This window comes from Capricornis sumatraensis, chromosome 8 (assembly GCF_032405125.1).
Source record: "Capricornis sumatraensis isolate serow.1 chromosome 8, serow.2, whole genome shotgun sequence".
Lineage (NCBI taxonomy): Eukaryota > Metazoa > Chordata > Mammalia > Artiodactyla > Bovidae > Capricornis > Capricornis sumatraensis.
In genome coordinates this window covers 95,560,608-95,848,965 of record NC_091076.1, presented here as the reverse complement: position 1 = coordinate 95,848,965, position 288,358 = coordinate 95,560,608, and the positions used below count along the sequence as shown (strand labels likewise).

The 288,358-nt window shown below is 42.7% G+C and overlaps 2 protein-coding genes across 2 annotated transcripts; one reads left to right on the top strand and one right to left on the bottom strand.

Annotated features, from left to right (window-relative positions):
* Positions 1-105,244: 105,244 nt before the first annotated feature.
* On the bottom strand, positions 105,245-123,244 carry LOC138083024 (ADP-ribosylation factor 2). Its single transcript, XM_068976594.1, has 5 exons — positions 123,211-123,244; positions 119,935-120,101; positions 116,389-116,499; positions 109,160-109,284; positions 105,245-106,899 (listed from the first exon to the last, which is right to left on the bottom strand). Exons 2-5 carry the CDS (start codon positions 120,080-120,082, stop codon positions 106,738-106,740), a joined length of 546 nt encoding a protein of 181 aa, XP_068832695.1. The 5' UTR covers positions 120,083-120,101; positions 123,211-123,244; the 3' UTR covers positions 105,245-106,737.
* Positions 123,245-137,591: 14,347 nt separating this feature from the next.
* Positions 137,592-285,998, top strand: NSF (N-ethylmaleimide sensitive factor, vesicle fusing ATPase). The gene is made up of 21 exons (XM_068976434.1): positions 137,592-137,628; positions 156,942-157,027; positions 159,003-159,102; positions 161,931-161,970; positions 170,332-170,498; positions 173,645-173,752; positions 174,077-174,152; positions 176,606-176,761; positions 212,418-212,617; positions 229,829-229,994; positions 231,009-231,083; positions 231,270-231,457; positions 238,451-238,546; positions 244,669-244,825; positions 248,008-248,141; positions 259,273-259,339; positions 261,578-261,657; positions 279,516-279,650; positions 280,689-280,802; positions 283,969-284,024; positions 284,481-285,998. The coding sequence occupies exons 1-21, from the start codon at positions 137,617-137,619 to the stop codon at positions 284,524-284,526; spliced, it is 2,259 nt and encodes a 752-aa protein (XP_068832535.1). The 5' UTR covers positions 137,592-137,616; the 3' UTR covers positions 284,527-285,998.
* Positions 285,999-288,358: the final 2,360 nt, after the last annotated feature.

Below are 288,358 nucleotides of genomic sequence, written 5' to 3'. Positions count from 1 at the left end.
TGTTCTACTAAACCCCACCAGAGAGGGCAATGGCAACCCACTCCAGTACTCTTGCCTGGGAAATCCCATGGATGGAGGAGCCTGGTGGGCTGCAGTCCATGGGGTCGCGAGGAGTCAGACATGACTGAGTGACTTCACTTTCACTTTTCACTTTCATGCATTGGAGAAGGAAATGGCAACCCACTCCAGTGTTCTTGCCTGGAGAATCCCAGGGACAGGGGAGCCTGGTGGGCTGCCGTCTATGGGGTCACACAGAGTCGGACACGGCTGACGTGACTTAGCAGCAGCAGCAGCAGCAAACCCCACCTGCTCCCTACAGGTTTGTATTGTTGGCCTCATATCCAGGGCATGTATTTTGCATTAAAAAAGCAAATTGCAAACAAATATTCTATCCATTCTAACTGAAAATAAGCACAGCCCCTCAAAACACTGAACCCTAAACTTTTGTTTTGCCTTGCAGTATGTGGGATCTTAGTTCCCCAACCAGGGTTTGAACCCATGCATCCCGCACTGGAAGCACAGAGTCAACCGCTGGCCTGCCAGGGAAGTCCCAGAACCCTGAGCTTTTTAAAACCAAGTTGTCCCTCCCTCTAGAAGGAAGACCACCCCCCCCCCATGCCTAGTGCAGGTAGATTCCTCCAGGATGGGCTCCTGGGTGGGGGGCCCAGAGTAGGTGGGAGACCTGCAGCTAGAAACCAGCAGCCTGGATTCTGGCCACATCAACAATGATTCCATTGGTTGTGTGGCTACAGGACTCTCATGTGCCTCCTCTGGGCGTCAGTGTTTCGGGGGCAGGGGGCTGTTGGATCTGAAGACATTCTGTGATTGAGCTGCTGAGAAGAGAAAGGATCTTATTGTACTCCTCTGCTCCCTGGCCAACCCAGCCCAGAAGGGAGCAGAGAGAAGAGTCGGCTTTAGGATGGAGAGCAGCAGGAGGTGGTCCCAGCCACCTTGAACAGGGACTCTGAAGGTGGCCACTGCAGCAGGGCAAAAGCAGCTCATTGCGCAAGTCTGCAGCAGTGACCAGGCTGCTGGGAGCCGAGAGGGTCCTCACCCAGGAAGGTCTTCCTGGAGGGAGAGTTCCCCCGGTTGGGGGTGAGCAAAGCCTTGAGCAGAGAGAGAGCACTCTGGGCTCATTTCCACCCATGCATTTATTTCCTTCCTCATCCAACCCCTTCCTGGAAGCTGACAAGGCTGTGAGGGAAGCCCAAGCTCATATTCCCCCTGCCTCCCTTCTTTCCCCGGCACCAGCCATCCCAGGACTGAGCTCCTGCCGCCTACTTTGGTCTGTAGAATCACAGCTTCTAATAAAACTGCAACACCCCCTCGAAGTGCCTCTGTCATAGCCCAGGACTCACAACCCCATCACAGGTTCTCAAAATCCAGCTTCCGATTCCCCTCCAAGAGCAAATGCACCCACTTGTTCACAGCAGTCAAGCCCAAGCCCCACATCTAGTTCCCCTAGAGGGAGGGACCCTGTGTCACCAGTAGGAATGGGAGGCAGGGCCCCTGGGAGACAACGGGCCTGCAGGGGCCACAGGGGTTTCTTGCTTCCCCGTTCCGTTTCCCGTCGCCTCCATGCAGCCTGGGCAGCTGGCTCACTGAAGGCCTGCCCCGTGACTCAGAGGCTGAACATCTCTCTCTAACCATGTATTTCATCAATTCCAGGCCACCCCCGACCAGGCAAGAGCCTCCCAGCTGGCCTCCACCTCCTCAGCCACCCACTCCTTTCCAATCTCCCTGTAGCTTTGATTTTAGCTCCTCTTCCAAGAAGCCTCCTCTTGTTTTCTTATCCCCAGAAAGCAGTGCCAGGAGGCCTCTTTTTTCCCCTTGCTCTGAGATTCCTCTTCCACCTTTCCTTCTCCTCCTGGTCCTCCTCTGCCTGCTTTACCTCCTCTTCCTCCAGAAAGCCCTCCTCAGTGAAGGGAGAGAGAGGAAAGAAGAGTCACCCATAAATGTCCCACACCATTGCATCTTCTCTGCTGGGCAGCATGCCCTGCCCACACACGCGACCACCAAGACACCTTCCTTTATGGAATCCGCGAAGCTTGTTCTAAAGTTTATACAGAAAAATCACCAGGCGAGAATAGGCAGAAACCTAAAACAGAGTAGTGAGGGGGTTTAGACCTATAGGATATTTAAAATAGTATAAAGCTACAGTGGGTAATACAACACAAACAGGTCAATGGAACAGAAAAAAAAACTTTATAATGAAAACAAATTGCAACAGCAATTTGGTATGTGGTGAAGATCGTGTTTCAAATCACTGGGGACGAAATGGATTATTTATTTATTACATACCATGGAACAGGTGGAAATAAAAGTTGGATCTCTGTCTCACACCTTATAGTAAAATAAATGTCAGGTGCATCAAAGGCTTAAACATTAAAAAAAAAAAAGAAAAATAATATTAAAAGATTAAAAAACTTAATTTGGAGGTTGTTATTGTTTAGTTGCTAAGTCGTGTCTGACTCTTACAACCCCATGGACCGTAGCCCACCAGGCTCTTCTGTCCATGGGATTTCCCAGGGAAGGATACTGGAGTGGGATCCCCTTCTCCAGGGGATCTTCCCGATCCAGGGACCAAACTCATGTCTCCTGCATTGGCAGCTGGGTTCTTTACCACTGAGCCACCTAGGAAGCCCAATTTGGAGGTAGGAAGACCTTTCAAAATGTGATACAAAACCCAGAAGTCATAAAGAAAAGTCCAATGATTTTGACTACATAAAAGTCAAGAATTTCTGCCTTGGGGAAAAATACCCTAAGCAAAGAACAAGCTGGCATTTCTTAGTCCCAGGCAAAGGGGTTGTTTTCTTGATATGTAAAGATTCCTCCAAATCCATAAGAGAAAAAAGCAACAATCCAGGTGCCAAACTAGCAGGTAAAGAACATAAGCAGTTTTCAAGGAAGAACAAATGGCTCTCAGACATGTGAAAAAATGCTCAACTTCACTCATGAAAGAAATGCAAATTAGGCTACAAGAAGATAGCAGTTTTTTTCTTCACCTATCAAATCAGCAAAGATAAAAAACATTTGCTAACACACTTTTGTATATCTCCAGGGAGAGTGTAAATTGGTACGATCGTTGAAGAAGGCAATTTGACCCTATCAGAATTAAAAATTCTTACCACGGTATACAGCAGCTTGGAAATATTTGATTTGGTAATATCATCATATATTTATTTATAAGATATATGATTCTTATATTTTATGTCGTGAATTCAGCAAGATATGGTATAACGTTTTATTTAAATGCACTATACCCCCCCCACAAATTCACATGCCCTCTGACACAGAAATTCTATTCCCAGATATTTATCTTGCAGATTAAGTATAGAAGTGCATACTTGCAGGACTACTGTATTGAAACACCTCTTATAAAACAAAAGGTTGGGAAGTGATCCAAATGGCTAACGGAGGATTAACTAAAGGAACTGTCCAGAATATGGAATACCGGCAACTGTTTAAAAATGGTTTAAAACGTGTGGCTCCTGGGGGACTTCCCTGTGGTCCAGCAGTTAAGAATCCACCCTGCAATGCAAGGAACTCAAGTTGGATCCCTGCTAAGAAATCTAAGATCCCACATGCTGGAGCACTCTGAAATCCACATACGGCAAGATGCAACAAAGATCTCGCGTACTACTAACTAAGACCCAACACAGCCGAGTAAATAATACACAAATATATATAGTACCATTAATTATTTTTTTTTAAATGTGATTACTCTGCTGATCTGGAAAACTGGAAAAATCAAGGGGCAGAAGAATATGTACAGTATGTTACCTTTTATGGAAGAACAGGAGTTATCTTCCCCCTGCCTGCACTGACTGGCCTAGATTGTCTCTGGAAGGTTCTGTAAGAAAGTGGAGTGGTGGTTGCCTCTGGGGTGGACCTGTGGATGTGAAGTAAAAGGAGCACTTATTTTTTTTCTTTTACAGGCGATCCTTTTTGTAAGTTTTGGATTTTTGTTCTGATTCTAACAAATAAAACACATGTTTTTTATCCAGTCTAATAGCTTTCCTATTATTGTTGACCCTTATTTCTTGGTCATCTCGTGTTGTTCTTGTTTCAAAGGTCTCTCTGGGACTTCCCTGCTGGTCCAGTGGTCAAGACTCCATGCTCCCCATGCAGGAGGCACGGGTTCAATTCCTGATCACGGAACTAGGATCCCTCATGCCCCCTCATGCCACACAGCACAGCCAAAATTTTTAAAAAGTAATTTTTAAAAATAAAAGGCCACTCTTATGGTCCATGTCCATCACTCTTAAAAAAAAAAAAAAAGAGCACACATTTCCTGTGAGACCCCCACCACCACCCCCATAGCAGCCACAGGAAACCACACCCCTTGGGAAACTAATGAAGAAGTCTAGCTGCCCCTCCCCACACCCAGCCCTGCTGCTGCTGCTGCTGCTAAGTCACTTCAGTCGTGTCCGACTCTGGGTGACCCCATAAACGGCAGCCCACCAGGCTCTGCCATCCCTGGGATTCTCCAGGCAAGAACACTGGAGTGGGTTGCCATTTCCTTCTCCAATGCATGAAAGTGAAAAGTGAAAGTGAAGTCGCTCAGTCATGTCTGAATCTTCACAATCCCATGGACTGCAGCCCACCAGGCTCCTCCGTCCATGGGATTTTCCAGGCCCTAGCAAACTCCAAATGCTCAGCTGTTTCAAAGCGTGGGTAAAGTCAAAGCCTGGACAGATGAGGTTCCTTGGTAGATGTGTCTGGGATTGTCTGAGGAGAAATTGGAAAGGGAATCTAACCGCTTTGGCATGAATCTTCCCTTCCCATGGGATGAGGATAAGTACCTCATCCCAGTAAAAGTGGGAACAGTTCCCAGCAAGCTTGTGATTGCCCCAAGGCACATGGCAAGATTCCTGTTTGACATTCCTCCTTCCAACCAGCATGTCCTAATCCCTTGCTTCACTATCCAGCTCAGGCTGGGGTGCAGGGTAGCCCCAGAGGGTGGAGAACACACAGACAGAGACAGCACAGTCGCTACTTGGAACCACAGGGAGCTTAGAAACTAGGCTGATGGTTCCCAAGCCTGACTGAGCAACAGAATCACTTGAGGAAACATTTAAAAATACAGATTATAGGACTTCCCTGGTGGTCGAGTGGTTAACACTCTGTGCTTCCGCTGCAGGAGGCCCAGTTTCCATCCCTGGTCAGGGAACTGGATCCCATGTGCCGACACTGAAAAGATCCTGCCTATGAAGATCAGAGATCCCACGTGTTGCAACTAAGACCTGGAGCAGTCAAATAAATAAGCGTTTTTTTAATACAGATTCCCAGGAACTATACTCAGTACTTTAGAATAACCTATAAGGGAATAGAATCTGAAAAAAAAGAAAAAGACACATATGATATATAACTGAATCGCTTTGCTGTACACCTGAAACTAATACAATATTGTGAATCTACTATGTGTTGTCATTCAGTTGCTCAGTTGTGTCTGACTCTCTGCGACCCCATGGACTGCAGCATGCCAGGCTTCCCTGTCCTTCACCATCTCCCAGAGCTTGCACAAACTCATCTCCACTGAGTCAGTGATGCCATCCAATCATCTGTTGTCCCCTTCTTCTCCTGCTTTCAACCTTTCCCAGCATCAGGGTCTTTTCTAATGAGTCAGCTCTTCACATCAGGTATTAGAGCTTCAGCTTAAGCATCAATCCCTCCAGTGAATATTCAGGACTGATTTCCTTTAGGATTGACTGGTTTGATCTCCTTGCAGTCCAAGGGACTCTCAAGAGTCTTCTCCAAAACTACAGTTTAAAAGCATCAGTTCTTTGGTGCTCAGCCTTCTTTATGGTCCAACTCTCACATCCATACATGACTATTGGAAAAATTATACTGTACTTCAAAGAAAAAAATCATACCCTTTCATCAGATAGTAAAGAAGCTGCCTACAGTGCAGGAGACCCAGGTTTGATCCCTGGGTTGGAAGATCCCCTGGAGAAGAGAGTGGCTACCCACTCCAGTATTCCTGCCTGGAGAATCTCGTGGACAGAGGAGCCTGCAGGCTGTGGTCCATGGGGTTGCAAGGAGTCAGACATGACTGAGTGAATAACTCTTAATCTTAAAAAAAAAATTTTTTTTCTTTAATTTTAAAAGAAAAATACAGATCCCCAGCCTCCATTCCACCTACTGAAGCAGATCTTTTGAAGGATGGGGTCAGGAATTTGTATTTTAAAACATTTTTCTAGATGATTCTGATGTGACCCACAATCTAAGACATGCTGACTGGGGCCCTTATCTATGCCAAGCTACTTATGGGACAGTTGGGGAAATTGAGTCCCATACAGCAGTAATTCAACAAGGTTACCCAGAGAGCTGGTAGGGTGTTACCCACAGTCGAGCTTGTGCTGTGTGAAGGTCCCAGACAGAAATGCCTGGGAACGGATCTCACTTAGAACCAGCACCAGGTATCAGCAGAGTGGGAGGTGTCCTGGGTGGGGTGTGACTGGAGAGACCTCCAGCCCCAAAACTCTTCGTGGAGCAGAAAGAGTTCACATTTCATGAGCACCCGCTTGGTGCCCTGCAGAGTTCATGCAATGCTCATCACAGGCAGGCATTCACACCTGTTACACGGAAGAGGAAACAGGGGCTGAGTAATGCCAAGAACTTTTGAAGGCCCAGAGGCAGTAAGGCATGAAGCTGGTTGTCAGCCCAAGGGGTATAGCTCTGAGCTCCATCTTTTCAAGGCCCCACCGCTTCTCTTCAGATGGGGTTCCACCTTGGCCACCCAGGAGACATGTGTTCCTTCATCGACACAGAGTGGCTTTCCAGGGCTATGAGCTTTGAAGCCAAACAGAACTGGGTTCAACACCTCTTCTTTGTTGTGTGAATTTGGGCAAGTGGTTTAACTTCCCTGAGTCTTTACTTCCTCGTTTGTAAAAGAGGGATAAATGCAGCTGTTTCTTAGGTTATTGGGAGAAGTGATTTCATCATCAAAGTATGATATCTGACAATTCTTGAGCTCTTCTGATGGTCCAGTCACTGCATGGAGCACTCTATAAGCATTTACCTCCTTCTGTACTCAGCACAGCCCTAAGAGCCGATGCTATGGCTGCCCCATTTTACTGATGAGAAAACTGAGACTCGTAAAGTTTAAGTAATTTGTCCAAGGTCACACAGCAGAGTTGGGACTCAAGCTCAGAAATGGAGTTTTTAATCTACCACACTTAGAACTACATTTCAGTGCCATGCCTGGCACAAATGAACGCTTAGCCAGTCCTAGCTATTAGTAATGTTAATATCCTGCTGCTGTCCTCAGAACAGAGAGAAAAGTCCAGGACGAGAGCATGCAGGTGAGGGCATGTGGGAGCGGAGAGCATGTCCAAGCCCCCAGGAGGCTGACGTAGGTCACTGTGGCCCAGTTCCTAAGGTGAAAATATGAGATCTGTGCTAAAAATAAAAAATAAAAATCTCATGATCCTTACTTCAACAAAACACTCCTTCTGCCTTGTTTTATTCCTGCCTGGTGGGAGATTCTGTTTCCAGTTGCCTTTTGAAGAGTGATTGAGTAACTTAAGTGAGAGCCTGGCCATGTTATAAACACCAGGTGTAGACACGCTGACCCAGCCTGGCCTCGGGGAGCACAGGCAAGTGTGAAATTGGCAGAGGTCTGAGAAACCCAGGCTGTCACTTGCTGCTGAACACTAATTGCTTTAATTAAGGTGCAGGACTGCAGCTCAAAGAAGCATGTGATCATGGTGAAGGCGTATAAACAGGATCTTAAATCAGTTTACGGTTAGGGCTTCTCTGTATTGACATCAGCTGTTGGGTCTTTAGCTTGCGAGGAATGCATTCCTAGAGGAGAGCTTTTTCCTAAAGGAGGGTTAGGAGCAGAGCTGGGGTGGGAGGGGTCTTTGGAAAGCTGTTTGGAGAAGGTGTGACTTGCACACGGTCATGAAGAAATGTTACTTGGGGGTGGCAAAGAAGAAAGAAAGGAGAGTTCTCTGGCAGTGCAGTGATTAAGACTCTGTGCTCCCAAGGTAGGGGACTCTGGTTCTATTCCTGGTTGGGGAATTAAGATGCCACAAGGCACGGCCAAAAAGAAAAGAAGGGAGGAGAAAACTATTTTAGTACATACTGTGGTCCAGGTTCATCCAATCCAGAACTCTGGATCATTCCCGAAACAATACTCTGAGATAAGCATGTGCTCCCATTCTGCAGGTGAAAAAACTGAAGCCAAGAACCAGCTCTAAATCTCACTCAAGTTCACAGGGCTAAATAAGGACTAAATAAGCAGCAAGACAGAACAGAATGAAGGAGAAATTTAGCCAAGCACTTCCCGTGTCTGCTAAGTGCTTTGCCACTATTTTCATAAACTTCATCCTTATGAAAACACCACAGCACAAGTATGTGTATCACCATTTTCTAGAAGAGAAAACCGAGATCTAGAGAGTTTAAGTGGCTTGCTGGTGAGTAGTCTGTTACAACAAAATTTACCTTCTTTACCCGGTACCTCAGAGTCTCAGACTGCAAGGAAGCCATGAGTCTCTAGTGCATCACACAATGACAGAATAAATACTACACGTTTTCTGTTTGCGTATTGCTTTTCAAATGTTCATAAACTGCTGTTACATTGGATTAAAAGAGTCATTCCTAAAGGGTAACGAATTCATGGTTGCTTTTTAAGCACCATGTCCCTCATTGCCACGCGGTCCCAATCGATGGCTACCAACAGACAACCACTGAACCTGGGGGCGGAGGGCGGGTGCGGGCTGAGACAGGGGTTGATGCTGTGAAAGGGTTTTCATCATGGAAAAAGTTGGGAAGTTTGCTTTACTCTCTTTGCTGTATGTCTGAGAGGAAAGGAGGAGTATGTCTGAGAGGAAAGTGGGTCCTCTTTGAAAGGAATGCACCTGACAACCAGGGGTGGGGATGCTGGGCAAATAGGCAAGGAGATGTTTCTCCAACAAGGGTGGAGACAGAGGGGTGGAGAGGGTGTATTCACTTTTCTGTGATGATGCTGATTCTGTGACAAACCACCCCCAGCTCTCAGTGTCTTATAACAATGAGCTCACAAACTTCCCGGCAGTCCAGTGGTTAAGAATCCGCCTGCCAGTGCAGAGCACATGAGTTCCATCCCTAGTCTGCGAAGATTCCACCTGCCCGAGGGGCAGCTAAGCCCTTGCGCCACAACTACTGAGTCTGTGCTCTGGAGCCCACAAGCCGCAAATACTGAAGCCTACATGCCCTGCAGCCCATGCTCCGCAACAAGAGAAGCCACCGCAATGAGAAGCCTGTGCACCCCAATGAAGAGTAGCGCCCGCTCGTTGCAACTAGAGAAAGCCTGCACGCAGCACCAAAGACCCAGAGCAGCCAGAAATTAATAAAATTTTAAAGCAAACAAACCGAAAAACCCCCAGTGAGCTCCTGAGTCAGCAGCCCAGCCATGGTGGCTGCTCCTGGCTGTGATGGGTTCAGCTCTGCCTCATCTGTTTCTCACCCCAGGGCCCGGGTTGAAGGAGCAGTGGCTGCAGGAGGCGTGCTCCTCTCAGGGTGCAAGGCTGAAGCCGAGGAGGCCGAGTCATCCAAGCAAGCACATTTCAGACCTCTGCCTGGATGTGGACGAGCGACATTCCGTTGGCAAAGCCACGGTCAGTGTGGCAGAGAGTGGTCAGCTGCACATTGGCTTGGGGAGACAACACCTATTGAACATCACACCGTCTTCCATTCCACACCAGGGCTTCCCTGGTGGCTCAGACAGTAAAGAATCTGCCTGCAATGCAGGAGACCCAGGTTTGATCTCTGGGTTGGGAAGATCCTGTGGAGAAGGGAATGGTTACCCGCTCCAGTATTCGTGCCTGGAGAATTCCATGGACAGAGGAGCCTGGAGGGCTACAGTCCATGGGGTCACAAAGAGTTGGACACGACTGAACGACTAGTGGGAAGGCTTGGAGCACCATTTCAGGGGAGCAGGTCCCAAGAAGCCAGAATTTAAAAACCACAGTAGAGGGAATTCCCTGTCTGTCCAGTAGTTAAGAATCCATTCTTCCATTGCAAGGGATGCAGGTTTGATCCCTGGTCAGGGAACTAAGATCCCACAAGCTGCGAGGTGTAGCCAAATAAATGAATAAAAATTAAATTAAAATTTTCAAATGCACAGTAGCTTTAGACCTGGACATGCGTAGCCTTCACCTAACAAGAATCAGGGATGAAGGCGGTTTGGAGTCCTTTGCTGAGCCCCATTCTGAACCTGCTCTGCCCTTTGAATTATAGCTTCAGGTCTGGAGCCCCAGGACAGCTCAGTCAGCCCCAGTCCAACACTGCCTCCTGCCTTGCCACACGCCCATCTCAGGAGACTGCTCCCCGCCACCCCCACCAACTCGTAAAACATTCATTTCCCCCAATTCAAATATTTTCACCCTCTAGAAGACTTGTTAATATTGTATCTTCAGGAGCATTTAAAAAATCGCTCTCTGCTCTGGCTGGAGTGGTAGTTCATAAATTATTGATTTCTGCTGGCAGGAGATGAGGATTCTATGCCTTCTTGAACAGAAAAGATATTGCCCTGGCTGGGGTCTCAGGAGAGGATGTGGGGTCTGGTGCAGGAACAGGGTCTTCAACCCTACACAGGACAAGGGAAGGAAGAAACAGGCTCCATTTCATCCACCCTGAACCCCCATTCCTGCCTTTTCTCACCCTGGTTTGGGCGATGGGTCTGGCAGAATTCCTGGCCATCTGTGTTGCTCTGCACCAATTGCTTGGCATCTCTGGGTTGTAGGCAATGTCCCTATGAATATACTAGTACTGCTTGCAGTTCAGGGATGTTGGGAAGCCAGGTAGGAATGAGATGGTGCTTGAAGGGGTCACCTTTACCCACCAGGTCCTAATAAGAGTAATTTTCTTCCTTCTTCCCGGGGCTTTAAGCTCCATGGGAATGGAGTACCCTGGACTTGCAGCCGATACATTCAGGCTCTGAATTCAGGGCTGCATTGAGCCCAGGGCAAGAAAGATTTTCCACCTGGGTTCGCCAGGGAGGCCCCTCTGTGCTGCCTAGAGGCCCCCACGGGGCAAGCCAGCAGTGCCCTTGAGCTTGGCTTGTTCACACAGAGACAGGAATGACCTCGATAAGGGTGTCTCGGCAGTGTTGGAGCCGGCACGGCCCGCTGGGCTCAGCCTCAGGACAGGAGCTGCCATGCCGTCTGCCTTCTCTGTGCCAGCCGTCGCCCCAGTCTGTCATCCCCAGGGGATCTATTAGCATCTCTTGACTTGCACAAGGCTTGGTAAATCAGGCTTCCTGCGTGGCAGTATTCACTGGAGACCAGAGAAAGGGACCCGGAGACATGGGAAAAGGCAGCTCAGAGCCCCAGGGAGCACAATGAGCTCGATCTACTCGAGCCTGGCGGAGGAATCTGGACGTCTGACACACTTTCCCTGCCACTGACCATGGTCTGGTGTTCATGCAGGGGGAGGTGGCAAGGTGGGACACAGAAGCCAGTGGTCAGTGAAGGGCATGCAGGCTGGACTCCCAGCCCTGGCCCGGCCTTCCCTCTCCTTGAGTGAACCAGTGCTCAGGCACATCAGAAAGCCCAGAATCCGGGCCTCTTAGCCCCTGAGTGGAGAGACCTGGGAAGCCTGGAGCGTCTCAAAACAGTGACTCAGTGCTCGGTAAATCATTCCTAAATATCCAAGTGTAAAAGCTTTGAATTTTGTGATGTAAATTAGGTCAGATGCAAGAGTAACCCTGCAATGCCATTTTTGGTCATCATTCTGATGAGCTTTGGGGGAAGGGGATGAGGGTTTACATGACTACAGACCCAGGAGTCATCCTGGAGGAACCGGAGGGAGAGGCGAGCATGCATGCTCATGGGTGGAAAACAATAGACTGAAAGTCGTTGATTTGGTTCAGTCTCCACCACTGAGTGAAGAAACCCAGACAAGGTGAAAGGTTTGGACAAAATCACACAGCGAGTTAGGACCCAAATTCCTACCCAGTTCCTTTTCTGCTTTGTCATTCTCTTCCTACCCACGCAGCCACTTCAGGTCTCACTCTTCCCACCTGCAAAATGGGGACAATCACCCATCCGTTCCCTGCCCTCAGGGTCATCCAGGAGAGGGCGGTCAGGGGATGGAGTGACTAAAGAAGTATTCTGGCAGGAGGTAGGGCAGAGCTGAGCTTTGAAGGATGGGTGGATTTCAGTCAATGGAGAAGAGCCAGGCGGAGAGACAGCATGGCCAGAGGTGGGCATTAGAGAGTGAGTGAGTGAAGCGAAAATGAAGGTAGTCTCAAAGTTCAGGCAGGGTCACTGTGGGAACTTCTCTGTTTCCTTTTCCCAGAATCCACAACTAAAGACTGTGGAAATCTTTGCAAAATGGTATTGAGGACTTGTCCTCAACCCCAATCTATTGATGTTCCGTACCTGACTGCCTTTCTAGATTCCTGCCCCTTGACATTAAATGGGAAAAGCCATATACCCTCTGCCATGCGCCATGTGATTTTGTCCCCCCTGCAGGCCACAGGCACTTGGATGAGGGGTGGACAAGCGACTGCTTCATCCATAGGCTGACTCAAGGTCACCAGAAATGCTCTCTCTTGAGAACATCATGGAGACACGTAAACTATAGTGAGGACTGAAACCAAAACGCTGTGACAGAGATAGAAGGCAGAAGCAGTTAAATAGCTCTGTGCAAAGTGGGCAGTCCACTAAGGCCTGAAGAAGGCTAGAGTCCCTGCCTTTCAGCTCAGCCTCTGAGGCCCATCTCTGCTACTCTGAGGCTGCCTGATTTTTTTTTTTTAATATTTATTTGTATCTATTTATTTGATTGCACTGGGTGTTAGTTGCACACACAGGATCTTCCATCTTCATTGCGACATGTAATCTTTAGTTGCAGATCATGGGCTCTAGATCCCCGACCAAGGACTGAACCCCGGCCCCCTGCGTTGGGAGTGCAGAGACTTAGAGATTGCCTGTTTTCTTTGACAAACAGCAACATACCCAGGTAGTTGGTGGGTCTTGGTTCCTTGTAACAAGCATGCTTTGAACAGAACACAGCTCAGCTAGGGCAACTGGTCTGTAAAGCTGTGGCCCTGGCAGGCAGAAGCTCCCCCAGTGCCCTGAGTCTTGAATTAACATCAGAAATGACCTCCACAGAGGCCCTGCTTGTCTCCCACCCCAAACGCCTTGCTTCTTTGGACCTTTGCCGTTGTTGTTCCCTGTACATTTAGAGCCCAGATCAACACTCACTTCCTCCAAGAATTTCTGATTACACCAACCTCACCTGACCACACCACCACTCAGCCCCAGATAAAACATTAACCCCAGATGAGAGGGACCACGAGAGGCAGCTCTTTATAATTGACTTTTACTTCCATCAGCTGGCCTAAGTTTCATGGCTACCCGGAGGGATGTGGAGGGCTACCTTGTGTGTGCTAAGTCTCTTCGGTCATGTCTGACTCTTTACAAGCCCATGGACGGTAGCCTGCCAGGCTCCTCTGTCCATGGGATTCTCCAGGCAAGAATATTGGAGTGGGCAGCCATGCCGTCCTCCAGGAGATCTTCCCGACCCAGGGATTGGAGCCATGTCTCCTGAAGCTCCTGCACTGCAGGTGGATTCTCTACTGCTGAGCCACCCAGGAAACCAGGGGTCTACCTTATCTCCTCCTTACTGCTGGGAAGGACAGGGTGGGGGCTCAAATCCAGCTCTCCCAAATGCCACTCTGAGACCTTGTCCGCTTCATCCACTACAGTAGATAATTCACTGCTGGACGTATACCTTCTTGTAACAGCACTCAGAATCGTCTTCATTAACTCAACTGATTTATTTTTTTTTTAATTATTTCTTTATTTTTTGGCTGTGCTGGGTCTTCATCACTGCTCGGGCTTTTCTCTGGTTGCAGAGAGCAGGGCCACTCTCTAGTGGTGGCGCCTGGGCTTCTCATTGCAGCGGCTTCTCCTGTTGCTGAGCACACGCTCCAGGGTTTGAGGGCTTCAGTAGTTGTGGCACTTCTTGGCCTTTCATATAATATTTATTGAACACCTACTATGTGCATGCCTGCCTACCAAAGAGTGTTCACATTCTTGGCCTTGGAAAAAATATGACAATAAATGAAGAAGTTCATCCTAGTTGCAGTGGGTGAGTGGGAGGAACAGCAGTGGGCCTGGGGAGAGCAGGCCTGGGTGGGTACCTGATCCGGTCCACAAGAGCCTGCAGAACCCAACGGTGCGGCACATTAAAGATAATGTATCATTTGCAGGTGAAGAAGGCGATGGCACCCCACTCCAGTACTCTCGCCTGGAAAATCCCATGGAAAGAGGAGCCTGGTGGGCTGCAGTCCATGGGGTCGCTAAGAGTCAGACACGACTGAGCGACTTCACTTTCACTTTTCACTTTCATGCATTGGAGAAGGAACTGGCAACCCACTCCAGTGTTCTTGCCTGGAGAATCCCAGGGACGGGGGAGCCTGGTGGGCTGCCGTCTCTGGGGTCGCACAGAGTCGGACACGACTGAAGCGACTTAGCAGCAGCAGCAGCAGCATTATTTGCAGGATAAAGAGGCTCAGGAGGAAAATAATTTTGAAAAGCGCTATATAATAGGAGCTATATTTAGACAGTTGGGGTTACATGTACCTATATGTAGTTGATTAACAGTATAAAGGCTGTATAAGGCTATGATATCAGAACTGTCACAGGTTAGGAGAGAAAAGAAATTGACTGAAATGTTGTCATATGGGACTTACTATGCTGGGTACTTTCACCTGTGTTGGATTATGTGTTATTTAGGCAATATATCAATTAGGATCGAACTTGGTGGGTTCCTACAAGAAACCCCAAATAATAGTGGCCTAAACAGGATAGAAGGGCTTCCCAGGTAACTCCAGCAGTAAAGAATCCGCCTGCCAATGAAGAGATATAAGAGAGGCAGTTTCAATCCCTGGGTCGGGACGATCCCCTGGAGGATCATGGCAATCCATTCTAGTATTCTTGCCTGGAGAATCCCATGGACAGAGGAGCTTGGCGGGCTACAGTCAATAGGGTCGAACAGAGTTGGATGTGACTGAAGTGACTTAGCATACACACATGCAAAGAGAGAAGACAAGATACAGAGAAAAGCAGCAAAGAATGCAGCTGGGACAAGATCAGGAAGACAACGCCGTATACCCGGGCGGCCCAAAGAGAGGCCTGAGAATGCCAGGTCATCAGGACAACACCCAACACAACATCAGTGGACACCAGCTGTCCCCGCTCCAAGATCCCTAGTTTCCACATTCCCCTGAGCAGGTAAGGAGGTGCAAATCCCCTGCCTTCACCCACATTGTATTCCCTTCACTGAGTCATAGTCTTTTTGTCATCTGCTCCCACTCAGAGTGACTCACTCATGTCAACAAATTCAGCACACTTTCCCCGCCCTTCCTGCCATCCCCAAGACTGGTTCTCAGTGCACTTGGGGTTGATGGGGGCAGAGAGTGGAGAGAACTAGCTTTGGCTCCAGTGCTGATCCTGCTGGGGAGGGAGCAAGAAGGAGGCCTAGCAAGGAAGCTGCTGGGGCCCCCGAAAGGGAAGACTCTCGGCTCTCTGCTGAAGGCAGTGTAACATCTGGAAAGTAGCGTAGAAATTGGACCGGAGGCAAGAAACGAAGGAGGGTTGGATCTGCATGGTTGGCTTTCCTCTGTGCGGGCTTCCCTGGTGGCTCAACTGGTAAAGAATCTGCCTGCAATGCGGGGGACCTGGGTTTGATCCCTGGGTTGGGAAGATCCCCTAGAGAGGGAAACAGCTACCCACTTCAGTATTCTGGCCTGGAGAATTCCATGGGCTGTATAGTCCATGGGGTCAGAAAGAGTCAGACACGACTGCGAGACTTTCACTTTCCCTCTGCGAAGGGCTAGACTCTCCCCCAGCTACTCCTCCCAGCATTTCTTCTGACCCCAGCCACACCAAATGTGACAGAGTTTTCAGGGATGTCTAGGGGATGCAGGATCCACAAGGACAGCAATTGAGAATAACAAAACTGATGGACTGAAGAGAAAAAACATTCCATTTCTCTTCCCCAACCCGATATTTACCAAACACTGAAGCCCCATTCTCCTTCCTCCCAGCAGGAAAGCAATTACACAACCTGACAGCCAGTCCCTGGGGCCTGGGCTGAGCTGGAGCTAATTACCAAGTACTAACAAACACTGAATTAATACTCGACCAAACTAGAAGTAGTTTGGATCAAACCATAATGGCCCGAATAAATTCCCTCTCCATGGTCGCCTCCATACATATTCACACACTCACATCAACTTATATCTGAGTGCTAAAGTCTTGGCAAATTCAGGAATCTCAGGACAAAAACCCAACCCTTCACTGGGGCCCTCTGGAGCCCACTCAGCTCTCCTGCCCCCCAAACACATTCGACTTCCCAAGTTGAGATACATTGTAAAAAAAGATCTTCTGTCTTGACAATGTATGAGTATCCCCATCTCTCTGCAAATCTTGATTCACTGCTGCTTCTGAAAGCACTTATGAAGAAGCCTTCCTGGGGAATCCTTATCACACACAGAATCAGGGTTTATGTCTTATCCCACCTGCACCAGCCTTCTCTTGGTATCACTCAGGCCCTTCTTGAAGGCTTGAGTGTGAAGCCTTTGTTCTGAAGGAGTGAAAAATCTATTCTTTCTTCTCTCTTTTCTCCTTCCAAGGTAGTAAGGCTTTGGGGCTGGTCTCACCTTTTCTCTCGAGAGTTAATATAAATTAAAGGAGGCTCTTGCTGGTGAGGCTGGCTCTGGTTAAGGTTTCAGGAAAGAGATGGTTGTAGGGTTCCTTTATAGTCCACATTGTCTAACCCAGTTCCACTGGTAGGAAACCAAACAAAACTGAAAGCAACAGTCCCATGTGAGAATAAAGAATGCTCATGGATGGAGCATTTCCTGAGTATTTTCTCTCCGGAAGTTAAGACCAGGGAGTGAGGTGGATGAATGGAGTCCACATATGTCCAAGGTGAGTAAGGACCTAACCAAAATTTTTGGCTCAGAGACTATGAGGATAAATCACCAGGAACTATGCTCAACCATCCTGTCAATTCTAGTTTAAATGAGAAACTAGGTCTCATGAGACATGAGACCTCCTCCTCATGTAGCAAGTTAGTCAGGGATCAGTGTATTGGTGTGATAAAATATTCACCTTTCTAATCCTCGTGATTGTTGTTGCTTAATCACTAACTTGTTTCTGACTCTTTGCGACCCCGGGGACTAAAGCACACCAGACTTCCTTTCACTATTTCCCAGAGTTCGTTCAAATTCATGTCCATTAAGTCAGTGATGCCATCCAATCATCTCATCCTCTGTCGCCTGCTTCTCCTCCTGCCCTCAATCTTTCCCAGCTTCAGGGTCATTTTCAATGAGTCAGCTCTTTGCATCTGGAGCTTCCAATTCCAGTGATAGAGCTAAAGCAATTCCTTTCCTCTGTGAGTAGAAGACCTTCACAAAGATACAGATGAAGGCACAGGCAAATTGCCTCCTCTTATCCCTCCTGCAAATGAATGGGGAAGGCAGAGAGATCTCTAGTTAAAGAGAGAGTCCTCTAGTTAAAGAGAGAGTCCCAGTTGCAGCCTTTCCCCATTCAAGGCAAAGATGACACATGCTGAGAGCAGAAAAGGGCGGGGGTGGGTGGGGGGTGGGTGGGCAGGGTCCCAATAGACCCAGGACCTGAGAATGCAGAGGGCAGAAGAGGGACTGGGGGAGGGACAGCACTTTCTCAGCAGTGACCTTCTGGAACCCCTGCTGAGGGGGCAGTTGGGTATGACTATGACAAGTAAAAGTTGAGACCATGGCCATACAGTCTGGGGCTGGGCACTCAGACAAAAATTACTCACCAATCCTTTTTAAAGACACAAGTGAAAAACCAATCATATGCTTACATTTCAAACATGGCATTTGCACGTAAATTTAAACTGCGCTGCTGCAGTTAGGTTAACTGGTTTTTATGCAAGACCTTTAGGCTTTAAATAGTCTAGGGAAAGATATGGTGATTAAAGAAAAAAAGTTTCATTATAAAGTGTTTTTTTTTTCTTAAAGGGCATAGTTCTTAAAATGGGGCTTGTCTCAGGGACCCTTTTATCAAGGCAGCCAAAACCCTTTCCTCCTGCACAGTTTTCTGAGACCCATCATTATATGGACTGTTTAGGATTATTCCTACTTGTCCTCACATGGGTGTTTTATTGTCTCCCACTTGATTAAAAGACACTTTATGGCAAGAACCGGGTTCCCTGTGTCCTTTGCGTTCTTCACAGTGCACAGCTGAACCGCGCTGAACCATGAATAGAAGCTCAGCAGCTAATTATTTCTGGGACTGTTGTTCAGCACCAAGGACAGAACCTCTTCCCCTCTTCCTCCTCCTCCTGGGCCCTTTCCTGTTTCTCCTGTCTCCCTTCTGATTTCCTCTGAGACAAAGCTTCCAACTGCCTCACTGAGGGCTCAGCTCCACTCAAACCTACCTTCCTCCTGGGGGGACTGCATTAGGAGCCAGATGCCACACCCTATCAGATAGGAGAAGCTCAGGTGGGAGAAGGACCCTGGAAAGGAAGTGATTTCACATTCCTTGCTGTGCTTAGAATGAGAAGACTGGACTTCCCTGGTGGCTCAGTGGTAAAGAATCTGCCTGTCAATGCAGGAGATAACAGGTTTGATCCTGATCCAGGATGATCACACATGTTGAGGAGCAAGTAAGCCCGTGTGCCACAACTATTGAGCCTGTGCTCTAGAGCCTGGGAACTGCAACTACTGAAGCCCTTGAACCCTAGAGCCCATGCTCAGCAACAAGAGAAACCACTGCAATGAGAAGCCCATGCACCGCAACTAGAGAGTAGTCCCCACTTGCCACAACTAGAGAAAAACCCGCAGAGCAACGAAGACCCAGCACAGCCAAGAATAAACAAACAAACAAACCAAAAGCAGCTTGGAGAAAAAAAGAAGTCCCTGGAGAATAAAAAAGATTAAAAAAAAAGAGAGAGAGAATGAGAAGCTCACCCGAATTTTGTGCCCTAGCCAGAGCCACAGTCCCCAAGCAGCCCTAAGAGCTGCAGCTACCCTTGCCAGTAATGCTGAGCATGGGCTATAGTCATGGGGTTATAGGCCAGCAGGATACCTGGCCACTTGGGGTGATACTGGAATAGAGCCTGGGCTGGTCTGAGCTGGGGAGACCCTTGACTTGGCAGGAGACAAATGGCATGAAGAATGTGTCTGGACTGCAAATGAGGACAGAGTCAAAGGCTGAAGATATGGAAGGCAAACTCAGTCATGAGAGTCTGCAAAGCCCTGGACAGGGGACAGGACAACAGCAGCCACTGACACCTGCAGGGACAATTCAGAGAAGATTCAAAGTGGAAAGAGGTGGTAGGTTCAAGATAAAGGTTGCCAATAATACTATGGGACTGGGAATTTCCTCTGGCTTTCTGATACTGACTGTGCAGTAGAGGTGGGTCACCACTTTTTAAAGAGGGCGTGCCAATGGGACACAGCACATGGGAGGAACAAGATAGAATTTTCAGTGGGCAATAATCCAGCACCCATTAGAGGTCAGACAGTATGACTCGAGACCTGGAATTAGTAAGTTTGGTGCTCAATCACTAAGTCGTGTTCAACTCTGAGACCCCATGGATTGTAGCCCCGCCAGGCTCCTCTATCCATGGGATTTCCCAGGCAAGATTTTTGGAGCCGGTTGTCATTTTCTCCTCCAGGGGATCTTCCTGATCCAGGGATCAAACCCATGTCTCCTGCATTGCAGGTGGATTCTTTACCACTGAGCCCCCTGGGAAGCCCCATGATAATTTAAAAAACCCATTGGCTTACTGTATCTCCATTGTGGTAGATGCTCCATGGGCTGAGATAAAACAATAACAACCAGCACAACACACACAATGATTCCATTAAATTTATTGCTTCTCCTCCTCCTTTCACATTCTGCCTGCCCTTCAGGCCCACTTGGAACCCTTCCTCATCCAGGAAGACTTCTAGGACTAAAGTTATCCTGGGTGCCAGACACTGGTTTGCTGAATGAATGTATGGATGGCCCTGCTGCTGCTGCTGCTGCTAAGTCGCTTCAGTCGTGTCCGACTCTGTGCAACCCCATAGATGGCAGCCCACCAGGCTCCCCTGTCCCTGGGATTCTCCAGGCAAGAATACTGGAGTGGGTTGCCATTTCCTTCTCCAATGCTCTGGTGCTCATCAAATCTGGTGAACCTCAATTTTGTTTTGAACTGTATTGTCTTACATTAGGTTACCTGGGAAACAGCCTCTGAAATGGAGATTTACAGGCAGGAAATCTGCCAAGGGTGCCTTTGGCATCAACAAGTGGCATATGAGGGCTAGGGAAGAGAGTGAAGGAAGTGGGATTGGGCAGAGAGAGGAGCTGAACTGGGCTGAAGTTTCAACAAAATTCTCTTTCAGTTCTACATGGAACTCAGGAGCTTGGATGAACTGATTTGTCCTGTCCTGAGGCAAAAGGAATGGATATTTTTACTCCCACACTCATAGTTGGATGCCGGCTGCCCTCAGGAAGCAGGAAGGTGGCATGGCCTTGAGTGAGATGGCTGTTTTGGCTGACGGCAAGTCCCAGAGAAGGATTCCGCTAACAGTCATCATCTGCCAACACTTCCAACAGGCGGAAGAATGAAGACCTTTGGTCCTGAAGGAGGGACCAGGTCACACCCACAGCACCCACTACAAAGACCAACAACTTGGACCACATTGGGTGGAAGGCACATGTCAGAATCCCAGGATGGGGGGATAGTTTAAAGAGTTGTCCAAGATGCTCTGTTACAGCCTCCTCCCCACCCCCACCCCCATACGCAGAGGCCATGGATTAGGAACTGTAGACCTACCCCAACCTGCCCTGAGACACGCAGCAGCGTGTGAGAGCTAGTGTGAAAGGAGCCCACATATCTGTGGGCTGCTCTCTGTTGTGGTATGAACCCCGTTTCCCAACTGAATACAAAAAAGCAGCGCCTACACTGCATCTGCTACCCATCCCCCATGAGGAGCCAAGCCTAGCAGACACCTGGTCCAGAGAAGATGAGGAAGATGAGGATGAGGTTGGCAGGCGGAGGTCAGAGAGGAGGTGCATGTGTCAATACATGCATGTGGAATTGGGTTGGTTTTTTAAAAGCATTTATCATGTATAGATATGACCTTTGTGCTGTGTATAGACGACTTAACATGGAGAACAAATCCTCTGATTCTTAATTAACCTTTTCACTTGAACCTCTTGACCAGCAGTAAATGGAGCAGCTGGTGAATTGGAAATGACAGCCTCACCCCCCACCCCCATCCCCCAACCTGGACAGCCACCTAGGCTCTAATTACCTTGGCCAAAGCTGGCAACTTTTTACAGGCTGATGAACAAATAATCTCCCGCTAATAGCTGTGATAACCACAGAGCCCAGACCTAACCTTTCTTTCCTGACTACCTTCTGTGAAGCCAGAGGGCAGACTGTAATACTATTTCTCTCTCTCTCTCCCTGCCCCATTCCCTTCCTTTTCCCTTGCCCCCTCTCCCATTTCCTCCTTTTAATAAAAAGGAGACCATGTGGACTGAGGATCAGGAAAAATGACGTAATGAAGGGAGCCACTCGCCTACAGAAGACTCTCCCCCCAGGAAACACCAGATGCTCTGGCCACATCCTTTCGCAGACCTGGTGAACAGCTGATATTTCTGGAGAGTGCACCTCAGCAGATTTCAAAGCAGTTTGGAAGGCTGGCTCTCGGCCCACAGTCACACAGAGTGGGTGGGAAGGTGTCAGCAAGGTCTTTAGCCCCCAGGACTCCCAGTAGAACTGAGCAAGGAGCTCCCTGCAGGGGAGTAAGGGAAACATGAGGGGACAAAGAAAGGGAGAAGAGAAGGATGGGAGAGGGATGCAGGAGAGGAAGCAAAGGTTAGGTAAGGGGGTTTTTTATAGGGAGTCTGGACATAGGAAAGAGGCCCTTACAGCGCCCCGGGTCTCTGCTCATCCCTCTGGGTTGGCTCATTGTTTCTGCACAACTCTCTTCCCTGCGTCACTCACCTCAAAGTACAATAGTAACTGTAAAATCACTCAGCGAGTGCTTACTTTAGGCTGAGCACTTGACATGCAGTATCATAGATGAACCTCTGGAAGCCCTATGAGGACTTCCCGTGGTCCAGTGGTTAGGGATCCTCCTGCCAATGTAGGGGACACGGATTCAATCTCTGATCCAGGAAGATTTCACATGCTGATGAGCAGCTGAGCCCACACGCCTCAACTGCTGAAGTCCGTGCGCCTAGAGCCTGTGGTCCGAACAAGAGAAGCCACCGCAGTGAGAAGCCCACTTGCCGCAACTAGAGAGGAGCCCCCCCCTCGCCAGAACTAGAGAAAGACTGAGCACCGCAGCGAAAGCCCAGTGCAGCCAGTAACAATTAAACCCTACAAGGCAGGCATCGTTCTTACCATTTCACAAGCAGCTAAAGCACAGAGCAGAGGCATTACTTGGCCAACAAAGTCCGGCTAGTCAAGGCTACGGTTTTTCCAGTGGTCACATATGGATGTGAAAGTTGGACTGTGAAGAAAGCTGAGCGCCGAAAAATTGATGCTTTTGAACTGTGGTGTTGGAGAAGACTCTTGAGAGTCCCTTGGACTGCAAAGAGCTCCAACCAGTCCATTCTAAAGGAGATCAAACCAGTCCATTCTAAAGGAGATCAGTCCTGGGTGTTCATTGGAAGGACTGATGCTGAAGCTGAAACTCCAATACTTTGGCCACCTCATGAGAAGAGCTGACTCATTGGAAAAGACCCTGATGCTGGGAGGGATTGGGGGCAGGAGGAGAAGGGGACGACAGAGGATGAGATGGTTGGATGGCATCACCGACTTGATGGATGTGAGTCTGAGTGAACTCCGGGAGTTGGTGATGGACAGGGAGGGAGGCCTGGCGTGCTACAGTCCATGGGGTCACAGAGTCGGACATGATTGAGCAACTGAACTGAACTGACTGAAAACACAGAGAGGTTTAGAAACTTGCCCAGGGTTCATACAGCTCATTGGAGGTGGAGCTGGGCTTTGGAGCCAGGCAGTCTGACTTTAGAACCTAGTCCTTAACCATTTTGCCCAACTCTGCATTCCCCAGAGCTCTGGGTACCTCTTCTGTGTACACTTGATGTAACAGAAAGAGCACTGAATTTGAGTCCCAGCTCTGTCTGACCCATCTGTACAGCTGTGAGTCAGTTAACCTGCTTGTGTCTTGTGCTTTCTTATCTATGAAATGGGTATGAGAATACGTGTCCCACTTACTACACAGAGCAGGTACAGGGGTCAAGTGAGATCATATTGGTGAAGGCTCTCCGTAAGCCCCCAAGGGCCCTGCATATGTCCACTGGCACCCTCCTCCCTTTGCCAGGACCATGGGTGGTCTTTACATTGCTTATCTGAGACCCTCTCACAGGTAGTAGGTGATTAGAAATTGTGTGCTTCCTGTTGAGCAAATGAAGAAAGAAATGGAGCACCCAGGGGCTTCCCTGGTGGTCCAGTGGTTAAGAATCTGCCTTGCAATACAGGGGACGTGGGTTTGTTCCCTGGTTGGGGAACTAAGATCCCACATGCTGTGGGGCGTGCATCACAACTAGAGAATCTGTGCCACAATGGAAGACCCCAGCATGACACAGTGAAGATCCTAAATGCCGCAACAAAGACCTGATGCACCCAAATAAGCAAAGAAATATTAAAAGAAAGCGAGCACCCAAATCCTCTCTCCCTCCTCTGTCTCCTGACCCCCTGGTGCCCTCTACCGGATATTTGCTCTCTTCCCCTCCACCTTCCTCCTGCTCTTACTGATCCTGTTTTTCTTCTCCCCAAATCCCAGCCCTGCCCAGGGTTCAGATTCTAATTTGAAGACATGTGCCCTCTCTCTCTGACCCATCCCACACTTTGCTTTGAGATCAGATTTTCAAAAGCGCAATTGAGATCGCATCACAATCTGCTCAATAATCCTTCAAAGTGCCCAGAGGAGATGGTCTGAGCTTCTTAGCTTGGCACTAAGCCTCTGCAATCTGGCCCCACCTCTCTTTCCTGGCCTCATTTCTCATGACTTTTTTCCTCCTGGATATTCCAGTCCTTGCTGACTTCTACTGACAGTTTCTTCACTTGTAACACCCTCATAGGTAATGGCTAATGGCGCCTGCCATGGGGCTAATGCTCAATAAATGTAACCTATTGGACAAGATGTTCAGTGAGGACTTGCCCTGCTCTTGCGGAATCTCACCTGAGGCCCCAAGGCTCGGGACTTCAGGTGTGAAGTATCCGCAAGTTCTGGAGGGAAATGCCAGGCCATCTAAGAAGGGCTTATTAAGACTGGCCACACATCTCAGCCCACGTGGAAGAGAAGGCTAGATAGAAACAGAGATGATGGAAGGAAGACAGGTCATTTTAGACTCCTCAGCTAGTGGTAGGGCTTGGGGTAACCCCAGGCCCATCTGTCTCTATCTCCCCAAGCCAGGAGAGGGCACTCCACTGGCCAGACACCACTGTGGAGCTGGAATGAGAGAGATCTTGGGAAAACTTGACCTGTGAACCACATGGCAAGAAAATAGAGACTCGGGATCAATACACCTCTGAAAATGTCTAGGGTCATGAGACCAGCAGGAGCAGGCTGTGTTGGCAGCAGAGAAAAGAGAGACCGTTGAGCAGGAAACAGTCCCCACCTGCATGTTGGGTGGGGCAGAGACGCCAAGTTTCTCCGAGGACCAGGAGGCTGCAGTGAGAGATGGATGGACTGGAGCTGTGTTGAGATGACCCACCCAAGGGCCCCGATGACCATGTCCAGCGGAGGTCAGCCCTGGCAGGAGGAGTTTACGTGGGTGACAAATTGAAGGAAGGGAGCACAGGGAAGGAGCTCCCGAGGGGTCGCAAAGTGGTCAAGGAGCCATACTTCACCAAGGTGGTAGGGTCCCTTCCTGACTGGTTACCATTTATTTTTATTATCTTTTCCAGCACTAATTCTGAAACCCCTCCAGAGGAGGGCTCCAGGCCGATTTCCCACTATCTTCCCCCGCACTGAGTGCATTTCCCTCAGCTTATATTCCTTCCCCTTCCTGGAATGCCCATTCCATCCACGTCAACCACTTAAAACACAATCAATTTCTTCAAGGCCAGGCTCAATCTTTCTCCCTTGATGAAGCCCTCCCTGATCTGGCCACCCCGACACCTGACCTTTCTGTGAATTTGCTACTTACAGCAACCATAGGTAGTTGATTCATTGTCGTCTTCTTTAAAAAATGGAACCTCTTAGTTTTAGCTGGGCTCATGGCCACTCAGGATAAAGACTGAATTTCATAGTCTCCTTTGCTGCTGTTGCTGCTGCTGCTGCTGCTAAGTCGCTTCAGTCGTGTCCAGCTCTGTGCAACCCCATAGACGGCAGCCCACCAGGCTCCTCTGTCCCTGGGATTCTCCAGGCAAGAACACTGGAGTGGGTTGCCGTTTTCTTCTCCAGTGCATGAAAGTGAAAAGTGAAAGTGAAGTCGCTCAGTCGTGTCTGACTCTTAGCAACCCCATAGACTGCAGCCCACCAGGCTCCTCCGTCCATGGGATTTTCCACGCAAGAATAGTGGAGTGGGGTGCCATTGCCTTCTCCATCTATCCTGTTTAGGCCACTATTATTTTTGGTTTCTTGTAGGAATCCGCCAAGCCCAATCCTGATTGATCCACTGCCTAAATATTACACACTCTAACACAGGTGAAAGTACCCAGCATAGTAAGTCCCATATGACAGAATTTCAGTCAATTTCTTTTCTCTCCTAACCTGTGGCATCTCTGATATCATAGCTTTATACAGTCTTTATACTGTCAATCAATCATGCAAAGGTACATATAACCCAACTGTCTAAATATAGCTCCTATTATATAGTGCTTTTCACAATTATTTTCCTCCTGAGCTTCTTTAATCCTGCAAAAACTGTATTATCTTTAATGTATCGCACAGTTGTGGTTATGCAGGCCCTTAGGGGGAACAGGTCAGGTACCCACCCAGGTCTGCTCTCTCTAGGCCCCCTGCTGTTCCTCCTCCCTCACCCCACTGCAACCAGAAAGAGCTTCTTCATTTATTGTCATGTTCTTTTCATGGCCAAGAATGTCAACATTTTCTGGTAGGTGGGTATGCACACAGTAGGTGTTCAATAAATATATGAAAAACTCCAAGAAGTAATGCATCAAAGTGAGTTTCTGAGATGCATCTCCACCAGGGACTGGCAAACTGGCCTGTCGGCAAATCTGGCCCACAGTCTGTTTTTGTGAAGCCCGTGAGCTAAGAATGGTTTTTGTATTTTTAAATGGTTAAGGAAGAAGGAGAAGAAGAAGAAGAAAAGAGGGGCAGAGGAAGGGGAAGGAAGAGGACAGAAACATGTGACAGAGACCAGAAGTATCCTGCAAAGCTTCAAGTCATCTGGTCCATTACAGGAAAAGCTTTCAGCCCCTGGGCTAGTCCATCCTATGGAGCTGTTTCTTTTACCCGCTAGCAGCACCTTCACCAGCTGCCGTCCCCTGAGACACACGATGCCCAGAGAGTTTGGAGATCCTGCCGCAGAGAGACTGCAAGATGGATCTTCCGACCCTTGGATCAGTCGGGGAGGGTACCCCCGGCCCTCACTCCCCACAGCACCACCTCCATCGAGGCAGACGAGGGTGCATTATCCCCACAACCACCACCACCCTAGCTCGTGGAGACCTTTCTGATTCACTGGTCAAACACTCGAGCCTCGTTTATTAAACATTCATTGGCTTTTTTTCCTGTGAAAAGAATAAATAAGTAAGCAAACATCCGTGGCTGAGACTATAAACTAAAGTGTGAAAGCCCAAAGAGGCTGAAATCATCACAGGAAGAACCGTCAGCTCCAGGGCATAACTATTTCCCCAAATATCAGCCTTCTAGAGAGGGGGCCAAGCCAGGTTCCCATCTTCAGTACCCCTGGCAGCATGTCCCCTATCAGATCCCTTAATTATCCAATCTGTAGACATTTCAGTTGTTAAGAAAATGGGTGTTTGGGGTGGGGGTTGCCTTGCCACACAGCATGTGGGATCTTAGTTCTTAGGGATCAAACCTGCAACCCCTGCATTAGAAATGCAGAATCTTAATCTGCCAGGAAAGTCTAAGAGAATGGAGTTTGAAGTCAGACTGATTTTTACCAGCTGTGTGTCTTTAGCTAAAGCACTTAACCCTTCTGAGCCTTGGTTTCCACATCTATAAATTAAGAATGTTAACATTTACCTTGTAGGATATACAAAGTACTCAGCACAGTACCTAGCCCTGAAGTGCTTACTAAGTGGAAGGCATGGATTTGATATGATTACACTCACCCCATGGACTGTAGACCATCAGGCTCCTCTATTCTTGCTGGGATTTTTCCAGCAAGAATACTGGAGTGGGTTACCATTTCCTCCTCCAGGGGATCTTCCCGACCCAGAGATGGAACCTGAGTCTCTTGTGTCTGTTACATTGGCAGGCAGATTCTTTATCACTGAGTTACCATATGACCCAGCAATTATATTCCTAGGGCTATACCCAAAGAAATGAAAACATACGCCCATACAAAAACCTGCACACAGTTGGTAGATGCCAGGGGCTGGGGGTGGGGTGCGGTGTGGAATGGGGAGGTAGTGTTTAACGGGAACAGAGTTTCAGTTTAGGAAGGTTAAAAATTCAAGACATGGATGATGGTGAGAGTTTCACAACAATGTGAATGTACTTAATGCCACTGAACTGTGCAGTTAAATACGGTTCAAATAATCTGCTTTATATTATGTGACTTTGAACACAATAAAAAGAATTTTTTAAACTTGTACACAAATGTTCATTAGCAGCGTGATTCGTAACAGCCAAAAAAACAGAAACACTTCAAATGTCCGTCAACTGATGAATAAACAAAATGTGGCATGCCCAAATAATGGAATATTATTCAGCCATAACAAGGAATGGAGCGCTAACGCTACAGCACGGATGAGCCTTGAAAATATCAGGCTAAGTGAAAGAAGCCAGACAAAAAGATTACATACTGCTTGGATCTATTTATATGAAATGTCCAGAATAGACAAATCCATAGAGACAGAGAGTAGATCAGTGGTTGCCAGGGGCTGGCGGAAGAAGGCGCGTAAAGTAGGGGTGATGAAATGTTCTTTTTTGCGAGGGGTGATGAAATGTTCTAAAATTATGTTGTAGTGACGGCTGCACAAGTCTGGGAATATACTGTAAACCATTGGAGCGTGCATTTCAAAAGGGTGAATCACATGGTATGTGAGTTTGAATTCAATAAAGACCTTATTTTTTTTTACGTGGGGTTTGCAAGACCTCCCCAACCCACCTCACAGGGTCACTGTGAGGCTCAGAGAAAGAGGTTGTGTGGGATTTTGGACACACTGTCATGTTAGCACAGATAGGAAGCCTGGGCCATGGCTCATCTTTACAGATGGAGCCGTTTTCTGCCCTCCCTTCTTTTCTGCTCTGACTTGGGACCCCTCAGGGAGAGAGTGGCTGGGGAGTTACATGCCATCTGGCAATGACAATATGTCTATCCACCCCAGAGCCGGGGAGGCAAGAAGGGTCTCCACTCTGGTCTCCAACTGGGAGGGACCTGACCCCTCCAGGATATTCTTCGGCAACCCTGTGCTGCCTCTCCCGCAGCAGAGGCCCTTGGGGCTCAGATTCCTGCTGGAGGAGGAAGGGGCCCATGTAACTTCAGGTTTGGGGGTAACTGGAAGCAAGCTAGGGGAGAAGAGGAGTGCTGCGGGTGACAGACCATGCTTTTGTTGTTGTTTCGGCTGCACTGTGAGGCTTGTGGGATCTTAGTTTCACAATCAGGGATTGAACCTTGGCAATGAGAGCGCAGAGTCCTGACCACTGGACCACCAGGGAATTCCCAACAGACTATACTCCAAAGAAAAGTCACTTCAGCTCTTCCAAACCTTTCTGCTATGCTGTGCTTAGTTGCTCAGTCGAATCTGACTCTTTGCAACCCCATGGACTGTATTCCACCAGGCTCCTCTGTCCGTGGGAATTTTCCAGGCAAGAATACTGGAGTGGGTTGCCATGCCTCCAGGTATCCTCCTCCAGGGGATCTTCCCAACCCAAGGATCAAAGCCAGGGCTCCCATATTGCAGGTAGATTCTCTACCATCTGAGCCACCAGGGAAAACTTTAGCAAGCACCAAATGCTAAAATAAAATGACAGGGGACTTCCCTGGTGGTCCAGTGGCTAAGACTTTGCTATTCTAATGCAGGGGCTCAGGTTCGATCCCTGGTTGATCCCACATGAGGCAATTAAGACCCAGTACAGCCAAATAAAAAAAATTTTTTTTAAATGATGATGACTAATAGCTATCATGTCAGCATTTACTAACTGCCAGGTACCATGCCACGCATATAAGTTCAGTTCAGACCTCATAAATTGCAGCACACCAGGCCTCCCTGTCCATCACCATCTCCCGGAGTTCACTCAGACGCACGTCTATCAAGTCAGTAATGCCATCCAGCCATCTCATCCTCTGTCATCCCCTTCTCCTCCTGCCCCCAATCCCTCCCAGCATCGGAGTCTTTTCCAATGAGTCACCTCTTAGCATGAGGTGGCCAAAGTACTGGAGTTTCAGCTTTAGCATCATTCCTTCCAAAGAAATCCCAGGGCTGATCTCCTTTAGAATGGACTGGTTGGATCTCTTTGCAGTCCAAGGGACTCTCAAGAGTCTTCTCCAACACTACAGATCAAAAGCATCAATTCTTCAGCGCTCAGCTGTCTTCACAGTCCAACTCTCACATCCATACATGACCACGGGAAAAACCATAGCCTTGACTAGACAGACCTTTGTTGGCAAGGTAACGTCTCTGCTTTTCAATATGCTGTCTAGGTTGGTCATAACTTTTCTTCCAAGGAGTAAGCGTCTTTTAATTTCATGGCTGCAGTCACCATCTGCAGTGATTTTGGAGCCCAAAAAAATAAAGTCTGACACTTTCCCCATCTATTTCCCATGAAGTGATGGGACCAGATGCCATGATCTTCGTTTTCTGAATGTTGAGCTTTAAGCCAACTTTTTCACTCTCCTCTTTCACTTTCATCAAGAGGCTTTTTAGCTCCTCTTCACTTTCTGCCTTAAGGGTGGTGTCATCTGCATATCTGAGGTTATTGATATTTCTCCTGGCAATCTTGATTCCAGCTTGTGCTTCTTCCAGACCAGGGTTTCTCATGATGTACTCTGCATAGAAGTTAAATAAGCAGGGTGACAATATACAGCCTTGACGTACTCCGTTTCGTATTTGGAACCAGTCTGTTGTTCCATGTCCAGTTCTAACTGTTGCTTCCTGACCTGCATATAGGTCTCTCAAGAGGCAGGTCAGGTGGTCTAGTATTCCCATCTCTTTCAGAATTTTCCACAATTTATTGTGATCCTCACAAAGGCTTTGGCATAGTCAATAAAGCAGAAATACATGTTTTTCTGGAACTCTCTTGCTTTTTGATGATCCAGCGGATGTTCGCAATTTGATCTCTGGTTCCTCTGCCTTTTCTAAAACCACCCGAGCTCAGGGGCAGTGGCTAAGAGGAGCAACCCCATGTCCAAGGAACAATGGCTGCATGAACGCAGGAGGGCCAAGAGGAGCTACTCCACGTTCAAGGTGAGGAGGGGCGACCTCGTCCAAGGTAAGGAGCAGCGGCTGAGCTTTGCTGGAGCAGCTGTGAAGAGATACGCCACGTTCAAGGTAAGAGAAACCCAAGTAAGATGGTAGGTGTTGCGAGAGGGCATCAGAGGGCAGACACACTGAAACCATAATCACAGAAAACTAGTCAATCTAATCACATGGACCACAGCCTTGTCTAACTCAATGAAACTAACCCATGCCGTGTGGAGCCACCTAAGATGGGCAGATCATGGTGGAGAGGTCTGACAGAATGTGGTCCACTGGAGAAGGGAATGGCAAACCACTTCAGTATTGTTGCCTTGAGAACCCCATGAACAGTATGAAAAGGCAAAATGATAGGATACCAAAAGAGGAACTCCCCAGGTCAGTAGGCATCCAATATGCTACTGGAGATCAGTGGAGAAATAACTCCAGAAAGAATGAGGGGATGGAGCCAAAGCAAAAACAATACCCAGCTGTGGATGTGACTGGTGATAGAAGCAAGATCTGATGCTGTAAAGAGTAACATTGCATAGGAACCTGGAATGTCAGGTCCATGAATCAAGGCAAATTGGAAGTGGTTAACAAGAGATGGCAAGAGTGAACGTCGACATTCTAGGAATCAGTGAACTAAAATGGACTGGAATGGGTGAATTTAATTCAGATGACCATTATATCTACTACTGCAGGCAGGAATCCCTTAGAAGAAGTGGAGTAGCCATCATGGTCAACAAGAGTCCTAAATGAAGTACTTGGATGCAATCTCAAAAACGACAGAATGATCTCTGTTCATTTCCAAGGCAAACCATTCAATATCACCATAATCCAAGTCTATGTCCCAACCAGTAACACTGAAGAAGCTGAAGTTGAATGGTTCTATGAAGACCTACAAAACCTTTTAGAACTAACACCCAAAAAAAGATGTCCTTTTCATTATAGGGGACTGGAATGCAAAAGTAGGAAGTCAAGAAACACCTGGGGTAACAGGCAAATTTGGCCTTGGAACACAGAATGAAGCAGGGCAAAGGCTAATAGAGTTTTGCCAAGAGAACACACTGGTCATAGCAAACACCCTCTTCCAACAACACAAGACTCTACACATGGACATCACCAGATGGTCAACACCGAAATCAGACTGATTATATTCTTTGCAGCCAAAGATGGAGAAGCTCTATATAGTCAGCAAAAACAAGACAGGGAGCTGACTGCGGCTCAGATCATGAACTCCTTATTGCCAAATCCAGACTTAAATTGAAGAAAGTAGGGAAGACCACTAGACCATTCAGGTATGACCTAAATCAAATCCCTTATGATTGTACAGTGGAAGTGAGTAATAGATTTAAGGGCCTAGATCTGACAGATAGAGTGCCTGATGAACTATGGATGGAGGTTCATGACATTGTACAGGAGACAGGGATCAAGACCATCCCCATGGAAAAGAAATGCAAAAAAGCAAAATGGCTGTCTGAGGAGGCCTTACAAATAGCTGTGAAAAGAAGAGAGGTGAAAAGCAAAGGAGAAAAGGAAAGATATAAGCATCTGAATACAGAGTTCCCAAGAGTAGCAAGAAGAGATAAGAAAGCCTTCCGCAGCGATCAATGCAAAGAAATAGAAGAACAGAACAGAATGGGAAAGACTAGAGATCTCTTGAAGAAAATTAGAGATACCAAGGGAACATTTCATGCAAAGACAGGCTCAATAAAGGACAGAAATGGTCTGGACCTAACAGAAGCAGAAGATATTAAGAAGAGGTGGCAAGAATACACAGAACTGTACAAAAAAGATCTTCATGACCAAGATAATCATGATGGTGTGATCACTCACCTAGAGCCAGGCATCCTGGAATACGAAGTCAAGTGGGCCTTAGAAAGCATCACTTCAAACAAAGCTAGTGGAGGTGATGGAATTCCAGTTGAGCTATTTCAAATCCTGAAAGATGATGCTGTGAAAGTGCTGCACTCAATATGCCAACAAACTTGGAAGACTCAGCAGTGGCCACAGGACTGGAAAAGGTCAGTTTTCATTCCAATGCCAAAAAAAAGGCAATGCCAAAGAATCCCAAGCATATAAACATATATGTAATTATCACAAAGATCACAAAGCCCTTATGAGGCAGGAAAATTGTCAGTTTCATTTTATAAATGAAAAGATTGAGGCACAGAAATTTCAAGTAAACTGCCTAAGCTTGTGGTAAAAATGACAGAACCTGGATTTGAACCTAGCAGTGTGGCTCTACTGCCTGTCTTCTCAATCACTCTGTTACACTGTGTTAAACCCTACAGGTTCCCCACAGTGGAAGACTAAGGTTATTACTAAGCCTGTTCCATGGCTCTCCCCTCCAGGAAGTAGGTTTCAAATGTTACCAAGCATCAGAATCATCTTGGAGGAGGAGGGGTGATGTGAATGTATAGTCTTGGGCCCACCCCTTTGAAATTGATTCACTGACTTTGGACAGCCCAGGAATCTGCATTTGTGACCGGTATCCCTGATGAAAGCTGTTCAGGACACACTCAGAGACACTTGGCCTCCCTGAGTCAAGAACCAACTTTGGGGCCAGCTAGGTATCCCCCAGGACGTGGAGTCTCCCTAATGAGGCCATGCCACACTTAACCCAACTCCACTGTCCTCATTCAAGTCCCACCCACCTTGAAAGGCCCAGGTCAAGTTCTACACTGTGTCCTTAGCCCTCCCCCGGAGTAGGAGGCCACGCTGATTTTCCCATCCTAAAGCCCCTAACCCCTTATACAGGAACCTGCTCTGTTTCACAACCTCATTCTAAGCTACCTGATGTTCCTACCTCGGCATCCTGTGGCTGCAAGGCCTTTTCTGGTGAACCAGATCATTGCACGTGCCTTAAAAGTAGAAGCTGTTCTTTTCCACGGGCGTGTCCCCCACAGCTCACAGTAGGCTAGCATTTAGTAGCGATCTGTGGATTTGGTTGCAGACCTCACGTGCCAACGTGCTCCCATGGCATGATCAGTGTGACCATGTGCATAGCTGACCAGTTCAACGTCTGACTGCCCACAGTCCCAGTCCAAGGCTCTGCATTCTCCCTCCACCGGATCCAGGTGCCTTTTCCATACCAGGCACCACTCTAGCACTGAGGATCCAGAGGATGTACGCTCTCTGAGGGCTGACACACCCAAACAGCTCATTCTGTTACAGCATCTTTGGGTTCAATTTTGCTCCCTGGGGTCATTTAACAGTGATTGGAGACATTTTCACTTGTCACAACGGGGGTGGTGGGGATACTGGCATCTAGCCGGTAGAGGCAAGGGACGATATTAAACATCCTACAGTGCACAGGACAGCCCCGCAACAAAGCAACCCCCAGCCCCAAATAACAGTTCCAAGGTTAAGTCTGTTTGAACAGTATATGCCAAGACCGCAGTGTAGCAACGACTGATAATGATGAGAACCCACAGGAAGGGACAATTAACTCCCAGGAAGCAGACGGTGGTTGGAGACAGATTCCCAGAGGAAATGCTCAGTACATATGAATTGCTTGATGATCGATGGATGAAAAGACTTTACCAGGCAGAGGCAGGGAAGAAGGAGAGGGTGTTCCTGGCAGCAAGGAGTGAGGGTGGCTGGCAGGTTTGGGAAGCTGTTGCTGAGTACGATGTGGCCAGAGTGGCTGGCACTCATCACTCCCAGAGCACATCTGCTTCTGTCTTATTCTATCACTCATTTGATCAGCCAACATGGACCAGAGTGGCCCTAGTAGAATCATACCTTGTTCTAAATTAGGGATTTCTGGGCAAGCGAGGTTTACTTCTAGGGGCATACAGTGTCGAGCTGAGAGTGACCATTTTGGCGCAGACCATTTAGTCACATTGAGTGGTGAGACCCCCTATGTCTGCAGCTGTGGCATCATCTTAGGTGGAAGACTTCCACCTAAGCTTCCCTGGTGGCTCAGTGGTAAAGAATCTTCCTGCCAATGCAAGAGACACGGGTTCAATCCCTGATCTGGGAAGATTCTGCATGCCGTGGAGCAACTAAGCCCAGGAACCACGACTACTGAGCCCATGATTGCTGCTGCTGCTGCTGCTGCTTCTAAGTCGCTTCTACTGAGTTGCAAGTACTGAAGCTGGAGTGCCCAGCACCCGTGCTCTACAATAAGAGAAGCCACCTCAATGAGAAGCCCGCCCACCACAACTACAGTGCAGCCTCCACTTGCCACAATTAGAGAAAACCTTGTGGAGCAATGAAGACCCAACACTGCCCAAAAAATAAAATAAATTAAAACAAACAAAAAATAAAAGGCTACCACCTGAGGCTGCTGTCTTCCTCCCCAGAACAATGAACGAGGGGTTTCCTGCTAAGGCATGTGATGGGCTTCAAAAAAACTTCGTGCTTTTCAAAGTTAGGTAAGAATGAAAATGCATTACAAAGGATTTCTGAAAAAAGAAAAAGAAGCTATTCTGGTCATGTTTGTCTCTTCAGAGATAATAAGCAAAATAATAATAACCAGTCTAGATGACCCTGTTTATTTTAAATAGATGGTTTTCCCGAATAAACTCAATCTTTGCTGTCTCCTCTCATACCTCTCTGTAGATGTCTCTCTCTTCCTCTGCCTGTCCATCTCTCTTTTCATACTGTGTGTGTGTGTGTGTGTGTGTGTGCTTTTTTCTTTTGTCTGAATTTTTGTGTTTCTTTTGAATGTGAATCTGTTGCTCACACTCTCTCTGCCTCTCTCTGTTTCAATATTTTCCTGATTTCTAGTCCCGTTTCTGACCCTGTTTCTCTCCCCATGCCTTGAACCTCTTTCTCCTCCTCTGCCTTCAGCCTCTCTCAGTAACTGGCCACAGTTGATAACTAAAGTGTATTCTTATTATTGATCATATTTACCAGCTAGAGCTACATGCTCCCCAGTCTTGGTTTTTAAAGGCAAATTGATGGAAATGCTTTTTATTTCTCTCCCCCTAAATCTCCCTGGATGAAGCTGCATTTTACTTTCATCTCCCTCTGATTGATTTATTTTTCAGTTCTGTAGGTCACTCCCTTGAAAGGAAAAAAATTAAGCTTTCCACTGTCCTTTTACTGTAGTTCAGAGATGGGCTGGCCCAAGCAGTGTGGGGGCGTGGAGGTGGGTGGTGCTGGGGAGACAGCAGCGAGGTTCTGGGTTGGGGATGCCCCGGTGCCCTGCCATCAAAGGTTTTCTTGGTTGATTTGATTTTATCAGAGCCAAAACCTGCTTTGAGTTTAATAGGCAGCTCAAGAGGAATATCTATGGATTCCTAATTCATCACCACGGATTTCTTCTCCTTCAGTGTTGTCTGCAGTGGCTGGAAAGGGACAGAATATGATTGAAGACAGTCTCGGAGAGCAAATCTTTTACATCTTTAAAGGAGAGAGATTTTCAGCCTGGCAGGAACGTTGAAATAGATCCAGAAACTCTTTGAAGCTCTGTACTTTCCTGCTTGGCTCAGACCTTTGATACACGGAAGGCATTTTTTGCTTGATTATCAGGTTCGGCGCTCCGACCTCTTGCTGGAGGTGACTCTCAATCTTTTTGCCCTGGCCCTCATCCTGCCACTCCTGGACCCTCTCCCAGGGGTCATGATAAATAGAGTCACAGGACATGGAATGTTGGAGATCAAAGGGTCTAGTTTAATTGCTTTGCCCGATAAAGGAGAAAATGAATCTCAGAGGATGGAAATGATTCACCCCAAAACACAAGGCTATTTGGTGGTGGTCAATGTCCCCAGACCCATGCCAGGCCTGTTTGAACATCTATTAATGACAATGCCACCTGACTGGGGTCTGTGGACTAGTTCCATCTTTGCTGACAGCTCTAGGATCTAGGGCACACGGCCAGCCTGGCAGCATGAGTGGGTCCATATGGCAGCCCTCGGGGACCATCCCTAGGCACACAGGACATCACCTCCCCCCCCCAGAGGGATCACAGATGAACACCTGCCAGAGTGAAGGGGCAGCAGGAGGGGAAACCACTGAAGCAAACACACCTGTGTCCACTTTCAGTCTCACTGAATTCAATTTCCTGTATTGACCTATTAGTGTAAGCCATGCCCTTTGCTGGAGCTGGGGACAATAGGAAGTTCAGAGCTTTAGGCTATAATACTTAGGTATGTGTGGGGCAACAAAGGGGGAGAGAGCCAGTCCTTCCTCCCAACTGAGCTGAGTGGAGGAAGAGGGGTGAGTCCAGGAAAGTTTCCTGGAGGAGGTGATGTCAGGAGAAATAACTGGACTAACATTCCATTGGACCCTTCTTCCCTGAGCTCCCAGTCAGGGACTTCTGAGGAATGCCATGGAAATGAAAGTCATTTTGATATATTAGCAATTCAGATCAAAGCACTCAGTGTTTCCATCTCAGCCTCCTGACTCACTCACCAGCGGGCTACTGGGGGAGTCACGTGACCTCTTGAGTCTCCCTTGAGAGGAGACTGGGGCTGGGGGAGTGTCCAGTGACATGTGATCTGGGAACACAATTTGCACAGTTTAAACTGCTCCAACATTGTGGGCCATTACAGCCCTTAGGATTCCATTTAAATCCTCTGGACTTGGAATATAGCTGAGATCAAAGCCATACCCTCTTCCTCGAGGGCACAACAAAGGAGAGAAGCAGTAGGTCCTCAGCCTATGTTCTCAGGCTCACACTGAGGCTCTCTTGGCCTCAGTTTCCCCACCTGAGAAATGGGAGTGTGGGCCTTTTCCTCTAAGTTTTCTTCCTGCACGGATGCTCCTCAGGCTTGTGATGTTAAAACAGCAGCCAAGGGACTTCTGTGGCAGGCCAATGATTAAGAAACCTCCCTGCAATGCAGGGGATGTGGGTTCAATCCCTGGTTGGGGAGCTAAGATTCCCACATGTCTCAAGGCAACTAAGCCCACGAACCACAAGGAAAGATCCTGCAAAATATCCTTCCTGGCGCAACTAAGACCTGTCATGGCCAAATAAATAAATATTTAAAAAAGAGAAAGAAAAAGACATCAGGTCAGGGGCTGAGCCTGTCAAATGGCCAGTGCTCAACCAGGGCAAGTACAGGCAGATTTTACTTCTTTGCACGAACATCTTCTGTATTTTGCCTGGCCTAGCTTGCCCTCAGGCAGGGACTGGTATGACCTCTGACCCTGTCTGCCGCCTCAAGCTAAGCCCCTTGTTCTACCTCTCTGGTGCACCACAGCAGAGTTGGAGCCCTATTCCATACGAGAACCAAGATGCTGGAAATGAGCTTCATCCCCAAAAAGAGAGAGCTAAGAAAAAGAAAGGTCTGCCATCTTCCTCAAAATAAAAACAGAGGCAGATGGCTGGGAGGGTTTCCATAGTTAATTAAATATGCTTTAGTCTCTAAGTTAATTATGAAATGATTCCTGCAGGGGGAAGCTCTGCTTTGCATGGAGTGGGTTCAGGTAAGTAGCCTAGGGAGGCTCCTGGGGGGACCTCTTTGCATTTCTCCCCAGCGTGAATAAAAGATCCTCGTTTTCCCATCCTGGTCTGAGAGGCGACAATAAAGGCCACCAGTTCAGGGAGCCACCCACTTCTCCAGAGCATCTGTAAGGCGAGAGGTAGCAAACAGCAGAGCTGAGACTCTGTAATTTCCCGGCTGTGGATTTCTTCTAGGGACATTGTCAGAAACCCAGATAAAGATTTCCTGGACAAGGCTATTCATCGCAGCATCATTTATAATCATGAAAACTAGGAAACCGCCCCGATGCCTGCAAATAGAGAACTGGCTACATAAATTCTGTACAACTAGACAGTGAAATGCCATGTAGTCATTAAAATGCCATTTTTGAAGACTAGATAATGACATGGGGGAAAATCTCCGGTGGTATAAAATGAAAAATGCGAGATGCAAGATTATATATAACACACTACCTAATCTTATAAATAGTTGTGCACAGAGGGGGAAAAAAAAAGATGGCATGTTAAATGCTAATAATGATTATTGCTGAGAGAGAAGATTCTAGGGCATTTTATTTATTTCCATGAATACCTTTCTATATTTTCTTAATTCTTCTCAATGAGTATGTATTACTCTCATAATAGGGAAAATAATAAAATGTTGTAAATGCCAAAACCCCTTCTAATGGATTTCTGGGTGGACCTGAAAAATTTTTCACACCTCCTTAGGAGTAAATTAGCTTCACGACAATGTGAGTTTCCAGGATCGATAAAGCTGGGCAAAAGTTTGTTTTCTAGAGTTCTCGAGGGCAGGTGTCTTTCTCTCCTTGGTGGAGAGAAGGTGACATGGCGTCTGGCTCTGTCAGCCACGACAACTGTTCAGGGGTCTGGGAGAGAGGAGGTATGCAGGAGCTCCTGGAACCACCTAATCTACACACTGGATGAGCCCTTGGGGCTGATGAGATTGACAAGGACACAGCTGAGATATTCCGAGGTAGGAGAAACCTTTATAGTCTGGAGAAGCATAACAAAGTGAAAGTGTTAGCTGCTCAGTCATGTCTAACTCTGAGACCTCATGAACTGTAGCCCGCCAGATTCCTCTTTCCATGGCATTCTCCAGGCAAGAATACTGGAGTGGGTAGCCATTCTCTTCTCCAGGGGACCTTCCCGACCCAGGGATCAAACCCAGGTGTCCTGCATTGCAGGCAGATTCTTTACTGTCTGAGTCACCAGGGAAGCCCTGAGTCAATAGTGAAATCCCAGTCTGGCCACATGATTAGACTCTGCTTGGTCTCTGGGACCTCCTTGGAATCCTCAGAATCTTATAAGGACAGTGGTAGCCAGGCTGACCTGTAGAAGCTGAGATGGTATGATGGACCTCACATGCCCACTGGCAAGACAGATGCAGGGGCTGGACAGAGAAAGAACATTCACAAATGTTCACAGGATCCAAACACCGCTTGACATAGCAGTTGCCATCCCCTATCAATTTAGCAAGTTCCTGTGACCAAAACAACTCCCATCCCAGAATTAATAAGTAGGGGCCATGACCACGAGAGAGTAAGGAGGGAATTAGGGATTTGTGCCCATGAAGTGCTGTCTGGTGATGGTATTATGTTGGCCCAAACACTTGTTCAGTTGTTTATATGATCGTATGGAAACCTGAATGCATGTTTTGGCCAACCCAGAACTCCCTGTCTGTGGGCCATGGTTGCTTCTATATACAGAGCCACCCCATCAACAGGCGAAAGTCTCCATCAGCGTCAGGCCTCTCTTGATGTTTCACTGTCGGACATGCTGGTCAGAGTAACATGTGTCCTCTCCAACCGCTAGAATCTAACCCGCGAATTAAGGAGAATACCAAGATTACATAAACACTAACTATAAGGAGAATGAAGAACTCCAATTCTATCTAACTAACCACAATCACAAAAGGAATCAAAGAGGGACTTCCCTAGCCATTCAGTGGTTCAGTTCAGTTCAGTTCAGTCGCTCAGTCGTGTCCGACTCTTTGCGACCCCATGAATCGCAGCACGCCAGGCCTCCCTGTCCATCACCAACTCCCAGAGTTCACTCAGACTCACATCCATCAAGTCAGTGATGCCATCCAGCCATCTCATCCTCAGTCGTCCCCTTCTCCTCCTGCCCCCAATCCCTCCCAGCATCAAAGTCTTTTCCAATGAGTCAACTCTTCTCATGAGGTGGCCAAAGTACTGGAGTTTCAGCTTTAGCATCATTCCTTCCAAAGAAATCCCAGGGCTGATCTCCTTCAGAATGGACTGGTTGGATCTCCTTGCAGTCCAAGGGACTCTCAAGAGTCTTCCCCAACACCACAGTTCAAAAGCATCAGTTCTTTGGCACGCAGCCTTCTTCACAGTCCAACTCTCACATCCATACATGACTTCACTTTTCAGGTTAGAGGGTGGGGCTCACTCCCTGGTTGGAGAGCTAAAATCCCACCGGCCTCCCAGCCAAAACACCAAAACATAAACCAGAAGCAATACTGTAACAAATTAAAGAAAGACTTTAAAAATGATCCACATTTAAAAAAAATTTTTTTTAAAAACCCAAAAGGAGTCAAAGAAATGTGGGATTAAAAAAATTGGGGATGTTCGTGAGAGTTATCAGCTCTAATGCAAGACTCTCTCCAAAGGAACAAAAGAAGGGAGGGATTCAGGCAATATTGAGGAGGCAGCCTTGAGAACCTGCTGCTCCCTGTAACTTCTTAAGCAGGGTACACAGCAGAATTCACCACAGTTCCATTTAAGAATCACCTTTGAAGCTTCTGCTACAGGAAGGAACAGCAATTACTAAAAGCACTCTCAAATCTCTCTCTCCCCAAACGCACCATGACATAGTCCTGGCCCCATCACCAAAACTTTTCAAAACCATCCATTTTCCTGTGAAGGCCATCTTAATTTTAAAAGTGAATTTAAGGAAAATATGACTCACGTTATGAATGGCTTCTTTATAGCTAGCTCTCTTGGAATGGGTCTGCTATTAATGTGAAGCATGCCTCTCTCCAACTTCATGGTAACAAACTGAACTGTCCTTCCAACAAGCAGATTATGACCTGAATCCAAAAGTATGTGCCAACCTCAATGGCCTTTGGCTCTCGACCCATTCCACCACCATACACTGGATGTTGGCATTCCTAAATTGATATTTCTTCCTAAGTTGATATTCCAGACTTAGACTTTGCACATATATTGGCAAACATGTTGAGCTGCCATAAGGTGATACAGACCACCAGCCAACAATCTCATTCTTAAAGCATCGCCGTTCCATTTGACCTGCACCATATGACACATTGGTGCAGTTGTTTGATGCACCAATTGGTTGCATTTATTGATGCAGAAAGTGCAAATGAAAGTCGCTCAGTCATGTCCGACTCTTTGAGACCCCATGGACTTTATAGTCCCCATATTCTCTGGGCCAGAATACTAGGGTGGGTAACCTTTCCCTTCTCCAGGGGATCTTCCCAACCCAGGGATCAAACCCAGGTCTCCCGCATTGCAGGTGGATTCTTTACCAACTGAGATATCAGGGAAGCCAAAGGGAAGCAAAACCAGTAAATCAGAAGTGTAAGTATTATTAATAAAAAAACAGAAGTTTTCACAAACTTCATACAGTTGAAACTAAAACGAAAATCATCAGGATGCTGAAAGCAGCAAATCTCTGGCTTCACTGAGGATTCATTGGTCCAGAGCCCATTAACTGAACTCACACATACGGGAAAGGAAACAAAGTCTGGGGAATTCCCTGGTGGTACAGACATTAGAGCTCCACATGTTCACTGCTGCAGCCTAGGTTCAATCCCTGGTTAGGGAAATAAGATCCTGCAAGCTGCTTGCCACAGCCCCAGAAAGGTGTGTGTGGGGGTGGGGAATCCAAAAATAAATTGTCATGAATTGTGTCTAAGAGGCAAGATATATTATTTAGGGAGTCAATCATTATTTTCAGCTTCCTAAAGTAAAGAACCACCTTAAAACATACAACAACAATCATTAACACATACAATGCAATAAGATTTTGTTCTGGGGCTTTAAATGTATTCAGTCACTTAATTTGCCCAAGAAACCTACAAGGTAGTTACTATAAATCATTCTCATTTTCATGTCTCAGAAAACTGAGACCCAGAGAGCTCTTAGCCGTATACCAAGAAGCGGCCAATTTATGCCCATGAGACCAGGGTGGCCGTCTACATTCTTAACCACCAGGCCACACTGTCTCTTGTATAAAATAAGGGCATCATTCAATTTGGATACATTTGATATTCATAGATGCTTTCAGAAATGTGCTACATGTAAAATAATAATAATAATAAGGCAAAGCTCTACCGGGACAGGGCAATCCTTGAGGAAATCTTTGGTGCACTTGGCTTTCCTAAGAGTGCTGTGGTCAACTTTCAGACCTCACATTAAAGCACAATCAAGGAAGAATTTAGATAAGATCAAGACAAAAATCATTTCTGCCATGATCAAGGCCATGAGCCAATGGACAATCCTGTTTACACTTCAAGCTGAGTTCAGGTCCAGGAAATATGCAAACACTCCTACACAAGGCAGAACCCAAGTGTTTAAATCAAATCTCTGAAAAAGTCTTCAGGAAGGGGCTGCTGGGATACAGGATGCCTGCATGGGGCAGATGACTTCCCTGTTGCCGGGAGCATTTCCTGAAGTCTGGGGTGTGGCTGGAATATGAGGCTGGTCCACTTTGAGGATCAGGGAAGCTTGTCTACCCAAGAGGGTGAGAAGGATGAAGGATGTACTCACGCCCTCAGCAGGTCTGATCTCAGATCTCCTGAAACAGGTGTTAGGATCTCAGAGAGAACAGGTGAGCCCTTCTTGAAGATGAATCCTGACAGCCCTTCAACCTGGAAAGCAGACTGGCTAAGAGTAAATATACATGGGGCTTCCCTGGTGGCTCAGCAGTAAAGAATCCGCCTGCCAAGGCAGGAGATGTGGGCTTGATCCCTGGTCTCGGAAGACCCTGGAGGAGGAAATGGCAACCCTCTCCAGTATTCTTGCCCGGAGAATCCCACGGACAGAGGAGCCTGGTGGGCTATAGTTTGTGGGGTTGCAAAGAGTCAGACACGACTTAGCAACTAAACAACAACAAAACATATATGGGTGCCCAGTCTGGATAGCCTGGTACCAGGATGGGTTCTTTCATGGGTCGCAGACCCCTTTGAGAAACTGCAGACACTCTGAGGGGAATACACTTGCATAGGTTTTCCATATACCATCCATCCCAGAACCAGCACCCCCTCACCAGGCAAATCCATATCACTCCCCCGGACTGAAGAGTCCTTGCAGAGTGAAGGGTATTTGGGACGTAAGCCAGGACAGCCAAAGGTGCGGAGCAACTTGGGTCACATGACCTGTCCACTGGCTCAACGCCAGGTCCGGAAGGTTACAAAAGGTCTCCTCACCAGGCCTGCCCATCAGAACCCCTCGCAAGCTGTTCTCATTCACACTCTCAGCATCTTGTGCGAGGCCTGGGGCGGCGACCTCATTCTGCCCGTGGCCATTCAGGAAAGGGGAAGGCTGGAAGGCCTTGTCCATCTGTACATCCTGGGGCCCCCCCTACCTGCTTGTCTCCACACCTTGCCCCCCAAGCTGTGCAGACACCCCTCTCCATCTGCCTCCCCTCTACTCCTAGTGTGGGGCATGGGAGCAGGGGAGCGGGGGTATCCACGGAAGGGGTTTCAGTCCTAGGAGGGACCCCCGACTCAAACCACTTGGAGAGAAGTCAGGAAAGCGGACGGTAAGGCCAGGGAAGAGTCTGGAGGGCCTGGAAGAACAGGAGGAGAAGCCTGGGGGGAGATCTTCAGGAAGAGGGTTGGGTAAGGTGAGGGTGGGGCTGCAGGAAGTCCCCTGGGGGAGCTCCACTACCTATGACCTCAGTAGCTCAGGGGGGCTGTCAGCTGAGGCCATGGGAATGTGAGCTGTGAGAAGAGCACAGAGGTAGGCACTGGGGTCATGGCCAGGATGGAAGCTGTGGATCCGAGGCACGTGGCTGAGGAGGGTCCCATAAAGGCCTGAATGGAGCTATGGAGAATGGGTCCTGGGTTGGTATCTGTCCTGGCCTGCTGAAGGAAGTGTGGAAGAAAGAAGTCACATCCTGGGACTTCCCTGGTGGTTCAGTGCTTAAGAATCTGCCTTGTAGTGCAGTGGACACAGGTTCGATCCCAGGTTGGGGAACTAAGATCCCACAGGCCTTGGAGCAACTTAAGCCCTCGCACCGCAACTACTCAAATCCACGTCCCGCAACTGGAGAGTCCATGCAGCTAGAGAATCTGTGCGCCGCAATGAAAGATGCCAGTGATGCAAGGAAGATCCTGCATGCCGCAACTAAGACCCCAGGCAGCCAAATAAATGAATATTTTTGAAAAAAACGGCAGATGCCGTGGGTGATGGCCAAGGCCCCAGGAGATGGATGGGAACTTCTGCTAAGCGGTCAACTTCCCAAGTCTGCTCCAGACTCGTGTGCTCCTCATCTGACTCCTGGGGAAAGCACTGCCCCTGGGGGCTGGGTTTGGCCCTTGGCCGCTGCATCCCCCCAAGTCCTTGTAAGTGGTGAGCACCTCACAGCTGGGGCTCCAGGTAATGGGATGGCCCCAAGTTTCATCACCCCAAGAGCATGTTTCTTTATATATATGTATATATACCTTTTTTTTTTTTTTTTTTTACTATGCTGGATCCTTGTTGCTGCACAGGCTTTCTCTAGTTGTGGCGAGCGGGGGCTACTCTTTGTTGTGGTGCGTGGGCTTCTCACTTCAGCGGCTTCTCTTGTTGCAGAGCATGGGCGCTAGAGTGTGGGTTTCAGTCGCTGTGGCTCACAGGCTTAGCTGCTCTGAGGCATTTGGGATCTTCCCGGACCAGGGATCAAACCCAAGTTCCCTGCATTGGCAGGCTGACTCCCATCCACTGTACCACCGGGGAGGTCTCACGTGTTTCTTAAACAAGTGTCTGCTGTGGACCTCTGTGTGGGTGAAGATGACCAGAGGAGCTAGGCCAAGGGCAGGGCATGATGACAGCGTAATTGTAAACAGGCCTGGGTTGTGTGTGTCTGTGTGTCCAGCAGGGGCATTCATGGGTTGCATAGTGTGCTGCCCAGCTTTCTGCAAGTTTGCACAGGGGCCCCCAAAACCAAGGAGCCACAACCTCATCCTTAGCTCACTTGGTCTCCAGCCCACAGGGTCACCCTCCTCCAGAGCATCTTCTAGACCAAAGGCTGTGGGAGCCACACTCACACACTTTATACCAAAGCATTGAGAGCCAGGGATCACTAGCTTCAATCTTCCGCTGGATGTGCAAGGGGCCTGCCTGCTCAAATTCTGTGCAAAGCCTTCAGAAAGGCAAGTACTTGGACTTCCCTGGTGGTCCATGGATAAGAATCCACCTGCCAATGCAAGGAACACAGGTTCGACCCCTGCTCCGGGAAGATTCTACATGCCGTGGAGGAAATAAGCCCATGTCCCACAGCTGAGTCCACACGCTGTAGCCCTCAAGCCACAGCTACTGAGCCAAGTGCTGCAACTGCTGAAGCCTCTGCCCCTAGAACCTGTTCTCCACAACAAGAGAAACCACCGCAATGAGAAGCTTGCTTACCTCAACGAAGAGTAGCCCCCACTTGCAGCAACTAGAGAAAGCCGGTGAGCAGCAAAGATGACCCAGTGCAACCAAATAAATAAATAACTAAAAAAAAATAGGGAGGCACTTGCCCAACGTCACCAAGATCATGGAGGTCGTGGGAAAACGTGGCCAAAGGCAGACAACAGACCACTCTTAAGTCCCGGCTTCCTGCTGGAAAGTCCCCGATGGTCCTCAGCAAACATCCCTCTCCCCCCTCAGGACACAGCAGAACTAGTGAGGGTGGGGTGGGGTGAGGGGTAGGGTAGAGATCCCACCCCACCATCCTTCCCACTTCTTCCTGATTTCCTGAGTGGGATTGGGAGGGAAAATGTTGCTACATGAGTAGCAAAGCTCAGGAAACGCATCCAAGTTCCAGGGTGCAATTATTACAATTTGCATAGCTGAGGCAGCTAGTCAGCATTTTGCAACTGGAACGAAGGAGAATCCTTGTACCCTACAGGGGTCCCTGTTTGCCAGTATTTCCCATCATTCTTGATAATGAGAATCACCCGGGTCCCAGCTCTAACTTCCTGATTCAGGATTTTCAGAGCAGACGACTAGTGATCCAGAGAGTTGACAAGTGGGCCAAATGACTCTTATTTAGCTGTACCGGGTCTTAGTTGTGGCACACAAGATCTTCGCTGTGGCATGCAGGATCTTTAGCTGTGGAATGTGAACTCTTAGTTGCGGCATGCGGGATCTAGTTCCCTGACCAGGAATTGAACCCCAGTCCTCTGCATTGCGAGTGCAGAGTCTTAGCCACTGGACCACCAGGGAAGTCCCAAGTGATACCCTTTGGGAAATTATAGCACTGATGTAACGAGGACAATCCAATTAGGAGGCACAGCTAGCTTCAGTGACAGACTCTGTGAAATGGGAATCACCAGGATTATGTCAGTTGCCTAAAGGCAAACCTGGAAGAAATGGTTTTTTTGGGTTCCTTTCAGCTCTGGACCAGAGCAGAGAGGAAGTGAGAGAGGGATTTTGGCAACTGGAACCAGTACACTCCCTCGGGGAAAGAGATTGTAGTGAAGGCAGATGAAACAGGCATGCTCGTCTTTCCCTTGGGTGCTGAAACTCATCTGGGGACTTGGTGTCATGAGGCCCTCTGGAGCTCCTGGGGGCTGCCCACCCACTCAGCAGCTCTGGCAGGGGAAATCTGTCAGCTGGGTTTGGCAGCTCTCCCAGCATCAACCCAAGAATGCTCTGAACTGAAATAAAATCAGCCTCCTCACTCCAGAGGATGGGCTCGCCCCTCCCCTGTGAGTCAGCCACACACGTGCAAAACCAGAATATGCAGGGTAGGCAGATGAAGGGAAGATGGGAGGGAAACCCACCCCACCCTGTGGAGCAAACTGGCTAATCCAAGGGCTTTAGTGGCAGAGAGACCTGAATCCTACCTCTACCACTTCCTGGCTCCGTGACATTGAGCCAGTTTTATGGCCTCAGTTTCTTCATCTATGAAATGGGAAGAATAGTGTCATTGTGGCTATTCTGAAGAGAGGTAACAGAGCATAGCAGCCAGCAGCTCAGCTCTGAAACTAGACTTCCTGGGTTGAATCCCAGCTGTACTGCTTACTACCTATGTAATCCTGTGTGGATCACCTCACCTCTTAAAGACTCAGTCTCACCACCTATAAAATGGGGATAGTGACGATTCCTACCCGAGATGGTTACTGTGAAGAAACATGTAAAGCACTCAGTACAGGCACACAGTAAGTGCCAGGCACGTGCTCTCCATACAGAGGAAGGCTTGGGGGCACATGGAACTGTTCTTTGTCACCCTAGAGCAGGGCTGGGGAAGAGAAGTGGGCTCCCCCAAGCCCCAGCGAGAGGCCACTGTGCTGGTGCTTCCACGTCCAAGTCCTCCTCCTGCGGTCACCTCCCTCCTCTTCCGGTTGGTTTCCATTCCGTTCCTCATCCCCACGAATTCATCCCCTCCTCCCACTGCCCCACTGCTGCCAGAGATGGCTTAGTTTGACAAGTCTGAGCCAAGGTCCTCCCATATCATGAAACCCCACACAGAGTCCCCAGGAGGGGGCTTGGGAGGTAGGACAAATGAAGGGGCTGAAACCCAGACCTCAGGGAGCATAGGGCACCTCCTTTGAGCAAGGCAGGTGTTGTAGCAGGCCAGGTGGCAAGCCAGCGACCATGCAGATGGTAACAGCACTTCTCCCTGCTGGCTGCTCCTTAGCCTCAGCCAGAGAGCTTTAGAAGTGCTAATACCAGAACTTCCCCGGTGGTCCAGTGGTTAAGAGTCCACCTTGCAATGCAAGAGACACTAGTTCAATCCCTGGTCCAGGAACTAAGATCTTACATCCCCCAAAACAACTAAGCCTGCAAATCTGAGCACTGCAACCAAGATCCCATGTGCCTCAACTAAGACCTGATGCAGTGAAATAAATAAATATTTTTTAAAATGCTGATGCCTGACTGTGTATAAATAGATAACTAATGAAAACCTATGGTGTGGCACAGGGAACGCTACTCAATGCTCTTTGATGACCTGAATGGGAAAGAAATCCAAAAAAGAGGGGATATATGTATTTGTATAGCTGATTCACTTTGCTGTACAATAGAAACTAATACAACATTGTAAAGCAACTACAATAAAAATTAAAAAGAAAAAAATGCTAATGCCTGGGCCCCAATCCACAAGGTCTAATGTAACTGCCCTGGGACGTACCTGGGCATTGAAAACTTCGAAAGGTCCCCAGATGATGCTCCCGTGCAGCCAGGGCTGAGAGTCAGGGCTCCAGAACAGAGGTTCTTACAGTTCAAGACATATAAAAATCACCTAGAGGGCTTGTTTAAATATAGACCACTGGGCACTACCCCCAGAGTTTCTAATTCGGTAGGTCTGGGGACTGGCTTAAGAAATTGCATTTCTGGGCTTCCTTGATGGCTTAGTGGTAAAGAATCTGCCTGCCAATGCAGGAAACATAGGTTTGATCCCTGATCCAGGAGGTTCCCACATGCCGCGGAGCAACTAAGCCCAGGAGCCACAAGTACTGAGGCCGAGCTCTACAGCCGTGCTCTGCAACAAGAGAAGCCACTTCAATGAGAAGCCCGTGTACTACAAGGATGACAGCCCCCCACTCACATCTAGAGAAAGAAAACCCATGCAGCAACCCGGCATAGCCAAAAATAAATAAATAAAATTATTAAAGAAGAAGCAGCTTTTTAAAAAATGCTGCACTTCTAACAAGTTTCCAGATGTTGCTGGGTCCCTGGGACTACATTTTGAGAAAACGTCTATGCTAGCGTGTCTGTGCATGCTCAGTCATTTAGTCAAGTTCGACTCTCTGTGGCCCCAGGACTATAGCCAGCAAGACTCCTCTGTCCATGTTATTCCCCAGGCAAGAATACTGGAGTGGGTAGCCATGCTCTCCTCCAGGGGATCTTCCCGACCCAGGGATCGAACCTGAATCTCTTACATTACCTGCATTGGCAGCAGGGTTTCATTACCATTACTGCCACCTGGGAAGCCCCTATTCTAGGGCTGCTGCTGCTAAGTCGCTTCAGTCGTGTCCGACTCTGTGCAACCCCATCGACAGCAGCCCACCAGGCTCCGCCGTCCCTGGGATTCTCCAGGCAAGAACACTGGAGTGGGTTGCCATTTCCTTCTCCAATGCATGAAAGTGAAAAGTGAAAGTGAAGTCGCTCAGTCGTGTCCAACTCTTAGTGACCTCATGGACTGCAGCCCACCAGGCTCCTCCATCCATGGGATTTTCCAGGCAAGAGTACTGGAATGGGGTGCCATTGCCTTCTCCAATTCTAGGGCAGGGGTCAGCAAACTAAGGCCCTTGGGCCAAATGCACCCTGAGGCCTGCTTTTTAATAAAGTTTTATTGAAACACAGCTATATCCATTAATTTACATATTATCTGTAGCTGTTCTCATGATATATATATATGTGTGTGTATATATATATATCAGATATATATCAGAGTTGAGTAGTATAACAGAGTTGAGTATAATATCACATAATATATGTATGTATATATATAAAGCAGAATTAAGTAGTAAGGACAGACTCCATATACCTTGCACAGCCCAAAATGTTCATTATCTACCTTTTTAAAAAAAAAGATTTGCCAACTCCAACTAGAGGGATCTTTGAAGTCACAGGTGGTGGGATCCTTGACCCATGAGTGGCTGCCTAGAGGACAGCTTTCCTACTAACATTAAGCTGTAACATGAGAAAGAAAGAATATCACCATTCTTAAAGCCACTGTATGCTGAGTTCTCTTTTTACAGAAGCTTCAGCTACATTCTAACTCCTGGTTCCAGCATTTCCTGGCTGTTCTAGAGCCTCTCTGAGCCTTAGTTTCTCCATCTGTAAAATAAGACGGGCTTCCCTTGTGGTTCAGTGGTAAAGAACCCAGCTGCCAATGCAGGAGAAGTGGATTTGAGCCCTGGGTCAAGAACATCCCCTGGAGAAGGAAATGACAACCCACACCAATATTCTTGCCTGAGAAATCCCATGGACAGAGGAGCCTGGCAGGCTATAGTCCCACGTGGTCACAAAAGGGCCGGACACAACTTAGCGACTGAACAACAACAAAAATAAGAATAATGTCAACCTTATGGGTTTTTGGAAGAATTTAAAATATGAATCCCTGGTTCATAGAAAGGGTTCAGCAGATCCTAGTTTCCTTCTCTGGTGCCCAATCTGCGTGGGGGAAGCAGCGCACAATCTGACACGTCAGAGAAAAATTGCTAAAACCTCTGCAGGCTTGTTTTGCTCTTAAACCAAAACCCACTCCATTTCCCCACCTCCTGCTGCAGATGAATACAGTTTTCTTTTATTTGGAGGCTGGCACAGTTGTTCACTTGGAGAAGTGTCCCTCTCCACTCCAATGAGCTGGTCTTAGAGCTACTTTAACAATAACAGCCTCTCCAGGTGGGGAACCCCCTGACTGGGCCGGAGGTGGAGGAAACTGGCTTAAGTGGCCACCCACAGCTCGGGAAGGGGCTGCACAGCAACACTTCGCACCAAGGTCAGTAATTACACAATTTCTGCTTGGTTCCACTTAGTGCCAGTCATCGAGTGGGGTTGCCTCTCCCCACGACTGGTGGAGAGTAGGCTGGTTAGTTCAAAAGCATGCTTCAATCATCTGCTGAATGTTGAATACCATGCCTCGGAACTAGGAAGGAACAGGTGGGGACACAGTAAGGAAGAGACCAAGAAACATCACCATCAGCAGCTCTTCTCAGGACCCAGTGGGAAGCCGGGAAGTAGTCATCGTGAAGACTCAAGGATGCCAGGGGCCCCGATTTAAGTCCATTTCACACCTGGCTGACCACCTAGTCACCTGGAGAGTTGTTAAAAATACAGATTGCCAGGTCTACCACAGCCCATTGAGGCATCATCCCTCAATGAGGACCCAGGACTTATTTTTATCACACTCCCAGGGTGATTCTAGTGGTGCCAGCATGGTCTGAGGATAGATTTTTGAGGAAACACTAGACTGAATGCAATAATAAGAAGGACGTTGATGCCCACAGATCTGGCTTCAAATTCTGGGTCCAAGGCACACACACACAAAAAGACCAAGTGTAAAAGAAAAAAATTGATAAATTGAGCTATATAGAATGTCTTAAACTTCTACCATTCAAGGGATGCCATTATGAAAATGAAGAGACCAACCACAGACTGATACCTGTAACAGCATCTGCTCTATGCCATGCCCTCTTCTACAGGCTTATTTAATCATCACAGTGGAGATGGGGTAGGGGTAGATACAATTATTGTCTCCATTTTGAGGAGACTAAGTTCCAAACAAGGTTAAGACATGTGTTTGAGGGTGGCAGCTAGAAAATGGCAGAGCACGGGACTTCCCTAGTGGTCTAATGCTCTGAGCTCTCAATGCAGGGAGCCCGGGTTCGATCCCTGGTCAGGGAACTAGATCCTACATGCCACAAATAAAAATCCTGCATGCCACAATTTTAAAAAGATCCTGTGCACTACAGCTAAGACCCAGTGCAGCGAAATAAAAATAAAAATATATTTTAAAAAGAACGAAAAGAGGCAGATTTCATCACCAGTACTCTACACTGCCTTCCAACTCAAGCATAATTAACAACCAGAGCAGCTCATAAGAAACCTCTGTCAGGATTGGCTGAGAGTATATTCCAGTGCTTTCTTTGACTGAAGTAGAATTTGCTCTTTAGTTTGCAGATCTCGGAACTCCTCTGGGGCCCCCAAGTCGCTTTCACCACGCAGGAAATTTGGGGTTCGGCATGGTCTCCAGCCCTTTGTTGCTATTTGCAGACGTTCTCATCTGTTTACAGCTGCTCAAAGTTCACCTGAGTGACAGATTCTTTAGCAACAATGTTCCTGAGAGGTTGGTGCCCTCTGAGATAGAGTCTGCAAAACACCAGCTCCTGGTGGATGCCGAGGTGGTGGCCTCGTTCCTGGTGCCCACATGGTGCCCTGTGCCTGTTCGCCCTTCAGCTGTAAGTCATCGTGGGAGGCACTGGCTGGCTTCCTTGGGCAGCAAGAGTAGCTCTGATAGAAATAGATTCTCCACTGGACAGAAATGCGAATGTCTCCCTCTTTCTGAGTAGCATCATTAATCATCCTCCAATGTCAACAACCCAGAAATGTTCAACAGCCCAAGAACATCCTTTCTCAGCCAAGAGTTCCACACTTGGAGAGGAGTGCTGTCAATCAGAAGGTTAAGACTACGATTCCGCTGCAACTGGGGGTGCGGGTTTGATCTCTGGCCTGGGAAGTTCTGCCTAGCGCAAGGTTCGGCCAAAAACAAACCAAGAAGGGCAGAGAGGGGTGGGTATATCTGAAGTCCTCTGAAACCTTCATAATAGCATGAGCAGCAGCCAGCTGAGAGTGGTCCAAGGCGCTGAGCAAGGGAAGCAGGCTGCATAAGAGGGTGGTACTGTGGAGGGGCAGTTTGGAGCCACTGCCTCCAGAACCTTCTCTGAGTCTGGCCCTATGAAAAGTAGAAAGGAAGGGGGAAGAAGCCTGCTCAGGGAAGATTCAGAGGCTTGATTGTGCCCCAACCATGGCTGATGCTGAAGCTGAAGCTCCAATACTTTGGCCACCTGATGTAAAGAACTGGCTCATTGAAAAAGATGCTGATGTTGGGAAAGATTGAGGACGGGAGAAGGGGACTGCAGAGGATGAGATGGTTGAATGGTATCACCAACTCAATGGGCAGGAGTTTGAGCAAACTCCAGGAAATAGTGAAGGACAGGGAAGCCTGACGTGCTGCAGTCCACGGGGTTGCAAAGAGTAGGACACGACTGAGTGACTGAACTGAACTGATTGACCTATGAAGGTTGCTGCTGCTGCTGCTAAGTCGCTTCAGTCATGTCCGACTCCGTGCGACCCCATAGACGGCAGCCCACTAGGCTTCCCCGTCCCTGGGATTCTCCAGGCAAGATCACTGGAGTGGGTTGCCATTTCCTTCTCCAGTGCAAGAAAGTGAAAATTGAAAGTGAAGTCGTTCAGTCGTGTCCGACTCTTCGTGATCCCATGGACTGCAGCCTACCAGGCTCCTCCGTCCATGAGATTTTCCAGGTAAGAGTGCTGGAGTGGGATGCCATCGTGAAGGTTGGGCACTGCTTTTGATAGGCTGGGCACTATTTTATGTCCTCAGGATACAAAGGTTTACCGGCTGTGACCTCTCTTTTTGAGTAGGGCCAGGTCTAGGGGGAGAGAGGCAGACAGCAAGAAGGCAAAATAAGAAGTTAATCACTCTCAGGGGCCAGCCCTGCTTTCTTATGATTCTGAGCACAAGTGCCTCCAGGACTCAGCTCAAGCAGCACCTGCTCTCTGGTGTCCTCTCCACCACCAGAACCATAACTGGCTACCACGATGCCCAACGCAAGGACAAAGATCAGCATGGTAGTGCCAAGTATGACTCGGGGGTGGGGAACAGATTATTATTAAGTATGCACCTGGAAGCTTCCTATTTTAAATAACCATTCTTCCTATCAGGTGTCTCACTGTGTAGGAGGCATGTCCTGTCATCGGGTAAATGTAGCAACATTTTTCATTACAAAAAATCTAAAATCTTTTCCCCCCAAATATCACAGTCTATATATTTGATCTGTCTGGAGTTCCAGGTCTGCCAATCACTCCCCACGAGAGATGAAGGTTTCCCTTTCTGAACCCTGAAGCCCTCTGTTCATTGCACCATTAGCCCTAGCATCCTGGGTCACGCTCGGAGCTTCCCCTCCTGCCCAGGGCAGCCAGCTACCTGAGGGCACAGGGTATCCCTGTGATCTGTGGATCTCCAGACAGCACAGGGCTGACACAGGGTCAGAGTGGGGATTTGAGGGAAGGTCAGGGTGGCATTAAGGAGACCTCCACCCTCCCCCCAGCTCAGACCATGTCTTGTGACCAAGACAAGCATGCTAAGTCATTTCAGTTGTGTCCAACTCTTTGCTACTCCTTGGACTGTGGGCAGCCAGGCTCCTCTGTCCATGGGATTCTCCAGGCAAGAATACTGGAGTGGGTTGCCATGCCCCCCTCCAGGGGATCTTCCCAATTTAGGGATTGAACCTGAATCTCCTGAGGCTCCTGAATTGCAGGCAGATTCTTTTCAGCTGAGCCACCGAGGAGGCCCAAGACCAAGACACAGGCAGGTGCCATTCAGAATGGAAAGGGCTGGAGGCTGCGTGTGAATCAGCCAGAGAGGAAGGGAGAGAAAGACAACAGGCCCCTGAAGGGCTCCTCTGATTCAGAGCAAAGTCAAGTGCCTCCGGAAGGCGGAAGGCGGAAGGAGCCGCGAGGCTCAGGCACGCCCTCGAAGCTGGCTCCAGACACAGGCCCTGTCTGCTCAGATGAGCATCTCCTCAATGCATGCCAACAGATGTCTCGTTGAGGAGAGAAATTGCAGAGAAATTACAACCCCTGCTGTGACTTCTCCCACGGAACCAAAAACAGCGCCATCAATCCTACGCTCTCTGTCTCCAGATGGATTTCCCCTCCACCCTGAGGGGGCTGGAGAAGGGATGGACACTGGCCTGGGGAGAGGTCCCTGGGGGAGGACAAGCCCAGGAACTCCGGAGAACGAGGCTGACCCCTAGACTGGATCTGCGGCTTTAGGGGAGAACTCTACTGCCCCTATGACACCCCAACCCCAGGAGGTGGAGCGCAAGAGACCCAGGGCAGGAGGTCCTTCTGCCCCCTTTATTTGATGGGGAAAGTCAACCAGGGGGAGGCTAGGGATCATCAGCATCAGCTGAAAAGCCAACACCTCTCTCCCAGGGGCGCACCTGGAAAAACATCTCCGAGCCCCCATAATATAAGTAGAGAGGCTAAGACATGACTTGAGAAGCCTAAATGAGAAAGCATTTTGTCAACACGATTATGCTTTACAGATGCAAAGGGTGACATCAGGATTCTAAACACAGCTATGATCACTTTGGCTTTGGTGGACCCAAACTGCCTGTAGCTGGTCCCTTTCCAGATCCACTGGCTCTCCCATTGCTGAGACTTGTCTGCGAGGACACAGAGGACCCCTTGCCTCTCCCCAGCCTGTCCCCTCCTCTGCCGCCCTCCTCCCGGGGCTGTGGGCAGGCTGCCCAGCACTGTCAGGCAGGGTGGCTGCTGCGGGCTCAGACACTCTGGGCCCAGCCTTGGCAGTGGGTGAGGGGCCAGATTGCAAGTTCTGGGGGAGGGGCGGCTGCATCCAACACACGTGGAAGGGTGTGACCCTGATGGGCAAAGGACGCTCCCAGCCCAGGCCAGGACCGAGACACCTCTCCACTCAGAGCAGCTGGCCTGAGGAACCAAGCAGCACAGGGTCCCCAGGATCCCCCAAGGGGCTCCTCTGTACAAGTCCCAGCTTGGTCAAGCACGGCTCTCTGTTTCCCACGGCGTCGGATGGAAGCTCTTTAGCCTTCTCGCCGTGGCCCTCACTGCCGTCTCTGACGTTTATCAGTCACTTTCTGACCGTCCAATAGTTAAGACTTTTCCTTCCAAGGCAAGTGGGTGTGGTTCAGTCCGTGGTGGGCAAGCTAAGATCCCACATGCCTCAAGGCCAAAAGAACCCCAAACAAACCATAAAACAGAAGCAATATTGTAACAAATTCAATAAAGACTTAAAAAAAAAAAAGAAGACACATTCTTTTCAGCCTGACTGTCTGTACCTACTGTGTGCCATGCAGGGGACTAGACACCTAGCGGGCTACCAGTGTAAACAGCACACCTGCCCTCATGTAAGCAACAGGATGCTGGGAGAACTCCACCTGCAGCGGAACAGAGCTTGGGAGCTGGGATGGGGAAGAGGTTCTAGGAGGCAGAGACTGGAGGCCGGCAGGGCTGGTGACATCTGAACGGTCCTCAGAGCCAGATCCCATCACAGCTCAATCACTCCCACCTCAATCACTCCTTTCCTCACCCATTCACCGTGGCTGAAATGCCCTCCATCTTCCGATCGGGTGCCTGCCTTTTACTTTGCTAAGAATACCCCACACACGATTCTAAGGAAAGCTCAGAAGATGAGGAAAGAATATTGGAATAGCACCTGTTGATGAGCACTGGTTCTGTGCCAGGAATAAGGCGAAACATTTACATGCCTAATCTCTTCTAATTCTACAACAGTCTCACCAGGAAGGTATTTTTGTCCCAGGAAGGTATTTATTTATAAATAAAGGAAATGTGTCTCAGAGAGGTAAAGTAGCTTGCTCAACGTCACACAGCTGGTCCGTGGAGTTCTGTTTCCCTCTAAAGCCTACATTTACAACTGTTGCCCAGGCTGTGTCCCCAAACAGGTAAGCTCAAAACTCTGCTCCCCTATAGAGACCTAAGGATGTCCCCTACATCAGGAGCCCCCAACTTCTGGGATCTGATGCCTGATGATCTGAGGTGGAGCTGATGTAATAATAGAAATAGAGTGAACAGTAAACGTAATGAGTTTAAATCATCCCCAAACCATCCTCCTAAGCCCCTGCTCCATGGAAAAATTGTCTTCCACAAAACTGGTCCCTGGTGCCAAAAATGCTGGGGACTGCTCACATCTTCAACTTAGTTCATAGATGGGCCATCTAAACCATAGCAGTTACCAGAGAAAGACGCCAGACAGCAGATGCCCTCTTTCCAGCCCTGAGAGGCACCCCAGGTCATGAACAGAGGGCTAACTAGAGTCAGAAAACCAGATCCTGGTGCTATTCCATCATCTGGGATGAGGCCTCCTACTCAGACTGATGGTGTGAATTTGGACAACTTGTTTATTCTCCCTGGGCTCTGGTTTCCAAACCACAAAATTCTGTGAAACAATTTTCATTCAACTAAAAACAATAAAGGGGGGGGGGGGAAATGATGCTATTGGATTGGGGCAGTGGTTCTCAGGCAAGACTGCGTCACACACACACCCCGTGGGGCCCAGACAAAGAAAGGTGCCTTGGCCCCCAGCCGACCTCCCTCCAGCCCCAGTATCCCCACCTGTAAAATCATGACAATGTGAGCAATTCTCTCAGCAAGGCAATTTCTTTCCACATTTTGCACCGCAGGGTTTTTCTCCACTGAATGTGCTTCCCAAGCCCCAGCTCAGTGGGGAGGATGGGATTTGGAGAGGAAGCTGTACTGGAAGGGGTCCCTTCTCTCAGTGCGATCAACGGATGACAGTGATGGGGGAAGGACACCCACCGAGTTTCTTCCCCTCCCTCTGGGGACAGTGAGAAGCATACAGTCAGGCAAAAGGGTGAAGGGCTTCCTTGGGACCACCACCCACTCCCATGTATATTCATAAGAGTTTTTCTATTTTAAGATCTCATTATGAAGTTGACGTTAGTGGTAAAGAACCTGCCTGCCAATGAAGGAGACACAACAGGCTCAGGTTCGATCAGATTCTCTACAGGGGAAAATGGCACCCCATTCCAGCATTGTTGCCTGGAGAATCCCATGGACAGAAGAGCCTGGTGGGCTACAGTCTATGGGGTTGCAAAAAGTCAGATAAGATTGAAGCTACTTAGCATAATAGAATAGGGTGAAAAAGTATCCATTTGATCCCTGTAAAACTACGCCCCTCCCCGCAGCAGTTATAGTCACTGATTAAAAGTGGGAGTTCTGAAGTCAACCTGTCCGATTGCCCAACTCCCCCACTCTCTGATCTAGCTGTGTGACCTCAGGCAACTGACTTTATCTCTCTGAGCCTCACTGTCCTCACCTGTAAAGGGGGATAATTGTACAGCTTGGCAGAATGGCTCAATGAATGGTAGCCTCAGCGATTGTCTCACTGCGGGGGACTCAGAGACGTGCTGCCCGCATCCCCCTTTGAGAAGGGGTTTGCTGCCACGATTCAGGAGGCTAAGAGGGAGGGGGTGTGCAGGGTCAGCACACAGCCTCAGTTACAGAGAGCCACTTTGCCAGGTCAAGCCCTCCCAGGGCAGGCATCGTTGGGTGGCTGAGCAAGAAGGAATAAAGGTTTCATGGGGTGCAGGGCATGCTGTTTGCTCCTAAGCCCCCCATCCCCAGGGTTGGCTGAGCTTTTGTTGGGACTCACGGTTCCTCTTCTACCTCTGTCCAGCCCCATTGCTTCCCCTTCCCTCCACTGTTGAACTGAAGTGACCCCATGGACTATAGTCCGTGGAATTCTCCAGGCCAGAATGCTGGAGTGGGTAGCCTTTCCCTTCTCTAGGGGGTGTTCCTAACCCAGGGATTGAACCCAGGTCTCCCGCTTAGCAGGCGGGTTCTTTACCAGTTGAGTCACAAGGAAAACCCAGGAATACTGGAGTGGGTAGCTTATCCCTTCTCCGGGGGATCTTCCTGACCCAGGAATCAAACCAGGGTCTTTTGCATTCCAGGCAGATTCTTTATCAACTGAGCTATGAGAGAAGCCCTCCCCCTACTATTGATCCCCAGTAAAACCTGTTCCAGCCTCTGCTTCTGGAGACCCCAACCCATGACACATTTCATTGTTTTATGTGACTATAACCAATGGACTTCCCTGGTGGCTCAGACGGTAGAGCATCTGTCTACACTGTGGGAGACCTAGGTTCGATCCCTGGTTCAGGAAGATCTGCTGGAGAAGGAAATGGCAATCCACTCCAGTACTATTGCCTGGAAAATTCCATGGACAGAGGAGCTTGGTAGGCTACAGTCCATGGGGTCGCAAAGTCGGACACAACTGAGCCACTTCACTTTCACTTTCAACCAGTGTAATAGGCTCTGGGTCCAGACATGGCCACGGCTCCCAGTTCCCTGGGTTATCCCAGCAGATCCAAGATGTCTGCAAGCCACAGTGTTGGGGCTGAGGGGACCAAGGCAATGCCAGGGTTTTGTCAGCACTCCAGGTGGTCACTGCCTGCCCCAGAAATGGGCACCATGTGCCAGGTTCACCATCCCTTCAGCAGGGTTCAGTGGGATCCTCCCTGCCCTCTCTTCCTCCTGCCCTTTCCCTTCTCTCTTCTTTCCTCCTTCCTCCTTCCCTCTCTCCCCTCTCTGGCCAGGTGTTATGCCAGATGTCAGGGCTCTGGGATTATTAGGACAGGGAACCTACAGTCTAACATGAAAACAATGCAATTCACCACGGTAAGGGTTCAGCTGGAGGGCGCCACCAATGCTCAAAGGGGCACCCAGAGCATCAGGGGAGGCCTTCTGGAGAAGAAAATGTCTTGTTTTCCTCAAGACCTGAAGGGCAGGTGGCAGCTGGACAGCCAAAATGTGTGGAGTGAGATGTCCTAAAGAAAAGGGGACGCTCACATCAGCCTGAACCATGCAGTTACTGGCATGTGGCAGGCCGCTGCCAGTGTCCTTGAAAACAGCTTTGCTTCCCAAGGATTCAAGTTCAATGACTTAACAGAGAGCAGCCTTTGGACATGGCCCCCTTGTTTCCTGAAGACAGTGTTGAGTCACCACCCCCTTTTTCTATTTGGTTGTGCCACGTAGTATTTGGGATCCTAGTTCCCTGACCAAGGATTGAACCCATGCCCCCTGCATTGGGAGTGCACAGTCTTAACCACTGGACAAACAGGGAAGTCCTAAGGCTCCTTTTGAGCTCACCTTCTCCAGCTCATAGCCCAGTGCCCTTCATCTTTCCCTATAGGCACAGCCCCCATAGGTCCACTGTCATAGTCTAGCCTGTCCTCTTTCCACACACTCTGCCTCTGAAAACACACAACAGAACAGAAGCCCTTAAAGCCCCTTCCAGCTGGGGTGGCAGGTGATGACTCAGGACTTTGCTCCAAAATATGGCACCTTGGCATATCAAATATTGAAAGAGCTTGAGAAAACGTCAGAAGCAGGCAAAGCTCTCCAATCTTCCCCTGTCCTCCCCTGAATCAGGTCCTAAGACTCTCACACAAAAGGAAGGGTCTATACCTCTGTACGCAGAGGAAAGGAACATCCTTATCTCCAATACAGAGGGACACCGAGAAGAATCTGGAAAAATGGGCCTCGCTAAGTTTCCCCCAGTTTACTACTCTCGTTCATGCTCTTTGATTATATTTCAACACGGCTGTCCAGTCTTCAGCAAACCTAGCATGAAAACACCCAGGCTTAAAGTTTCTTTTATTATTATTTATTTCATCTTATGTTTATTTTTGGCTGCTCTGGGTCTTTGTTGCTGCGCAAGGGCTTTCACTAGTTGCGGTGAGTGGGAGCTAGTCTTCAGTGAGGTGGTCAAGCTTCTCATTGCAGTGGCTTCTCTTGTTGCAGAGCACACGCTCTAGAACTCCAGCTCAGTAGTTTTGGTGCAAGGGCTGAGCTGCCCTGTGGCGTGTGGAATCTTCTCTGACCAGGACCAGGAATCCAACTGTGTCTCCTACATATAAGGCAGATTCTTAACCACTGGACCACCAGGGAGGTCCACTTCACTTCCTTATGAAGGCACAGGTATCATGTAAAATTTAGGTTAAATAATCTGTGTGCATTTCTCCTGTTGCTGCCTTTGTCGGTTGCATTTTCAGATCCAGCCAGAAACCCTAAGGGTTTTAAAGACTTTTTCCACCCTCCACAGTGTGTGTGTGTGTGTGTGTTAGTCGGTCAGTCGTGTCCAACTTTTTTGCAACGCCACACACTATAGCCCGCCAGGTCCCTCTGTCCATGGAATTCTCCAGGCAAGGATACTGGAGAGGGTTGTCATTCCCTTCTTAGGATCTTCCCAACTCAGGGACCAAACCTAGGTCTCCTGCATTGCAGGTGGATTCTTTACTGTTTGAGCCACCAGGAAGCCCTCCACAGGCCTGGGGCTAATGTCCCCACACCTCACATGGTGCCTATAAAAAGCCACATCTCACATGCCCTGAGACATCCCACCCCCACCCAGTCCCTCTTCAGGCTTAGGGGGCTTGCTGTCCTAAAGCTGGCCAGGCAGTGACTTGCTATAGACAGAATATTAACTTTCCACACAAAATTGAATATAAAGTCAGAGATTATTTCCAAGGATGGTGAAGAAAACCTTAACAAGTTGGTTTTTCAATGGTTACCCATGGTGGTGCCCTGGTAGCTTTATAGAAAGTGGGAGACTCAGCCCACCTGTGATTCCTGGCTCCTCTTCATAATCCAGGATCATCCCTCCCTTTCCACCCCCAACCCTCACCTTTAAAACAGCTTTCCTGAGGTATAATTCGCATACTTTACAATTCACCCATTTAAGCTGTATGGTTCAATGGCCTTCAGTGTGTTGACAAAGTTATGTGCCCATCACCACAATCAAGCTTAGAATATTTTGGGGAAGTTCTCTGGAGGTCTAGTGATTAGCATTTGGCACTTTCACTGCCGTGGCCAGGGTTCAGTCCCTGGCTGGGGAACTGAGATCCCACAAATAGTGCAGCAACCCACCCCCAAAAAAAGTTTTTAGAACCTTTCATGACCCCCCAAAGAAACCCTGCACATTTTAGCTGTCAACGCCCCAAAGTCCCCGCTTCCAACCCTGCTGCTACTGCTGCTAAGTCGCTTCAGTCGTGTCTGACTCTGTACAACCCCATAGATGGCAGCCCACCAGGCTCCCCCATCCCTGGGATTCTCCAGGCAAGAACACTGGAGTGGGTTGCTATTTCCTTCTCCAGCTTCCAACCCTAGGTAACCACTAACCTATTTTTTGTCTCTATTTGATTTGCCTATTCTGGACTTTTAAGCACAGGCGGCTGCGAGCCGCCGGACTTACTTAAGCGCGGCCAAGAGGAGCTACCCTGCATCCGGCCAAGAGGAGCTACCCTGCATCCGAGGTAAGTGGCGGCCGGGAGAAGCCACCTTGCGCCCGAGGCCAGGGGCAGTGACCCTGAGGAGCCACCCACGCCCGAGGCCGGGGCCGGCGGCCAGGATGAGCATCCCGTGGAGCGGTGGCTGCGCAGGCACAGGAGGGCCTAGAGGAGCTCTCCCACGTTGAAGGTCAGGAATGGCGGCGGTAAGGAGATAACCCTCATCCAAGGTAAGGAGCAGTGCTGTGCCTTGCTGGAGTGGCCGTGAAGAGACACCCCACGCCCAAGGTAAGAGAAACCCAAGTAAGATGGTAGGTGTTGACAGAGGGCATCAGAGGGCAGACACACTGAAACCATACTCACAGAAAACTAGTCATTCTAACCACTCTAGGACCACAGCCTTGTCTAACTCAATGAAACCAAGCCATGCCTGCGGGGCAACCCAAGACAGGTGGGTCATGGTGGAGAGGTCTGACAGTGTGGTCCACTGGAGAAGGGAATGGCAAACCACTTCAGTATTCTTGCCTTGAGAACCTCATGAACAGTATGAAAAGGCAAAATGATAGGATACTGAAACAGGAACTTCCCAGGTTGGTAGGTGCCCAATACGTTACTGGAGATCAGTGGAGAAATAACTCCAGAAAGAATGAAGGAATGGAGCCAAAGCAAAAACAATACCCAGTTGTGGATGTGACTGGTGATAGAAGCAAGATCCGATGCTATAAAGAGCAATATTGCATAGGAACCTGGAATGTCAGGCCCATGAATCAAGACAAATTGGAAGTGGTCAAACAAGAGATGGCAAGGGTGAACGTTGACATTCTAGGAATCAGCGAACTAAAATGGACTGGAATGGGTGAATTTAACTCAGATGATCATTATATCTACTACTGCGGGCAAGAATCCCTCAGAAGAAATGGAGTAGCCATCATGGTCAACAAAAGAGTCCGAAATGCAGTACTTGGATGCAATCTCAAAAATGACAGAATGATCTCTGTTCGTTTCCAAGGCAAATCATTCAATATCACAGTAAATCCAAGTCTCTGCCCCAACCAGTAACGCTGAAGAAACTGAAGTTGAACAGTTTTATGAAGACCTACAAAACCTTTTAGAACTAACACCCCAAAAAGCTGTCCTTTTCATTATAGGGGACTGGAATGCAAAAGTAGGAAGTCAAGAAACACCTGGAGTAGCAGGTAAATTTGGCCTTGGAATGCGGAATGAAGCAGAGCAAAGACTAATAGAGTTTTGCCAAGAAAATGCACTGGTCATAGCAAACACCCTCTTCCAACAACACAAGAGAAGACTCTACACATGGACATCACCAGATGGTCAACACCGAAATCAGATTGATTATATTTGCAGCCAAAGATGGAGAAGCTCTATACAGTCAACAAAAACAACACCGGGAGCGGACTGTGGCTCAGATCATGAACTCCTTATTGCTAAATTCAGACTTAAATTGAAGAAAGTAGGGAAAACCACTAGACCATTCAAGTATGACCTAAATCAAATCCCTTATGATTAGACAGTGGAAGTGAGAAATAGATTTAAGGGACTAGATCTGACAGATAGAGTGCCTGATGAACTATGGATGGAGGTTTGTGACATTGTACAGGAGACAGGGATCAAGACCATCCCCATGGAAAAGAAATGCAAAAAAGCAAAATGGCTGTCTGGGGAGGCCTTACAAATAGCTGTGAAAAGAAGAGAGGCGAAAAGCAAAGGAGAAAAGGAAAGATATACGCATCTGAATGCAGAGTTCCAAAGAATAGCAAGAAGAGATAAGAAAGCCTTCTTCAGCAATCAGTGGAAAGAAATAGAGGAAAACAACAGACTGGGAAAGACTAGAGATCTCTTCAAGAAAATTAGAGATACCAAGGGAACATTTCATGCAAAAATGGGCTTGAAATGGTCTGGACCTAACAGAAGCAGAAGATATTAAGAAGAGGTGGCAAGAATACACGGAAGAACTGTACAAAAAAGATCTTCATGACCCAGATAATCATAATGATGTGATCACTAATCTAGAGTCAGACATCTTGGGAAGTGAAGTCAAGTGGGCCTTAGAAAGCATTACTACGAACAAAGCTAGTGGAGGTGATGGAATTCCAGTTGAGCTGTTTCAAATCCTGAAAGATGATGCTGTGAAAGTGCTGCACTCAATATGCCAGCAAATTTGGAAAACTCAGCAGTGGCCACAGGACTGGAAAAGGTCAGTTTTCATTCCAATCCCAAAGAAAGGCAATGCCAAAGAATGCTCAAACTACCGCACAATTGCACTCATCTCACATGCTAGTAAAGTAATGCTCAAAATTCTCCAAGCCAGGCTTCAGCAATACATGAACTGTGAACTCCCTGATGTTCAAGCTGGTTTTAAAAAAGGCAGAGGAAGCAGAGATCCAATTGCCAACATCCGCTGGATCATGGAAAAAGCAAGAGAGTTCCAGAAAAACATCTATTTCTGCTTTATTGACTATGCCAAAGCCTTTGACTGTGTGGATCACAATCAACTGTGGAAAATTCTGAAAGAGATGGGCATACCAGACCACCTAACCTGCCTCTTGAGAAATCTATATGCAGGTCAGGAAGCAACAGTTAGAACTGGACATGGAACAACAGACTGGTTCCAAATAGGAAAAGGAGTACGTCAAGGCTGTATATTGTCACCCTGCTTATTTAACTTATATGCAGAGTATATCATGAGAAATGCTGGGCTGGAAGAAAAACAAGCTGGAATCAAGATTGCCGGGAGAAATATCAATAACCTCAGATATGCAGATGACACCACCCTTATGGCAGAAAGTGAAGAGGAGCTAAAAAGCCTCTTGATGAAAGTGAAAGAGGAGAGGGAAAAAGTTGGCTTAAAGCTCAACATTCAGAAAACGAAGATCATGGCATCTGGTCCCATCACTTCATGGGAAATAGATGGGGAAACAGTGGAAACAGTGTCAGACTTTATTTTTTGGGGCTCCAATATCACTGCAGATGGTGACTTTTAAAAGACACTTACTCCTTGGAAGAAAAGTGTTGACCAACCTAGATAGTATATTCAAAAGCAGAGACATTAATTAAAAGACACTTACTCCTTGGAAGAAAAGTGTTGACCAACCTAGATAGTATATTCAAAAGCAGAGACATTACATTGCCGACTAAGGTCCGTCTAGTCAAGGCTATGGTTTTTCCTGTGGTCATGTATGGATGTGAGAGTTGGACTGTGAAGAAGGCTGAGCGCCAAAGAATTGATTCTTTTGAACTGTGGTGTTAGAGAAGACTCTTGAGAGTCCCTTGGACTGCGAGGAGATCCAACCAGTCCATTCTGAAGGAGATCAACCCTGGGATTTCTTTGGAAGGAATGATGCTAAAGCCGAAACTCCAGTACTTTGGCCACCTCATGCGAAGAGCTGACTCATTGGAAAAGACTCTGATGCTGGGAGAGATTGGGGGCAGGAGGAGAAGGGGACGACCCAGGATGAGATGGCTGGATGGCATCACGGACTCGATGGACGTGAGTCTGAGTGAACTCGGGGAGTTGGTGATGGACAGGGAGGCCTGGCGTGCTGCGATTCACTGAGTCGCAAACAGTCGGACACGACTGAGCGACTGAACTGAACTATTCCTTTTTTAGCCATTGTCTAAATCACCATCCTCATTATCATGGTCTTCTGTAGAGCCCTCTACAGTTTACAAAGTCCTTTCATGTATATTGTTGTTGTAGACTAATTGCCAGAAAGGAAAACAAAGACAAAAAGGGGCCCATTTTTTTTATCCTTCCCTTTGTTATGTAAAATAGGCTCCGTTGTGGGCGTGGTGTCCTCATTCTCCCGCACCCTTTCCTATTGGCTACAGCGACGCTGCTTGCTTTAGTCAATGGGATGTTATGAAACAGGAAGGAAGTAGACGCTTGAGAATTGCTGCTTGCTTGCACCTCCTCCAATGACTCTACCACCTCTACTCTTGCTATAACTGCGCTGCCCTGTACAGAAAGAGAGGTTCGCGGTCCAGCTGCCCCATCACCTCAGGGGACAGCCAGCCAACCACCAGCCCTGTGAAGGAGCCAGTTTACATCACAAAGGCACAACCTTGGGAGCTAAAGAAATGTTTATTGTGGTATACCACTGAGATTTTGCGGTTATCTCTTGCTGCAGCATTATTGTGGCAATAAGTAACAATTATCTCATTTGTTTCTTACCACAATCCTGAGAGGTTGGTAGAGTAGGGGGAAAAGAAATCTAAAATTAAGACGTGAAAATATAGAAGAGGGAGGAAACTAGTACGAACTGAACAGCTACTCTGAGCCAAGTCCTAGGCTTGGAGTTTTGCCATATATTATTTTCTTATTTGATTCTCACAACAACCCTGAGATCGCTGTGATATTGGAAAGAATGCTGGGACTGTAGGTTACAGGGTGTGTGCTAATGTCTTATTGAATAAAACTTCTTCACCAGATCAGAAAAGAAGTCTGGAGGGATCTTAGGGTTGATGCAACAGCTCAACAAAGTCATCAAAAACCCAGTCTCCTATCTTTCTGCCCCACAATCCATGCGGTGTTAGCCTTTCTTTCCCAGGCTTATTACCTTATGGTTGCAGGATGTCTGCCACAGCTCCAAGCATCATGTCAGCACTCAACCTCATTCATGGCAGGAAGATGGGAACACGACTTCTTGGTATTTAAAGAAAAACATATCCTCCCAGAAGTCCCCCAAGAGCCTCCCCTTTATAGCCCATTGCCTGAAACTGGGTCACATGTGCACCCTGAAACTAATCAGTAACAAAAAGAAATTACATGATCACGCTTAAATTAGACCACCTGTACTTTATCCACTGAGGTTTCAGGAGGGACCCTCCCTCCCAGATCACGTTTCATCTAAACAAAACTGTTAGATGAAGCGTGCTGCACAGGGTGCTACTGGGGGTTGGGTGATGCCGGGTTTTGTCTTCACGTGGTTTCCTTTGTGTGAGTTCTTACGATTTGATCCTCCCTAGGGTTAGCTCTCTGGTAGTCCAGGGTCTTGGAGTCAGTGCTCCCACTCCAAAGGCTCAGGGTTTGATCTCTGGTAAGTGGTTTGTTACGGCATTAAGGGAGAGTAAAACAAATATCCAAAAACAAGAAATCAAAGATGAACCCCAGACAAATGGCAGTTACAAAATCAGGCAAATAATAATTAAAATAATGGAATATACACATATACATATACACCCAGGAGCAAATGGAAGACAGCCCAACAAACATAAAGTACAGTAGATTGATCCGGTGAACAAAGGAAACAAAAATTATATTTACCAATTAAGAACAAAACTAACTTTAGCACAAACTGGAAAACAAAACTAAAGCAAGGTGCCAAGTGGGGAATAAAGCAAGAAAAACAAAACAAATATGTTGAGAGGAAAGGAAAGAAAGAAAAGAATAGATATGCAAACTCAAATAGAGGTAGATGAAGATTTCTATACATGAAAGATTAACTGCAAGGGGAAAAGAACAGCAGGAAAAGCAAACAAAGGAATAAATGTAGAAAAAATATAATTGGTTTAAAACAATTAAAATTAAAGTTATTTTTAAAAAAGAGAAAAAAATGGAAGAAGAAAGAAAAAAGGGGAAAAAAAGGAACAACTCCACAGGACTGCAAAAGCCCAATGTAGAGGCAGAGGTTTGTAACAATAGAAAGTGTGACTGAATCTACACGTATACATATACACCCACAAGCAAAATCAAAACAGTCCAGCAAAAATTTAAGTACAATAGATTGACCTGGCAAATGAAGGAAACCAAAAACTATATATGCCAGAACAAAACTAATTAAAGTACAAACTGGAAAACAAAACTGAAGCAAAGTGCCAACTGGGGAATAAAGCAATGAAAATAAAATTAACAAATATGTTGAGAAGAACCAAGAGAAAGAAAAGAAGGACTAGATGTTAAACAGAGGTGGATAAAGAAGATTTATATACGTTAAAGATTAACTGCAAGGGGAAAAGAACAGTAGGAAAAGCAAAGGAATAAATGGAGAAAAAATAATAATCGGTCTAAGAAATTAAAATTTTAAAAAGAGGAAAACTCCGCAGAACTCCAAAAGCCCAATGTAGAGGCAGAGGTTTATGACAACAATAAAAAATGTGACTGAGGGGAAAAAAGAGCTCAGAAGCTTAATTGGATTTCTTAGTGGCAATAAAATCGACAAGTACAACAGAGCGGGGAGAAAGGGAGAAAAAAGGCGGCAGGGGGTTGAGGGGGGAATCCAAAAGAATCTACAGAACAAGTAAAAAAATAAGAATAATAAATGTTTTTCTTGAGTCTCTGCTGTCAGAGTCCTTTCCCCCACTGGGAGTCACAGTCCACCTCACCTCCCTAGGATGCCCTCCAAGACTGTGCTGATCTCTGGACCTGCTGTGGGGGCAGCTCAGATTCTAATCTGGTCCTACTCCTGCGTGTTCTTGCCTCCAACGTCCACAGCCATCAGAGCTAGTGCGTCTTCTTTTGTGGGAGCTCTGGCTATAGAGCACTTTCTTTTACATGGTAAGGGCCCTTGACCAAATGGCCATGGAGTTTGGGAATGCTGGGGCAGGGCTAGAACCTGGGTCCTAGCTAGGAGTGTTATTTTTACTGCAGCTGCCTGGTTCTCCCTTGCCTGGGCACTCCACACACACATTTCTGTCGTTCAATTCCCTTCCTCCTTTTCCCTTTGAATATTTCCCGTGTCTCCAGAGTGGCCATGGTTCCACGATTTATGGCAAATCACAGAAGGTGCTCCCTTCCGTGATACATTCCAGCCTGAGAAGCCTCCAGTCACGGCTTCAGGGTCTGTAAAATGATTGAGAGTCCCACCTCTCTCTTTCTCACCATAAATCCAGAAGCCTGTGCATCACATGCCCAGGAGTAAGGATATGTGTACCTGAGCCTGGTAACAGATAGCCCCCATCTACCCACTCCAACCCCTGCCTACTCATCTCCAGGAGAAATGGCCTCAGCTCCTCCAATTCAGCCAATTTTACCCTCTTCCTACCACCTTCCTGGCTCTTGGAGAAGTATTCCATGAATGCTTTTCTGTCCTGATGGCAGCTCATTAATCATGCTTACTGGTTGCCCTGGACCAACTTCAGTCGTGGGAGGTCAATTTGATATCAAGAAAATACCCTCATGGATGGCTCCCTCTCGACCTTCACTCTCATCACCCCTGGGCCTGGGAATTGGTCAGCTTCACAAGCGCCTGTCACAGGGACCATGAAATGGGGTCCTACCCTTTGCCAATGGCTTCATCTCAGCAGAAAACACACACCCTGACAGGCTCTTGGTGTCCACTCTAACTTCCTTCCCACCCACCCCAGCCCCACCCACCGGGCCTGGAGAACTCCTCCCCTACCCCACCCTAAACAGATGAGTCGACTGGAACAGCGGCCAACCTGCTGGGCCTTCCTCCCACCTCCATCCCAGAAGAAACCCACATCTTGAGTGCTGAATTTCAGAAGTTCTAGGAAAATTTCAAGGCTGAGACACACAGGTTGGACTTGAAAAAGACACAGAGACCAAAGAATTAGAGAATGTAGAAGATAAAACCAGAATCGGGAGAATCTTTAAGATCATCTAAACCAGTGATTTTCAAGCTACTTTACAGCAGCAGAAATCTGGTCTTCTGGGTGAGATTGAGGCAGGAGATAGACGGGCCCCAGGCTGAGCAGCTGGATTTTGCTCACTGTGAACAGACACTCCAAAATGAAGATAATGTCAGAGCAGGAACCCTGCTCAGATAACAGACCATGTATTTCTTATTCTCAAGGTCAAGGAGACCTTCCCGACTATGTATGCACAGAGAGTCTCCTCAGAGGTCAAAAGGGAGACGCTGTCTCCCCATAGTAAGTGATGTCAATCTACCCATAGACCTCTTTGCTAGAATCCACCTTGGCTAAGAGATGCATGTGCACGCAAGGGAGGACCCTCTGAGAAAAACCAAATACTGATTCGGAACTAGGCAAAGCAAGACAACTGGCCAGAGAAAGCTGGGAAGAAATGCCTCAGATAAGTGATTCAAACTGTTAGGACAAGCACACTGACTGAAACCGCCCACCTTGGCCAGGCACCATAGTAACCATTTGCAAGAATCCTTCTCGCCGGCATCCATCTTGGTTGAGCAAGGCGTGCACCACCAGGAAGGACTCTCAGTCAGAATGATTGGCTAAAGAAAACCTGGAAACTAATCCCATCACCATAAAACCCGAGACTGCAAGCCAGTGGCAGAGCAGTTCTCCTGGGTTCCCTTACCCTACTGCTCTCCGCCCGGGTGCCCTTTCCCAGTAAAATCTCTTGCTCTGTCAGCACCTGTGCCTCCTTGGACAATTCATTTCCGAGTGTTAGACAAGAGCCCAGTTTCGGGCCCCGGAAGGGGTCCCTGAAGGAAAGCTACACAGCTCAAAAGAGCCTGGAGTTAAAGGCCCCCACCATTCTATACAGATAAAAGAACTTTCTCTCCTGCAGAAAGGAATGGACATTAAGATTGATTACGGTCAGCTCCCAGCCGATGCCAGTCTCTGGCCAGTCTCAGGAAATTCTTACCCCAGTTGTTGAAAACTAACTAATCAAAAATAATCTGGAGGAAAAACAGACCATCTCAAAACAATTTATCTCCGCATATATGTGTTCTCTGTACATACCTACTCTCCTCTTGACTTAGTGCAGCAGCCCACTAATCTGACTGCTGCCCCTTCTTGCCTCACTAAAGGTGACCTGTTCCTGTAAAGCACCAGTCTTATTCTTCCTCGGAACCTTGCCCCCTGTAACTCCCTTACCCTACAGTCCCCCTGCAACAAAACTACTACAAGGGCACAACGCTGAGTCGTGTGAGCTTATTCACACATACCCTTTTTCCTCCCAATAAATACTTTGTTTCAGTATTTGCTGTCTCTTGGTGAGAATGCCTTTTCAGGGCCTTATCACGGGTCAGCATGGTCTAGTTGCTGGGTCTCAGTGCTCTCACTGACCTGACTTCAATCTCTGGCCAGGAAAGAAAACCCTGCTTCAAGTCACTGCAGGCTGAGGCCGTCTGAGATCAAGCTGTTTAGATAGGGGACTTTCCTGGTGGTCCAGTGGTTAAGAATCTGCCTTACAAGGCAGGGGGCAAGGGTTTGAGCCCTGGTTAGGGAACTAGGATTCCATATGCCTGGTGTGAAATGAAAATATCTCCTGCCATATTAATAAACAAGAAATGTCCCAGCCATCAGCAATTTCTGGCCTCCTAATGTAAATAAGGGCTCCCAAAACTGAGATCCAGCAGATGCTGCCACCCCTCATGGTGATTGCTGAGGAACTGAGGAAATGCAAGAAGCAAGATGAACAAGGAAACAGGATTGGCCCCAGACAGTTGAGGCGCACAAGAAAGGAATGCATTCAGTGAGCCCAGAGGCTTGCAGCTTCCCATACACAGAATGCGAAATTCCTTAACTTCATACCAGATCTTTGATGTTCAGAGTGCCTGCTCCCTTTGCCCAAACTTGTAAATAGTCTGACTTCCCCTCCTGCCTCCTTGGAGCAGTTTTCTCTGAGTTAGTGAGTGAGATGCTGTCTCCTGGGCTCAGAGTCCTACACATTCCCACCAAATAAAATAACTCTCTACTTTCAAGTTGTGGCTATGTTTTTCAGTTGACACTCGGAGCAACTAAGCCTGCTTGCCACAACTAAACAGCCACAATCCCATGTGTCGCAACTAAGACCCAACACAGCCAAATAAAAATCCTTTTTAAAACACCAGATGTTTAGATAGATAGAATCCAAAGACATCAAAGGCAAGCAAGACCACTGTAACGAAGCAGAGGTGATAGTTTTGGCAGATACCTTGATCCTCAGCAAAATGCTGGACTCTGTGGGACACACTTTGAAAACCATGGCTGTAGCTGAGTCTTTCATTTTACCAATGGGGAAACTGAGGCCCAGATGAAGGAAGTGACTTGTACAAAGGAGGCAGTCAAGCTGGAGCTGAGATGTTGAACTCTGTTAGCCAAATCCAGGAGCCAAGGGTTGGTGAAGATCTCCATGCTAGAGTTGGGAGGAAGGGAAGAGGACAGACAGTTGGCAGTTGGCTACCTTGAATAGAGCTTCAGTGGAAGGTTCTAGAGCCCAAAGGAGAGGCCAGGCTTTCCTTCTTTTTGCCTCACACCAAGCCTTGAAACAGTATTCCCGGGGCAATCTTTTACCACACTCAACTCCCATCAGCCATTTAACACACTGAATAAAATATCAGTCTCTCACCGAGAATAGCTCCAAAGTGGAAAGTCAATCAAAGCTGATCCAAGGCGACATGGGGGCCTCGTTGCCATGATGCTATCAGCCAGGGTACGCTCGCTTCCCAGAAGGAGCAGCTCAGGTGGGCTGAGGGTCTGAGAACTGAGGAAGAGAAGGAATCATTGCCCTCTGTCTCCCTACACCCAGCCTCAGGAGGTTTAGGGGAGGGAGAGTTTAAAGTACAATTGAGGTATGTGGGGTGCTATTGTTATGCAAATGAGGAAGGGAAAGTACCATGCAAGGGACCTCCTAAGGGCAAAGCCTACAGTGTCTCAAAGCCTAGTTCTCAGATTGGTCTCCAGACTGTAGCTTGGGCACCCATTGGGAATTTGTTAGAAAAGCATTTTCCAAGGCTGCTCCCAGACCAACTGAATCAGAAACTGTGGGGGTGGGGTCCAAAGGCCTGTGTTTCAACAGCCCTCCATGGGCGTCTGATGTGCAAAGTGTGAGACTTGCTGCCTTAACACCTTGTTCCTGAGTTACTGCTGTGGCACTTGGGCTGAAGAGCCTCGGAAGTGAGAACGGGCAGATCATTTGTGATCAGGTCCTAAAGAGAACAGAACGAGCTGGTGAGGGTGGGGGGAACCCTGCAGGGGCTGCCAGTAGAGAGGGAAAAGACTGTTTGTTTTCAAAAGAACAGACGTTGGCCAGGATGTGAAGAAATTGGAACCTTTGTACTTTGCTAGTAGGCATGTTAGATGGTGCAGCCTCTGTGGAAGACAGCTTAGCAGTGTCTCCAAAAGGCAGACCTAGAGTTAGCCTCTGATCAGCAACTCCATGGGCGTCCCTGGTGGCTCAGGCAGTAAAGAATCTGCCTGCAATGCCAGAGACCTGGCTTCAGACCCTGGGTTGGAAAGATCCCCTGGAGAAGGGAATGACAACCTACTCCAGTATTCTTGTCTGGAGAATTCCATGGACAGAGGACCCTGGTGGGCTACAGCCCATGAGGTCACAAAGAGCTGGACACGACTGAGCAACTAAGCACTCATCAGTGCTAATATGGAATTGCACAGCAATTCCACTGCTAGGTTCATCCCCAAAGGAACAGAGGCTGGAAGCAGGAGGGTGGGAATTTGATCCCTCACACAGGGCTGCAGTTTCCATCACTTCACACATCACCGTTGCCATGGCACCCGACCTTTGTATCCTACACCCTCAAGACCTGAGGTGGAGCCCTGGAGAGGCCTGGGCCTCCCACATCAGCCGCCTGATCTAAGGGGAAACCGGGTGGCCTGGGACACTGAGGAAAAGGACCACTCGAAAGGAGAGTGACCCAGATATGAATCTAGGGAGCCTGTGGACACCCAGAGTATCACCAGTCTGACCTTACTCAGAAGACCCCCACCCCAGATCATGAGGACAGAAAACACAGGTTGACCCAGGCTCTCTGCCTGGATCCATCCAGCACCTGCTAGGCTCAGAGACCTTTCCCTCTGGTCTAGAAAACATGTCCCTTCCTTTCAGGGGCTTTAGTTTCCTGCTATATAAAATGAGGTGCTGACATGGGGCTTTTCCATAGTCCTTCCTGGCTCTGACCTAGTGTTTGAAACCTAGTATTTCAAACCCAGGTTTGGCTGCTTGCCACTCAAAAGTTGTTAAAGAGGCCATGTGGGTGGAAAGGAAATTTGCTTCCTTTTGGATGTTGGCAACCAAGTGTGTGGGGGGGAGGGTAGACGCCTGTCCAAAGGCCGACTCCCCACCCCTCAACCTGACAATCAGGGGGCAAGAGCTGTTATAGACAAAGGGAGGGGGCTACATGCAGAAACAGCACAGTCAGCGTTGACAGTCATTTTGAAATTGGCCATGCAACGGGATGACCAGTATCATCTTGGTTGTTCTAGGTACAGTTTATCTTCAGTTCCGTGGTCAGTTTATTTCCATTTCCTTGAGGCCAGTTCTCAGAATATTCCTTGAGGCCAGATCTCAGAATGGTGGCAGCCCATATCATGGCTATGGTGTGGTCATCATACAGCTAACTTCTCCACCTGGTGCAAGTTTCAGGATGTATAAAACAGCTCAAAGCCTGGTTCAGAATATTATCTATAACCCCTGAGAAGGAAATAAAAGTCTTTAACTGAGCTTAATGTCTCAGTTCAGTTCAGTTGCTCAGTCATGTCCAACTCTTTGCAACCCCATTGACTGCAGCCTGGACCTGATGGACAAGCTTCCCTGTCCATCACCAACTCCCAGAGCTTGCTCAAACTCATGTCCATCGAGTTGGTGATGCCATCCAACCATCTCATCCTCTGTCATCCCCTTCTCCCACCTTCAATCTTTCCCAGCATCAGGGTCTTTCCTAATGAGTCAGTTCTTCATATCAGGTGGCCAAAGTATTGGAGTTTCAGCTTCAGCATCAGTCCTTCCAATGAATATTCAGGACTGATCTGCTTTAGGATGGACTGGCTGGATCTCCTTGCAGTCCAAGGGACTCGCAAGAGTCTTTTCCAACACCACAGTTCAAAAGCATCGATTCTTCAGCGCTCAGCTTTCTTTATGGTCCAACTCTGACATCCATACATGACTACTGGAAAACCATAGCTTTGACCAAATGGACCTTTGTTGGCAATGTCTTTGCTTTTTAATATGCTGTCTGATCATAGATTTTCTTCCAAGGAGCAAGCATCTTTTAATTTCAAGGCTGCAGTCACCATCTACAGTGATTTTGAGCCAAAAAAAAAAAAAAGTCAGCCACTGTTTCCATTGTTTTCCCATCTATTTGCCAAGAAGTGATGGGACCAAATACCGTGATCTTAGTTTTCTGAATGTTGAGCTTTAAGCCAACTTTTTCACTCTCTTCTTTCACTTTCATCAGGAGGCTCTTTAGTTCCTCTTTGCTTTCTGCCATAAGGGTGGTATCATCTGCATATCTGAGGTTACTGATATTTCTTCCAGCAACCTTAATTCCAGCTGTGCTTCATCCAGCCCAGCATTTTGCATGATGTACTCTGCATACAAGTTAAATAAGCAAGGTGACAATATACAGCCTTGATGTACTCCTTTCCCAATTTGGAACCAGTCTGTCATTCCATGTCCAGTTCTAACTGTTGCTTCCTGGCCTGCATACAGATTTCTCAAGAGGCAGGTCAGGTGGTCTGATATTGCCATCTCTTTCAGAATTTTCCACAGGTTGCTGTGATCCACACAGTTAAGGGCTTTGGTGCAGTCAATAAAGCAGAAGTAGATGTTTTTTTGGAACTCTCTTACTTTTTTGATAATCCAGTGGATATTAGCAATTGGATCTCTGCTTCCTCTGCCTCCTCTAAATCCAGTTTGAACATCTGGAAGTTCATGGTTCACATACTGTTGAAGTCTGGCTTGGAGAATTTTGAACATTACTTTGCTAGCATGTGAGATGAGTGCAATTGTGTGGTAGCTTGAACATTCTTTGGCATTGCCTTTCTTTGGGATTGGAATGAAAACTGACTTTTTCCAGTCCTGTGGCCACTGCTGAGTTTTCCAAATTTGCTGGCATATTGAGTGCAGCACTTTCACAGCATCATCTTTCAGGATTTGAAACAGCTCAACTAGAATTCTATCACCTCCACTAGCTTTGTTCATAGTGATCCTCCCTAGGGCCCAATTGACTTCGCATTCCAGGATGTCTGGCTCTAGGTGAGTGATCACACCATCATGGATATCTGGGTCATGAAATTCTTTTCTGTATAGTTCTATGCAGCCAAAGATGGAGAAGCTCTATACAGTCAACAAAAACAAGACCAGGAGCTGACTGTGGCTCAGATCATGAACTCCTTATTACCAAATTCAGACTTAAATTAAAGAAATTAGGGAAAACCACTAGACCATTCAGGTATGACCTAAATCAAATCCCTTATGATTATACAGTGAAAGTGAGAAATAGATTTAAGGGACTAGACCTGATGGATAGAGTGCCTGATGAACTATGGAATGAGGTTTGTGACATTGTACAGGAGACAGGGATCAAGACCATCCCCATGGAAAAGAAATGCAAAAAAGCAAAATGGCTGTCTGGGGAGGCCTTACAAATAGCTGTGAAAAGAAGAGAGGTGAAAAGCAAAGGAGAAAAGGAAAGATATACCCATCTGAATGCAGAGTTCCAAAGAATAGCAAGAAGAGATAAGAAAGCCTTCCTCAGCGATCAATGCAAAGAAATAGAGGAAAACAACAGAATGGGAAAGACTAGAGATCTCTTCAAGAAAATTAGAGATACCAAGGGAACATTTCATGCAAGGATGGGCTCAATAAAGGACAGAAATGGTCTGGACCTAACAGAAGCAGGAGATATTAAGAAGAGGTGGCAAGAATACACAGAAGAACTGTACAAAAAAGATCTTCACGACCCAGATAATCATGATGACGATCACTAATCTAGAGCCAGACATCTTGGAATGTGAAGTCAAGTGGGCCTTAGAAAGCATTACTACAAACAAAGCTAGTGGAGGTGATGGAATTCCAGTGGAGCTGTTTCAAATCCTGAAAGATGATGCTGTGAAAGTGCTGCACTCAATATGCCAGCAAATTTGGAAGACTCAGCAGTGGCCACAGGACTGGAAAAGGTCAGTTTTCATTCCAATTCCAAAGAAAGGCAATGCCAAAGAATGCTCAAACTACTGTACAATTGCACTCATCTCACATGCTAGTAAAGTAATGCTCAAAATTCTCCAAGCCAGACTTCAGCAATACGTGAACTGTGAACTCCCTGATGTTCGAGCTGGTTTTAGAAAAGGCAGAGGAAGCAGAGATCCAATTGCCAACATCCGCTGGATCATGGAAAAAGCAAGAGAGTTCCAGAAAAACATCTATTTCTGCTTTATTGACTATGCCAAAGCCTTTGACTGCGTGGATCACAATCAACTGTGGAAAATTCTGAAAGAGATGGGAATACCAGACCACCTAACCTGCCTCTTGAGAAATCTATATGCAGGTCAGGAAGCAACAGTTAGAACTGGACATGGAACAACAGACTGGTTCCAATTAGGAAAAGGAGTACGTCAAGGCTGTATATTGTCACCCTGCTTATTTAACTTCTGTGCAGAGTACATCATGAGAAATGCTGGAGTGGAAGAAACACAAGCTGGAATCAAGATTGCCGGGAGAAATATCAATAACCTCAGATATGCAGACGACACCACCCTTAAGGCAGAAAGTGAAGAGGAGCTAAAAAGCCTCTTGATGAAAGTGAAAGAGGAGAGGGAAAAAGTTGGCTTAAAGCTCAACATTCAGAAAGCAAAGATCATGGCATCCGGTCCCATCACTTCATGGGAAATAGATGGGGAAACAGTGGAAACAGTGTCAGACTTTATTTTGGGGGGCTCCAAAATCACTGCAGATGGTGATTGCAGCCATGAAATTAAAAGACACTTACTCCTTGGAAGAAAAGTTATGACCAACCTAGATAGTATATTCAAAAGCAGAGACATTACTTTGCCGACTAAGGTCCTTCTAGTCAAGGCTATGGTTTTTCCTGTGGTCATGTATGGATGTGAGAGTTGGACTGTGAAGAAGGCTGAGTGCTGAAGAATTGATGCTTTTGAACTGTGGTGTTGGAGAAGACTCTTGAGTGTCCCTTGGACTGCAAGGAGATCCAAGCAGTCCATTCTGAAGGAGACCAACCCTGGGATTTCTTTGGAAGGAGTGATGCTAAAACTGAAGCTCCAGTACTTTGGGCACCTCATGCGAAGAGTTGACTCATTGGAAAAGACTCTGATGCTGGGAAGGATTGAGGGCAGGAGGAGAAGGGGACCACAGAGGATGAGATGGCTGGATGGCATCACTGACTCGATGGACATGAGTCTGAGTGAATCCCGGGAGATGGTGATGGACAGGGAGGCCTGGCGTGCTGCAATTCATGGGATTGCAAAGAGTCGGACACGACTGAGCAACTGAACTGAACTGAACTGAACTGAACTGATAGTTCTTCTGTATATTCCTGCCACCTCTTCTTAATATCTTCTGCTTCTGTTAGGTCCAGACCATTTCTGTCCTTTATCGAGCCCATCCTTGCATGAAATGTTCCCTTGGTATCTCTAAGTTTCTTGAAGAGATCTCTAGCCTTTCCCATTCTATTGTTTTCCTCTATTTCTTTGCATTGATCACTGAGGAAGGCTTTCTTATCTCTCCTTGCTATTCTTTGGAACTCTGCATTCAAATGTATATATCTTTCCTTTTCTCCTTTGTCTTTTGCTTCTCTTCTTTCTCAGCTATTTGTAAGGCCTCTTCAGACAACCATTTTGCCTTTTTGCATTTCTTCTTCTTGGGGATGGTCTTGATCACTGCCTCCTGCACAATGTCATGAACCTCCATGCATAGTTCTTCAGGCACTCTGTCTATCAGATCTAATTCCTTGAATCTGTTTGTCACTTCCACTGTATAATCATAAGGGATTTTATTTAGGTCATACCTGAATGGTCTAGTGGTTTTCTCTTTCTTCAGTTTAAGTCTGGATTTGGCAATAAAGTGTTGATGATCTGAGCCACAGTCCGCTCCTGGTCTTGTTTTTGCTGACTGTATTGAGCTTCTCCATCTTTGGCTGCAAAGAATATAATCAATCTGATTTTGCTATTGACTATCTGGTGAAATCCATGTGTAGAGTCTTCTCTTGTGTTGTTGGAAGAGGGTGTTTGCTATGACCAGTGTGTTCTCCTGGCAAAATTCTGTTAGCCTCTGCCCTTCACGCTTCATTCCGTATTCCAAGACCAAATTTGCCTGTTAGCCCAGGTGTCTCTTGACTTCCTACTTTTGCATTCCAGTCTCCTATAATGAAAAAGACATCTTTTTTGGGTGTTAGTTCTAGAAGATCTTGTGGGTCTTCACAGAACCATTCAACTTCAACTTCTTCCGCATTACTGGTTGAAACCTAGGCTTGGATTACTGTGATACTGAATGGTTTGCCTTGGAAATGAACAGAGATCATTCTGTCATTTTTGAGATTGCATCCAAGTACTGCGTTTTGGATTCTTGTTAACTAAGAGGGATACTCCATTTCTTCTAAGGGATTCCTGGCCACAGTAGTAGATATAATGGTCATCTGAGTTAAATTCACCCATTCCAGTCCATTTTAGTTCGCTGATTCCTAAAATGTCAATGTTTACTCTGTCATCTCCTGTTTGACCACTTCCAAGTTACCTTGATTCATGGACCTGACCTTCCAGGTTCCTATGCAATATTGTTCTTTATGGCATTGGACCTTACTTCCATCACCAGTCACATCCACAGCTGGGTGTTGTTTTTACCTTGGCTCCTCTTCATTCTTTCTGGAGTTATTTCTCCACTCATCTCTGGTAGCATATTGGGCACCTACTGACCTGGGGAGTTCATCTTTCAATGTCCTACCTTTTTGCCTTATCATACTGTGCATAGCGTTCTCAAGGCAAGAATACTGAAGTGGTTTGCCATTCCCTTCTGGGACCACATTTTGTTAGAACTGTCCACCATGACCCAAACATCTTGGGTGGCCCTACACAGCATGGCTCGTAGTTTCATTGAGTTAGACAAGACTGTGGTACGTGTGATCACTTCAATTAGTTTTCTGTGATTGTGGTTTTCAACATCTGCCCTCTGATGGATAAAGATTAATAAGAGGCTTATGGAAGCTTCCTGATAGGAGAGACTAACTGAGGAGGAAACTAGGTCTTGTTCTGATGGGCGGGGCCGTGTTGAGTAAATCTTTAATCCAGTTTTCTGTTGATGGGTGGGGCTGTGTTCCCTCCCTGTTGTTTGACCTGAGGGCAACCTGTGGTGGAGGGAGTGAAGATAATGGTGACCTCCTTCAAAAGGCCCCACGCATGCACTTCCACAGTCAGTGCCCCCAACCCTGCAGCAGGTCACTGCTGACGCACGCCTCCACCAGAGACTTGTGGACACTCACGGCCAAGTCTGGGCCAGTCTCTTGTGGGGTCACGGCTCCTTTCTCCTGGGTCCTGGTGTACGCAAGGTTTTGTTTGTGCCCTCCAAGTATCTGTTTCCCCAGTCCTGTGTAAGTTCTGGCAGCTCTATGGTGGGGTTAATGGCGACCTTCTCCAAGAGGGCTTATGCCATACCCAGGTCTGTGGCACCCAGAGCCCCTGCCCTTGCGGCAGGCCACTGCTGACCCATACCTCCACAGGAGACACTCAGACACTCAAAGGCAGGTCTGGTTCAGTCTCTGCGGGGACTCCTAGCGCACACAAGGCTTTGTTTGAGCCCTCAAATTGTCTCTGGCAGGTATGGGGTTTGATTCCAAATGCAATTTCACCCCTCCTACCATCTTGCTGGGGCTTCTCCTTTGCCCTTGGACATGGAGTATCTTTTTTTGGTGGGATCCAACATTCTCCTGTCGACAGTTGTTCAGCAGTGAGTTGTACTTTTGGAGTTCTTACAGGAGATGAATGTACATCCTTCTACTTTGCCATCTTGTAGACTTCTTTCAGTCTCCTGGAGACATGGTAGTTGCCTGTGGCTCACACTGGGGACAGGGACACTGGCAGCTGCCCATCTTGGGAGCTCAAGCTGGTGTGGATGCTTAATGTCTACACTATTATAATTTGGTCTGCTTTGACTATTTTCTTTTGTTTCAGCATGTCCTCACTTCTGTGATTAAACTTGTTAGTTGCTCAGTCGTGTCCAACTCTTTGTGACCTCGTGGACTTCAGATTGTAAGGCTCCTTTTTCCATATAATTCTCCAGGCAAGAATACTGGAGTGGGTTGCCATTCCCTTCTTCAGGGGCTATTCCCAACCCAGGGACTGAACCCAGGTCTTCTGCATTGCAGGCATGTTCTTTACCATCTGAGCCACCAGGAAAGCCTTTGATTAAACTTATTCTTTGGCTAAAGTTTTTCCACAGACAAAAGGCAGGCAGAGGACATGGAGACAAAGTCTCACTCACTTTCACCAGGACTTTCAAGAGAGGATCATGGCTTATGGGGGCCAGGGCTGTGGAGGGCTGAGTGAGAATGGGGTCAGGGCGGGAATGAACTGAACTGAGGGTGACAGGAGGCCTCCCCTCCCCGTAAGGGGATTGTCCCAGTCTCCTCCCTTTGCATGCTCAAAGAACGGCGAGTCTATCCACAGACACTGTGGGAGGCCTGGCACATAGGAAACTCTCAATTATTGTTAAGGACGATCATTAATGATTGTCAGCAGCCCTATGTTATCAATAGTCCTTTTGCTTAACCACCAGGATGTGATGAGATGTTTCAAGAGCTACATCATCAAATCAAGAATTGCTGAGTCACTGAATCTACCTGGGACAGGACCATCCGAAGGGAGCAGTCTGGGGCTTCCCTGGCTATCCAGTAGCCAAGACTTCATGCTTCCAGTGCAGGGGATCTGGGTTCAGTCCTCGGCTGGGGAACTAGACACACATGCCAGAACTAAGATCTGACAGCGCCTAAATAAATAATATTTTTTTTTAAAAAAAAGGAGGGACTTCCCTGGTGATCCAGTGGATAAGACTCTGCACTTCCACTGCAGGGGTGAGGGGTCAATCCCTGTTCAGGGAATTAAGATCTCACATGCCATGCAGTCTTTCTTAATCACTGCAGGAAGCATCACTGAGTCAGTACAATGTACCCTCCCAAGTCATGCCTTTACCCATGTTCCCCTTGCAGTTTCTAGATTTTTCCAAAAGTCAGATCTAAGGTCCAATCCATGGAGGTGCTGTGTGACCATGATTTTATCTGCCTCTCCTAACAACTCCATGAGTAGTTCTCAGAATATTGTATAGAAGAGAAAACTGAGGTTCTCAGAGGTCACACAGCCTGGTCTCACACCCCGGTCTTTTAGGTCCTAGAGGCCCATTCTGCTCACCTTCTAGGGTGGCCTTCCAGTTTCCAGATCAAGCTAAACTTCCCTCCCTCAGTGCAACCTGACCTTCCTTCCCCTTCCTTGATAGCACATGCCACACTGCATTGTCATTTCTCAGGGCACCTAGGCTCTTAGACTTGGGAGTCCCACAAGACAGAGAAGAGCCACGTCTAACCTTCTTCCTGCATCCTGCACCCAGTGCAGGGCCAGGCTTACCTTGGGTGCCAGTCAGGGGCTCCACATGGGCCCATCTATTGGAGGCACTTGCTGCTTGCCGGGGATTATAACTGCCACAGGGACAGACTTCAGAGAGGAAAGTGCATTCTGAGGTTCAAGTTTCCATCTTCCTTTGGGTACCCAGCTCTCTCTAAAGTTGGGAGTGGCCTATATTTTCCACCCTCCCAGTGATTCAGCTGTCCATTTTGTCCTGTCCCCCAGCATGGTCTATAACAACAGTCCCTAACCTTTTTGACACTAGGGACTGGTTTTGTGAAAGACAAGTTTTCAACAGACTGGGGCGGGGTGGGGGATGTTCTGGGGATGATTCAAGTGCATTACATTTATTGAGTGCTTTATTTCTATTATGATTACAGCACCTCCACCTCAGATCATCAGGTATTAGATCCCGGAGGCTGGGGACCTGGTCTAGAGGGGGCTCTAGACCAGGGGGTCCCTGGTCTAAAGTGAGGGCTTCTGTCCCGGGTCCTGAACCCACGGGAGAATCAGGAGAAAACTCAGGTCCCTCTTCAACTTTTTCACACACAAGCAGTGTTGCCTATATCAACAGTTTGGCATCTTCAAAACTCCATGAAGAAAGTCTAAAAGGGCATTTAGACCCCAAATTAGGTGTCCACCCAAGAAGTTTGGGAAGCAACTAGTGTAAAGAGCAGAGGGTAGGGCTCTGGGGTTTCTGGGTAGAAATCAGGGTCATAGTGAATCCTGGAGGGGACCCCAAACCAGCCCTCCCCAGACCTTCCCTGGCCACCCTGATATAGCCCCTTCCTCCCCAGCGTCTTCTTCAACCTACCTTCTCTGAGGCAACCTCTGCTGCCCTCTAATAGTCTTCTCTGCCATGAAGGTATATCTCATATGAGTTGTTTTCCATTTGCCTCATTAGAAAGCCTTCTAAAATGTGTTTTTAGGTCTGTGTTCAGTACAGCATGTCTCCATATAAAAATTTTCAGGCAAATCACTGCAATGTTGATTATTTTTATTCCCTCCATCCAGCCTTACCTGGCCCGGCCCAGTGCAAATCATGCGAGAACATTACAAACCATAAATCAAATTCGGAGCTTCCAAGAACCCTACCTATTCTATTATCTCTATTCTTCCTCACTGATTGGGACCCCTGGCTAGCAACTGTGGGGCTGGACAAGCAGATAGATCATGAGATATCAGTGTGGCTCAGTCGGTTAAGCGTCTGACTACAATGCGGGAGACCCGGGTTCAATCCCTGGGTCGGAAAGATCCCCTGGAGAAGGAAATGGCAATCCACTCCAGTACTATTGCCTGGAAAATCCCATGGACAGAGGAGCCTGGTAGGCTACAGTCCATGGGGTCAAAAAGAGTTGGACACGACTGAGCTACTTCACTTTCACTTTCTCCCCTCTCCTAGACCCATACTGACCTTGACCACAGTCACCAAAATCACTGGGGTTATTTTCTCAATTTTACAGATGAGGAAAAAGAGGGCTGGAGAGACCAAAGTGTCCATCAGGGTTGCCCAGCACATCCATGACCTGGACTTGGACTAGAGAGGGGGCTTCAGAAACCACTGCTGGTGTGTGACTCTCTGCCATTTAAAAAAAAAAAAAAAATCCAAGAGGAAAAAAAAAAAACTCTTGGAGGATGTATACAGGACTTAACATTGCTGTGGAGTTTTCCAGATGCTGCAGTTTGATCAGCTCAAAAAGTTTCCCAGAGGACAGAGCCAGGGACAGCGACGAGAACAGGGCTGACAGCTGGGCTCCAGACCAAGTGTCTGAGCTCAGACTGCTGACTCTTTGCAGCCCCCGGAGAGAAGTGATGTGGCTGATGGAGGGGTCGCAGGAAACAGCCGAGCCTCCCGATGCACAGCAGGCTTCTGTAGGAACCTTCCCTTTTAGAAGCAAGACAGACAGCAGCAGGGATTTTTCCTCTGCGCACAGGAGCTTGATGTCCACAGATGACCGCCCCCCCTCCCTCAGTCATGTCCTCAGGTCATACGTGGCCCTGTTCTCCCCCTGGGCTTTCTCTGCCCATCATCCTCCTCCTCTGCCCTGATGTTGCCTGCACAAACTCAAGAGCTTCTCAAATCAGGACTGACAACCCCTGGGCTGGTGCCCAGCTCAGTCCTGCGAGAGAGGCAGGTACCAATGTGCCCAGCCCAGTGCCTTATTTGTAGTAGGCATTCAGAGGCTTTTTGCTAAATTAAATCATGGTTGGCATTCAACAACTTTTTGGCTGAGAAAAAATTCTTGAGGGTGATCTCAAATCTGGAAGAGCAAGTCTGTTGGAAGAAGATGTGTTGGAATCTATTTGTTCCAATGAGCAATGGACCTTTCCCGGCAGAGGAAAACTTAGCAGAAAGCTAAGACGTTTATACTTGAGGCCCTCTACTCGCAAGGGCCCCTTCCAGGCCCTGCACCTAGTTTTGTGTCCATAAATTTGCATTATATTTCTTATAGAAGCCATCCAAAGTGGTGTGACCTTCAAGCTTCACAACACCTGGATCCACCCCTGGTCCTTGTTCTCCATCTGTACAAACTCTGCCTATTTGAGGACAGAATCCAAGAATTGAGTGGAATCCTGAGAGTTTCTGGTACATCCCTCAAGCAGGTAGATCCATCGACTCCCAGGAACTCTTTTCTAAGGGATCTGCAAGGGGAGATGTCACCTCCCCATTGCCCATTCTAATGTCTGACTCCCATAAAACCAAGCAAGTTCTCTTTATGTCTGACTGCTGCCTCTTCCTTTAAAAAAAAAAAAATTATTTATTTGTATGTGTCTGGGTTCAGTTGCAGAATTTGAGATCTTTTGTTGCCATGTGTGGGCTCCTCGTTGTGGCATAAGGGCTCAGAGCGCATGGGTTTAGTAGTTGTGGCATCTGGCTCTGCAGCTGTGGCACACAGGCTTAGTCACCCTGCAGCATGTGGGATCCCAGTTCACCAACCAGGGAATGAACCCACGTCTCCTGTATTGGAAGACTGATTCTTAACCACTGACCACCAGGAAGTCCCTACCTCCTACTGTAACTGAACATCATTTCCTCTTTTCAGGCGTTGTGGATATAGAAACCGTATCTTCCTTTCCCCTGAGAATACTGGCATCTCCCTCAGAAAACCTAGTAGACAGACGGCAGAACCAATGCAACATCCTTATCACACTGCATTCTCCTCCAGGAAGACTGTCTTTCCCATCCTCCCTTAAATTGGGGATCATGTGACAGAGTTCTGGGCAATGGGTGTGGGTAAGACGTGATATAAGCCCCTTTCAGTCTTGGCCTTTACAAACATCTCCTGTGATCTTGCAGTCCTTCTCCTCTCCTGCAGAACCTTGAAAACTATGTGTTCCAAATGACATAGCCATGAGATGGATGTAGCCTGGGTCTCTGAGCCACTTTTGGAGGGAGCTACCAAGCAGGGACAAGATGGTGAAATGAGAGAGGAATGAACCTTTATGGTGTTAAATACTGAAATTCCACCATTTCGTGTTACCACAGCATAGCCTAACCTATCCTGATTAATATGGCCTTGGTCTCTCCCCTATCCACCTCTCTCTCGAGTTTAGGATGCCTCTCCCATGGTAAATTTTTTGTATTTGTTTGTTTGTTTGTTTTTACATACCATGGTAATTTAGAAGTGCATATTGGGACTTTCCTGGTGGTCCAGTGGTTAAGACTCTATGCTTCCAATGTAGGGGAGGAGGGTTTGATCCCTTGGTTGAGGAACTAAGATCCCACATGCCTTGTGGCTTAAAAAATAATAATAATAATTCTTGTTAACACAATAGGAGAGTGGGGGATGGGGCAGAAATCACTTTAAGGAAAATTAATTCAGATGAATCACTAAACCATCCCTGAGTCTCCTCTCCCAGCTAAACATCACCAACACCTTCCAACTTTTCCCTGGATTCAAAGTCCATCCCTCTGATTAGCTCAGGCTCCTTTCTCAGGATTTCCCTCAGTTTTCCAGTTTCTCTTTAAGAACACGTGACCCAGATTAGAACGATCACTCTGATAAGAAAAGAATCCATAACATACTTGGTATAGCATACAGGAGACCTCCTCTTGTTTTTCCTTATGTTTATAGCTGAAAAAACACCATATAGCATGAAAAAAATCTTTAACCCCACAGGTTAAACCTGGCAAATTGAACAGATGGATTTATCATTGTTTCTTTCTGAAACTCTACTAAAATGTGTGTCAAGGTATTTAAAAAGTTATAAGCCCACAAGAAGGAAAAGAATGAGAGAGAGAAAAAAATAAGACAAAAGATGTCAACAGATTTTTGGAAGATGGAAAGCAGGTGGAGGAATTATCAGAGCTGAGAAATCTGAATACCATGTGCCTACGCAGGGGGATGCTAATGAGAACAGAGCCAATTCAAGCTGTGGAATTCTGGCAAGACACAGGAGTTGCAGCCCTGACTGGGGACTGGATGACAAGGATGAGTTGTAGAACTGGAAACAGGGCATGTTCAGGCCACCTGGAAACTGGGGGGTCAGTAGAAAGATGCCCAGGTCCCCTCACCCATTTGGTACAGCCAAGTGATCACCTTTCCATACCCCAGCAGGGGGTTTATTCAGTGGAGAAACTGAGAGTCTAAAGCCCAAATCAACAGGAACAGTAGAAGAAGAGCACCAGAGGGAAAATAGGAGAATTAAATGAAAGCCTATCTACAAGTGGTTTTACCCCTCCAGCCCCCAGCGGCACACAGTTCCAAGGATATTGGCAATTGATCTGCAGGACCCTACCCATTCATCCACCCCCACCCCAGAGAGGCTGTTGCTGGATTCTTCTTTGCAGAAAGTCAATAACCCCTAGAAAAGACCGGCTAATGACATTTGGGGAGCACCCCCCAAAATGGCCTCTATATAGCTCCTATGGTGAAACTCATCAAGTGACAAATGACATCCATACACAGAATGGCTTCTTAATACTTTACTCTTAAATATTAGTGGACTGCAAAGGACAACCAAGAACTTGAGAAATGTCTCCAACATGAAAGATAGGAATTGAAACCAGCGGATCCACAACCGAAGAGAGGAAAGTGGAGGAAAGAAAACATCAAAGGATTGGTCATGCATATTTTTAGAGAGATGAGAGATTTCACTAGCGAAACTAGAGCAAAAGACAATACGAGAAGCAAAAATCCAAAGCAGATAGTGGTGATGGCTACACATCTCTGTCAATTTACTAAAAATCACTGCATCATACACTTAAAATGGATGAATGTTAGGTTATGTAAATTGTACTCCCAAAATACTGTTATAAAAAAGGGAATAATCAGGGACTTCCCTTGCAGTCCAGTGGCTAAAACTCCATGCTCCCAATGCAGGGGGCTCACGTTTGATCCCTGGTCATAGAACTAGATCCCACATGCTGCAACTGAGACCTATCATAGCCAAATAAATACATAAAAACATTTTTTTAAGGGAATAATCAGAAACAAAAGGAGAAAGCCTTCCGACATTGGAAATATGATAGCAGAAATAAAATAGTCAATGGAAGGGTTTGGAAGATAAAGGCAAGGAAATCTTTCAGAAAGTGGAAAAAAAAAAAGTATGGAAAATAATGGAGAGGGAAAAAAAATAGAGAAAATAGAAGCTCTACCTAGAAGGCACAACAGAAGAAAGACAGAATAGAGAAAATGGAGGGGAATTTATTATCAAAGAAATAATACCACAAAATTTCCCAGGATTGACGGACTTGCATTTCCAGATTTAAAGCCCACTGAGCATCTAACACATGAATGGATGGAGGCCAACACTGCTTTCATGGTGATGTGCATGAAGATAAAAGAAAATACTAAGAGTTTCCAGAGTTGGGAAAAGAAAAGATTTTAAGAAAAAGAGATCAATACAAAGAATAGCATCAGACTTCTCACTGACAACTTTTCACTCGAGAGGTCAGAAAACAACAGAGAAATAAGTCCAAAATTGCCTCCTTCAATGGTAAAAACAACAGACAACAAATTTTAGAAAGTATGTCTTTGATGAGATCAAGCATTGTGCATGTGTGCGTGGGTCCGTGTATCTATGTGTGTGTCTGTATATCTGTGTATGTCTGTGTCTTTGTATCTGTGTCTGTGTCTGAATTCTGTGTGTATGTCTGTGTGTGTCTGTGTGTTTGTATGTGTGTTTGTGTGTATGTGTCTGTGTGTCTATACGTGTGTCTGTGTGTCTATTTGTGTGTCTGAATTCTGTGTGTATGTCTATGTGTTTGTATGTGTGTTTGTGTGTGTATGTCTATGTGTGTGTGTCTGTGTTTGTGTGTCTATATGTGTGTCTGTGTGTCTATTTGTGTGTCTGAATTCTGTGTGTATGTCTATGTGATTGTATGTGTGTTTGTGTGTATGTCTGTGTGTGTGTGTCTATGTGTCTGTGTGTCTATTTGTGTGTCTGTATTCTATGTATGTGTCTGTGTGTTTGTGTATGTCTCTGTGTGTGTAGGTATGTGTGTTTCTACGTTCATCTCTTCCAGTGTTCTCAAACACCTTCTCTCTCTGGGCCCTCTCTTCTTTCATGTCATGATTTCTGCACTCTGCCTTCCTTTCATTCCTCTTCCTGCAGATCTTTTTTCTAATTGCTTCCTTCATTTATTGTCATTTTCTGTTCTCTCTTCTCCATCTTAAGAGCAAACATGTGGAACACCTTGTGTCTCCGATTACAAAACTGAAATGAAACTGATTTCTGTTTTCCCCCCTCTGTGGTCTGTGGGAGGCCTCCCTGGATCTCTGCCTGGGAAACCCTGTCTCATTTCCCTCTTCGGTGGGTGCAGTTCAGGTTTTGCAGGTCACCTCAGAAGGGAATAAGAGGCTTAGCTAGCTCAGAGCTCAAATCCATCGTGTACATTTGGGGATAATTCCAGTCTCTCCTGGTTCCTTAGGAAAAAAAGAGCTTAGAGTGGGTCCTCACTAGGAAAATGCCCCGTCATTCTAGATGCTTCTATGCAGCGGGCCTTCAAAACCCCAGACCTTCGTTAGAGTGGTTCTGTGGCTGTAGGGCAGGTGTGAGGCAGGAACTGGATCCTGTTCAGGGTCGAGACTGTGCCGGTGGGTGATGGGAGCAACAATGCACTCCTCAGCACACGTTTGCGGGGCGCCGACACAGAGAGAGAGGAGGCCTGGCCTTCACTCTGTCTATGGCAGGAGGAACAGACACCTAAACCAATAACCATCACTCACTGTGACCACTGTGGATGTCAGAGCAGCGCGGAGGAGGCCGGAATTCCTTCCATCCCGGGGCCCTGAAGAGGGCATCCCAGAGGAGGGGTCCTGGGATCCGAGTCTTGAAGGACGTCTGAGATGTCAAATGGAGAAGGCCCAAGGTAGGGGGGAGCAGGCTCGGCAGAGGGAATGGCCTGTGCAAGGGCACCGGGGTGTGTCAGGACAGTTCCGAGTGACCCTGGGAGTTCACACAACTGTGTGGACCTGAGCTGGGGGAGGGTGACCCAGCCCTCCCCTCCGAGCTCCCCACCCCCGTGGCACGCGTCACCCTGTCAGAGAAGAGACAGCAGGGTCTGGTCCTGCAGGCTCCATGGTGTCCTGTGAGTGACAGCTCTGTCGTCAGCAGAGCAGAGGCTCACGGTCCCTGGATGAAGGACTCCTGAGCCGACAGCCATGCTGTCAGCCACCAGCCCCAGTGACTCCCAGACAGACTCCCAGCTTTCCTCTGCAGCCCCTCTCCCTCCCCTAGAATTGCCAGCTCTCCCTGCAGGCTGAGGGCTGAGGCAGCTCTGTCTCTGTGGGGGCTGGGTTGGGCTAGTCTTCAAGGCCTGAGCCGCTGTTTCTATCATCACGATGGCGCAAAGGGCAGCAGGGTGGACAAATCACAGCTTTGGAGAGTCCCGTCCAGAGCTCACCGTATATCCCATCTCTGTGTCCCCAACACTTTCCTCTCCCCAGTGCCTGGCATGTGGCAGGCCCTTCATACATATTTATTTAATGAAAACTATGCCAAGAAAAGTAACAGAGAAAGAGAGACAGGGAGATTGATTTTTAAATGGGATGAAATGTTGAGACCCAGAGGACCCCAGGCACACACAGTGGTCCCAGATCACACTATAGGCACATGGTAAACCCCAGGCTCTGTTGCAACACCTTATATATATTAACTTAGTGGACCCTCATAACTCCATTTTGCAGTTGAGGAAACTGAAAGAAACAGGGCTCAGAAACTTGCTCAAAGTTAACTTGCTAATGCACATGGCAGCTGGCTGCGAACCCAGAAGAACCCGCTCCCTAACTGTGCAGGGTGGGAAATCCCACAGCCAGGGGAGGGAATACCTTCAAGACACAGAGGAGACAGAGTCCCTGGGGGACAGGGATTGCTGACCAGGAGGGTGAGACGGAGCCCATCCCCTCGTGATCTGCTCAGCGCAGGCTCTGGCCCTCCAGACTTTGCATGGGCTTTCTACAGACAAGACCTTGCGCCCACGGGCTCCTGCAGTGTGCTGGCTGGAGAGCTGTCCACATGGAGGGTGTCAGTCTCCAGGGGGCATTGGTTTCTGCTGTCTGCTACAAGTCAAAGGAGCTCAGTTCTCAAAGGCTCTGACACCATCTCTTTTTTGTTGCAAAAACAGCTGGACAGACAGTTGGCTCGCCATGCCCCATGCCCAGATCCCAGCCATTGGCCCCCTACTACCAGAGGGTCAGCTGAGTGAGGGTGGGTCTCCACAGTGGCTTTCAAAGGCCACCAAGGACTTGCCTTTCCAGAAGCCACCGTAACTTCCCTCCCAGTCCTTGCTCACTAGCTAGCCTTGTCTTCTCCCTGGTCAGAGGTCCCCAACCCATCACCTCTACTCCGTACTGAATAGTAATCACCCTCATGTGAATATCACCTTGTGCTTGACACCCTGCCAACCCCACTGCTCAGCTCACCCTGTTGAGTCTTTGTTACTGCATCCTAGAGGGCAGGTCTTATTCTCTTCTCTGTGTGGGAGGGAAGGGAGGCTGAGGGCATCCCCCGGTCACACAGCACTGGCTGGTGGGCTGGGATTCCGGTGTGACCTCCCCTGATGGAGCCAAGCCATGCCCTTCAGCCTTTGTCTTCTTAGTGACACAGGAAGCCTGGAGCCCCTCTCTTTTGGCCCTCGCTTAGATGCTTTCTCAGACTGCATAGCTCCATCTCATATGAGAAACAAGGTCAAAACAAGGATGTTTCCAAGAGCAGAGATGGCAGCCTCCATCACAAGGGAAGAGGGCCTGGGGAGTGACCTGAGTGCTAATATGCCCCAAAGGGACTGAAGGAGCTGCAGACACACTGCCTGCAGCAGGGGTTCACAGGGGTCAAAGGGCACGGGCAGGCAGGAGAGGCCTGGGCAGAGGAAGTGGTGAGACCCACTGTTCCGTCTACTGGAAAGGGCAGAAAAGGCAAAAAGGAGGATTCCTGATTTAGTAGGGAATTGGTCCATATCTTTTAGAACTAACACCCAAAAAAGATGTCCTTTTCAGCATAGGGGACTGGAATGCAAAAGTAGGAAGTCAAGAAACACCTAGAGTAACAGGCAAATTAGGCCTTGGAATGCGGAATGAAGCAGAGCAAAGGCTAATAGAGTTTTGCCAAGAAAATGCACTGGTCATAGCAAACACCCTCTTCCAACAACACAAGAGAAGACTTTACACATGGACATCACCAGAAGGTCAACACCAAAATCAGATCGATCATATTCTTTGCAGCCAAAGATGGAGAAGCTCTATACAGTCAACAAAAACAAGACCGGGAGCTGACTGTGGCTCAGATCATGAACTCCTTATTACCAAATTCAGACTCAAATTGAAGAAAGTAGGGAAAACCGCTAGACCATTCAGGTATGACCTAAATCAAATCCCTTATGATTATACAGTGGAAGTGAGAAATAGATTTAAGGGACTAGATCTGACAGATAGAGTACCTGATGAACTATGGACAGAGGCTCGTGACATTGTACAGGAGACAGGGGTCAAGACCATCCCCATGGAAAAGAAATGCAAAAAAGCAAAATGGCTGTCTGGGGAGGCCTTACAAATAGCTGTGAAAAGAAGAGAGGTGAAAAGCAAAGGAGAAAAGGAAAGATATACCCATCTGAATGCAGAGTTCCCAAGAATAGCAAGAAGAGATAAGAAAGCCTTCTTCAGCAATCAGTGCAAAGAAATAGAGGAAAACAACAGACTGGGAAAGACTAGAGATCTCTTCAAGAAAATTAGAGATACCAAGGGAACATTTCATGCAAAGATGGGCTCAATAAAGGACAGAAATGGTCTGGACCTAACAAAAGCAGAAGATATTAAGAAGAGGTGGCAAGAATACACAGAAGAACTGTACAAAAAAGATCTTCATGACCCAGATAATCATGATGATGTGATCACTAATCTAGAGCCAGACATCTTGGAATGTGAAGTCAAGTGGGCCTTAGAAAGCATCACTACGAACAAAGCTAGTGGAGGTGATGGAATTCCAGTGGAGCTGTTTCAAATCCTGAAAGATGATGCTGTGAAAGTGCTGCACTCAATATGCCAGCAAATTTGGAAAACTCAGCAGTGGCCACAGGACTGGAAAAGGTCAGTTTTCATTCCAATTCCAAAGAAAGGCAATGCCAAAGAATGCTCAAACTACCGCACAATTGCACTCATCTCACATGCTAGTAAAGTAATGCTCAAAATTCTCCAAGCCAGGCTTCAGCAATACATGAACCGTAAACTCCCTGATGTTCAAGCTGGTTTTAGAATAGGCAGAGGAAGCAGAGATCCAATTGCCAGCATCCGCTGGATCATGGAAAAAGCAAGAGAGTTCCAGAAAAACATCTATTTCTGCTTTATTGACTATGCCAAAGCCTTTGACTGTGTGGATCACAATCAACTGTGGAAAATTCTGAAAGAGATGGGAATACCAGACCACCTAACCTGCCTCTTGAGAAATCTGTATGCAGGTCAGGAAGCAACAGTTAGAACTGGACATGGAACAACAGACTGGTTCCAAATAGAAAAAGGAGTACGTCAAGGCTGTATATTGTCACCCTGCTTATTTAACTTCTATGCAGAGTACATCATGAGAAACACTGGGCTGGAAGAAACACAAGCTGGAATCAAGATTGCCAGGAAAAATATCAATAACCTGAGATATGCAGATGACACCACCCTTATGGCAGAAAGTGAAGAGGAGCTAAAAAGCCTCTTGATGAAAGTGAAAGAGGAGAGCTAAAAAGTTGGCTTAAAGCTCAACATTCAGAAAACGAAGATCATGGCATCCGGTCCCATCACTTCATGGGAAATAGATGGGGAAACAATAGAAACAGTGTCACACTTTATTTTTTGGGGCTCCAAAATCACTGCAGATGGTGACTGCAGCCATGAAATTAAAAGACACTTACTCCTTGGAAGAAAAGTTATGACCAAGCTAGACAGTATATTCAAAAGCAGAGACATTACTTTGCCGACTAAGGTCCTTCTAGTCAAGGCTATGGTTTTTCCAGTGGTCATGTATGGATGTGAGAGTTGGACTGTGAAGAAGGCTGAGCACCAAAGAATTGATGCTTTGGAACTGTGGTGTTGGAGAAGACTCTTGAGAGTCTCTTGGACTGCAAGGAAATCCAACCAGTCCATTCTGAAGGAGATCAACCCTGGGATGTCTTTGGAAGGAATGATGCTAAAACTGAAGCTCCAGTACTTTGGGCACCTCATGCGAAGAGTTGACTCATTGGAAAAGACTGATGCTGGGAGGGATTGGGGGCAGGAGAAGAAAGGGACAACCGAGGATGAGATGGCTGGATGGCATCACTGACTCGATGGCCCTGAGTCTGAGTGAACTCTGGGAGATGGTAATGGACAGGGAGGGCTGGCGTGCTACGATTCATGGGGTCGCAAAGAGTTGGACACGACTGAGCGACTGAACTGAACTCAACTGGTCCTATGAGAGGGCTTCCCAGGTGGTTCTGTGGTAAAGAATCTGCCTGCCAATGTCGGAGCCACAGGAGATGCGGATTCGATCCCTGGGTGGGGAAGATCCCCTGGAGAAGGAAATGGCAACCCACCGCGCTGTTTCCTGCCAGGATAACCCATGGACAGAGGAGCCTGGCGGGCTACAGTCCATGGGGTCACAAAGAGTCAGACACGGCTGAGCAGCTGAGCAGGCACACAAGGTCCTATGAAAAACGAATCGCGTCGGTGGAAGGCCTTTTCTGGGGCACTCACTCAGTGCGCACAGGAAGTGGAAACAGGCTGGACCCACCGATTGTCAAACTCCCAGTGTGGTCCCACCTGCCCAGTTTATCACAAGCAGCATTCTGCGGGCCAGAGCGCCATCTACAGGGAACACTGCTTCAACGTGGAGACTTCTGGGGCTGGTGCTATGGGCTATCAATCATCAGTTAGCGTCTGGTAATGGTTGTGGGCTCCACACCAGTTCCCCGACTGCTCTATAAAGCTTAGATGAGTCACATAGGCACCGCCCTTTCCAGAAACCTTCTGAGTGATTTGGGAGGACATAGTTGTACCCATTTTATAGATAGAGAAACTGAGCCTCAGAAAACTAAAACCTAACTAATTGGCAGTGGAGCCAGATGAGATTCCAGCTCAGGCCCTTTGACAAAAAACTGTGTACTTTTTCCTCTCCTGTCCCAGAAGAAAGAGAAGAAGTGTGGTGGATGGGATGGAATGAATGAGGGGAAAATCTGCTGGTTGGAGGGGTCAAAGAGCAAGAATTGGTGGCTGTCACAGGCAGAGAGGACCTTGAACCTGTCAAACCATATCCATTCCAACCAGGGAGAGCAGACACCCCCCAGACTGCCCGTCCTCCTGGATCTGTCAGCAGATTAAAACACAGGAAACTGAGCTATTTAAATGGAGTTGTTGGAGTGAGGTGGATTAAAAAAATTTTTTTTTTCAGTTACTGGCAAGATAATTGAGCATCTTATTTTTTCAGTCCCTTTGGGGCTGGTTTTCACAGCAAGTCCTTGTCAGCCAGAACTTGGAGGCTGAGGCCATCTGCCCTAATGAGGCAGAAGACACTTGAGCTGCCTGAAATCACTGATTTTTCTGAAATTGAGAACTTCTCATTTCCTGAGTGCTGTTCTGTTAATTGGCCATCAAGATTCTTGAGCTTGTGTTTAAGTGTCATTGATACCAAACAAAGTAACCCAATCAAGTGTACAAAGATGGCTGCACTTCTATTAGCCACACAGGGAGGGTTCACTCAGAAGTGGTTCCTAGTGAATTTATTTATTCCTGGAACAACTTGTTTTTACCACCCAACCTAAAATCCCCCATGAGTTTGTTCTAAGAATAGAAGATACCTGCTCTAATATCCAAGGCTAATTGCAATATTATCCTAATTGAAGTCTAATTACTAGGAAGATCTGCCTTGCCAGCCAATGTTTCCTCTTCAATACCCAGAACTCAGGTAGATCCTACCATCTTGAATAACTTCATTATTTGATTATCTATAATGCAACTCTCTTCCTTTCTAATTTACATTTTTACATATTTATACTGCTGAATTAGTCACCAAATATTTATCAGCTGCCTTCTGCATACTCATCCCTACAATGTTTGCTTTGCATTGGGAAGCTGTAAAAAGAGAAATATTTGCTTCTTTGGGGTGTATTAGTCTCTTCTGGAGTCTGTTTAGAGGAACAAGTAACAGATACTGAGCAGTCTTTGTGTGCAAATCATTTGCCTGGAAATCCACACATCTGAGACCAGATGAATCATGGAGAATTCCTAAGATCAGTGAAAGGAGAAAGAACTAGACATGATATTGCCCTGGGACTTTTCTCTACATGACCCAGCCAGAAAAGCAGAAGGGGAGCATTTTGATTTCATTCACAAACTCAACATATATTTGTGAGTGTACCCAGCACTAGGTCCTAGGAGGCAATTTTGCAAAAAAAAAAAAAAAAAATCCCTTATCTTCAAGAGTTGACAGCACAGTGAGGAGGATATATATATATATATATATATATATATATAATTTGTTTTTTTTTAATGCAAATCACAGCATGGAACAGAGTCAAGGTTCAGGAATGAAAGTTGGCTCTCAGGAAACCATAAGAAAGAACCATTCTGCTAAAAGCAGAGTGTCCTGTCAGGCCCTACCTGTTTGATGCTGGCCTCAGTCCTCAGCAGGCTGAGAAAGTGGTGGAGGTAGCTCACACCTCTGAACTCATTTCTGACCGTTGTTGAGAAAAAGAAAAGATGGTACCTCGGGGTTCTCCAGAGGAACAGATTCAGTAGGATACAGAATGATGTATGAGAGGAGATTCACTGTGAGAAATGGTTTACTTGATGATGAAGGCTGGGATAGGCCATGTTCTGCTGTCTGCAAGCTGGAGGACCAGGGCCTGGAAGCATACAGGGGGCCAAAGGAGGGACAGCTTGGCTTAAGTCCTGGAGGCCAAGGTCAAGGACCAGGAGCTCCGATTCCGACGTCTGAGGGCAGGAGAGATGGATGTCTCAGCTCAAGAAGAGAAAGAATCCGCCCTTCCTCCATCTTTTCACACTGTTATACCCCTCACTGGGTTGGATGATGCCAGCCAGCCCATGTGGGTGAGGATGAATCTATTTTACTCAGTCTACGGAGTCAAGCACAAATCCTTTCTGGAAATACCCTCAACAGACATACCCAGAAATAACATTTTATCAGTTAGCCCAGAGAAACTGACTCTTAAAATGAACCTTCGTAGATCAGTTCATACTGGTACAGCCCCCACCTGGAAGGACTTCCTTCCCTCCGCTTCCTGACCAGATCCAAGCTTCCCAGACTTTAACCGTTAGACTCCTTCCCCCTGCATTCTAGGTCTTGAAGCTCAGCCTGCCTCTCCATCTTTGGCACCCTTCCTTGGTTAATTTTTAGCTTCTTCCTTCCCTTACAAAGCTAGTCAAAGCTATGGTTTTTCTGAGAGTTGGACTGTAAAGAAAGCTGAGCGCCAAAGAATTGAAGCTTTTGAACTGTGGTATTGGAAAAGATTCTTGAGAGTCCCTTGAACTGCAAAGAGATCCAACCAGTCAACCCTAAACGACATCAGTCCTGAATATTCATTGGAAGGACTGATGCTGAAGCTGAAACTTCAGTACTTTGGCCACCTGATGAGAAGAGCTGACTCATTAGAAAACACCCTGATGCTAGGAAAGACTGAAGGCAGGAGGAGAAGAGGACGACAGAGGATGAGATGGTTGGATGGCATCACTGACTTAATGGACATGAGTTTGCGTAAGCTTCGGGAATGGATGATGGGCAGGGAAGCCTGGCATGATGCAGTCCATGGGATCACAAAGAGTCGGACACGACTGAGTGACTGAACTGAACTTCCCTTACAAAGGCATCAGTTACCCTGAGTCAAGACTTTGCATCATCCATCCAGCCCCAGGGAACCACCCTTGCTGCAGGTCTTGGAAGGCAGGACTCCTTTGTACCTGGGTCATCCCAGCTTCAGAGGCAGGGCCCACCCACCCAGAAGAAAATAAGGAGGTACAGCTTTTTAACAAATGCAAGGGCTACACCAGGAGCTTGTGACTAGACTCAGATTTTAAGAGGATGTGAATGAACAAAACTAAAGGACAAGAATGGGTCATTTCAGAAATGTTTACTAATGAGATGAATATGTGTAAGACATTTAGCACAGTGCCTAGAACACAGTAAGTATTCAATAAACATTAAGTGGTATTCATATTATTATCAGTAGTAAGTAGTATTGTATCTCAGAATGTTGAGAGCTTGTAATAAAATGTAAATGTAGCAAAGGCAGGCTTTCAAAGCTAAATTTTGTCAGGCCAAGAATAATAGTTCAAGGCAGATGACGTGATGGTAATAAAAGACTGAAAAAAGTTAAAGCCTTATTTCTCCTAATTTTCTTCCATTTCCTTTGTTAAAGAGAATCATATTCAACCTGGAAAGGTTAACAAACATGACTATGGAATAATTGGGACCGATGATGGACAATGCAGTACCCAAGGGGAGCCCTACTGCTTTGCATGAGCTCTTGATGCCAACTAAATGTTTCTGAAAATTTTCCAGTCTGATTGTAGAACCTCTACTGGTAAATACTGAGAAATCAGAAAGCTGAGAGGGGTGGGAAAAAACTGGAGATGGGGAAACAGTGCTCAGATTTGACAGAGAATGGATTCTGGAAATCACAGATTGGTATGTCTGCTATTGACCTGTAGTCAGCTAGGTTTTGAAAAAAAAAAGAATGAAAAGTGTTAGTCATTCAGTTGTGTCCAACTCTTTACAGCCCCATGGACTGTAAGCCGCCAGGCTCCTCTGTCCATAGAGGTTTCCAGGCAAGAATACTGGAGTGAGTAGCCTTTCCTTTCTCCAGGGGATCTTCCAACCCAGGGATCGAACCCAGATCTCCCGCATTGCAGGTGGATTCTTCACCACTGGAGCCACCAGTTTTGCATCCTTATCAAAGATAGCAGATGTTACTCATGGCCAATGTGGCTTATTAAGGATAATTGGTCAAATTGACCTCATTTCCATATTGATAGAGTGCTACATGGAGACATTGCTATACAAACTGTCTACTTAATTTTAGCAAAGCACCTGACAGAATTTGTCAGGATTCCTGATGGGTGAGATGAAGGAAAAGGGCTAGATTTAAAGTGTGACTAGCCAAAGTGTAGGTGGCTGAATATCCACCTCTAAAGAATCAAATGGTGCCCTCTCCAGAGCACATTATGGGAGCTCAGGAAATATTTATTTGTACAAATAAGTCAAGCCAGAAGGCGGTTTCTGATGGCAGGAACCTAGTCTCATGCAATAGGTCTAATAATCAGTTGAGATGGTGACTTCCGAGTCATGATATGAAATGTGCAGAAATCCAGACTTGGCAGGAGAATTGATACATTCAATGACAAGATTCAAAACGAAGCCAACAGGTTAGAGTGATGGGCCAAGGCTTAGATGAAATGAAAAGAGACAAGCGTCAGTTGTTGTAATAGGGTCCACCTGGGGTCTCACTGATAAGATGGCTCATTATGCCAACCTCGCAAACAAAGAATAAATCACAGTGATCCTTGAGACTGACCAAATTGCCCAAACGGCATCCTGTTATCTCACTGGCACCTATCTTCTCAAAGCTGCGAGACCAGCAGATTCCAGACCTCTGGCTACGTGACCATCCCTTCAGAGAATTTTCATTGGTGGGGTATAAGGAGGACTCTGTCAGAAAGGGAGGACGCTGGTTCTCCTCAAGTGCCAGTCACCCTCTCTTTTCGCTCTAATAAATTTCCCTTTTCTTGCCCGACTGCCTGGCTCGCTCTCTCTTTTCCTCTGCACTTGCCTTACATTCAGGTTCCTAAAAGTAGCTGCACAGATCATGGAGAGGGACATGGCGTCAGCACAGCTCACGGAAGAGATCTGACAAAGAGATTGGAGATGTCGGAAGCTAATGTGCCTTATTAGCAAGAAGTGGCTGGCAAGGCACGTGACAACCTTCAGCTACACAGGAGGATGGAGGAGGAAGGGTCCCAGTGCTGCATCAGCGATAGTCCACACTTGCTGAGTGCTTCCTGTCTGCCAGTACTGTGCTGTGCTTACCTGTTTTCTTGATGCTTCTTGGGTCATTTGATCAAAAAGGATGTCTACTGTACCGGAAAAGGGAAAAGTCTGTATGTAAGATTGAGCGGAAATATAATGTGTGGAGTCAGTGAACTGAAGGCAACATCGTGAGACACAAACAGCGCTGGTGGGAGAATCTGTAGGTGTTCACATTCCTGGGACCTTAAGGGCGAGGTGAGCAGTGAATCAAGTTAAATTTCAACCAAATGAAGCCGTCGTCCTGACTAAGGCTGAATTATGTAGACCAGCTAGGCTGTCTCAGAGTCTCTTTCTCAAGAGAATGGATTGCAAATGAAAATGGCTGGAATACAAATAGCTAGATTGTGGAGCCTCAAGACATCCAGTGAGACCTGCCCTGGGGGTTGTTTGGGGAGGGGTTTGCGCTGTGAATAAAGGGTGAGATTAAGAGTCTACTCTCTTGGAAAAAATGCCATGGGGAATTCCCTAGCAGTCAGGACTCTGTGCTTCCATGACAGGAGGCACAAGTTCAATCCCTGGTAGGGGAACCAATATCCTGTATGCTACGCAATGTGGCCAAAAGAACGAAAGAAAAAAAAATGCCATTAAAAAAAATAGGTGTATACAGATGAAAGAAACATGAATAAATGTTGTGATAAAATTTGGGGGGTAAAAAAAAAAACTGCTATAAAAGATGATTGATAGATATCCCTGCTGCTAAGTCACTTCAGTCGTGTCCGACTCTTAGAGACCCCATGGACTGCAGCCCACCAGGCTCCTCCGTCCATGGGATTCTCCAGGCAAGAGTACTGGAGTGGAGCACTATTGCCTGACCAGGGTTCAAATCCGCGGCTCCTGCATTGGAAACACCTGTCTTAACCACTGGACCACCGGTAAAGTTCCAGTTGAGGACATTTAAATATGAACTAGCAAGGAGATGATATCAGGAAATGAGTCCAGCTTTTCTCAGATGTGATAATAATCTCTTGTTCATGTTCAGAATGTCTTCACATGTAGGAGATCTGGGCTGAAATTCTTAGGGGTAAAGGGTCATGATGACTGCATTTCATTTCCAAAGGACTCAACAAAAGAAGTATATATAGAAAGATCTAAAGAGCCAATGGAACAAAGTGAACAACGGTGGCATCTAGGTGAAGATTTTCTAAATAGTGCTTTCAATTCTGTTTAAAATTTTTCAAATAAAACTGTTGAAGAAAGGAAGAAGAGGCTTGGGCACGAGTCAGGCCCATAAAGCTGATGTTGGCTGCCACTCCATTCCCATCGCCACACCCCCTCTGCCAGGGACCAAAGCTCCATGGGAGGGAAGCCCTGTAGAAAGAGATGCAGAGACCCTTCCTCTGAGGGTTTGTGTTTATCTGCTAGGCTGACTGGGCTTCCCTGGTGGCTCAACGATAAAGAATCCACCTGAGATGCAGAAGACTCAGGAGACCTGGGTTTGATCCCTGGGTTGGGAAGATCCCCTGGAGAAGGGAAGGGCTACCCACTCCAGTATTCTTGCTTGGAGAATCCTGTGGACAGAGGAGCCTGGTGGGCTACAGTCCGTGCGGCTGCAAAGAGTCAGACCCAACTGAAGCGACTGAGGATGCACACACTAGACGGATTAGCAGTTGTGACAGCTCCCTATTTTGGATTGTTTTCCTGTGCCTAGCCATCACCAAGCCCACCTAAAGAGGTTGGGCAGCAGAGCCCCTCCGAAGGTGAGACTCAGTACAACCCTGACGATAACTCAGACAGAGATATAGAGGCCCAGAAAAGTTTGTACGTTAAGCATGGTTACACAGCTGATCTGTAGCAGCAAGGATTTGAATCCAAAGGGCCTTAATTCTAGGATCCAATCTGTTAACTATAACATTGGGCTGCCATCTGCAGAATATTGGGCCCACTACCGGTCCCCACATTTTAGGAAGGATGCTGAACAGATCAAAACGAATATGTCAGGGAAAGACCAGGAGAACAGGAACATTGGAAATCTGGTCCTGTGAAAAACCTTGGGGATTTCTATATGGGATAACAATGACTTAGGGAGAATGCAATGACTGTCCTTGAGTGGTGAAAGAGATGGCACATGGTAAAGCAAAGAGATTTATTCTGCATGACAGGATAAAGACAAAGCCAGACTTCAACTTTCAAGGGCTTAGAGAGAGTTATCCCAAGCCAGAATGGGCTGCTTTATGAGGTACTGAGCTCCCTGACACCCAAAGCATTCAAACAGACCCTGGACAGCCATCGGTCAGCCTTTCTCCTCTGAGACGCTACTCACCCTCTCTTCTCAGAGTGCCTAGAGCACTGCTGAGACCCACTGAGTCGGCACCCTCGTCGCTATTGGTTTCATGATTATAAACTTCGTAGCTTTACTGAATATTCACACATCACACAATTTACCCATTGTAACTGAACAATTTTCTGGTTCTTAGTAAATTTATGGTTATGCAACCATTGCCACAATCCAGTCTTAGAACACTGTGATTATCTCTTTTACTTCCCAGGAACATTCATTATCAGCATCCAGGGTAAGCCCAGGTCTCCACTGGCCTCAGTGCATCTCAGCGCCCTGGCTCTTCCCCTCCACCCACTCCTCATTCCCAGGGTGCGTCAGCCAACACAGTTCTTCGAGTGCTGCTGTGTCCCTTCTCAGATGTCTCCACTGGGCAATTTTGCTGCCTTCCCCCCACCTCTACTGACATCTGGAGGCCAGAGCCTATGGCAGTAGTGTGGACTGGAACTGGAGCCCCAGACCTGCATTTGAATCATGACCATGCGGCCACCATCAGATCACTTTATATCTTTGGTTCCCTGCTTTGTAAAGCAGATACAATACACATGACTTGCCGGGTGTGACAATTAGAGATGATGTGTGCACAGTGTCTAGAACAGTACCCACTATGCTCAGTAAATAGAGATTAAATCTTCACAGTCAACAACTGTTGCTGCCACCTTTATTATTATTGGCACTCACAATTCCTGGGTACAGTGGGTGCCCGTTTCGTCTTTGTCTTCCAGGCATATTCCTAGCTGTAGTTTTCTGGGTCATTCTCCGTGGCCAGGCAAGAAAACGGATTTCCCCACGCTTGGCCCACTCCATCCAGGGCTGTGTGTCAGTCAGGTGGAGCAGCAGCACCACCTAGTGGCAGCCGGTGCAGTAGCAAGCTGCATGCATGCATGCATGCTCAGTGGTGTCCGACTCTGACCACATGGACTGTAGTCCGCCAGGTTCCTCTGTCCTTGGAATTCTCCAGGCAAGAATACTGGAGTGGGTAGCCATTCCCTTCTCCAAGGGATCTTCCTGACCCAGGGATCGAAGCTGGGTCTCTTGCCTTGCAGGCAGATTCTTTTACTGTCTTGAGCCAGCAGGGAAACCCTCCTATGCTGTGTATTAGAGTAAAATAATGAAAACAAAATAGGAGAAAAGTTCTTAGTGTGACACACCTCAAAGACCAGCTGGTGGTTAAAAAGCAAAGTTTAAAGTGTCCTCCTAACTCTAGATAGAAAGGAGACCAGCAGTTAGTAACGGCCTTGGGTTGAGAGGTATGAAAAAAAATGGGCAGTGACTGCTACAGGCTGCAGGGTCTCTTTTCAGAGCGATGAAAATTTCTAAAGTTGACTGCAGGACTTCTGTGACAGTCCAGTTGTTAAGACTCTGTGTTTCCAGTGTATGGGTTCCATTCCTGGTCAGGGAACTGGGACCCCACGTGCTGCGGGGTATGGCCAAAGAAATAAAATAGGACTTCCCTGGTGGTCCAGCGGTTAACAGTCTGCCTCGCAATGCCGGGGACGAGGGTTCGATCCCTGGTTGGGGAATTAAGATCCCACATGCTGAGGAGTAACTAAGCCCTTGCACCGCAACTACTGGGTCCGTGAGCCTGTGGCCCACAACAAAAGATGCTACATCTTGGCAGCAAAGATCCAAGTGCTGTGACTAAGGCCTGACACAGCCAAATAAATGAACAAAATTGACTGCAGCGATGGTTGCACAATAGGATATGACTGAAGAAAATCTGTGAATTCATGGAAATGTATCTCAATAAAGCTGCTGCCAAAAAGGATGAAGAGTATCAAAAATTGCAAAGGAAAAAAAGGGTCTCCAAAGCACGTCATCAGATTGTCTGTGTACTGACGGCCTCCAGATACCTGTGGACAAAGAACTCAGATCTTCTCAAGTTATTATGCTTCATGTTACTTGAAACCGGCCTCCACAGGAGTAAAAAGCCACCTGTCTTGAGCAACTCACCTGTGAATATTCTCAGCTCTCTTAAGGTATTGTTTCAAATAGATCAAATCACATATAGAATTGACTCATGGATCCCCCAATTACCCCTGTATTCTTGGTATTCACACAGAGCTGTCTCCCAGGTAAGCCTAGGAACTTCCTTACAGGTGGGGAAATTGGGGGCGGGGCGGGGGGTGACTTTGATTCCAGATTCAAAGCTCTCTCCATTCTGAGAGGGTAACCATACATCCCTGGGTATGCCTTGTACCCCTGCGTAATTATTAGAAGCACTCCTTTCTGTTTCAAGGTAATAAATTTCAGGGTCACCTGTGAGGCAGTCTCTTCCCTGGGGCTCTGCCTCACCTGTCTGCAGGTTGATGCCTCAGGACTGATGCTGTGTTCAAGCCAACAGCAACTCATGGCTTCAGGAAGCAACTACCTAGGACCCACACCTGCCCAGAACAGGCGAACCCACAGAAACAGGAAGTAGATAAAACAGTGGCCGGGGGCCGTAGGAAAGGGAGGATTAGGGAACAGATCCGGGTTTTCTTGGAGGGGTGATGAACATAGTCTAGAATTAGTAGTGCTGGCCGTACAACTCTGAATATGCTAAAAATAAGAAAAAAAAATTAAGTGTGGGACATAGCAACATGCTTTTTTAAACAAGCATCCCAACTGGTCATCTTACCACTTCCCAAGTTAGAAAAGGACAGGGGATTCAATGGGAATAGAAGGTGAATAGCGTGGGAGAGATTAAATATAGCCCTATCCCATCCCACTTCACTGCTCCTATAAATAATGCTGATCAGGGAATTTCCTGGAGGTCTGGTGGTTAGGACTCTGTGTTCTCACTGCCATGGGCCTGGGTTCAGTTCCTGGTTGGGGAACTAAAATCCCATAGGCCACATGGCACAGCCAAAAAAAAAAAAAAAAAAAGATGTTGATCAATTTGTGGCCAGCACTGCTGTTCACACTTGAGACATCAAAATACCCTCAGGGAAACACCAGGCAAGGAAAACAAAGGTCCGAGACATTTCATCCTCACAACCCTATGAAGTAGGCATTATTATGCCCATTTAACAGTTAAGCAAACGGAGGCTCAGGGGTAGGGAGGCAAAGAATGACAGGCCTGATGCCAGGCAGCTAGTGAGGACATAGGTGGGATGTGAATATGGCTTTCAGGGACCCAAGCCTTTGCTCAAAGGCACCACACTGAAGTGCCTCCACTGATCCACTAACCATAAATCATCAGCTCCAAATTCAGAGGAAGACCTCAGCAGTTCCAAGCATCATGGAAGGTAAGAATGAGGAGCGCTGCTGAAGGCAGGAGGGCCCAGACAGCACCCCGGCATGTTCTGCCTTTTGTACAAGTGCCCTGGGAGTTTTTAACAGCACGTCTGCTGAGATGGAGAGGGGAAGGAATTCTAAAGATGCTCAAGACATCCGGAAGCACATGGCTGTCCTCTCCTTCCAAAGCAAGTCTTTATTGTCCAACCAATCAACAAGTGTTTGATGAGGCCCAGCATGGGCACACGCACTAAGCGTAAATACAAAAGTGTAAGACACACTTCCTACCAGTTTGAGGCGCACAATCTAAATATTTCTCAGGACTTAATTGCATGGTTTAAAAATCAAATCTGGACTTTGTTGCCAGTACTGCAAGGAACATTCTTTAAAGTCAATGTCTTAAGGAAAAACATTACATTTCCACATTGATCACAGCATGAAATTTCTTCCGAGTCATAGCAACTTCATGGTTATCAGCAAGGTTTACTTTTGATAAAATTCATTTTACACTCTCCTCCTCTGTGATTTAAGAGGTTTTTTTTTTTTTTTTTTTTTTTTTTAAAAAGCAGTTTTAAAAGGTAGTCATGGAAGAGCTTAGGTACAAATTTGGACAACAGCTGTCTGGACGAAACAGCTCTAGACTACTGAGCGAACCCAGCTCGTTTCCAGGTCGTTGTTACCTCTATTTTGAGTATAACATAGAGCACATTTCCACGTTTGCCATGATTCCATGGCATGGAAAATTCCATGATTGCCAACCACAAGAGGGAGTCCCAGTGCCACGGAGAGTGGCCTGGATGAGACATCCTTCATGGCAAAATTTAGCACCAACCAACTTGGCTGCCGGGGGTCTCGTTGCCCAGATTTAACCCCTTGATTCTCTCACAAACTCTCAGAACTCCCGGGTGTGTGTTTCTAGGAAGAGCAGCTAACCCAAACCGCAAGTTGGACTAACATACTGTACATGGTTCTGCTTCCATCTGGGGAGCCAAGCTCCTGCTTCAGGCGGAGAACATTCGGCGCCGAGCAGAGGAGTGGGGGCAGCAGCCTTGGAGAGGTGACGAGAAACACGAAGGCGTCGCCCCTCTTTAACCCAGCCTGGGGCGTGGCGGGGCGGCCCTGGCAAAGAGCCTTGCCACGCGCTGGGTGCCCACCCCAGAGGGTCTCCATTTGGCAAGTAAGAGTCAAAGGAAGGAAGGATTCGAAGATTTTCTAGTGTTACAGGGTCTAGTGTTATGGGGGCTTTTTCTTCTCATAGAATAAGATCACTGATTTCTCTCAGTAAAGTATATCAAATCAGGACCTCTGGGCTAGAAAATAACTTAAGTTCACATCTGAACTTTACATCTGTGGTAAGCAAGGGCCTTTTTAATTTGAGCCTTCCTTTTTTTTTTTTAACAAAAGGATGCCAGAGTCTAACAGGATCCCCAGGTGTGCAGAGACCCCAGGCCTGGGCCAAGATCACACAAGTGGAGGCAGTCCACGGCCCACCCTCCCCCAACTTTCCCATCACAAAGACCAGTCTGGCTCTCGGGCATGGGGGAGCCCTTGGGACTCCCCCATGGACTGCAAAGCTGGTCATCAAAGCTACTGAAATGGAAGGTAGCGTAGAAAGTGGAACACTGGTTGTTTTTAACATGTAAGACTGGTTTCTTTAGAGCGTGTATAAGGCACTATGTGAGAAAGCTGCTCCCACGCCCGGCCACACACCCACACGGCTCCTCACACGCACACACGCACACACAAGAGGCCAGTTGACTTTGCCACGACGCACGGGGAGCGCGGCACCTCTCGTCACTTCTGGTTTTTGAGCTGGTTGGAGAGCCAGTCCAGGCCTTCATAAAGCCCATCTCCACTGGTGGCACAAGTAGCCTGAATGTACCAGTTTCTCTGGCGGAGGGAATGTAAGCCAAGCTTGTCTGTTATCTCTGCTGCGTTCATAGCATTGGGAAGATCCTTGGAAGAGAATATTCAAACGTCAGTTCAGCAATGTTCCATCCACGTAATGAAATACCATGCTCTTCCCCAACATCTGCCCTTAACCCCCAGTCTTATCTCTGGCCGCCTAGAGGCTCAGGCCTCAAACCTTCAAATCGCCCTTCAATTTTTCCTTCTCTCTCTCTCTCCACTCTCACAGCTCCACGCTGGGAAAGCCCATTGGCTCTACCTGCAAAATATATTTAGAGTATGACTGCTTCTCACTTAGAGTATTGAAATTACTTCTGAGTTGGTCTCCCCACTTCTGCTCTTCCTCCCAGAAAAGTCTATCCTTAACCTGGCGGTCAGTGAAGTCACATCAAGTCCTTCTCCTATTAACACCTTGCAACAGCTTTGTCTCTCTCAGTGTAGAAGCCCAAGTTCTCAGGACGTTCTGCAAGGTCTCTGTGCCCCCGTGACCCCTCTTGATTGTCCTGCTTCATTGTTTTTAACATAGCCCTCACTGCAAGTTTACTGTATTACAAAACTGACTGACTTAGTATGTTTATTACCTGCCTCCTATAACTAGAATGCAAGTTTTACCATGGAAGGAATCTCTGTCTATCTTGTTCTCTGACATATTCCTAGTGCCTAGAACTGTGTCTGGCATGTAGTAAGCTGAAACCAAATTGGAATAAATTAGCATGAAAGAACAAGGTAGATCTGAGGACCTTCCTGGCAGTCCAGTAGTTAAGACTGTGAGCTTCCAACACAGGAGCTACAGGTTTTGGAAAAAAAAAAAGAACAAAGTAGATCTAGACAATGATTGGAAGGACATCAAAGATAGGCTAAGAAGCAGGTGGCAAAACAGAATGCAGAATAAGCTCTGGAGAGAAATGTAAGGAATTTAACAACGTTTTTATCCTGAAAAGTGGGGCTGGAATGTTTCACTCGATGTTGTGAATTGTCTGCGGATCTATACCCTGAACGTGTCCTGGTTCTATAATTAAAAAGAACAAACGTTTTCTTTTATCAAAGTCCAGGTGCACTAATGAACCTCAAAGTGACATCCAATCTAATGGTGGGGTAATGGCCAAGTGAATGACGATGCCCCCACCATTTAAAATAGTGCTTAAGAAGAGCCAGATGACAAGAGAACACGCCTCTGATAAATCTGAAATGACGAAACAGGATGCAACACTGGCAGGATGTTAAGATCTCAATTACATAACGAGTGTACTCGTGGAGGAGAAAGTAGGGGAAATGCATCAAAACGCGACTGTTCATCTCAGGCTGGTAACTTCCACAGGATTCCACCTTCCTCTCCACCCTTCCTTCAGCTTCTTGTCCTGAGGCTGGATGGTTCCACATCCTTCTCCTTCCTCAACTTTTACTGTTTTGTGTTATTTACATGGAAGCCGAGTTTCCTCAAGGACTGGCCCCACATCATCCAATTTCATCTCCCCCTTTGCTGACCCCCCACCCCACACCACTCCACCCCAGCTGCACTGGCTGCCTTGCTCTTCCTAGAATAGTCGGGCTCCCTTCCTGAGGGCCTTCAGGGGTCATCTTTTTTTTTTTAATTAAAATATTGTTGATGTACATACAATATTATATAGCTTATAGGTATACAATATAATGATTCACAATTTTACAAGTTATACTCCATTTATACTTATTACAAAATATAGGCTGTATTCCTTGTGTTGTACAACATATGCTTATAGCTCATTTATTTTTTAAATGGAGTATAACTGCTTTACAATGTGGTGTTAGTTTCTGCTGTACAATGATGTGAATCAGCTGTACGTATACATATATGCCCTCCCTCCCACCCCACCTTCCTAAGTCATCACAGAGTGCTGAGCTGAGCTCAGCTCCCTGTGCTCTATGGCAGCTAGGTGTCATCTGATCAGACGTCCTCTTATCAGAGGGGCCCTCTGATCCTTCTCCACACCTGCCCCTTTTCCCATGACTCCCCCCAGACATAGGACATATCTGTTACTGACTGACGTTCTACCTACTAGAATGCAAACTCCATGAACTCAGGGATTTCTGTCTGTCTGGTTCACTGCTGTATCACCAATACCCCAAACAATGCCTGGATCTTCGTGAATGCTCAGTGGATGTTTGCTGAGCGAGTGAACGAATGTAAGACCCAAGCTAAAAAGGAGGTGGAGGGGAAGGTTACGGGAGGGACTGGCGAGAGGGAGGCAGGCAGCTAATTAAATATCTCTATTTTAAAGCGAGCAGCTGGTAGCACTTTTCAGTCCCAGGATTCAGACAGCTAGTGACATACCTGCTTATTTACAAACACCAATAAGACCGCATCTCTGAGCTCGTCTTCGGCTAACATTCTGGTTAGTTCTTCTCGGGCTTCATTGACCCGCTCTCTGTCATTACTGTCGACCACGAAAATCAGACCTGAATGGAAAGCAGCAGCGTGTTAGTAATCTGAACCTGGGGAGGGTAGCTGTTCACACGTCCTGACAGCCTCTGCCTGCTTACGTGTGTGGGTTCACTGAAAGCAATCGATACGGAAGCATATGTAGAATCTCCAGAGTTGGGAAGCCTGCTGGACACCCAACCAGCCTTTTTCAGAGGCACCATGGCCCCTCAACAGATCAACAATAACAAGAGTAGACAGAGAATACAGCCACTATGGAAAACAGCACGGAGATCCCTTAAAACACTAAAAACAGAACTACGGTATGACCCAGCAATCCCACTACTGGGCATATACCCAGGGAAACCGTAATTCAAAAAGACACATGTACCCCAATGTTGACTGCAGCACTATTTACAATAGCCAGGACATGGAAACAGCCTAAACGCTCATTAACCCAGAAATGGGTAAAGAAGATGCGATACATACATACAACGGAATATTACTCAGCCATTAAAAGGAATAAAATGGGCTCATCTGTAGAAACACGGACCTAGAGGCTGTCATAGAGAATGAAGTAAGTCAGAAAGAAAAACCAAAGCTGTACATTAATGCATATATGTGGAATTTAGAAAAATGGTATAGATGATCCTATTTGCAAGGCAGAAATAGACACACAGATATAAAAAACACATATATGGATACCAAGCGGAGAGAAGGGGGAGGAACTGGGAGATCGGGGTTGACACATATACTATGTATAAAATAGATAACTAATGAGAACCTCCTCTAGAGCGCAGGGAACTACTTAATGCACTGTGGTCACCTGAATGGGAAGGAAGTCCAAAAGGGAGGGGATGTAAGTATAGGTACACATTTTGCTGTATAGCAGAAACGAATACAAGGTTGTAAGGCAACTACACTCCAATACACATTTTTTAAAGAATAAGGAGAGAAAAGGTTAGGCTCATGTTTAGTTACCTCATTTCTACATCATGCCTACATGATAAAGACCCAATAAAAATCTGTGAACTGTTGAGACAGTCTTCCCTGGCTGGCAACGCTCTGTGTATGCAGCACCTCTATGGGCCACAGGGTAACACCCTGACTCCATGGGAAGAGGACGACACAAGCCCTGTGTACCTTGTGTGCCTCCCACATACATCTCTTCCTTCGGCTGGTTCACCTGTATCCCTCTGCCATATAATAAACTGGAGCTTAAGCGTAGCAATCTGAGTCCTGTGAGTTGTTTTAACGAAGACCGAATCTGAAGGGGGACTTCCCTGGTAGTTAAGACTCCGGGCTTCCAATGCAGGGGGCCTGGGTTCGATCCTGGTCTGGGAACTAGATCCCACATGCCGAAACTAAGACCTGGTACAGCTAATTAACAAACAAACAAAAAGAACCTGAGGGAACACTGCTGCTGCTGCTGCTGCTGCTGCTAAGTCGCTTCAGTCGTGTCCGACTGTGTGCAACCCCATAGACAGCAGCCCACCAGGCTCCCCCGTCCCTGGGATTCTCCAGGCAAGAACACTGGAGTGGGTTGCCATTTCCTTCTCCAATGCGTGAAAGTGAAAAGTGAAAGTGAAGTCGGTCAGTCGTGTCCAACTCTGTGCGACCTCATAGACGGCAGCCCACCAGGCTCCTCTGTCCCTGGGATTCTCCAGGCAAGAATACTGGAGTGGGTTGCCATTTCCTTCTCACTGGGAACTGCCAAATTTGTTCAGTTCAGTTGCTCAGTCGTGTCCGACTCTTTGCGACCCCATGAATCGCAGCACGCCAAGCCTCCCTGTCCATCACCAACTCCCGGAGTTCACTCAGACTCACGTTCATTGAGTCAGTGATGCCGTCCAGCCATCTCATCCTCGGTCGTCCCCTTCTTCTCCTGCCCCCAATCCCTCCCAGCATCAAAGTCTTTTCCAATGAGTCAACTCTTCACATGAGGTGGCCAGAGTACTGGAGCTTCAGCTTTAGCATCACTGTGAACAGCTGAGATAAAGTGAGGGTGGTCTGGGGAGCCCTGAATTTGCAGCTGGCATCTGCAGTGAAGGTGTCTTCTGGCCTTAACCTGTGAAGCATGGCCCAACCCCAGGCAATTGGTGTCAGGAATCTTTGCAGCATCCCACACTACAGCAGAAGAGAAATCCCGGGAAGCAAGAGACGGGTCAAAGAACGGGACTGGTGCATTGTATCAGAGCAAAGGTGGCTGAAGCCTGCACAGACCTGGTCACTGCCACACTGGCTGGCGGAAGAGCTGGGGCCACCGGGTCTCCCGAGGCGGTGCCCAGGAGGAACTCAGCACACAATCCACATACAGGATGGGGAAGACGCTCTGAGCAGTGGTCCATGTGACATTAATGGTGGTAAGAACTGGGTGGTCAGCTGACAATAAGCCCTCTGGCAGACAAAAATAGGAAGTGGCTGCCAGAAGAACTACTTAATGATAGTGAAGGCTCTATCAGCAGAAGAGAGAGCAGCTCAGCCTCTCAAATATGGGCGAAAAAAGCCTAGGCTACAATACATCAGTCAGAACTTCCTGGGCGTGTTACGTGGTCGGTGCTGACCCCACACTCTAAGACACAGAAGAACTGGAAGGGCAAAGACTGATGAGGAAGGCAAAGGAATTAGATACTATGTCATATGAAAAACAATGTATATAACTGGGAGTACTCTGCCTAGAGAAAAGACTCACTGAGGGGACTGACGGCTGTCTTCAAATATCTAAAAGCTATGACATATAGAGGTTCAACTTGTTGGAAGTAGATGGAAGATCAGTGGGTACAACTCCAGGAGGTTGAGGTGATAAGGAGTCAACTGGGGACTTCCCTAGTGGTCTAGCGGTGAAGAATCTGCCTTGCAATTCAGGGGACTCAGGTTCAATCCCTGGTTGAAGGACTAAGATCCCACGTGCCATGGAGCAATGAAGCCCTCGCGCCATGACTAGAGAGGATGAAAGACCCACGTGGTGTAACGAAGATCCTGTAAGCTACTACAATTAAGACCTGATGCAGCCAAAGAAGTACATAGATTTTTTAAAATTAAAAAATTTTTTTAAAAAGAGTTAACAGAACTGCAGGTGCCGTGGGCCGCCTCAAGAGGCCTGCCCCTCCCTGGAGACGCTTGTGGGCAGCTTCAGCGGCCACTTGCAGGAGCCCACAGAAGGGACTCTGCTGGTGGGAAAAGCGCAATGGGATGAGATGACCTCCGGGTTCCTTCTCACACTGAGACCTCACCACTGTGTCTAGGAGGGAAAACTTGTGCTGGCCCTCGGCCCTTTCCACACACCCCTTCCCCAAACCCTGACACCCCCATGCTTCCCAGGCCCACCCAACAGCTGCCTGACCAGCTGCCCGCAACAGCCCACTCCAGCAGACGGGAGCGCCCACAGCTTCTGACTGTCTGGGGCTTACATGAGAGTCAAAGTCATGTCTGTTACATCACATCAGACCCAAAAAATGCAGAATGTTCAAAACTCCCCCCAAAGACTTGATAGGCTGCCAGTAAGTCTCTGGACTCTGATCACAGCTGAGCAAAGGCGGTTTTCCTGAATTCTTAGGAGACCCTTAGTCTCCCATGCAAAACTGACAGGGTAGAAGCTGACATATGATCCATTGGCCATTCCTAATAAAAAAATCAAGGTTCATCAATATTAGGTCCCATTTTATACTCTTTTTATTTAGATCCTTGTGTGAGAAACAAAAGAACCCAGCAGCAGACTCACTACACTGCTGAACTAAGAAAACCTAAAAAAAGGTAAAATTACCAAGGAACAGTGTGCTGTGGTTTGTTTTCAGAAGTGGGCAGAAATACGTATCCACAGCTGGCTGTATACGCATAAAATATCTTTGGACAGATAAACAAGAAATAAAAATGGGAAGAGGAACCGGGTGGTTTGGGGGCAGGAATGAGGTGGTGACTCTGCACTGTATACTTTCACTTCTTTAAATTTTAAACCATATAAATACATTGCTACTTAGCAAATTAAAATAACGGAACCTAAATCTAGGAGAAAAATCTTTCCACATCACAACTAATGGCCTATCTAATGAACTATTTTATGCCTTCTCTAAGAAAATCCACCTGCCAACGCTGAAGACACAAGAGACACGGGTTCAATCCCTGTGTCGGAAGATCCGCTGGAGCAGGAAATGGCAACCCACTCCAGCATTCTTGCTTGGGGAATTCCATGGACAGAGAAGCCTGGTGGGCTACAGTTCATGGGGTCCCAGCGTTGGACACAACTGAGCACATATATGATAAATCAACTAAGAAATCCCGTAAATAGTTCACATTCCAGTCTACACCTAGTTCACTATCTTAATTGGGAGCTAAGCTATCATTAAGTCTGTTCTGCTCAACATACTGATGAAGAAGAAAATTTAAAATAAAAAAGACAGCCTGTCTGTTGCAAAGGTGCAGGAAAAATAAGGGCAACATCTAAGATTACTAGTGGCTGCAATGTCTGGACCCACCAAACAGAAAATCCATTCTTCAAAGAGGCCCCATTTGCTTATTTCATGAAGAGTCCAAACCACCCACTCGAAGGTCCTAGAATATAGCCAGTTCCCTACCATTGAAGCAATAGCTATTGAAACTCAATAAAATTAGGCTTGCTATAAATAGAAGATTGAAAATACAAAGGCATTTCTACTTGGTGACTGAGTGTGACAACTCTTAAAAGTGTGGGAGAAGGGAACCCTTCAGAGAATGAGGACATGAAACCTCTAGTATTTTGGACTCTGGATAGTTAATTTTATCTGTAATTTTATCTGTCGACTGGACTGGCCCACAGGGTGCCCAGACATTTGGTCAAATGGTATTCTGGGTGTGTCTGTGAGTGTGTTTCTAGATGAGATTAACATTTCAATCAGTACACTGAGTGGGCTTCCCAGGTGGCTCAGTAGTAAGGAATCTGCCTGCCAATGTAGGATACGTGGGTTCAATCCCTAGGTCAGGAAGATCCCCCGGAGAGAAGCAAACCGCTTCAGTATTCTTGCCTGGGAAATCTCATGGATAAAGAAGCCTGGCAGGCTACAGTCCATGGGGGTTGCAAAAGAGTTGAACACAATTTAGTGATTCAACAGCAACAACTAAGTGTCAAAACGTATATTGTCTGCAACAGATTGAATTAAGACATAAAAATCTAAGTGTCATCAGGGAACAATTCCATGCCTGGAGAATTCCATGCACAGGGGAGCTTGGCAGGCTACAGACCACGTAGTCACAAAGAGTGGAACACACTGAGTGACTAACACTAACATCATGGAAGGCCGCTAGGGTCATCAAACTGTTTCTCCGAAAATCAATAAAGGGAAAGAATTATGTCTTTTTCCTGCCTTTCTTATATAAACTATATTTCAAAGAAACCAAATATTTAATAAAAGAATTCTTTAGAAGGATTTCAGCTAATAAATGCAGATGGCAAGACAGAAAACAGTGGAGGGATAAACTGTTGTAGCATAAGAGACTAGAGAGACAGGAAATGAAACGCAATGTGTAAACTTCGATTCCCGATGCAACCAAGTCCAATATGGAACTGGAGGACTGGGTAAAAGTGAAGTCGCTCAGGCGTGTCCCCTTATGACCCCACGGACTACAGCCTGCCAAGCTCCTCCACCCATGGGATTTTCCAGGCAAGAATACTGGAGTGGGTTACCATTGTCTTCTCCGGGGGAATCTTCCCGACCCAGGGGTTGAATGCCGGTCCCCTACATTGCAGGCAGACCAGACTCTTTACTGTCTGAGCCACCAGGGAATCCCCCAAGAACTGGATACCAGACAGTAAAGAAAGGATATTAACTTTGGAAGTGGGATAATGCATGGAGATTAAGTTTTTTTAAAAAAGCTTTAGGGACTTCTATGGTGGGCCAGTGGCTAAGACTCCATGCTCCCTATGCAGGGGGACTGGGTCTGATCCCTGGTCATGGGACTAGATCCCATGGGCCACAATTAAGAGTTCGCATGCTGCAACTGAGGATCCCGTGGGCCTCAGGAAGACCTGGCTCAGCTAAATAAATACTGAAATCAAAAAGTTTTATCAGTTTAAAATAAACACTGAAGGATGATGAATAAGAGGCATCATTTGCTATAATGTACTCTGGGCAAAATGCCGATAACTTTTGAAGCTGGGTAATGGGTACATGGGCACGTGTTATGTATCTTCTTTGTTTTTTGTTTTCAACTTCCCACTAATATAAGTAAAAAAAGAAAAGACAAATACACTATTCTGAGGAAAGACATTCTAAATCTATAGGTTGAGGCAGTAACTACAAAGAGACTTAAGTGTTAAAGGTCATCACTAAAATAATGATATACAATATAAAGGGGCAGTCGACCTGGGCATTTGGACTGAAAAGACCGACAAATATGGGTCATTACTATGAAACATATGCACTGAAAACACCCACCATCAGTAGTAGAATTTTCAAAATGAAAAGACTCCAAGTAAATTCTGAAATGAGTATGTGGATGCCAGATGGTTTGAGAATGAGGGTGTAAAAACTATCTGAACAGCTTATGGATCTCTGGATAGGCAATATCTATAAGGTTATCCAAAATATAATCAATGGAAAAACTCAGAGAGACTGATATGGGACACATTATAACTCCAACGTTTAAAAATCCAGTAAAAAGGAAACAAGGCAGTGATCTAGGATATTCGTGCCTGTTCATGTACTTGTAGGATAACAGGGAAGCTGGAAGGGACTATGGCCACACAGGATGCTGGGTTTGGGTTTCCAACCATTGCTGTCTCTCTCTTTCTCTCCTTACGCATGATTTTTCAGATATTCTTAACCGGCTTAAAGGAGTTTACAGAATTCAAATTCTTTAAAAATTGGTACTTCATCTAAGGCACTTTCAATTAACCAAAAGATGAAACTCATCAGGACAACCATTTTATAACTGTTCTAGATTAAGAGGAGATGCCTGTGTAAAGCACTGAAGCCCAAGTATTTTTCCAAAGAAGGCAGGGACCACTTCTCAAAAAGAAACCTCCCCAGTAAATTTAAGTGGGTCATCGAAAGAGAAGGAATGACTGACAGTCCAAATAGAGCAGAGTGCCACAGGTTTTGCTTCAAGTACCCATCTTTAGATGCATTTAACAGAAATGGTTGCAGGGCGAGAAACTGGATAATCTCTACCTTGTGTGTTCTGGAAATAATGTCGCCACAGAGGTCTGATTTTGTCCTGGCCGCCGACATCCCAGACTGTGAAGCTGATGTTTTTATATTCTACTGTCTCCACGTTGAAACCTACACGGGGAAGATGGGGAGAGTGTTTAATGCAGACTTCTGCTGGCTCAACAATTCAAAATAACTTCAGCTAACATTTGGACAGTATTTTTCGTTTATGAAGCAGCTTGCCAGTCAAAGATCTATAGCTTACACAACAGAACGTGTTAAGTCAGCTTGCTCTCTGTGCATCATGACAGGTGTCTCCCACCTGACACCTCCTTTCCCTCTCTGCCAGCAGCTCTTCCAGCAGACTTCAGAGCAAACAGAAGCCATCGATAGGGCTGCTTTCTGCCTCCCACCGCACACCATAGAAACCCACCTACCTCTTCATCCACACTCCTCTCCCTCCCTCCTGGAACAAGGAAGCAGCTAATGCTGAGTTCATCCACCCATGGGCTGGATCCGGTCCACCCATGCTGTCTGGAACCTTCTACTATTGCTCTTCTCCGCCCCATTCGAAATCTCCAACCTGTTCTCCTCAGCAGGCTTAGAATGTAAAAGTACATCCTTCAAAGAAACCCTTCCTTGACTCCACGTCATCACCTGCAATCACCCCTTTCTCCTTTTTAAAGTCAAGCTTTGTTACCTCTTACCCATTACACCTTAGCTCTGCTTCACACTTTATGGTCTCACCGAGGTCAGCAAGGTTGAGAATCCATCAACAGCTCTCCAGTTCTTACATAATTTGATTTTTTATCTGACACTACTGTTCATTCCCTCCTTAAAACTCTTCCCTGGCTTCCCATTTTCCTTATGTTTCTCTGGCTGTACCTTCTCAATCTCCTTAGTGAGCTCAGCCACGTTTGACTGGTCTTCGAATGATCAGGATCGTTTACATAGAACTGTTGCACATAACCTAATCATCCATCAGTGGAAATTTGTTAAACATAGAGCCACATACTATCTAGTTACTAAAACTGGAGGCTGATCTGTATTGGTTATTATTTAGAACGTGGCTTAGAACGATGATTCTCCCCCGTCCCCAGTTCAGTAGGTTGCCTGGGCGTCCTCTTGCAGAGTCCTCTGGGGGGTAGGCTGGACTTCTCTTCTCCAGGTGATCTTTTTATTTTCAAGGAGCACTGAGCTCCCTCATATGGTGGTGGTAGTGTTCCAAAAAGGCAAACCCCAAGGCACAAGCTCTTATCCAATCTCTGTGTGAATCACATTTGCTGCTGTGCCCTTGGCCAAAGTATGTCATATGGCCATGCCCAGTATCACTGTGGAAGGGGACTGTGCAAGGCTGCGGCTACTGAGGGGCATGATTCATTGGAGGCCATTAGTTCAATGATCTACCGCAATCCATTCACCAAATGTTTACTGGACATCCACCATGTGCCAGGTGTTTTGCCAGGAACTTGAGAACAGTGGTGAGCAAGGCAGATATGATTCCTGCTCTTATTTACACTTTTGGAAGAGAGGTAGTGAGTGAGCAATGACAAACGTGCTGAGAGTTACTCAGACGTTCAGGTTGCTATGGAAACTTACAACAGGGGAAAACCATCCAAGGGATCAGAAAAGGCATCCCTGAGAAATGATGCTTAAACTGAGGCTGAAACAATAAGCTGGCATTCAGCTACACAAGCGGTGGGGTTGGGTGGGGGTGGGGGGCTGTGGGTGGCAAGGAAAAAGGTAGGAAAGCATTCCACAGAGAGGTAAAGACATAGAAGAGAACCAAAGATGCTGTGTAATGCAGAGTAAGTTGGAAAACGGCACGCATATGACTTCACAGAGATATTCACCAGGACTTCCCTGGTGGTGAGAGGGGAACAGGTAGGGAGGCCAGAGGTCCCCATGCGGTAGGGGGAAATAAACTGCAAGCAGCAGACATTTTTTTTCTTTCTCTGTTGATGAAACTGGTTCTGCCTAAGACTAACCTTTTTTTTCTTTTCTCAAACCTTGGGTTGATAATGGCTCAACAAACCAGTATTCATGTCAGTTGTTTTATGATTGGGGATGACATACCTTTTGCCATTCTATCTCAAAAATGCATACTGTGAGACAGGGGCCTGGTGAAACTCCCTCAGCCTTGAGGTGTCTCTCTTATCTGATTAGAAGCTTGCCAACAGACATAAAATGCCTTGCTAGAAACTAGCAAGGGGGCACTCTTTCTTTCCCTTTCTGATGTCTATGTCAGAAGCTTTCCCTATCTCTGTTATACCTTAATAAAACTTGGCGACACAAAAAGCTCCAAGTAGTCAAGCCTTGTCTCTGATCCCGGATTGAAATCCTCTCCTCTGGAGGTCACGAATCCTGGCATAACACACGGCTTGCAGTAGCACCCTTTCAGTGGTCTAGAGGTTAAGAATCCACCTGCCAATGCAAGGGTCATGGGTTTGTTTCTTGGTCTGGGACGATCCCACATGCCTTGGAGCAACTAAGCCCACGTGCCCCAGCTACGAAGCCCATGCTCCAGAGCTGGTGCTCTGCAACAAGAGAAGCCGCTGTAATAAGTGTGAGCACCACAACCAGAGAGTAGCCCCCGCTTGTTGCAACTTGAATGTGCTCAGCAATGAAGACCCAGTGCAGCCAAAAATAAATTAAAAAAAAAAAAAGATATTCACCAAAATCACAGGGTTTTTTTTTTTTTAACATTTGTTTATGTTTTTTCTGTATGTATGACATTACGGAAGGATGAATTATTTTTATGAAAGGAGAAAAACAAGTAATTATCCTATTTTCTTTTTGGACTAACAACATTTTTTAAAGCTATGGGTATGAGCATTTTCTCTGTTTGGTTTCCTCCTCATTTAAATGTTGCAATCTCTGAAGTTGCTCAATTGGTTCCTGTGCCTAATCCAACTTTCAGAACACTACTGACATTCACATGGCCCCCTGGGGAGCCCATTCTCACTCAGGAGTTTGGATTTACAGGCGGCTCAGGAGGCATAGACTAAGTTCTGTCAAAACTGCCTTTGCAAAAGCCGTAAATGGCCAACAAAACATAGGGCTGGTTTGCAGGAATAACTACACTGTCAGACTGTCCTCCAGCAATGGAACAAATCAAATTCATCAGTGGACCACCACCTCAAGTAGTTGGTGTGAGCCAAAGTGAAAGAGAAAAAACAAACAAAACATGCTAAGTCCTTCTCTTTTTTCCACACTATATCTTTAAACGCCAGGAACATACTTGGCGTGGAGAGATGCTTCCACTTGGAAAGGCCCCTGGAAGAAAGATTGATTTTAATCACCATTATCTTTTCCTTTTTTTTTTGGTCAAGTCGATAGGGTTAAATTTGTTCCACCTAAATCTGTTTGTATGACTCTCCTATAAACCTAGCAAGGTGCCAGAGATACCAGGAAGCAATTAGGAAATTGTATATTACCCGGTTTCGGCCTCAAGAAGTTTATGAGGCAGACAAGATTCTCCAAAGTAAAAATTCAGTAACATAAGAAGCTTGTAAAAGCACAACATACTGCAGTGTACACTGGTCCTGTCACAGGCCGTTAACATACCTATTGTAGGGATGGTAGTCACAATCTCTCCCAGCTTCAGTTTGTACAAGATGGTGGTTTTTCCAGCGGCATCCAAACCCACCATAAGAATCCGCATCTCCTTTTTCCCAAAGAGACTTTTAAACAATTTTTCAAAAACGTTCCCCATTGTTACTGAATTCTGTGACCTGAAGGAAAAGAAAGGCAAGTCAAGTAATGGTTCTTTGCAGAGATATAGACACATAAATACAAGACATACACATGAAAATACAAGCCTCCACTGGAGGTGGCTCCTAGCAAAACTTGAACAATTTCAAGTATAGTTTGGATAGGAAGGAGCTGAGTATTTTGTTTTCAGAGGGGAAATTCAACTAAGCCTTTTGATGCCTTGCCAAAAAATTCTCTTTTCCACTGCAGCATCCAAGTGGGGTATGGGAAGCCCAGTCTCAATGGTGGCAGGCTTTCGTCATGGAAGCAATGCCACCACAGATACAACCAATACTTCTGAAATGAGAACTTGTGAAGCAGAAAACCAGTCTATTCTACACTGTGAAGCAAACTCCTTAAGGCAGGTTAGATATCAACACCTCTTAGAAATTTAATAGTTGCCTTTGGCCAGTAGACAGTATCAAGACCCAAAAAAGAACCTAAAAAATTTCAGAGGTGAGGAAATAACAGCACTGGGAAACTGCATGGCCAACAAAGAAATTAACCAGGTAAGTTTGGGGGAGAGACCATAGCACCCAGTGTTGACCATCACCTCACTTTTTAAAAAATTACGTTTTCTTTTTTTTATTATAGTTGCTTTACAATGTTGCATTAGTCCCTGCTGTACAACAACAGTATATATGTACACATATATTCCCTCCTCTAAAGTCTCCCTCCCTCCATCCACCATCCCATCCCTCTCCGTCATCACACAGCACCAAGCTGAGCTCCCTTACAGCAACTTGCCACTAGCTATTTTACACATGGTAGTACACATATGTCATTTCAACCTCCCAACTGGCTCCACCCCCACTTCCCCGTGTGCACGTCGGTTCTCTAAATCTGTGTCTCTATTCCTGCCCTGCAAATACATTCATCTGCACCATTTTTCTAGATTCTACATATATGCATTAATTTGCAATATTTGTTTTTTTGCTCTTTCTGACTTACATCACTCCGTATAACACTCTAGGTCCATTCATATCACTACAAATGACCCAATTTCGTTCACTTTTATGGCTGAGTAATATTCCATTGTATACATGTACCGTAGCTTCCTTATCTATTCATCTGTCAATGGACGTTGAGGTTGCTTCCGTGTCCTAGCTATTGTAAACAGGGCTGTAATGAACATCGGGGGAAGACGTGTCTTTTTCAATTATGGTTTTCTCAGGGTATATGCCCAGCAGTAGGACTGCTAGATCATATGGTAGCTTTGTTTTTAGTTTTTTAAGGAACCTCCATACTGTTCTTCATAGTGGCTGCAGCAATTTATATTCCCACCAACAGGATCACCTGTTAATTATTAGCTTTTGAAACATAATGTACATAGATATAAACATACATGGTAACATACAGTTCAGTGAAATGTCATGAACCAAATCAAAACAAGATGATTACCATCCACCCAGATCTCCTTCTGCACCCTCCCAATTATCACTCCTCCAAAGATAATCGCAATAATCAACCCTGATTATTCAAAGGAAGGACTGATACTGAAGTTGAAGTTCCAATACTCTGGCCACCTGATGCGAAGAGCTGACTGGTTGGGAAAGACCCTGATGCTGGGAAAGATTGAGGGCAGGAGGAGAAGGGGGTAACAGAGCATGAGATGGTTGGATGGCATCATGGACTCAGTGGACATGAGTTCGAACAAACTCTGGGAGACACTGAGGGACAGGAAAGCCTAGCGTGCTGCAGTCCATGGGTTCAAAAAGAATCAAGACATGACTTAGCTACTGAACAACAACATATTGACATATAACTGCACAAATGTTCAATATTTTATTTTTCAGTAGAATACATGAGAGACTCTATAAAGGAAGGCAACAGTCAAGACAAATTTGTTGTTCAGATTAGCTTTGCAGAAATTTACATCTTTAATTTCAACAGATCAGCCTATCTGAAGTGTGGGCTTGATACTCTAATTAAAGACTTAAAAGTAGTACTGTCCAATACTGGAAAGCAATTATCCTCCAATAAAAAGTAGTACTGACTACAACTCTAACCTTGTTACTGAAGTCTACAAAGATTCTTCAAAGAAAAATAAAAAATCCTCGTTTCCCTTTAAACTGCTAATTATGGGAAAATTTTACTCCTTGGCAGAGCAGGGCTGAGAGGGAACAAGGACAGTCCATCTCCCATTCATCAGGACCCAAGGGACCTCAGAGGTGAGGTCACCAAATTCCAGAGGCCCCACCTCTGAAATTTAGTCGTGTCCTTCACGACTAAACTTCATGGATGATGTCCAAGCCCACATTTAATCCTAAGACATGAGAAAAGGAGCAGAGCATTTAACCTGAACAAAAATTAGATACAGGGAAACTGCTACAACCAAAGAATGATGATAAATGCTTTAGTTATTCATAGGAGGCCATACAGAAAGCATACAGAAGTCTAATGCATTGCAGCACTCAAAATCCTGTGGGTGACAAAATTAAAGATTCCTTGTCTTTGTTTTAGAGAAAAAGACTAATCTCACGGATGAGAAAAACCGTGAGGAACATTTTGCGGAAGGGGAGGTACATTTAAGATGTCCTATGAACCAAACACTCGATTCCTCTTCCCAACAGCACAGTACACATCCTAGCTTCAGACGCCCAAAGCCCGCTGAGCTGCCTAGAGACCCTCTGGAAGTCGCCGCCGACCCCGACGCCTCTCTGGCACGCTCGCCTTCCTCTAACACAGGCACCAACTGTCCATCAGGGAGAACTGCGGGGAGATCTCCAGGACGCGAACCAGAGCGGGTGGCCAAGTGGGCGTGCGCAGCCGGCGGGCACGCGCGCTGTGTCCCCCCCGGGGACCGCGTCCGAGTGTCCTTTCTGCCCAGCTGCTAGGCCGCTTCCTCTCGACCTGCGGGCCCTCGAGAAAGCGGAGGCGCCGCCCCCCCGTACCCCCGCCTCACAACCCCGAAGCGGACTAGCCAAGCCTCTAGAGTCCCCCAGCCCTTGCCCTACAGAGTGCGGAGACAGGGAGACCCACCCGTTTCTGCAGGCCACACGCTGGTCTCCAGTCTCCCTTTCTCTGAAGCTGCGAGAACCCAGCCAGCCCTTGAGCGCCGCAGCCCTCACGCCCCAGCCCACGACTCACCAATCGTCCAACTGACCACCGGTACCAATACCACTCCCTTTAGGGTTTCTTATCCCCTATGTAAAATGGCGACAGGATAGGGGCGGGAACAGTAGCCAACCAATCACCCACCGCTTCTTGGAGCTTTTGTACCAATGAGTTCCAGGTTCCGTGAGTGACAACAAGTCTGGCCAATATAAAGGACAATAAAAGCCTGGGAGGGAGGAGGCCCGGCCCTTGCGACCTAGGCGACGGCACGAAGCTCTGGAAATGCCGGTTTCATCTTCCAATGACAGCTCACCGCGTCCCGGAGAGGCACGCCCATGTGCCCCGCCCCAAGGCTGCATGAGACCAATCAAAAAAGTAAAAAGATTGCCGATTTGCTCCGCCAATCAGCTCGAAAAAATTCCACGGATTGAATTAACCCCGGGAGCATTCAGACCCACTGGGTGGGGCATGTGGGCGGGACCACGCTCACAGGGATATTTAAGGAAATTTGCCCGGGTTGAGCTAAAAGTAGAAACTAGCTTGAGGCGGCGTTCTGTGTGGGAAACGTCCAGTCATCGGCACCGAAATTAGGCATAAGGAAGATTTCCTGTTCAGTCTGAAGCTAAACACAAGCCCTGATTTTGAACATATTTTCAACAGTTGGGGAAAATACTAGCCACCTGCACCTTCCTTCAGACGCACAGAACCAGAGTCCTCACTTCCTGAGAAATGCAGTCGGTAACTCATCCCCCAATGCCATCTTTTTTCACTAATGCCGGTAAATTGTTGTACCTAATGGTACATAATCCGGAAAACTAACATCTACTGAACACGTGAAATTTGTCAGGAAATATATCAAGGACTTGATATGTGTGACCAAACGCCCCGGCGTTAGTTGGGGTCTACTATTATTTCTGTTTTATAAAGGAGCTGGGCAGAGTTTTAAGCCTGGGTCTGTATAACATCTTAATCTTTTTAACCTAATACTTTCCTGGTCATGAAGTATATGCATGTGTGCTAAGTCGGTTCAGTCGTGTCTGACTCTGACTCTGTGGATAGCCCTCTAGGCTCCTCTGTCCATGGAATTCTCCAGGCAAAGATACTTGAGTGGGTTGCCATTTCCTCCTCCGGGGGATCTTCCCAACCCAGGGATCGAACCCACGTTTCTTATGTCTTTTGCACTGGCAGGTGGGTTCTTTGCCACCAGCGCCAGCTGGGAAGCCCTAATGACTGTATGCTGTACTGTGCAGTGCTTAGTTGCTCAGTTGGTCCTACCTACTCTTTGGGACCCCGTGGACTGTAGCTAACTAGGCTCCTCTGTTCATGGGCATTTTCTAGGCAAGAATACTGGAATAGGTTGCCATGTCCTCCTCCAGGGGATCTTCCCAACCCAGGGATCAAACCCAGGTCTCCTGCATTGCAGGGGGATACTTTACTGGCCTGAGCCACCAGAGAAGCCCAGCGACTGTATTCAGTTCAGTTCAGTCGCTCAGTCGTGTCCAACTTTTCGTGACCCCATGAATTCCAGGATGCCAGGCCTCCCTGTCCATCACCAACTCCCAGAGTTCACTCAAACTCATGTCCGTCGAGTCGGTGATGTCATCCAGCCACGTCATCCTCTGTCGTCCCCTTCTCCTCCTGCCCCCAATTCCTCCCAGCATTAGAGTCTTTTCCAGTGAGTCAACTCTTCACATCGGGTAGCCAAAGTATTGGAGTTTCAGCTTTAGTATCATTTCTTCCTATGAACACCCAGGACTGATCTCCTTCAGAATGGACTGGTTGGATCTCCTTGCAGTCCAAGGGACACTCAAGAGTCTTCTCCAACAACACAGTTCAAAAGCATCAATTCTTTGGTGCTTAGCTTTCTTCAGAGTCCAACTCTCACATCCATACATGACCCCAGGAAAAACCATAGCCTTGACTAGATGGACCTTTGTTGGCAAAGTAATGTCTCTGCTTTTGAATATGCTGTCTAGATTGGTCATAACTTTTCTTCCAAGGAGTAAGCGTCTTTTAATTTCATGGCTGCAGTCACCATCTGCAGTGATTTTGGAGCCCCCCCCCAAAAAAAATAAAGTCAGCCACTGTTTCCACTGTTTCCCCATCTATTTCCCATGAAGTGATGGGGCCAGATGCCATGATCTGTGTTTTCTGAATGTTGAGCTTTAAGCCAACTTTTCCACTCTCCTCTTTCACTTTCATCAAAAGGCTCTTTAGTTCTTTTTCACTTTCTGCCATAAGGGTAGTGTCATCTGCATATCTGAGGTTGTTGATATTTCTCCCAGCAATCTTGATTCTAGCTTGTGCTTCATCCAGCCCAGCGTTTCTCATGATGTACTCTGCATAGAAGTTAAATAAGCAGGGTGACAATATACACCCTTGACATCCTCCTTTTCCTATTTGGAACCAGTCTGTTGTTCCATGTCCAGTTCTAACTGTTGCTTCCTGACCTGCATCTAGGTTTCTCAAGAGGCAGGTCAGGTGGTCTGGTATTCCCATGTCTTTCAGAATTTTCCACAGTTTATTGTGATCCACACAGGCAAAGGCTTTGGCATAGTCAATAAAGCAGAAATAGATGTTTTTGTGTTTTTTCCGATGATCCAGCAGATGTTGGCAGTTTGATCTCTGGTTCCTCTGCCTTTTCTAAAACCAGCTTGAACATCTGGAAGTTCACGGTTCATGTATTGCTGAAGCCTGACTTGGAGAATTTTGAGCATTACTTTACTAGCATGTGAGATGAGTGCAATTGTGCGGTAGTTTGAGCATTCTTAGGCATTGCCTTTCTTTGGGATTGGAATGAAAACTTTTCCAGTCCTGTGGCCACTGCTGAGTTTTCCAAATTTGCTGGCATATTGAGTGCAGCACTTTCACAGCATCATCTTTTAAGATTTGAAATAGCTTATCTGGAATTCCATCACCTCCACTAGCTTTGTTCGTAGTAATGCTTTCTAAGGCCCGCTTGACTTCACACTCCAGGATGTCTGGCTCTGGGTGAGTGATCACACCATTGTGATTATCTCAGGCGCAAAGATCTTTTTTTTACAGTTCTTCTGTGTATTCTTGCCACCTCTTCTTAATATCTTCTGCTAGGTCCATACCATTTCTGTCCTTTATTGAACCCATCTTTGCATGAAATTGTTCCCACACTATCTCTAATTTTCTTGAAGAGATCTCTAGTCTTTCCCATTTTATTATTTTCCTCTATTTCTTTGCATTGATCACTGAGGAAGGCTTTCTTATCTCTCCTTGCTATTCTTGGGAACTCTGCATTCAAACAGGTATATCTTTCATTTTCTCCTTTGCTTTTGACTTGTCTTCTTTTCACAGCTGTTTGTAAGGCCTGCTCAGACAGCCATTTTGCTTTTTTGCATTTCTTTTTTGGGGGGATTGTCTTGATCCCTGTCTCCCGTACAATGTTAGGAACCTCCGTCCATAGTTCATCAGGCACTCTGTCTATCAGATCTAGGCCCTTAAATCTATTTCTCGCTTACACTGTATAATCATAACGGATTTGATTTAGGTCATACCTGAATGGTCTAGTGGTTTTCCCTACTTTCTTCAATTTCAGTCTGAATTTGGCAATAAGGAGTTCATGATCTGAGCCACAGTCAGCTCCCAGTCTTGTTTTTGCTGACTGTATCAAGCTTCTCCATCTTTGGCTGCAAAGAATATAATCAGTCTGATTCAGTGTTGGCCATCTAGTGACATCCATGTGTAGAGTTCTCTTGTGTTGTTGGAAGATGGTGTGTGCTATGACCAGTCTGTTCTCTTGGCAAAACTCTATTAGCCTTTGCCCTGCTTCATTCTGTACTCCAAGGCCAAATTTTCCTGTTACTCCAGATGTTTCTTGACTTCCTACTTTTGCATTCCAGTCCCCTATAATGAAAAGGACATCTTTTTTGGGTGTTAGTTCTAAAAGGTCTTGTAGGTCTTCATAGAACCATTCAACTTCAACTTCTTCAGCATTACTGGTCGGGGCATAGACTTGGATTACTGTGATAATAAATGCTTTGCCTTGGAAATGAACAGAGATCATTCTGTCATTTTTGAAATTGCATCCAAGTACTGCATTTAGGACTCTTTGTTGATCATGATGGCTACTCAATTTCTTCTAAGGGATTCCTGCCCACAGTAATAGATATAATGGTCATCTGAGTTAAATTCATCCATTCCAGTCCATTTTAGTTCGCTGATTCCTAGCATGTTGACATTCATTCTTGCCATCTCCTGTTTGACCACTTCCAATTTACCTTGATTCATGGACCTAACATTCCAGGTTCCTATGCAATATTGCTCTTTACAGCATCAGACCTTGCTTCTGTCACTAGTCACATCTACAACTGGGTGTTGTTTTTGCTTTGGCTCCATCTCTTCATTCTTTCTGGGGTAATCTCTGTACTGATCTCCAGTAGCATATTGGGCACCTACCGACCTGGGGAGTTCATCTTTCAGTGTCCTATCTTTTTGCCTTTTCATTTTGTTCACAGGGTTCTCAAGGCAAGAATACTGAAGTGGCTTGCCATTCCCTTCTCCAGTGGGCCACATTCTGTCAGACCTCTCCACTATGACCCGTCTGTCTTGGGTGGCCCCACACAGCATGGCTAAGTTTCATTGAGTTAGACAAGACTGTGGTCCATGTGATCAGATTGGCTAGTTTTCTGTGATTGTGGTTTCAGTCTGTCTGCCCTCTGATGACCTCTCTCAGCACCTACCATCTTACTTGGGTTTCTCTTACCTTGGAGGTGGGATATCTCTTTATGGCTGCTCCAGCAAAGTGCTCCTTACCTTAGATGTGGGGTAACTCCTCTCGGCTGCAGCTCCTAACCTTGGACATGGGGTATCTCCTCTCAACCATGCAGCCGCCACTCCTGTTCCGGCCTTTCCTTTCTCCAGGGGATCTTCCCAACCCTGGGATCAAACCCAGGTCTCTGACATTGCAGGCAGATTCTTTACCAGCTGAGCCACAAGGGAACCCCAAGAATACTGGAGTGGGTAGCCTATCCCTTCTCCAGGGGGTTTTCCTGACCTAGGAATTGAACTGGGGTCTTCTGCATTGCAGGTGGATTCTTTACCAACTGAGCTATCAGGGAAGCCCTGATACTTGAGACAGAGACAGAGGGCTGTACATTAAATGACATTAAAAGTTTACACAACCCAGGTTTACATGGACAAAAGAAGTAGCAGGTCATGGGTCACCGTCACCCGTTACTAAATTAGTAGAAAGGTTATCTCTAAGGCATAGTCTTGGTGATGCTAGGAGACTGTTGCTATTTATGGTTGAAAAGATATTTCTGTTAATAAGGAGGTTTGGTGCATGCCTAATCCCTGCTAGCTCAAACGGTAAAGCGTCTGCCTATGCTGGAGACCCAGGTTCAATCCCTGGGTCAGGAAGATCCCCTGGAGAAGGAAATGGCAACCCACTTCAGTATTCTTGACTGGAAAATCCCATGGACTGAGGAGCCTACAGTCCATGGGGTCGCAAAGAGTCAGACACAACTGAGCGACTTCACTTTAACTTTACTTTAATTCGGCTACACAATCCACAGTAGAGGGGAGAGAGGAGGCCAAAGGGCAGAGAAAATTTTCTATGCTTAAGTTTCCTTTGACTTGCCTTAGAACTACAAATTTTTATTTCATCATAGTTCAATATTTAGATTTTTTAAAGCCTTTCCTTATTAATTATGCTGTAGTGAACATCATTTTTTCCCCTTTCTACATTCTTTCCTAATTAAAAAAAAAATTCCAACAGTGAAATCACTACATCAAAACATTAAGGTTTTTAAGGATCTTGATATATATTACTTGCCAAACTATTCTGAATAGATTATACAAATTTCCATTCCCATAAACCAAGTGAAAGCTGAACTTGCTTTATCATCTGGTAAGTTCTTTTTAAAAGGAGGGTTTTTAGTGTCTTTGTTTTCTTTTCTAATTTGATAACCAAAAGAAGTGTCATATGTTGGTTTAATTTTCAGTTCTTTGATTACTTGGTTTATTTCCCCCCAAATGTTTACTAATATTTTTATTTCCTGTACTAAGAATGATCAACTTGTGTCCTGATAACTTGCAAGAAAAGATGTAAAGTGGTTTTGCCGTCAACTGTTCAGTTTGTTTATTTGAATGGAATCATCATAAGCTGAAAAAAATGATGAAATAGCAAAGATTAGATTTTTTTTACCTACTGTTTGTGTCTATGGAAGGAATGTTTAGGCTGATAGCTTTTTGCCTCCAGTGCTCACAACTGGAGAAGACGCATTATTTTCACAGGAGCTGCATCCAGTGTCCTAGCCCGTATGGCACTCAGTTGCTAAAGGGTTACAATTTATAGATACATATAAACACATATCTTTATATATGTTTCATACATACCTATATGTTTCATATATGTAAGTAGGCAGTCCCCAGTTTACAATGGTCTGACAATGTTTTGACTTTATATGGTAGGGAATCAGTATGCATTCAGAAGAACCATACCTAAAATTTTGGATTTTGATCTTTTCCTGGGCCAGTGATATGTTATTCATTTGGACAAAATCATCTAACATCAAGCCCCACAGGTCTCACAAGTTCTATGGGTCAGCTACACATTCATGAGAGTAAGCAACTGTCCACCTACAACCATTCTGGACCCATACAACCATTCAACAGAATGCACTTCTACTGCAGTAGCCAATAAATTCCATGAGATAGTCAACACCTTATTTCAAAACAGGTTTTGTGTTATATGTTTTTGCCCAAATGTAAGCTAATGTACGGAGAAGGCAATGGCACCCCACTCCAGTACTCTTGCCTGGAAAATCCCATGGACAGGGAGCATGGTAGGCTGCAGTCCATGGGATTGCTACGAGTCGGACACGACTGAGCGACTTCACTTTCATTTTTCACTTTCTACTTTCATGCATTGGAGAAGGACATGGCAACCCACTCCAGTGTTCTTGCCTGGAGAATCCCAGGGATGGGGGAGCCTGGTGGGCTGCCATCCATGGGGTCGCACAGAGTCGGACACAACTGAAGCAACTTAGCAGCAGCAGCAGCAGGCTAATGTAAGTATTCTGAGCATGTTTAAAGTAAGCTGTTGTTGTTCAGTTGCTCAGTCATATCCAGTTCTTCGATCTCATGGACTGCAGCACGCCAGGCTTCCCTATCCTTCACTACCTCGCAGAGTTTGTTCAAACTCATGTCCATTGAGTTGGTGATGCCATCCAACCATCTCATCCTCTGTCGTCCCCTTCTCCTCCTGCCCTCAGTCTTTCCCAGCATCAGGATCTTTTCCAGTGAGTCGGCATTTCGTATCAGGTGGCCAAAGTATTGGAGCTTCAATATCAGCATCAGTGCTTCCAGTGAATAGTCAGGGTTGATTTCCTTCAGGATTGATTGGTTTGATCTCCTTGCTCAAGAGACTCTCAAGAGTCTTCTCCAGCAGCACAATTCGAAAACACCAGTTCTTCGGTGCTCAGCCTTCTTTATGGTCCAATTCTCACGTCTGTACATGACTACTGGAAAAACCATAGCTTTGACTATACGGACTTTTGTCAGCAAAGTGATGTATCTGCCTTTTAATACCTTGACTAGGTTTGTCATAGCTTTTCTTCCAAGGAGCAAGTATCTTTTGATTTCATTAAAAGCATCTTTTCAAATTAAAAGCATCTTTTAATTTAAAGTAGGCTAGGCTAAGCTATGATGTTTGGTAGGCAAGGCATATTATTAATAAATCCATTTTTAACTTATGATATTTTTAATATACAATGAATTTATTGGAATATAACCCCATTGTTGGTCAAGGAAGAGCTATATATATATTTTTTTAATAAGAATACATAGGGGGCAAGTCCCTTGGTGGTCTAGTGGTTAGGATTCAGCACTTTCACTGCCATAGCCTGGTTGGGTTCAATCCCTGGGTGGGGAAGTGAAATCCTGTGAGAAAATGTAGGGGAAGAGGCTAGAAGGGAAAGAGACCTAACTTACTAGTGATTGTATTCACAAGTTGAGGTTGTGACATTTTAAGTGATTGAGAGAAAATGTTGAGCTAACTTTATGATGCAAAACTCAACTTACTTTTTAAAAAAATACAAAATTTTGACAATTAGGAAGAAAGTATAATAGAAATCATGATTGCTGCTCAGGGAGATTTAACAAACACAAACTGTGGCAACTTCATAAATTGCTTATGACAGTAATGGTTGAGTGGGTTTTTTTTCCTTAATAGAATACACTTCTCTCTTCAATGTTATTTGTACAGCATGGAAAAGTACAAAGTGCTCTTGGGAGAAGCAGAGAGATAATTTCACCCAGAGAAATATCTTATTTGGAGATAGCTCCCCATGCCACCCCCGTTAGACTTTAAAATTGGTTAATAGTGTTATTAGTACTAGTTCCAGCACTCTTGGTAGTGGTAGTTCGCATCTGCCGTAGAACTGCTGGGTCAGGTGCTTGAGTACTATGTGATAGTTATCTCATTTAATTCTCACATGAAAAAATTTCAGTTTAGAGAGTTTAAATGTAACACAATATTCCTGGACCACCTTTCCCCAGTATCACTAAACTTATCCCTCTGTTCTGGTCATGATCCTGCTCAAGAGATGTCTTCTCCCTCCCTTGAAAAGCCCTGCTATACATATTCCTTACCCTGGAAACAAACCTCTCCAGAAACTCTCCCTTAGATGAAGTCTTCAGACACACCTTCAGTTTTTCTCAGGAGCCCTCTGGAGAAAATACAGTCATCCCCAATGTAATTTGTGGGGTTTCCCCAGTGGCTCAGTGGTAAAGAACCCACCTGCAATACAGGAAATTTGGGTTTGATCCCTGGGTCAGGAAGATCCCTGGATAAGGAAATGGCAATCCACTCCAGTATTCTTGCCTAGAAAAATCTGATAAACAGAGGAGCCTGGAGGGCTACAGTCTATGGGGTCACAAAAGAGTCGGACACCACTGAGTAGTAAACAACAACAATATGGTTTGTGGGTCTTGGGTCTCTGGTGTCTTAAGGTTCTAGGCAACTCAGCTCCTCCCAGGAGACTGTAACTTCCTTTTCTTCAAGACGCATAAAAACCCATCAGACCCCAGTATCTGAATGATTCCTTTTCCAAGACATGCAGGCACCTCTCTGGACCCATGTTGTTATTATGCAGGGTTAGGCAGCCTGGCAAGTGCACTGGGGCTTGCAATGAAGGATGGCTGGTTTCCATAGCAACGTTCATCCCTTTCCAAGGAGGATCCTATCATCTCTCCTGCCCACTCAGACTTTCCAGAATGAATTGATTTTTTGTGACTCTAGGTGTTTGTCCTTGATCCTCCAAAGAGAAAAGACTTATTCATCAAAAAAAAAAAAAAAAAGAAAGAAAGAAACCAGCAATAAGAAACACCTGACTGCAGTTAAAATGCTGCATTGCATCAGCTGGTCTTCCTTTCTCTGAAAACTCTGTATCCTTTCTCCATTCTGTTCTGTTCTCTAGCCTTATCCATCATTTTGAGAAATAGGTTTCTCTGACAAAAAACAAACAGACGGCGACTTCATCTTCCTAAAATTGGCTATGATGGGGCCATAATAGGAAGTTTTCAACAAGGCTTCCTGAAAGCCTGGACTGAGGGCATGGGGGGCTGACTGATGGCCTAGGATCGGAGGGGCAAGAATAAGGATCGCTATCCACATGAAGATGTTACAGTCTCTGATATTTTGCCCTTAGAGATTTCTTTATTGCTTTCCTGGTGATATTCTCTTAAATTGCATACAGTCCTGAAAAGAGGAATGTTATTATGTTACTAATACTGAAAGTACTTGGGAAAGAAAGGAGGAGCTGTAGACGGAAGGGTATCAAAGGTTTTATGAAGATGACCTTTGTCTGCTTCATAAGGATCTTTTTCTTTTGCAAGGGGGCAGTGTAGGTCCTTCTGTCACACACCCTGAAGATAGCTTCTGACAGTCACATCGCACAGCGCTGTTCCCTGAAACACCTGCATACAGTCCTGTTCAAAGATCTCTGAAACCCACACCTTGATGTGACTAAAAACTCCTTTCTGTCCCCAGTGCCATTTGTTTAGCCCCAGGATTCCAGACTAAAGTTAGTTTTCCCTTAACTAATGTGGAAATCAGCAAAACATCATATTCTTTGTTAAAATAAACGATAACAGAGCATCAGTTCACTTTATGTAACTCACTATTGCTCTCATTCCCCTGAACACAGAAAAAGTTTATATCCCCCTAGTTAAGTTGTTAGCATCACTGCTACAACCAGAATGTCCAAAAGTTACTCAGTCCCATTCTAAGGAAGCAATTATTAAGTGCTGTTTAACTGGACATAATTTGAACATAGAATTATATCCATGGAGGGGCTTCCCTGGTGGCTCAGTGGCAAAGAAGCCATCTGCCAATGCAGGAGACACAGGTTCGGTCGCTGGTCCGGGAGGATCCCACATGCCATGAAGCAATGATGCCCGTGTGCTCTAGAGCTTGGGGACCTCAACTGTTGAGCCCGAGTCCTGCAACTACTGAAGCCTGAGCACCCTAGAGCCTTTGCTCTGCAACAAGAGAAGCCCCCGAGAAGCCCTCACACCACAACTAGAGAGCAGCGCCCCATCCCCACAGCTAGAGAAAAGCCGGCGCAACAGTGAAGACCCAGCATGGCGCCCCCCGACCCCCGCCCACCAAAATCCAGAAAATTAAATATATATATATTCATGGAGTCTCCAAAACTTTGAATCAGGCCTCCACCTCTAAATGCTGGTTACCTATCAGGGAGCAGCGGGTTATACCAACTTTACAGCGTAAGAGTTTGGAATCACTTCCTCGTTACCAGCAGGAAACACGGTTTATTAGTCAGGCTTCTCCAGAGAAACAGAACCAACAGGCTGTGTGTATATAGGGAGATTTATTTTAAGAAATTGACTCATGTGATGCTGGAGGCTTGGCAAGTCCAAAAATCTGATGGGAGACACTGGAAAGCTGGAGATTCAGGAAAGAGCTGCCATTCAAGTCCAAAGGCATTCCACTGGAGAATTCTCTTTAAGTGGATATGAGCCTTTTGTTCTATTCAGGCTTTCAGTTGATTAGATGAGGTTCATCCACAGTATGGAGAGCTATCTTACTCAAAGTCCACTGATTTAAATGTAGATCTCGTCACCAAATACCCTCATGGAAACATTTAGAATAACGTTTGACCAAGTATCTGGGCACCATGGCCCAGCCAAGTTAATAGGTAAATTAACCATCATGGTGGGTCAGAGAGTAGCTGATCAGCAAGAGCTGACCTTCTCCCCACTTACCTCACTGTTCTCTATCTTGGGTATTGCTACCTGCATGTCATCTTCTCTTCTCACCCTTCAGGTACCTGGTCCCCCTTTCCTCTCTGAGTCTATCCCTAGTCCCCTCTCCCACCTCCTCTCACCTGAAAAAGCCCCCTAGACCTAAGAAATTGACCTTAGTCATTTTCATTGTAGGTTAAATTTAAATCATTGTAAGCTGTCATTTCTAGTTGCTCATTGAAAGGAAAAGACTTTCAGGGATCAATGACAAGCTGAGGGAGATTTTGTTTGTTTTTTATTTTTGAGGAAAGGAAAGACTAATTAAGTCACAGAAATCAAGACAAAGAGAGACAAACAGATTTTGCCAAAGACAGAAATCAGGTGGGATGTCACTGGTGGTCACATGATTAAGAATTTGCCTGCCAGTGCAGGGTACACATGTTCAATCCCTGGTCTGAGAAGATCCCACAGGCCATGGAGCAATTACTGAAGCCCGAGCACCTAGAGCCCATTCTCAAGAGAAGCCATCGCAATGAGAAGCCAGAACACTGCAATGAAGGGTAGCCTCCACTTGCTGCTACTAGAGAAAGCCTGCTCGCAGCAACAAAGACCCAGCACAGCCAAAAATAAAAATAAAACATAAAATAAGAGATTGCTGCTGCTAAGTCACTTCAGTCATGTCCGACTCTGTGTGACCCCATAGACGGCAGCCCAACAGGCTCCCCCGTCCCTGGGATTCTCCAGGCAAGAACACTGGAGTGGGTTGCCATTTCCTTCTCCAATGCATGAAAGTGAAAAGTGAGTGAAGTCGCTCAGTCATGTCCGACCCTTAGCTTGGAGATTGGTACTTTATTAAAAAAGAAAAAAAAAAAAAAGAAATCAGGTAAATTCCAGGCTAGATAATCAAGCAGATGGCCTTTTCAGGATATCACCATTGGGGTAAATCAGCTCTTGCTTTTTTCTGTCTTTCTTCCTCAAGATGGTCAAGATTGCAGTTGCTTGGGAGAGAGAGCATCTGACACTGTGTCTGGGTTTTGTGATCCTTCCCAGGCCAGGGGAGTGCTAGGTACCTTGTCTGACAATGCTTCTGAGGCTACGTGAACCAGAAAAAAAGGGGAATGGATTTGGGGCAGAAAAAATGTGTGCTGCCTATCAATCCTGACTGCAAGGATTGCTCAGAAGGTGATGCAGAATCACCAACAGTCCCACTGTTTCTAGGATGACCTTGGAATATTAGAGCAAGGCACAGATGGGATGCACAGACATGTGACAACCTGGAGTGATAGCTCAGAACCCTCACTCCCCTGCTGGAGGCTAAGCACCTCAAGGGCAGGAGCTCATGTCTGCCTATTATTTCTTTGGTGGACCCTGCAGAGAGCTGTGCACATGAGTCCAGTGAATTGATACCCTTTGTGAGAGAATACGAAGAAACCCCTATCATGGGTACATATGCTTGTAAGCTGACACAGAGGAACCTTTCCAAGCATCCAGCAAGACTATCTTTCCTAGATGAGAAACATTGCTCCTTGTCGGAGAGACTGAAGACATTTTCACTCGCAATCTAGCTGACCCAGCAAAAACAAGACAACACAGCAGTGGCATATATATAAATACAGCTGCTTATTCTCCAGCCTTGAAAATAACATCAGATCAGTGTACTGACAGCCAATGTCATCATTTGGATCTGGTAATCATTTTGGCAAAATGTCTTTGATTTATACATTCAAAGTATCAAAAAATGCAAAACAACCTGTTAAGCTCATTGAATTATACCTCTCACTTCCTAAATAAGGAACATGGGGCTCAAAGATGGGGAGAGAGTAGCAGAGCAAGGAAAAGGATGAGAATCTAAGACTTCTGACTCCCCAGTCTATTCTATCTTTATAGTTTTTTCCAAGTCAATAGATCAGAGTTCACCTAGTTCCCTGTGTTTCCTGATGAACTCTCTGGTCTGCCGATGATTAGTTAACATCTGATTTGCCCAAGAGCACAGTCTGGTTCTCAGGTACAGTGTAAATGTTTATGACACTTACCTGACTTTTTCCTTCTGCCCACCCCCCCCCCCCCATCTTCAGGTCACTTATTGCTTCTCCGTTTTAAGTCGCTAAAGCATGGCCAGCTCTTATAATTCTTTCCTTTCCTCAAGTTGGAAAAAATTATTTCTTCTAATTAACTATGAAGGGAGGTAGCGGGGCAGAGTGGTCTAATTAACTGTGAAAAAGTTAAGACATCATTTCTTATTGTCTTGTGTAAAATAAAGAGAAATATAAGATAGTGGAGACAATAAAAGCGTCAGAGACCCAATTTAGGAGAACCTCTCTTACAGAGCGCTGTTATTATTACCTGTTCTGAGGAAATGTGATAGACAGAAGACGTTCAAGATTAACAACAACAAAAAAAAGACCGAATTTAAGGCACAATTCATTCAAATTCCATATTTATACTGTCTAAAATGAACACTGGTAAATGACAAAAGGTTGTTAAGAAATAAACCTACCTTTATACGTAAACATACTTAATAATAAAATTATATAAAGACATCGAAACAATCACAATTCACTTATACATTTGAATGAAATCTTAAATCTGAGCTTTCCAGGCAAAACAAACTAAATGTAAACACCAAGGTCGATCATTTCCAGGTGCTAGGAAACAAGTCCGCCTACAATGAAAAGCCTGAATTCACAAAGAACTTGAACTCAGAACCCGCTACGCATCACTGATCTTCCCAGGGGGAAGGCCAGTACCCGCACTGGGGGCTGGCTCTTCTGCACATTCTCACCCAAGTGGGTCTGGGAGCATAAAGTTAAAAGGCCGTTCAAGGGCAGAGATAAGCAGGAGCTCAATGGTTAAAAGTATCAAATCCTTGCTACACAGTCCAGGGCAAACAGCCAGCTGTGATGAGATTCTCAAAAGGAGCCCTGCAGAAAGTCACCAGCAGACACGTGCTAGATGGACAGTCACTGGCCCCCGCCGCCCCCGGCAGCTCGAGTTCAAAATGGCGCCCCGCCCGCCCCTGACAGCCGCCGAACCCGCGCGCGTCCGGCGGAGCGGGGGCGCGGGCGCCGGGAACGCGGCTGGGCGCGCGCGGGCGCCAAGGAGGCTGCGCGCCTGCGCGAGGGCGGGCAGCGGGCGCGCGCGGCGGGGGCGGGCTCTGCCTAGCGCCGAGCTGCAGCGGCGGAGCCGGACGTGTCCGTGAAGATGGCGGGCCGGGTGAGTGCCGGCCCGGGAGCCGCGGCTCGAGGCGGGGGTGCCAGGCTCGCGGGCACCGGGAGGTCCAGACGGCCTCAGGGGAGGGGAGTGAGCCTGAGCAAATGGGGTGTTGGAGGGGGCGGCAGGCCAGAGACGGGGGGAAGTGGGGAGTGGTGGCAGGGGATTAGCCCTCCTCAGAAACTCCTTCCCCCTTAGGAACCTCGAGGGGAGGAGACCCCCTCGCAACCCGGGTCTCCTGGGGTCTCCTTTAATTCTCCCATTCCATCCCTTGGGGCTTGTCCCCCTAGCTTCTCAGGGTAGCCGCAGTCTCGTGGCCGTCCCAGCCCGGGTCGGAGGGCTCGAGGGGTTTCTCCGCACCCTCTTACGAGGAGGGCTTGTTAGGTGCCTTCTCTGGAACAACTGCGGGGCATCTGTCCGCTCCACTGGGTCAAGGGCTGTGACAGGGACCATTAGGAACCCCATTCCTGGTTGTTCACAATCAGAGGTCTCGGGAAAGGAGGAGGGGGGTGCAAATGACTTTGGCTGTTAACCCTCGGCCATCGGGGGACGTGTCACTGCCGGCTCAGGCAGAAATGCCTTGAGCTTGGAGTGGGGATGGATTTGAGGTGTCGCGTTTTGCTTTTATGAATGACAGTCGTGTTGCATGCACCAGGGTATGTTGTAGTTTCAGGGCTTTAAATTTTACTTCCTCCTTTAGCCTCTGAGATCGCGGTGTAGTATGGGTTTGGCTAGGGGCGATAGGACTGGTTCTGTGCTGTACTGCAGTGTGCGTTGAGCAAAAACCTCTCTGAGGGATGGATCCTGCCTAGAGATTACTGGTCATAAACCTGGGGACGTTAACTGCGTCATTAGGGGATAAGGATGTGCTTGACTGATTTATTTCTACTGGAATATTTGAATAAGTTTGCATAGGTTATGCATACACGCAAATAGACTCCCTGAACACAGTTGTAAGTCAGGAGATTCTAGAGTGAGAAGAGACCTTAAAGGTCATTTAATTAGGCCTCTTTCTCTTCTTTTCCGCACAGCCTTATCTTTTATCTGCAGCTACTTCCTCCACAACAACTCCCTCCACCTGTGCTTCAGAGTCTGTCTCTCCCCATCTTCTAAGGAACCCCATTCTTGTGTATTCACCTGCTCCCTTTTAACAACAAACTCAGGCTTTTTCCATCTTGAAACAAACTCTCCCTCCACCCCCACAGCTGTCACCTTTTCTCTTCCCACCCTACAGCCAGGAATCTTGATAAGAATTGTCTCCTGTATTTGTCTCCCATTTGCCTTCCTCCCACTCATTCCTCAACCCACTGCGGTCTGATTTCTGGTCTCATCATGCCAGTGAAACATGCCTCTAAACTTAATTGATGTTTTTCATTCCTTGTCTTGCTGGATGTCTCAACAGCCTTTGACATTGCTGACCGTTGCCTCCTTCATGGAAAACGCTCTTCCCTTGGCTTCAGCCTCCCTCCAGTTTTTAGTCAGACCACTCTTTTGCAGACTCACCCGCCTCTACTCTGTTATTCAATGCAGATGTTCCTCAGGGCTGTGTCCTCAGTCTGTGCTTTCTCCCTAGGCAGCCTCTTCTAAGCCCAGTTTCAACTACTGTCTATGTGCCAGTGATACTCACTATTTTACTCCCAGTCCAGACCTGTTCTTTAAATTCTGGATCAATATGCCAAACTATTTAAAACCAAGACACCTCACACTCATCTTGTTCAAATAAACCCATGGTCTTATCCCACCTAATATTTTTACAGTTTCCTATATCAGTGAATGCCATCACAACCCATCCACCTATATAGGTTAGAAGCCTGGCGGATGGGGAGTGGGTCATTCCTTATAATTCTCCATCACCATATCCTCTGTCCCCAGGTAAAATTCATCACCGAGTTCTGTCCCCGCCCCACGCCCCCCCCCCCCAAAAAAAAAAGGGAATTGTTAGAGCCAAAGAATCTGGCTTGGGCATTGCTGTTTTAAACCGTATCCAAACACCCGCTGGGCTAATAATGGGTTCTGTCATTTTAACGACCTAAAAATCTCTCCAATCTATCCGTCCACCTCTTTACATCTTCATTTCCACCTGCTTTTCCCGAAGCACTATCATTTCTGGCCTGGACTCCTGCAGGAAGCTCCCAAGTGGTCTCCTTATGCTATTCACCACATTGATTATTCTCTGCCATGCACATTGCTGCTTAATCCCCCCCTTTAGTGGCATCTCATTACTTTTGGGAGAAGACCAAATCCTTAACTGGGCCTTTAAGACCCTTTGTGGTTCTGCTCCTGCATCTCCACTCACCGTCTTACTCTCTGTGCTTGGGTTATATAAGCCTTTCCAATCCTTGAACCTCTTCTCACAAGGACTTAGCGTGTGCTCTTTCCTTTCTTTATGGCATTCTGCTCCCAACCGTTTACCTCCTACTCACGGATCACTCAGCTACTCAAGGGAGGCCTGTTCTGATCCCATACCAAGTCAGATCCTGTGTTAATATGCTCTTCTGTTTAAACTTTTTATTTTATATTGGAGTATAGCCTGTTAACAATGTTGTGATAGTTTCAGGTGGACAGCAAAGGGACTCAGCCATACATATACATGTATCCATTCTCCCCCAAACTCCACTCTCCATATATTCTTGAAGAACTGTATTCCTTTCCTTAGAAATTTATCTGTCATTTAAAACTTTTTAGGGTGATTATTCGGAGAAGGCAATGGCACCCCACTCCAGTACTCTTGCCTGGAAAATCCCATGGACGGAGGAGCCTGGTGGGCTGCAGTCCATGGGGTCGCTAAGAGTCGGACAGGACTGAGCGACATCACTTTCACTTTTCACTTTCATGCACTGGAGAAGGAAATGGCAACCCACTCCAGTGTTGTTTCCTGGAGAATCCCAGGGACGGGGGAGCCTGGTAGGCTGCCGTCTATGGGGTCGCACAGAGTCGGACACGACTGAAGCGACTTAGCAGAAGCAGCAGCGTGCTTATTTGCCTCCACTGCTAGACTTGACTCTCCACGAAAGCGAAGACCGTATTAGTTTTGTATTTACTGTCATCATCAGTTCTTTGTATCTGCCTGGGACAAAGGTGCTCAATACATTTTTGTTGGAAGTGAATCTAATCTCTGTCTTAATACTTTAGTGATAGAGGGTGCTACGCCATAAAGCTAGCCCATTTTAGTGTCATATTAGAAAAGTCTTGTTTGTATGGGGTTCCATGTAATTTTTATACGTATTATTTCTGCTATTTGAAACTGTAGAACTAAACAATTCCTTTTTCATGTGATAGCTCCCTCGCTGTTTGAAAACAGGTTACATATTCCCTCAGATTTTTCTCTTTTGCAAATTAAACATCCCCAATTTCCCAAATATCCTCTATTCCAAATCCTTCATCATTTAGGTGACTTTGCTTTGGAAATGTTCTCTTTTGTCGGTGTTTCTTCTATTGATAAAATGTGCTCAAGAGTCTAATATGGTGATCAGTGAAGAATCTCCTTGAACTATTATTCTCTGATGCTGGACAATACCGTTACTAATACAGGCTAAAATTGTATTTGCTTTTTTCTGCAGTAAATCACACCCTTGGCCCATACTGAGTGCTCAGTCGTGTCTGACTCTTTGCAACTCTATGGACTGTAACCCACCAGGCTCATCTGTCCGTGGGATTTTTCAGGCAAGAATGCTGGAGTGGATTGCTGTTTTCTCCTCCAGGGGATCTTCCCTACCTAGGAATTGAACCCACATCTCCTGTATTGGCAGGCAGATTCTTTACCCTTGAGCCACCTGGGAAACCTGGCCCACCCGTACTGAACTTAAAGTCAGTTACAGCTCCAGTGTTCTTTTAAAATCAGAACCACCACCAGCCCCGCCCCCCATACCCCTGCATTCTAGGTATTGAGCAGTTGTTTTATTGAACCTAAGTGTGAGACCTTGCATTTATCCCCTTTGCAGTTCACTTTTTTGGGGTCCGTTTCTGCTACCTATTGAAGGTTTCTTTGATTCTTTCATTTTATGCACGTAGTGGTGCTCTGTTCCAGTGTTTTTCATTCGAAGAGCCATAGGTTTAATAACGCTGCCTTCTGTGTCTCCATTCTAGTCATTGATAAAAGGTAGGATACGATGGGGTCAAAAGCAGGCCTTCAGCATGCTGCTCGAGACCCTCTTCTAGGCTGGCACATATCAGTACACTTCAGGTAGCATTGCTTAACTACAAATATATCTCATTTAATCCGGATAAACTGCTGCTGCTGCTGCTAAGTCGCTTCAGTTGTGTCCAACTCTTCGCGACCCCATGGACTGCAGCCTACCAGGCTCCTCCATCCATGGCAAGAGTACTGGAATGGGTTGCCATTGCCTTCTCCGTGAATCCGGACAAAACCTCCCTGCAAAGTAAATAGTATTAACTTTGTTTACTCTCAGAGAGGGGCTTAGTAACTTGCAGGTTCACAGCCTGCAAGAAGCAAGGTTAGGATTTGAACTCAGGTCAGTTCCCCAATTTAGTTGACAGGGTATAAAGGGTAGATTTACCTTCTTACCTAAAACATTTTAGAGCCTCTGTCAAAGTTTAATTTTTTAAAACTACCTTTTACCTTTTAGAAAATCTAAACCCCTTTGGCCCATCTCAGATTGTCTTGTCTTCTCTTCCTGTAGCCATAACTAACAACTACCCATCCATGTTTAACAAATAGGGTGAGCCTTGTAATTCTCTTAAAATGGGTTCTGTATTTCCTCTTTGTGGGAGAAAAGCTATCTTGAGTTATTGCTGCTTTGGGTTGGTTTAGTTAATTTTGGCATTCTGACATCATCTTGTAAACGGTATTTATGTTCACTCTATTCCTGAAGATTTGTTGTATCACTGTTGCTGATGATAGCATTAGTAATCTGTATTTCTTTTCCTTTGCTTTTGCTGTCCAAAAAAGAAAGCATCATATTTAGTCCATCTGGGAAACTGAAAAATAAACTGTGTGATATTATTCAATATATAGCTCCAAGGTCATCAGAACTTCGTTAATCCCTAAATTACTTTGAAGCCCCTAATCTTAAAAATAAAGAACCTGAAAGAAAATAATTTTTGTCTTTATTGTTTTAGTGTATTTGTTATATGAGAAAAATATGGAATGACAAGTTGGATACATTTTATAATATGATCATTTTAAACATATCTGGTTCCTTTTGGCTTTTTGAAAGATTCAATTAGGTAACAGAGTTTCTCAGTTCTTTTAAATTTTTGCTCGTAATGAATCAAGATGCTAATGTTGTAGTTCTTATTACTGACATTGACTGTAGACTCTTATTTATAAATGACCTCCATGTACAGATGGCTGCCACTGCCTCTGGTCCCCACACCAATTTTCAGAACTCTCATGCTGCAGCTGCTCTGGAATCATGGAATGAGAAGCAGAGAAAAGAATCTGAAATGTAGCCTTTATAGCTAAGGAGAGCTGACTCTAGGCGGGGAGAGGCTCCTTAGTGAAGTTCCCCTGGTGTTGCATGCCAGGTCCCTTAAACTACCACTCAAACCACTCCTGAAGAAAAAGGAAAAGGAGGAAGATAGGCTTTCCACATTGCCTGAACTTTTTTGTACTCTTTTTTTTTTCCCCTTAGATTTTATTTATTTATTTATTTAGCTGAACCGAGTTTTAGTTGTGGCATGCAGGAGCTTTTAGTTGCAACTTGTGGGATCTATTTCCCTGGCCGGGGATTGAACTCAGGCCCCCTGCTTTGGGAGCGCCGAGTCTTAGACCCTGGACCACCAGGGAAGTCCTCTGTACTCTTTTAAAATTACTAGACATCTCACGTATTGGAGATTTAGCAGTCCCTTTCTGAAAATATACATGCATTAAGGAGAATAAAACCAATGGATTGTTTTCTTCATAAATCCTTACAACTAGTGGAGGTAATTTGTTTTAAGAAATAGGAGCAAGATGATGTTGAATAGGAATCAAAGGGAGAGAACACTCTTAGGTGTTGAAAAGGGTTTAGAAAGATGTTAGAAGTGAAATTTACCTCATCTGGCTGATGGTCTGGGTCAGGCTAGCATATTGAAAAATCTCTTGTAGTCTAGTCCAGAAACCTAACCATTGATAACATTTTTATGGGTGAATGACATCCTTACCAAAAACCAACCTTCAGATTGGAACACAGTGGTAAATTAGGGACAGTTCATGGGCAGTACCACAAGTCAAAACAAATAATTTAAAATGTCTCATAGTTACATTTCTAAGTCAGAGTTTTGCAGTCCAAAACATATCATCTTTTTGCAATCTCGTATGCAGTAGTTACTGTTTTTGTGTGTCACTCTTGTGATTTTATTAAGTATCTTCAAAGGCAGTACATTTTAGAAAGCAGAATTGAACTCTTTACAGCACTATCAGATAGCTTCTTTCTGAAACCCAGAGGAATTGATGATTAAGGTATTCTTATAAGTATTTAAGTCAGAGTGCAAAGGTGTAAGGTGAAAGTATATTGTTTTACTGTTGGAAATTCTTGCATTGGTGGAACAGTGAACTCTTGGAAACAGCTGTGTTGGCAGTGCGCTAGGTGCTTGCTGTAATGCTATTCTGAAGGGTCCATACTCTGGTTATAGTGTATTAGGGGAAATCTCATAATGAAGTCCTTGATCATACTTCAGTGTTAATGCCCTTGAATGGGCTCTGAGACCCACCTTACACTGCCTTCAATTTCCTAGTGATTCAAACTCATGATCTCCTACTTATTTTTTTTATGATGCAAACTAGATAGTCCTTGTATGACTGTAACTATTTCTAGTTCTGTGCATTTTAAACAAGAATAAGTCATATATATCTTAAGAGATTTCAAGTATGCTAAAAAGTACAGCAGATAATATATACCTATATCCATGTGCTCACTGTCCAGATTGTAAAAGTATTTACATATTGTGATATTTGCTTTATATCTTTTACTCCCCCAGAAATAACCACTAGCCTAAAGCTGATATAAATCCTTTCTGTTCACGTCCATGTAGGTTTGTGTCCCTAAACAATATATTGTTTTGTGTGTTTTAAAAATGTATATAATGGTGTTATATTGTATATCTTCTTCTGCAACCTGAATTTTTTCATTTGAGATTATCATGTTGGAATTATGTAGAGTTAGGTAATTCTGTTTATTGTGTAGTAGTCTATTTTGTAAATATACCACAATTATCTGTTTTCTTAGAGGACAATTTAGGTGGTTTTCAAATTTTATTTCTTCTGGTATACAGAGAAGAAAATACTCATACATACAGAATACATACTTTTTTGGCTATATCTCCTTGCATATGTATGTTGAATTTCTTTAGGATATGTCTAGAGACATGGATCTATACTCTGTAGAATTGCTACATGGAATTGCTGGGTAATCAGTTACCTTTATCTTTACCTAGTTATACAAGTTTGTGTTCTTACCAACAGTGTATGATTACCTGTTCCTCATGTCCTCTCCAGCACTTAATATTGAGATATTTTAATTTTTACAATATGATAGGTATAAAATAATACTGTTGTTTAAATTTGCAATTTTCCCTAATTACTAGTGAGACTGAGCATTTTTCATATTGATGATTGGAGTTTCCTCTTCTGTGAATTGCCTTTGCATATCCTTTGCCCATTTTTGTTGTTGTTGAGCTGTTTAGTGATGGATCTTTTCATGTATGTAGAGTTTTAGATTTAAATATTATTGTAGGTATAACTACCCATTTTTAACCTCTGTGTATTAGTGTGCTTATATGTTTTAGGATCTTTTCCCACTTTGAAGTCAGAAAGATTTTCTTTGAAAAGGTTTAATGGTTTTTTTTTTCATATTTTGGTGTTTGATTCATCTGGAATTTATTTTTGTGTTTGGTGTGAATTAAGCTAGTTTTATCTTTCCCGTATATATAACCAGTTGTCTCAATATCATGTGTTGAGTCCATCCTTTCTCCCGCTGATCTGTAATCCTACCTCTGTTTTATATCCACTCTATGTCCGATCTCTTTTCTGTTTCATTGTTCTGTTTGTCTGTATGTGCACCACTATCAGTGTCTTAATTGCCATAGCTTAAAAATTATTCTTGCTATCTGGTAGGGTTAGCCGCTCATTTTTCTTCATTTGGCATTACTTGGCCCTTTTCCATATGAATTTTAGGAGCAACTCAGTCTCTCCTCCTTTAAATTGTTTTATGTTTAAGTTTATTGCCATTGATTTTGACTTATATTTTTTCCTTATATTCAACAGGGGCAGATATAAAGATCGTTTCAGTAAAACTGAGCTGAATTACTCCAAGAAGCTGATAAGCTGATTTCTTTCCTCCCTCTCTTCCTCTTTCCTTCCTTTTTTTAAACCATGAAGCCAAAAAGTGCTAATAATTTATTGCAACTTTGTGCTCTATAGATTTGAAATCAAGTGAGTTAGCATCAGCTGTTTATGAGTAATGCAGAGTGTTTTGGTCCTTTACTAAATTCGGAATGAAGTGTTAAGTTCTGATGTATTTTGCAGTAGCTACCATGGGGTCGCTAAGAGTCGGACACGACTGAGCGTCTTCACTTTCACTTTTCACTTTCATGCATTGAAGAAGAAAATGGCAGCCCACGCCAGTGTTCTTGCCTGGAGAATCCCAGGGACAGGGAGGGGAGCCTGGTGGGCTGCCGTCTATGGGGTCGCACAGAGTCGGACACGACTGAAGCGACTTAGCAGCAGCAGTACCATGTAGATCTTTGGCAAGAGAAAATGGGAAAATTATTAAAGTAACAAATATGTTGTCATTTTTGAAATCCAGCAGTCACTTTTTTTTTTAATTTAAAAATTATTATTGTTATATTTTGGCCAAGCAACTTGCGGCATCTTTGTTCCCCCACCAGGAATTGAACCTGTGCCCTGAGCAGTGGAAGTGGGGAGTCCTTATCATTGGACTGCCAGGGAATTCCCATCACTGGTGAATTTTTTTTTTTTTTTTTGAGTGTAAAGTGTTTTTTAGTTTTATGTGCATATGAACAAACATTTTCTTATTTAGACAAACAATGAAACTAGAAATTATCACTAATTCTGGGTGTTCCAAAAAAATACCAGTTTTGGGGAGATTAAAACATTTTAGTTAGCCTACTTTTCTCCTGGAGAATAGTACTGACAAAATTTTGTGAGATGATAGCAAACTTAGATCCCACTGTTTAGAACAGAGCCTGGCATGGAATGATTGTTGAATGGATGAATGACTATTTCTGATTAACCTAGTAAATTATAATTTTGGACAGGGCGTGTAGTTGTATTTTAATGGTATGTTCTCTGCCAGGCTACTGAATACTCTTGTTTATTTTGTTTTCCAAGTCATTAGTAATATAGCATAGATCTAATTTTAAAGAGCTGCTGGCCTCCAATACAGTCCTTTTTCTTGATCTTCATTTATGAAGTCTAAGTTTTTTGTTTATATGGACTTTGAATCAGTTTACTACTTATCAAGCATCAAAATAAACTTAATTATAAACTTTTACCAAGGTAAAGGATGAAATGGACCAAAATCATTATTGAAGCCTTCTTTCCTATATTTTCTTCTCTTCTATTGTAGAAGGAAATGAAACTTTTTTTTAATTTTCTTCTCTTAGTGCATTGATTCTCAAAGTAGAATCTGTAGACCAGCTAATAATGAGCATCACCTGAGAACTTGTTGAAAGTACAGATTCTGTCCCCCACCTTGATTAAATTAGAAACTCTGGGGGTGGGGCCCCTTCAATCCCTTAAGAGTTCTGTAGGTGATTCTGGTGAATGCTTAAATTGAGGACCATTGATTTAGGATTGTAACCTCTTGGATTCAATTTCTTACAAATTGTTGATGATTCCCGCCCCCCCCCCCCCAGATTTCCTTCCAAATGTATACTCAACCTTGTTATTTCTAGATTTCAGGGTTATTGAATTGTCTTTCCTTTAATACCTTCACCTATATCCAATTTTCAAACATTTAAGAAAACACAGGTTATTTCCTGCAATATCAAGAATCAGGTCCCCTGACGGACCTTGAAATACTAGATAGCATAGTAAATACAGTTAATTTTAAAAACATTGTATTCTTAAGATTTGCTAAGACAGTAAATCTTAAGTGTTCTTACCACACACACAAAGTGGTAACTCTGTGAGATGATGGGTCTATTAATTAGCTTGTTACCGTAATCATTACGAAAGTATGCTTGTATCAGAACACCACATCATATACCTTAGGCAAAATTCCCATAAAGCTGAACATGTGCACATATGCCTGTGATCCAGCCATTCTACGGGAGAGGGTAGGTGTAGGGGAGTATGTGTGTACATGTATATATGTGTGTATACACATGTGTGTGTGTGTGTGTGTGTATATATATATATAGTATAGATATCCAATAGAAATGCATAGGCATGTTATTAAAAAGACATGTATAAACATATTGTTAGCAACAGTATTCATGATTAAGAACTGGAAACAACTCATGGATAAATAGTAGTGACATATTCATATAATTATACACTATAAAAAGCAAGGAAAATGAGCTATTGCTACATGCCAAAACTTGGATGAGTCTTGTAATCATAATATTGAAGGGTAGAAGTCAGACATGGAATAATACATGGTATGCTAAGTTGCTTCAGTCGTGTCCAACTCTGTGACGCTATGGACCTGTAGCCCACCAGGCTCTTTTGTCCTTGGGATACTCCAGGCACGAATACTGAAGTGATTCCATTTATATAAAATTTTCAGCAGGCTAAACTCATCTGTTTGATTTCTGTCTCTGGTGGTAGAAACAGTGATTTTTTTTAGATAAATTGAACTTCATCAAAATTTAAATTTTTCATATATCAAGGGACACTACCAAGACATGAAGAGAGAGCCCACAAAATGTGAGAAAATATTTAATAATCATATGTCTGATAAAAGTCTAGCATCCAGAATGTATCAAGAACCGTTACAATTCAGTAATAAAAAGAAACCTGATTTTTAAATGGTCAGAGGATTTGAATAGATATTTCTCCAAAAAATATGTGAAAATAACCAACAAGCACATGAAAGATACGTGTTCACCATCATAGTCATCAGAGAAATAAAAATCAAACCCACAGTGAAATACTACCTCACACCCACTAGGATGGCTATAGTTTAAAAAAGGTGACGATGTAGAGAATTTGGGACCCTCATATACTGCTGGTGGGAATGTGAAATGGTGCAGCCATTGTGGGAGACAGTTTGGCAGTTCTTCAAAAAGTTAAACATAGAATGATCCAGCAAGTCCAGCAAGTGATTGAAAATGTATGTTCATAGATAAACTTGTACATGAATGTTCATAGCACCATTATTCATAATAGCCAAAAAGTGGGAATTATCCATCAGCTAATATAGATAAAACAAATGTGGGTTACCCATACAGTGAAACACGATCCAGCCCTGGAAAGGAATGGTGTGCTGTCGCGAGCAGCAGCCTCGATGATCTTGAGAACATTATGCTGAGTGAAAGAAGCCAGTCACAAAGATGACAGATTGTGTGATTCTATTTATATGAAATGTTCAGAATAGGCACGTCCATAGAGATAGAAAATAGATTAGTGGTTGCCAAGGGACGTGGGAGGCAAGCCCTGGGACTAACTGATAATGGGTACAGGGTTTCTTTTTGGAGGGCTGGAAGTGTCCTGGAATTAGAGACTGGTGATGATTAAACGGCATAGCGGGTGTACTAAAAACCACTGAAGTGAGGGTTTCTACCTCCTTATGCATTTGAGATGTATGCCTTAAGATGCTTCTGTAAGGTTAAGAATAGGATGCTGTGATCCTTGAATGGGACCAAATGGAGCTCCATTATGTACTTGAGTCAAATTAGAGTTAACTGTGAGATTAAAACACAGACTTTTAGTTTATTCACCTAAAAATTAGACTTTTTGTTTCCTCTTCTAAGTATACAAAATTCAGAATGAGTCATGTTTAAAAAATCATATGGAGGGAAGTAATATTCTTGTGTTATAAGAAAACAAAAATGTTAGCTAGAGTGAGGCAAATAGTGTTCTTTAGATTTTGGCAGTAGGAAAGAGAATTGTGAGCTAGGGTGTTTGCAGGTGTGTAAAGCTTTTAAAACAGTGCCTCGCGTGAAATAAGCTCTCAAAACACATTAGCTATTATTATTGACACTGCCCCCCGCCCCAGCTGCCAAGTGGATAATCAGTGTCTCAGTGCCTTTTATTGAATAGTTCAGCTTTCCTCTACTGTTTCTAAATTTTACCTGTTAAGTTCTTGCCTGGTTCTGTTTCTGGGTTGCTTTTTCTACTTCATTGAACTGTTTCTGTACTAGTACTGTGTAGTTTTTTGTGTTTTTTTTTTTTTTTTAACTGTACCAGGCAGCTTGTGGGATCTTAGTTTCCTAACCAGGGAGGGAACCCAAGCTCTCAGTGAAAGCACAGAATCCTAACCACTGGACTGCAAGGGAATTCCACTACATTGGTTTAATCAAGATTGCCGGGAGAAATATCGATAACCTCAGATATGCAGATGACACCACCCTTACGGCAGAAAGTGAAGAGGAACTCAAAAGCCTCTTGATGAAAGTGAAAGAGGAGTGAAAAAGTTGGCTTAAAGCTCAACATTCAGAAAACGAAGATCATGGCATCTGGTCCCATCACTTCATGGGAAATAGATGGGGAGACAGTGGCTGACTTTCTTTTTTGGGCTCCAAAATCACTGCAGATGGTGACTGCAGCCATGAAATTAAAAGACGCTTACTCCTTGGAAGAAAAGTTATGACCAACCTAGACAGCATATTCAAAAGCAGAGACATTACTTTGCCAACAAAGGTCCGTCTAGTCAAGGCTATGGTTTTTCCAGTGGTCATGTATGGATGTGAGAGTTGGACTGTGAAGAAAGCTGAGCACCGAAGAATTGATGCTTTTGAACTATGGTGTTGGAGAAGACTCTTGAGAGTCCCTTGGACTGCAAGGAGATCCAACCAGTCCATTCTGAAGGAGATCAACACTGGGATTTCTTTGGAAGGAATGATGCTAAAGCTGAAGCTCCAGTACTTTGGGCACCTCATGCGAAGAGTTGACTGATTGGAAAAGACTCTGATGCTGGGAGAGATTGGGGGCAGTAGGAGAAGGGGACGACAGAGGATGAGATGCCTGGATGGATCACTGACTTGATGGATGTGAGTCTGAGTGAACTCCGAGAGTTGGTGATGGACAGGGAGGCCTGGCGTGCTGTGATTCATGGGGTCGCAAAGAGTCAGACACGACTGAACAACTGAACTGAACTGAACTGATGGTATGTCTAGTAGGGCCAGTCTCATTCTTTCTGAAATTTTGCTTGGCTGCTTTCACAAATTGTAAAAAATTTCATTCCCCTCTCATTTTGCCTACTACATTTACTTTGCCAGTTACAGTTTAGATTGAGTTTGCTAAAGTCCCATTGGGATTTTCTTATAATTACATTAAATATATAGGTTAATTTGGAGTTGATGATATCCTTACAGTATGTGCTTCGGTTGGTTTTCTTCATATGGATCTTATATTGATTAGCTTTCTAGATATATTTCTCAAACAATTTTTTTAATTCCACAAGTATTTATTGAGTGCCTGTTATATTGTTCCAGGTACTTCTCCAAATTTTAAAGTAATGTATTTTGAGGCATTAATGAACTTTCCCAAATTAATGCAGTCATGGAGAGGAAATTATTCACAAAGCCAAAGACTCAGTTAACTAGTTTATGATTTGGTGTTCATTTTAATGCTGAATCATTTGGTTAATCCACCCAGTACAAACAAAATTTTAACTCTTTGTATATTTATCAAAAGATTCTGTGCTTCAGAGCATATTTTTAATTTCTTACTGAGCTTATTAATAAAAAGTATGTTTTCTTTATTTATGGACAAAAATCCTTGTCACACTGTAGTCAAAACTAGATTTAACCAACATGGTTTAATTATGAAGAAAAAACACAATAAGCAAATTATGAGATGTTGTCTTATATTTTCATGAATAATGACAGTATCCTTACAGTTATTTTCCTAATGTGTGAGGTCATCACTGTTTGTGCAGAAACAAAGATCTGAAATGAAATATATCATCAATTAGCTTTAATACAAAACTTTTAATTTGGCTAGTAAAATAACACCTATGTAATTTTTAAGTTGGAAAATGCAGGAAAGAGGAAAATTAATTAAATCACTCATAGTCCAATTTTCCAGTCACTGTTGTTTTTACATTTTGATGTGTTTTTATTTAAATGCTTTGCTGTACTGGAAAATATCAAACTGTAAAGTAAAATTTATATACGTGTGTGTATATATACACACACACGTATATTATGCTATTCTGTGATTTGAATATTATGAGGATATATGAAGTAGACATGTTTTAGTTTACATAGCTATCATTTTGAAATAGGACTTTTAATTTGCTTCTAATTCATCACTGTGAAGTAATGCCATAGAGGACGACTTTGTACATAAAAGTTCTCTATATTTGAAATTATTTTCCTAAGATAAGGGTTATTTATTGTAAAATAGTTCCAACCATTCAGAACTCTGAAAAGTGAAGATGTTTCACTTACACCTTCTTGCTTCACCTCAATGATAACTACTGTTAACAATTTACTATGTCTTTGTTTTATTAAAAAGCACACTCTACATACTATTTTATAATACTGTTTTATACCTTTCCTAAAACTTTGCACTCTATTGTGGATATTCCCCTTGTCAGTACATACAGAGGTACCTTGACCTTTTAGATTGCTGTGTACTTGTAATGCTTTTAACCATGGTGCTATTCATGGCATATATTTAGCTTTAGGTTGTGAATTTTTTTTCTGTTACAAACAATTATTGCATATCTCTATGATAGTCATAATAATAATAGCTGAGATATATTGAATATTTACTCCGTACCAGGTAAATCATAGTATCTCCTTTAATCCTCTTGCGTATGTTTGGGTAGGTGTGGATTTTTTCCCCATGTCCTCATGTTTCTGTTCCTGTCCAGGGGGAGAGTAGAACTTTAGATCAAATTCCTTGCCTCTTAAGGAAGAATTATTACAGAGGGGGAAAAAAAAGTCTTAACTCTTCTCCGGAGGAAGAATTGCCAATCTTAGTATGAGACACACACAGGAGTGTAGGTTTTATACTTCCTCTTTTTACATTCTGTGCCCAGGACTAGCAGGCCAGTATGGTCAGTAACCTTAGACGGCCTTTTAGAGGTAGATCTGGCCATGCTCCTAGTTTGTGATTCCTACAGTTGAGATGAGACCTGGTTGGAAAGAGAACTGTCTCTTCTGGAAACCTAGCTATCTCTCTTTCAGTAGGCAAGAGATTGGGTCTCTTGATTAGGTCTTTGTTCCATGAGTGTAGGTACCTTGTATCCAAACTATATTTTGTAGTTTGAACATTTGTAGCATCTTTGCAATGGGAATTATTGGAGACTGCCCAACCATTAAAAAAAAACAAACCGTCATTTCTCAACTTCATTGAGGTATAACCTCTGCACAATAAAATATGATCAAGACATAGAACTATCTCAAAAAATTCTTGCTTTTTTGCTGTCCATTTCACCCCCATCCCAGTCAATCACTGATTTTGTGTGTGTATGGTTATTCTCGATTAATTTTTTCTCTTCTGAGATTTCATCTGATTCTAAGATGAGGCTTAAATAACATAGGATGACCTCTTTTAAGGATCTGGCTTTACTCGGCGTTATGGTCTGAGGTTTACACATGCTGTTACGTATATCAGGACGTAGTTTCTTTTTAACTGCTGGGTAGTGTCCATTGTGTGCCTGTTCCACAGTTTGTTTCTCCATTCAATTGTTGGCAGATCTTTGTGTTGTTTCCATTTTTGATTTATGAATAAAGTTGCTGTGGACATCTGTGTACAGGTCATCATTTTCATTTCTCTTGACTCAAAATCTAGAGATCGATCTACTGGGGCACATCGACCTTTTAAGAAACTGCATCACGTCTTTGCCAGTATTTAGGGCTGTCAGCTTTTACATTTTCCTGTGTGTGTGTGTGTGTGTGTGTGTGTGTGTGTGTGTGTTTCTTTCGAATACCAAAATGGGAAGTCTTTTCTTTTTTTTTTCCAATATAATTTTGTAAAGGAATTTTAAGGCCTTACGGGATGTCAGGAGGTTCATCTGTGTGAATAGTTACTAGTCTGAGATGGATAGTGTGAAGGGTATTCTTACAGGCTCTCCACAAGATTACTATAGGACATACAAGTTTGACTTATTTCTACCTATCACTTCTAGTCCTGCAGAACTTCACAATTTTAATGGAAATTATTATTTCAGGAGTCATAGCAGAGTGATTCCATAGGCCTGAAGACAGGTGTTACTGATGGCCTTTCTCACACTGCTTTAGACTAGCAACGTCCAATGAAACTGTCTGCAGTGATCCCTAATAGCCACGTGTGGCTCTCAAAATGGGACTAGCGCACCTGAAGAACTGAGTTTTAAAATTTTAACTAGTTTTAATTTTAATAATGTGTCTAGTGGTTATTTTGTTGCACAGTACACTTCTAAAATGTTATTTTCAGGAAACACATAGTTGAGCGAGACTTGTTAGTTGAGCTGGCTCTGGAGCGGGTTCACATAGGTTGTCCTACTTCCCTTTCCTGTGGAGGAACTTGTGTCTCTGGAGACACGTAACCTAGGCCTGAAGCACCACAGCGAAGACCAGTGGGTTTATGAGTGTTGCAGTGATTTGTAATGAGGTCTTTTAATCAGGTACTACATGCTTTGTTTTTTTTCTTTTTAATTTTGCCCTACTAATTCTTCAGTAAAAAAATAAAGCATATACTTAGAAATCTAATTTTTAAAGCTAACCTTTGGACAAAAGTATGTTAGTTAAATTTGGAAAACTGCAGTGTTGTCTGGAGGAGTCCTGGTTACACCCCTCTCCCGTTTTTTTTTTTTTTGGATGAGAAGTCAGTTCTCTTCCTGTACTTTAAAGGCTCTCACATAAGTAATGATGTAATTAGTTAGTCACGCAGTTGTGTCCGACTCTTTGCAAACCGATGGACTGTAGCTCTCCAGGCTCCTTTGTCCATGGAATTCTCCAGGCAAGAGTATTGGAGTGAGTTGCCATGCCCTTCTCTAGAGGATCTTCCTGACCCAGGAACTGAACCCAGGTCCCATGCATTGCAGGCAGATTCTTTACCATCTGAGCCACCAGGGAAGCTCAATGATATAATTACTTCTGCTAAGGTTTCCTTTAAAGGTTTGTTGAGATTTTCATACTTTTGAGAAGCGATGAATTAATAATTTTTTACATTTCAAGTTATTAAGGAAAACAGTTTATAGTCTTTAGACAGTTAAATGTTCTAGTAACTCAAATAGTTAAACTTATAACTAAAATTTCCTGTCAGTTTCAATATGTTCATTTCATAGTAGTTACGTGGACATTGTGGCTGGGCTTTTGTCATTGTTTCCTCGAGGCAAGGTCAGTATTAGAAAAACTGTGGAATTTTCCTTTGCCTTTATTGTGATAAGTAAACAGCGACTATTTATAGGGACTTATATTCTAATGAGAAAATGAGATATCCTGCTTGGCTTGCCATAAAAACACAGATGCTTCTAGATTCCAGTAGGGAGGCCTTTTGCTCATAGCATCTGTTTCAGTTACCCAGCCAGATGACTTCTACAGAGTTTTTCACTCTTTTAAAGGACACCAAATCTTTGGCAAGAAAGCAAGTTCACAAAGGGAAAGGTTAAGTTAGCATTTTGTAAATTTTAAAATAACTTTGGGTGTATCAATTCTGTGTTAATTAAATTGTATCACTTCCTGAATAACCTTGAAATGTCCTTTGCATCCATGTTCTTTGAATTGTTTATTCTGCAGTTGAGGTAGATTGTATTGATCCATACATACTAAGTTCACCTGTTCAACAAATGTTTGATGAGCACTGACGGTTATCTAAGCCCTGTCTTAGCCTTGAGAACCGTAGACACGAAGAGGGTACAGTCTCAGTCCTTAAGAGTCTTATGTCTTTCATGTAGTTTAAACAGACAGTAAAAATATTCTTCCGTTTGACATTTGTGTTTTCAGGAGGGGAAGGTGTTTAGGAAGGTCTTCTAAAAGATGTAATTCCTGAGCTGAGAGACTGTGGGACGAGTAGGAGTTGACTAGGCAAGGGGCTCAGAGTTAGGGAAGAGAGGAGAAGTAAGAGAAAGAAGCTTTTGTAGGCGAGAGAGCCCCTAGGGTGAGTGGGAAACAAGGTCTGCACATTTTGATCAGCTGGCTGGTCAGACTGTGACTATGGGCAGAAGTACTGTCTCATTCGGAAAGCAGACTTGTGACCTAAACCTTATTTGTGTCATGTTCTAAATTATACCCCAAAGGATTATCCTGCAAACCTTTCAGGTGCACGTGCCCCACTTCAGAGTCCATTGCTCTGAACGGCTGGGATAGCTGTGTTGAAACTAGCCTTTTAGTTTCAAACAAAAGCAAAGCAGAGTAATTTATTTCCCTCTATAAATTTGTATTTGGAAGACAAATTGACGGAGAATCAGCTTTGGCTTGATGTTTGAAGAATGAGCATGTTAGTCATAAACAGGCTACGAATGTCATATTTCACTAACTAGGAAACCCTAGAGGATGGAGGAAGGATTATTGGTTACATACATTGTATGAAGGAATGTTTTTCTCATAGCTGTTGGCCAAAAGGACAGTTAATTGCCATTTTATATTAAATATACCTGTAATTATTTTTGTTGGGAGATACTTGGAAGATAGCTTTTATTAGTCTACAGGAGATATGGTTCATACTACGTGGGATCTCTTATGAAGAAATGCTTTTTCATGATATACTTTATCAAATTTATATCATTGCATTTTTATCAGTCAGAATCTTTTATCTTTTGAAGAAATGGAAAACCCAACCCAAGTAAGCTTGAGGAAAAGGGGATTTATTGACTCAGCCAACTTTCAGAACTGGTCTCCAGGGCTTTAACTTCTTTGTCAGGTCAGAGTTTCAAGGTGTCGGTCTTTCTCACCTTTGCTTTCTCTGTGATAGTTTTATTCTTTCAGTGCAGAAAGGCCTTCTTCACTTGATGGTGACACAAGGGAGAGCACCTGTCTTCTAGCTCCTGTCTATGTGAAACCCCATGGATGGATTAGGACTCTGATGATGGCCTGTGTGCTGTGATTGGCAGGTGTGCAGGAGCTCATGGAATGGGAAAGGAACAGCTTCTGAGAGGCAGGGTTTGCTATTGCCACAGAGGAAGGGGTGCCAGGAGTCAAAAGCATTGTGTTTATTATGAGTAATGGGAAATAGAGAACAGGAAGACCTAGCATATTCTTTAAGGATATAAAAGGTGACTTAATTTTGTTTTCCTAATCATTCATTCTTATAGAGTATGCAAGCTGCAAGATGTCCTACAGACGAATTATCTTTAACTAACTGCGCAGTTGTGAATGAAAAGGATTTCCAGTCTGGCCAGTGAGTATCTGACTTCATTTTCTTCTTACCTGCAAAGTGGTATTTTAGAAACTTGTCAAGTGTTGTGGTTTTTTTTTTTGGAAACCTTGGAGTGTAAGTTTTTAAATTCCTCTTGCTGAATTGGAAAATGGAAGAGATGAGAAAGAGTTGAGATGAAAAAGAGTTGTGTATTTGCTGCATCAAATTTTGGTAAATATAGTGTTTTCTAAGTCATGCATAGTTTTTTATATGTAACTTTATTTTTCCATTGGTTTTCTTAGCAGAGCTAAGCATACTGGTTATATGACTCATTATATAGTGTAGTCATTAGGTTTTTGGCTCTGGAGTCAGATGGTCTGTGTTTTGATCCTGGTTCTGCCTATTACAAACTGGGTGACTGTGGGTAAGTTATTTACCCTGACTGTGCCTCAGTGTGTTGACCTGTAAAATGGGGATGATGATACCATCTTCCTCAGGGTATTGGTAAATATTGAGTTACACAAATAAATCACTTAGAACAGTTAGGTCCTTAACAAATATTAGCTGTTTGATCATTGTTACTCTGACAACCCAAGAGACAAGAAAATTGGAAGATGAACAGCTATAGAATCTTAACAAGCATTTTTCATGGTCGTTTTTTTAAAAAAAAATCAGTTTTTAATTGAAAGTTAATTGCTTTACAGACTTTTGTTATTTTCTGTCATACAACATGATTCACTGTCATTTATTTCGGTTCATTCACCTCACCCACTGCCCAGACTTCTGAATACCATGCTACCGAGTTCAGTGCCATCCATAGTGCTACTAAGGTTGGTAGAAGTAAGGACGTGAAGGGGCAGTACCAGAAGGCAGGCTGGGGAAATGAGGAAGGAAGTGGGATTTTAGCTGAGCCTTTTTCTGTTTTTAAAACTATCTTTGAAATACATGAGTCTCACAGAGTTAGAATTGCTAACTGTTTGTGGTTTTTGCCCTCAGAGTAGAGGGCTACATTACATAATAGTATTACCATTCTTTGCAGTCCTAAAAATTCTGTGACGCAAAACTTTCTGATATAAACTGGACTATATATTATATATAATCAGTGTGAGAATTTGCTGATGGAATTCTTTTACATGTCAAGTGTTCACTGTACACATGATGGGGTTACTTAAAATACAGTGGATATAAGGAACTTGTGTCCTACTGACAAAATGATATGTATAGAAATGTTAGCCATTAATATTTTTTAAAATTACAGTATTCTAAAAGATAATTTTAAAAGAGATAGTGTTGCTGTAACAAGAGTTTGAAGCTTCTGTCTCCTACACAGTCTTCTGAGTTTCTTGGTATAGGAGATTTATCATGAGATAACTATATTTCATCTATTTACTTGCTGTGTTTACTTCTGAGCAGGGTGAATTACAACAAAAAACTTTGAAATAGTATTGATATCTGTATGAAAGCTGATACATTTCATGAAAATTTTTCATTTTTACTACCTTTTAAATTTTATAGGCTGTTATTATTTCAACCGGTTGTGGAAATCTGGAAAGAGATTTAAGGAATTGTCCTAAAAACTAACTTTTTTTGGACTGCCATATCCATGGCTCTTCTATCTCTGGTTCTTCTTCCTTTGGTCTAGTTAGTATGTGAAATAATTCTCAGGAGAGGAAATTCATCTAGTTTTTACTTAGCATCGAGTAAATCAGTGCCTTCAATTTTATGTAAACTGGAAGTGTAATGAGGTTGATGTTTCAGATGGCATGTACTGTCTTAAACTTGGTCTTGATTCTGCTTGATGTCTGTCTGGTCCAAGGTGGTCCTTCTGCCTAGAAAACATTGTGAATTGCTGACAATTTGTGGAAATGAAATTTGTGGTCCTATTTCTTCAGGACTCGTATAATGCCATATTTTCACTCGGTCCTCATCAAGCATTGTCTGTTGGAAATGAGCATGTTAGAGTTGATGTTCTTTATTTCCTTTGACATGGAGTGTTGACTGTGTTTCTGTCTTGTAGGCACGTGATTGTGAGGACCTCCCCCAACCACAGGTACACATTTACACTGAGGACCCACCCATCTGTGGTTCCAGGGAGCATTGCATTCAGCTTACCGCAGGTAACTAGGATGTGCATTTATTCTTCTCTAATCTTGAAAGTCATAGAAGAATCAATTCATTTAAAGCAAGCTGTATCACCCTATAATGGCATTGATTCATATTGACGAAGACCATCTAGGTGTTATATAAGGAATTTAAAGATACGTTCTTAATTGCCAGTTTTTACTGTATCTGTCTTTTATTGCCTTGATTTTCGCCCCTAATTAATTCTGCAGTGATATCAGTTAGCTATCAGTGTCAAGTTATTTTAATGTTAGCTCTCAGGGTAATAGAGAATATATAAAAATAGCACTTACATCTAAAATTGACATCTAATAATAGCGTTTTTAAACACAATGATGTTAGACTAAAGAACATGATATGAGTAGGGCTTCCCTGATGGCTCAGTGATAAAGAATCTGCCTTCAGTGCAGGAGACACAGGAGCATGTGGGTTCGATCCCTGAGTCAGGAAGATCCCCTAGAGAAGGAAATGGGAACCCACGCCAGTATTCTTGCCTGGAGAATCCCATGGACAGAGGAGCCTGACTGGCTATATTCCAAACAGTCACAAAGAGTCAAACATGCCTGAGTGACTAAGCACAGTTGTTATTTCAAATTACATCCTAACTTGCTGGGCTCCCACAGTAAGTGAAAGGATTATGATTAGATTTATAGCTGTTGGTAGATTCTGTGGAGGGGAAATTGCCTAACACTAAGGCAATGGCACCCCACTCCAGTACTCTTGCCTGGAAAATCCCATGGATGGAGGAGCCTGGTAGGCTGCAGTCCATGGGGTCACGAAGAGTCGGACACAACTGAGCGACTTCACTTTCACTTTTCACTTTCACGGATTGGAGAAGGCAATGGCAACCCACTCCAGTGTTCTTGCCTGGAGAATCCCAGGGACGGGGGAGCCTGGTGAGATGCCATCTATGGGGTTGCACAGAGTCGGACACGACTGAAGCAACTTAGCAGCAGCAGCTTGCAGGCACATAATATATAATATAGGCGCATCGCAAGTACTAGTCTGTATCCTTTCCTCCCTTGTCGTCTTACTCAGGCTGCTGATCCTCAGTCCTAAACAGTGCAAGTGCAGCCCATACCTCCTGTACTATGCCAGCTGATGGCTGCCCTCCCACCCCTGGAGGTTTCGGGAAGGAGATCAAAAGGAGAATTAACTCCTTAAGGAACTGCTGAAGATCTCTCGAATCCCTCACATGTTATGGGAAATCTTCATTTGCTGTTCCCTTTCCCCGTTTTGGATGCCTCTGCTGTATTAGGACTGCTTTTTGCATTTGTTTATATGGATCAAAGGTTTGGAATGTTCTAGAGCTTACCAGCTTTCTCAGAGCTAAGTTTGGGACTCAGCTGGCCAGAAATGGGATTTCTAACCATTTTTCCTTGTCTCTCTGCTTTAAAAAAAATTTCCCCGAACACTTACTGCAGACCAAGAGCTGCTCTTAAGCGCACGAGTTCCCTCAGCACATGAATTCCCTCGACAACCCCGGATGATGGGTACCATTATCCTCATCCTTGAGGCTAGCTCTGGGTGTAGAACCTAAATGTGGCTGCTCCGTGACCCCAAATCTGGGCTTAACCAGTGAGCCTCTGCATTTTCGGTTGGCCAAAAGTGGGATGGAGTATGACAGAAGAGAGAAGTGAAGGGTGCAGAGGAGGTGAGAAAGCTGGGAGGGAGAGCTCTTGTTGCCTGTATTCAAAACGCAGCATCTTCTTAACCCCTCACCACCACAAAGTTCACGAAGTTCAGATGAGAAGACAAACTTGTTTTTCAGCCAAAGATTATTTTTCTCACTGTTCTTTGGAGTGTTATCAGGAAGTACTCATTTTGCATCTACATCAAGCCGGTCCTGAATTCCTGCCTGAACACAATCTGTCCTGCCTCTGTGTATTCTTGCCGTTGTAACCAATCGGTATCTAGGGAGAAGCTAAAATCCTTGTCACAAATGCCTGACACTTCTTTGGCTAGTACACAAAGAGTAGTCATGACCATCTAATGATTTGAATCCCTGCTTGGTTTCATTATAGCCTATCTGATGAGTTCTGATTTATTTTTCATGAATTGAACATCTTTCTTTTTGTGCTACTGTATCAAACAGTATAACTATCCACAGTACATTTAGAATCTGAAATGTCTGATACTCCGAAGGCCTTCAGGAGCATTAAAACATTATGCAAAGGAGCATCCTACTCAGTGGTGCCGGCTTTACTGTAAAAAGGCAAACTTTCTACGTTTTGAGGACAGATATCCAGGTATAAATAAACTATAGCATATGTTCGCTAGGGCGGCTGTAACAAAGTACCACAAACTAGGTGGCTTAAAATAACAGAAATTTATTCTCCCACAGTTCTGGAGGCAGAAGTCTGAAATCAAGGTGTCAGCAGGGCCGTGTTCTCTCTGAAGGCACTAGGGAAAAATCTGTTCTGTGCTTAGCTTCTGGTGTAGCAGACAGTCTTTGATGTTCATTGACTGGTGGGTGCGTCACTTCAGTCCCTGCCTTCACTGTCACATGACTTTTTCCCCATTTGGCTGTGTCTCTCTTTTCTCATAAGGAAGCCATATTGGCTTAGAGTCTATCTTAATTCATTGTGACCTCATCTTACCTTGATATCATCTGCAGAGACCCTGTTTCCAAATGCTGTCACATTCATTGGAGCTGGGGGCTAAGGCTCTAATGTATCTTTTTTGTGGGACACGGTTCAACACTTAACAGCCATGGTTTAGTCTTGGAATGTGTATATGAAATTCACAGAAATCCTGTTTTCTTTGTTTCTCTAATTTTGATGTGGTATTAAGTGTCTTCCCCCTCCCCACTTCTGTTTTACAGCGAAAATGGGCTGGACTTTCTATTGGGCAAGAAATAGAAGGTAGGTATATTTTTTAGCTATCTGAGGTAGATTTTCTTTACGATTTTCTCATAGTTATAGATATCTGTGCAGTTTTCTTTTCATCCATGTTACAGTTAGGTGTATGAGAATGGAAGGTAAGTAGTTACTTCCTCTGTCTACTTGTTATATGTCTGAGTATTCCTGGGAAAGGAACATCCACATATTCGTAGCTCACAGAAAAAGTGCAAGGTAAATTTTTGCACAAATTACCTTTAAGAGCACTGTGTAAAATTGCTGAGATAGAACAGAAGTGGAGACTGGATAATTAGCCAGAGAAATCTTTCCAGCACTGGAGTTTTGAGCATGATTTTGAAGTAGGATAAAAGCATGACATGGTAATGACAAGGAACAAAGGCTCTTCAGATGAGAAATAGAACAAATAAAAGGCACTGGGATGGGAGCAAGCAAATTATAGGCATCGCTCATAAGTGCGTTTGATTGAAAGGTTTTGCCTGAATGGGTTGTATTAAGTGATGAGAGGTGGAGCATGCAGTTAGTGGGCGGCCTGGAAATATATACTGAAATTTTTGGATTTTACGCAAACGCACTTAGAAGTCTTGTATAAGCCCATCAAAATCCTACCTTTAGAAAAGAGTTCTAATGTCATTGTGGAGTATAGCAAGGAGTGGGAAGAATACAGGCGTGAACGACAATTGCTGGGAGGTTATTTGACTTGCCTGGAATTAAGCTGACAGGACTCTGTGAAATTATGGCTATGGAAAAATTTTTTTAAAGTTGAAGTTATGTTAAAGAGGAATAATTGATATTATTACATGGTGATTCCATTTTACTGTATACTGAGATGTATTTTCGAATGTCTTTGTTTAAAAAGATAAACCAGGTTTAGGGTAAGGAGAAGAAAGGGTGGCAATACTTAAGAAAACTATGGACTTTTAAAAATGTGTTATAAAGTCATCATAGTTCATTAGGGAAGGATATGGAAAGCAGTTTATGACTTAACGGAAAAAAAAAACAAAACTAAGCTGCTTGTGGTTTATAAACCAAAGAGCTAAGTGAAAACTGGCATTGTTTCTTAGTCATTGTGGCAAAGTTGAGGAAATGAAGTGTGAGTCGCTTTTAAGACCTAAAAAAATTCATATTATGGAAAGGTTACAAAAACAATACAGAGATATCTTCTAAAAGATACCATTTGACTCTCATCTATGCCGTAGTTAATCTTTATATTCTGCCTTCCTCTTTCTCCTCTCATTTTGTAATTAATTGCTTCCTTTTTTTTCAAGTTTTAAGTCTTTTTTTTTTTTTTAGTGGAAGAAGCAACTTTTTAAAAGTTGAGATATAATTGACATATTACATTATATTAGTTTCAAGTATGCATGCATGCTAAGTCACTTCAGTCATGACCGACTCCATGCAACCCTATGGACTGTAGCCTGCCAGGCTTCTCTGTCCATGGGGATTCTCCAGGCAAGAATACTGGAGTGGGTTGCCCTGCCACCCTCTAGGGGATCTTCCAGACCCAGGGATCAAACCCTCGTCTCTTGTGTCTCCTGCATTGGCAGTCAGGTTCTTTACCACTAGCACCACCCTGATGCTGGGAAAGACTGAAATCAGGAGAAGGGGACGGCAGAGGATGAGGTGGTTGGATGGCATCACCGACTCGATGGACATGAGTTTGAGCAAGCTCTAGGAGTTGGTGCAGGACAGGGAAGCCTGGCGTGCTGCAGTCCGTGGGGTTATAAAGAGTCGGACATGACTGAACTGAACTGAACCACCTGACATAATGATTTGATATTTACATACATTGTGAAATGCTTACCGCAATAAATCTAGTTAACATCTGTCAGAAGCTTTTTTTCTTGTGATAACGACTTGTAAGGTCTACTCTATTAGCAACATTCAAGTGTGCTGTACAGTATTGCTGACTCCAGTCACCATGCTGTGCGTGTTAGTGCATTTCTTTCTACGGTACTTACTTGCTGTGCTGTGCCGTGCTTAGTTGGTTCAGTTGTGTTCAACTCTTTGCGACATCATGGACTGTATGTAGCCCACCAGGCTCCTCTGTCCATGGGGATTCACTAGGCAAGAATACTGGAGTGGGTTGCCATGCCCTCCTCCAGGATTTACATGCTATTCTCCCACAAATGACCCCATATTTGTTTTAGTCTCAGCTCTACAATAAATCTCGTAAATGATCATGATCAGCCCTTTTAAAGACACTTACTCCTTGGAAGAAAAGTTATGACCAACCTAGACAGCATATTCAAAAGCAGAGACATTACTTTGCCGACTAAGGTCTGGCTAGTCAAGGCTATGGTTTTTCCTGTGGTCATGTATGGATGTGAGAGTTGGACTGTGAAGAAGGCTGAGCACCGAAGAATTGCTGCTTTTGAACTGTGGTGTTGGAGAAGACTCTTGAGAGTCCCTTGGACTGCAAGGAGATCTAAGCAGTCCATTCTGAAGGAGATCAACCCTGGGATTCCTTTGGAAGGAATGATGCTAAAGCTGAAACTCCAGTATTTTGGCCACCTCATGCGAAGAGCTGACTCATTGGAAAAGACTCTGATGCTGGGAGGGATTGGGGGCAGGAGGAGAAGGGGATGACCGAGGATGAGATGGCTGGATGGCATCACCGACTTGATGGACGTGAGTCTGAGTGAACTCCGGGAGTTGGTGATGGACAGGGAGGCCTGGCGTGCTGCGATTCATGGGGTTGCAAAGAGTTGGACACGACTGAGCAACTGAATGAACTGACTTGGTTGGATAAAACCTATCCTCTAGTAGATTCCTCCAGGAAGTATATATGTATACAGTGTTTCCTAAGTTCTTGGATATTCAAACTTTTTTCTTTTATGTCTTTGATGCCTTTAAGGGCTGATTGGCTGGATATAAAATTCTTGGCTTTTCTTTCCTTGAATTTCTTGAAAATACTGTATCACATTGCCTTATTTTGTATTAAACTGTTGAGAAGTCTGATGCCAGTCTTATTTTCTTACCTTTATAAGTAATTTGATTTTTTTGCTTGGGAGCCCTGAGGGATTTTCTGTTTTTAAATTCTAATATCCTTATTAGGATATTGCTTGGAATTGGCCATTGTGGGTCAACAACTCAGCTATACAATACTTTATTTCAATGTATAGATTTAAATTTTGTCTATTTCCAGAAGATTTTCTCAGGTTTTGGTTTTAAATGTTAGTTCTGACTGAATTGTTTTGATTTTCTTCTCCAGGGTTCTAATTATATATGTATTTTAGGCCTTATCTGTCTTACATCTCAGCTGCTTTCTCTCTATTCTTTGTAAATTCTTTATTTTTATTGTCTTAGTTGTTTTTTTGTCTTCATTCACTGCCTCTTATTAAATATTAACTTGAATCTATTCTTCCATGGACACTTTGTAATTTATTATTTACTTCTGAGTAGTTTTATTTTTCCTTGATTTCTTTCCTGTGTTTGATAAATTCATTGCATTTCTTTTACTAAGATTTGTCTATTTCTGTTCTTAGTTTTTAATCTTCTGACTTTAGATGTTTTGTTATATGTCTAAGTACTTGTTTGAGGATACTTAATTTAGTTTAAAATGTTATATATATTTTCTATTTCATAGCTGATCTTTTTAGAGAAGACAGCTGAAATGCTGCAATATTTTGTTATTTGTTATGTTTTATTTACAGTAACTTTGTGGAGTTATTTTTTTGTTTGTTTCACATGATTTTGTAGGCAATATTATTAGTGCAAGAGCATTCTTTTCTGTTAGTGTGGAGAAGGGCAGTTTCTTTAATAATGATGAGGTGGGGTAGGTAGAAAGGTTGGTTGGCATAGCTTATTTCTCCTTGGTTTCTGTGTGATCCCTAATTTTCCTCTCTTACTGTCTTCTTTCCTTATTGCCATGTCTTGAAGGGCACCACCCTTTCTCTATTTGTCTGATTCTTTCCAGTGATTCTTTGATGTTACTACTTCCAGTTCTACTTACTTTCAGGTCCTTTCTGGGTACCTAGCATCTTGGACTAACAAGTCCCAAACCTGTGTATAGTGTTTTGGCTTTTGGTATTAGACTTTCTCTTTTGAGGGGTGATTTTTGTTTGTATTTTCCCTATGTACTGCTTTCCTTTCTTTTTTTCCACAATGAGAGCTCTGTCTAATCTTGTTACATATCTCTCTATTTTCAAGTAATTTGAGTTTTGTCGTATTTTCTGTCTCTTAGTAATGTTGACAGTGTGGACTGTGCATAGCATTATTTGTTCTCTTTGGTGTTCCCACAGAGTTTTAGGAGGATGTGTGGGAATGTTCAGATTCACATTCAGATCCTCTGGATCCAAGCTTTCGGAGATATTCAAAGATATATTAACTTTAAACTGGTTGAAAGAAAGCAATTACTTAAAGCAGTTGCCTGGAACACATTATGAGCCTAGTCTGTAGTCAAGATGCCTGAAAAGAGAAGTTGGTAAAGTGGAAGGAGAGAGTATCCTCTTTCTCATTTAGGAACTTGGCAAGTTATTGTTTGTTTTTTTTTTTTTCCCCTAAATCAGAAATAAATATTGGGATTATCTTTATTTGGTCTTTTCTTTGTGGAAGTAGTATTAAAGATAAAATGCACCCCACTCCAGTACTCTTGCCTGGAAAATCCCATGGACGGAGGAGCCTGGTAGGCTGCAGTCCATGGGGTCGCTAAGAGTTGGACACAACTAAGCGACTTCACTTTCACTTTTCACTTTCATGCACTGGAGAAGGAAATGGCAACCCACTCCAGTGTTCTTGCCTGGAGAATCCCAGAGACAATGGACCCTCGTCTATGGGGTCGTACAGAGTTGGACACGACTGAAGCGACTTGGCAGGCAGCAGGGGGTGAAAATAAAGGAAATTAGATACAGATAACTGGTAGTGAATGTTGGAGAATTAGTGCTTTCTAAACTTGCCTCACAGAAATACCTGGGGAGTTCTGTTTTGTTTTGTTTTTAAAGATTCTCAGCCCCCTCCTTTGGGGAATCTAATTCATGAATCTGTGTTTTTAACAATCACCCTTAAGTAGTTGTTATCAGTCACATTTTTGGGAACATTGACATAAGTGATTCCCGTAACTGTCACTTCCTCACCTGAAAGCATAGTGCGAAGCTGAGACAGTGGAGGAGGTCGGCCCCAAAGGGAAGTAGGTCGGTGCATGAAGCCAGGGTTCCCTGTTTGCAGACACTGTCAGAGATAAAAATGAACACTTGTTAAATCTAATGAGAAGACCGATGTGTATGAGGCTTAGGTTTCTAATTTCCTTAAACTTACTTTTCTAAATATGAGTGTTCTTAACTTTTAATGCAGATAAATTTTGTTGTGAAAATGAAAATTCAAGATGAAATGAAAAAAATGTGTTTTGTGGCCTTAAATTGGGTTTAAAGCATTCTGCTACCAGAAATGCTTACCTTGAATGTAAAATCAGTTCTTTAAAAAGGCAAATCAAACAGACCTAATTGGCAGAATTATAAAACTTAAGTGTTCAGATGGGACTAAGGTGGAGTAAGCTTGAGGTAAGGAAGGGTTTGGGGGCCTGATTGTTGTCACGATGTAGCATAAAGGTACAAAGCTTTTTCAGTGTAAGTAGCTGCTACTGCTGCTAAGTCGCTTCAGTCATATCTGACTCTGTGCGACCCCATAGATGGCAGTCCACCAGGCTCCTCCATCCCTGGGATTCTCCAGGCAAGAACACTGGAGTGGGTTGCCATTGCCTTCTCCAACGCATGAAAGTGAAAAGTGAAAGTGAAGTCGCTCAGTTGTGTCCGACTCTTCGTGACCCCATGGACTGCAGCCCACCAGGCTCCTCCGCCCATGGGATTTTCCAGGCAAGAGTACTGGAGTGGGGTGCCATTGCCTTCTCTTGAGTGTAAGTAGTGGTGTAGGCAAAGAGAGAATAGGAAGTTTGGTATGAAGCAGAGTGTTTATTCAAAGATTCTAAAACAGGAGTTCTGTCTGTAAGAAGAATTTTTTAGTCAGGTGAGTAATTTTAGTTCTCAAACTGAATCTTCTAGAAGAATCATTTAGTTTTCTCTCTGGAAGTACCGTGTTTTAAGTATTGCAGACTGATGTTCAGTTAACACATGTTTTTTTGAACCTGTCTTTGTAATGCCTGTTCAAAGCACTGGCTATAATTTTTTGTTTATAAATTAATCTTTGATGTTAAATTACTAATGGTCATAAAATAAGAACCATTCTTAACCTTTTGGCCCTTTGCTCCTTGTTGAAACCCTCAGGGCATCTGTCCCTTTGGGGGCTGATGATGATGGCGCTGACCATGGTGCTGCCTGTGAAACTGTCCATGGTACTGCCGTAGCATTTGAAATGGTAACAACTTGATCTTTTCTGCTTAGGAACATTGACCTTAAATTAAGATGCATTTGAAAACTATAGTCGGTATTGATGATATTTTAATAACGTATTCAAATTTATTGGTATAAGAATGGTTCACACACTTGTATATATCCATGCGTATATGTATACATATGCACATACACACACGATGATGCTATGAAATTGTTTTGGAGTCTTTAATGCACAAAATTGTGTTATACTGTGCAGCCCTTTCTGAATTATACTTTTTTCACTCAATATTATGTTTTAATGGACCATTCATCTTTATTAAATATATATCAGATTGAATTTTAAGTGCTAACACATTCTTCTACATTATGACTATGCCACATTTTATTCCTCATTTCCTGACTGATAAGTATTTTTAAAATGTTTGACTATTAGAAATAATGCTGCAATGAACCTCACTGTAACTTTCTTTTTAGACACATGTTCAAGAGTCTTCTGGGGACAGACCCCTGGAAATGAGATTGTCAATCAACTTATTTATTTTCCATTAATAATTCATCGTATAAATATTTCATTATCTGGAGAAACAACTAAGCTGTCTTACGAAAATCACTCAGAATGTAATCCGTACTTCCTAGGAAGTACACAAAAAGAACACAACCTGCAGAAGTGGAGGCCAGAGAGTATTCTGAAACTCTCAGCTGAGATTTGAGCTTATCTTTGATCTTCAGCAAATTTTCCAACCCTCCATCCTGGCTTTCTTTGTTATTTTGCTTTTGAAAACATGTATCAAATATGTGTGTCCCCTTTATGATGGCAGACCAAAATACAAAAATATGATTAATCAAGCAATTTCATTCAAAGGATTTACAAAAAATCCTTGTATGTAACTCAAGACTAGACTCAGCGTCTGTAAGAAATAAGTTGAGAACAGAAATTGGGCATGAAAGGACCATAAAGATTTATCTAGCCCAGTCTTATCTTTTAGGTGTGACAAATCAAGGCACAGAACGTTAGGTGATTTATAGATTCGTCTGTTTACTAATAGATTGAAACACTGTTTCCAGAGTCCCTTTGTTTTGCCTCTTCTGTTACTGCTATGGAAAGTATAGGTGTTTTGCTGCTGCTGTTTCACTTAAACAGTTCATGAATATATTAAGCATCCTGCTGACGCTGCTGTTTGTTTGCTGTGCTCAGTCATGTCTGACTCTTTGCAACCCCATGGACTGTAGCCCACCAGGCTTCTCTGTCCTTGAAATTTCCCAGGCAAAAATACTGGAGTGGGTTGCCATTTTCTCCTCTGTGGGATTTTCCCCACCAGAGACTGAACCCGCATCTCTGGCATCTTCTGCATTGGCAGGCGGATTCGTTACCGCTGAGTCACCTGGGAAGCCCACAGACACTATTAGGTGCTGTTAATACAAAAATGAGCTAAAGGTCTGGTCTTTGTCCTGTTATGCATGTAGAACTTACTGAGGTTCCCTGAAATCTTAGGTGCTCAGTAAATATTTTTGTAGTATTAATAAAAGAAATGTCGAAGTCTTGAGTTGCTCTGGAGGAAACCCCTCTAGGAACCATTTTTTTCTCGAAGGTTTTTTTTGTTCTGTTTTGTTTTTTGTTTTGGTCCTACACTCTTAATTTGCTAAAGCAAAAGAGTCCACACACCTCTGACCTTAGCTTTCTCTTGTGTCAAGCAAAAGTCTTGTTTGGAAACAGCATGGTATGCCATCTCCACCAGGACTTCCCATTCTGTCACTTCATCCTCTGCTTAATGAGAAGGAGGAAGATGGAGAGGCTATATGGGGACAGCTGTAATTTCCCCAGAACAGTCAGGTGAGGGGTAAAAGTACAGGAGATTGCTGTTCAGTATGTTCCAATTAAGTCAGGGGGAAGAACGTCTCTAGTGGTTATTATTATGTTTAAAAAATATCTGTGCCTTATGTATCCTTCCAGTGAACGTCACGAAAAATCCCCCTTTGGTCACATTCTAATTCATTTATGTGAAACTTTTAGTTATTTGAAGCACAGCAAGGATTTGGTATCTCTGTGATTTAAAAAACTGCTCCTTCTTTCTCTCCCTAGTGTCCTTATATACCTTTGACAAAGCCAAGCAGTGTATTGGCACAATGACCATCGAGATTGATTTCCTGCAGAAAAAAAGTATCGACTCCAACCCATATGATACTGACAAGATGGCCGCAGAATTTATTCAGCAGTTCAACAACCAGGCATTCTCAGTGGGTCAACAGGTAGTTTTAAACTTTCTTTCATTTAGAGACATTCTAATCTCTGTACTTGTCCAAAATTAATTGTTTTTTAAAAGCTAAGAGGAGCTTTGCAAATGAACAGCTGTATCTAAGCTGAGTGGTAAAAAGTGAGGGAAATATATTTGCTGAACCTCTAGCAGACTGTTTAGAAAAATTATAAAATTAGGTTACAGTGTCACATATAAGGATAGCAGCTTTTCTTTCTGTAAATTTGGGAACACTATAGACATGTATATCAAGTTTCTTTTCTTGTCATGGGACATTTGTCTGAGGATGTCTTTCTGTTTTCCTGATGTATTTCTGTAGAAAAGTAATTCTTTTTTGGTTATGAGCTTCTTTGAGAATCTTAAGAAAATTACATGTAAATATATATTCAGTTTTTTATGGAGCTTTTGAAGCCCAGATTTTCTCTTCTTAAAAATAATATTGCTTATAAAGAAGATGAGAGTCATATATACAATGGAATATTACTGAGCCACAAAAAAGTGAAACAATGCCATTTGTAGCAACATTGATGAACCTGGAGATTATCATACTGACTGAGTGAAGTGAATCAGATAGAGAAAAACATATCCTGTGATGTCACTCATATATGGAATTTAATTTTAAAAAAGAAGTGAACTTATATACAAAACAGAAATGACTTACAGCTGTTGAAAACAAACTTATGATTAGCTAAAGGGATACATTGGGGGAGAGATAAATCAGAAGCTTGGGGTGAACACACACACACACACACATATACACACACACACACTACTATATTTAAAATAGATAACCAGCACAGACCTACTGTATAGCACAGGGAACTCTACCCAATATTTTGTAATAATCAATATGAGAAAAGAATCTAAAATAAAATGAATATGTGTATAATTGAATCACTGGCCTGTACACCTGAAGCTAATGCAACAGGGTAAGTCAACTATAGTCCACTAGAATAAAAGAAAAAAATGATACTGTTTATATTGTTCCCCTCTTTGGACTTCAGTTAGTACATTGTTTGGTCTCCTAAGAAGAAATTCTGTGTTTGTTTTTTTTTTTCAATTTTACCTAAAAATGTGTGAGTTCATAAATTATTATTTGTTTCTCTACATAAATAATCTCTGCTCTTTTGACCTTACCATTCCATTTTTCTCTTTTTCTGTCACTTTTGTGAATCATTAACTCCTTCCTCCTCCCATAACTCCATAGCAGCTGTTCTCAAACTATGGCCTTGAGGCTCTTTCAGGGGGTTTGTCAGGTCAAATCTGATATCAAAACATGTTTTAAAAAGGATGTTATGTGCCCATTTCGTCTTATTCTCTCACAAGTGGAGTTGTGCCTAGTTACACTGCCTGCTGAGGCAAACGTGAATGCCCAGTGGTCTTCCATTAAGCAAGAAATTAGAAAAAAAAAAAAAATAGAAAAAAAAAGAAATTAGAGATTTGCAGAAATGCCACAGTGCCACTCTTCCCACTTAAGTTTTATACCTTGGGAAATTGAAATATTTTAAAATAAATTATAACTGTGTTATTTGTGTTAATATATCATGTACTTAATTATTGTTTTTTTTTTAATTAATAAAGTTCCTTGTTATAATTTCGAATACACAGATTACAATCCATATAAACAAAATTTGGGGGTTTAGGAATATAAAAGGATTCTGTGGCCAAAAAATTTGAAAATTCCAGCTTTATAGTGTTCTGATCTCTTATGAGTTACGTAGACTGTCCTTGTGTCTCTCCTGTGGGAAGGCCTATAAAATGGGAGAAATGGCGGAAGGAGGGACCTGTGGAAATGAGTGGAGTGTATTATCTGCAAAGGCGAGACTCTTAAGGATTTGGTTAACCTGTATATCATAATATCAAACTTTCACAATTGAAAACTTGAGTTACTGACAAACAGGAAAAGGACACAGAACACATATTACTGTTTTTAAGAGTACTGGAATTGGAATGAACCTCAGAGGTTATCTTGGCTAACCTCCTCATTTTGCACATGAGGAATTTTATTTAGGTCCAGAGACGACCTGTGAGCTGCCCTGTGTAGCTGAGGCAAGAACCTGCTAGTCAGTTGATCCATTCATTAACAAATACTTATTGAACACCTAGTACAAGTTCAGTAAATACTGTTTTGGGCCCTGTAGATCTTTGGTGAATAAAACAGACACAGTTCCTACCTTTGTAGAGCTTCCTTTCTAGTTGGGAAAGACAGAAAATAAAGAAATGCCATATACTGTTAATGTCAGTCAAATGGGGTGATGCACTAGAGATCTGCTGGGCTGCTACTTGGAATTAGATGGGCTGAGGAGGCTCCCCAGGGTGATAGGTAGCTGATAATTTGTTGACTTACCTGCCCATTGCTTTTTGGGCTTCACCATAGTCCTTCTGGATTCCTACACTTTCTGTTAGTTGTGCTCAAATTGCCTAACTAAAACTTCATTGTTTTTACCATCTCCTTTAGCTTTTGTATTTTAATAGAAAATGCGTTGGTATTTGTAATAATTTAAAACCCAGTAACATGCAAACATCTACAAACCCATGAAAGAAAATCCTCCATAATACAGAGAAGAAATAAATATCTTAAATCATTCTTCTTAGTATTTATTCTCATTCTTGTAATTAGTAGTGGCAGAATTGACAGTCAGCCTTGTTTATTTTTGTTGTACCCCAGTATCTCGAAGAGGGCCTAGGTTGTAGAAGGCACTTAATAAATATTTGGTGAGTGAATGAGCATTCAAAAGCTGTCTCTGCACTTGAATGGAAGGCACTTTGTATTGATTGTAGAAAAGCATGATGTTAGAGGCACACAAGCAAGGCTTGCATCCTGGCACTGTCATTTGCCGTTACTCTAGGTCCCATTTAACTCCTCTGTGAATCTCAGCATCCTTACTGGTGAAATAGGACTGATTTTTTTGTAGGAGAATTACTGAGTATTAATTACAGAACATCCTGTAATGTTTGTTTGGCACACAGCAGATACTCAATAAATGTTAGTTCCTGTTATATGGGTAGTTTGCCTTGTGGAGAAGAGTGATATACAAGAGAAAGCTGCTTGCCTGCATTTGAAAAACATGGGCGATGATGTGAAAATCAAACCATTATATCATACAGTGATTTTTTTTTCCCCCCGTCTTTTCTACATAGCTTGTATTTAGCTTCAATGAAAAGCTTTTTGGCTTACTGGTCAAAGACATTGAAGCCATGGATCCTAGTATCCTCAAGGGAGAGCCTGCAACTGGTAAAAGACAGAAGGTATGTTTTGTTTCTGATAATCTGTCTGATGTACATTGTGCAAATTAATACAATTTTCTAGCCATTCTCTCCCTCAGTGATTTCTTTTATATTATGTACTCTTTTTAGATAGTAGGGAAAAATTGCCTTTAAAGCCAGCATAGTTATTAAAATACAGTATAAAACAGACCTGTGTGAAGATCTAATAGTAATTTGAAATAGCTGATAGTTTGAAAAATTTGCATTGCTCATGGAGACTTCATTTCTCTTTTGTTTTTCACCTTGCTTTGAGAAGTCCAGAAATCTGCTATAAGACTAACTACTAATTATTGTCTTTCTTTATAGATTGAAATAGGGCTGGTTGTTGGAAACAGTCAGGTTGCATTTGAAAAAGCAGAAAATTCATCACTCAATCTTATTGGTAAGATTTACTGTTTTTAGAAGATTCTGAGTAAAGTGGGACCATCTGTTAATAATGGGTTTCCCTGGTGGCTCAGACAGTAAAGAACCTGTAATGTGGGAGACCTGGATTCGATCCCTGGGTTGGGAAGATCCGCTGGAGGAGGGCATGACAGCCCATTCTAGTGTCCTTGCCTGGAGGATCCCTGTGGACAGAGGAACCTGGTGGGCTACAGTCCATGGGGTCGCAGAGAGTCGGACACTACCGAGCAACTAAACACAGCACATCTGTTAACAATACGTGACTCAACTGCAGTGATTAAACAGGGAGGGAGAATAGAGACACTTCCCTTGAAAAGGCTTGTCACAGAATCATGGAGTGTTTCCTGTCTTTCAGATGTACTGATGTAGAATAAATTTAAAACCTTCACTAGATCAGTTTTGTCCAATAGAAATATAATGTGAGCCATGTATGTCATTTTAAATTTCCTAGTAACCTCACTAAAAATAAAGGAAAAGATACAGATAAAAATTAATTTTTAATAAATATGTGCAGGCTGACAGAAGATTCATGAAAAATATTTCATAAAGTTCCTGTATACCCTTAACCAGCTTCCTGTGATGGTACCTCTTAAGTAACCATAGTACACTTTTCCAAAACTAGATTAACATGTTTCCATTGCTGCTAACTAAACTAGAGGCTTGATTTGTATTTCATCACTTTTTTCATTATGTCCTTTTTCTGTTCCAGGACCTAACTTGAAATTCCACGTTGCATTTAGTGGTTTAGTCTCCATAGTCTTCTCCAGTCTCTGACAGTTCCTCAGACTTTCATTGTCTTTTCATGACCGTGAGAGCTGGTCATGTACTTTGTAGAATGTCCCCCAGCTGGTTGTGTGTTAAACATGATACTAGCATTATTTCCATTAGTGACTGAGTTAAACGATCAATGTACAGGTAGAGGAAGTCTTTCCAGCAGAGTCATAGTTCACTCCTACTCTTGTACGTTAACCCCACTTGTATTTTATTAGAATAATGCGGACTGGGCTCTAAAAACAGTAAGTCATCAGCATAATAATGCCATTAACTGTATTTACCTATGTTGATGTCTATCCCAATACAAGGTAGAGGATTTTCAGTGGTTACACACTATTATATCCAAAGTCATTTAAATTTGAATGTGTGTCCTTTTATCCAGAGCCATAAATTATCATTCCTCTTTTATTGTTTTTTCAGCTGTAAAATATTTATTTCATGACATGTGAATAAGCACTCAAAAGCAGCTCACTCTGAAATTTAAAATATTTGATTATATCTTCATACTGTTTTATAGTTTGTTCTTTTTGCTTAACATATTTCAAGCATCTTAATAAATATACTTCTACAATATTGTTTTTAATGACTAGTATATTGTTTTATGGCTTCCCTGGTGACTAAAGAGTCCACCTACCAAGTTCGATCATAATTAGGATATATCATAATCTCCTGTTGTTGATCCAGTATGTTTCTGGAGTGATTTCTTTGTATATTATATGGTATATTATCCCAAGAGAGTTGCATGCCTTTTGTACAATGGAGGTAATTTCTATGTGATTAATAGTGTCCCCCCACCACCAAAATTGTATAATTTGGCCACAAGAGGGCAGTAGAGTTTAAGAAAAGTATTTTTGGTTACTTCATAAAAAGTGTTAAGTCCACAAAACTAACCATACAATTCGCATATAGGGTAAACTTTTTCTAATGTGGCCTGTTATTCCCTAATTAAAAGAAAAGTATAGTACTTTCTTTTTTTTGTTTATATGGACTGTACTAAGGCACTTTTATTCTTTGTGTTTGAGAGAATTAATGTGGTTCTCTTGAGTTACTTTAGGGGGCACTATGACATTTAAGTTAGATAATTTTCTTCCTTGTGAAAGAATTGGAAAACATGAATTTTGAAATCGTCCAAGACTTTAGGATAATTTTAGATTGTTGTGCAAATGAAAAAGCAAACAAGACATTAAATTTCATACATCTTTTCAGGCTGAAGAGTTAAATTACTGATTATATACTTAATTTAGATAAGTATATGTATTTTTAAATATTGCTTTAGGAGCCTTGAGGGACTGCTAGATTTCAGTTGCATGTCTGGCAACTAGTGTTTTCTTCATCAGATATGCACATGGTGTTTCTTCTAATCAACCAAGTTAGTTAACTTGATTAGGAGTTAGAGGTCAATAAGACCAAGCTGCATGGATTGACTACAGCATGAGCTGAGCCAGTCATTTTGAAAGTGTTTTGCTGACCCTAAATGGGGACCAGACAAACTAGCGAATATAACAAAACTCATCCTTCTTAAAAAAATCAGCTAAGAAGGTGTTTTCATGTTTGATAGCTTTTCTTCATTCACTGAGGATGCCCAGGGAGTCCTGACTGTCTTTTTACACTTAGTGATGAAGCTCTTCTCTCACATTTGATTATCTTTGTTTGAAATAGGCAAAGCTAAAACCAAGGAAAATCGCCAGTCTATCATTAATCCTGACTGGAACTTTGAGAAAATGGGAATAGGAGGTCTGGACAAGGAGTTTTCAGATATTTTTCGGCGAGCATTTGCTTCCAGAGTATTTCCTCCAGAGATTGTTGAACAGATGGGTGAGTTTTTAAAAGAAAAATCGGATAAAATCTTGTATTGTTTTAAAAAAATGGATGTGATAAAATCTGTTTTCAGTAATGTTTTGAAATTATTTTTCAGGCCTGACAAACTGTTTTCTTCCTCTTTTAAAAAAGCTTAAAAAAACTTTTAAAGTTTTAGGATTTTTAAAACTACATTTTAATTTTATGGGAAAATCATAAAAATAATTGTGGTTGCTTGATTTAATTTATTTATCCAAGTATGTTTCTCTGTAGGACATATTTAGGAATTTCATTATATTTATATATTTATGAATTTGTAACAGGGCCTATTTAGAAATGTAAAGTTCAGATTTACCGTGCCAAATAGTCATTATCTATTAGACTATGGATACTGTTCTAATATTAGCTGTTGCCTTTTTTTAAATTGTATTACCCAGTTAATACATCTTCATACCTGGTAAATGGATACTTGGCATGTTTTTTTAAATTTATGCAAAAGGACAAATGCAGAATATACATAGGAATTTCCACATCGCATACAACGAAATGCACTAGTCATTTATCACTTTTTTCTTGAAGGTCTATTTAATTTATCCGTGTGTGAAATGGCTTTATTTGCCCTGGTGGAAATGCTGTCATGAGTGTTTTCATATGCATATCATACGTTGGATTGGAATGTTAGCTACAGAATATCTGAGGAAGGAATTTATACCGTAACAGCTTCTGGCAGACTATTCGTGTTAAAAACCATATCCAAAAAAACTGAAGGAATACAAATATATTACTCCCTTCACCTCCATCATTCTTTATCTTTAAATTGCTACTGGGAGATAAAAGTATATTCATCATGGTGGGGCTAAGAACTACTTTCTAGGCACTAAGTGCTTGGTTCTATCAACCTCCTATTGTTGGTGGCCTTTCGGCCTAGTCGCTCACTCTAAGTTACACACAGCACACACCTGTTCACTGGCTAAAGGTCGAGTTTGAAATTGGATTAAGAGAAAATGACAGAGACCCTCATCACCTGAGTTTTATACACCTTGAAATGGCAATAAGATACTTTTTTTATCTGAAAGACACAAAGGCCAAGTCCATAAAAAAACAGAATTTTAATTTGGAAAATAGTTAAAAATGTGATAGTTCACTACCTTGGTAAGGTGTATTTTGAGGCACAATAAATCCATAAAACTTTAAAGACATGGAAATATTGCTTGAGTATGTTTGAGGTATAAGCAGAGATTAAAGGATGATTCCAAATGTTCTAAGTTATTCTTGTGCAATATCTTTTTACTCATTTTCAACCCCGAGCCCCATACAGACAGTATGATGATTGTGTCTTTGAACATGTAAAGTCCCCCTGGTGGCTCAGTGGTAAAGAATCTGCCTGCCATGCAGCAGACATGGGTTCGGTTCCTGGGTTGGGAAGATCCCCTGGAGAAAGGAACGGCAACCCACTCCAGTATTCATGCCTGGGAAAGTCCATGGACAGAGGAGCCTGGAGGGCTACAGTACATGGGGTCACAAGAGTCAGATATGACTTAGCGAGTAAACCACTACCCCTCTACAGCCAACAAGTAGAAAAATAGCTGCTTCTATAAGTTATATCTTTTAACTATATTAAAATATTTTCTCATGGTTTAAAAGCTTACGAGGATTCAGATACTAGTTTCCTGTTTGTGCATTGTCCAAACCTTGCTCATTAGGGCCTCTCTCTGAGGTTGAGAGAACAACCTATAAAGAAGTAAACCCGTTTCTGTTGGTTTGTGACTCTGTCAGCTCTTGAAGAGTTTGAAATTAAATCAAAACAGATTTGGAATTTCTGAGCGACTTTATAGTCTGTTTCTGCTGTCCAGATTGAAAGTAGTTGAACTGTACAGTATGGTTTTTGTTGTTAACATGCTTTTTGACCAAGGACCTTGAAGTTCAGGTTTGTTTGTTAGTACTACTACCCATTACATTTTTAATGGATTTATTTTTCTAATATTTTTACTGATTTACTTAGACATAAATGAGTTCTTTTAAAAAAGTAATACTTCTTTATGGCTTTTTGTTATCAAGAAGCATGTGTTGTCAGTTTGACTTAAAAGAATAAATTGGGGTGGGAGGGAGGCTGAAGAGGGAGGGGATATATGTATATATATATATATATATATATATATAACTGATTTGCACTGTTATATAGCAGAAACTAACAACATTGTAAAACAATTATGTTCCATTTTTAAAATAAATTTAAAAACAGGGTGGGGGGAAGGCAGTAAGTCTTAATGTACCTTGGTTTTTGAGCTGAACTGAAAGGCATTTTTTTTTCTGAATGAATGAATGAAGACTCTTGGTGTCCTTATGCTACTTTTTTAATGAGAAAATGGCTGAGAAAGAATTCTCTTGCTGTGGATGTATCATTCCTTATTTTCCTATAGAGACTTCTTTTCTCATTTGAATTTTGGAGGAATTATATAGTAGAAAAATTTCATTGCCTTCTGAGTACAATGTGGTTAGAAAGTTCTCATTAGGCTTTGATAAAGGCATATAAAAAGTACAAATTGCTACATTTAATTTAACATTACATGCATCTTTTTTATGTATATATCCTGTATTCTTTTACCCTGCCAAGTGGGAACAGAATTGGCTGGTGTTTTTTTCTTTCATTCTTTGTTAACTAGCCAACCTGGCTGGGATCTCACTGGACATGGATATGATTGGTTAAATCAATTCAAATGAAGAAAAAATAGGGATTAGAAAAGAATAATTAATGTAGGTTATGCAACTATTTTGTTTTATTTAAACAGGGAACATTTTTAGTTTGGCTTGAGACCAAATCATTGTCTTTACCATGGAATCTAGAGTTATATCTACTTTGTAAGCAGGAATCTTAACTAAATGGATCTTCTCGCCTATATATCAAGGTTTCAAGTTCACAAAGTGATAAATTTAGAATTCTCCTCTGTCATTGTGTTTATAAGACTGATAATGATGCTTCTAGGCAATATAGTTCTTTCCTCTTGCCTGTAAAACTTTGTGTCGCTTTTCAAAATTGCATATATAGTTTAGATACATACAGAATTTTGCTGATGAGATACAGAGAGACTAAAGAATTAACCAGAGGCAGACAATTATGCAGAAAAAAATAGGGATCAGATAACGTAATAGACATGAAATAAGGGTCCCAGAGTTTCCCATACGTTAGCTTTTCTCTTGAAATACTTTCAAGTATGTAGTGTACACCTTCCTGTTTTTGTTATAGTATTTTAAGAGAGAATCCTTTAAAATTTTTATCCATTCATTTTTGGCCATGCTGAGTCTTCGTGGGCTTTGCTCCTGCAGTGAGTGGGGGCTACTCTCGGGCGGTGCGTGGGCTTCTCGTTGCAGTGGCTTCTCCTGTTGCTCAGCACGGGCTCTAGGGTGTGTAGGCTTCACTGGTTGCAGCTCCTGGGCTCTAGAGTGCAGGCTTAACAGCTGTGGCGCATGGGCTTAGTTGTTTCAGGGCATGTGGGATCTTCCCAGATCAGGGATCCAGTTCACGTCTCCTGGATTTGCAGGTGGATTCTTTACTGGTGAACCACCAGGGAAGCCCCTGCTTAAAATTTTTTTTAATATATAGAATTAAAGTCAGGGAAGGTCTTTAGGGGGAAAAGAGGTCACATACAACCAGCCCCCCAGAGAATGGAAGAAAGGTCATATGTAGAATTAGGAAAAGGGGTTCCTTTGGGGGAATGTACTTTGACTTCTGTTGTTCTTTTCTGAATCATTGTAACTATTTACTTTTTTCTTGTCTGGAGCAGTTGGACTCACCCCAAAACCCACATGGGGCTGTTCTTCCTTGAAAGCATATGAAAGCATTAGCAAGGAAAACTAGACCTAAAGTTTGCACCTAGCAGATACCCAACAGCCTCTTAGTTAGAATGTCCTCCAGCACCTACAGTGATAGCCGTTTAGTTAGGAAAGACCTTAAATCCTTACTCTGTGGGATAATAGAAGTACCTTTTGGGTCCCAGGATAGAAACCTCGGCATCAGAAACCAGCCTCATTAAGTGAGGGTGAATAAACGCCGTAGCCCTTGCGTACACTGAGGTGTCAGGGGAATGCCCTCGTGCTCCTGTTCAGCCCTTCACCACGCTTATTGCCTGGTGTGCAGTTGTGTGAAGAGTGCTTTGGACAAAGGATCACTTCCATTCTCATAATAGCTCTTTGGTTGGAAAAGATAGTTTGTACCAAGAAACTTCCTTTTTTGGCATCCCTGGCAGTTACCTCTATGCCATAAATGTCAGAGCAAAAACAGCTTTTTATTCAAAGAACAGTGAAATAATTGTTAAAGAATTACTGTCTCTTACTATAATTTTAGGCCTAAGTTCACATGCATCAAGCAAAGTAGCTTTGGCAGAAGTTATCTGTTTCAGAGCTGGAAGGAGAAGAGTGTAGTGACTTAAAGGCCTCAAGCCTCATCCTGTCCTTGGGTGAACCTATACCTTGTAATTGGGCTTCCCAAGTGGCTCAGTGGTAAAAGAAATCCGCCTGCCAATGCAGGAGACCGTGGAGACACAGGGTGGATCCCTGGGTCGGGAAGAGCCCCTGGAATAGAAAATGGCAACCCACTCCACTATTCTTGCCTGGAAAATCCCATGGACAGAGGAGCCTGGTGGACTACGGTGCATGTGCTCGCAGAGTTGGACACAGCTGAGAACCAGCGCTATAGAGATGGAAGTGCAGACCACCCCGTGGGGAGCAAAGCCAGTAGTCAGCACCCTGTACCCCCTTTCTTTGAAACTGACACTGTGTTCTTTCTTGTCCCCCTTTCTCTACCTCCATCTCTAAACCCATTTTCAGTCTGTATTTTTAAGGTCTCTTGAAATTCTAGAGGAAAGCAACTCGTTTCTGGTATCACCAGTGAAACTGCAGTTACTCTACCAAGTCAGTTGCCGAGAAGATAAGGAGCCTTTCAGTCAGATGCAGACATCTTTCACATGCTAAAAACAGTGCAAATAAAATACAGTGGAAGAAAGGGTGCTGAGGTTTTGTCCGTGCCATATTTGGGAGAGAGGGAGTTTTTGCTGAGATTAACATAAACACTGACACTCTTAAAATGCATTTTCACACCCCCACACATGAGGAGAGATTGCAATTTAAATGGGGGTTAAGACATCTTGCCGAACTCTAGGGCTCTGTAAAAGGAACCCTAAGGCTAAAGAGCTTATCTGAAATTTGAAAAAAAAAAAAAAAAAAATGAAGCTTTCTGACATTCATCTTTTCCTTGTATTAGTCATAACTTGCTTTTCAGCTATATTTTAGGTTTTGAATGCCAAACTGACATCTGTTCAAGTCTGCCTGTAATTTATTAGGAAAGGAAAAGAAAGCAATTGCTCACTAGTTAGAGATGCAAAACTCACCCCTTCTGCTTTTCCACGAAGTACTTATAGATGATACTTGAATATGAAGAATGTGATAATTTACTAATTCTAACTTCAGGTTGGGGAATTTATCTTTTATTTTTTTAATTAGAAGAAGAAAATGGCCTTATGACCGTGTGATTTTCAGAAACTGTAGCGCCCGATATAAAGATAAAACAGACGCCCTAAGAAAATATTATGGGTGCCTTTTTATATGCTGAAACTTTTAACCTAAAGTGAAATTTTCATTGGTTTTAATTTTTTAAGTTAAACTTATTTATGTTTGAATATAAATGTTATAGTTATGCTTTTATCTCAGTCAAATTATATGTAAATTCAGTTGGCATTTTTAATTTATAAATAGACTTTTAGAATGATTTCTTTCTTTGAGGGAGGCAGAACTATTTATAGAATCACCAGTGGATTTTATTTGCTGGAAACTACAGTTGAGTTACTTACCAATCAACAGTCACTATGAAGTTGAAGTCTGAAGTTTTTACCTAAATGTCCGCCAGTGAGGAAATGATTAAATAAATTAGGCTGCATAGTTCCCAACCTACTGCGGCACGCAGTGAAACAAATCTTAAAACAATATAGCTGTAAATGTGCAGATATGTTTTAATAATTAAGCATAATAAAGTACATGCTGTTAGAAAAGTCAATATGGACTCACATTAAATTGAAAAAAAAAAAAAAATTGCTTGCTTCCATGGAAGGGAAGTGAGGATGGGACATAAGGAGAGAGGTTTGTTCTTTCACTCTGTGTACCTCCTCTCTGAATGTTTAACTATGGTATTTCTGCTTGTGTAATTAAAAAAAAAAAGATAACCATGCAGGCTCTGTCTGTCTCATGGCAGCTCCCCTGACGGCACATCAAGGGAGCAGGGGGACAGGGATGTCCCTCTCCCTGGTGAAGTTTCTGTGGAGAAGGAGAGCTCAGAGACAGGCCTGGATCCCAAGAGCTACGATGGCAGCCCCTTACTGAGCATAGGCAGACACACCTGTCCTTTTCTCCTAAAAGACAAAAACAGTTTCTTGATGTGTAACAGACCACTTCCTCCAGTTAATTTTTGCATTATAGAATGGATATACTTTTTGTATTATAGAATGGGATGCAAGTAGCTTGTATTCCCTCCCAACTGTGAGAACATTTGCACCCGAGACTTTAGAAACTTTGAGCAGCTGTGGAAGCATTAGAGAGGAAGGAGTGGGAGAAGGGATTGGGGGAGAGCAGAGTGTCTGCCACGTGAGGAGCCATGCTTGAATCTGTTTCGTCTTAAAAACCTTTCCACTCAGGAACCTAATTCATGTGACTCCTAAAGTAAAATGGTTGCTGTTTTTTTTTTTCCCAATTTTCCTTCTGTATTCAGGTGGTAATGGTGACGTTAGCTGATAATTATATAGGGCCAGGCACTATTCTAAATGCTTTACATCTATTAACTTATTTAACCCTCACAACAACGTTATGGTGTAGATACTGTATTGTTCTCATTTAATGGAAAAGGTAACTGAGTCTCTAAAGGTTAAGTAACTGGTCCAAGACATAGAGCTAGTAAGTGATGGATTTGAACTCAGACAGTCTGGCCTTCCTCAGTGATCAATGCAAAGAAATAGAGGAAAACAAAAGAATGGAAAAGACTACAGATCTCTTCAAGAAAATTAGAGATACCAAGGGAACATTTCATGCAAAGACAGGCACAATAAAGGACAGAAATAGTATGGACCTAACAGAAGCAGAAGATATTAAGAAGAGGTGGCAAGAATACACAGAAGAACTATACAGAAAAGATCTTCATGACCCAGATAACCACAATGGTGTGATCACTCACCTAGAACCAGACATCCTGGAATGCGAAGTCAAGTGGGCCTTAGGAAGCATCACTACAAACAAAACTAGTGGAGGTGATGGAATTCCAGTTGAGCTATTTCAAATCCTGAAAGATGATGCTGTGAAAGTGCTGCACTCAATATGCCAGCAAATTTGGAAAACTCAGCAGTGGCCACAGGACTGGAAGAGGTCAGTTTTCATTCCAATCCCAAAGAAAGGCAATGCCAAAGAATGTTCAAGCTACTGCACAATTGCACTCATCTCTCACACTAGCAAAGTAATGCTCAAAATTCTCCAAGCCAGGCTTCAACAATACGTGAACCATGAAATTCCACATGTTCAAGCTGGTTTTAGAAAAGGCAGAGGAACCAGAGATCAAATTGCCAACATCCACTGGATCATGGAAAAAGCAAGAGAGTTCCAGAAAAACATCTATTTCTGCCTTATTGATTACACCAAAGCCTTTGACTGTGGATCACAACAAACTGTGGAAAATTCTGAGAGATGGGAATACCAGACCACCTGACCCGTCTCCTGAGAAACCTATATGCAGGTCAGGAAGCAACAGTTAGAACTGGACATGGAACAGCAGACTGGTTCCAGATAGGGAAAGGAGTACATCAAGGCTGTATATTGTCACCCTGCTTATTTAACTTCTATGCAGAGCACGTCATGAGAAACGCTGGGCTGGAGGAAGCACAAGCTGGAATCAGGATTGCCGGGAGAAATATCAATAACCTCAGATATGCAGATGACACCACCCTTATGGCAGAAAGAGAAGAACTAAAGAGCCTCTTGAAGAAAGTGAAAGAGTGTAAAAGTTGTCTTAAAGCTCAACATTCAGAAAACTAAGATCATGGCATTCGGTCCCATCACTTCATGGCAAATAGATGGGGAAACAATGGAAACAGAGACTTTATTTTTTGGGCTCCAAAATCACTGCAGATGGTGACTGCAGCCATGAAATTAAAAGATGTTTAATTTTTGGAGGAAAAGCTTGACCAACCTAGACAGCATGTTAAAAAACAGAGACATTACTTTGCCAACGAAGGTCTATCTAGTCAAGGCTATGGTTTTTCTGTAGTCATGTATGAATGTGAGAGTTGGACTACAAAGAAAGCTGAGCACCGAAAGGATTGATGCTTTTGAACTGTAGTGTTGGAGAAGACTCTTGAGAGTTCCTTGGACTGCAAGGAGATCCAGCCAGTCCATCCTAAAGGAAATCAGTCCCGAGTATTCATTGGAAGGACTGATGTTGAAGCTGAAACTCCAATACTTTGGCCATCTAATGTGAAGAACTGACTCATTGGGAAAGACCCTGATGCTGGGAAAGATTAAACGCAGGAGGAGAAGGGGACAACAGAGGATGAGATGGTTGGATGGCATCACTGACTCAATGGACGTGACTTTGAGCAAGCTCTGGGAGTTGGTGATGGACAGGGAAGCCTGGCATGCTTCAGTCCATGGGGTTACAAAGAGTCGGACATGACTGAGTGACTGAACTGAAATGACTGAATCTGGCCTGAGAGTGCATGTCATTAACTCTTATGTTGTTCTTTTCTCGTGAAAGCCCATAATATAAAACCATTAAAATGGGCTTCTCAGCCTCACTTCTAGGGGACCTCTGAGGTGACCTTCCAGGGAGCTGAAGCCATAGGTTTTTCGGTTGTGGCACTGTTGACATTTTGAGCTGGATAATTATTTGTCCTGAAGTGCTGGCTGTCCTGTGCATTGTAAGATTTTCAGCAGCATCTCTGGCCTCTACCGGCTAGAAGCCAAGTAGCGCTGTCCTCTCAAACCTAGTGATGATAACCGGAAATATCTCAAGACATTGTCAGATGTCCCCTGGGGGCAAAGTCACCCTTGGTTGAGAACCGCTGATTTAGTACATCCCCTGGCTCCTTCTCCTTACAGGTGCAGAAATTGTGGCCCAAGGTCACTAACAGGTCATCGGTGGAACTAGTACTAGAACTTGGGTCTCTGGTCCAGGAACCAGGGGGGAAAAAGAGGAAAGGAAATGACTCACTGAGTTCATACAACTAATAACTGGCAGCGTTGCGACTGGGAATCAGGATGCCTGGCTTCAGAGTCTGTATTCCGAGTTGCCTCTCCGGATATTGAGGAGATGAAACTAACAGTCAAGTAGTCAATAAAGCCTTGAATTTTATGTCAGATAATATCCTATGATGAGTGCATAACTTTCATGTTTGCCTTTCTTCCTGAATTAATTCTCAAGGAAATTTACAAACCTTTCCATATATATAAGGTTGTAAGAGCTTAGACCTAATAGATTTGGGGGTGAAAAGGGAGGGAGGAATTATTACATCACTGAAGGTCTATAGGGCTGGCCTCACCCACTACCATTTCCTGCACACACTTATAAATGACAGTCTCCACATTCAGACATTACCCAGTACTTTAGTGATTTGGTAGAATTCTGCATATTGAGCATATATGGAGCTGGTTAATAACTATGGAAGTCTGACCTTTAGCTTTTTGCCCTCTCTTACTCTGCTCAAGAGTTACATTACCACTTCCTCCTTCCTCGTCATCATACTCCTTTTCATCTCCTCCTCCCCTTTTTCCCCGCTTCTACTCCTTCCCCTTCTCCCCATCTTCTTCTAACCATTTTTGTTTTTAAGAGTAGAGATATTTTCTAAAATCTCAGATTGTTGTCTGGGCAGTGAGTGTCTTGACTGAAAGCATAAAGAACTGTCTGTTTGGGTTTTAAAATTTGAGTGGAGAAACTGTCTCAATTGCGATTCCTTAATTTTCTTATTTCCAGTAGATTTTCTGGAACTTGAATGTGGCAAAAACCTGAGGACTTACCTTGGCCTGGGGTAAGAAGTATAGGCACTCAGTCTATGAATCAGTAAACTTTCTAAGATACTAAAGTTTGTAGATAAATTACTTTTGTAGTAACCTGATAGATTCAGATTGTCGTGAGCTCAAGACAGGTGAAGAACTGGTGATAGGACGGTAATGTCTGCCATCTAATAACTCCAGTCCACATGCTTCATGTGCTTTTGGCCCTCTTTGTAGCTGCTGCTGCTGCTGCTGCTGCTGCTGCTGCTAAGTCACTTCAGTCGTGTCCGACTCTGTGCAACCCCATAGATGGCAGCCCACCAGGCTCCCCCATCTGTGGGATTCTCCAGACAAGAACACTGGAGTGGGTTGCCACTTCCTTCTCCAATGCAGGAAAATGAAAAGTGAAGGTGAAGTCGCCCAGTCGTGTCTGACTCTTAGCGACCCCATGGACTGCAGCCTACCAGGCTCCTCCATCCATGGGATTTTCCAGGCAAGAGTACAGGAGTGGGGTGCCATTGCCTTCTCCGCTCTTTGTAGCATACCACAGGAAATGGGTGGTTGCTGGGGCTGTGTCAGAAGCTCTCTCTTAGTGAGCTGTCAGCTTAAAGATGGCACATGAATATAAAAATCAAATAATTCTTTAGGAGTTAAACAATGTAACCTAACAAATGTCAATAGTATCAAAAGCCAGTATGTGACAGAATGCTAAATAAGTGGTATAGATGGCAAATCTTTAGGATTTTGAAAGAAAGGATCACAGAAGACTTCGTGGAGAAGTTAGCCCTTGAGTGAGGCCTTAAATGGTGAGTGATTTGGGTAGGGGGAGGGGAAGGGATGGTTGTTTGTATCCTTGGAAGTTGACAGTAAGCAAGGTATAGAATTCACAACTTTGACCAGTCTAGCAACACTGTTGTTGGAAAGTTAGGCCGTGGTTGGGTTCTGGAAAGCTATGAGTCAGGAGATGAGGACTTTGGTAAGTACTGTCCATTTAACCTTCCAGGCAAACTCAGGTGCTTGTGTGTCCCCTGCATCTTGTATATACGCTTAGAATAGAGCTCTGTTCTTAGCCTTTCGTCTAATTATTCATTTGCATTACAGTTGTAAAGCGGAGTTTCTCAGCCTTGGCATTTTTGACATTTTAGGCTGGATAATTCTTTGTCAGAAGGTGGGGGCTATGCTGTTCATTTAGGTTGTTTAATGGCATCTCTGGCCTCTATTCACTCAGTGCCAGTAGTCCCTCCTTCCTGCTGTGTGACAATCAAAAATGTCTCCCCTGAATGGCACAATCACCCTGCATTGAGGGTGCAACTATAATATCTTTTTATCTGTGTATTAGCAACACCCAGGCAGTTTGGAATACAGTCGACAGACCATTGCTGAGCCATGAACCGTTGTTACCAGTCCATCATGAGAAAAATATCAAAATTGATAATAAGAATTTAGAAACTGTTTTTAGTAATTTAAAAATTATCACTTTTTTAAATTGTATTTTTACGAAAACATTGGTCTGCAATGGATTGAAAACTTAGAAGGAAAAATAAACTAGGTCTTAGCATAGTTTGAAAAGCATTGCCCTACATAAATATTTGCCAAATGAATGTAATTTTTGAATAAACAATCATAATGGGAAGTCATTGGGGGAATTTTCAGTAGGGGAACAAAGCAATTAAAGTTAGTGTCTTAGATAATTAATGTGATTATGCTGCATGAAAAGCATTGCTCTCGAGAGGAGGTGAAAGATGAGAGTGAGAGACCGGTAGACCATAACTGTCCAGTTGTGTGGCACTAGAAACCTGGGTTAAGGTGGTGACAGTGGGAAGGGAAAGGGAAGAAAAGATTGAAAACAATTACAAAGATGAAATTGGCAGAATTTGGTCATTAGTTACTGTGGTAACAGAACTAGAGGTGAGGCTCAGGTCTCCGTGAGAAAATGTTAGAAATAAGAAAATCAGGAGGACCTCGGGGGAGTGGAAAATAATCGTTGCACATATATTCATCACCATGAAAAAAACCCCTGGAAGCTGAATTGAGGATGCATGTGTGCTAAGTCGCTTCGGTTGGGTCCAACTCTTTGCGACCCTGTGGACTGTAGCCTGGCAAGCTTGCTGTCCGTGGAATTCTCCAGGCAAGAATACTGGAGTGGGTTGCCATGCCCTCCTCCAGGAGATCTTCCCTGTGTTGATTCCCTCTAGGGATCGAATCTGCGTCTCTTATGGTCTCCTGCATTAGCAGGCAGGTTCTTTACCACTAGTGCCACCTGGGAAGCCAGGTGCAATGGATTGAAAACTTAGAAGAAAAGAAAAAAAAAAAGAAAACTAGGTCTTAGCATAGATAGTTTGAGAAGCATTGCCCTGCATAAACTTTTACTAAATGAATGTAATTTCAGTCGATTGAGAATAGAGGGGAAGAATTGCTGATGTATTTATTTACTGAAGTTGAGCTTCAGTCACTCTATGCACATTTAGGAAACACACTATGGACCACTCTTTTTTGAAATAACCTCTTAACTTGGTTTCTCTCCCTCCAAGGATTTCTCATCTTCCTTTTCCCTCTTTGGCTGTCCCTTCTCAGTCTCCTTTGCAATAGAGTTCCCCTGGAGTCTGCCCTAGAGCTCTTTTCCTCACTCTGAAATTGTTCTCCCCTAAATTGGTCACATCCATTTCCATAGGTTCAGTTAGAGTCTTTATGCCACTGCCTCTCAAATACGCATATTCAATAAGAGCTCTGGACTTCTAGCATCATAACCTCTTGGCTGTCTCATGGATATACAGTAAATGCACAATCAAACTCTTTCATCTGCCCCTTCCATCCTCTCCCCTAAACGTACTTCTGTTTTATAGCACAGGCGATGCTCTGGCGGAGAATCTAGGCACCCTGTTTAACTTAGCTCTTTCCCTCCCCTCCCATTTCCTGTCAGTACTGCCTTTTCCTCCGAACCTCAAATCTGTCCACTTCTCTCCATCTCCCGCCACTGTCTTCCTTCAGGCCACCATTATCTCTTGCCTGAATTGCTCCCTAAGCCTTCAGCCTTGCCCTTCTCTAATCCATTCTCCACACTGTAACTGGAGCGATTTTTATAAAAAGGCAAGTCTGATCCTGTCACTTCACTGGTTAAAACTCTTTACTAGCTCTCCTTAACTCCTTCCGTGGCTTACAAGCCTGATGTGGTCTGGCCCCTGCCAAACTTTCCCACCTCCTCTCTCAGCATGCACCCCCTCCCCCATGCTCTGGGTTCCAGCCAACTTGTGCTATTTTAGGCTCCACTAATTTGCCATGCTACTGTCTCTTACCTCAATATCCAAGGGTACTTTTTCACCATCTTTTAATCCAACCTCCTGTTCGTCCTCCAGGCCTCAGCTTTGATCTCACTTTTTACAGAAGGCTTTGACTTTAGTGCTCCTCTGAGGTGTTCTAGTAATTCCGTGTTCTTCTATGCATTATTATCTTGTAGCATAATTGCTTATTACCCCCTGGCGGGTAGGCCCCGCCACGAGCATAAGATAAATTCAGGAAGGAAGAGACCTTCTTTATTTGGTTACTAGTGTACGTTCTGCTCCTGTGCTGGTGCCTGGCTTACAGTGTACGTTTTTAGGAAGTGAGTAAACACCAAGAACTTGATTAACTCAGTTGGAAAACACTTAGTTAGATCCAAATCCTGCCCTCAAGATGCTTATGGTGTGTGTGGGACTAACACAGCATACCTAGAGCAGCATTGTGTAAAGTATACGGTACATTATGAACCAAATTAGCAAAGTAGGCAGTATGAGGAAGCAGCCGATGCCCTGATGAATACAGACTTAAGCCTTGTCTTTAGAATGTTACTAAATCTATGTTGATCCTTTTCGATTCCTTCTTAATCTAGAAAAGACTTCTTATATTGTTCCTGAATGGAACTGGACTACAGAAATAAGAAGGGGGAAGGTATTTTACTTAGGTATTTATACACATATGTATTTTTGACTGGCTCCAGGGCTTCCCTGGTGGCTCAGACGGTAAAGCGTCTGCCTGCAATGAGGGAGACCCGGGTTCGATTCCTGGGTCGGGAAGAGCCCCTGGAGAAGGAAATGGCAATCCACTCCAGCACTCTTGCCTGGAAAATCCCATGGACGGAGGAGCCTGATAGGCTACAGTCCATGGGGTCGCAAAGAGTCGGACACAACCGAGTGACTTCACTACTCATGTATAGACTTTTTCTGTTTAAATAGAATCCTACACTGGTCATTGTGATCAGTGTCATACTGGTTGTACTGTGACATTTTTCTTTATTAAAGAGTGTATTGAACAGACTCCTGGACTATGTGGGAGAAGGCGAGGGTGAGATGATTTGAAAGAATAGCAATTGAAGCATGTATATTATCATATGTAAAACAGACGACCAGTGCAAGTTTGATGCATGAAGCAGGGTACTCAAAACTGGTGCTCTGGGACAGCCCAGAGGGATGGAGTGGGGAGGAAGGTGAAGGGGGAGTTCAGGATGGGGGGACACATGTGCACCCGTGGCTGATTCATGTCAATGGAAGGCAAAATCCACCACAATACTGTAAAGGAGTTATCCTCCAAAAAATAAAATAAAAGGTTCAGTTCAGTCGCTCAGTCGTGTCCAACTCTCTGCGACCCCGTGGACTGCAGCACGCCAGGCCTTCCTGTCCATCGCCAACTCTCAGAGTTTACTCAAATTCATGTCCATGGAGTCGGTGATGCCATCCAACCATCTCATCCTCTGTTGTCCCCTTCTCCTCTCGCCTTCAATCTTTCCCAGCATCAGGGACTTTTCAAATAAGTCAGCTCTTCGCATCAGATGGCCAAAGTATTGGAGTTTCAGCTTCAACATCAGTCCTTCCAATGAATATTCAGGACTGATTTCCTTTAGGATGGACTGGTTGGATCTCCTTGCAGTCCAAGGGACTCTCAAGAGTCTTCTCCAACACCACAGTTCAAAAGCATCAATTCTTCGGTGCTCAGCTTTCTTTGTAGTCCAGCTCTCACATCCATACATGACCACTGGAAAAACCATAGCTTTGACTAGATAGACCTTTGTTGGCAAAGTAATGTCTCTGCTTTTTAACATGTTGTCTAGGTTGGCCATAACTCTTCTTCCAAGGAGTAAGTGCCTTTTTATTTCATGTCTGCTGTGATTTTGGAGGCCCCCAAAATAAAGTCTCTCACTGTTTCCACTGTTCCCCATCTATTTCCCATGAAGTGATAGGACCAGATGCCATGATCTTTGTTGTCTGAATGTTGAGCTTTAAGCCAACTTTTTCACTCTCTTCTTTCACTTTCTTCAAGAGGCTGTTTAGTTCTTCACTTTCTGCCATAAGGGTGGTATCATCTGCATATCTGAGGTTATTGATGTTTTTCCTGGCAGTCTTGATTCCAGCTTGTCCTTCATCCAGCCCAGCATTTTTCATGATGTACTCTGCATAGAAGTTAAATAAGCAGGGTGACAATACACAGCCTTGACGTACTCTTTTTGCTATTTGGAACCAGTCTGTTGTTCCATGTCCAGTTCTAACTGTTGCTTCCTGACCTGCATACAGATTTCTCAAGAGGCAGGTCAGGTGGTCTGGTATTTCTGTCTCTTTCAGAATTTTCCACAGTTAAAGGGTTTTTTCATTAAAAATAAATAAATAAATAAAATAGAGTGTATCATGGGCTTTTTCCCAAGAAAGAACACATATAATGACTTTTAAAAAAAATATAAATCATACTAGCAAAATTGTATCACGATAAGCTTGTACAGGTAAATTAGCATCTCTTCCTCAGCAGTAAGAAGGCTTTTGGGCACATCAACAGGGCTGGCTTTGACATCACCACCTATCACTTGTATCCCCCGTGGCATCTTAGTACTTCAGGGCCCTGGGCCCTGAACTTTCTGAGCTTTGGTATCCTCATCTGCAAGATTACTTACTTTGTAAGTTTATTGTCAGTAGAGCATTAGCGTGTAAAAATTTCCTAACATAGTACCTTGCTCACTGTGAAACACTACATAAATGGTGGTTGGTATGATTATATTGCCAAAAAGTGCTGTTATAAAAGACAGAAATCTTCGATCTATTCCCTTTAATCAAATGTTTAGGTTTATCTCCTTGTCTTAAACTTTTGTTGCTGTTCAAAACAGTCTACGCCTGAGATTATCCTCTTGATATTTTGTAATTATACATTTTGAACAGTGTTTGTTGATAAGGTAGTCAAGGGACACCTGGAAATATGTTTTCTTTGTTTATGAACTCATACTTTGGCTGATCTCTATTTACTTTTTATCACATTCCATCAGAAAAGAGCTGATAAATGCTCTCTCACTTTCTTCTGTAAATCTTGTCAGTTGCTTCTTATGTGTAGTATACTGACTTAGAAAAACAACAACCATCTTGAAAGACACTATAGAGAATAGGATGTAGGGAGGGAGGTGGAAGAAAGAATTAACTATAATGTTAGCAAAACACTGCCCAGAACATAACACATCACTCTTTAGGAGAGGAAGAGGAAGAGCCTTGATACTTCTACCATGATTCAAACAAGACTTTCTCTGAGTTCCATATGATTTGTTATCTTGAGTAATCTACCTTTGATATTATGTTCATAATTTTTAAAAAACCCTGCCAGCAACTAGGGTTTTATATTTACTTTTTAAATAATTAACATAGTGTTCTTTCAGGTTTCTTAAAGAAATTACCGTAGACAACAGTAAATCCCTTCCATGTACCATTTTACTAATAGTGTTAAAATTTGACATTGAGAGTCATTGTATTTAATGAATCTTTTACTCAGAGATTTATTTGTGACTTTGAATACTTCACTAATACCTCTGGTCTTAATACAGTATCTTTTCTCTGAGCAAGTAATAGTTTGAGTTCTGTTCTTATTCCAAGGTGACTGAAAACTGATATATAAAGGTGCACACATCTGTAGCTTAAACTTCTGAATTATTTATACATATATTTACTCAGATTTATCCACAATGATACAGTTTTTTAGAAGTACTTTGATTTTTGAAAATCTACCTAGAATCCTGTAATGAGGGAGAAAACTTAGCAAGACTTACGAGCCTTTTGATAATGAATGGTTACTAGAGGATAAACCTGTAATTAGTATGATGCTAATCCACACACATTAGATATATTCAGTCACATCTCACATATACGTAGAAGAATTACCCAAATTGCAGATTATTAATGCATTCCAAAGACATTTCCATGGTGACCCACAACTGCTACTTTTGTGCCTGACACTTTTCTTGTGTTACTGCACTTGTCTTTCTACCAAACTTCTCTTTATTGCTTCTTCTTGCTTTTCTGTATGCTACTTGGTTACTTTGACTTCCTCTCCTAACTGTTCATTTAGGCAACCAACTGAGGCTGTGAAGAGCTTAGAAAAAGGGAGAAAGGAAGACTGCTTTATAATGTTATAAATTCTCTGCAGTCTGATCTTTCTTTATCTGGCTATGGAAGGCTGACCATAGTCATACTAAATGACATAGAACTCAGCTCTTCAAAGTTCATGTTCATGTTATATGCAGTAATGGCTCCAGGTGAGACACTGTAACATAAAGAAAGATGATCGTTTATTGCCACAGTCAAAAGATTGGATTCTTTTCTCCATTTTGTTTAAAAATGAATTTTTAAAAAATCAAACTGTTTGAGCTTGAGTGATTCTGTTTTTAGCAACTTGTCTAAGAATTTGAAGGAAAAGATCATTTAGGATAGACAAACAGAATCAAAGACATTATTTACATGCATTACTTTAATTATTCGGTCCTTTCTCAGTTTCTTCCCTTCTTTCTCTTAGACCCTTTGCTTTCTGCTCTCAGTTGCCGCTGTCAAGGTATGAAATTTTCTTGAAAGGATTGTCACCCATTTTGCATTGTTTAATACTTCTATGAGATAATTAAAAGAAGATAGTATATCTGTAGATATATTCGATTTTAAAACTTTAAGGTAGCTATATTTTGAATCAGAATTAGACCATGTTAGAGTAGGAAACCATAGAAATTATCTAGTCTGACATTTCTCAAATTTACTTAAACTTACTTAACAAACATACTTACATAGAGATATAACTGTTAATGTTTCAAGGAACACACGTTTGAGAAAAGCTTATTTAAAAACTTGTGTCATTCTCATTTGCTAGATGAGGACATTGGGGCCCCAGGAGGGTAAACAGTTTATTTGAGCTGGAATCACGGGAGGGGCGAGGATGTAGGTAGCCTCGCCCCTGTAGGGCAGGTGCATGTGTAGCGCCTGCTCCCAGGCTGGTGCTCTGTAGGCCTCTTGATTCAGAGTTTTAGATAAGTTGGTTTATTATCGGTTTTTTTTTTGTTCTTTATTTCACAACTTGAATGTGAAGCCACACTCCCCATTCACTAGAATAAGCTTCACTATTCTCTGGAGACAGGTTTCCTTCTATCAAAGCATCTAGACCGCCTTTACTGGATGTAGTATATGACTGTATCTCCAGATACTTTCACCATCTTTCATTAGAATTCTTACTGAAATGAACTCTTGGAATGTTCAGAACTTTCTTACATTATTAAACATTTTTCCCCCACCCCACAAATGGTTCTTTCTTCCAGTTACCTTTATTTTCTAGGCCTTAGGGTCATGTTTTCTTCCATTTTTCCTTTGCTTTGGTTTTTAATTTTTTTTATCGATTAGCTGAAAAGTTCATGTGAGTTTTTCCATAAGATAGTACAGAAAACCCTAAGGAACTTTTTGGCTAACCCAAAGTTCTTTGAAGTACTCAAGTACTTTTTATTATTTTTATTTTTTCTACTTTTTAAATACAATTTTTAAAGGTTACTTTCCATGTACAGTTACTACAGAATATTGACTATATTCCCCATGTTGTAGAATACACCCTGGGCCTATTTTATACCCAGCAGTTTGTGTCTCCCACTCCCCCATTCCTACATCTCCCATCCCTCCCTCCCTATTGGTAACAACTAGTTTGTTCTCTATGAATCTGCTGCTTTTTTGTTATATTCACTAGTTGTATTTTTTAGATTCCATCTGTAAGTGATGTCATACAGTATTTGTCTTTCTCAGTCTGGTTTCACTTAGCATGATGCCTTCCAAGTCCATTCATCTTACCGCAAATGGCAATATTTTGTTCTTTTTTATGGCTGAGTAGCATTCCATTGTGAATGTGTATCTTTTCAAATTAGTGTTTTCATTTTTTTTTTTCAGATATATACTCAGGAGTAGAGGAGTTGTCAGGTCATATGGTAGTTCTGCTTTTAGTTTTTTTGAGAAACCACCATATTGTTAACAGTGTTCAAGGGTTCCCTTTTCTTCACATCCTCGCCAGCATTTTATTTGTGTTCTTTTTGATGATAGTTGTTCTGACAGGTGTGAGGTGATATCTGTTTATGGGTCTGATATGCATTTCTCTGATGACTAGCATTGTTGAGCATCTTTTCATGTGCCTGTTGGCCATCTGCATTTCCTCTTTGGAAAAGTGTCTATTCAGTTCTTCTGCCCATTTTTCAACAGGGTTGTTTGTTTTTCTTGGTGTTGAGTTGTATAAGCTGTTTGTATATGTTGGATGTGTGTATTTAGTCGCTCAGTCGTGTCTGACTCTTTGCAACACCATGGATTGTAGCCCATCAGACTCTTCTGTCCATGGAATTCTCCAGGCAAAAATACTGGAGTGGGTTGCCATGCCCTCCTCCAGGGGATCTTCCTGACCCAAGGATCAAACCTGGGTCTCTTGTGTCTCCTGCATTGGTAGGCGGGTTCTTTACCACAAGCACCACCTGGGACTATATATGTTGGATATTAATCCCTTATTGGCCATATCATTTGTACTTTGCATGCATTTTTTAATTGATTTTTTAGAGCGATTTTAGGCTCCTAGGAAAAGTGAGGGGAAGGTGCAGAGATTTCCTGTATACCACCTGTTCCCACGAGTGCACAGCCTTCCCCACTATCACCTTCCTCCACCAGAGTGGCACCATTGTTACAGTTACTGAACCTACTTTGACACATCGTTATCACACAGGTCCCGAGTTCACATTACATTTTACTCTTGGTGTTGTATGTTCTCTGAGTGTGAACAAATGTATTAATGTAGTGATGTGCATCCATCATTATGGTATCATACAGAGTATTTTCACTGCCCTAAAAATACTCTGCCACCCCCTTCCCTGGCAACCACTGATCTTCCTACTGACTGCATAGATTTGTCTTTTTCAGAATGTCATATAGTAGCTTTTTCTGATTAGTAATATGCATTTATGCTTTCTCCATGTCTTTTTGTCACTTATATACCTCATTTCTTTTTAGTCCTGAATGATATTCCATGGTCTGGATGTTCCACAGTTTATTTATGCGTTCACCTACTGAAGGACATCGTGGTTGGTTCCAGGTTTTGCAGTTATGAATAAAGCTCCTATAAACATCAATGGGCCTGTTTTAGTTTATACATAAGTTTGTAACACCTTTGGGTAAATACCAAGGAGTGTGATTGCTGGATCAAATGGAAAGAGTAGGTTTGTAAGAAGCCATCATACTGTTTTCCAAAGTGCGTGATTTATTTTGCATTCCCACCAGCAATGAATGAGAATTCCAGTGCTCCACATCCTTACCAGTGTTTGGCGTTGTCAGTCTCTGGGCTTTGGCCGTTCTAATAGCTATGTAGTGATATCTCACTGTTCTAATTTGCATTTCTCTGATGACATATTATGTAGAGCATCTTTTCATATGCTTATTTGCCATCTGTTTATCTTATTTGGTAAAATGTCTGTTAAGGTCTGTGGCCCATTTTTTAATTGGGCTGTTTTCTTATTGTTGAGGTTTAAGAGTTCTTTCTGTATTTTGGATAATAATGCTTTATCAGATGTGTCGTTTGCAAATATTTTCTCCCATTCTGTAGCTTTTGTTCTCATCCTCTTAACGTTGTCTTTAACAGAGCAGAAGTTTTTAATTTTCATGAAGTCCAGCTTATCAATTCTTTCTCTCATGGATCACGCCTTTGGTATTATATCTAAAAAGTAACTGCCATACTCAAGGTCATGTAGGTTTCTTCCTGTGTTATCTTCTAGGAGTTTTACAGTTTTGCATTTTACATTTAGGTCTGTAATTGATTTTGCATTAATTTTTGTGAAGGGTGTAAAGTCTGTGTCTAGATCAGGTTTGTTGTTGTTGTTGTTTTTGCATGTTGATGTCCAGGTGTTCTGGCACCATTTTTTGAAAAGACTGTTTCTGCTCCACTGTATTGCTTTTGATTTTTGTCAGAGATCAGTTGGCTGTATACATGTGTGCATGCATTTTTCTCAAATCCATTATTGACTACTCTCAATTTTGTTTCTGCTTTTTTTTTTTTGAGGTGAGGGGAGTGGATCATTCCTCTTCTTTTTCATACTTTCAGTAAATTACACATGAATTACAGCAGTAGCCTCTTTATCATCTTCCTAGCCTTCCATCTCCTTCTTTGTTCCCATCCTGGAATATTTATTTCAAATATTATTGTCTTTGCAAAACTAGCTGGTTCTACCAGAGACTATCAAAGGAATTATAGAATCTCAGCATTGCAAGGGATCTTAAAACTCTTTTAATTTACATACTTGTCTTTTATTTAAATTTTCTATTTCTGCTGAGTAACTTCTGCCAAGTTCCTTAGGCTAAGCTTGAATTCCTTCAGTGACAGGAAACTCATTCTCTCTGAACACTGCCTTCCATTTTTTGGACAACCATTGATTGAGTCTTCCTTAACTTAAGGTGAAACATAGGTTCTCATAGCTTCTGCTGCCAGCTCTAGTTCGCCCCCTAAGACTATACAGAAAAGGGTTCCCTGCTTCCCCCTGAAAGCCCTTTAGGTGTGTGAAGAAAGCTGTTCTGTCCAGACATAAACTCTCCTCGCATTTATGTTTTCTCTAAGCTAAAACTCCCAGCTTGATTCGTTCTTCTAGAAAATCCCTTTATAGCCTGATGTTTAGCCCTCTACCATTCTGTTCTCATTTCTGTGAACTTTAATATCTGTTTACATTTGCCTTAAGTTGTGAAACTCAGAAATCAGTGGAATACTTGGAGTACTACAGGTGTGGTCCCTGTAGACAAGACAGTAGACGAGAACTGTTCGTCCTTTGTTCAAAGCATCAGTCTTCTTTTAATGCAGGCTGAAATTGAGTTAACATTTTTGACATCCACATTCTATCTTGATTAATACTGAATTTACTTTTTTTTAGTTATTTATTTATTTTTGGCTGGATGAGCTTTTCTTTTTTTTAGTATAAATTTATTTATTTTAATTGGAGGCTAATTACTTTATAATATTGTATTGGTTTTGCCGTACATCGACATGAATCCGCCACGGGTGAATTTACTTTTAAGTAAATCCCTCCCACTGTGTCATCTCCCATAAGCGTATATCTCCCCTAGCTGTACTCAAGTATAGAAATCTTAACATTTATTCTTTTTTATTTTTAATTTTTGGCCAAGCCACATTGCATTTGGGATCTTAGTTCCCTGACTAAGAACTGAACCCAGGCCTGCTGCAGTGGGGACACGGAGTCTTAACCAATGGACCACCAGGGAAGTCCCTTACATTTTTTCTTGATAACTTTTATCTTGTTAGAGTAACTCTTTGCTCGTCTATAGCTGCAACTTGTCAAGGAATTAAAAAAAAAAGTATTCTTATTAGCTTATGATTTAATTGAAGCTATAAAACATTTACACTAAATAAAAACCTAAGAGCTCTTAAAAAGCAGCTTAATGTAGTGTCAGTTATAACTATGAATGATGTTTCTCAAAGTGTCCTGTGACCCACATTAAAATCACCTAGAGAGTGCTTGTTTTATAACTTACCCAGCTCCACTCCTGACTTAAGGAATTCAGATTTCTAGGATTAGTGCTTGGAAATCTGAGTTTTTAGATGCATAGGAGGTTGGCGCATGTTAAAGTTTGACAGCTGCTGCCGTTGTAAGTTAAAGAGTCGAGTAGAGAGCAGAGGCAGAGCCCAAAGATGTGGTCAGAGCTCAGTAGTGTTAGCAGACTTACGTGCTCAGTCAGGTGGCATGCATTAAGGAAGTGACTTCTGAGAAACAGAAGAACATGAACTGATACAGTAGAAGGTCCAGGTATAAGTGGGGAAAAATAAGTTGTCGGCTAGAGAAAACAAGGTATTTGCTAGTCAGAAGCAGAGGCCTTGCAGAACAGCAAATAGAGTGGGTTTAAAACAGAGGGACAGAGGGGGAAAAAAAGAAGACAGGAGAAGCTGTAAAATTCTGAAACTAATAAAGATGATGCTGCCAGATGGTAGCAAGGCAGGACCTGCTATGTAGTAGAAGCATGATCTTTGTCATCAAGAATTTGTGAAATACCAGGCCACTCCCTCTGAGGGAGTATAAAAGGTGGAGGTGTCAGCAGAGATTAATTTGGAGCGTTGCTACACACACCCCGTCTTTAGTTGTGGGCTATCTAGTGAGAAGATCTGTATTGAATCTCAGGTGACTAATTTGGATATAGACCAGTCAGGCATCCTGCACTGTTTGGTGCTCAGGGCACAGGCCCGTTTCACTTAATCATAACGGAACTCAAAGTGCTCTCAGCATTTTAAAATCGTTGGGGGGCAACAGTGCGTCTCTACTAGACGAAATGATACCCAGAGAATGGATGATCAAAGACCTGACTGCTTAAATGGGGTCCAAGTTTTGTTTCCATTCTTAATTATTTCCTTTTCTTAAAGATTTGATAAGTGCCCAGCTAAGCAAATATAGATGACTTGTTTTAGAGGCTGATTGACAATCTTTGAAACAAACAGAAACCCCTGCTATATTATGAATTGATGGAAGTTATGCTCCAAGTCCTCCTTGTGTGGATGGAAAATTGAAAACTGTTTCTTAATATAAATAATCATATTGTACTACTGAGAGGATAAGTTGAACAGAACTAAGAAAATACTCATAATTCTAGGAGAAGTTGGAATTGTGCAAACTTTAAAAGACTAAATATTAGCATTAATTTGTGATTGTGTTTTCTGCAAGTGCATGCATGATTTAAAAATAAGTATTCAAATCTGGTTTGCACAACTGCAGAGAGCGGCTTGCAAGACTTGTGAATATGTCCTGACTTGCTGCTGTTCTGTTGATAGCCTCCCTGTTTTGGCAAACATGGCAAATCTGTCTGCATTTGAACTGGAAGTTATGTGGGATTCCCCTTTAAACATCACCAAACCGACTTCACACTTCTCTCTCTCTATTTCTCTTTATGGATCGTGTTTCCCCATGAAATAAACACTCTTTATCCTAATGCTAATTTGACAGAGATCAGTCCTAATTTATTCTTATTCTGCTTACTCTTACATAAAATTAGTGTTTGCCCTAATTTTTTTTCCTCTTTTGGTTACCTAAAAGTTGACTGACAATTTTTCCTCAGTGTGGCTTGCTTCTGATACAGTCTCAGGAAAACAAAGAAAATTCACTGCTTTTTAAAATTGAAGAGATGAACAAATGCAGATTTTTTACTTTTATGGGTAATATTTCAAAGATTATAAACAGCAAACATTACTGTTTATTAATTACATTGTAGAAACAGGCTTTTTTTTTCATTGAACTATCTTAAGAAAAGAGATTATAGTTAGTACATTAGATGTCTTACACATATTTTCATGTATTATTTTCATCAGAGGGGCTACATAAGCTTTATTATAATGGATAAGGTCTTACTCTGTTTAGACTTTTAGATAGAAGTCATCCACACTAATCATAGCACACACCTTAAAGCCTCTTAAAGTTCTCCCCACCAAAGTTTGTGTGATTATAATCACTGAGTAACAATACATGGGGCTCAAACAGTGTTACACATTTGTACATGGTTGGAGAACTGCTAATTTAAGAGAGTGAAAGTTAGAATTGGAAGTGTATATCATACTAAGCTACCTCAAACTAAGAGACAAAGGATGGGCAGTGGTTATCTAGCATTGCAAATGTCCTTTTGGGTGAAATACCCAGAATTAGCCCCAGTTCATCTTAATAGAACCAGATCATCCCAGGTGCATGCCACAGAGTGAGGTGTGTGCCACCCTAAGAACGAGGAGTGGCAGCTTTCTAATATCTGATAGTTAAGAGAATCAGTACAATTGGGGTGATAAGGGGAACTTTGAAGAAGAAACATGCTTATTATAATAGAACAGGTTGGGGAGAGAGATTTTAGAAAGGTGTATATATGTGAAAGTGATAGTCATGGTAGCTTGGTTTTTATGGGTGGAGCTACACACTGACCCTTAATGAGGTTGGAAGGCTTGAGAAGTTGGTATGAATTGAATCTTGCTTAAGGCATAAGAGGAGCAGGGAGGATTGACTCTGATAGTAATCCACCTGGAAAGAGGCTAAAGCTACAGAGAATCCTGCCCTACTGAACACTAGCAAAATCTTTGTGAAGCTACTGTTACAACTCATTTACTACAGTGTTAATTTGGATTTTGACGTTCATCAGTGGAATGAGTCCTAGTAATTTGCAGTGTCCCAGTGACAATGGTGTTTTAGGTAAAATGTTTAAGGGGCCAGATGGTCACAGTAGTCAGTCTCGGAAAGAATTTCACAAGCAAGATCTTCATTTATTTTCAGGCTTTACAGTCACCTAACAGTGATTTAATTCTCACCTACCAGTTGGCAGGCTGGTTGCATCTCATAACTCATGCACAGCAAGGTGATTAAAAAAAATTAGCTAATATTAATTAAGCCTATTTATGAGCTCTTTCTTGGAGAAGAAAATGGCAACCACTCCAGTGTTCTTGCCTGAAGAATCACAGGGACGGAGGAGCCTGCTGGGCTGCCGTCTATGGGGTCTCACAGAGTCGGACATGACTGAAGCAACTTAGCAGCAGCAGCATGAGCTCTTTCTAAGTGCCTTAATCATCATCATAATATTCTGATGTAGTTGCTATTATTATTTCCAATTATAAGTGGAAGAACCAGGACTTGAACCCAGACAAGCTGACTCCAGAGCACTCACTCTTGAGTCTAATACAAAAAACTCTTCTTCATTCTGAGATTATATGTCCATGCTACCTTTTGATAGTACAATATATTTTCTTAGATTAAATGGTGGTGATAGAAGATGTCAGGTTTGATATTTTTGTTGGGGAGGCAGGAGGGAGGGGGGTTCAGGATGGGGAACACATGTATACCTGTGGCAGATTCATGTTGATGTATGGCAGAACCAATGCAATATTGTAAAGTAATTAACCTCCAATTAAAATAAATAAATTTATATTTTAAAAAAAGAAATCTTTACCTTGCAAAATAAAAGCTAAGCAACCGAATGACAACACTAATCTCCAGTTGTTTTTAAAGAAGTTGTTTAGCTATAATAGCTTTAGAAATCTAAGTCTGAGAATCAATGGTCAGAAAAATGGGACTCTGGGTTAGTAATTTTTATTGTTCTGTAGAGATTTTTCACATGATTTATTTCCTAATGCGCTTAAACCAGTCATTCTTCACCTATCTGGTGCCGGACCACAAGCTGTACTTTCATGCATTTGACAAATATCCATTGTGAAATGTAATTGAAATTCAGCTTTGCGGTTCATATTCTAGCAAATCATTAAAAATTCCTTATGACAACAGCTCTAGAATGAGATACAAACAATCCTTACACTAAATTATTTACAGAATATAGTCTTACAGTGAGTTTCCAGTGTCATATTTGCTTAAATCCTTAGTAAACAATGGCATTACCATTTGCTGTATTTATGTCACTGGCATTTAACATTATTTGTACCTTTATTAATAGCTTTTACATAATGATGTAAAATAATAGACAATAATAGACATTACTTTTACAATAATAGATATTAATACTTTTCATTGTCCCTAACATATGGAGAACAAAATGGAAGAGAACAGGAATAGCCCTGCTAGAGAAGAACGAACAGGGGGGCCAGATAAAGAAGTTGTCTGGCTTACTTGCTCCTCTAACTGTAATCTTGATTGTTTTATTTTTCTATGTGTCACTGGTGACTTTAGTATCCATGTTGGTGATTTGTCTAACAGTCTGTCTTCACAGTTCTTCAGAGTCCTCATTTCCATTTAACTTTTCTTTGACTCCATCTCAGACACTCACTTTGGTCATACCCAAGACTGCACCATGACTAATAACCACAACTTTGGGTATCTCAGTTTTAAGCCTCTTGCTCTCTAGCCACCTCCCGTTTTCTCCTTGCTTTCTTTTAGCCTATCCCTACTGCAGCAAGTTCAGTCCTATGGGATCTTCCAGTTAGTTTACTCTATGTCACTCTTCCCAGCTGTTTTGTCATCTCTACCCAGCTTAGATTCCATGGTCTACCACCTTTACCCTCCTCTGTGTGTGCTCTGTTGCATCCGACTATTTGCCATCCTATGGGCTGTAGCCCGCCAGGTTCCTCTGAGTGTGGCATTTTCCAGGCAACAATACTGGATGGGTTGCCATTTCCTTCACCAGGGGATCTTCCTGACCCAGGGATTGAACCCACATCTCCTGAGTCTCCTGGATTTGCAGGTGGATTCTTTACCTGCTGAGCCATTGCAGAAGGCCTTTACCCTCCTACGGTACACCCTTAACAGCCTTGCTCCTCATGTTGTGTGTCAGCTGTTTCTCAGCTACCTGCTTACTCTGTACCAGTCCCCAGACTTGCATGTGGCTTCAGAAAAACACAAAACCATGATGTTTGACCTCACTTTAAGTTTAAGAACCAGATATCAAGCAAGCGTCAGTATATCTTGGAATCAGTGTTTCCTAGCATTCCTTCTATATCCCCTTAGTCTACACCTATCTTAGCCAAGAGGCCTAGAAGGGATGTATTTCCTTAGTCTTGTCAATTTCCTTCCTGCCTCTCTGAGAGGACTCGTTGGTTTCCATTCTCCTCAAACATCCAACATTACCTCTTGCCTCATTCCATCCTCACCAGCAGCTGATAATTTGAAATCTTTAATTTCACTGAGGAAAGAGAAATAATCAGAAGAGAACAAACTCATCTTAATGTAACGCTTGTTGAATGAGTCAAAGAACACAATCCCAAAACTTCATTTACTCCTATATTCAGATATAATTAGCAACTTGAATTCCAAAACCAAATATATAAAGCCAGTTTTGGCCATTTTGAATTATGGTTATCACTACCACCTTCCTTTATGATACTATAACCAGGAGTGTTATGTTTGTGCCTCATCCAGATAAAGATTAGGTGTTTTTAGGAAGAGATTAACAGAAGCAGTTATTAAAATAAGCAGTTAATTAACAACTCAGGAAATGAAGAGAAGAAATGCTTTGGCACTATTTTTGATTATACTATTAGTCCATAAATTATGGAGGAAGGAGAAAAGATGCAAATGATTTAGAAATGAAAATTAAAGCCTCAAACTTTATGGAAATTAGAGGGAGAATGGTGAGAACAGGCCATGTGGTAGTTTTGGAGTTTGGGGTAGTTTTGTTTGTTGTTGTTTTTTGTGTGTGGTAATTTTATTTACCCTGCAATGCTAAAGTTTAAGATTCAGTTTTGGAAAAAACAGTGGTTAAAACCCCAAAAGTCAAGATTCTTATGCCAGCTTTAATAAAATTTATATTTACAGAATTGAGTAAGAACCTACACCTTACCTCACACTGTAAGTTGCTTATATAATTACAGCAAAGAGGAGAGTTCCTCAGTGACCTGACTTTCCTGTGCTGAGTTCACTTACCCAGTGGCATCTGTCTGCTCAAGCCCACCTTCCCACACATTTCCCCAGTTCCTCAGGTTCTTCCCAAACTGCTTGCATGTCTACCAGTGCCATCTCCTCATCTTGCGTTCTTTAGATGACCTTAGCCCCTGCTCCAGGTGATAAACAAAGCCCAGCAGGCATAACCTCAGCTCGCTTCCTCTTCTCTTTACTTCACTAGTCTCAAAAGAAGTTTCCTTGCACCTCTTCTTAAATCCCGCCTCTAGGTTGCCAGAGTTCGGAAAGTGTTATCTCTTATCTGTTCCTGCCTACACCACTTGGCTTCCTTCTCCTACCTCAGCCCCAAATGATCTGACCTAGATCAGCATGAGCCTCCTGATTTTTACATCACATGTTCTCTTTCCAGCCCTCATCCTCTGTCTCCAGAGCGTCTGTCCCTCTTGTCACATTCCTCTGCTCAAAGCTTTTGGAGGCTTTTCATGTACCCAGAGCAAACATTCAAAAATATTGAACCAGGAGTTCTGATATCTTTTCTAAGCTTTCAACAAGTCTTTTTTAAATGGGCATTACTGCCTGAATCTCAAATGCCTTATAGCCCAAAACTAAGTTATGATTTGCTATTGCTAACTTCTTGGTTGTTTTCTGAGATGACGATCATTTTTCTTATGTTCCCAGGCTAGATGCCTTCAGGTCATCCTTGACTCCTCTTTCTTTTATTTTCAGTTGGTCTCTTGATTTCTGATGAATACCTCCCCTATCTTCTGTTCTTTTCCTACTACTGTTTCTTACAATTGTTGCCTCTTTCCATTTCTGGTCTCTTGTCTAGATTACTTCGGTAGTACTCAGGATTTTTAATTTGAATTTAATGCCTGGACCTCAGAGGATATAAGAATCTTCTCAAAACTGCATACAAATTTTTGTACATGGGCATTTTTCTAGGGAGGTCCACTAGACTATTCCATGGGAAAAAAAGTAAGGGATAGAATGAGAGAACATGACATTTTAAACAAGTCAGTTCCACTGATTTCTCCTTGCTCTGTGCCTGCCCTTTGCTATGTAGTTCCCTAACTCAGGGAACTGATCTGTGAGTAGTGAGGGGCATGTAAGACATAAAGGGGAAAAAAAGTAACAGCAATCAGTACAGCTTGGCAGTCAGACAGTCTAGCGGTCGGAGATCAGAGGCTCCCAGCATCAGTGCTAGGCCTTCATGTTCTGGAGAAGCTCAGGGGAAAGCTGGGGCATCAGTAGGGAGGCAGCCTTCTGAGGCCTCTCGACCCAATTGTTCATGTGCTTCCAAAGGACTTGGAGGGATAGGGAAGCTTAATTGGCAAAAAACCCAAAGCCAGACAGTGAGGCAGTGTCCCCAGAAAAAGGTTAAGAACATTCCTCCAGCTAGACTCCCGCCCTCTGGTCTTTCTTCTCCAGTCCTTCCTTTACTCTGCCACCAGAGTTAGCTTTTAAACACACATCTCATTATGTAGCCTCCCTGATTAGAAACTTCTGGGTTTTTACAAAACAGATTAAAAACTCCTGGCATGGTGTTGAGGCCTGTCTTAGTTGGGAACCTGTCAACCTTGTACTCAGGCTCCCAGCCACAGAAGGGATGACTGGCTGTCTTGAGAGGACAACTTCTAGGTCCATGCCACCGTGCCTAATCTAATGCTGATCTCTGTCTTTAGGCTGCCATTTCCCTTCCTTTGCCCGACTAGGAACCTCAAGCCATCCTCCAAGGCCCAGACTCTGTTATCTCTTCCCCTGTGTCCATCCCTAATCTTCTGCCATCACCCTGGCAAGATCAGTCTCTCTTGGCTAGGTTCCAGAAACATTTCATGCACGACTCTGATAATGTCATATTATATTGGGGATAACTTATTTTTATTTCTGTCTTTCCTACTAAATCCAGAAATGCCCTTCAGGTATGGACTGCCTTTTTCATGTTTGTATCCCAAACACCTCGTTTCGTGCCTAGTCCAAACAGGAGCTTAATACACTTTTGTTGAATGGAATTACTTATGAAGAGTTTTTATGACTCATTTAAAATTAGAGACCGATGCTTATTTAATAAGTTGAAAAGGCTATGATAATAATAGTAATAACAAAGTCCCATTTCCACTGCTTATTCAAGTAACTGCTTCCTTTGTGGAAGTGGATTTTTAAAAATCTTCACATGTAAGTGTATATTTTTTGATGTGTTTTCCTGGCATCCTAAAAAAGATGGTAGAATGATGGTTTTAATGCAGATTAGAGGTTTTATGACATTCCTATTGATGTTATATTGAACAGATTCTGTAATTTCACAGATCTGTATTATAGATTATATATAAGTTCCATGGATGTGCATTTTACCTCTTTCTTTCAGATTTCATGGTAATATTTTGTGGATTATTTGTTTTATAACATCTGAGTTAATTTAATTCAGAGCATATTAAATTGAGCATTTCCCACATACAAAAACAGAGTTACAGAGTTAAAAATCTCTTCTTAGATATTATGTGGTTTGGCCAAATTTGTAAAGTCCCAGTGTTTCCAAAGACATTTTTTTTTAGGTATTTAAATTATCTTAGCCATGAAAGTAAATACTTTTGTGGAGAGCTTCAAATACAAAATAAATACTTTCAAATAAGAGCTTCAAATATTTTTTTTTAAGTCATATTCTTGTCCCCCATTTTCTCTGAGTTTTATAGGAAGGATGTCAACAATTTACTTGTTCACCTCTTTATTGAGTATATATTATGTGCTAGATATTAATGCTGAGTGTTTGCAATTCAGAATTGATGAGAGAGCACCTGCCTTGAATAGTTCAGTCTAATAGAGAAGAAAGTATAAAGACAAATAATTGTGATTTAAACCTTGGAGAAGAGGAAGGAAACTCCTCTGAGAACAGTTGCTGAAGTTGAGAATGGAGATGTCTGCAGATAAATCTGTAGATAAAGAAGCAGGGATGCAGAGAGAGTCTGGATATGTAATTAAGGTTACTAATAACCTTGTCAAAAGATAGGGAGATTAACTTGAATTATCTGGGTGAACCTAACATAATCACAGAAGGTAGCTTAAAGCAGAGGAGGAAGGCAGAAGAGAGAGATGTGTCAGAAAAAGAAGCTCAAGAGATCTGAAGCGTAAGAGAAACTCAGTCACTTACTGGAGGGAGACCACATGGAAAGTATCAAAAGAAAATAGGCAGCCTCTGGGAGAAAAGATGAACCCCCAGCTGACAGCCAGCAAAGAAATAGGAATCGCAGTCTTACAGTCACAAGAAAATGGATTCTATCAACAACCTGCATATACTTGGAAACTGATTCTACCCAAAACCCCACTGACTCACACCTTGATTTCAGTCTTATGAAAAATGGATCTGAGCTACCCAAACCCACTCAAACTTATGACTTAAAGAACTGTTAGATAATAAATTTGCAGTGTTAAAAAAAAAAAAGGAAGCAGGGAGCTAAACAGAATTCATACTTGATAGGTTGTTTTTTTTTTTGATGTGCAAAGTAAACGTCTAAATCATCTCTAAGAATTAATGACATGGGTAGCACTTGAGAAGAGAACAGTGATGATCTGGAAAATTACTAAGGAGAATGGGAGATTAACAGAAATGAGTGAGGGGTGGCATGCAGTACTGAGGAAGCAGTGAGAATAGAGCTGAAATCAGATAGCATGAAGCGCTTAGGATATCAGTCAGCACAGTGGTGTAATTTTCTCTGGTTTTGCTCTGTGGCCAATGTTTAGGTGCAATAAAGTCATATCGTGTTCAGGGCTCCTAAGGTAGGTATAACAGAAATATAAGAATGCTGAGGAAGCAAGAGTCCTTGAAAGAAAGTATGCCTTAACTGGAAGGAAGTGTGGTTAGGAGGAAGTTGAGAAACTTGGAGAAGGTTAAGAGACTGGAGATGGGGCTAAGCTTTGGTACTTTGTAGGTGTTAAGCATGTCTTTGTTTTCTCCTCTCTGGATCTTCTCCCCTTGTGCCTGTTTCATTCCCACCACCTCCACTTTCCTCTGCTATGGTTTTTTACAAATAGTTTTAAGTCAAACAGTAGTGGTTGGCTTGGAGTGGAAGATTATGAGCCAGTTTCCAGAGTTCCCAAAGAAAGGCAGTGCCAAAGAATGCTCAAACTACCACACAATTGCACTCATCTCACACGCTAGTAAAGTAATGCTCAAAATTCTCCAAGCCAGCCTTCAATAGTACATGACCTGTGAACTTCCAGATGTTCAAGCTGGGTTTAGAAAAGGCAGAGGACCCAGAGATCAGATTGCCAACATCTATTGGATTATCAAAAAAACGAGAGATCCAGAAAAACATCTACTTCTGCTTTATTGGCTATGCCAAAGCCTTTGCCTGTGTGGATCACCACAAACTGTGGAAAATTCTGAAAGAGAGGGAAATACCAGACCACCTGACCCGCCTCCTGAGAAATCTGTATGCAGGTCAGGAAGCAGCAGTTAGAATTGGACATGGAACAAAAGACTAGTTCTAAATAGGGAAAGGAGTACGTCAAGGCTGTATATTGTCACCCTGCTTATTTAACTTATATGCAGAGTATATCATGAGAAATGCTGGGCTGGATGAAGCACAAGCTGGAATCAAGATTGCCGGGAGAAATATCAATAACCTCAGATATGCAGATGACACCACCCTTATGACAGAAAGCGAAGAAGAACTAAAGAGCCTCTTGATGAAAGTGAATGAGGAGAGTGAAAAAGTTGGCTTAAAGCTCAACATTCAGAAAACTAAGATCATGGCACCTGGTTCCATCATTTCATGGCAAATAGATGGGAAAACAGTGGAAACAGTAATAGACTTTATTTTGGGGGGCTCCAAAATCACTGCAGGTGGTGGCTGCAGTCGTGAAATTAAAAGATGCTTGCTCCTTGGAAGAAAAGTTATGACCAACCTAGACAGGTTATTAAAAGCCAGAGACATTACTTTGCCAACAAAGGTCAGTCTAGTCAAGGCTATGGTTTTTCCAGTAGTCATGTGTGGCTGTGAGAGTTGGACTGTAAAGATAGCTGAGCACCTGAAGAAAAAAAAAACCTGAAGAATTGATGCTTTTGAATTGTGGTGTTGGAGAAGACTCTTGAGAGTCCCTTGGACTGCAAGGAGATCCAACCATTCCATCCTAAAGGAAATCAGTCCTGAATATTCATTGGAAGGACTGATGCTGAAGCTGAAACTCCAATACTTTGGCCACCTGATGCGAAGAACTGACTCATTTGAAAAGTCCCTGATGCTGGGAAAGATTGAAGGTGGAAGAAGGGGACGACAGAGGATGAGATGTTTGGGTGGTATCACCGACTCAGTGGACGTGAGTTTGAGTAAATTCTGGGAGTTGGTGATGGACAGGGAGGCCTGTTGTGCTGCAGTCCATGGGGTCGCAAAGAGTTAGACATGACTGAGCAACTGAACTGAACTTCCAGAGTTCACTTCAGATGTGTCCCAGTAGATTGGATCCTGAGGGTGCCTGGTGGTGTTGGCCTCTAGCAGAAGCTCAAGGCTTATCCCCTTATCTCATTACCCCTTATGCCCCAAGGGTGGGACAAGGGCAAAGACATTTTATAGGCTACAGTTCTTGAAACATGAACTTACTCTTGATGAGAAGGTCAAGAATCTAAGCCTTCATATGTTTCTACCAAGTTCCCCTTGTCTCTAAAAGTCTAACCATAAACATAGATCTCATCACTTTCAAGAATTTAAAAGGGAGTCCCTTTTTGAAACAAAGATAGAAGCAATGGCCATACAGGCAACACCAAGTATCTTCCTCCTTAGAATCTAAAATTTCTAGTTAGAGTTGGCTGAATCTTGTGGTTTTCTTTCTGTAAGTCATTAAATATACTGTCATAATTTTCTTAAAGATATAGTTTTTTAAGGTTTCATTCCAAATGAGGACATTATCCATAAATATTTACTATATTCCATTTCCAGAAAATTTCCTGTTCACCTGTAGTTTCGAGTGTAACACTTGAAATCTAAGAATTTATTATTTCACAGAGTGCTTTTTCGGTGTAGTATAAAGAAAAAAGTGAAGTGAAGTGAAGTCGCTCAGTCGTGTCCGACTCCTTGTGACCCCATGGACTGTAGCCACAAGGCTCCTCTGTCCATGGAATTTTCCAGGCAAGAGTATAAAGAAACTCATAAGAAAAGAGTCAAGCATCTTAAGTGTGAAACTACAAGATAGGTGAGAATTCCTAGAGTGAGTTAAACAGAAACCACAGGTCCTCTTAATCTTCAGAAATGGAGTAAATGCTTGCATAGAGTGAGCCCAAGAAATTCTTGGGAGTCTTAAGTCATTCAGTCTTGCTGTTTTTTGTTGTTAATGATATCTTTAATGCATTTAGCAATGGTTGCCTCGAAAAGGATTGAATGAAGTTTCCAAGTTCTTTGGAAGCTTCGTTTTCTTCTTGGTGGCTCTGAGAAAGCAGGTTTCTCACTTGGCATAGTCCTGTGAAATAGGGCGTTCGGCTTTATCCGCAGAGTCTGTGACATCCATCTGCATCCTGTGGATTGCTCAGTCCCCACCCAGCTCAGACATGTCTGCCCTTTCTTCAAGTACTTGTATTGACAGGTAGACCTGTAATTTCTATGACTAAGATATAGTTTCCATAGCTATTGTATCATAATAGATTTGTGTTGAGTTAAATTTGCCTAAAAACAGATCTTTCTTTTCCCCTCCTAGCTTTAAAGTAAAGGAGAATGAAAAAGAAGTAATAGTTCCTAATTAGGTATTTAAGTCAAACAGACATTTTCACAGTTAACAGTATTTGTTCTAAACTAAATCATAATTCAGATACACTTTTCCAAGACCTTTAATTGGCAGCTTCCCCCCTCAACTATTGGTACTGGTGTAGGAATTGTTTGTGGAATATTCTATTTTAGAAAGAGCTTCAGTTCATTCTTGTTCTGTTTATAGCACCTGGATATTAATGTATGTTAATGCGATTGCTGTATTTTTCCTAACATGCATATGAAGACAGGAAATTTTGATGTCTTACTTAGTTGATGTAAGACTGTTCTCTTTTCCTTTTAGGCTGCAAACATGTTAAAGGCATCCTGTTATACGGGCCTCCAGGTTGCGGTAAGACTCTGTTGGCTCGACAGATTGGCAAGATGTTGAATGCAAGAGAGCCTAAAGTGGTCAACGGGCCGGAAATTCTCAACAAATATGTGGGAGAGTCAGAGGCTAACATTCGTAAACTCTTTGCTGATGCTGAAGAGGAGCAAAGAAGGGTAATGCTAATATAATTTAGTAAAAGTTTGTTGTCATTTATATGACGATTGAAACCCAAAGTTCTGATGGAAAACGTGTTGTCATAATTTACAGTTTGAAGAAATTGCAAGTAAAATTTATTTAGAACCGAGTTATGTCACTGAACTGGGATTACGGGAGATTTACATGTTGTGAGCAGATGTCAGTATCCACATGTTCAGAATACAAAGATGGATGGTGATATAAACCAAAAGTTTTGCAAAAACATATCATGAATATCTTTTTAAGTGACACTTTTCTTCCACATTACTTCTAGAATCTTGAACTCATTTATCATAAAAGAGAAAAGTTAAATCCATAAAGAGACTTATAGAATTATGTATGTGTAAAGTTCTTGTGCAGAAAGCTAGTTTACTCACCACTGACCCAACTCAGCTGTAGAGTGACAGGTATAAGCTGTTAGGTCACAAAGGAAAATTTGATTTGGGTCTTAGGAAAAAAAAATTAACTAAAAATAAAACCAGAGTTTACTAATTGGGATGGCTAATTTTATGTTAGTTTTCTGGGCCCTAGGGTGCCCAGACATCAGTTAAACGTTGTTTTGGTTGAGTTGTGTTTACCATTCGAATCTGTAGACTGAGTAACACAGTTGTCCTTGCTAATATGCCATCAGTTGAAGACCTGAAAAGAAGAAAAAGGCTTACCCTCACTTGAGTAAGAGGGAATTTCCTTCTGCCTGACTACCCTGAGCTGGGACATCAGTTTTTTTCTGCCTTCAGACTCAAACTGAAACACCCACTCTTCCTGGCTCTCAAGTTTGCAGGCCTTTGGATGAGAGAGCCACACCAGGCTCTCTTGTGTCTCCAGCTCACCCAGTACAGATAGTAAGACTTGTCAGTTCCCATACTTCTGTTAACAAGTTCCTTATAATTAATCTCTAGATAGGTAAAAAGATATAAATCTAGGTCTAGAATAAATATATTTTTTTAAGTACCAGTAGAACAGATAGAACACATCTATAGATCTATTGATTCTGTTTCTCTGGAAAACCTTGATTAATATACTAGTATTAACATATTTGTTTCATTAAAGAAAAGCTGAAAAACAATGTCATGAGATTTCTGGTTCTGGAAATACAGTAGACTAGGAAGCATGAAAACATACAAAAATCTTCAAATGCTGGGTAAAACATAATTAAAATATTTTCAGAAGAACAGTTGAGCTCTCGAGAAAGAAATGTCTTCAGAAATTAAAAGAAAACTGGAAATTAAAGTGCTAAAGATAATGAGCTTCCTTTTTTGGTTCTGGTAATGTGTCCCTTTGAGTTTTAGCATCCACTAGCTGACTCACTGGCAAAATCCCTGACACTGGAAAATATTGAAGGCAGAAGATGAGGGCATCAGGGAATGAAGTGGTTAGATGGCATCACTGGTGCATTGGACATGAACTTGGGCAAACTTTGGGAGATGGTGAAGGACAGCGAGGCCTGGCATGCTGCAGTTCATGGGTTGCAAAAGAGTTAGACATGACTGGGCGACTGAACAACAACAAGGGGGCATAAAATGAGCCCTTAAACTTGCTTAAGATGTGGACTAGGAACTGGAACCTCCAAAGTGACTGTATCATCAGTGAAGAGAAATGACTAGAAATTATTTCCCTACCAACACAGAGAAATGACAGAATTGTTCAACTGTTTGCCTGGGTTCTAGAGTGGAAGCTAAGGAATCTCACATGGCAGTTCTAAACCATGGGTCTTTGGCTCATGCTTAGGAGGTGGCGGGGGAAAGACATACATATGCACACCACCAGTATACTTTGAGGTCCCCAAATTGGGAAGTTAATTTTAAAATGAATCCTGGATTAACGATCCCACATAGAGTTGTTAGATAAAAGAATACCCCAAAGGGTCCTCCACCAAGCCCAGGCCACAGGAGCTTCTCACAGAGAAAGCTAAAATATCTCCAATAAATAGAAACATCATCATCAAAATTTAAAACTCAGCAATTAGGTTCAGCATAAGCAGTAGCTTCAGCTGAAGAGAGAAGTGATAAACAGAAGAATAAATCTAAAGAAATCACCCAGAATGTGGCACAGAGAGATACAGAGATGGAAAGTATGAAAGAGAAATTAAGATAACAGAATTAAAATAAGAAACCCAAATAGAATAGTATAGAGGCAATATTCAAAAATAGAATGGCTGAAAACATTCTAGAATTGATTTTTAAAAACTTAGATTTAGAAATACTTAAATTCATGTAGCACCATGAGTTCAAATGGGATAAGTAGAAATTAACTTATATGTAGATGCATTGTAGTGAAACTGGAGAATGCCAAAGAAAAAAGAGAAACGTCTTAGTATTAGCAATGAAGAAATGATGACATCCAAAGAGATATCCATCATGTTGACAGTAAAGTTTTTAACAATAGCAAGAGAGATCAGAAAACAGTGGAAAGATATCTTCACAGAGCTAAGTGAAAATAACTGTCAACTTAAAATGTTATACCCAGTTTAATTCTCATTCAGGAGTAAGATAGAATGAAGGTATTTTTTCAGATAAAGTCTAATAGAATTAACTATCAGAAGCTTCCAACTAGTCACAGAAGCTTGTTGGAAGAATGTGAAGCAGGATATACTTGAGACTGAAAAATCCTGAACCCAGAAGGAGTGGAACTAGAAACAATGGTGAGCAATGAAATTGGTGAAAATGTAGATAAAATTTGGAACTTTAACTTCTGGTAGTTGCAGAGTAGGTAATTTAAATTGTGCCTGCCACTGAAGACTACCGGAAAGGCTCAACGGAAAGTTTTATTTACTTATTTTTTTGCTTGGAGGCAACAAGAGCATACAAGGTCTATGGGGAGAATGGAGGCCCAGGGGCAAAAGGTCCCAGTGTATGGGGCCACTGTTCCCCTGGAGAAATTAGCCAATTCTGGAGAAAGTTGCTAAACAGCTCCGTAACCCTTTTGACTGGCTAGTGAGTGAATGTAAGGGGGAAAGAGATTAGAGCCCATGGCCCACAAAGAGGGGACTCTTGATGAACCTGCTCACTTTTGAGTTGGGACCATGAAAGGCTACACCATAGAAGCAAATGTTAATCAGAAGTAGACATGTTCTTACAGAGGCTACAGATAAGCTTTGAATTGTGTCATTCTCTAAAACTAGGCTGAGGGTTCCTAAACGACTAGTGACCCCAGCATTTGGCAGAATTGTACATCCTTCCTGGAGGAAGGTAGTGTCATGCAAGGTCATAAACTGCTTCTGTAGTTTGCAAATGCAGTGCCTGGCTTATAATGAAAAGGAATCAGATACACAAAGACATAAACACACACAAAGAAAAACAAAAGATGATAGAAATTGGGCCTCCAGATATTAGAATTCTCAGATATAGTATTTTAAAATAAGTATACTTATCACGCTCAAAGAGAAAAAAGATTGAAAATTTTGGCAGAGCATTGGAAAATGTTAAAAAAAAAATCAAGTGGAAATGCTGAGAATGAGAAAGTAAATTAACTCACATTGAAGCAACAGATTAGACACATCCAAAGAGAAAATTAGTGAACCAAAAGATATTAAACAAAAATAACCAGAAACAAAGGATGAAAGGCAATAGAGATAAAACCAAGACAAGGTCTAGTGCACATATTTAAATTTCCAAAAAGTCAGGAGAAAGAGAACAGAGCAAAAGCAGTATTTGAAGAAAAAGAAGTTTAGAATTTTCTAAAACTGATGAAGAACATCAGTCCATGGATTCCAGAAGTAATATGAACCTCAAGCAAGAGAAATACCAAAGAATTCTGCATGTAAGCTGCTGCGGCTAAGTCGCTTCAGTCGTGTCCGACTCTGTGCAACCCCATAGACAGCAGCCCACCAGGCTCCCCCGTCTCTGGGATTCTCCAGGCAAGAACACAGGAGTGGGTTGCCATTTCCTTCTCCAGTGCCAGAAAGTGAAAAGTGAAAGTGAAGTTGCTCAGTCATGTCCGACTCTGCATATATAGATAATCATTATTAAACAGCTGAAAAAAAAAAAGAGAGAGAGAAATCTTAAAAACAACTAGAGGAAAAAAGTGAATTATTTTTCAATAAGCACAAATAGCTGCCATTTGTCTTCTCAGTGACTTAGCTGGTAAAGAACCTGCCTGCAGTGCAGGAGACCTGGGTTCGATTCCTGGGTTGGGACAATCCCCTGGAGAATGGCTACCACTGCAGTCTTCTGGCCTGGAGAATTCCATGGACTGTATAGTCCATGGGATTGCAAAGATTCGGACATGACTGAGTGAGTTTCACTTTCACACTTATTCTTCTCAACGGAAACGATGAAAATCAGAAATCAGTTAAATGCCTTTTTTTAAGAGAGTAACTTGTCAACCTAGAATTCACAGTCATATAAATACACAGTAAATTACTGTATTATAATAAAAGTAAACAGACTATGGCAACCTATGGACTATATAGTCCATGGAATTCTCCAGGCCAGAATACTGGAGTGGGTATAGCCATTCCCTTTTTAGGTATCTTCTCAATCCAGGGATCGAACCCAGGTCTCCCACATTGCAGATTCTTTACCAGCTGAGCCAACCAGGGAGACCCAAAAATGCTGGAGTGGGTAGCCTGTCCCTTCTCCAGTGGATCTTCCCAACCCAGGAATCGATCCAGGGTCTCCTGCATTGCAGGCGGATTCTTTACCAGCTGAGCTACCAGGGAAGCCTGGCTGTACACATAGCTATTCATATTTGTAGATATCACAAATGAATGTTGAGCAAAAGAAATCAGACAAGAAAGGATCATCTGTGCTGTATGATTTCATTTATATAAAGCTCCACTAAAGTATGGTGTTTAATGATACATGTTCCTTAGTTGGTAAAACTATAAAGGAGAGAAATAGTTACCATAAAAATCAGATTGTGGTGCCTTTGAGGCATGATGGGTGAGGGGTGTTGGGGAATGGTTGTAAGGAGACACTGCCAGGATGCTGGCACTATTCTAGTTCCCGTTAAGTTTACATGGATGCTCATTTTGTGACAATTCCTTCAGACATACATACACATTTGGGGAACTTTCCCTCTGGGTATGCCATATTTCACAATAAAAAGGTTTAAAAGAGGTAAATTTAATAAGCTTTCAGTGTACAAAATGATAATGATGATCAGTATCATACCATTATTTAAGGGTAGAACTAAAATACAGAACAAACCATGTGGTAAGTGGGTTGAATTTATATAAGATCCTTGTATTATTTGGGAAGAAGATGCTAATGTTAATTAACATAAAACTTAAGTCATATGTTTATATGAAAATTGTATATAGTTCTCAAGCTCTTCAAGGCATGAGGGGGAGCTGAGGAAGGAATAAATAAAACTCAAATACTTTACAAGCAGGAAGGGAATAACATGACTCAAAGTGTGAAGACACTGAAAATGTAACTTTAAAAAAAGATTTAACTTCCAACAGCAGTCAGAATGGTAAGGTAACTAGGATTAAATCTGTTTTAACAGGAAAAATAAAGGAGAAAATTATAAGCAGTTTTGAATTTTCAAGAGCTAATAAATGGTAAGATAGAACGTGTTCATATGGGAATCCTAACATCATAAAAATGACAGTTCTGCCCATATTAATCTGTAAGTGCTTTTCCAATCGAGTGTAACATGAATTTTTTGGAATTTAACAACTTTTTTATTTGGATGCTTGAAGTGTCATGGAAATTTTGGAGAATAGTGAAAACTTACTTATTCAGGTATCAAAACTTACTGGAACGCTGTAGTAATTGAAACAAGTTCTTTTTTCCCACATTTTTCTTTTGGGGGAGGGCTGTGCTGGGTCTTTGTTGCTTCACGGGCTTTTCTCGGGTTGCAGTGATGTGGGGCTGCTCGGGTTGCAGTGCGTGGCTCCCATCGCAGTGGCTTCTCTAGTTGTGGAGCATGGGCTCTAGGCATATAGGCTTCAGTAGCTGCGATTCCTGGGCCCTAGAGCACGGGCTCAGTAGTTGTGATGCACAGGCTTAGTTCCTCCACACCAGGGGTCTTCCTGGACCAGAGATTGAACCGTGTATCCTGCATTGACAGGTGGATTCTTTACCACTGAGCCACCAGGGAAGCCCACTAATTGAAACAGTTTTATATATGCATGTAAAAACAGACCAAAGAAACTGAGGAACATAGGAGGAACTTATTATGTGAAAAGTGGCTATACAGATCAGAGGGGATATAATATACTGTTCCGTAAATGGGACTGAGATCATTGTCTTTCTGGAGAAAGATAAAGTGTAGTCCTTATCTCACTTCATACAAAATTACAAAATGGATTTGCAAAAAACAAAATTAAAAGTTACAAAAGAAAAGTTTTAGAAGAATAGGGAAAAGCTTTAAGAATTGAGGCTAGGAATGAATTTCTTTAATACAGAGAAATCAAAGATATGGGAAAAATGTTAATTTGGTTACATTAATATAAAGAAAATTCTTTGTCAAATTAAACAAAATACAGATGTCTCAAACTAGAGAAGATATTTAAAGTCCATATAATCCACAAACAATTGGCATCTTCTATAATGAATTCTCTGTAATAACTCCTATATAAGAAGCAAGAGGCTCTATACAGTCAGCAAAAACAAGACCGGGAGCTGACTGTGGCTCAGATCATGAACTCCTTATTGCCAGATTCAGACTGAAATTGAAGAAAGTGGGGAAAACCACTAGACCATTCAGGTATAACCTAAACCAAATCCCTTATGATTATACAGTGGCAGTGAGAAATAGATTTAAGGGACTAGATCTGATAGAGTGCCTGATGAACTATGGACAGAGGTTCCTGACATTGTACAGGAGACAGGGATTAACACCATCCCCATGGAAAAGAAATGCAAAAAAGCAACAAGGCTGTCTCAGGAGGCCTTACAAATAGCTGTGAAAAGAAGAGAGGTGAAAAGCAAAGGAGAAAAGGAAAGATCTAAGCATCTGAATACAGAGTTCCGAAGAATAGCAAGGAGAGATAAGAAAGCCTTCCTCAGAGATCGATGCAAAGAAATAGAGGAAAACAACAGAATGGGAAAGACTAGAGATCTCTTCAAGAAAATTAAGAGATACCAAGGGAACATTTCATGCAAAGACAGGCACAATAAAGGACAGAAATGGTCTGGACCTAACAGAAGCAGAAGATATTAAGAAGAGGTGGCAAGAATACACAGAAGAACTACAAAAAAAAGCTTCATGACCCAGATAATCTCAATAGTGTGATCACTGACCTAGAGCTAGACATCCTGGAGTGAGAAGTCAAGTGGGTCTTAGAAAGCATCACTATGAACAAAGCTAGTGGAGGTGATGGAATTCCAGTGGAGCTGTTTCAAATCCTGAAAGATGATGCTGTGAAAGTGCTGCACTCAATATGCCAGCAAATTTGAAAAACTCAGCAGTGGCCACAGGACTGGAAAAGGTCAGTTTTCATTCTAATCCCAAAGAAAGGCAATGCCAAAGAATGCTCAAACTACCACACAAATTGCACTCATCTCACATGCTAGTAAAGTAATGCTCAAAATTCTCCAAGCCAGGCTTCAGCAGTACGTGAACCGTGAACTTCCAGATGTTCAAGCTGGATTTAGAGGAGGCAGAGGAAGCAGAGATCCAATTGCCAACATCCGCTGGATCATGGAAAAAGCAAGAGAGTTCCAGAAAAACATCTCTTTCTGCTTTATTGACTATGCCAAAGCCTTTAACTGTGCGGATCACAATAAACTGGAAAATTCTGAAAGAGATGGGAATACCAGACCACCTGACCTGCCTCTTGAGAAACCTATATGCAGGTCAGGAAGCAACAGTTAGAACTGGACATGGAACAACAGATCGGTTTTTCCAGTGGTCATATATGGATGCGAGAGTTGGACTGTGAAGAAGGCTGAGTGCCAAAGAATTGATACTTTTGAACTGTGGTGTTGGAGAAGACTCTTGAGAGTCCCTTGGACTGTAAGGCGATCCAACCAGTCCATCCTAAAGGAGATCAGTTTTGGGTGTTCATTGGAAGGACTGATGCTGAAGCTGAAACTCCAATACTTTGGCCACCTCGTGTGAAGAGTTGACTCATTGGAAAAGACTCTCATGCTGGGAGGGATTGGGGGCAGGAGGAGAAGGGGACGACAGAGGATGAGATGGCTGGATGGCATCACTGACTCATTGGACGTGAGTTTGACTGAACTCCGGGAGTTGGTGATGGACAGGGAGGCCTGACATGCTGTGATTCATGGGGTCGCAAAGAGTCGGACATGACTTGAGTGACTGAACTGAACTGAACTGAAGAGGTAAGAAAAAAACAAACACCACAATTTAAAAAACTGGCAGAGGATATGAAATGGCAATTTCTCAGAGGAAGAACCCAACTGAAGATAAGCAAATGAAACAATGCTCAGGAAAAAGCATAATTAAAGAAAAATCACCTTATTAACAACCTGATAAAATTTACAAAGGCTAATAATGCCAAAAGTTGATGAGGTTGTAGAGAAATAGGACTTCATATACATTACTAGTCATAGTATAAATTAGATATACAGTGGGTAATAGCTTATAGATTAATTTGACAGCGTCTTATAACAATGAAAATGCACAAACCCCATGACCCATGAGTGCTCTACTTCAAGACAGCTACCCTACAGAAATACTCTTGCACTTATGCACAAAATGACAGGTATCAGAATGTTGGTTGTACTGTATGCAGCTGGGGGAAAAGTAGAGACGTCTTGATTCTTCCCAGTAGGAAATAGAATATCATCTTAGACATTAAAATAAATAGCAGATGTACGTGGACCAATATGAATAACACCAGAAACATAACATCAATTTTTTTTTAATCTAGTACTATTAAACCCTGTCATTTTCTACTTTTTCTAATTTTTGTTGGTGGTAAAAATGTTTTAAACATTGCCTTTATAACAGCCCTTCTACTGCTTCAAATCTACTTGTTGGGTGTTTAATCATTTCAGTTTTACCCAAGGTGGTTTTCTCCCCTGCATTCCAATAAGTTCTTGTTCATATTCAGGTCTCTAGCTGTCTCAGCTGCGTTGGGTCCTAGTATATTACTGCAAGTCTAATGACTGATCTCAACTCTTCGGACAGTCCCGGAGCCAATTCAGTGTTAAATTCATCCCTTGTGTCCTTGTGTCAGTTGCTCAGTCATGTCCGACTCTTTGCGACCCCATGGACCATAGCCCACCAGGCTCCTCTGTCCATGGAATTCTCCAGACAAGAATACTTGAGTGGGTTGCCATGCCCTTCTCCAGGGGATCTTCCTTACCCAGGGATCAAACCCAGGTCTCCCACATTGCATTCAGATTCTTTACCGTCTGAGCCACGAGGGATTTCATCCCTAATACTACAATATTTTTTGCTTCAAATATCTTTGTACAGCTCAGAATACCACGAAAAATAGTCATTACCATTTACTATCTGGATTGAAAGAACTCCTTTTTAAAAATTTCTTGTAAGTTGATTTACAGATCATTTAAAAACATAAAAATAAAGGGAAGCAGAGACTATTAAACTATTTAATAAGAGCTTAAATATAGAAAACCAAATTTTTATCCCATATTTTCTTGATTTTGAAGACATCTGTTGACTGATCAATAGATACTAATGTATATCCAAAATGGGCAGGACCCTCTAAATGTAACTGTTCATCAGTTGTCATGCATGAACTTGTACACTGATTGTAAATTTCAAATGACATCTCTCATAGATTATAGTTTATCATTATTTCTGGTTCTTCTACTTGTCAAGTGTCATCAAGACAATACTTGAAGAATTCTTTTTTTAATTTGGCTTATAATTTTGTTGAAAAGAGGATGGCCATCAGACACTCTGTAACTGCAAAATATTTTTATTTTTAGGTTTGTATACAGCTTTCTAATGGCCAGTCTAATTTTTTAATGTCTACATCATCTATTTCTTCTTATTATTTTGTAATACCTGCCTTCAGCATCTGTTGTCTTATTCATCCTTGAGTTTGAGACAGTCTGTTAGCATACCGTCATCTAAAGGCACATAGTCAGATTTTACTTAGAGTGATCCATTTCATCATCTTCAGTAGTATCTCCGGTGCTGCTGTCTCACTCTTTGTATTCATCTTTAGATTCATCCAATAATTGCAGAATGTTTTCCTCTGTTGATTTTCTTTTCTTTGCCATTACAGCCATAAAATAAAAAAATCTGAACTGTGTTCAGTTAAAGCTAAAATCATGCAACAAAGATAGTGGATGGTGTCTAGACTTCTTTTATACCTTTCTGAAAGCAGATATTATACTTTGGGCAACACAGTAAAAATGCTGAAAGTTGATGTCATCCGATATTTATTTTACTCTTGCATCATCCTTCAGAGAAATACCATCATTCTTTCATTTTTTTATAGGACTAATTGACGAGTAATGATGACATAATTTCTAGAATGTTGAAATAGTATAATATATCTTAGATTTATAAAAAGATCCAATGGACCCATACAGTAATTGCAAGATAGAATGAATTTTATTTTATTTTGACCATGCTGCATAGCTTGTGGGATCCTAGTTCGCCTATCCAGGGATCTCACCTGGGCCCGGTGAGTGCAGTGTCCCAACCGCCGGACCACCAGGGAGTTCCCAGAATGAGTTCTATTCTATTTAAAAAAAAAATAATTTCTGAAACTTCTCTGGTGGTCCACTGGTTAAGACTCTGCACTTCCAGAGCATGGGGTACAGATTCAATAACTGATTGGAGAACTAAGATTCTACATGCCATGGAGCATAGCCAAAAAAAAAAAAAAATTCCCCCTTTTTGTTCCTGTAGCAGACTTCTAGGGAAAAAACATCATGCGATACCAATTTTTATAAATATTAATACTGCTTAACAAAGAAAATTAAAAACCAAAATTGTGTTTCTAATGGACCCTAATGGTATACTGAGGATTAAACATCAGGTGCAGGTGAGAAGCATTTTATAAGATCTGTTGTGATAGTTTCTACATGGCTGCATAGGTATCTTTGTTGCTGATTTGAAACTTGCAGACAGTTTAAATATGACATTTAATAATAAAACTGAGTTGGCAAAGAATTTCTAGGTAGGTATTAATCATAGCTAGGTTTTTCTGATATACTTTCCTCAATTCTTACACCCAGAAATGGCTTGGTGTATTCAGCTAATGGCCCCATGGAGAGTATATATGTGTTACATAATGAAGAAAAGCATCACCTCTGTGATTCTGGACAGTCCAGGCTGACAAAGAAGAACACTTGCATATAGGTCAAACTAGCTAAATATAGAACAGCCATTTTCCAAGGCTGTTGCCAGGGGCTCAGTGGCATCAGCTATTTCTGTGGGGGAAGACTTTGCACATAAGAACAGAGCTAAAAGTCAGTGAATTGAAGAGGATTGGATTATGGAACTTTAAACTTTTTGGTAAAGGGTTTATTGATGATTCAGCTATATTAATCTGTGAACATTAATCTTGACATCTTCCTTACCCAATTCCTAATTTATTACAATAAGAACTTGCCTTTATTTAAATAACGCACCTGTAGAAATTGATGTTATTGTACTCCCTAGGTTGGGGGAAGGGACCTGATGACAAGTCTCAAGATTAGCAAGGTTCTGAAAAGGTCAGAATTGTACTGAATTATGTTTAGGGAAGATTGCTCCTGTGATCATTAAATCAAGCACAGTGTTCTTATTGTTTCTGGCTTCCCTTCCATACAGATGATTTTTGAGGTTGGACTGAGAAGGAAGTCATGATTCCAGTGGTAACATAAGGCTCATTGACAGCAAAATTCATACATTATAACAGCTTTTTGTTTTATGCTGTATTGACAGACAACCTTGAATAAAGGTGTCTTTAAAAAAATAGCATAAAATCTCACAGCTTTTCAGTCACAGACAGGAGTGTCCTTGTTTTTTATTGAAGACAGCAAGAATTAATACTGTACTGTCTAGAATTTTTTGGCAAAGCTAAGATTGTAGTTTCAATTCTTCATTCTCTATCTTCTCTACAGATAGAAAGGTGAATAGGTTTTGGTGTTGAAGTTTTTTTTAAGCAACAAGCTATCATTTATCTTTAGATATCTGTTAATAAATATGGCAATAACTGAGACATTAAGTTATTTTTTCAGACTTTAGTTTTAAAACATTGTGGAAGGAGAACAATTTGTAAGTTATATTCTGGAAAAAAAATATAATGAACCTTAGTTAAATTTTGAAAACCTTGATGAACACATGACTGTCATCTTGCAGAAGAATGCATTAAAGAATGAACAGTATTCCAAATAATGAATAATAGAATGTGTGATAAGATGTTATATTTTTTATTTATTATTATGAAGTAAAACTAACTTTTCTGAATTTCAGTGTGTACCCTTTTACAAATTTTGACGTGTATAGTTTCATGTAACAATCACCAAAATCTAGATGCAGAGCATTTACATCACCTCTCAGAACTCCCCTGTGCTGTCCCTTTGCCAATAACTCTTGGTAACTACTGATCCGTTGTCTATCCCTATACTTTTGTCTTTTCGAGTGTCATATAAATGGGACCATAGTATGTAACCTTCTGAGAATGGCTTCTTCCACTCAGCATGTTGCCTCTGAGCTTTCATCTTAGTCGTCACGTGTATCAAACATCCTTTTATACTCTTGAGGAATATTCCATCCTGTGGATATACCATAGTTTGTTTATCCACTCACCCGCTAAAGAGCATTTGGGTTGATTCTAGTTTGGGGCAATTACGAGCAGAGCTACTGTAAACCCAGGAGTGGAACTGCTTGATCATACTATGTTTTATCTGGTTTTTATTTTTTTAAAGTATATATTCAGGTGTGTTTTAGATCCTTTCCAATTTCCTTCAGGTCATTTTTAGAACCATTTTTCTTCCTGCTTCTGACACAGCACTTCATCTTTCATCTTTGTCATGTTTTCCTGATCCTGTTTTCTTTGGGTTGACTTTATTGGAATCATCTTCTGGTACTGTAGCCCAGAATCTGTCTGGCTTTTATATTCCTCCAGCTTAATTATATGATTCATCTCCTTACAGAATCTCATTTGCTTCTATACTCTGCCGTTTGTAGATGACTTTCACATCTATCTTTCTGTCCTCTTTTGTTCAGTTTATATCTTGTTGTCTGGAGGATGTCTCTAACTAGATGTCCTGTTAACAGTTCAGTCTTCTCATGGTAGAAACTTAAAAAAGAATTTTTTTCCCTTCTGAAGCTTTCATATCGTAATCACAGGTAATTTATTACGTTTGCTGTTACTTCCCTCTCCACTTGCAGGCAGTAAGCAATCCTAAGACTTTTGTTTTTTAGTCATCACTACTCCTGTCACCAAAAGTCTATTAAAGAGTCTGTTCACCTCATTTGCATTCCAGTGTTTCTCGCTGACCTTCCAACTGCGTATTTCTCCTTTTCCATCCTAAAGTCAGGATTAAAATCATCTTGTATAAAGAGCATTCTGCTTTTGCAGTTGTGTGTGTGCATGTGTGGGTGTGTGTTTGATCTTCTCTTTCATTAGAAAGGCCTGTTTCTGGATTTTAGTCCCTATTGTGATAGTACTGTAACTATTGTTTCTCATGTTGGGTAAATTTAATTATCCCATTTATAGGGCCTGGATTTCCCCCTTAGCCTTCTGCTCAAGTGGCCCTGCATGCGTCTGAATTCTTATCTGTTAGTTCCTCTCTTTCTCCTTCTGTTTGCCTTTGTTCAGGAATAATTTCTCATACCCCACAGCAATACCTGTTATGTAAGAGGGCACAAAGTTGTGCTTGTAGATAATATGATCGTCTACATAGAACATTCAAAAAAATCAACTAAAAAAAGCATAAATAAGAGAGTAAAGTAGTCAGATATAAAATAAATACAAAAAATTATTATCATTTCTACATATATACTGTTTCTGAAATGTAATGTGAAAATCCCATTCATGATTGCCAAAAACCATAAATAGGAATCTTTAAAAAGAAATCTATATGATAAAAAGTACAAAACTTTATTGGGAGACATAAAAGCCTTAAATAGTTGGAGAGAGATATTTAGAACTGAATAAACATGTCAGTACCTCCTAAACTAATTTAGAGATTAAATCCAATTTCAGTCAAAACTTGGCTTTTTGCTTGTTTTTAATTGGAGAACGTATTTTTACTCTAGTAGAAGGATTCTAATAATCATGGGGCAGGAAACGTGGTTGAAAGTAACCAAGACAGTTATAATAAAGAAGAAAAAGGTATGGAGAGAAAGAGCTTGCCCCAGCTGCTACTGTCCATAGTATAGGCTGCAAATACCTATCATATGTAAAAATATAAAGCCTGATAGAAATAGTGTCTTGATGAAGAAAGGATTATTGAGTCAACAATTTTGGATCAGCCTAATATTTGAAGAATTACTTGGATTCTTAGTGTGTGTGTGCTCAGTCACTAAGTCATGTGCGACTCTTGTGACTCCATGGACTGTAGCCCGCCAGGCTCTGCTGTCCATGGGATTTTCCAACCGAGAATATTGGAGTGGGTTGTCATGTCCTTCTCCAGGGAAGCTTCCCAACCCAGGGATCGAACCTGCATCTCTTGCATCGGCAGGCAGATTCTTTACCACTGAACCACCTGGTTTGTATTATATATAAAAATTAAACTTCAGATAGATTAAAGAATTATACGTAAAGTAAAAATTTGCAAGAGAATAAAATGTAGGTGACTACCAGTGTCTGTAATAAGGGAAGATTTTAAAGATAAAAGTAACAGAAAACATCATAAAAATAAAAATTGATAATGTTGGCTGCTTAAATAGTAAAAATACATTTTTGAAAACCCTTCCATTTACCAAATATATACCATGAGTGAAAGTTGTTCAGTCATGTCCAAGTCTTTGCTACCCCATGAACTATACAGTCCATGGAATTCTCTAGGCCAGAATACTGGAGTGGGTGGTCTTTCCCTTCTCCAGGGGATCTTCCTGACCCAGGAATCAAACCAGAGTCTCCTGCATTGCAGGTGGATTCTTTACCAACTGAGCTATCAGGGAAGCCAAAATATACCATAAGTAAAATTAAAAGCCAGATGGCAAATTGGGATAAAATATGTATAACAAATATAATAATACCCTTAATGTATAAAGAATTTTAATAAATTGATTAAAATTATTAAATCCCAACAGAAAAATGTACCGAGGACATGAACAAGTAATAAGAGAAAAGTTGACAATGGTAAAAAAATATATATATGATTTTAAAAAGTACCAACCTCATCAATAATTAGACAAGTGCCAATTAAAAATGATTGACAAATGCCATTATTCATCTGTCAATTTGGGAACTACTTTTTACTTGTGGAGATATATCAAGGTAGGCAGTGTTATATACTGTGGTAGGATTATTATAGAATGATAAAACCTCTCTGGAAAAGATTTGAAAGCCTATTTCAAGAGCATTAAAATACTCAACACACCTTTTAACAATTTGCCTTCATGAAGTATTGTCAGAGACTTCAATATAAAAATGTTCATTGCAACAGCTTTTATAATGCTAAAAACTTAGAAATTACTAAGTCTGTGACAGTAAAGAATTAATGTGGAATAGAGGAATTAAATTATGAAACCAATCATAATGATCAAATATTATGGGGCATTAAAAATTATAATGTATAGCTGTATACATTGTAATATAAAAATTATAATGTATACTTATAGGCATGGGAAAAAGCTTAAAATACTGATATCTGAACTGAAAAAAGGAATGCAAACTTTTACGCAGTACCAAATTAATATCACTTATTTCTTGCTAGTTGATTTTGGATGATGGTGATTTCTTTACATTTTTTGGTATTTTTCCAATTTTTTATAGTGATCATGTATTTTGCAAGTAGAACCAAAAATAATAAATTTAGATTTTTAAAAAAGAAACAGTTAATGTTCAAGCAAATTAAAGATGTAATGAGTTTCCAATTTTTTAATTAAGATAAATTTAAAACAAATCTGAAGAATGTTAACAGCATTTATCTTTAAGTGATATGTTGATAATTTATTTTTAACTTATTTCTACTTGTTTTATAACTTTTGCTCAGTTAACATCTAATACTTTCATAATCAAAATTTTGTCTATTAAAAAATGATATCCTTACTAGAGGTTTAGTGAATACCAGTCATATCTAATCTTGAATCTCGTTGTGGCCATCATTGATTTTGTCCATGAGTTGTTATATTTAGGTTATGTGTGTTTTCACCTGTCTGTTTTACTAATCCCTAGTGGTTTTTCTTTTTTAAAAAAAGTCTGTACAGTGCACTTTTGCCTTTGGTTCCTGACACGAGAGTTAATTACTTAAATATAAATTGCTAGAAGGTTCATGATAATGTAACCTAATCACTGTTGGCATTTAAAAGTATCTGCATCTATTAGAAGTTCAAAATATATAAACCGATTTCTTTTTCATTATGACTTTATATGCAACAAAATAAAACAGAAATCACGATCTAGAGGAAACAGCACCTGCTTGACTGTGTTCTTTTGATAAATTGGGTGGCTCAGAGGCTAAAGTGTTCCTGGAATTCAGGAGACCAGGGTTCGATCCCTGGGTCGGGAAGATCCCCTGGAGAAGGAAATGGCACCCCACTCCAGTACTCTTGCCTAGAGAATCCCACGGAGGGAGGAGCCTGGTAGGCTACAGTCCATGGGGCTGCAAAGAGTCGGACACGACTGAGCGACTTCACTTTCACTTTTCTCACTTTATTGTTCAGAAGAAGCAGTCTCTTTTCATGTGATATAACTGAGTATGAATCAAGTTCAGTACCTTCTCCCATTTGTCCAATTTCCAGTCCACCTCTGAGTGGAGTTCCTCTTTAGCTATATACTATGATAAACATTAAACCTACGGCTTTGGGGGCTATCCTCTCACCAAAACTCAGGGAAAATGGGAAGGAGTTGAAATTCATGGAATTAAGAAATGTTTGAGAGTTCTTTCAAAGAATGAGGTAAGAAATGTGTGTGAATGAATAGTTAGTTATGATGGATATTCACTTATATCAGTATATAGTGTATGTTTTCATTTTATTTCTGTTAAATATGAGATCTGGAATGCCTTTTCATTTTGCAGAATTCTTAGACTGCAGTTCCACCTCTGAGAGGGCAGCAGCCATGATTATACTTGCTATATTTATTGGTCAAATGGAGTGAAAGCTTTGTTTTGCTTTCTTGATTACCTTTTTTGATAATATATTCAAATTATGACCTTTAATGTAATTTCTTCCCTTACTAGCTTGGTGCTAACAGTGGTTTGCACATCATCATCTTTGATGAAATTGATGCCATCTGCAAGCAGAGAGGGAGCATGGCTGGTAGCACAGGGGTTCATGACACTGTTGTCAACCAGCTGCTGTCCAAAATTGATGGTGTAGAGCAACTGAACAACATCTTAGTCATTGGTATGTTTGCTTGATTAAAAAAATAAAGTACTGTGCTTTCAAAAATATTAGATACGCAGGTTCTAAATTCAGATTTGTGTAGCTTGTAATTTTATATGTAATTTTGAGTGTAATTTTTATATGTAATTACATATAAAATTTATACGCAATTTTATACAAACATTTTGGCCAGTGTTGCCAAATTAGAATCAAGTGATATTGAAGAATTTCATTGTTTTAATGTCTAGCCACAATAAACAAACTCTGGGTAAACTCTAGGCAAACTTGGGCAAACTCTGGGACATAGTGAGGGACAGAGAAGCCTGGCGTGATGCAGCACATGGGGTCATAAAGAGTCGGATGCAGCTTAGCGACTGAACAATAACAAGTCCCAAGAAGACAAATGAAAGATGAGTTCTAGTGACTCATGGCTTTAAACTTGTAGTTAACACATGAAAAAGGCAGCACTGTGTAAGTGGTGGCTTTCACATTGGTTTCTGTAGGGCCCCAAGGGTCCTCAGAGGTTCTTCAGGTTCTGTGCAGGCCAGGGTAGATAATGCATCCCTATTATAACTTATTTTTAACTGCCCTATATACTGAAGTTCTTCTTAAGATGACTTTGAAAACAAAACACAAATTATACTATTTATGAAGGTTGAAAACCTTTCGCCTACAAAAAAGGGAAGGGATCTTGAAGTGAGATAGATGTTCACATTGCCCCTCTCTCACTTTGACAGCTTACCTACCCCATTTGAACCTAAAGTTTTCTTTTTAAATATTGGATGCTTGCATTACATTTATATTCCACTGGTGTAAACAGTAGTGAAATACTAAGGCAAAGTCCCCAGATATTTTTCTTAGGTTAAGAACAAATGATATTTTTGAAAATCATTGCTTTTCTATTTGACTTTTATAAAATTGTCCTCTTAGCTTGTCAGGGAAATTCTTGCAACTATTCTTGCATATGCTAAAAGGGTATTTTATCTTATTTTTGAATTCTGATCATTTGTGTATTGTTTTAACACCTGTGCTCAGGAATGACCAACAGACCAGATCTGATCGATGAGGCTCTCCTTCGACCTGGAAGACTGGAAGTTAAAATGGAGATAGGTAAATAGCTCTGTCACCGATTGGGGTAGGGGGCTGTAATTAGAGTTCATTAGCAGGAGCAAAGTCATATACCTTAATATTTGTTAGAGAAGTTGTATATCATGAAAAGCAGATATTTATATACTTGAGTGGCTATAAGAAAAGCATTAGGATTATAATTATCTATTTTATTTCCAATGTTATCAGGCTTACCAGATGAGAAGGGCCGATTACAGATCCTTCACATCCACACAGCAAGGATGAGAGGGCATCAGTTACTCTCTGCTGACGTAGACATTAAAGAACTGGCCGCAGAGACCAAGAACTTCAGCGGCGCTGAGCTGGAGGGTCTGGTGCGAGCAGCGCAGTCCACTGCTATGAACAGACACATAAAGGTCAGTAAAATCCACTGCCAGATAGGAGTCTACAGCCCTGTACGTCCTGTGCTAGTATTCTTCCTCTTTTCTTTCAAGCCTTCCAAGGGCTAGACTAATACTGACTGACTTTCGATGGAGAACAGACATGATGAAAGGTATTAATTAATTGTCAACTGCTACGTCTTCAGAGTAGTTGGAAAAAAAGATAATGGTAGCACCTGCCCCATGGAAACTACTGACCCATTTAACTTAGGTTGCCCCCATTTGATGCACATATGTGAAGATGGTGATTTTGAAGAATTGTTTAAAAACTTGTGCTATGTTGACTTGTAACATGTCATAGGAAGTTGGATGTCCTACATGCTGGAATTATGGGGGCTGCTTCATTAAGTCAACATATTAAATACCTGCTTGCTGTTTTCAAAGTATTAAGCTGTTTTCAAAGTATTAAGACACAAAGGTAATGAAGCACAACCTCTTCCCACAAAGAATAGACAGGGAAATGGATGTGTTTGCAAATTAATACAATAATGTTATTGATGCTTTAGGAGAAATACATACAAAGGATACTTTTATTTTGGTAAGTAAAGCTTGATAAAGTGCATTTGATCCTTTGTCATCCCTTCTCAGGTTTTACTTATCACCTGTAGTTTGATGACTCCCAGATTTATGTCTGATCTTTTAAAAGTATATTTCTCCCACTTTCAGTTTTATACCTGGATGTTTTATCAGGTCTCAGATTTAATATTCCAAAACCAAATTCACTTTTTTTTTTTTTTACTACTTTCCTTCCTGCTCCTACTTCCCTATTTATCCCAATTTCCTAGGCTTAGAATTCCAAGATTATCTTTGATTTCTACCACTCTGCTGTGTCTTACCTCAAGTTATTTGCCAGATTTTGTCTGTTCTACCTTGACAGTATCTTTCAGATCTCACTGCACCACTGATCTTCTGTTTGATTAATCTTCCTGTTTCATAGCATTCTACTCTTCAGAACCTTTCAGCATCTAGAACAGATGTCTTAGCCTGGTCTTTAAGGTCCTTTTAGACATGACCTTAAATTGGCCCTTCTTGGTGTGTTCTCAGTTATTCTTCATATACTTCAGCCAAGCTGAAATATTTACCAGTCATCAGATATTAATGTGTTTTACTACTTCTCTGATGTTGCTTTTTTTTTTTTTATACTTTACTGAGAATCTTTACCCTCTGTGTTGCTTATCTTTTCCTTCTTTCATTTTTGGCTGTGCCACAAAGCATATGGAATCTTAGTTCCCTGACCAGAAATCGAACCCACACCGCCCGCACTGGAAGCACAGAGTCCTAACCACTGGACTGCCAGGGAAGTCCCTACTTACCTTTTTGATACCTGACTCATGTACCACCACTTTCTTCAAAACATTTTCTGATTCTCCCTTTCAAGGATGATGTGTTCTCTTCCTTCGTGAACTAGTAATGTATCAGGAATTCCCTGGTGGTCCAGGGATTAGGACTTGGTGCTTTTACTGCCATGGCCCAGGTTCAGTCCCTGGTTGGAGAGCTGAGATCCAGTAAGCCCATGACACGGCCATGGGGCTTTTTTTTTTTTTTTAATATTAATAGTAATGTATCATTTATGATACCTTCTATTGACCTTCAGTCAATGGATTTATTTAGCCTACTCTATGCCAGACACTGTGCTAAGGGTTATTGCACCCATTTCCTCCCCTTGAGCAGCTCACAGTCTAATCCTCCACATACAGTAATAGAAGGTACATGCAAAATAAGAAAGTGAAAAGGTGTCAGGTGTGGTCAGCTTATCAAGTGAGAGGAGCTTTCACAGAGGAATTTCTGGGTGAACGTGTTTCCTGGTGGGGCCAGGCATTTTAGGCAGAAAGAACAACATACGCAGAGGATCGGAGACACAACAGCATGGTGTGTTAAGGATAATTCAGTATTGCTCCAGCATAAAACGTAGGGAAGGGGGGTAGGTAGAGACATGGTGGGGGATAAGTCAGGAGGCCAACGCAGGGGATGGTGCACAAAGAGCCTTTTATATTGTGCTCAGAAGTATGGACGCCTTTTCTGTGAGTAGTGGTAAGTCACTGAAGAGTTTTAAGAATAGCAGTGGCATAGTGTTAAAACATAAGCTCACTGTGGCAGCTGGGTTGAATGGAGTGTTTAGGGGAGTAAAGTTGGCGACATGAGACAAGAGAGGGAAACTTGTGTAACAATTCACGCAGGAAATAATAAAAGCCTAATAGGTTGAGTATGTTTTGTTTGGATATACCCTAGCAATGGTTTTAAACCAAGGGTCGGTAAACTATGGTCCACGGGCCATATCCAGCCAACTGTCAGTTTTTAGAAATAAAGTTTTTGGGAACACAGACCCACCTGTTCATTTATGTGTTTTCTGTAGCTGCTTTCATGCTGCAATGGCAGAATTAAGTATCTGCAACAGAAACTACATGGCCCACAAAGCCTAAAATATTTACTGTCTAGCCCTTCGTGGAAAAAGTTTGTCAACCCTTGTTCTAGACTTGAAGCCCTTATCTTATTCATTTCTGAATCTCTCACAGTATCTAGGTCTTGATACTGAGAATATGGTAGCTGCTTAGTAAATATTTTTTATATTAGTAAATATGTATTCTGAATCAAACTCTGTCCATAAATCATAATTAATTCCCTTGCATAACATAATTGACTTTATTCTCACTTAAGGATGCCATAATGCAAGGGTCCCCCACGCCCTGGGCCAGGGACTGGTACCAGCTCATGGTCCATTAGGAACTGGGCCACAGAGCAGGAGGTGCTCAAGGGAGCGAAGCTCCATCTGTCATTCCCTGTCGCTCACAGGACCACCTGAACCCTCCCCCATTGGTGGAAAAATTGTCCTCTACAAAAGCAGTCCCTGGTGCCAGAAAGGTTGGGGACGACTGCGGTAATGGAAGAGGCCACTTTAGAGAAGGTGTTAAACGTCTTTAAAATCCTGGAGACCCTGTGGCAAGGAGGATAGTAGTACTACTACTTTAAAAAACAAAGCAAAAGACCCCAAGAATGCCAAAGGACTGGATAGTGTGGGAAATAAGTGCTGGAGCCTTTGTAGGTGGACATACTCATTTCATTCATCCATTCGTCCTCCTTGCTGTAAGAAATCTTAGGAGAAGTGCTAAAGTGACGGTGACTTCAAGAGAAATTATATAAATGTTGTGGAAACTGCTCCCCGCTATACTGATCTTTCACCTCAGTCCGCCATCAGTGCTTCTTGATACTCTAATCCACAATTACGAGTTTATTAGTTATCAGATTTTTCATATGCATTAGCTACTGAATTTTTATCTTATTTAGTCATTTGTCATTTTTATCACGATAACCTTATCCCCAAATGTCTCTAAAGCCGCTCTTAAGAAACGTGCTTTCTTCCAGTGTGTATTGGATTTATTTACACACAAGGCAATGAGGAATGGTGGGATGGTGACAGGTTTTGTAGGCAGAACATGTGGTTATGTGTTAAAGTTCTTTCTACTTTTTTGTTTCTGATTTGTCAAGAGGAAATAACTACCTATTTCATCAAGTTGTTGTGAAAATAAAATCAAATACTGTTTGTGAAAGTGCCTTACAGACTATATAAATGTTTGTTGTTATTTCCATTTTTGTTATTATGGCTACTTTGAGAATATGTATATATTTGAGAATATATAATATATATCCTTTTCCATATCTGAGTTTTTAAAAATTTTTGTTAACTATTTGTAGTTATAATATTTCTAATTTAAAGCTAAAATGTTTAACCACCACTGTACAGAATATATTATCCTTTAGATTTGCAAGTAAGAAGTAGTACAGATAGTGGACATTATTTCCCTCACTTTTTCCATGTGGTTAAATTATCTTTAAACTTAGGTGATGCATATAGCCTTGTGACCAACACTTTTTGTACCAAACAGCGTTTGATTATTTTCAGTATCTGTGGAATATCCAATGCAAAGGACTTCATAGGTACTTCAGGAAAGGGAGAGATGTGTAAGACACTAACCTCAGAAAAGAAAGAGTACTATTTGCTCTCTTTTCTGCGTTTAAAAAAAACTGCACTGCCCAGGTCTTTAAACGTTGTTTTCCCAGCAGGACTCTTCTTAGTTGAACAAAAAGCACACGGTTTTAGTATTCTCATTGCTGTATATATTCAGAGCTTTATTAGTAGTAATTGATGAATAAGTATTTAATTTGAAACTTAATGACTTAGAGTTGGTGTAGAACTTACGCACAACATTCATCTGTTTATTATGACGTTCTTCCTTTGTGTCATAAAAAGCCATTGAGAATTTCCTGGCTATCCAGTTGGTTACGACTCAGTGTCTTCACTGCCAGGGCCTGGGTTCAGTCCCTAGCTGGGGAACTAAGATCCTGTTAACTGCATGGCGTGGCCAAATGAGTAAATAAATAAAGCCATTACTAGTGTTATATTGCTTCTTTTTCAAAAGATTAGACTTGACAAAGTCAGATGGAATAAACTAAACGAGTCTTCCCTGTTAACCTGTTTTTTTCATGCTTTCTGAAACAAGTGGAAAATCCAGTCACAAACGCCTGATGTTCGTGTCATTTATACTTAGATCCATGTTTGTGGTCACCTAAAATTCATGTGACATTTGGTTGTTTTTAGCTGAAAGGAATTTCTGCTTCAGGTAGAGAAGATTCATAACCCAAATTTCTTCTGTGCTAATCTGTTATAAGGAAATAAATTCAGGACACACGTGCACTTTATAAAGGAATCAAAACTGATTTATGTTTACAGAATTTCAATAAAATTATTTTTTATTTTCTGTAGAATTTTGATTGATTAAGGTCATTCTACCCTTAATTTAAGAGGAATGATAAGAACTTTGAAAGGTCAGATTTAAAAGGTTATTAAATTTAAGGGTGACCACTGGATATTTGCTAGTGTTGAAATACAAGTTTATTAGTTTCTGCAGGAATAAGCTGAAAGATGGTGGCTCTTCTATATTGATTAGCTGTTATAAATAAAATGTAGAAAAGATTGATCTAATTCAGACAAGTGAGAAAAGTTTTTCTGAATGAAGAAAAATTCAGAATTGTAGGTTTTTAAAATTTTTTAAATTTTTGAAAAAATAGTAAAAGTTAACCAAGAGAAGTCCTTAAGAAACTTATTTTAATGAATAGGTAGAAAAAGTTTATAACTGTAATATTGCTTACTTACAATTAGGTAACTTGTAAAATTCATGGAAGCCTGAAAACAACCTGTTCTAAAATAACTGTCCCTCAACCATCTTAATTCACCTTAGTTCACTGAGTGAGTCCTTTCTTAATAGTAAGAATATGAGTTTTACACTTGTTGCAATCCTAGAATCTCTTATTTTTCAGCAAATGCCAAAAAATAGACAAGATTTTCCTTGCATATTGCTGTTTCTGTCATTTTAATGCAGGTTCACTCTAAGAGGAAATCATAATAGTATTTCATAACACTGTTATGAAAACACTTGCCCATGCCTCCCTATGTACACACGAGAATCATTTTCTGGGGTAATGATAACCAGGTAGATTTTTGAAGACGTGGTTACATTGTCTCCTAGTTTCTAGTGTTGATTTCTGTTCCTTTTACAAGTGAACTGTTTTTGTCTCTCAGAAAGGTTCTAGAAATTTCTCTTCACCTTTGATGCTCTGATAGCTTACAATAGTGTGTCTAGACAGGTGTAAGTTTCTTCCTGTTTACCCTGATTACTCATTGAAACCTTTAAACTGCAAAGATACACCTTTCTTCAGCTAGGGACATTTTTTTTCTTCTTTGACTGTTTGTTTTTTTTTTTCTCTCTATTCTTTCTCTCCGCTCCTTCCTCTGAGACTTGTCTTAGATTAGGAAGTTAAAACTTGCAGATTCATGTTCCCTGCTTTTGAACCTTTCTCTCTCACTTTCTGTGATTTCATGGGATTGGGGGCAGGAAGGGAGATAAATAAGTGTATTTTGTTTGCCGTCTTGTTCCAGTTTTCTGACAGTTCTTTCTATCCCATAAGGCTGAGATTTTATGAAATGTCTGTCATTTTATTTGTCTCAGCAGTCAGTTTCTAAGGCACATGACTCATTTTATAATAATCTTTAGAAGGTTGATATTGCTTAACATAGTTTGGTTTTATAGTCAGATTTTTTGAAGATAGGTTTAAAAAAAAAAAAAAAACCCATAGTACCATTTTAAAAATTAGACTCACTTGCCTTGTGCTATTGGGAGTGAGCCCAGTCACATTAAAAAGTGTGTTGGTATCTCATTCACTCATCAGGTGCAGGCAGCTCCAAGTGCTGATAAAGGCCTTGACGCTTCTCCAGACGTCTGTTCTATGTAGGAGCTCCAGGTGCAGTGAGCAGAGTATTTGGAACTGGCACCCAGAGTCATGAGCACAAAGTATGAGTAAAAACCAAAGTTGTAGGTCCTTGGTCTCCTAAGATAATGGTTCACAAACCTGGTTGAGCATCAGAACCACCTGTGCACTTTATAAAAATATGAATTCCTGTACCCTCTTCTGGACCTGTTAGGTCAAAATCCTACAGGTTTGAACTGGGCACCTGTGTGTGTGTGTGTGTGTGTAAGTGAATATCATTCTGATAGGCAGCCAAGAATGAGAACCACCTTCTTAGAGACCCCCTCTTTATGTTTTCTTCTCCTTGTGCCTCATTTTGGGGGGAAAAAATGGCTATCTGATGCTCTTCAGTATAGATGTGTCATAATTCACTTAACTGGTACTCTCTCCATGGACTTTTAATGTACTTCCTGTCTTCTGCTCTTAGAGATTGCTATAGTAGATCTCCTGGTGCATACAACTTTATGCACATTTGTGAGTATATTCATGGGATAAACACCTAGAAGTGGAATCGTTCAGGCGAAGGACATATATATGTTTGTGAATTTGTTTTTTATGTTTTTTATTCTGTGGAAATAGGCCTTTTAAATCCTCAGGTAATATATTCTTAGGCTGAAAATATTCTTTAGTCTTGGAAGTCCTTTACACTTTGTTTTCGTTTCTCATTAGGCCAGTACTAAAGTGGAAGTGGACATGGAGAAAGCAGAGAGCCTGCAGGTGACAAGAGGGGACTTCCTTGCTTCTTTGGAAAATGATATCAAACCAGTGAGTACAAATATCAAGTGATGCGTAAGTCAAAAAATAACAAATCAGGAGAAAAATAAGTGCTGTTTTACCCCGTATTTTGGAAGATTATATCGTGTAGTTTTTTTAAAAAACGTAAAATCTCAATAGTGTAACTGTCCAGTATAAGAAACATCTGTTCAGTAACTCTGTGCTGGGCTCTGTTGCTCAGTCGTGTCTGACTCTTTGCAACCCCTTGGACCCATGGATTGTAGCCTGCCAGGCTCCTCTGTCCCTGGGGATTCTCCAGGCAAGAATACTGGAGTGGGTTGCCATGCCCTCCTCCAGGGGAGCTTCCCAACCCAGAGATCGAACCCAGGTCTGCCACATTGCAGGCGGATTCTTTACTGTCTGAGCCACCAGGGAAGCCAAGACTTACTGAAATATTTCTCATGATAGGGAGCTCACCATCCTATAAGTCAGGCCATTCAATTTTGAGACTTTCTAACAGTGAGTTCTTAAATTGCTTTGAACTAGTTTTTCATTAGTTCTTTATATGTCTGAAGCTATAGAAACCTAAATTCATCCTGATTCATCCATCCTTCATATATAGTTACTGACATTTAAAATTAACCCTCATCTCTTTCATAACTTTCCCCAACTTCTTCTAGGGCATTCCTTTCTCTTGCTCAACATCTCTAGTTCCTCTCACTACTCTCGTTTCTGAAACTTTTAATTATGCTCAGTGCTCTTTTTAAAAAAGGTCAATTTTCTTAAAATACACTTAAAACTCAACAGTCATAGTTGGAGTTATAGTTGGAGCATATATTATAAGCTACATTAACCTGTTTCCTGTAAAACAACCAGTCATATTTGAGTAACTATATTAGTACAAAAATAAATTGTAGAAAGGCCTCTTAAAAAGGTGTGTATGCTTTTTTCTTTCTTAAATGGACCTTGGATGCACGGAATTAGATTCATCTTAATCTTTAATTGATGATATACAGTCATTAGTCTACAATGTGTAAAATAAAATGTAGTATATATTAACCTTCTGAGACTTTCTGTTTTGTCACATTTTATTATCAGGAGTCATCTGTATGATTCTCTGTGCTATAGTTCATTTATTTTCATTGCTGAATAACATTCCACTGTGCGACTGCGATAGTTTGTCTCTTTTCCTGTCAATGGACAGTTGGAATATTACCAGTTTTTTGTTATTTCAAACAGGTGCTGCTAAGGCATCCTTGAGAGAGTTTCTCCTAGATATATATTTAGGAATAAAATTGCTGGGTTTTGGGGAATATGAATGTCCAACCTTGAACTAGGAATTTCAAAATGTTTTCCCAGTGGTCAAACCAATAAACACTTCCTCCAATAACGTAAAGAAAAGTGAAAGTTGCTCAGTCGTGTCTGATTCTTTGCAACCCCATGAACTATACAGTCCATGGAATTCTCCAGGCAAGAATACTAGAGTGGGTAGCCATTCCCTTCTCCAGGGGATCTTCCCAACCCAAGGATCAAACTCAGGTCTCCTGCATTGCATGCCAGTTCTTTACCAGCTGAGCCACAAGGGAAGCCCGCAGTAATGTAAAAGATATCCTGTTCTCTGCATCCTGTACAGCAGTTGGTATTGTCAGACTGAATTTTTGCCATTCAGTTAGATATAAAAATTGGAGAAGGAAATGGCAACCCACTGCAGTACTCTTGCCTGGAAAATCCCATGGATGGAGAGCTACATTCCATGGGGTCGCAGAGTTGGACACAACTGAGCAACTTCACTTCCACTTTCACTGTTCTTTCTAGATATAAAAATGGGATCTCATTTTTGTCTCAATTTGCATTTCACTGATTACCTATGAATTAATTATTTCTTCATATGTTTGTCAGACATATGAGAATCTTCTGATAGGCCGTTCATGTCTTTTGCCCATTTTTCTGTTGTTTGTTTTTATTTGATTTGTATAAATTCTTCATACATTCTTGACAATGATTATTTGTTGCACTTATCTCCTTTAAAGACAGAAATTAACTTGTTTTAGCCCTGTCTGCTTTTTTTTTTATGACTGTTGTGACTTTTAAATATAAAATACTTTCAGCAGTGGAAATGGTTTAATGTTTTGCTATTGTTGTTTATAATAGTTACCAAAAATATTAGAGCCCTGCATAACCAAACTATCTTAAAATTTTTTAAAGCAAGTAATTTGGCTATAAGGAAGAGGCAATTATGACAACTTAGTTAAGTAAGCAGTAACTTACTTTTATGTATTCCAGGAGTCTGGGGGATAAAATGAAAAGTGAATGACAGGATACATAAGGATGACTGTATATGTTATGTAATAGTTTAAGAGGGTCAGTGTTTTCTGGTTCAGGTATCTTAACACTGCCATGAGGCTTGGAAGTATATATCTGGGGTTCAGTTCAGTTCAGTCACTCAGTCGTGTCTGACTCTGCGACCCCATGAATCACAGCACGCCAGGCCTCCCTGTCCATCACCAACTCCCGAAGTTCACTCAAACTCACGTCCGTCAAGTCTGTGATGCCATCCAGCCATCTCATCCTCATTCGTCCCCTTTTCCTCCTGCCCCCAATCCTTCCCAGCAACGGAGTCTTTTCCAGTGAGTCAACTCTTCGCACGAGGTGGCCAAAGTACTGGAGTTTCAGCTTTAGCATCATTCCTTCCAAAGAACACCCAGGACTGATCTCCTTTAGAATGGACTGGTTGGATCTCCTTGCAGTCCAAGGGACTCTCAAGAGTCTTCTCCAACACCACAGTTCAAAAGCATCAATTCTGTGGCGCTCAGCTTTCTTCACAGTCCAACTCTCACATCCATACATGACCACAGGAAAAACCATAGCATTGACTAGACGGACCTTTTTTGGCAAAGTAATGTCTCTGCTTTTGAATATGCTATCTAGGTTGGTCATAACTTTCCTTCCAAGGAGCAAGCATCTTTTAATTTCATGGCTGCAGTCACCATCTGCAGTGATTTTGGAGCCCCACAAAATAAATTCTGTCACTGTTTCCACTGTTTCCTCATCTATTTCTCATGAAGTGATAGGACCAGATACCATGATTTTAGTTTTCTGAATATTGAGCTTTAAGCCAACTTTTTCACTCTCCTCTTTCACTTTCATCAGGAGGCTCTGTAGTTCTTCTTTGCTCTGTGCCTTAAGTGTGGTGTCATCCACATATCTGAGGTTATTGATACTTCTCCTGACAATCTTTTTTTTTTTCCTCCTGGCAGTCTTGATTCCAGCTTGTGTTTCTTCCAGCCCAGTGTTTCTCATTATGTACTCTGCATATAAGTTAAATAAGCAGGGTGACAATGTACAGCCTTGATGTACTCCTTTTCCTATTTGGAACCAGTCTGTTGTTCCATGTCCAGTTCTAACTGTTGCTTCCTGACCTGCATACAGATGTCTCAAGAGGCAGGTCAGGTGGTCTGGTATTCCCATCTCTTTCAGAATTTTCCACAGTTTATTGTGATCCACACAGTCAAAGGCTTTGGTGTAGTCAATAAAGCAGAAAGAGATGTTTTTCTGGAACTCTCTTGCTTTATCAATGATCCAGCGGATGTTGGCAATTTGATCTCTGGTTTCTCTATTTTCTAAATCCAGCTTGAACACTTGGAAATTCACAGTTCACATACTGTTGAAGCTTGGCTTGGAGAATTTTGAGCATTACTTTACTAGCATGTGAGATGAGTGCAATTTGTGTGGTAGTTTGAGCATTCTTTGGCATTGCCTTTCTTTGGGATTGGAATGAAACTGACCTCTTCCAGTCCTTTGGCCACTGCTGAGTTTTCCAAATTTGCTGGCATATTGACTGCCACACTTTCATAGCATCATCTTTTAGGATTTGAAATAGCTCAACTGGAATTCCATCACCTCCACTAGCTTTGTTCGTAGTGATGCTTTCTAAGGCCCACTTGACTTCACATTCCAGGATGTCTGGCTCTAGGTGAGTGATCACACCACTGTGATTATCTGGGTCATGAAGCTCTTTTTTTTACAGTTCTTCTGTGTATTCTTGCCACCTCTTCTTAATATCTTCTGCTTCTGTTAGATCCAGACCATTTCTGTCCTTTATCGAGCCCATCTTTGCATGAAATGTTAGCTTGGTATCTCTGAGTTTCTTGAAGAGATCTCTAGTCTTTCCCATTCTATTGTTTTCCTCTGTTTCTTTGCACTGATCACTGAGGAAGGCTTTCTTATCTCTCCTTGCTATTCTTTGGAACCCTTCAAAATGGGTATATCTTTCCTTTTTTCCTTTGCCTTTCACTTTCCTTCTTTTCACAGCTGTTTGTAAGACCTTCTCAGACAACCATTTTGCCTTTTGCATTTCTTTTTTGGGGGGATGTTCTTGATCCCTGTCTCCTGTACAATGTCACAAACCTCCATCCATAGTTCTTCAGGTACTCTGTCTGTCAGATCTAATCCCTTGAATCTATTTGTCACTTCCACTGTATAATCGTAAGGGATTTGATATAGGTCATACTTGAATGGTCTAGTGGTTTTCCCCACTTTCTTCAATTTCAGTCTGAATTTGGCAATAAGGAGTTCATGATCTGAGCCACAGTCAGCTCCCAGTCTTGTTTTTGCTGACTGTATCAAGCTTCTCCATCTTTGGCTGCAAAGAATATAATCAATCTGATTTCTCTACTGACCATCTGGTGATGTCCATGTATAGACTCTTGTGTTGTTGGAAAGAGGTGTTTGCTGTGACCAGTGCATTCTATTGGCAAAACTCTATTAGTCTTTGCCCTGCTTCGTTCTGTACTCCAAGGCCAAATTTGCCTGTTATTCCATGTATTTCTTGACTTCCTGCTTTTGCATTCCAGTCCCCTGTAATGAAAAGGACATCTTTTTGGGTGTTAGTTCTAGAAGGTCTTGTAGGTCTTCATAGAACTGTTCAGTTTCAGCTTCTTCAGCATTACTGGTCGGGCATAGACTTGGATTACTGTGATACTGAATGGTTTGCCTTGGAAATGAACAGAGATCATTCAGTCTTTTTTGAGATTGCATCCAAGTACTGCATTTTGTACTCTTGCGGACTGTGATGGCTACTCCATTTCTTCTAAGGGATTCTTGCCCACAGTAGTAGATATAATGGTCATCTGAATTAAGTTCACCCATTCCAGTCCATTTTAGTTCACTGATTCCTAAAATGCTGACATTCACTCTTGCCATCTCCTGTTTGACCACTTCTAATTTGCCTTGATTCATGGACCTAACATTCCAGGTTCCTCTGCAATACTGCTCTTTATAGCATCAGATTTTGCTTCCATCACCAGTCATGTCCACAACTGGGTGTCGTTTTTGCTTTGGCTCCGTCTCTTCAGTCTTTCTGGAGTTATGTCTCCACTGATCTCCAGTAGCATATTGGGCATCTACCGACTTGAGGAGTTCATCTTTCAGTGTCCCGTCTTTTTGCCTTTTCATACTGTTCATGGGATTCTCAAGGAAAGAACACTGAAATGGTTTGCCATTCCCATCTCCAGTGGACCACATTTTGTCAGAACTCTCCACCATGACCCATCTGTCTTGGGTGGCCCTACACAGCATGGGGCATAGTTTCATCAAGTTAGACCAGAGTCAGCTATATATATACTTAAATCCCCTCCCTCTTGGACTTCCCTCACACCCACCCCCTCCATCCCACCCATCTCGGTCATCACAGAGCCCCAATACAATTTCATATTTCCATTTTAATTCCTGACACCTACAGTCAGTGTTAGGGTAGTATCTCTGTGTGCTGAGTCAACCATTTTCATTTTCTAAATCCATATTCTCCCTTTTTCCCTGTTTTCTTAACAGAAACAGCCCATGTCCTCCCTACAAAAACAAGCACGTTGGAACATACCCTATCTCAGAGATTGATAGGGCTTGGGCTCTCATAGAATCTGAGCCTAGAATCTATTTTTTATTCCATTAACTCATGTAAAAGCAATTTTTTCCCCCTAATTGGGTAAAAAGTTAAGTGAGAAATTATAAAACAGTTTGGGGTTTGGTTTTTTTTTGCTTTTCAGGGTTTTTATATTAATATGGGATATTGTTACAGCACTAGCATGTAGGAATTATTACTCATCCTTTATACCTTTAAATGTTTAAGTCTTAATACTACTGCTGAAAATGCATTAAACTGTCCTTTTCCTTCATAGGCATTTGGCACAAACCAAGAGGATTATGCAAGTTACATTATGAATGGTATCATCAAATGGGGTGATCCAGTTACTCGAGTTCTGGAAGATGGGGAACTTCTGGTTCAACAGACTAAAAACAGTGACCGCACACCATTGGTCAGCGTCCTCTTGGAAGGTGAGAAAAAGTGACGAGATGGCATCAAAAGTTTTTTGTTGTTTTTTTTTTAAAGCACTTACACAAAACCATTTAGCACATTCCAGAAAACTGAATTTTTAGTTCTAAACTTGTTCATGATCTGAAAATCGCAATCCATTCTGTGTTCCAATATTGTACACAAATTTAAATTTCTTGGAGTGGAATGTTATTGATGATTGATAGCAACTCATTTTCTTATAGGACTGTATCTAAGTTTCCATGTTACTTAGTAGACTCTTATGATTCAACACAGTACTCAAAACAGTTAAATAAATATTCACTGAGTACTTACTATGTTTTAGGCATTGAATTGGTTGTGGGAGACACAAAGACATTCACAGGGATCAGTTTGGTCATGAAAAAGGCCTAACTACCATGTTTGTGTGTAAGGGTATATGAATGCAAGTTATCTTGGCCGGAAGTGGTCAAAGAAACTGTTCAGTGTAGACTTTGAAGGATCAGTGAGAATTTTACCAAGTAGACAAAAAAGGAAGGGCATTCTATTCTCCAGTTATTTTTTATAGTTATTAGTAGAACAACAGAAAAGTTCAGTGAGTCCACATGACACCAGATCTAGTTCTTTCCGAAGGTCTGAGGGTGAGGGCTCCTGGAGAAACACATTAAGCCAAGACCTGGAGGATGAGGACAGGCTGGCTGGGCAGAGTAACTGGGGACAGTGTTCCAAGCAGAGGGACCAGCGTATGAAGAAGCCCAGGGTTGAAAGGAGACTGAGACAGAGAGGGAGACTGGCTAAAACATGAGACTGAAGAAGTAGACAGGAGCCAGTCGTGCAAAGCCTAGTAGACCACATTAATGATTTAGACTCTTACCTGAGGGGCAATGGGAGCCATTTGTAGGGTTTTTAGCACTGAAGTGACATGATCAGATTTGTATTTTCAAAACATCATGACCACTTTGTGATAGAGAGTGGATTGGAGTGGTGAAAATATTAATATGCGGGAAAGACCAGTGGTAAGAAGCAGTTGCAGTAGTCTTAATGAGAGCTGATCATGGTTTGAAGCTACACAGTAGTAGAAGAAATGGAGTCATGTAGACTATTTTGAGGAATAGTTAGGAGGTAGAATAAAAGAGACTTTATAATAATTATTGATTAAGTATTAAGCATGATGAAGCTAACATTCTTTGAACTCTAACTGTTTGCCAGTCACTCTCCTAGCACTTTACACATACCTTCTCATTTAAACCCACTTCAGTCCTTCAAGGGTAGATGCTGCTGTATCTGTATTTTATAGATGAGGAAGCTGAAGCTTAGAAATCTAGTTGAAGCTAGATTGAATATGGAGAGAGGTGTCAAACATGATCCCCAGGTTTGTGTTATTCAGGGCTGGTGAATGATGTTGTTTACTAAGAGTGGGAGCTCTAGTAGAGAAGTTCATTTCAGAAACAAAGATCACGAGTTCATTTCTAGACATATAAGTTCAAGATTCCTATAGGATGATGGAGCTTCTCTGGTGGCTCAGCAGTTCCATCTGCAGTGCAGGAGACGTGGATTCAATCCCTTTGTCGGGAAGATCCCCTGGAGAAGGAAGTGGCAACCAACTCCAGTATTTTTGCCTGGGAAATCCCATAGACAGAGGAGCCTGGCAGGCTGCAGCCCACAGGGTCATGAGAGTCGGACATGACTTAGCGACTAAACAACAAATATCTTCCTTAAACACCCTGAGTCACTGAATCAGTTCTATTCTATGGGATAATTGAATGGAAAATGTTGAGTAGCCCATTGGATATGTAGGTCTATGCTCAGAAGACAAGTTTAGCTAGCAGTATACATTCATGAGTTGTCAGTGTGTAGACTATTGTTCAATCCATGGGAGTGGATGAAGTCACTTAGAGAAAGGGAAGGTTGAGAAGGAAGAGGGGTCTGGGACTGATCTCTGAGGGTGTCAATGTTGAAGGACTAAGTAAAGCAGGAAGAGTTGACAAAGGAGATTGAGCAAGAATAACCAGAGAGTTAAGAGAAGGAAAAGAGAACATGCTGTCACAGAAGCCAAGAAAGGTATTTAAAGAAAGGAGAGAGCTGTCAATTGTATCAAATACTCCTAAGAGGCCAGCGGATTACAAGGTTGGATTTGGTGAGATCGAGGTCATCGGTGGCCCTGATGGGAGCCTGTGCTGTGAAATGGGAATGGAAGCCATGAGGGAGGTTGGTTTGAGGATGTTTGGAAGGTGAGTGAAGGCAGCTGGAGTAGGTGATTGTTTCGGGAGGTTCCGTTTTGAAGGGACCAGGCAGAGTAGTGTTGAAAGTAGTGAAGTCAGAGAGTCTTTTTTATTAAACTGTCAGTAGCCTAGAGCATGTTTAAATACTGTTGGAAAGGCACCAGGGAAGAGGGGGAGGTGAAACATAGGGGGAGAGGGTACAATTGATAATGTCAGATTTCTGAGAAGACGGGAAAGAATAATTGACCGGTTTATGGGTGGGAGAGGGGCACATCTTTTATTACACAGAAGGGAAGGAGGAGTTGTCTAAATACAGGTGAGTTTATAGATTTGGTTGCCTTCAGGGGAAGACCTGAGTCTTTAGTTTTCTAGCCTGATGGCTCAGCAATAAAGAATCTGCCTGCAGTGCAGAAGACTGGGTTTGATCCCTGGGTGGGGAAGAGCTCTTGGAGCAGGGCATGACAACCCACTCCATTATTCTTGCCTAGAGAATCCCGTGGACAGAGGAGCTTGGCAGGCTTCAGTTCATAGGATCGCAGAGTTGGACACGCCTGAAGCAACTGAGCAGGGGCAATTTTCCCTGCCCCTAATATCATCTCCTAAGAAGATTGTTGTCTTTTTTTTTTTTGGTTAGACAAATGATTTGATAGAACTAATAAGTACTGATATGCATTTGAATGCATTCTCTCTCTCTTTTTTTTAAAAGAAGCAAAACCCTTGCATTTTGTATATTTAGCCAGAAGCTTGAAAGATTAAGGTTATGTGACAAAGAAGGAATATATTTCATCATACTTTTGAGAAATGCTAATCAGTTTGTTTAGTTGCTAATAAGGGAAAACATGTCTGCCGTGAAATTGTGTCGGGAAATGTTAATGAGCAGCTGGTTGAGGCCTCAGTACTTTGTGGATAAAAGTTTAAACTTGTTTGGTTCTCCTTTGCTTAGGTTGGCTTTTTGCCCCTGACTTGCTCCTGTCGTTATGCAGGCCCTCCTCACAGTGGGAAGACAGCTTTAGCTGCTAGGATTGCAGAGGAATCCAACTTCCCCTTCATCAAGATCTGTTCTCCTGATAAGATGATTGGCTTTTCTGAGACAGCCAAGTGTCAGGCCATGAAGAAGGTATCGAGATTTTTACTTTCATTTTGACTTCCTACCTTTCAGATGTATGGGTGTGTGTGTGTGTGTATACATACACATGTACATATATATTTATCTTTGCACATGTATATATGTAGACACACACACACACACGTGTATATATATATAAGCCATAACAGTTATGTTCTTCTCAAGTGAAATTTTCAGCAGAATTTAGGGGGAGGGAAACAGTGACTTTTCGATATAGTATTTAACTTTGTAATGTATTTTTATTAAGGTACCTTTATCTTCCAGATTATGCTTTACTTAGTATGTATTAGGATTATTTTTCATTTCTTAAGTTTGTATCAACTGAAAGGTCTGAGTTAAGTGTGTTTGAGTAGAGTGGAGCAAATTCATTTAGGATTTTTTAAGTTCTCTCGTCAATCTGCAAAATCAGACTGGGGTCAGTTAAGTTGACTATATTGTTTGGGAAAGAACAAAGTTATATCATTGGAAAGATATTCTCAAAACCCCTACAGAAAGATGGTGATGTCTTAGATAATAGTCAGCGTCTGCTCAGCAGACCTCGGGCTAGTGGTCCTTGTCTCTGCATTTCTCCAAGTACCATTTGTCACCTTCTTAGCATGGCCGCTTTGAACCACCGGTGAAAGTTACAACAACATAGAATAGGATCCTAGCGCTGAAAGACCTCTCAGATCATCTGGTTCATTGCTTTTACATTCAAGCAAGTACCGTGTAAGGCATCTAGGATAGTAGGTGGTTGCTCATTAAAAACAAAAACAACTAAAATCAGTGCTGAACACTTAATGCTGTTTTACCTCACTTGGTTTTCACTGATATTCTGATTTTGCATACTCCCAGACTGAAGAAAGGTTAGTATTTGTATACCTAGTTGAAGTATTTCTTTTACTTAAACTCTTTTTTTCCATGCTTGATTTTTTTATAGATAAGAACTGAATATAAGTTAAAAGTTAAAGAGATGTGAGAAAGCCAGGGCCTTCCCTGGTAGCTCAGCTGGTAAAGAATCTGCCTGCCAGAGTCAGGGACGAGAATCTTGAGAATGGGACTGCTACCCAGTAAAGACAGCTCAGGTGTGCTTTTACCTTGTTCCTAGGCCCTCGCTTTATACAGATGTAGAATAGAATTACCTGTTTCTTTAGGGAAGAGATTGAAGAGGAAAATACATTTTTTCAAAAGCAAACTCCCCAAAAATGTAAGTTTGAGAAGTTGGTCTCATGTTTGGCCAGCAGCAGAAAATCATTTGTGTTGACTGCTTGAAATGGATGGGGGAGGCAGAGCTTGGAGCAGGATTCCAGCCCTGCACACTGAATCGTCAAGATAAATATTCTGCACAGGGTCATTAAAACTGAGTGTGAAAGTGAGGGAAATGTTGCCTGACACGAAAAGAACTTAAATATCATAAGACACACTACTGGTGTCCGAGATGAAAACAGTAGTATCTATCGTTCCTGGGAAGACCTGGACAGAATCTCTAGGACCAGTAACCTCCCTCATGTAGATGGGGTTGCTGTTCTTTTTGTTTTTTGTATTTTTTATAATGTTTCCCTCTAAAGGGAACCCTTAAACCATTTCTTTTGGTGAAAAATTTAAACAGCCCTTGGACTCCATAGCCACTGAACCTCCCATTTAATTGAACAGCTGATTCTGTTTGTATTTTCCTAACTCCATCTATCTCTTATGGTAAAGCGTCTGTCTACAATGCGGGAGACCTGGGTTCGAGCCCTGGGTTGGGAAGATCCCCTGGAGAAGGAAATGGCAACCCACTCCAGGACTATTGCCTGGAAAACCCCATGGACAGAGGAGCCTGGTAGACTACAGTCCATGGGGTCACAAAGTCTGACACAACTGAGCGACTTCACTACTAAAAGTAGTCTTCTGTGCAGATGGTAATTTACTCCATTGGTTTTCACCAGCTGCCAGATTCTACCTCAGATGTACTCTGAGATGTGGGTGGATGGTCCTAGTCTTTTCTATAAAGTTTTTTTTTTTAAGTATTTTAGGCTCCTGCACATCAAAGCAGCTTTGTAAGTGTGAGATATTATCATTTTTATTATTTCAATCTCTTGCAAATTGACTTGAGGGGGGAAGGTAATATGTGCTGATTTTAGAGGCTTAAATGGTTAAATTAATGACTTAATAACTTATGATTTAATCTTTAAATTGTTGCAGCCTTTCAAGGTAAGGTTTCAGATGAGTGGAAGGCTAAGGAGTATAAAAATGTGTCTATACCAGCTTACTTAAAATCGTTTGGATTCATGATTCACTGTCTGGATCAGCTGTATACTCTTAAAGTTGCAAAAAATATTTTTGTTTCAGCAGTATAGTAAATTCTTATTGAGACTTTTTGGGTTTTCCTTGGAGAAAAATATTATTCTCTGTGACTAAAGAACAGAATGGAGAAAAGAATGAAGCAGAGATGTCTTAGAAATTTATTAGAAATACTGCAGAATCTTTCCCTGCAAATAGTTTTCACATTGTTGCCTAATGATAGCTTGACAAAAGCCTGAGGGCTCAGACCCATCTAAAGGTGCTCGGTCTTCCAGTTTGCTTTTGAAAATGAAATATAAATGCCATTCTTTAGACGTTCTAGTCTACCTCCCACCATTGTTCTCTTCCCTTCGTTTTTTTTTTTTTTAGTGTGAAAATGGAAAGCCGATGTCTTTCTTTTTTCCCCAAAGCACGAATAATTTATAATTTTTTTAATCATTCTGGAGAAGACGGTTCTTTCCTTTTAGGTACATCCTTCCCACACCCAAACTGTAGCTTTGCCCAATTTCAAAAATAATTTAGAAAATGCAGAAAAGAACACAGAAGAAAATAAAGTCCATATTTGTTCTTCTATCTTCTTTTCAGATACACATACACACAACGTATTATGTGTTGGTGACCACATTGGACATATTGGTTTTTGTCCACTTCCTATACAGTTTTTTCATTGTCATTAAAATTTATCTGAATATTATGTTAAATTAGTAGCTGTGTAATGTCCATTTAAATATTCCTTTTTTGTTGAACATTTAGGTTTTTTCCAAGTTTTTTCACAATTATAAACAGTATTCTGTAGGACTCTCATTTGAGGCTGTTTAGTCACTCAGTTATGTCCGCCTCCTTTGCAGCCCCATGTTCTGTAGCCAACCAGGCTCCTCTGTCCATGGGATTTTCCAGGCAAGAATACTGGAGTGGGTTGCCATTTCCTTCTCTAGAACTTCCAGTGACTGCCCCCATTTTCTTATTACGTTTTTCTGAGAGTAGCATCAAAATTTACGGCTGAGAATTTGGACTTAGGTTTCTAATAGACTTTAATTTGAATCCCAGGTCCACTGCACTTACCAGCTCTAAGTCACTTAACCTGTAAACCTCTATTTTCTCATCTACAAAATGAGGACAATATTAATAGGTGCCTCATAGGATTGTTATGAGAATTAAATGAGATGGTGATTTTTGTGCTGTATCATACAGTGCCTCAGGATATAATATGTGCTCAATAAAGTATAGTGGTTATTCTTACTTATCACTATTATTGCACATACATTTCTGGTTATTTCCTTAGGATGAATTCTCAGAGCTGAGATTGCTAAGGTAAAAATGTTAATGGGTGTAAATTTATGATAACTATTGCTATTAAAACTTATGTAAAAATATTAATGTTTATAAAACCTGCTTCTTAAGAAAGTTGTGCCAATTTATACTTGTGACCGCATCATATATCAGTTTCCTTGGACTGTTGCCCATAATATCTTTATATATCATTTTACTGCTTGGTTTTGTTACATAAACCAAGAGTTTTTGTTAGTGGAGAGAGCCGTTGGGCTCACTTTAATGAGTATCTAAGATTAAGATATTTAACTTTCAGACCTTTAATTACAATTAAGCTGTTACTTCTTATTCACATACAGATTCTGGTGCTAAAATATATGAAAGTAGTTTATGCTCGATTCAATTCTACTTCTTAATTTGCTTAATAAATCCTTTCTCTGTGTAGGTAAACTTCTCAATACTAGCAAACTCTGTATGAGGTATTATTCTCACATTCTGTTGGGAAGGAGATACTATATGTTCCCTTAAGATAGTTGAAGTATTTACAGATCTTTCTCTTTTCCTGTATTTTGTTTATGTTTCCCCAACATTATTCTGTTTAAAAATTTTAATTTCTTTATCCATTTTTGCATCTATACTTTAAAAAAAACTATTTGCTAGTTCTGTTAATGGCATTAAATGAAAAAAATAACAATGCAGTAGATCTTGATTTTAACTAGTCAGTAGAGATGAAATAGGACAGTCTGATGTGAGGACATTATTTGAACAAAGTCGAGTAAAAAATTTGCAGTTTCTAAAACTATACCCGTCAGTAAGGTCATATAGTCTTGTTTTTAAAAGGACTGAAAATTAATGGAAGACATTTTCCTTTCCACTAGCTTTGCAAGAAAGAAATAATCTTCTTTGAATATCCTCCTGTAAATCCCACTGCAAATTGTAGTCTGCACAGAACAGAATCATGGTGCCTAATCCTCCTCTTTTCATGGTTTAGTCCATACAAAGAGCGGAACTGGAAATTGGATCTTTTGACAGCAGTTACTAAGCAACAGAATTTGGATGTTTTTGGTTAACATCCTAATATATCATGTAGCTGATTTGTTGAAGATTGTGCTTGCAGTAACTGACAAGTGGACACCCTGTAAGTGACCACAGGTCCCTGTAAGGACCTGGGGATCGGGAGGCGGCAAGCACTTGTTCTTTTTGTTTAATATACTTTGTCTTCTGGTGATTGTATCTGTCTGGCATGCAAAAGAGGATTGTGCAGCTCTTCAGTAGAACTTAACTTTCAGACCTTGTGACTTCTTATGTTATTAAAGATATCCCAGTCTGTCTCTCATATTTTGTGAAACTGTAAGAATTTTTCCTGAAAAGCAGGGAGAACAAATAAGGGAGTTTGAGGTCATTTCCAGGAAGCTTGAGTGCTTTGCCAAAAGTTTAGGTCCACTTCCTGAGTCAGTTTCATTAGAAGACAGGTAATGTTTGCTTGGTCTACTCCCAAGTTATTTTTAGAAACGAGAGATTATTACTGATAGCACCGATTTGAATTTGCTCACTTACATTTTTATGTGCTACCAAATATGATTAGAGTATGCTTTCAACTAATTGCTGACAGATTTACTACATTGGGGATTTTCTAAGTCATCAAATTCCTACTGTCAACAGATTCCTACTAACTCAGTACTTCATGCCAACCACTTCTGAATTGAGGTGAACTCTTTCAGCCCCAAAAGAGCCAGAGAATTTGGCTCCACTTATCTCAGAGCCCTAAAGAGGTTCTAGAAAATGGAGGACAGACTGTATTTGGAGTACACTTTGCCGGGGTTTGTGATTCTAAAAGGCTGGGATTAACGTGGAGCTTGCTGGCATGTTCCCATTTGCATTCATGTAGACTCCAGAGGCTGCAGCTGCTGCCCCTCCCCTATACACAGGTGGTTCCCAGCTCATGTGGAGATTCCAGGAGTGGGCTCGGTGCCTTGAGAGCTCTCGGCACCATCAAGGTCCGTGACCAGACCTGCTCCCAAGCCCTCGGCAACAGGAGCTCCATACCTCCTTTCACAGTGCACCCAGCATGCTCCTGCCGCAGGCCCAGGCTCCCCACGTTTTAGGTCGTCTCTCATGACCCACAGCCCGCCTTTGCACACAAGAAAGGAGGCACCAAAGAGGTTCATGATGACAGTCCCCTTATGTCCACAGCTAAGCAGACTGTGGGATTTTGTGATTTCTAGAGAGAGTCTTCATCTTCTAGAGTAGACCTCTCGTTTTTGCCCTGTTGACTGTTGTCACTCTTCGCCACACTTTTTTTCTTTCTTCCCTTCTCCCCATTCTTTTCTTCAGCCTTCTCTTTCAGACTTCTCACCTGGCTCTCAGAATACATATATTCTGATAAGTCTACATGCTCTAGGAAACTTCCCTGATAGAGCTGGGAAAACCGTATCCTCCAGTTTGCTGTGTGCAGTCATGGTTTTTATCTGTTTTTCTAGCAGCTCCCCTCTGTCAAGTATCCTACTTTGCATGATATCTTCTGTGATCCCCTACTGATAACCTCTCCAGCAGGAAAAACTTGAGCATCATACTTTCATCTTACTCCATGAAAGGATCAGAATTTAAGTTAATTTTTTAAAGAGTCTGTAAGATACCAGCAGTAGCCCCAGTTTCAGCCCACCTGGCTAAATGTTGTTTTGGCTTTTGGTCTGGAGAAGGCCCTGTGTATTCACCAGGTGCTATTACTGATGGCAGGTTCAGCACTTGAGTTGTGTCTGAGCTGGGGCAGTTTGTACAGTTTTACTTTCTCTGCATCTCTCCTCCTTTTGGGGTTTCTCTGTCTGTATTTATGGTAGAACTTCCCCACCCAGTATGTAAATATCTCAGATTTTAGTCTGGCAGCTAATTGCATATACTTGCCAATGGAATCCTGATATCTCCTTATTTAGCATGGGGCCAGGAAGCCAAAAATGGAAGAGGCTGAGGCGACTAGGCAGAAACATGGATTCAGGAGAATAGTGGTGACCTTATCGTACACGTGTGACTACCTGTGGGAAAGAATGTGTGCAAGAGAAGTGAAAGATGTGTGTGTATTTAAATTAAAGCAGAGTCGACTGAAACTGGTCAAGTTACAACTGGTATGGCATAGCCTTTGTCAGGGTCAGTATGTTGTTAAGAGAGTTAGCTGCGAGTAGTAATTAGTGCATTAAGAACTGTCTGTAAAAAAACAAAAAACAAACTACATTAAAGGCTGTAGGTATTTTCTTCTGAAATGTTAGAGGTAGCCCATGCAGTCAGCTGTGGAATGAGTTGAAATGCTTTGTGAATCACAGTACCTGAGATAAATTGGTGAAAATTTGTCATTAGTTCAGACCCCAGCAATGTCCTGAGTGATGTGGAAAAGCTCTATAAGCTTTGAGGAGGAAGAGGGGCTGATTCAGAGAAAGTGCAGGACTACTGCAGTACATCCACAACGTCCTGGGCCCCTGTGACTCAAATCCACGACATGACAATCTGTCAGACAGAATGATATGCTTGCATCAAAGCCCTTCATATCAATAGAATTCTGAGCAAATGTTTTAAAAGAGCCAAGCATTATTTTTAATGACTTCTAGAAATCACCTGAGTTTGCCTCATGGGCTGCTGTTAGTCCAGTCTTCAAAAAAGAGCAAAGAACCACAGTAGAACAGCTTCTAAACTTTTCCATTGTCTCTTCCATTTCTCCTCTGTTTCATCCCTCACCCGCCACTCCGCATACACACGGCGCCAATGCTGACCCCTCTTCCTTTTAATTCCTACAGACTGTGTTAGTTCCTGCAGTGTTCCTAGATTTTCTCTGTGCCTGACTTCCCTGGTGGCTCAGACCAGGGTAAAAGCTCAGGCTCAGGGTGGTAAAAGCGTCTGCCTTCCTTATAATTGATATGCTCTGCTTAGAACACTTGCTTCCCTCTTTCCTAGTGAATTCTTCATCCTTCAGTTCTCAGCTTAAATGTCACTTCCTGAATTTAGGAGACCATCATCGACTTCATAAGCTCTTACATCAGTCACAATAGGCTAAATTATGCTGTGATAATGAATAGGCCCCCAAATCTCAGGGGCTTAACACTACAGAGTTTATTTCTTGCTCACACTGCATGTCCACCATAACTCAGAGAGGAAGCTCTGCTGCAGCTTCTCAGAGACTCAAGCTAATAGGTAATAGTGGCTCCATCGCACGTGTGATTCTGTGATAGCCAAGGCAGGAGAATGAGCCAAGCCCTGGCTCTTGAAGCTTCTTTCAGAAAGTGAAGTAGTCTACTCCCATTTCAGTCCCAAGGCAAACCCCATAATCATCCCTGACTCGAGAGGGGTTGAGAAAGTACAGTCTGACCACGTGCCAGAACGAGTAGGATGTGCATGGTGTCACCCTGGCCCCCACAGCTGCTGTGCTGGGCTACCTCATCCGCTTATACCTCTGCTAACACCATCACGCTGTGCTTCATCGTAGTTACCCGTGACCTTAGTTATTACTCTCTCCATTGCCTTCATTAGTGCTTGACACATGATATGAGTTTAAAAATATTTGTTAAATGAGTTAGCAGAACAGCGCTCCAAGATTCAGTCCTCGGCCCTTTATTCTGCATCTACCATTTCTCCGTGAAGACTTCTTTCCTCTCGTGGTTTCAGCATTATGAGATGTCCATACTCTGACTTCAGTCATGCATCTCCAACTACTGCCCTGATATGTCTACTTGACTTTAATGCATAAGTTTCAGTGTATTCCTTCAGTAAGTATCTATTGATCACTTTCTGATAAGGCATCGTATTAAGTGACATGGATACAGAGATAAATACAACAGTACTTGCCTTCAAAGAGCTAGCAATCTGGTGTAATACAGGGAAGAATACTATGAATCCGTAATATATACACAATACAGAATGCTATACTGAAGGGGCAGAGAGGCAAGTAACTTAGGACAAGGTGAAATTAGAACTTTGTGTTGTTTCAACCATTGAATCCATTGAGCAGATAAGATTACTAAATACTCTTCCGTGCTGGGTACAGGGGGGTAACATGAATAAAGGTTTTATCCACCTCACAATCCAATGAGGAGACAGATGGCTAAGGATGAAAGGGTAGATGACTGACGGGTACAGGGGATGGTGCAAAGGAAAGCAGCAGAGGCTTTCTTTCCCACGTGTACGCAGGAGATGTTTATTAGGCACCAGTGAAGCATCAGACCCTGAACACATGATGCTAAAGAAGACAGTTCCTACCTTAAAGAATATACAGTGTGTTAGGGAGAAACTTACCATGTAGATTGTCAGATGAGTTGACATTTTGCTTTTGGGTTTATTTTTGTTGATGAGTTTTTTGGGGCTTATTTCTTTATTTAATTTTGCATCTTTGAGAGTGACTTTGGAGCATAGGAAAGACCATGTGTAGCTAGTCAGAGGTCTAAAAAATTAACATTCAACATATTAAAATTATATAATTTAGAATCTATTTTTTCAACACAAAAGAAAACTTAAACTTTAAAAGAATCCTCTTATTTTATTCTAAGTAAAAGGTAGCTCAAAAAGAGATTTTTACAACTTCAATTTCTTTAAATATTTTAAACTGTATTTAGACATGTAAAATGTTTTATTTTCTCTTCGAAGTACTTCAGTTGTTTAACAAACAAAACATTCTAAGTTTCAAAGTAAATCTATAATTACATTTATTTAATAAAATTAACAATATGGTGGCATAGTGGTAAAGAATCTGCCTACAAGTACAGGAGAAGCTAGAGACATTGGTTCAATATCTGGGTTGGGAAGATCCCCTGAAGGAGGAAATGGCAACCTGCTCCAATATTCTTGCCTGGAAAATTCCATGGACAGAGGAGCTTGGCGGGCTACAGTCCATGGGGTTGCACAGAGTCAGACATGACTGAGCACACACACACAAAAAAAATAATATAATTATGGTGAATCTCAGATTACTATTTGCAAGGCTATTGAAGTTATACTTCACCTTCAAGCATAAAGTTTATCAAAATTAATTAGCCAACTGCATGTTTTAAATTGAACTAGCAAGGCTAATCTATTAATCTAACATAGTAAATTTTCTTAATTGTCACAAATGCTTTAAAGACCATGTATTCACAGGTTGTCTTTAAACATAATATGAAAAAGATTAATATTGTAGGTTTAATTTACTTTGTTCCTGTACCTAATTCTTTTTTTAATTAATTTATTTTTTAAATATAAATTTATTTATTTAAATTGGAGGTTAATTACTTTACAGTATTGTATTGATTTTGCCACACATCAACATGAATCCGCCAGAGGAATACACGTGTTCCCCATCCTGGACCCCCGTCCCTCCTCCCCCCTACCATCTTCTGTAGTTAAAAGGTACCCAGTAGGAATGTCATGCTACTACCAAGCAAAATCAGGAGAGTGGTGGTTACCATCTTGGTGCACTGAGGTTACTCATCAGTCAGATTGGACTGGAATGCAGGGATTAATTCTTAGCGATGACACCAGTGGGCTACACTGAGCGCTGGAATAGAAACTGACAACATTTACAAAAACACTGGTCTCAAGGCTTTGAGCACTTATATTCAACTTAAAAAAGAATATATTCTTCTATCTGGCTTGAAATTGCTACTTCCTTGCCAGGATATAACAACCTCCTCCACTGCTTGCTTCATTTCCATTTATTTGGCTATCTTAATTCACTGTCATCTTTTGTCTAGTTCTGGTGATGCCTCTATCTGATATTTTATACCTAACTTTAATTCTTTTGTAGACACTTTGGCTGTTACAGTCTGATTTGAGCTGACAGAATTCTCTGCTTTCAATGTTATTCCTGTTTGACAGGGCCACAGTTCCTACTACTAATAATATGACATTCAGTTTTACCCTGCACATTCCTGTGGCTCCATTTAGCCCTTGAGTCATAGCACTGAAGTAATGCCCCTGACAGAGAGAGGAGAGACCATTGTGATAAACTTGATGGATTTGTCAGTTGATTAATTCCAGTTTTTCCGAGCATGCCCCAGTGTGACACATCCAGCCCTTGGAGCTGAAAGCCTCCCCCATGGTCAGCTGTGATCCAGCTGTGATGTCCTGGGCAAGTCATTTAACTGCTTCAGGTCTCCATTTCCTCACTTTTAAATTTGTAAGAACTCTTAAATTTCTAAAGTCCTATTATCTACTAGTCTAGTTTTGTGTAGTCAGAAATATTGGGTGGGACTTCCCTGGTGGCACAGTGGTTAAGAATCCACCTGCCAGTGCAGGAGACATGGGTTCAGTGCCCTAGTCTGGGAAGATCCCACGTGCCATGGAGCAGTTAAGCCCATTCACCACAACTGAGCCTGCATGCTGCAACTGCTGAAGCCTGTCCACCACCCATCCCCTCTTGCTGCAGCTAGAGAAAGCCCTCACAAAGCAACAAAGACCCAGCACAGCTGTAAATAAATAAAACTTTTTAAAAAGAATAGAAATATTGGATGTTTTACTGTGTTTTGGGACGGGGGTGGGCGGGGGGCATTGGTCAAGAATTAGCTAAATTTTATCTTCTTGGAAATTCTTGTAATTTTTGAAGGCAGTGAGATAATCCATGGTTTTGCTTTTCTTCTAGATCTTTGATGATGCATACAAATCCCAACTCAGTTGTGTGGTTGTGGATGACATTGAGAGACTGCTTGGTGAGTCATCACTTCTGCCATTGTACTATCCTTGCCACATTACAGCTAGTGTCTCACAATTACAAGAGAAAATACAGGCATTTATAATCCATAGGGCAGTAGAAATAGCTTTATCTAATAAGGAAATATAACTTCTCTTATATCTGAAGTCAGCAGTGGTATCAGTGGTAAATATGCCTTATGACCATAACTATAAGGGTCCATGTCTCATATTTTGTATCTTCCACAAAGTTCCCTGACCATAATAAATGATTAGTAATTTTCATTGATGGATGTATTCTATCTCAGAGCTATATTCTATCTCAGAGCTGCCTGTAGCTCAGAGGTTCCATTTGCTAACTTAGTTCCATTTAACTAAGGAAAGAAGAGCTTAGGGTTGGAGTGAAATGTACAAGTTAGCAGTAACACTTGGGGCAGAAGTTGTCAGCTCTCTGTCTCAGTTTCCATTCAGATGAAGCAGAGACTGTATTCTCTTCCTTAGTTATCCCACAGAGTAAATGTAAAGACAGAAATGAGATAATGTTGTGAAAGTTAAAAACATTCCGAAAGTTACAAGTGCCCTACAGTAATTTTTCAAAATAGCTATTAAACATTTCCTATGTTTAAATGCACTGCTATAGAATACAAAGATAAATAAAACATTCCCTGTACTCAGCTCATAAGGTGTGCTGCTAAGTCACTTCAGTCGTGTCTGACTCTGTGCGACCCCATAGATGGCAGCCCACCAGGCTCCCCCGTCCCTGAGATTCTCCAGGCAAGAACACTGGAGTGGGTTGCCATTTCCTTCTCCAATACATGAAAGGGAAAAGTGAAAGTGAAGCCGCTCAGTCGTGTCTGACTCTTCGCGACCCCATGGACTGTGGCTTACCAGGCTCCTCTGTCCATGGGATTTTCCAGGCAAGAGTACTGGAGTGGGGTGCCATTGCGTATTCCACAAATAAATGCCAAAACAGTGTTGTTACTCTTATTCTGCACACAAAGTAGATAAATCTGGGATAAATTCATTATAACAATGGCTCAGGATGCTGTAACAAAATTGATTGAAATTGATCCCATCTGGTAACTTAATAAATATCTGAAGATACTACCAATGCCTGGTTAACAAACCCCTTCTTCCTTAAGGGGTCTATAATGGTGTAGTAATGACTTCATATTAACTGTTCTTACTACAGTTCCCTCATGATTTTGAGACTTATTTTATGTCCTCTATGATCTATTTTCCTGTTTCCTAAGGCAGTGTTTGTTATAAAACAAAGTAGGTATATGTAAGAGGTCTTCTTAAATAGATAGTTTTATCTGGTGACCTGGGTTTTGGATCTGCTATTTTTTGATACATTTCATTTTAGTTTCTGGGATTATTTCTTTAAAAGCTTTTGGGCACATACTCATAGCTCTGCATAAATTCCTTTATCTAAACACAATTGAGATGTGTGGTCATAGCAACAGTACTATGTCAGGAATGTTTGCCCTCCGAGTATATTTTCACTTGTATGAATAGTTATTATCCATTCATGTTGGTTCATTTATTTGGTAAGCATTTCCTGAGCCCTTACCACTGGGCTAGAATCATTAGGGCTTCAGAAAAATAGTAAGATGCTGTCATTATGACATACATCAGCAAAAATTAATATAAAGTAGAACATGCCATGTGTTCTGGGTTTTCAGAAAAGGGAAGATCACTTTTGACTTCAGAGGGCTGTTGCTGGAAGGCAGCTCTAAGCATCGGGCAAGGGTGCACATGTGGTATGCAAAGAAAGCAGAGGGGGTAACATTTGTGCCAAATCTTGAAGGATGAGTAGGAGCTTGACAGAAAGTTCTTTGAAAAATTCACTGTTCTTCACCATCTGTGGGCCAGTCTTCATGGCTTTACCATCATTTCAGTTGTGTCAAAGTACCGTACTTCCATTATTACTGCTTGTTACTTCCCCTTCTATCCATTTTCTAGTATCTTGTTTTGTTGCCTTGTGTAGTCATCTGTATTGCCAAGGTTTGCAGTAGCTTCTTGGAAATGTTTAGTCAATAGACCTGGGGATTTTTTTTCCCGTATAAAAAAAACTGTCTCTGAATATCAAAGATGTCTACACAAGCACAAAATGGATATTTAGAAGCTTTTCTCTTGTTATCGTTAGTTCCACGACTTTTATTTAGGACTGTTTTTACTTTTGATGCAGAAAAATCTGTTTGGAATATGTGCATATGTATATCGAATCCCTAAACACCGCAATGTTTCTCTTTCAGATTATGTCCCTATTGGCCCTCGATTTTCTAATCTGGTACTGCAGGCTCTTCTTGTGTTACTGAAAAAGGCGCCTCCGCAGGTAAAAATAATATAAGGAACATTTTCACAGAGTTGTTCCAGTATATTATACAATGGTGCACTCTCTAAATAAGCAGAATTATCAAAAACTTGTAAAATTCTCTTGTCGAAGGGATTTTGCAAGGTCATCCAGTCTGGCCCTCTGTCTTAAGGTAAATAATTTTCTTAATCACTACTCTGAAGCAGAGAAGTTTTCCATTTTTTTCTGAAAATCTCAAAATTCCAGTTTCAGTTAGTATTCTGTTTTGTTCCTTTATAAGTTCACCACCATATTACACATCCCTTCCCACCCCTTCTCTCATGAGCGATATTAATACATGATATTAATGTAGAAGTGATTAAATACATGTTCCCATTTGTTCCATCTTTCATAGATTTTTCTAAGAATTTGTATTTGGGGAAATTTATGTCCTGCAGGGAGTTTTGTTTTGTTTTTAGTTTTTACAGATGAGTTTGCATTTTTCTCATGTCACGTGGCACTTTTGAAGGGTGAGTTTATAGCCAGGATCTTGGTTCCCATGTTTCCATTTTTACTGATCTGGCTGTTGGAGACTGGTGATTTTGATAGCTTAACACATTTAAACTGACCTATGAGGGTTGGTTAAATATGTTAATTACGGAGAGGCTGCCAGAGCATGTTCGGCTATGAATTCTCTTGGTCGATTCTGCATGTTGTAATCTTGAAGAAATGCCAATCAAAGGCAGATACAAAGGGGTGAAGTACTAACTTAAAAAACTGTATGGGAATTCCATATTTGAAGGTAGAGACATTAAGTTGTATGGGAAATATTTGCTGGTAAGCTGGTGAATCTGATACTTAAGTTAACAGTTAAAATTGTGTGTGTATGTGTCAGATCTAAAGGTAGAGGACTTGTCTTGATTTCCGAGGGTTTATTTTTTTTTTTTCTTAGATTAGTGAAAAGAAATATAACCTACAACAGTCTTGAAAACTTACTGCATATTTGCACTGTGAAGGATTTTTTACATCGTTTTTCTGTAAACTGTTACTCCCAATAGTTGAAGTTTTAAGCTATATTAAAGCTGAAAATAGAGAAGTGAGTGTTCAGATTAACAAATGAATCCCAGAATCTTGAATAAAGACTTAGGAATAACTGTTTCTTTTTTATAAAAATAATTGTAAGACCTTTGAAGAAAGGAACATTATTACCATAATTAAAAAGTCAGGGGAATTCCCTGGATGTACAGTGGTTAGGACTCTAGTCTCTCACTGCACCATTCGACCCTTGGTTAGGAAACTAAAAAAAAAAAAATCCCACAAGCCATGTGGCATGGCCAAGGGGAAAAAAAGTCAATAACAAGTGTTGGCATGCAGATGGAGAAATTGGATCCTTATACAGTGCTGGTGGGAATAGGTAAACTGTGCAACCTTTGGGAAACAGTCTAGCACTCAAAAGCTTAAAGATAGGGTTACTACATGCCCTGGCAATTCTATTTCTAGGTATATACCACACAGAAATGAAAATACATATCCACACAAGAACTTTTAATGAGTGTTCATGGAAACATTATTCATAATAGCCAAAAAGTGGAAACAACCCAAATGTTCATCAAATAAAATAAATGTGGTATATACATACAATGGAGAAGTATTCAGCCTTTTACAAAAATGCTGAGTACTAGCTATAACATGAATGAACCTTGAAAACATGATAAGCAAAAGAAGCCAGTCACAAAAGACTACATATTGTGTGATTCCATTTATATGAAATACCTAGAATTAGCAAGTCTGTAGAGACAGAAAACAGATCAGTGTTTGCCCAAGATGGGAGGAGTGAGGGGTGAGCAGAATGAGAGGTGACTGCTGGTGGACCGTGGGTTCTTTGGGGCCTGATAAATATGTTCTAAAACTGAGTCCAGTGGTAGTTGCATGTATCTGTGCAATCTACTAACAACCATTGAACTGTACAGTTTAAGTCAGTGAACTTTGTGTTAATAGGGGTTACATCTTAATAAAATGGTTACGACAGATAGTTTCAGAAGCTTAAATGAAGAAAGGAGGATTCTATGAAGAGCTGGATGTAAGGAGTAAGCGTACATGGCCCAACTTGGGAGAAATCTTAGAAACAGGAGTTGGATCATTAGAAAGGGATGTGGAACAAATTTCTCTAAGGATTGGAAAGGAAGAATATAGGAACATGTAAGAAGTAAAAGGCAGATCTGGTTGCCTTAGTGATCGGAAGTGGCGGGGATTCTAATAAAATACCAGCCTGTCCTTAATCAGAATTGGGTGGCTCTGAGCTGGACTGCTAGATGACCTGCTGTGTAAGCGAGTCAGTGGCAGAAGAAACAAATGCTTAAGATATTTCTAGTTGGCATATATTTAACAAAATAAAAATGTGGTTTCTCTGTACCATCTTACTTTTTAAATTAGTTTGTATCCTCTGAAGAAAATAAGGGAGAATTTTTCAAGGTGATCCAGTGTCAAGACTATTTGTCGTTCTGAAGTAGAAGCCTTCACTTTGCCAAAGCATTATATATAGGCTTTTCAGCTGCTTGCAGTTAAATATTAAAAGTATATGAATCCCAATGTTGTAGGGATGCGTGGACTATTAGTAGAAAGCTATTATTTTATCACTGTCAAGGAAACAGAAAAGTTGTAGGCATTTTTCTTTAAAAAGAGGAACTGTACATGCATACAATACAGTAACCATTATCAGTCACAGAATCTTTAATTTTGCATTTGTTGTAATTCAGCTTTCACATAGAAAAATTGTGTGTGCATGTGTGCACATGCTGAAATAAAAGGATCCCTTCAAGGGCACTGTGTTGTTATGGATCAAGATATTCTCTTTTCTACTTCTCCCCATCCCCCATCTCCCCTCCCTCATTGTAAATTGGCTTATTAAAACTGGTTCACAAGCCCTCCTTTTTTCCTTTTGTGATTGCTTTGGTCTTGGATTTTCAGTGTAGGACTAAAAATTCAAGTCAGATTTCAGTTACTAGGATAATTTTCTTTGAATTTTAAATTTTTGTAAGTAAATGCATAGATTTTTAATGAACCCAGTATTCAGTGGATTTGCTTTCAGTTTAGCTGGAGAGTTAATTTCATGATTGATTTATTAGCCCTTTGAAAGTATAAAAAGTGGTATCTGTAGTCCATGAAGACTGAAAAACATCATCACATTTTGTTTAGCATCTTTTTAAAACCAATTAAAAGCTTTTCTAAAATGGATTGAACAGGAGAAAATAAAACATGTTCCCGAGGTCTTTATTTCAATCAAGTTTCCCTGTGTTCTGCAGGAGAAGAGATCGAGGGGGGATAGAAAAATTGAAAAGGGCTGTCCCAGCAGGGAGCCATGCCGGAGAAAAGGGCTGCTCTGAGAACTCAGCAGCAGTAGCTAAGAAAGCTCCCAGCCTGCTTCATCTACATGCAGAGTCACACAAGGCATGGGGGTGCTCACCGTCACCACAGAGGTTTCACATGTGCTTCCCTGCTGATTCCTGTGAAAAGCTAACAATTGGCTTGGAGGGTAAAAGACCACTGCAGTTCACCCTCCCTGAGCTGGACGTACAATTTGTCCAGTGTTAGGAAATGTCCGGCTTAGCAGTGAGAGGCTCGAAGACACCCCTCCTTCCAGTGAGATTCCTAAAGCCGGCTCTTTTGCTTGATGACACTAGGGCTCTTTTCAAGTTTTGCAGATTTATGGAAGTCGAGGGGAATGTGCTTTTCAGGATCAGGATGATGAAAGCCTTAGTCTCTTCCTGTCAAGAAAGAGGCAGTAGTAAGACAGTAAGGCCAGGTAAGCCCTCTTGCAAACTGTAACAAGAATGGCTTTGTTATTTTCCTCCTATTTCTCTTCTGGCACCTCCTTTTTTTTTTTCCTTCCGGGAGACAAAGTGCCTGAAAAGGAACTCCTCAGCTGTGAAATGACATAACTTCCTAGTTTCCTCAACAAGTGTGAGAGCAGTTAAGCCCATTAACCCGACTGCCTTAATGTTTACCTGACAGTTTTTGCAAATCAGTTTGGAAGACCTGATCCATATGTACCAGAGTAACCTTGTAACTTACAGAGAACCACTGCTTTTTCACTTCAGTGCTTCCCAGCCTCATATCCTGGCATATAGAAAATAATAACATCTGATGATATAGTTGGGTAAGTGGATGAGGTCAGTCACAGCTGGCCAGAGGTGCATCCCCACCAGGTGCTAACCGCCTTCCCAAGGGCTGAATAGTATTGATACCATAGAACACTCATAATTTATTCACAGCATTCCAGCTGGCAAAATCTTTGGAAACTGTGAACTTTTACAAAAGAAGACCACTCCAAATTAGTAGCAATATTACTGAAGTAGGACTCAAAAGACCTCACAGTTGTTAAGACTTTTAGCTAAAAAATAAAGTTGTTGAGAAAAATTCCTTCCTCACTGCTCTGGCACTTAGGAATATTAACCTGAGAAGAAAGAAGTAGGGCTTAGAGCTGGGAAGGGTGTAATAATGTGTGAACCAGTAAGACTCTTAGTAAATTCCTGATGGGAACTCAGGCAGACATGTTTGTTTCTCCATGGGTTTCATTTAAGGTCACCGATCTCTAGACAAAATTGCTTTTCCTGTAATCCTTATATGATATCTCAGTGCAATCTTACTTCAGATATGTTATTAGGAAGTCTTGGTGATATTAAGCAACTCCTCAGGCTTTGGGTTGCTTTAGCGAAATAAGCAAATAATGGAAGAGACTCCAAATCATGCAGGCCTAAACATGAATACCTCTCTGTCTATCTGTTCAAAATTAACTTGGGCTAATGACTATAATATGACTCAATAAGATATATAACCACTTTAGGAAAGAGGTTTAGTCATTTTGCCAGACACATTAATTGTAATCACTGATGTGGTGACTTTTGCATTAGACTTCTTTATTGAAAAAAATCTGGGTGATGATTGACAGTTTAGTAGCCCAGTTTTCCCATTTGTTAAGTCAGTGATATTAGATGGCTACCATAGTTTATAAATAAATTCTCTAAAAGTATACTTCACTTAGTAGATTATCTCAGAGAGTTCTGTGTAAGTTGAATATATATATATATATACACACACACACGTGTATAGAACAGTTTTAAGTTCATCAAAATCAGTGAAAGAAGTTTGAGTCCTTTATAAAATATTGCTATAAATATCTGCTAAATAAAACCATATTTTATTTTTTTGCCTTTTTTGTATTTTTTTTTAATTATTTATTTTAATTGGAGGCTAATTACTTTACAATATTGTGGTGGTTTTTGCCATACATTGACATGAATCAGCTGCAGTAAAACCATGTTTTCTAAATGGAGTTTTTGTTTTGTTTTTCAGTAGAGCACATCTACAATACAAATTAATACAAAAATTATAAGCTAGATATATACATACACACACCATTTATAGGTAACTCAAAATTCAATCTCTAAATTTTAATCATAGAGAAATGCTAATGTTGTTGAGACAAAATATTTTCTCATTGCCTTAAATATTGATGTATTACTGTGACATGACATCAGCATTAGAGAAGTGTTGATTCTACCATCCTAGTGTTCCATGAGGCCATGAATCTAGTTATGAGTGTACTCTCTGCACAGCTTACTCACTGTATTGGACTTGGAGTCAGAAAAACTGAGTTTGAGACTTAGCACGGACACCTGGCCTTATAGTCTTCAACTAGCCCCTTAACATCTTTGTGTCTATTTCTTCATCTGTAAAATGGCGATGATTCCTCCCTACCCCGGCCATGGACGGCCAGTGAACATTGTGTAAGTTCTGTGTAAACCTGTGGGCTGCACAGACGTAAGGTATTAATGCCTTATTGTGAAAAGCACAGAGTTACTGAGAAGTCGGAGTATAGTGTTGTCCACAGAGAATGTCATTTGTAAAGAATCTTATCCTTAAAAAAGGATCAGTGTTTTCTCTTGAGTGATTTGAATGTTCCCATTGCGTGGAGCCAGGGATTGACATCTAAGATTCTGTTTCTTCCTGTTTTCTTACTGTTTTAAAGTTCTTGGAGGTTTAGTATTTTATTAAGGCCGTTGTTTAGAACTGGAAATATATCTCCCAGTTGTTGTTTTAAGAAAAGAGGTGCCTTTAGATAGTCCACAGAACCTTTTTAGCATGTAAGTTGGGAAAAATAGGGAGTGTAACTGCTCTATATGGCACATTTCCACGGAAAGTGAATTCAGCGTTCCAAGTTGGAATGCCCAGGTTCAAATTCCTTCACTAGCAATACTGGCAAAAGAAATAGAGACACTCTACTTCCCCATCTCCCATTTGCTGAAATTCAGAAGCTTCCTGAGTCCTAAGACAAATACTTTGGTCTGGGGATTGGAGATCCCTATTATAAAAGGGAGAATGAAGTAGAAACAGGAATTTCGGAGTTCAGCAGCATGAGGAGTAGAGAGAGGGTCTGGGCTTCTGGTGGACTGTGGGGCTCTGAGGACACTGCCCATTACACTAGACCTTGGCCTCCAGGGACTGCCCCCCTACTGCCTTTTTGCCTACAGCTGCTTGTGACTAAAGTTCCCCTTTTTGCCTTCTAATCCAAGTGGAACAGAATAGCGCTTCACAGCTTCTCTCCTACGTTCCTGTCCCCAAAGCAAATACACAGGCCTTTGGAAATTCCTTGGGGTTTATACTTTTATGGCGTAACAGCTATTGAGTGAGAAGAACCACTAAGGAGGGCCTTACAAAGGTCTATCAATATTCCTGATAGTTATTAGAATATAGGTGGAACAAGGCCTTGATCTTTTTAAGTCACAACTTGGTCTGTAACCATTTTTCATCTTGACAGTCCTGCCTACCTCTCACATTGGGGAATGGCAAGAGTGCTTTTCACAGGGAAAGCTCCAGACTACCTGTATGGACCCACCATTCTGCTTTCCCTTCCTCCCGCTCTCTCTCCTTCCCCTCCTCTCTTCTCTGTCTTTCCAGACTTATTTAGGCCATATAGATAATACTATTTGTTGAATGGACATCTTGAAGCTGAAGGGTCTTAACTACACATATTAATAGAACTGGCATTGGCAGTGTAAATAAGAGCTCAGGAGTTAGAAGGCTTGAGTGTGAATCCAGTCACTTTCTGAGCCTCAATTTTCTCACTGTAAATCGGGAACAGTGGTAATATTTAAGTCTTAAGAATTAAGTAATATAAATGTTGGTTATAATTCTTTGTAAACTACAAATCACAACTCAGTTTAGTATTCACTTTAAAGAAAACTCTGACTCTTGTCTTTCCTCATACACAAAAATAGATAAAACCAACAGAGTAATCCATATCAAAGGAGCTAGGCTCCAGATAGCCAGAAGCCAGACCTATAGACGCGCCAGCAGGAACAACACCTTCCTTGGCCTCTACCTGCCAGCCATCACGCTCCCACAGACCCTGCCAGGGCCAGCCCTGGAGCAAGTGGAAGAGGGTGCCGGTTCCCTGAGAAAGGAGTAATCATGGGGAGGGAGGACAGGAAGAAACACCAGCCAGAGCAGGGAGATGAGAAGCTGGGTGGCTGTCTGCTGGTGCAGTAACTGTATAAACTGGGCCAGTGTCAGAAACTGCCTGCCTAACGATCAGATCACCTTCCACTTAATCCTCAGTTATTCTTTAGGTGCGATTTCAGCTATAAAGAAAAAAGGCCTGGAGGGAATACGCCAGAATTGTTTTCTGTGATTGTCTTTATGGCCACCAGACTTTTTGAAAGAAAAGTTTGCGCTCAGCCTCCCAATATTTTAATGCATTTATTATTCTTTAATTGATGTTCATTTTAAAATGCACAAAAGAATTTTTTTTAAAGAGTGAAATGAAAAAAGTAAAAAGGAAGTTCTGTTTCTCTGTCTTAAAGATAACTGCTCTTATCTTAGATGGTGGATTATGGGTGGGTTTTTCTGCTTTATTATTTCTTATATTTTATACATTTTCTACAGTAAGCATTTATTACTTTATAATCAGGAGAAAGAAAAACTTAACGTGCATACAGTTGTATTCACTTTAGACTCAACAGTATAACTACCAAAGTTCCAGTCCTTTGCAGCTGATTTGCTGCTTGGCTAACACGGCTGAGCAAGTGAAGTGATACGTATGGCTGAGTGTCTTCCCTGTTCACCGGAAACTATCATAACATTTTTTATTAATTGGCTATACCCCAATACAAAATAAGAAGTTAAAAAAGTCAAATAACATTTTAAAATTAAATTTTCTCCTGATGCATAAGTTCTACTGGCAAGTGTCATCTCTACAGATAATAAAGCCTTACAACATTTATTAAATCAGTTTTTCCCTTTATGTCCATCCTTTTCTTTGACTTGACATTCTTTTAGTATTAATTATTGGTAAAGCTTTAAAAAGTATAATAATTACTAGTGAATTCTGAAACAAGCAAAAAAAAAAAAAAAAAAATCACAGGGCTTCCCTGGTGGCTCAGTGGCAAAGGATCCAGCTGACAGTGACGGAGGCGTGGGTTCAGTTCCTGACTCCGAAGGATCCTGCATGCTGAGGAGCAGCTGAGCCTGTGTGCCGCGGCCATTGAGCCTGAGCTCTAGAGCCCGTGCGTTGCAATAAGAGAAGCTCCAGCAGTGGGAAGTCCACACACCACAGCTAGAGAGTAACCTCCACTCTCTGCAGCTGGAGAAAAGCCCCGGCAGCAATAAAGACCAGCACAGCTGAAAAAAAACCACCGAGGTAGAAATTAAATGAGAAGGAAGAGGAAAAGTGACCTGCGTAGAGCACAGGGGACGTTTTAGGGCATCTTAAGCTAAAAGCAGAGGGAGGGAGGGAAAGTCTGTAGGTGCCAGGTGGAGGAGTCTGGATTCGCTGATGAATCAGTCATCATTTTAGTTAAGTTTCTAATGAAAGCACCCACAAAACTGTTCCTTTTGGCACTGAGAATACTGTGGCATGGTCATACATCTTTATTTTCTTAAATTTATTTAACCTTTTCTCCTCAGAGGTCATAATTCATAATTTCTAGGTGGTATACCTGTCTAACTCATCATTAAGAAATCAGCCACTGCTGATAGAATTTTAATATTGCACAAATAAAAATGGATGGCAAAGCTTAGTGGGAATATCCGTGAGGCCTGAACTCTAGTTTCAGCTCCCTCCCTGGATGTAAAAGCTTACCCCAGGTTTCTCACCTATAAAATAGCCAGGAGAGGAGAGAGGGAAGGAGAGAACTTAGGTAAGCTTTCACAGCTGCTCTGAGGATAGTCTGATGATTCCATGTCTTTTTCACAAACTGGTACTAAAATATTCTTTAATATCCCAAAGTGGTCTGCTCTTGCCTTTCGTAATTATTTAAATTATTTGGGGTGAAGTTGCGTATTTCACAGTCAGTGTGCATCGTGAATTCCCCTCCCTGTTGTCCTCTTTCTTACTGGCAGCACCAGGAGGATGGTTACAAAACCAGCAGACTAAGAATTTGCTTCGGGGTAAAAATCTAATGGAGAGTTTAAGTGTAGTTGTCTGCCTCATTGTAGCTTGATTTATTTGAAACATCCTTCCTTTGGTATTCAACTGAAACATTTAACTACCAGAAAAAGAAGTTACAGACGTTTGAGCATCAAGAAATCAAATACATGCAGGATATGCAAAGAAGCCCCATTCCTCTCATTTCACTGCCCAGACTCTTGGTTGTTTTTAATAGCAGTCAGATTTTTCCCTGGATTTGGAGAAACCAATAGGAGATATGTAACAATACTTATCTTGCCAGCTTAAAGTAATGGCTTGTAATGAATCTTTTCTCTGTGAGAGTAGTCTGCATTATGAACAATTACAGCTTAACTTTTGACAATCAATTGATTAGCTAAAAGAAAGTGGTCTGACATCCTTTGCATCTACTTATATTGTAAATGAAGCATACATGCCATTCATTCTAGATTCTTTTCTTTAAAACTTGTTGACATAGTATTCAACACTTGGGACTCAGAGACATAGACACTGTAACTATAGATACTTATTTTCCTGTTGAACCTTCCATATAGTTTGTGTTATTTCAGGACCAGAAGAGAAAATGTAACAAAGAAGTGGGGGAGTGATCTGTGGCCCTTGACACCTACACTGAGATCACCATTCATTCATTCAACACAAATGTATTTGAAGGGTCACCATGTTCGAGGCACAATGCTAGCCCTGGACTCATCAATAAAACCAGACAGACACAAGTCCTGTCCTCACAAGGGAAGAGCAGCAATAGGTAGAATAAATGAGATCCCTACTGTTGGGGGAGGCGGATAGAGCCTGATAAAGGGCGATGAAAGAGGGTCTTATGGGAAAGGTGGGCCTTATGGGAAAGGTGACACTCAAGCAGAGCTCTGACTCTGAGGCAGAGAACCACGTGGCTGTACCAGGAAAGAGCATTCGAGGCAGAGGGAACATGGGAGTGTCTTCCATTCACCAGTCGTGCTGTGCTCAGAACCGCAAGGACGGAGATGAATCAAGCATGGCCCTGCCCCCAGGGAGTCAACAGCCTAGAAACAAGATTCAGGCTTGCAAATAAATGTAGTGGTAAAGTTGTACAAGCTCTACGGTAGGTAGAATTTTTTTCTTTTAATCTGCATTGAACTAAATTAAAGTATGAGTTGTTACTCGCATTTCAAGAAGGAAACCAGTATATGGGATGAACTGAAGCACCTCTTACCAGGAAAGCTTTGCAGCCTCTCCCCTGAGCTGATTTCTCCTCGGAGTCATTGACTCTCATCAGGGCACCTGACTCTTGCCCGCTGCCACAGCTACTTCTGAGGGGTATTTGATCTTTAGCTTCAGGCCTCGTCTGGGCCTCGCTGTCACCCTAGTTAAGCTGAAGACTGGAGCACTCATCTCCCCTGAACAGAGTGCATCTTGGCCCTCTGGGAGAGTGCTCTCGGAATCTTTTGCGGCCAGTGCCCTGCCTGCCTTGTTAGAAAGGGAATTCTCAGGTGCCCAGTGCTTGACCACCTGACCTGAGGTCGCAGATTCCTGGCATCCCAGTCCCAGGCAGAGGATGGCTTTTCAGGTTCCTCTCAAGACCATCTCACTTCCTTTCCTTCCTGCATCCCCTGACAGTGATGGCAGAGGTCCCCCATTCCCAAGTATCCTTCACCTCCTGCTCTACTCTGACAGGTAGAAGTAGGATTTTTAATCCCATTTTTATGGTTGAGGAGGAGACAGATGCTGAGAAGTTCAGTAATCCAACCCACATCACCCAGCTGTGAATGACGGAGCCTGTACTTGTTCCACGGCACCAAGCCGCTATCTGTCAGGGACCTTGCCTCTCCTCCCTTGCTTTCTCCCCACCCTGGGCTTGCATTTAAAAGGGAGGCATGTGTGTGCATCACTGATGAAAAGGTGCAGATCCTCCCTGGGCGCACATGCTCTGAGACCTTATTTTAGAGATGCCTTTCTCGTAGCAGCCTCCTCACAGGCCACTGGACCGCCCGGCATGAAACTACTGGGATCATCTTTCTCTCCATTACAGTTCTTCCTCCTTCAGCACCTTCTTTAGTTTCTTGTTGCTTTTTATACTAAACTTCCTTCCTTAGTTTAGCATTCAGTCTTCTTTTTTTTTAGGCTACCTACTCCCCTCTGCTCTAAGAAGACTCTGTTTTCAGCCCTTGGTGCTCTAGCTCAGCTGCCTCCACCACCCACGGGGGAATTAGGAGACTCATTCCTTCTCCTCCAGGGCCTCCTCTTCACCAGCGTCTCTGTGATACTACAGGAATCTTCCCAGAAGACCCTCTGCCAGTGAAGCTGTGCCTCTGTGCTATATCCCCGCAGCCGTTACTCATTCGTGTTTGCTGGTGTGTTCCTTGGTCTCTGAATATTTACTCACTCTCCCCAGCTGGATCGTACTCACTTTGGAGACACAAACCAAATCTCATAATTCCATACATACTTGAACAGAGTCAATTCGTGTTCATGATCTGATCAGCTAATCTATTTTATCTTTTACTTCCCGGGCTTACAAATTCCAAATTCAGAGAAGCTTCACTTTTATTTACAAAAGCTTCAAATTCTAACAACGAGAAAATAAAGTTTAAGGCCACCGACACACTCACTTCTTAATCCATTTCAGGGTTTCCAATTGTTCCCAGTTCATTCTTCTTACCCAGGGTGTATTGCCCTTGCTCAGCACTGAATGATAGCGAAAGAATTGGCCTTTCTTTACTGCATAACTGACTTTACTTTTGTTAGCAGGTTAAAATCAGCCCTTCCATTTCACTGCAGTATTATATTGGTGGCATTTTTATTTAAGGGGGGAAAAAAAAAAAGCTTTCTTCCACATGAACTTTTGTTACAAATCAGTTTATTGGGGCCAATCAATGGGCAGGACCTATGAAAGGGTGTGGATTATCTGGTTAGTCCTTTGTGTGGCAAAAGGCTTAGATACTGCTTAGTACTTGGCTCATTCTTCATCATGTAAAGAAGTGTTTTTTTGAAGGATCAACACCTGACTGAGCCCTGCCTTTTTCATGGTAATGTTTTCACCTGAGTTGCTTCTTATAGTAGTAAGAATTAGTTAACTAATACTTATTTAACCTTGGAACAATGTTTATCATAATCCGATTGGCAGATAGTCATTTTATTTAGGCCTTTTCTTTATTGCATCAGAACTGGAAAATCTCAGAGTATTCTGGGAACATTTTTTTCCCAAGTAAGTTATCTCTCTGCCTCTTTTCTTCCCATCAAGGGGCATGTTTTGTTTGGCACTATAGATTCAGACTGGTAGCCACACATTAACAAGTTGGATTTCTCTTTCTGGGTTGAGCTCTACTTCTGTTTTTAAAGCTAGCCTTCCCACCTCATGCTGCTGGCAACTTTTTCTCCAGAATGATTTAGGATATTAAATATATTCAGAGCTGGTTTTTCATGATAAAGCTGCCTCATGAGTACTACCACTAATTAATATACAAAATGACCCAGCACAATTTAATTATTTGGTAATGTTTTTCGGTGTTTTCTTGAAGATGATGCTTACAAGTCAAGGCCTGAACTTGCCTGGGTCATGACCTCTCTGCAGTGTTTGCAGTCTTGTTAAACAAGAAGAAAAGCAAAACATAAATTAGCGTCTCCATTATAAGTTGCTCCACATTTCCCAGTCTTTCAACACTCTGAAGCGCGGAGTCACTGGTAACGTAAGACAGGGTTTCACTAGGAAAATGGCCATTCCAGCTTTTAGAATGGTTAGCAAGCCATTCTTCGAGGGCCAGTGTTGTCCTTTGTAAGAGAGGAACAAAATGAGGGAGCTTGAATTATGGACTTAGGAACATTGGAAACCTAAAGAAAAAAAAGCAAAGTAACAGTTAACTTTTCTTTTTTTAAGTTTGTCCTTTTTAAAAAATATTTATTTGGCTGCGCCAGGTCTTAGTCGCAGCGTGTGGGATCTAGTTCCTTGACCAGGGATCAGACCTGAGCCCTCTGCATTGGGAGTATGGAATGCTAGCCACTGGACCACCAGGGAAGTCCCAACAGGTACCTTTAAAGACTGTAGCCCACCAGGCTCCTCTGTCAATGGGATTCTCCAGGCAAGGACACTGGAGTGGGTAGCCATTCCCTTCTCTAGGGGATCCTCCCAACCCAGGGGTCGAACCTGTGCCACCTGCATTGCAGGCAGATTCTTTACCATCTGAGCCACCAGGGAAGCCCTTCTGTGTCTTTATGTGTTTTTAATTTCCCCCCAACATCTCAGTTTTTGTTATTTTGCCTTTGGATTTATCTGTTTCTGCTCCTTCAGACTTGGAATGTCCTTCCCCTTCATCTCCAAGTCAGCCCACTCACTCGTTAAGACAGTTCAGATATTGTCTCCTCCAGAGGAAAAGGAGATGTTTCTCTGCCACACATTTCTTCCTCTTCCATCCCATCCTGCGCCTTTACCTCCACCTCTCCATATTGTATTGTAGTGATCTCTTTTGTGTCTGTCTCTCTATGTGTCAGGTCTAGTCCATATTCATCCAGTAGCTTGGTAAGGGTCTGTTGACAGTGTGTTTGATTTTTAACGAGTTAATTTCTTGAATAATAACAATGATTACCCTTTAATCTCTGTACCTCATAGGTATACTTCTCTCTTATAGTCTTTGCACAGGCACTTGATATGCCAATTACTGCTTATACCAGAAAGCCTCAACTTCATTTCTTTGGTGGGCCGTTGTTTATGGTCTTACAATATCTATTCTTGTCACAACAGATGGACAAAAACAATCAATTAAGACTGAGAAAAGCTAGCATGCCTTATTAGCAATAGTGGTTTAATATTTACAAAACCCAAAGTGTAATTGTTTGGGCTTTTCCTCATTTAATGCCCTGAGTTTCTGAGATCTGAGAATAGGTTTAATGATTGAATTAAAGGCTTATCTGTGGAATGAGTGTGTATCATAAATCTAGTGACATAGTTTAAAGTCCATTCTTCTTCCATTTTCCAGGTAAACATTTTTAAAATGTGTTTTTCTTCATGAAAAAAAGGCAGTATACAGTTTTGGATTCTGGATTTGGTTTCCATTCTTGGCTGTCTTATTTATTAGTTATTAGACCTTGGACAAATTAGTCAAATCTATAAGACTTAATAGCTCCCACAGTAAAGTGGAGATAATAATGACACTTAATTCTTGGGAGCATAATGGACACTGAATGAGAAATGAATCTAAAAAGGCACCATGTTGCAAATAGGAGTAAATGGATGTCTTCATGTTGAGTGGTGAGGTACCCAGACCCCTTAGCCCTCAGGAAGGAGACTCAAAGATTCTCTGGGGAAAATGTACACATCTTGACCTTTGAGGGACCCCCAGTAATCAGCCAAGTCTTACCATCCTATAGTGAAACCCTCAGATTTCAGAGCTTCCAGTTATTAGTTTAACTCTTAAATATGAGTAGTCATCCAACAATCACCAGGCACTTGCAGAAAACCACCAATGAACAAATAAGAGGGGATAAAAAGGAACTCAGAGGAAACAAAGACAAAGCAGAGAAAATAAAAAAATTTTTTTTAATATGTAATATTCACAGAGCCCTAAAATAAGGTACTATCCATGAAATATAACAGTATGTGATTTTTTTTAAAAAAAGATACATTCAGGGAATAAAGAGTGACTTATCTGAAGGTTTGTAACTTATAGGACATAGAGATAAAGAAAAGATTTTTTTTAAGTTATATATTTTTTAAAAGTTAGTAGCAATGAGTCAGAAAATCAAAATGGCATCAGTCTGCTAGTCAGCAGCACTGAAAATTAAAAGACAATAGAACAATGACTTGATAATTCTGAGGGGAGAATTGTTTCTAGCCTTATTCTCTATACCTAGCCAAACTATCAAGTATGAGGTGTACAATATTGAGGATGGAATAAACGCATTTCCAGGTCTTAAGTTTTTACCTCCTGTACACTTTTTCTCAGGAAGCTTTTGAAGTCTGTGCACCATGGAAAAGAGGGAATAAACGGGGGGCGGCGGGGAAAAAGGAGGGCTAGCAGACAGGGAATCTCAGAGAGGAGAGAGGAAGATAGAGAACTGTCAGTTCAGATTGAGCTCTGAGGACAGAGGACTCCACAAGGGAAATGCCCTCAAGAAAAAACACCCAAGCGATTTCTCTGATGGCTCGGTGGTAAAGAATCCGCCTGCCAGTACAGTAGACACCGGTTCAATCCCTGATCCGGGAACATCCTACATGCCACAGGGCAGCTAAGCCTGTGCACCACGGCTGTCAAGCTTGTGCTCTAGAGCCTGTGCTCTGAGACAAGAGAAGCTACTGCGGTGTGAAGCCCCCGCACCACGACAAGAGAGTCGCCCCTGCTCCCTGCAACTGGAGAAAAGCCCTCATGGAGCAGTGAAGACCCAGCTCAGCCAAAAATGAATAAATTTTAAAAATACACCCAAAACTTTAAAATTCCTGCTTATTTAACTTATATGCAGAGTACATCATGAGAAATGCTGGACTGGAAGAAGCACAAGCTGGAATCAAGATTGCCGGGAGAAATATCAATAACCTCAGATACTCAGATGACACCACCCTTATGGCAGAAAGTGAAGAGGAGCTAAAAAGCCTCTTGATGAAAATGAAAGTAGAGAGTGAAAAAGTTGGCTTAAAGCTCAACATTCAGAAAATGAAGATCATGGCATCTGGTTCCATCCCCACAAATAGATGGGGAAACAGTGGAAAGAGTGTCAGACTTTATTTTTTAGGGTCTCCAAAATCACTGCAGATGGTGATTACAGCCATGAAATTAAAAGACGCTTACTCCTTGGAAGGAAAGTTATGACCAACCTAGATAGCATATTCAAAAGCAGAGATATTACTTTGCCGACTAAGGTCCGTCTATGGTTTTTCCTGTGGTCATGTATGGATGTGAGAGTTGGACTGTGAAGTAAGCTGAACGCCAAAGAATTGATGCTTTTGAACTGTGATGTTGGAGAAGACTCTTGAGAGTCCCTTGGACTGCAAGGAGATCCAACAAGTCCATTCTAAAGGAGATCAGTCCTGGGATTTCTTTGGAGGGAATGATGCTGAAGCTGAAACTCCAGTACTTTGGCCACCTCATGCTAAGAGGTGACTCATTGGAAAAGACTATGATGCTGGGAGGGATTAGGGGCAGGAGGAGAAGGGGATGACAGAGGATGAGATGGCTGGATGGCATCACTGACTCGATGGACGTGAGTCTGAGTGAACTCCGGAGTTGGTGATGGACAGGGAGGCCTGGTGTGCCGCTATTCATGGGGTTGCAAAGAGTCGGACACGACTGAGTGACTGAACTGAACTGAACCGAACATGTTAGGACATGTTGGCATGATATTTGTGGCTATATTTGTTTCAGGGTGAACTTGTGATAAGTACCTGATAAACTAAGCAAAGGAGGGAAATGGCAATTATTAATTCTTAACAAGAACAAAATGTTGCCCAAGAAATGATACTACATGGCTTAGCCATAAATCATATTTATATAATCATAATAAATAGTATAGATTTAACCAGAGACTGTGAAATCATTATATTGGAAGGATTGGAAAAGGGACATATTGGAGGTGTGGGGGTTATTGCAAAATCAGTATTAAGTCTCCATCTTCCATAATAGGAATTCAGGAAATAATATTTAAAGCCGAAAAGAAAGATCTAAAAATAATAAAGTGCTATTGTTATTTAAAGATAAGGAAGTAAATACAAGAAGAAAAACCCAGAGAGTAGAAAATGGCTGCTTCTGGAATGTGGGAATCAGGAATGGTGGCTTAAGCCTGGTATAGTTTTTAAACATTCCTTGTTACATTAGGGGGCTAAAAATTAAAATGAAGTTAAAAATATTAAATAAGACAATTATGTGAAACATATAGCACCATGCCTTTCACTGCTGCATAAATGTAAACAAATATTATTACCTGAGGACCTCTCCTAAAAAGCATTTATGAAGTCTTGCTAAGTGGGTGGCAAGGACTTTCATTCTTTTTTTTTCCAACCATACATATGTTGAAATATGTATATATTGGCTGTGGAGATGAATTACAGGCATATATTAAAGTATCTTTCTACTTGGTTTGTGCATCTTCCTGATTTACTGACCCAGGATGTTACTGATGTGGATGAGGAGAAAGAACAGCTGCTTCTTTCTGAACCACATGCTGAAGAAAGTGTTGCTTTTTCTGAATCATGTCGTTGATAACATTTTTAAATGATTTTTCAAGAGACTTCCCTAGCAGTCCAGCGGTTAAGATTCCCCACTTCCACTGCAGGACAGGAAACTTAAGATCCCACATGCCGTGTGATGTGGCCAAAAAGAAGATTTTTCAAGAAGATAGTTCTGAATTTTTTCCTTCTATTTTGCCTAAGCATTTGCATTTCTGCAATTAAATAAATGGGTGTTGTTCAGGCTTAGTCTAGTTTCCTAATGAGTTCTTTCCTTTGTGTTTTAATACCTTTTTTCCCTATGATCAGGGTCGCAAGCTTCTTATCATTGGGACCACGAGCCGCAAAGATGTCCTTCAGGAGATGGAAATGCTTAACGCCTTCAGCACCACCATCCACGTGCCCAACATCGCCACAGGGGAGCAGCTGCTGGAGGCTCTGGAGGTAAGGATGAGGGAGGAGAGTGCACACTGCCCAAAGAAAGGAGCTACGGGTGTGGCTACGGGCATCACACCTGGTGTTTAGTTTCTGTGTTAACACAGAACACGGAACCCAGGATACACCCCCAGTCACTTTCAGGAATTAGAGGAGAAAGAGAGAAATACAAGTGAGAGTGAAGTAATTCTTCATTCCCCAGTGGAAGCAGCATGCAGACTGCCAGGAGTGAATTACTCTGTGCCCAGCACGACTAATGCACATAGATTACGTGGGCCAGAAGCTGCGGTGGGGGGAGGGAAGTAGAATAACAGGAAGAAAACTCAGTTCTTCATACTAGCATTCAGTCCATTTTCTTGCAGTTGATCAATTTGAGCAATAATTAAAGCCTTAAAGGAATCTTTTACTAACAAGCTCATAATACGGAAATGTTTTCTTTTTTGAGGATGACATAGTCTTTAATTTTTAAAAAAATATATATCCTTTATTAAACTTTTGACTAATATTGGTGTTCACAAATGACTTGATGAAGTGTTCAGAAAGATTATTTAGTTACTTGTTCAGCAGCGATAGTGTCAGGAAGGCTTCTTAAAATCCTCAAGACCTGTACAGTTGGGCATACTCCCAACAAAATAGAAGCTATATGATAAATGTTTCCAGCTTACCTGTTTGAGCAGTTTTTGTGCCGAGGTTGAGTGAGAGAATTAAATTTAGTCTGCTTTGACATATACAGATTATTCTTAGAATGGAATGTTAAAAATTTTAACTGATATTTATTATGGATTGGAGCTGTTTTTCCCCCAGCAAACATATCTCTAAATTATACTGAAGGTCCATAAGAAAATAGGGTTTAAGATTCCAGTTTTCATTTTCATAATTGCACTTAATGGATTCAGAAAAGTCAAGTTGGATTTTAAAATATGAGAGAATTCTATCAGCTTGAACCAGTCAGGTAGTTCTTATCACTATTCTTTCAAGGGTAAATGTGGAAATTAATGTTGTTGATGTCCTTATATAATGCTTTCCTTACTTTTATTGTTTTTGTAGCTATTGGGCAATTTCAAGGATGAAGAACGCACCACAATTACACAGCAAGTCAAAGGGAAGAAGGTCTGGATAGGAATCAAGAAGTTACTAATGTTGATTGAGATGTCCCTACAGGTAAGATGCTTCCTTCTCCATACAGTTCAGGCACAGAAGGTTCACAATATTATCCCAACAGGTGTTATCGTTCCCTCTCACCAAGATTTTAAGTTGAAAGTCTCCTGTATTATTTCCAGAGTCAAGTTGGTGTTAGTAACCTGCTTCGGAGATCAAACAACAACTTATTGGTAATTTCTTTCCTACTTCTTAAAATTCAAAAATAGAAGAAAAGATGATAAAATTAAATTTTAATTTACAGAGTCACTAGGTTTTACAGTTAGAAAAGACTTGAAAGAACAATTTCTTCTGCCCCTTCATTTTAGAGGTGAGGATCCTGAGAGTCCCACCAGTTGTCAGTGAGTTAACCAAGGTCGCAGCTAGTGATCTAACGGGGTGGAGGTGGGGAACCTGGCATTGTCCATCAGAAGTCAGAAAGCAATGCACAGATGCCAGAGGGGGCCTGGGAGACTGTTTCAAGGGACAAGGTGATTGAGTGTAGAGATTAGACAGAGGCTGTATATATTCTCCCCTGGCAGGGCTCCTAGAAATTTCACGCAAACTACTGTAGGGTTGAAGCATCCAGGATCACATAGAAAACTAAGCCCCAGGCTACTGCCTGGGCAAAAACAGATGAAACTTCTTTGAGACCTTCTCACATCTACTGGCAGCTTACCTCTCTTCTTTTTGTAACTCTACCCCTCTCTGTGCCTATCCTGTGTCTTCTTGTCCTTATCTGACATACTAGTTAGATACTAACTGTGTCGCTTCGAAGCTGTATGAGTTCAGGGATCTTGGCTCTCACTCACTAGTAAGTCCACAGCTCCTGGAACAGAGCTGGACATATAGTCAGGCCCTCAGCCAATTTCTGTTGAATGAATCTCTCCTGGGTCCTCAGTGGACAGAATGGCTGCATTCTGAGCTTCATGCATTAACACTCAGTCCTGTTGTTCCAACAGTGTGAGCTGTGGGTGGCAGAGGTGAAATTTATTTCATTTACTGCTGAAATAGGCTCTTAGACCAATAACAAATTGCAATCACGAAGTGAACGCTTTTTTAATCTTTGCTGGTTGATTTATTTTAAAATTGTGGCTTTCAGAAACCTTCAGCTGGACTATTTTTAAGCCAGTTTATTTCTATTTTTCCTTAGGAGTAGTAAATTAAAGTTCCAGACTAATCACTTTGCTGAGGATTATTCTTGGTAAAGGTGCACATACATTTGTGTTGGCTCTTTCCTTGGAAGAGATAAATCTGTCAGACAGTCAGCTCTCTATGCTTCATTTCTTTAAGTTTCAGCACAATTTTTTTTTCAATAATTGCATAGAAGAAACTATGTGGGTTTTTCTCCCCAATCCCTACCCCTTCCTCTCTTCCTTTGATGCCCGCAGGTCAGTGATCAAGTTAATGCCTCCTCTGTTTGTGGGGTGGAAAGTGAGAGCGGGGCACTCAGACCTAATCTTCAGCGACTGACACTTCATAGGCCTCTGAGTTTGAACCCCTTCACGTCAAATGGATTTCGTGCAGCTGAGTGAATTCTCTTTAGATCTGCCTTAGAGAGACCGAGTCTAAGTGAAGAGGCATGTAGTTTAGCCGAATATAAGTCATGTTACCTCTCTGTTCACCATACACAATTCTGTTAAAACTTGCACAGTGCCGAGGATCTGCTCTGACTGGATGTCACCTGAGGGAATAAAGTCATTTATCTAGATTACTTTTTTCCTCCCTTTCCCTTGACTTTTAATTCCATAGCTACAGGCAAGTCAGTAAGTCGTTGCTCACACATATTAAATATGTTTAATGGGCAAAGACCTGCAAGTACTGACTACAGCAGAGCTCCAGCCAGTTCCTTTTTTTTTTGAAAAAGAACTTGACAATTGATTCATATGTAATTCTATTCCCAAAGAGGAAAAATGTTTCTCTTGTTAACTATTCACACTTTTTCTTAGTCCTTTGTAGTCTGACCTCTTAACTTTGATACATTCAAAACTTGGATTTTTGGGGGGATAGAAGAGAAGAAATCTTTAAAAAAAAAAAGTGGTCGGAGGGGGGAATCCAACTGCACATTTACCCACAGCTGCGCCGAGCATTTGAAAGCTATTCCTGGAGGGCAGGGAGTTCCCTCTTGGGGAACAGGCTTTTGCCCTGGAACATTTTTTCAAAGTTAGGTGTGTTTCTTACAATAAAAATTCATCTTCAGGAATTAAAGCTGTTTTTAATTTTTTTTTTTTTTTACAACTTCACATCCCTGGTAGACCAATGAGAATAAAACAAAATTAAGCAAATTCATAGAAATTTGAATATGAGGAACTTCCCTTGTGGTCCAGTGGATAGGACTCCATACTCTCAAAGCAGGGGCCCCAGATTCGATCCCTGGTCAGGGAACTAGATCCCACATGCTGCACCTAAGACCTGATGCAGCCTAAACAAATAAATAAAATTAAAAAGAAAGAGAAAAGATATATGGTGAAAATTTTTTTAAAGAAATATGAAATGAAAATGAATAGGTATAATTAATAATAGCAACCTAGGCCCTACAACCTGAGTGAGAACTGAGTCCCCCATCTTTTCTTAGACTCACAACGCTGTTCTCAGTCCCAGGAGACCTGGATTATCCAGAGAGCATGTCAGAGGAATCACCCCCACTGATTTTCTTTTTTCGTTTCAGCACAACCGTTATCGTTAATTATGAAGAAAAACCTGTGCCAGGCACACCAAGATTAAGAAAAGCTAAAGAATCACTCATACAGAGTTAATAGGCTATTTTTTCACTGTTTAATCAGCATCAATTGGCTTCTTCCGTTTTGGTCCCGCTTTCATGCCTTGGATGAGCCCTATGAATTGGATGCCATTTGCACCCCCGTGAATGGCCTGCCCTGCTCTCACAACGTGCTTCTCAGGGCCACCTCCTCACCCAGCACCAGCTAAGGGGTCGCTAGGCTGAGGTGCCTGTGGATGACCTCATGCATAGCGATTCTCTGTGCTCCAAAATCCCTCCTCACTTCCCTTAAGTGACACGGTCCACTTTGCTGTGTAGCAGACTACTGGTTAAGGAGCAGGTAACATATTTCCGTGGCTCACCAAAGCCCTGAGAAAGTATAAAACCAATCATTTTCTTGGCATGAAGTAAGTGCATCATTTTTAGAAGGTACCACTAACCCGTCTTCTTTATTCCTTCTGATATATTTAGATGGATCCCGAATACCGTGTGAGAAAATTCTTGGCCCTCTTAAGAGAAGAAGGAGCGTAAGTTCATATGCCACTTGAGACCTCCAGCCAGACTCCCCAGTCTTGTAAACCCGTGTGCCTGTTCTAAGAGTTGCTGTACAGTGCCTGTGAATTTGAATTCTCAACCTCTCTTGCACAACTTTGTTTCCATTTATTAGAATTCTCCACTGTGTTGTAGGTCTAGGAGACCCAGCAAGGAAGTGGGTTGTACTGTTGGTTTGCTCTCCCTGTCCTGCTTCGCAAAACTTCCTTGTCACAAGGCAGGAAAAAGCACGATGGTACATATTTATTGGAACCTGCTTTTAAATGCATGGAGTGTAAACATTTTCTTGTGTGAAATGCTCTTCTAATGGCAAATGCATAGTGAAAAATGTAGATAAGCCACTAAGAAGCTTTCAGTGTGGTTTTGTGGTGCAGGGCTTTTTGCAGACCCTTCATCTGTTTTTCGTTGTGTTTTGGTTATTTCTTTTTCAGTAGCCCCCTCGACTATGACCATGAACTATTTTCAAACGCAAAGTGACCAAGGAGAAGATGGCCTGGGATCGTCACTCGACCTCGAGATACTGAACACAGTGAAACGTCCCCTGCCTTCGACACGTGCTCACACTGCATGATGAGTGCAATGAAACTCCCTTCCTCGTGCTTACTGAGATACTCCCTCTTGTGGAAGGTGTAAATTCGCTTTAGAATGCTGTGCTCACCTCTCCGTGTAAGCTGATTGCTTCTTGCTCAATCTTAAACGTGGGAAACATACTGTACTTATGAACACTACACGTTCTAAGCTCCCTACCACCACCCGAAAACTCTCAATAAACATACTGATGTTGCAAAACAGCGGTTGGCCTAGTAGAAGGAAGACTTTCCACCTGTGAGCTAGGAGCCGTGACTAGAGGCACTGGGTTCAAAGGCATTCTCTCATAACTTCCCTGTGCTAACACTACAGGTCATTGGATATTTGGTTCAAGTTTCTCCCAGAAGGCTGGTTATCTTTGCCTGAAGAAACAGGGCTATGAGTTTCTAAGATGCTGTTCTCGATCATTTTCAGAGATGTTTCTAGGTTGCAATCAGGAGACCTTTCTTAATAGGAAGTCAGATTATTACCGTGTTGGCTGTGCCATCCCTTTAATGTAAGTGATGTGCTCAGTGGTAAGAGATATCGCTGGTCATTACTACTTGGTAGATGTTGTTAAGAACCTGTGAGAGATGTGTATGGTAAAAGCATACACCCCAAAACAGAAAGGTGTCAACTCAAGTAACTTACAACCCTCTCAGCACTCATTAGTGCCCAGGTCTAAGTCAGTCCACTTTTCTTTTGTCCTTAGCTTAATGACTTACTTAGAATGTATCCTTCCTTTATTTTAAATTATCTGTACTCCCTAGCATCTAAATAAAACACTATTTTCCAGAAAAAATAAACCACTTTCTAGCACTCTCCTCAGTCCTTTAACATCCATTCCAATGTACTGAAGAGGTCTCCTTCCCCCTCTGCACGCTTCTTCCTAAGGGAAGGAGAACAGTAGTTTAAGCTGAGTTGGAAGAAATGTGATCAGGTTGTCATGTTCAGTGAGAAGACTTGGGGAACACGCGCCCCTCCCCTGCTGCTGCTGCAGCTTCAGCTTCAAGGACAGGAGCCACCTGAAGGTACTTAACATGGGGCTTGGCACCAGGTGGACTTGGGTGTCACCACAGTGGTCCGTGGTGCAGCTCTCTTATCTGTCCCTGTGATAGAAGATAAATTATCTCCAGATCTTGCTCTCTGTATATTTTTGGTAGATTTATATGTTGCATCTGCCTCCTTTTGGGTTTTCATCTCTAGCTTATTGTGTGGCTTAAAAAAAAGTGGATTGTATTGTAAAAATTCTGTGGTTCCTGGTGGCCAGTATCCTGGGTCCCCTTATCTGTTTTAGATCTTGCCTCTTTTTTCTCTCCCTGTTGAAAGCAGCATACATTGTATTAACTTATGTCTCTTGTTAAATAAGATTAATGTCTTTGTGTTTTGTCCAGAACTATATTGAAGAAATACAAATATTATATTGTTTAATGCAAATGAAGGAATGCAATAAAGAGTACGTATACTTGAAAACATCCTGTAACAGACCAATATTTTGTACAAGACAACATGCATAACTGACCAGAGTATATGAAGAAAGGGCTCAGAAAAGCCCCTCGTTTTAACTAGTGTAAGGAGATGATTTTTATTTTAAAATCTCTGACTTTAATTATTTAGAAAATATAGTTAATTTGACAAATATAGTTTGGTAGCCGGTTTTATATAAAGTTGGCACACAAGAAGAATCTTTATACCCCCTTTACTTACTTCCTCTTATTAAAAAACTGAAGTACACCAAAGGCATAAGCGAGTTAGCAATAAACCAGAAAGGAAAATTGTTTCCCAAGTAGAATTAGTCCTTCCTGTGACACATAACAAACCAAAAGATGCGAACACCCTCAGTGAGATTTCTTCACATGGTTCCTTTTGGTATCCTTCATCCATGTGGCATGTTTCTGAGCTCTCACATCTTTTAGCCTAAACCCTGATGCTTAGACGTGGCTCAGGGTAGGACTAACGGCCACCCAGAAAACCAGCAAGACTTGTGGGGAGAGGTCGGCCTTAACAGCTTCTCTGACTGCAGGGTCAGCCCCCCGGGAGCTGTCCACACCCTCCTGCGAGGAGGCCTCTGAGGATCTTCCTGGTCCCTATGTAACCTTGGGATTAGAGGGCTTCAGCCTTTCCAGGGCTCTTCAGAGCTGATGCTAGGCAGAGCGAGTATGTAGCACAGCCTGGTGATGAAGCGAGGGTGACTCCTCTGGCCGCTGCCTTAATTTCTGCAGATGAACTGTTAACAGGCTACTTTTTGTCAGAAGATGTAATTGAAACCTCAAAAAAGCGGGTTATTTTTTCCTTCCTAAAGTTTTACAATTTTACTGAAACACTTTTTTTTTTTTTTTAGTATAACACAGAAAAACTGGATCATGGTAGTTAAACCTGAAATATGTTTTAAGGCTGCCTTTTCATATCCTAAGGGTTTCCCTTATGGCTAAGCTGGTAAAGAATCTGCCTGCAGTGTGGGAGACCTGGGTTCAGTCTCAGGGTTGGGAAGATCCCCTGGAGAAGGGAAAGGCTACCCACTCCAGTATTATGGCCTAGAGAACTCCATGGACTATTGTGGTCCATGGGGTTGCAAAGAGTAGGACACAGCTGAACAGCTTTCACTTTCATATCCTAAAAATTACAGTGAACAGCCTAAGTTTCAGCAACAAGTCTTAAAGTAGATTCAAGTGTGTCTAATAATCAAATCCTGGTAAACAGACTTGTCGAAGCACTGAGTCAGCTATAAACAACCAACCCAGCCCAAACACAGAAGGTAAAGATTTCATTTTCCTTGCCTGACAACTTGATCCATCAGCCTCTTCAGAGAAGTGACTGGGAAAGGTGTGTGTGAGAGTTCAGAAAAGCATGTAAATTTCAGAAGTTATTGCAAAATGACCCGAAGTTTCTCTTCAGCTTGGCAAGCGGTACCAAGACTGGAGCCGGGCCCATGGAGGGTGTGTGCTGTGTGCACACCGTGGCATTAAGATGCAGGAGGTGGCGCCTGCGATCGGCAGGAATCCCAAGGAGTGGAGACAGTTTGCAAGGAGGACTTGGGTTTGACATTTTCCCAACATACACTCATCACACAGCTGACTCTCTCATTCTATTTTCCGGAGTATAAGATGAATGCAGAGATAATGTTTTGCCTCCTAGCAAGTTCTCTGTTGAGCTAGGAGAAATGATGACACTGTAGCAACCATAATTTTGCTGAAATATCAACTTTACTGGCATCTGTGTGTGTGTGTGTGTGTGTGTGTGTGTGTAGATCAACCTCGCACATTTAGCGCGCTATCCTCGAACGCACCTAGAATAATGCCACCATCATCCTTCCCCACTCTCTGCTGCTTCCTCCTGCCTTTATTTGTATCTCATCCTTGAACTGTCTCATAGACTTCCCTTCTTCCTTCATAAACTAACACTGCTTTGAAAAATAATAATGCTAAACTCATTAGATTATCTTTTTCTCTTTGGGACTTTTTTTTTTTGGATCTTCCTCTTGTTTTTAGATGTTTAATAGTATTTATGCTTCTGGAGAAACTAAATGTTCAAGCACTGCTATAAACTGTGTTCTCTTTAATCATAGAACATAATTAATCATAGGATTACAAATGGGCTTGGTGAGTGTGACTAGGGACCATTTGAACATTTAGCAATTTTATAGGTTAAAAAACAAGTACCCAAAATACTGGGGTCAATGAGTATTATTAGCTTTATGTAAAAGTGAAACATGAAGACAAGCAGCCCCATGAGACAGGGAGAT

What these genes read in the sequence shown, in the direction of transcription:
- NSF (XM_068976434.1), top strand. An exon ending in TTGCATTCAGCTTACCGCAG is followed by an intron (nt 159,103 to 161,930) that starts GTAACTAGGATG and finishes TCTGTTTTACAG; the next exon opens with CGAAAATGGGCTGGACTTTC. An exon ending in AGCTGCTGGAGGCTCTGGAG is followed by an intron (nt 279,651 to 280,688) that starts GTAAGGATGAGG and finishes TTGTTTTTGTAG; the next exon opens with CTATTGGGCAATTTCAAGGA.
- LOC138083024 (XM_068976594.1), bottom strand. Translation starts at nt 120,082, where the DNA reads ATGGGGAACGTTTTTGAAAAATTGTTTAAAAGTCTCTTTGGGAAAAAG. An exon ending in GACTACCATCCCTACAATAG is followed by an intron (nt 116,500 to 119,934) that starts GTATGTTAACGG and finishes TTCCCCGTGTAG; the next exon opens with GTTTCAACGTGGAGACAGTA. An exon ending in TTATTTCCAGAACACACAAG is followed by an intron (nt 109,285 to 116,388) that starts GTAGAGATTATC and finishes CTTTCCATTCAG; the next exon opens with GTCTGATTTTCGTGGTCGAC.